The sequence below is a fragment of the Trachurus trachurus genome, assembly GCF_905171665.1.
Source record: "Trachurus trachurus genome assembly, chromosome: 20".
Classification (NCBI taxonomy): domain Eukaryota; kingdom Metazoa; phylum Chordata; class Actinopteri; order Carangiformes; family Carangidae; genus Trachurus; species Trachurus trachurus.
The window spans coordinates 10,317,766-10,568,374 of record NC_139911.1 but is presented as its reverse complement, the minus strand read 5'-3'; the positions used below and the strand labels follow the sequence as shown (position 1 = coordinate 10,568,374).

At 41.7% G+C, this 250,609-nt stretch overlaps 14 protein-coding genes across 16 annotated transcripts; 7 read left to right on the top strand and 7 right to left on the bottom strand.

Moving 5' to 3' along the window:
* Positions 1 to 36,550: 36,550 nt before the first annotated feature.
* mtrr (5-methyltetrahydrofolate-homocysteine methyltransferase reductase) lies at positions 36,551 to 63,831 on the bottom strand. Of its 2 annotated transcripts, none has more exons than XM_083995551.1 (15): positions 63,762 to 63,831; positions 62,575 to 62,719; positions 62,233 to 62,386; positions 61,922 to 62,039; positions 61,275 to 61,779; positions 61,085 to 61,198; positions 60,327 to 60,483; positions 60,124 to 60,212; positions 57,882 to 58,062; positions 53,358 to 53,400; positions 50,245 to 50,425; positions 49,493 to 49,611; positions 44,332 to 44,424; positions 40,662 to 40,859; positions 36,551 to 37,746 (listed from the first exon to the last, which is right to left on the bottom strand). In XM_083995551.1, the coding sequence occupies exons 2-15, from the start codon at positions 62,716 to 62,718 to the stop codon at positions 37,602 to 37,604; spliced, it is 2,241 nt and encodes a 746-aa protein (XP_083851677.1). In that variant the 5' UTR covers position 62,719; positions 63,762 to 63,831; the 3' UTR covers positions 36,551 to 37,601. The 2 variants fall into 2 exon arrangements, with proteins under 2 accessions (XP_083851677.1, XP_083851678.1); XM_083995552.1 differs by lacking the exon at positions 63,762 to 63,831 and adding an exon at positions 63,368 to 63,455.
* A 205-nt stretch (positions 63,832 to 64,036) lies between these two features.
* cct5 (chaperonin containing TCP1, subunit 5 (epsilon)) lies at positions 64,037 to 68,112 on the top strand. The gene is made up of 11 exons (XM_083995549.1): positions 64,037 to 64,295; positions 64,713 to 64,773; positions 64,889 to 65,053; positions 65,574 to 65,772; positions 65,973 to 66,165; positions 66,431 to 66,580; positions 66,674 to 66,793; positions 66,921 to 67,106; positions 67,195 to 67,332; positions 67,453 to 67,633; positions 67,785 to 68,112. The coding sequence occupies exons 1-11, from the start codon at positions 64,191 to 64,193 to the stop codon at positions 67,910 to 67,912; spliced, it is 1,626 nt and encodes a 541-aa protein (XP_083851675.1). The 5' UTR covers positions 64,037 to 64,190; the 3' UTR covers positions 67,913 to 68,112.
* Positions 68,113 to 68,204: 92 nt separating this feature from the next.
* cmbl (carboxymethylenebutenolidase homolog (Pseudomonas)) lies at positions 68,205 to 70,253 on the bottom strand. The gene is made up of 6 exons (XM_083995550.1): positions 70,159 to 70,253; positions 69,719 to 69,933; positions 69,446 to 69,553; positions 69,204 to 69,346; positions 68,994 to 69,085; positions 68,205 to 68,813 (listed from the first exon to the last, which is right to left on the bottom strand). Exons 2-6 carry the CDS (start codon positions 69,931 to 69,933, stop codon positions 68,634 to 68,636), a joined length of 738 nt encoding a protein of 245 aa, XP_083851676.1. The 5' UTR covers positions 70,159 to 70,253; the 3' UTR covers positions 68,205 to 68,633.
* A 2,964-nt stretch (positions 70,254 to 73,217) lies between these two features.
* Positions 73,218 to 89,215, top strand: LOC311003404 (E3 ubiquitin-protein ligase MARCHF6-like). Its single transcript, XM_083995159.1, has 25 exons — positions 73,218 to 73,620; positions 74,168 to 74,267; positions 76,913 to 76,986; positions 77,137 to 77,280; positions 77,889 to 77,961; positions 78,126 to 78,294; positions 78,497 to 78,686; positions 79,636 to 79,697; positions 79,814 to 79,846; positions 79,948 to 79,999; positions 80,590 to 80,648; positions 80,738 to 80,818; positions 81,023 to 81,091; positions 81,354 to 81,428; positions 83,378 to 83,512; positions 83,621 to 83,841; positions 84,105 to 84,242; positions 84,338 to 84,560; positions 85,733 to 85,802; positions 86,622 to 86,803; positions 87,152 to 87,286; positions 87,416 to 87,505; positions 87,746 to 87,878; positions 88,245 to 88,380; positions 88,646 to 89,215. The coding sequence occupies exons 1-25, from the start codon at positions 73,602 to 73,604 to the stop codon at positions 88,731 to 88,733; spliced, it is 2,751 nt and encodes a 916-aa protein (XP_083851285.1). The 5' UTR covers positions 73,218 to 73,601; the 3' UTR covers positions 88,734 to 89,215.
* A 190-nt stretch (positions 89,216 to 89,405) lies between these two features.
* LOC311003654 (arylamine N-acetyltransferase 2-like) lies at positions 89,406 to 90,393 on the bottom strand (the record flags this gene model as incomplete). The annotated part of the gene is made up of 1 exon (XM_083995447.1): positions 89,406 to 90,393. The coding sequence occupies exon 1, from the start codon at positions 90,285 to 90,287 to the stop codon at positions 89,406 to 89,408; it is 882 nt and encodes a 293-aa protein (XP_083851573.1). The 5' UTR covers positions 90,288 to 90,393.
* A 2,412-nt stretch (positions 90,394 to 92,805) lies between these two features.
* Positions 92,806 to 101,974, top strand: zdhhc20b (zDHHC palmitoyltransferase 20b). Its single transcript, XM_083995056.1, has 13 exons — positions 92,806 to 92,926; positions 94,372 to 94,398; positions 94,809 to 94,903; positions 95,048 to 95,168; positions 95,257 to 95,326; positions 95,492 to 95,524; positions 96,174 to 96,294; positions 97,220 to 97,352; positions 97,599 to 97,725; positions 97,998 to 98,087; positions 98,210 to 98,322; positions 98,404 to 98,451; positions 98,602 to 101,974. Exons 1-12 carry the CDS (start codon positions 92,809 to 92,811, stop codon positions 98,445 to 98,447), a joined length of 1,092 nt encoding a protein of 363 aa, XP_083851182.1. The 5' UTR covers positions 92,806 to 92,808; the 3' UTR covers positions 98,448 to 98,451; positions 98,602 to 101,974.
* A 4,971-nt stretch (positions 101,975 to 106,945) lies between these two features.
* slc51a (solute carrier family 51 member A) lies at positions 106,946 to 116,331 on the top strand. The gene is made up of 8 exons (XM_083995387.1): positions 106,946 to 107,182; positions 111,321 to 111,472; positions 111,573 to 111,646; positions 111,937 to 112,095; positions 113,742 to 113,853; positions 114,595 to 114,741; positions 114,939 to 115,044; positions 115,203 to 116,331. Exons 1-8 carry the CDS (start codon positions 107,107 to 107,109, stop codon positions 115,343 to 115,345), a joined length of 969 nt encoding a protein of 322 aa, XP_083851513.1. The 5' UTR covers positions 106,946 to 107,106; the 3' UTR covers positions 115,346 to 116,331.
* Positions 116,332 to 117,459: 1,128 nt separating this feature from the next.
* Positions 117,460 to 127,755, top strand: pdk3a (pyruvate dehydrogenase kinase, isozyme 3a). The gene is made up of 12 exons (XM_083995743.1): positions 117,460 to 117,892; positions 119,813 to 119,954; positions 120,077 to 120,148; positions 121,419 to 121,603; positions 121,691 to 121,780; positions 122,189 to 122,266; positions 122,534 to 122,610; positions 122,754 to 122,855; positions 123,535 to 123,642; positions 123,860 to 123,973; positions 124,920 to 125,040; positions 127,148 to 127,755. Exons 1-12 carry the CDS (start codon positions 117,790 to 117,792, stop codon positions 127,180 to 127,182), a joined length of 1,227 nt encoding a protein of 408 aa, XP_083851869.1. The 5' UTR covers positions 117,460 to 117,789; the 3' UTR covers positions 127,183 to 127,755.
* Positions 127,756 to 129,342: 1,587 nt separating this feature from the next.
* On the bottom strand, positions 129,343 to 137,866 carry pcyt1ba (phosphate cytidylyltransferase 1B, choline a; the record flags this gene model as incomplete). Of its 2 annotated transcripts, none has more annotated exons than XM_083995168.1 (8): positions 129,343 to 129,567; positions 130,318 to 130,506; positions 131,075 to 131,217; positions 131,319 to 131,397; positions 131,837 to 131,988; positions 132,082 to 132,198; positions 133,760 to 133,859; positions 137,786 to 137,866. In XM_083995168.1, 8 exons carry the CDS (start codon positions 137,864 to 137,866, stop codon positions 129,343 to 129,345), a joined length of 1,086 nt encoding a protein of 361 aa, XP_083851294.1. The 2 variants fall into 2 exon arrangements, with proteins under 2 accessions (XP_083851294.1, XP_083851295.1); XM_083995169.1 differs by lacking the exon at positions 137,786 to 137,866 and adding an exon at positions 136,428 to 136,580.
* Positions 137,867 to 139,658: 1,792 nt separating this feature from the next.
* On the top strand, positions 139,659 to 192,508 carry pola1 (polymerase (DNA directed), alpha 1; the record flags this gene model as incomplete). The annotated part of the gene is made up of 37 exons (XM_083995742.1): positions 139,659 to 139,838; positions 140,416 to 140,543; positions 141,299 to 141,395; positions 141,472 to 141,546; positions 141,659 to 141,774; positions 141,902 to 141,964; positions 142,071 to 142,172; positions 142,293 to 142,455; positions 142,569 to 142,725; positions 142,848 to 143,020; positions 143,125 to 143,237; positions 144,169 to 144,282; positions 144,373 to 144,447; positions 144,549 to 144,687; positions 144,859 to 145,013; positions 145,116 to 145,200; positions 146,275 to 146,336; positions 146,504 to 146,593; positions 146,721 to 146,837; positions 146,925 to 147,100; positions 147,283 to 147,412; positions 147,975 to 148,094; positions 148,176 to 148,266; positions 148,367 to 148,494; positions 148,718 to 148,867; positions 149,487 to 149,609; positions 161,393 to 161,425; positions 161,927 to 162,019; positions 162,112 to 162,317; positions 162,435 to 162,567; positions 163,305 to 163,436; positions 163,594 to 163,768; positions 164,400 to 164,581; positions 168,848 to 168,979; positions 177,002 to 177,118; positions 183,893 to 183,986; positions 192,369 to 192,508. Exons 1-37 carry the CDS (start codon positions 139,790 to 139,792, stop codon positions 192,506 to 192,508), a joined length of 4,428 nt encoding a protein of 1,475 aa, XP_083851868.1. The 5' UTR covers positions 139,659 to 139,789.
* A 6,951-nt stretch (positions 192,509 to 199,459) lies between these two features.
* On the bottom strand, positions 199,460 to 205,991 carry arxa (aristaless related homeobox a; the record flags this gene model as incomplete). Its single annotated transcript, XM_083995787.1, has 5 exons — positions 205,638 to 205,991; positions 204,594 to 205,233; positions 203,020 to 203,065; positions 200,605 to 200,936; positions 199,460 to 199,730 (listed from the first exon to the last, which is right to left on the bottom strand). The coding sequence occupies exons 1-5, from the start codon at positions 205,825 to 205,827 to the stop codon at positions 199,460 to 199,462; spliced, it is 1,479 nt and encodes a 492-aa protein (XP_083851913.1). The 5' UTR covers positions 205,828 to 205,991.
* An 11,114-nt stretch (positions 205,992 to 217,105) lies between these two features.
* On the top strand, positions 217,106 to 225,366 carry hgd (homogentisate 1,2-dioxygenase). Its single transcript, XM_083995976.1, has 14 exons — positions 217,106 to 217,325; positions 218,625 to 218,696; positions 219,071 to 219,159; positions 219,257 to 219,362; positions 219,970 to 220,029; positions 220,103 to 220,194; positions 220,337 to 220,371; positions 220,501 to 220,580; positions 220,834 to 220,933; positions 221,708 to 221,832; positions 223,588 to 223,692; positions 223,827 to 223,953; positions 224,372 to 224,553; positions 224,647 to 225,366. Exons 1-14 carry the CDS (start codon positions 217,311 to 217,313, stop codon positions 224,788 to 224,790), a joined length of 1,332 nt encoding a protein of 443 aa, XP_083852102.1. The 5' UTR covers positions 217,106 to 217,310; the 3' UTR covers positions 224,791 to 225,366.
* A 657-nt stretch (positions 225,367 to 226,023) lies between these two features.
* Positions 226,024 to 229,553, bottom strand: ndufb4 (NADH:ubiquinone oxidoreductase subunit B4). The gene is made up of 3 exons (XM_083995744.1): positions 229,342 to 229,553; positions 228,318 to 228,461; positions 226,024 to 226,181 (listed from the first exon to the last, which is right to left on the bottom strand). Exons 1-3 carry the CDS (start codon positions 229,516 to 229,518, stop codon positions 226,119 to 226,121), a joined length of 384 nt encoding a protein of 127 aa, XP_083851870.1. The 5' UTR covers positions 229,519 to 229,553; the 3' UTR covers positions 226,024 to 226,118.
* An 8,784-nt stretch (positions 229,554 to 238,337) lies between these two features.
* LOC311003435 (uncharacterized protein) lies at positions 238,338 to 243,033 on the bottom strand. The gene is made up of 6 exons (XM_083995200.1): positions 242,792 to 243,033; positions 241,035 to 241,082; positions 239,831 to 239,941; positions 239,367 to 239,480; positions 238,992 to 239,072; positions 238,338 to 238,902 (listed from the first exon to the last, which is right to left on the bottom strand). The coding sequence occupies exons 1-6, from the start codon at positions 242,912 to 242,914 to the stop codon at positions 238,852 to 238,854; spliced, it is 528 nt and encodes a 175-aa protein (XP_083851326.1). The 5' UTR covers positions 242,915 to 243,033; the 3' UTR covers positions 238,338 to 238,851.
* Positions 243,034 to 250,609: the final 7,576 nt, after the last annotated feature.

The following is a 250,609-nucleotide window of genomic DNA, read 5'->3' as shown; positions in this document are numbered from 1 at the left end:
TTATATACGACGTGTAGACCTACGCATTGTTTTTTCTATGCTTAAATGTTGTGAAGCCAACTCTCTTTAGTACAGCCTCAGTCCAGCTTAACAGTGTTGTACTGTATTTAAAGCACAACAATGTGAAAGATTCAAAGCAGCTCTAATCTGCATGACCGCCTTGCTGTAGCTTAAAGGAAAAACATTTTGCATATCAGATGTCTTCAAGGAAAATTGTGTTTTTCTTTCCATTTTCTGCTTTCAATGATAGTCATTACACAATCATTTACTGTTGGTGTGACTTAAGAGCGTTTCAGACAGCGCAGCGGTCCAGTTTCCTCCGTTTCCTGCACTAACTTTTGCCTCGGCCCAGACAGAGGGAAGTACCACTTCCAGCAGAGCTCACGCAGACAGATATGTGTGGGTTGATAGGAAGCTGGCACGACGCTGCCAGCTCCGATGTGCCATGCTGAAGGATGAATGTCACCGCAGGCACTAATGCCAGTTGAGAGATGCCACCATAGATTCTTCCCCAAGACATCTGGAATCCCAGGTGCCTGTCCCGCTGATCCAGGTCTCAGCTGCAGGAAGCCAAGAGTCCTCGTGGATGCCAAGAGCCATGCAACACCAGCCAAGCCACACTGAAGCTTATCAGCACCACCACAACCCTTTATGGGCCTATTCACCTCAATCAAAGCTGTTATTTAGGTAACGAGCCAAGATGGCGGATATTGCTGCGCTCCAATTACCCACTACGTCTCTTCCATCGTTCTCTGCCAGTTTCCCCACAAGCCCTGATTCTCCTCAGCGAGCCCAGCTGCTCTGGCGCTGCTCCGCTTCCTTAGTATCTGCACAGACGAGGACCTTTTTAGAACAGAAGGGCTCTGTCAGCACTAGATCCACTCACAAGGACTATTGATGACCGCCATTCTGTTTGGTGCAGAGGGTCTTATCAATTGTGGGAAGGTGTCTCTCACAGCGCAGTCAGTGGCAAGAACTAGTGTCCAATAACGTGAGGGAGGGCCATAACCATTTGTTTTTATCTTGCAGTGTCTGCAAAAGCCATCTGCAGTGAGGTTGAAAAGAAGCAAACAGGTTTATCATTCTGTTCATGTACTAAACATAGATAGTTGTAACATTTTTAACATTCATTAACCTTTCTGTACAGTATACTGTATAGTTACATACCACGCACTTCATGTTTAGCAACACTAGCATTGCTCCAGGAGTCGCAACATCCGTCTGTCACTACTACGTCTACAGTTGGATTGATTGGGATGGATTTGTTCAGACATCCATGACAATGAATCCAGTGACTCAAACTTTTCCTCTAGCACCAATATGAGATTGACACTTTTTTATTTTTAGTGAAATCTGTGCCAACTACTGGATGGATTGTCTTGCAAGTTGGTCCACACAGTCACACAGCCTCATTCACGATCAATGGAAGTCACTTTAATTAATCCACTCTTCGCTTTGTCTACAGTAGGCTACTTCTTTGTATTTAGTGCTAATTAGCAAATGCAACCATGCTAACATGTTAATCTAAGATTGTAAACGGAGCAAACAATAGGCTATATCCTCTTACTTTAGCATGTTAGTGTGCTGATATAAGGGTTTAAATCGGAGTGCAACTAAAGCTGCTAGCATTGCTCTTTAATTTACTTATGATTATGATTATTCAATGTTTGCAACTTTAATTTGTTTGTGATTATGCTTTGAATTGAAATTTCAAACTTGAAATAGTCCCATCATGCATCTGATATTTTTCCATATAGCCTTGTTTTTGGTGTCTTGTTCACTATGTCTTCTGTTACTGTGTGTGTGTAAAGGAAGGCCTAGGCTATATACTGAGCATTCTGGCACAAACATTTCTAATGGGAGGAATAACTTTTATTTGATCATCATCTTTAATTCCTTTGTTATTTTATGACTTTTTTTTATTGCTACAAGTACTTTGGCAAATACAGTGCATAGCAGAATTTATGATTAGTATTTAGTTTGCCTACTCACAATACAAGTGTAATAATCTCAGAGTGGAACAGAGAAGAAGGGAAATCAAAGTGCTCAGCAGATCTTTGATCAGCCATGCTTTTCATTTCTAGATGACTGCATTAAGGAAGTTAAAGATTGATTCGGTCCAAACAAAGCAATCCGTTTTGCTGTGTCTTTGCTTTAGTTAACAGAAACAAGAATAGATTTAACCTGTGGTTAAAGCTTAAAGGTAGGGTTGGGGATGTGGCTTTTTTTTTTACTGAATTGCTTGAAATCCTCTCCACACCCTGATTGCAACCAAGTAATTTAATTTTTTTTCACAAAAATGGAAAAAGTCACAAGCCTGTAAAAACAGCATCCAATCATGTTGAACGCGACATTCTCGATGATTGGATCGTGATGTGTCAATCAAGCTGCTGTCTACTGTATCTCTCTCCCTCTTCTGCACTTGCACTCAAACACTTGTGCAATCAGTGTCTTCAACAAATAACAACCGTGGAAAAGACAACACCAGTGATTTTTTTTTTTTTTTTTGCCATGCAGATTTTTTCTCTGGTGAAAAAAAACGGATACATTAATAAACCTAGAAACTTATGAAATATATATGAACAACAGCAGGACCAGCAAGTGACTGCAGCAGTTACAGAGGTGACCATGAGCAGCTGTGGTATGGCAAAACAAGAGCACTGACAGTCTCTGGCCAAAATGACAACAAAATTGCTTGATTTTTTAGAACACAATTTATCCCATAATGAACATGAAAACAGAGAAGCTGTGTGCCTGGAATGAATAATTGAAGATATAATGGATGATGGGACCTCCATTTGATTGGGGATAAAACTGTATCAATAACTGAAAAATATCTTTTATGTGTATTTTGTGTATTTCTATTGCAACTGTCTCCAGGTATTGGGTTAGAACATGAATTCCTCCAAGGTTTTGTCGATCTACTAAATCCTGAGATAGAAATGCAACAACTGTTCTAACCATCCCCAGTTTCCCAGTAGAATAATAATAGTGAAGTTCATGATTTTTTAAAAATACAATTTCCAATTTATGAGTGAATAATTGAATTGTTCAGAAAGTTTGTCTTAAATTGAGCTTTAATTTTATGATGAATTGAAATATTAAAAAGAATAAGTAAAATATTGTAATATAATTTAGAAATTGTAACCCCCATTGGTCCCGTTAATTAAACACAATGAGTCATAGAAAAATTAAGATATTATTTTCTAATCCTCTAACCTGAAACTTAATGCCTCACCAATCATTTAGAATAAATTGGAAGCTTGAGGGATGATTCTTGTTCCTGCTTTCTCTACAATTATCTTGTGCAGTTGCACTTGAGTCAGTGCTCAGAGCTCCTCTGATGGAGTGGCCACTTCTCTGCTGTGATTGTCCAGGTCTTTCTCACTCTCTGTCCGACACCTCGCAGTTCTGCTGATCCCACAAGAATTATAAGGAGGGAAAAGCCACTAATATACATTCATCAGATTCATTCAACGTATACCCAGCGATATCCAATGTATTGTAAGTAGTATCATCACAGAATCCCATATAAAAATATTCATGATGGCCTTGAGCAGAATTCACTTATGGCATTCCAGAAAATAAAAGATGTGAATCAATATTTCAAAAAACAGCAGAGGGAGTCATAAAAATGCATCTGTACCTTTATACCAAACTTCAAACAAACCAAAAGATTTACTTTGTGTTTGTCTGAGCTTTTTACATCCAAATGACTTGTATTTCACTGCAGAGCTGACAGTTATGAAGCGGAAAATGTGCCCATATGCCTGCGAATTACTGCAGATATTATTTCTGCATCCACAAAAATCAGGATCCCATTTATTGTCATCCTCAGAAGAATGAGCAATTCTTCAATTGTGACAGAGTGTGAGTTTCCCCCTCAACTTTCCTTATGTGCTGTTTCTTCAAGTTGTCACTGCATGCTTTTAACTCCGGTAGAAGAAACAGGCCTTTGCTTTCGGCTGTGGATAATACCATGTCATGTGGTTGTACCTCAGAAGAAATGAGGGTGGCACAGAACATGCATTTCACAGCCATTCACACCCAAATCCCTAATACAGTGAGACACAGTATCCAGACGAACATTGTAGCAGACAATTATAGAAAAGAAGAAAAAAAAACATTACATCTTATTTATTTATTTCTTTTTTTGGGCACATTCTTATTAAATTGTTGTTCTTGAAACTTCCACTGACTCTCCACAGAATAAAATTGTTCAGTAACTTGCTGGAGACTTTAGGTTCCACCCATAAACACTGTCACACTTTAGACCTTATTATTTCAAATAACTTAAATTATTTCTTGCGGTAAAACCACTCCTGTCAGAACTGTTAAGAGGTGCATCCTCCCGGTACCAGACACCACTAAAGTAGTGTCTGGTACATGCATAACTGCATTAATAAAGAGAAAGGGGGAAAAAAAGAGGGCTGAGTGGAAATGTGGAAAAGCTAAGTATCTTCAGGGCAACAAAGCACAACTAAGGGCTACAAAACCGAAATTACACAACTGAGAATTTTCAGAAACATTATTGATAATGATAAAAAGAAAAACATCTCTTGCCTGTTTGTCTTAATTATAGATAAGCTTTGAAAGGAACATGTCTTAAATGTAGATAAGCCTCGCATTCATGGAAAATGTGAAGGATTTGCAGCTTTCTTAAACATCAGAATTATGAATATCAGATACAACGTTTCTACAATCACCCGAAATCCTTGCTCTGTTGCTCTGTCTCAATGAACTGATGGTGGATGATGGAGAATCTATGTTGTGTGTGCCTTTAATTGCATATCCATTTTTTGTGCCTTTAATTGCATATCCGTCATTTGAACATGGGCTCCTCTCTGTAATTCTAAGGTTTTGGAGAAGACACAACTCATTCAGTCCTAACAGTCCTGCAATATCTTTGTATTTTCAAGGTTACAGTTTCTGCTGTCGCATAATTGTTTTTTCTTTATTTCAATAGGTGTTTCTAGTATTTCACTCCCTCCATTCAAATCAGTGACTTGTTTAATGTAATATAGTACAATGGCACAACAATTGAAATCCTCCAACATTGTCATAAAGTTGAATCAACACCTCCACGGAACAAATTCAATCAATCAATACAATATAACCTCCATGAAGGGAGGATTTGATGCAGGGCTTCTGTATCAGACTGCATTAGCTTCAGATATGTGTTCCCAATAAATTGCTTTGCTTAAAATCAATTCAGTGTTTCAAGCAGTGTGAAGCTGCTGACCTTAACTTTTGACCACAAGCTGTTAGCAATTCCACCACATTTGGAATGTGTCCAAATAATAAGGGAACAGATAGTTCCCTTATTATTTCAGTATTCTGAAATAATTGTTTGATGTTAGAGCTCAATACCTGCATTTTCCCTCAGTCCAGTCATCTTGTTCTTAGTGACCCCTGTCTCTTTAATTCTCCCACAGCTAATACCCATATTCACAGAATATAAAACACTCCTTATATTTCCCACATTCAACTGAACTAACCACCACAGGATTTAAGATTTAGCATCGTCCCCTGTGGTAATATGTCCGGGAAGAAAAGGTTTATCTCATTTTAAAATGTAGAGAAATTCAAGTATAAAGCAGCAGAAAATGACCTGAGACATGTAAGATATTATTTCATGACATCAGCCCGAGCCAAAACACATCTCTCCTGTTTCAGGGAGGACAGGTTTCTCCCCTACAGGGCTAAATGATAACATTCGCCTTGGTTTCCAGGTCTGTTTGGAAACTGGATTTCATCTGACATTTTCCCCAAATCCTCTATCACTGACCTACAGTATTTGCCTTGTGGTCATGAAGAAGTCTTTTTTCAATAGAGTTTATTAGCACAGGTTACAAAAAGGCTTATCACATATTTTGTAGAAGACAGACTTTGTTGGTATAAATATGAACCTGCAGTCCTTATCAAGTATTTGAATGTGTAAAAGTTCAAGTTAAAGTTTCACCACCACCATCTACTGCCACAACACTAAAAAAAAAAAGAAAAGACAAGAAAAAATATGCTTTTTATATGCCGCCATTCATTTCTCCTTCTATTACAGCATCTGTTATCCTGCTGGTCAAGCACAGAGTGAATGTCTAACGCACATTAAGGTGTCAATGACGTCTGGCTGTGAAAGCTTTGGAGGTTTGATATAAAGGGTTTTCAACCTAGTTGTTACATGCAGGGGTGGACTGCTGATGCATGTTCTCAGACTGGTGTAGCTGTAATTGAATGATTTCCAAACTCACAGTGTGACTGTACCAAACTAAAGGGGGAGAAAACGTATTAGCATATACTGTATGGCTCCAGGTGTCATTTATAGAGTTTTTTTCTCTTGTTTGGCTCAGCAGATGGCTGGAGTTTATTGAATTAAGATCACTCTTATAGAGCCAGGTTATTTGTCAGTCACAGAAATGCAAACTCATTTTGCTTCATATGCTCTATTGTCTGGGTGAAAGCTTTAAATATTTGCAGTTTATAGTGGTTTCCCATGTGGAAAATCCACCACATCTGGCTTGAACAAACAAAGCGTTTTCCACCATATTATTTGACCCAAGTCTCCCTCTTGGTTGTGGGAGCATGAAGCAGCATAGCTGATAGCTCATTAGTGGCAGAGTAGAGGTCAGGGTGAAAAACACTGCTCTCATCACCTGCTGGATGACAAATGAAGCCCTTCATGAGCCACGGGAAGGTAGGAGATGAGAGAGAAAAGAAAGTGAGAGGAAGAGAGAAGTCGACAGATAGAGGAGAGTCGGTGGTGAAGATGGATAAAAGCAAGAGAGAAAATAAGACAGAGGGAGTTACTCGTATTATTGCCTCTACTGGTGCCGTAACATCTTTCATTTTTACACATTATGAAGTTTTTTGTTTCACTGGCGAATTTTAAACAGGGGAGCAAACATCCCTCCAAGGTATGGTTTGTCTGTTTGATTAATGAAAGCACTCGACATAGACAGTAAAACACTTAAGGGATTCATGCTCATAAGAAAATTGATTACCTTTAACTAGAAAACAATGGAGAGTGAGGGAGTGTAATGACTGGGCACCTGTTTTGTTTCACGATCATTACAGAATCGGGGAGGAAAGCAATCAAGGTGTTTTGTAAAACTAAATGAGAGCGAGAGTAAAACATCTCTAAAAAACACTCATTTGCTCCTCAGAAGACTGATTGCCGGCTTCATACAACAAAATTAAACATTAATATCACAGAGATAGGAGTCTAATTCTGTGTTGATTAAAATGAAGCCTCTTTGCACACAGCCATATCTTTTTCTTTCGAACTTGGATAACTTCTCCAACGTATAGAAAAGAACATTTCTGAAACAGTCACTTCAAAAACTGTTTTGAGGATTAATCAGCATTAATTTGTAATCTATTATCCTCAATACAGAAACGATCCGGGTAACCAATCCTCTGTACTTTTTTTTCTTTCTTTTTTTTTTTACAGCTAACAATTAGAATCAGGCTTTACTGCTCTGGATTAAACCAACTCCTCATTTCACTACACCATTAGATTAATCCTCTCTGCTAATGGGCCTTGTGATGAGCTATTGATCTACAGCAAGGTTTCTCAGGAAGTAAGGAAGAAGACGATGAACGAAACAACAACAAAAAATAGAAATAATCTGCAATGTGGAATAAACTCAGTCTGGGTTCAATAGGTCTATTCATTATACATTTTTAGTTTTCAGTGCTCACAATTGACTACCCCCCCACCGAGTCACCGTTGCTATATACCTGTCAGTTGCTCAGTCTGCCGTGCTATGCAGTTTACAGTGGAACAATGGCAGATATACCGCTCTGAAAGAGCAGTAATTTTCAAAACACTGGGTCAGAGGTAGACACAGCGTGGCTTGTTATTTCTAGCCAAGGACCATGAATTGAGTTTGCTGAAATGATTAGCTACTGTCGCTAGCAAAATTTAAAGGGATACTTCACCAAAAATCGACAATTCACCAATTTTCTACTCACCGCATGCTAAGAAAGGGTTTGGAGAACTTCCGTAGTCATCAAAATGCTTTTGGAGTTCCAGGGGGGTCCGACTGGCAACGGATTTTCATATTGCTCACTTTTGAATCGTCCAAAACACACACTTTTCACATCCAAATACCTCCACTGCTCATCCATACTGACTCAAGTGTCCTGAAGCAAAAACAGCAAAGAGCCTGTTGCTAATGTCATTGTCACGTCAAAACACTATAGGTAAACAAATGCTGGCTTGTTATTTTTCACCAAACACCATGGATTTAGTTTGCTGAAATGACGACTGTCACAAGCAGATTCAACAGCCAGCCATCAGGGTACAGTATAAGCTAGGGCCTAAAGAATACAAATTCTGTGAGTAACTTTTTCTTTCTTTCTTTTTAATACAGGACAGTATTCGAGGACAGAGATAGCTTAAATATTCATGCTTTAATGTTCATATTTTCATACATCTCACTTATTAGCTGCTGAAGCCATAATAATGGCTAAGGCTGTATAATTTGGGTCTTGTTGCTTAAGTTAGGATATTCTCAACAAATAAATACAGCACCAAGCATCTGTTTCTAATGTTAGCCCATATGTTTCCTGAACAAGTACATTTCTTATTTTGATAAACAGTAAGATCATTTACTGTATAGCTACCCTCATGCCTGTGGAAATAAGGTTAACTACAGGTAGCACACTTGCTATGTTAGAAGATATGAAGACTCCTCCACATTTCCTTACAACATGAGTCTACAGCAGTGGCATTTCCTTTGCATTTGCTTTGAATTAATTCAAAAATTATTCAACACCAAACGGACTATGTGAACGCAAGGTCACAGAGGGAACAGCTTATCTTTTTAAATGAATGTTAATCAATCATTAACCCCTCTAACATGAATGCTAACTTGCTAACATGCCCTTTCCCTTCTGAAAACAAATAGCGATTCATTTAACCTCTGACCACCAAATATTATATAATAAAATATCTGCAAGAAATCGTCGTGCTTAGTAAAACTCTTCCTCAGCTGTGTGATATTGGTTATTAGTGATGAGGTTTTTCATTTCCGGAAGAGGATCAGATACATTAGGAGCAAGAGTGAGTGATGATGGTAATTAGGATAGAGTTGTCCTTTCACAACCTATGCTCTTCAACCTTCTCGAGACCTTTAAGGACTTTCTTTTCTGTATCAGGCTGGTTCAGAATGAAAGATTAATAACACCCATCAGAAGGCTGTGGTTATTAATAAGGCTTTAGACCTGAACCGTCATCCTGGAGGATACAGTGATGACACAGTGATGTTTGCATTGCATATGCTTTTAATCTATACAGAGATGGGTGTATGATAAATTGTTTTGCATGGTGTGCAGCCTGTAATTATCCTTCATCCCATTGATTTACTTCTCATCCAGCTTGGCCAGACTCCCCGCAGATAGTTTGTAGATACATATACCGAAGCTCCGTTTGGATTATGGTGGTTCAAACATAGCTCTATTATATTTCCCACAGTTCTCCATTTATTCATTGTGTGCTTCGCCTGCTGCTTGGTAAGATTTGCAAGGCAGTAGAATCTGATCCCTCCCAGAACAAATTGAGATGTACTGTACTTGCAGCGCTCAGCAGTAGGGCTATCCAGCAGCTCGGAGAGGCCATGTTGTGCTGACTAGACTTGAGTGCTCACATCACCGCACACACCTACACAATGGACCTTTATTCCCATGCGCTGCAGAGAAAACCGAAAAAGTGTGCATGCGCCTGCTTCCGAGAGTGCATTTTGTGCATGTGCTGCTTTCGAGTTGAAAGGGTACATAAAGTTTCACTGGATGAAACAGTGTAGGCCAGTGTAAGTGCACCTTTGTAGATGCTGTGGGTACTATATGCAAAAATGAGGATGCCCATATTTCCATCCCAAAGCCAAGGAGAGGTCTAAAAGTGGGCTGAGGGAGAAAAAAAGCAGGTACAAGCATATCTCCGGTTTTTTTTCTCTCTCTCACACAATGAAAGCAGCAGACAGGATGATTCTGGGTTTTAGACACATAAACACCTCTGAGAGCCAGCCAGGGGCCTTCGAGTTCATAGGATTGATGCTGCAAAGCCTTATCTCCCACTCACTCTCTTTCATGCACACACACATACACACACACACACACACTGAAAGCTGCTTCTCAGCCTCCTTCCCTCCATCTCTTTCTTTCTCCTGCCCTCCCCACTCACCTTCTCTCATGATTAGATTGACTGGCTTTGTTTTGGGGCCCAGCAGCTCAGGGCTAGAGAACCGCTATGAACGGGAATTGCCTTTAACCGAGATGAGGTTTGTCTCAGCTTGCTGCTGGCTCCTGTTTTAAGCCACGGGGTATTCAGCGTGCATTGCAGCACACTGCCTATATGCGTTATCCTTAGTCCCCGGCCAGGAGAGGCAGATGACTTCTCTCAGGCTCACTCCATTCGCCTTTATTTGTATTGCACAGCCCTTTTTAAACCCACTATGGAAACATCAGTCAGAGCCGAAGAGGCTGTAGGAGAAACCCTGCCTCAGCTACTGAGTTTGAATTAAATTGCTAAAATCATTTTATTAGGAAATATACAGATGGCAAATTTAACCTCAAAGAGCATGATCCAATGTATCTGACGCTGGTGTGACATTGGGCTGTCCTATAAGTTCTTCCTGTGTGACTGTTATGAGCATCATAATGAGAAATGGACTCACTTACAGTGCGAACACCACTGCAGTATATCATTGGATTTATGCTTACAGTTGCCTTGCAGGTGGGCACCGCCGCCGCTACCTATTTTTTTTCTTCCTCCTCTTTTTTTTTACTCCTTGGCTTCTTTCCTTGGGATTCATATCAATTTGTCCTCATTTTGCCTCATCCTGTGGTAGTGGTGTGAAAGCTGAGATGCAGACAAGGAGAAGTGTGTGTCTCTGTGTGTGTGTGTGTTTGTTTGTGTCGGACAAAGTCAGAGAGAGAAAGGACTACGGAGATAGAAAAGGAGAGAGAAATAGTGGCGAGGATGGCAGAAGGGGGGAAGGGGGGGTCTGGGTTTCTTTCCGTGTCACAGGAAAAGTGTCTGGCCCATAACGAAATGCCAACCAAATGAGGACGGATCAGGGGGCCGAGCGTAAGCCACCCTGAGCCCCCATTACTGAGCAAAGAAGACGGATGGGACTGCTCGTCCCGAGACAAAGAAGAGAAACACACACCTGCATTAATACACAGCCTCACACTCTCATCCACATGCAGCCCTCAAGGACATGGACGTATACACAAACACACAGATATGTACTACACACAATAGGGGAAAGAGGCAAGTAAAGTAGATAAAGTACCTCAGTCTTTGAGTACACACATTCACGCTGACAGTCGGCATCGACAATAAGACTCTCCAATGAAGATGTGAATCCATACCAGGCAGCAAATAAAAGCTCAGACGCTGACTCACTGATACACAGAGACGCACACTACTTCGCACAACAAATGTCCCGCTGCTATCAAAAGATGGCAAGATGCAGATGCAGATGGCAAATCATCAGCCATGTAGCCAGCAAGCAGAGCTGCACCGTGGCCAATCGTGATGAATGATGGAAGATATTGTGATAAGATTTATATCTCAAAAACCAAATCTCAAATAATCATTTGGCGTCGCAGAACACTCAAGAGCTTAAACTGTTTGCTTGCCTTGGCTTTTCATTAGTCTCTGTGATGTCTGTGAAACAATTCACATCAAACGCGCGACAAATGATTTCCTCCCAGTGGTCTTTAACGACCACAAAGTGTAACTTTATGAGGCATGACTAAAGCACTTCTGCTTATTAATGTTTCTGGTCAATGGCTTCCATCAAAAGGAGAACGGAGGATCAGAGAGGCAGCAACAGCTGAACAAGGGAGATTTATAGACCAACCATGGCGGTGGTGGACCCACATCAGATGGCAATCAAGCCTTTTACGTACGTACAATGGCTGCACGTCAGGCAGTTCACACAGTGTCATACAGTACTGTAGGCTACTAATACTAGAAAATGTCTGTGCCACGGGGTGCAGCTGGATAGCTCAGTGGGAACTGCAATTAAAGGGACAGTGAAATTTCACTCATTATCTACTCACCCTCTTGTCGACTAAGGGCTGGGAGAAGTTTCAGAGTCCTCCGTGCCTTCTCTGAGTTACAACGGGGCTCGGCGCAGCACTGCACTGCCATATGACGGTAGCAAACGGGGCTCACTTTTCTTCATCCAAAAAGACACACCAAAAAACATCCAAATACCTCCAATACATAGTGCTTGTCTGTAATGTCCCTCTTGTATTGAAGCCCAAACATGAGAAATTGTTAAAAAAAATAAATAAGTCTATCTACTAAGCTTGTTTGTAGTGGAAGCTCCCAGTGTCTCAGTTCACTGCTTTGCCTGTGTCAGTGCAAATCTCGCGTGATTTGCATTGACACCCAGTTCACGGCTCCGCAAATCGCACGAGATTCTGGCAGAGCAACACTGGGAGCTTCCGCTACAAACAAGCTTCAAATATAGACTTATTTAATTTTCATGTTGGGGTTTCAATACCAGAGGGACATTACAGACGAGCAGTATGGAGGTATTTGGATGTTTTTTGGTGTGTCTTTTTGGACGAAGAAAAGTGAGCCCATTCGCTACCGTCATATGGCAGTGCAGTGCTGCACGGAGCCCCGCTGTAACTCCGAGAAGGCACGGAGGACTCTGAAACTTCTCCCAACCCTTAGTCGACAAATTTCAATTTTGAGTGAACTATCCCTTTAACTTTAGATTGAGAGGATGGGGGTTTGAATCCCAGTCAGGGCTGGTGTGTTGCCTTGGTCAACATGTCTGCAGACGAAGAGCTTGCTTTCTTATCTTGAATAAATGTGAAGAAAGTATTTGCTGTAATCGGTAGCAGAACATTTCTGTTATAAGACTGACATTATTATTAAGTTTTATCAAGAAGTGTCATAATATAGATAATACTATGGTCGATCTGCACGTCCCAGGCTGCATGAATCTTAAGCCTCATGACTGTGATCCAGAGCCTAACAGCAGCAGCAAGACACAGATTACCTTTGTCTGAAATGAAAGACCCATTATTGTAAAAGTGACTAACAATGGCAAATGTGGCCGTTATCAGCTGTGCAAGAACAATAAGCTTGCTCAATAGACATCAGCAGCAAAGGGTGGAAAGTCTTTGTGAACTGTCACTTCAATCATTTAAGTCAGTTTTATATTTTCAGTGCAACTGTTTACCTGCCAACAATTTCATGGTATTAATATTATTCCTTTAATTTTCAAACAAACGCAGCTTTGCTTTGAGGTAAAAATGACCTGCAAACCCCTTTATTCCTCATGCATGCTAAATGATGGAGAGATTAATAAACATACCGGCACTGAAGTCAGCCAAATTTAGGATATTTTAAGCACGCCGGAAGCTCGCTTTGTTATTGTAAGCAATTATTATGGATGACTATGCATGCAAGTTGTTTTTGTTCTTTCACCTTTGATGAGCGAGTATTAGGGCAGGGTGGCCGAACCAAAGATAGATAGCAACAGAGCGAGACGGAGGAGGAGGTGAGGTGTGTGTGTGAAGCTTTGTAACCCTTGTTATTTCCACTCTACTCCCAGGAGGTTTGCTTCCTATCACAATTAATCCCTAATCAAACTGGGGGGCAGCAAACATGATCTGATTTGGCCTTCACATAGGGATGCTCTAATCAGTTTCCCCGTCCAAATAGGATTTGGAGGGAGGCCAGAGGACACACACCTATTCTGTTGTTTAGATTGTCCTTTGAGATATTATCACCCACTTTGACATGTCCTACCTGGCAACCTCCAATGTGCCTTGCACAGGGCAGTGTCACCACACATAGTTAGACGACTGTTAACTTGAATGCAAGGTGATAGAGAACACTGGAAGTATTCTGGCAGTGTTATCTGTCCTCAGGCGAGTTGGTGGCTCTTGAGTTTGTACAGCGCCAGATAGCGGAGGGCTGGTGTCGACTGCATAATGTCTGAGGAGACAGGAGCCTGTAAACAAAATCTGATATATTATTCACACCTTTGCAAAAAAGGTATCCACTGGTGCCTGATGCTGTGATATGCGGTGACACATCACATCTGCTAGCTAATGAGTCTCACTGCAACAGGGCCATCTCATCAAGGGCACCAGTCGTTGCCCCACTGTGGGACAAAAGAAAAAAACTTGCATCGCCTTAAGGCCGAGCTTCTGCTGTAATAAAGAACAACAAGCAGCTGCAGAGCACCAGGAGAGCACTTAGATCAATCCATTAAGAGGCTGAGACGCAGCACGGGTGAGGAAATACACATAGTGTACAGACAGAAGTGGAGCACACGAAGGAATTAAAAGTAAACTGAAAGAGACACACAGGAGGAGAGGAGGAAGCAATGAAGAATACAAGGCTATGAGGCAAAACCGAAATTAAGCAAAGGGGAAGCTGGAAGAATTGGCAAAGTAAAAAAAGAAAAACCACTCAGCATAAATGACCTCCTCCCTATCACATTTCCCAGATTGAAAGTTTTAAAACTGTGTTTTTTGAATTAACATTTCCTCACTATGCAAGGACACAGAGACAGAGACAGGACAGTGTATTGTAGCAGGACTCGTACCAGAAAGTATGAAATAATGCAACTATGGTGATTTATGCACTGAAATGACAGGAGAGTGTCTGCTGGAGTCTGGGCACCGTGTCTCATAAATTATGTTGACCTGAGGTTAATTTGGTAGTTCACTGCCCCCTGGAGGCTACTAACACATTTCTGCTGCTTCGCGTCCACATTTCTACAGTATCAATAACTTTTCCCATTTCTGAGTATAAGATATTTGGTTGAAAATCAAAGTTAGATTTTAGAAGAACACATTCCTCTGTATTTTTATTTATTTTTTTCCGTAAGAGTTTACCACTCAGAACTTGTGCTAATTTGCATCATGTGTGGGTGCGGTTTGATCAGGCTTGATTGACTGTTCTGCGAGCAAACAACCCCACAACTGCCATCCCGTTTTGATTAAACATTGCTAAATTGTGATTGGCAAACTGAAGCTGATTACACATCACACTTTTTACCAGTCTCACACAAATCTCATTACTGAGCACACACCAAAAAATACAACCAAAAGTGTGCAAACACGGGCAGAAAATTGTGTGTGATCACGCAGGACCCCATTGCTCACAGTGAGCAGCTGAATGAGAAAATAGGTAGTCAAGGCCGTTAAGTATTGGTTTCCCACATTTGGCAGAATGCAACACAACAAGCCCCCCATAAAACAGTCATGAAAGCTGTGGTGTGCTGTTTGCTGATAAAGAGAATCTGGGAGTCAAGAATTCAGAGGCTACTTTGAGGCAGCATTGCATGCTGGTCCACCAGGGTTTTATTTGTTTGTGGAGAAACTTTTATCTCAGCTTTTGTAATGGATTCGTTCTTGTTTGATTGATGATTATAGGCACGAAAGAGCCACCAATGGTTTATATCACTGCAAAATATTCTACAATAAACTGAACAAGTACAAAATCAGATCACTTAAGATAAACTTCAGGGTTCCTATGCAAGTATGGAAAGTATGGAAAAGTATGGAATTTGATTTTATACATTTCCAGGTCAGGAAAAGTATGGAAAATTGAAATTATTGTATGAAAATATATTTATCTTAAAGCAGAAGTAAGCGGAATATTTGTGTTAATATAAGTCTTAAATAGTTATATCTTCCGACGGCAATCACTTATATAGAGTGTTTGGTCCGAAACACGGGTCTGTCAGTCACTCTGCTCTGCTGTAAGCCGAGAAGAAAACTTTCCTTGTATCCTACAACCTTTATCCAATGAGGAGAGAGAACGGCATAAAGGGGCGGTCCTCTCTGTGTGTGCAGCCAAGGGATGCGCGTGAATGTGGTGACGTAGGGACGAGGGCGGGGACTGCTAACTCCATCGGCTGACAAGAAGTTAGCCAAAACGACCAGATCGCTTACTTCTGCTTTAATACTCATGGGTTTGATCTTATCTGAAGTTATCTGGGTTAATTATTTTCGTATGCGCTATTATACCTATAGCTACAATCTCCTGGAAATTATTTGGTTATATAATGGCATACACTTTCAGAATAATGAAAACAAATGATTAATTGCATCATTTTTTTATATAATGCACAACTATTTACTCAAATATCACAAATTATTTGAATTTTTTTACCGAGAAGTCTGGAAATTATAGGGTCTGGGAAAAGGATGGAATTTGGACATTTCAAATGTGTAGGAACCCTGAACACAAAAAAATAGCACTAGAACGCAAAGGTATTTTTAAGTAGCCTTAAGTGCTGAGCTGAATAATTTTATGTTGGATTTTCATTTAACCACAGAGTGCACACACACACATACACACATACACTGCCAAACAAGCAAGCATTGTTCATCTTGCGGTTCTTATGAGTGGTCGTGTGCATCAAAGCGTACTTCGCCTTTCATAAAGTGCTATGGAAAACAAACACCCACTTCACTCAACTCTCCAAACATGAAGCATGGAGGGAGTGAAAGTAAAGTGAGCACCTCATTTATCAAACCCCAGTTGGCCACCGGTGGGTGGGCATCACTGTCAAAAGGCCAATTAACAAGAAGCCCATTGTGAGCACCACAGAGCAGCGCAGGAGAGACTATTAGCAGAGATCCATCATTAGGAAATAATGGGACCAGAACAGGAAACACATCCTCAGCTTCATATACTGTCAGGCTCTATTTCCAGCCAGAGAATGGGACTATCAGGCAGCCAGTGTATGTATGATTGTCTAGTAAAATGTTATATTTCTGGGATGATCTTTTTCACTCCACAGATTTTTTAAAAATCCGTTTTGTAGCTGGATGTTCAGGGCAAAGCCTCCAAAAACATCTCAATTACCAGAACTCTGTTCAGAGATCAGCCAGAGCTTCTCCTTGAGCTCAAGGTGCAGCTGGAGCCGAAGTGTGTCCACCACTGCTCCTTGTCTTCACCTAAACATGTCAGTGGTGAAGAATCTTGAAAACGGGCCGGAGGAGCTGCAGCAGTGAGATTTCCCACAGTGAGCGATCAATGCAGCACAGAGAATATCTGAGGAGAACACAGATGGGCTCTGGTGTTCAGGGATCTTTGGTGTTTTTCGAGAACCTTCATTTTAAACATTGTATTTTCTCTCCTTTTTTTTGTTCTTCATTTCATTTTTCATTTTTATTTATTTTTTGTTCAATGTAGAGGGTAATAACTTCAATATCCCTTAGGTAGACCTGGGGGATTTAGTGTATATGGTCCAGTACGTGACTGTGTGTATTAAATTGACTATGAAGCCATCTTGACAATACTTTGTAAACTTTTTTCTGTTACTTTTGAATTTTAGATACAAGGGAGATACAGGGAAAAAATAACACTTTTTCTTAAAAGCCTGTTTTGTCTTTTGTGTTTGGTAAAGACGTACGATAAGAGCTCAATGGGCATGTGAAGGGGAGGAAGGCAGGCAAGAGCCTTTGACAAAGTCCTACCCATTACAAGAGAAGTCATTCAAGGATATTCATAAACATCAGGATGAAGAAAACAAAAATAACAAGATGAGTAAAAAAAGAACAGTGAAAGAGGAACGTGAACCATTAAACAAGAAAATATTAATGGAACTAGAAACATGAAAAGAAAAACCAAAAGAGGAACAGGAAAAATAAAACCTGAAACTTTAAAATAGGAACTGGAAACATAAAAAGGGGGAATAAGAAATACTGAAATTATTAACTAGAAACATGAAAAAGGGGAATGTGAAACATAAAATGGGAAGATACATGAAAGATTTAAAAAAGTGCATGTGGGTTATTTCACAAATCATCTCACAATCTCCAGAACATCATGTGCAACGGCACTGATGGGTTCAGACCCCCAGGTTATAAAACTGCTCACCATATTTCTTTCAAAAGCTCTTAATAATTCATTCAGGTAAAATCTTAAAGTAAATGTCAACCACCTGGTCCCAGAATCCTGAACACGAGGACAAAAAGCATCGTCCTTCCCAACTCTGCTCTCTCAGCTCTCTCCTTGATTCAACTTCTCCCTCGATTCACTTGGAAAATGAGCTTTTCAGCCGGTGCTCAGGTGAATGCACGCGCGTTTGTGTGTCCCTGCGTTTTGTGTCGCTGTGCTTGAAGTTGCATATTTTATCCCCCGGAGACACAGACTGATTAAGAGGCTTTGTGGGGTTTAATGACTTTGTGTGGTGGCGGCAGCAGCTCCACACTGGCTCAACCCGAGCAGTGACCGCTGACGGGCCGTCCTCCCTCCCTCCTCTGAGGAGATCCAGTCCTGTAGCAGCAGCAGCAGCAGCAGCAGCAGCAACAACACACACTCCCTCACCTCCACCGCACCTGCCAATACGTGCAGCTTGAAATTCACCACACACACACACCAGCCGATGCAGTCTTTACAATGCACGCTCAGTCCTTCCCCGTCTCGCTTTTTATCTCTGCCTGTGTTCTTCCGTCTTCTTTTGTTCTGTTTCTCTCTTGTTGTGTCTGCAGCTATGCCTGTCTCACATTTTCACTTCATGCATCTTGCTTTTTCCACTCTGCTCTCCCACTCTCTATTCTTTTCTATTTCTGCCTGCTTCTCTGTGCCCGTGTCTCTAATATACACATCCAAAGTGTTTGCTTCCCACTCTCTCTCTCTGTATCTATCGCTGTCTCTGTTAGACTTTGTCAGAAATATAACCTGCCAAGGTCAGCTGCAGCGATCAGCTGTCAATCAACCCGGCATGGGGAGGTAGGTCTGCACATGAGTGTGTCTACATGTTATGAGTGTGTGAGGTTGGGGTCTGCCAGTGTGAGGTCTAAAAAAGATAAATAAAGGTGGTGGTGGTGATAGGGGTGACCTTGCTGCACTGAGAAACATCTGAGTGGCTCTGAAGTAAAAAAGCAACATGAGACAAAAAAGAGTCAAGAGAAAAAAAGATGAGCACTGAAGTTTGGGAATAGAAAACGAAAAATGAAACACGGAAAGTCTGTGGAAAGTTTCAGGCACAGCTTGAGTAACATATAAAAAAGAGACAACTATAAATACACAAATGAGCTTATTCTTGAAACCACATTTAAAAATTGGAGGTTTTTGTGAATGAAGGTGACCTTTTCTGTGCACGAGCCTGAATATAAAATTGAACAGCAACTCCAAACTTCAATTACTGGTTGGTTTGCAGCACTCTTCATTGTTGTGCCTATATAGTCTATTTTAATTGAAACAAGGTTCATAGTGTTTCATGGTACGTAGTTTCAATGCAATGGAGTGTAAATGAAGTCATAGAGTACTCAAGAGGTGCAAATTAGCTCACACACATGCACATGCACACACACACAGAGAGAGAGAGAGTGTGTCACTTCATTACTGTTGGTCTTTATTGCATTCAAGCCTCTATGGGATATATACACCATGTTAGGCAAGATGGGAAGAAAGCTGTTTATCTTTTTACTCTCCTTTACACACACACACGCGCACACATCAACACACGCAGAGACACACAAAGAGAAATCAGTCGTCAAGGGGTGTTACAGTGGATATCAGTGTTAACACAAGTAATTGCCTTCCTGCTTGGGAGCTTGTGAGTGTTAATCCAGCTTGACAAAGTTTGCTCTTCAGTGCGTGACTCAGAGCGCGGTGTTTTATCTGCACTCTCAGTTTCTGCTCCTGCCAGGACTACATCAATGGCGCGTGCTGCAATTGTCTCACAGCTGATAGGACTACAGAGGGCAACTCACTCCAAAAAGTGAAGTGAAGTTTATCATCTCTGGGAATAGAGGAATAAGAAAACCCCCCAAACGGCTGATACTGAGACACATTTTCCTTCCAGTGTGAGGGATGAGTACAGTGAAGCCTTTTAAAAACCCAAATCTCATCAAATAAATACATTATCACACTCCCCTGATGGAAAAAAGACATAGTTGGAATAACTCTGCTCTGCTGCAGGGTTTCTTATATTTTATCCTCATGATAAGATAAAGAAATAAAAAAAAAACATTTTCTCATTTCCTTTGTTTTACATTTCACACATTGGAGACAAGGTGTGAGGTGTGAGTCCCCATGTTAAGCAGCCAGTTACTGACAGGAGAGATGTCATTCATTATGAAAAATGCTTAATGAGATCTCCCCCGATGCCCCCCTCTGATTTGAAACTAGACTATCCCACCTCTGAATTTTTAATGACAATATTAAATATTTAAGATATGAATAAAGACTGAGTTGACAAAGCAATTAGATATTGACTGACCTTTTCAGTGTGTTCAGTATTCTGAATCACTCACTCCAGATTCATTTTAGCTTCACACTGAGCAGCGAGAAGAAGGAGAAGAAGCTACAGATCTATTCTAGTCGATCAGCGCCTGAGGAGTCTGAGGGTGAGTGGGGGGGTTGGTCTCAAAGTTTCCATGTGTTAGGCAAAGCTTTTGTAGCGAGGCAGGGCAATGGGAGAAGGAGTTATGCTAGCTATGAAAAGTAATAGAAGGACAATTTCTGCACCGCTGAAGTGGAAAGGATGGCGCCAGGTAATTTTGATCAAGAACACACTCAACATAAATTTCAAAGCACCTCGGTGTGAGAGGCTGAAGGGAAAATGCCAAGCTCATTATTCCACATCTTCATCATGGCCATACTAAAGGTTAGCAGGAAACAGAAAATGGTACAGCCACTTAGAGGAAAAATAAAAAACAACTTACAGTACCAACGCACTCAATAAAACAGCAATAACACAATAATACACGGCGTCCCATGTGAAGTATAATTGCGACAAATTTACATCCATCTTCCTTAAATCAGAGCTGCAGATGAGCATTGAAAGCATTTTGCTTTCTGGGATTTTCTGTACCCTTTAATTTTGGGATTCGGCAATGTTATTTTCACTCACAGCTAATTTAAAGGACAAAACCTCGTAGCCACACAAAGGTGAACCACGTTCATCCCAGTCAATGCTATTTGGAGCCTTTTCCAACCGTTGACTGATGGGCTTGCAGACATGGGAAGCAATTAGAATGGCACCTCTCCAATTTTCGGTTCTATAGCAATTACAGCAAAGTCTCATCACCTCGTCCGTCCACAACACGAGGAGCTGAATAGTAAAATATACAGCAAAGCCAGAGGGATAGCTGAAGGTCTAGGCACACAGACTAGTCTCTTTCTGCTGCATTGTGCCACAGGCAGAGGGCCAACAAAGGAGGACTATTACTATCGACGTGAAGTATCTCAAGCTGACACAAAAGCTGAATTTTCTCACCCCGAGTGTTACCTCCCCACGTGTGACACTGCAGCAGCACTTCATATTTGTGCAGCAGCATCAGCCATGACACACCTGTGAAATGCCCTCACACAGCCACCACAGTCCATATTTTCAGTCCAGTAGACAAAGGGACTGTTTTATGCATTTCTTCCTCGTAAAGCGGAGGACAAAAAAGCATCCCAGTGGTCCACACCGGACCTGAATGAGCTCTAAATGCCCATCAGTTCTGCCTCTGTATAGCCCTGCTGCGGGCCCCCTCCGAGCATACAGTTTGGACAATGAACCAAGAGAGCCGGTGTTAAGGCAAAGCAGGTATAGAACCATCCTCATAGACAACAGCTTGAAGGGGATTCGGACAATTGGTTTGAAAGTCTCCCCAGATACCACCTCGAGGAGTAGCAGTCCCCTCTGATCCTGAACCCTAGCTGTGGACTGTCTGCTCCCAAAATGCTTGAGGCAAATTATTATTATTTCTTTCCCCACCAACTCCTTACATTTTATTTCCCCCCTTGCTGTAGAGTGTGAACGTCACACATCCATGGAGAAGAGCGGCCCTGCCAACACATTTGTTGAGACTGTGACATTGCAATTACAGCACATGAATGACGTGGGAGCTGGCAGTGGAGGAAAGCCAGTTTTCTGCTACTGTGCCACTTGCAGCCCTATCACGGTGTGTCATGGCAGAGAAAGGGGGTCAAAGAGGTAATAAATTATTGGCTCTTACGGAGCGATGGAGACCTGCGAGAGTGTGAGACATCCTGTGAACTTGAGAAACCCACCTGTCTATGCTTTACTTTTCACTCTGCTCCTTAAGGCAGGTAGCCTTATAGGTATTAGGTTGGACTTTTTCTTTGTTAAATTGACTATATAAATGCATACCTGCTGAAATGACATTAGCAAGACTCTCCGCCGCCCCCTGTCTCTATTACACACACACACACACACACACACATGATATGGCATGTGAAAGTAGAAAGGTCAGTGACACCAGTGGCTAATTAGTGACTTGCCTCATTAGTCACCTAGTCTCCATCTCTGGCCCCAGCAATTATCCCTCTCAGGACCACACCAAGGTTGAGCCTCCCCGTCTTCATCTCTCTCACACTCACACTCACACACACACTTCCTCTCTCCACAGAAGACGGGAACGTGTATGGAGACATGGACGTTCCATTTACAGTCCTCTGATTTTTGTAATCATTCGTTTTTCACACTGATCACTAAAGTCTTTTAGTTGCAAACACAGTTAAGAATCATTTATAAAAGTTTGTATTTGCAGCAGTGTTATTATGATCCTATGTTGTTTTATTATATAAAGCATAATCTGTGCTTCTTTTTTGACAGTCAACCCAACAAGATCTCACAATTAATACAGATACAAGCTCTATATTAACAGCAATAAATCGATGTCGCTTATTATTAAAAGCACAGTGGGCTGTTATTGATTGTCACTCTCTTTATTTTTTTCATTGTACATCATCTTCCGGATCCAATAAGCTTTCGTTAAATCTCATAAGCTACATGAACCAGTTTCACTCTCAACACTTTTAATAATCTGCACCCTAGAGGCTGTTAGCGGGCATAGCATTGTGACTTTGTGCATAACAGAAACAGAGAGAGAAAAAAATCCCATTAATAAACTGTAATAACATTTTGAGGATGAGGACTGTGGGTCCAGAGGGGTGAAGGCTTCCAGCTCCATTAACCTAAAAGTGACCCATACAAATTGCTGGTATTACCCAAAATGGCTTTGTGCAACAGTTAGCTGTGCACTCCAACCTTTTAGCATGTTGATATTAACACTACTCTGCAGAGTCTGCACCTACTCAGTCGATGTCAAAACATGTCCTTCAAATAATGATCACGTCAGAATAATATGAAGTAGCCCTGCACAATCAGACTTAGAAATGCTGTAAAAGGATACCTACTCTAATTTTGTGTAATGTTGGAACAAATACAGACAACAAGAAGGGAGAGGAGAAAAAGCACAAAAAACATCTATAAACAAACACCCAGGGAATTGAAAGGAAAAAAAAGAACAACAGACTGGAAACATAACAGAAGCCGACCAGAGATCAACAGGACGACAAGCGTAGGACAAAAGACAGACTGACAAAGAGACCAAGGTCAACAGAGCACAGGTGAAACACATTAGGGCCAGGCAGACTAAAGGGGTGGATTGAACTATATCATAACTCCATTTCTGATCTTCATAACAAACCAAACCATCTGAAAATCTGTCAAAAACGGAGCGAGTTTTGGTCATTTTAGTAGAACGTGTCGTGCACCATAGGCATAATGCTCTGAGGGAGCGACAGATGCCATGTCATTGGACAGCAGTGTTGGGTGAGTCATCTAGTCTTCTTTTATGTATCTACAGTATGAAGCAGACAACCAAACTGGAGGGAAACGGAACAAAGACAGGAAGTAAAAACAATGAGGGAAACACAAGGAAAGTTACTTCAAAATAAAACAAGAAATGAGAACTAAACAAACTATACAAGTTCGTTTACAAATCATCCCTATGGTAAATCCTACTGTATGACATCTCTCATTTACAGTGCTTCACTGCAGCATTGCACCAGTTTTTTTTCTTTCAGCAGACCGAAGCATGTCGACAGAGGGCAGTTTAGATTTATCAAAGAAGACTGCTAGGGGTGCTCTTTTATATATTTTTAAGTAGCAGTCTGGAATATTGCCTAAATATTATGCAAATGATCATTAGGTCTAATTGCCCAACATGAAATTTTTGATTTTTCTTTTTTTTCTCCCTTTTTAAAAAAAAAATCCCTGCTCCTGTGGGTTTTGAATCTTTGATTCCTCATTAGAACTCACAGGCCAATTTTCACCCATTTTTGTCACTTTGGCAGCAGAAGAATATTCACAGCATTAGTTGTCTGTTTTCCCCGTACAGCTGAATTTTAAACTTGACTATTAAATAGGCCGCTGGGGTGGTCCAAGTTTCAAGTGTTTGAGTGGCACATTATGTGTGCGTCTATCTGCTCCCCCCATCTCATCTTCTTTGCCGCTCAGAGGAATACATAATGAGGTGCCTCTGCTCTGCATGCTTCATGGTACAACAGGAGAAACTCGCACAGGGTTAGATTAGGTCTATCTGTTGGGGCCAGGTCCGAGCCCAAGGTAACTACTAATACCACAGAGCTCCCTCTCGGCGTTTCACACTAAGCAGTAAAATCGGTGTAGCATTTGGTGCAACTTCTCCTTCCTGGTTCACTTATCTTGTTAACTCGTAGGTAACTGGTGAAGCTTCTGCAAAGAGTTAAATTCCTCATCTGTCTCAGCTTGAAACTTTCTTGTTGTGAAGCTCACAATATTCTTCATATATATTTGATACAAACTGTGCTTTGCGGATGCTCTCTCCCTGCCAATGCACACTATGACAAATATGGATGGGAGATGGGTGTTTGTTAGCAAAGGAGAAGACAGATCAGAGCTCCAGGTGTTCAGTATGTGAGTCAAATCACGAAATGAGACGTGCTGCTGGCTCGGGGCATGCCGAGTCAGGTGGAGTAATTTTCCTCGCTGTTGTGTTATTCCAGAGTTTTATATGTGTTTTCAAGAGTTGTTTGCTTTGACAGATAATCTTAATCCAAAACTGCAGGCTTTGAAACAGACTGAACAAGTGGACAGAGCAACTGTTTCTTATCTAAAATACACGCTCTGAAGTGATTGATGAGGGCCAGGACCTTTTCGCAAGCTGCTGCTCTTTCAAGAAACATATGGTGGGTAAACCAAGGAAATACGGTAGAAAATCTGGGCACCATCTGATACGAGGATGGAGGGCTGTGTACTTTCATGTAGCCGTACACGGAGGGCAAGGCGCGTGTGGCACTTGAGACATCAGCAAGTCTTGAATGTCACTGTGACAACTTTTTTTTTTTCTTCAGCCAGGAGATACTGTGGGGATAAACAAACCTGACTTTTCTCCCGCAGTGCCGTGCGCAAAAGGTCACACTCCTCTCCCCTCAAAGATCAAAATCCAAAACACTGCAACAATTGCATTATATAGTCCCAGTGAAAGGGAAACAACCTGAAGGGAGGACAAGAAGCTTGGATGTTCTCTCTAATTAGCGCGGGGACAAAGAAAGAGTCGAGACCTTGAGAAATGTTTTGTCTTTATCTTGAACTGCTTGAAAGTGCGTTGCATTTACTGTATATATGACGACTGCGAGTGGGTGTTATGTTTTACTAATCACCAGAATTACTGCACAAATATTCGTATCGCACTGCCGTGACACCTCTGGTACTTTGGCATAATAAAAGACTTTAAAAAAATTGCTCCTGCCACAACAATCAAAGCGTTCATTTAGTCTTAAGTCCATCCATTCAGCAGCAAATACGTCTTATTTCTCATATTTTAAGATCCAAGTTTGCAGTAGGATATTATATATTTGCTATCCAACCTCAGGCTTTACCCTTTGACAATGCAATTCTCCAAAAGATGCAAGTCTCCTTCAGCTTTTTGACTCCAGCCCTGTTGTAGAGCCTCCTCTGAGGTTTACAGAAAATATTCTCAGCACTCAAATGTCTCACTCAGTCCCTGCTTTTCTCAGGGCGAGGTTCATGAGCTTGCATGAAACCCCAAGATATCTGTCAGAGATGGTGATTTATCGTAGAGCCACAGCCAGTCTGCAGATAAACAGCAAATTTTAGGTTTCAGCAGTTGTCTAGAGCTGTGTGTGTGTGTGAGCATGTGTGTGCGTGTTTGCGTGCGAGAGAGAAACATGCATACCTAAGCATGTGCTGCCGTCAACCCTTGAGGGAAATATATTACGCCGAAAGAGCAGATGACTTTTCATTCTTGTGATTACTTTTTTAAAGGACAGTAGGAAGAGCTGCCTTCTCAGTTTATTAGTTTTGATGATAGACTGTACAGCAAAGAGAAACAGGAGCACTAACCTTGGATCTCGACCCTCCGGGAGCCAGAGCCTGCTGGTTTTTATCCAATCAGGGACCGGTTTGCACCTGGAAACACAGGTGATCATAATTAACTGCAATTAAGTAGCTGCTGGGAGAGAAAATCAGCGGTGTTGCACCGGGTTTTAAAAATCACTGGTCTGGATAGAACAAGTGCGAACTGTAATAAAGTGAGCCAGTAACGTGTCATTATAGTATATAGCAGAAGTTAAAACACAGCACAAGAACCCGACATGAGCAAGTGGACTGAGAGTAAAAGCCACACCAGGACTGATATATTTGTGCGGAGCTGTGGCTGCTGTTAAAAAATTGGTTGCTTCTGGGCATGTTGACTAGAGAAATCAGTGCTGACTAGAGAAATCAATCATCCTGATGGGCTGGATATTGCAGCTTGCACGTTGCTGCATTCAAGTATGACCCAAATATATCATCACTTACTACACTCAAATGAAAATCTGGTGTTAGTTCTGCTGCACCTGCTGGAATAGGACAACTTCCACCTTCCTTCTTGTTAACAGAAGTCGAGCAATACACTCTTTCTGTGCAAGACATGTTGCCGTGCCGCAGCAGGCAAAGCACGGGTGTGATTAATAACATACATGATTGCTCTGTTCTGCTGTCTTCCAATAAGCCACGACTCAGAGCCATTAAAGAGCTACTCTCTTGTGCTTTTCCTGTTGAAACAAATCAGACATGGGTGTGAAAAGGACCAAAATCTTTGTCCAGCTTCAACCACAGCAGAGGGGTGATTAGCCAGAATAAGTGAAAGCACCTCTGTGGGTGGTTCAGAGTCTCTAATAACCGAAAGGCCTCCACAGTTCAGAGTGAATGGCTTGGCACTGTATGGTCCCATTGGATTTTAAACATGGCCACCGAAGTGGCGCGTACTAAATTAATTTAGTGGTATCGATTTGACAGCTTTGACACCACCAACTATTTCTGATTGTTAAAGTCAAACTGTGTAACAAAAAACTTTTCTACTTTTCTTACTACTTAATACACTGCAAAAATTCAAAATCGTACTGAGAATATTTGTCTTATTTCTAGTCAAAATGTAATTTCTAGTCAAATCAAAACTCATTATAATTAAAATTAGACTAATCACATTAAAAAGTAGCTTGTTGTAAGACACTTTTTACTTCTTTCAAGCATATTTTCACCAAAAAATCTGATAGTGGATCAAGTTTTTCTTTCTTATCACAAGCAATAAAAAACTTGCTTTCACCGGCAGATTTTTCTACTTATTTCAAGTGAAAATTTGTTTGAAACAAATGAAAATTACCTCAAAACAAGCTCATTTTTAGGTGATGAGTCTTATTATAAGTGGAAAGAGATCAGTTTTGACTAGAAATTAGACATTTTGACAAGAATTAAACAAATATTCTTGGAAAGATTTTGAGTTTTTGTAGTGTAGGCTAAGGTTAATTTTCATCAGGGACAGATTGTTCACGTATTGTTGCAGCTCTAAAATGTTCTGTGACCTGTGACCTCCAGTTTCCAACAAGTTAATGTATAGGCTATGCACACCACTGATCTCTCCTCTCAATCAGCTTTTCTGTAAATAGATTGAAAGTGTCCCACTGCCCAAACACATGCTTTTTATGTCCTTATATATACAGTATACATACAATATTTACATAGAGGCCGTTTCCTGTCAATGGCATTTTGACATTGCACAGAAGGAAATAATGAACGATAATCAAAATAATGATTCTTCCATTTAACTGCACCTGGGCCTGGGTCGTGTTAATGCGTGCCTACTGGAAGATTTTTATTAATGTTATTGGTAAGACGTGATTTTCTGCTTATGACAGGTCAGAAATGGCTCCTGTGAAAACGGCTCATGAGGTGGCAAGAAATGAGGAGCAACAAGGTCAGTGTTATTTATGTCTGCTATTTCTGCCTCAGATGAAAATTTTGATATTTCATGAAATGTGGTGAAATTCTGCTGTGGAGGTACTAATTTTCTTTTGCAGCAGCAGCAGCATGGCAGAGTTTTAAGTATTAAGAGCAATTCCTCAAAAACATGTTTGATGACCTATTATGTTTTTAAAGTTGTGCTTTATTTTTAATGAGCAGTAGTATCATCATCAATAAAGCCTGAAGTGCAAAAAGCAATGAGAAAAAATCAATTAATTAATCATGGCTTTGTGTTGCAAGTTTTATCTTGCTTCTTTGTTGAACAGTTGATCTGCTCATACACACAGCTGTAAACCTTTGCTGCGATTTCCTCCCACTGGTTTTTAACAAGAGTTAAGCAAACATGAGAAAATAAATACCATTAATTTAATATGCATCAAACAATAGAACCGGTTGGGGCATTTGAAAAAAGATCAATGGTCACAGGAAAGCCTCTGTTTGACTTTCCCACAGTGAGGTTGTCCTGCAGTTTACCCGTTTATTTTCACCCTTTGATAAGGCTGAGACTCTTCACTCAAGTGCAACTGGGGAGGAACCTGTTAGAAAAAAACATCCTTCCTGTTTTCTTTCATCATCACTGTCATCAGAGTGACACACACACTCAAGAGATGTGCTGTTTCAACTACTATTAGTGGAACTAAGATATGTTGACTCGGAATAAAGCTCTCTCTAACATTAGTGCATGCAGCGCAGGAAAGATGAGTTGCAGGACCAGTTACTAAGCAACAGGCATGGCAGTGTGTTGTAGCACCACCACATCTCCGAAAGAAAAATGTCATGTTTAAGCTCTTTTTAATCACTGGCTGTGGATCAAACTCCAGTATTATGGTTCTTTGAAAAAAAATTAGATCCTTAACTGAGTCAGTGGGTGTGCAATGATTTGGTCTTATGATGTAATGCATTTTGTCACATCTCAGAGAAGTGTTGCTCACATGATCCGTGGGACTTTGGTGCACTTGAATAAAGTAGAGTTACAACTTGATGTTATTTATGCCTGTTTGTGTATTTATGTACCTGAAGTAGGAGTGGGTTGGGATTAAATTATATACAAACTGACTTAATCAGTGTTAGTAGCTTGTAATGACAATGTTATACTACATCACAATTTAACACCATTTAATTTGCCTTCTTCATCATCATTTAGCATTATTTCGTTATTAGCCAGTATCATCATTTAGCTCGTTGTTTTGCTTTTATGGCTTTTATTTTCTGTGTTTGTTTGCTGTACTTGATTAAAATTGATATACAGGTGCATATCAATAAATTAGAAGATCAAGGAAAAGTCAATAGTTCAAGTCAAATAGCCCAACCAAGTTCTGTACTGGCTGTTGAGTGCATATAAATGAACATACTTTTCAGAAGGCCAACATTTCCATATTAAAAATGTTTTTTTCAATTGGTCTTTTGAAATTTCAAATTTTTTGAGATACAGAATTTTGGGTCTTCATTAGAAGAAATTAAATGCATCTATATCGTATTAGTTTCACTTTTTGAATTGAATTACTGACCTAAATAAACTTTTCCATGATATTCTAATTTATTAAGATGTGACTGTAAATCTTTTATTTTCCCTCTTTTAATTAGAAGTTATGGGTTCATACATTTATCCAGCTATCTGATAAGATTGACAGCTCGAGTCTGAGAAAAAAACACTGTAGGCAGAGGGTTGTTAGCTTAGCATAAAGAGAAAGTGCTGTTAGCGGTTCTTCCTGAGTTCATGAACCATTTCTTATTGTATTAAACCTGCACAAAGACCAGACTGTGAAAACTCCAAGTTGTGTTGTGAGGGGTTTGTGCTGAGAGAAACTGTCTGAAGTCTGTGAAGTGCCCAAACAACCAGTAGGCTATATATTTCTGTGGAAACTGATTTAACTGGACTCTCCATCTACCAAACTAGTAAAGTATCCAAGTAGTTGAAAACTTTATAATTCAGTGTAGCCACTAAAAGTTTCTTTTTTAACTTTTTTAAACCGTTTTTTGTTCTCCTGGGAATATTACTATGAAGTTTTTAATATCCTTGTAATACATGTGTATATCTCTGCATATCAAATTCATTAATGCTCAGTCTCTCAAAAGAACAGAAAACATATTTCCCGAGCTGATGCATGATGTGCTCTGAACACTGATACACTGGAAAACAAACAGTTTACGCTGTAACCTGTGTAATTGCTCCTCGTACATATAGATTTTTCAATAAAACAGTAATTACTGAGTGAAATCCCAGCTGTCCCATTACACGCACATGGGCTGTCACTTTATGGGAAGATGATTAATCACACAAACCGGCGCTCATTTTTAAATACATCCTTAATGCATTCTTTTTGCCTCTGGGGCTATATCTCACCTCTTTTCCACAGCCTGTGTTTGATGAAAGTATAAAACTTTTTACGTGGCTTTTGGACCCTTGTTACGCAAGAGAACCACTAGTTTGGTGTTTTTTTTTTATTAATTCACAAACGTGTGTGTGTGTTTGTGTTGTGGGGTGACTCTAAGGCCATCTATACAGAAGTCAAACCTGAAAAAAGGGTCAGGGGATGTTGTAGCTCACCCTGCCTCGCCTCCTGCTGAACAGAAAGCACAGTAATAAATTCAGAGTCAGGGACCTCTTACATTTTCCTGTTGCACTCCTACCTGTACGTATTGTCATTCAACATTTCATCCTCACCAGCCCCTTATCTGTTCATCCCGTTCCCCCTCAGAGGCAAATTGTTTTTCTATGCTTCTCTCAATCTCTGCTCCTTCTCTATATTTTTTACCCAATTTCCAAGCCCTAACAGTCAATCTTTCCCTCTTTACAATGTCATTCTACTTTCTGCTCTCTTTGTTCATCCCTCTCACAGTGTGGTGCAGGGAGTACAGCTGGACATTAATCTGCCACAGATGAGCCCCATTCACCAGGCAGCTCATGGCTGCTTATCAGGCACTGGGTAAGATTAGGAAACTCACTAGTAAGCATAGAGGAGTTTTGGCAAGAGCACAGTGAAAAGACTTTGGTTAAAAAACACTGTCATTACCTTTTATACACCTAGAGCCCTTGTCACACTGAAAACAATAACAGAAGTGGCATATTTTCTGCTCATTATGTGATAGCTATAACAAAGCCCTCAAAACATTAAGTATCACTGCAGTGACCCAATAAATCGTCTAACTGCGGTCCCTCTCAGAACTTTATTTTGATCTTTTTGTCACTGTATTTGTCTCTCTTTTGTGCAAAAAACATCACAGTGAGATCAAATTAAATGTAAAGTGACAGCTCCCATCCACTTTCTTTTAATATTTATCTCTACAGTTATTGTGCAGATGCACTGTGATAGACAAAGTCTGTGGAGAATCTGTTTCATTTTAAAATTAATTTCTTCTCGTCTATTTATAGAGATCTCCAGAGTAGGACATATTGATTATAGCTCCATGGTAACACACATTCAGCATATCCCACACACAACAAATAAAGACAAATGTCAAGTGCACACAGTTTATCCTTCTGTCCTTCTTTCCCTCCATCTTCTATCCATCTTTAATTGTACATGCATCTCTCTATATTTTCTTTTCTTTTTTCAGCTGAAGAGCCTCATCTCAGCACTTAACCTCCAATTTGCATAAGTCATTATGGCTGTCAGGAGTGAGGAGGCTATAAATTCTACTAAGTGTTCATCCATCCTTGTAGGTTTGAAAATGCTCAACCAATTTTTACATTTTTTTTGACTAATGGAGACAGAAAGAGCATCCATCGCTGAAACATCATTAATACATGTGATGAGCCAAGCAGTTTCAGCTTAATTCATTTGGACGTACACTACCTGACTGGGATGGAGAATCTTTCTTCTACGGGTCACTTTTGATATTGGCAATTATGTATTCAAAAATTATTCATTTTTGCGACGCGTCATCCTTAGTCGGTCGAATCTAAAACAGAAAAATTTATCTTAAACCCAAAGGGAGAACAATACTTTTTTTATTGAATACTTTCTGCTCCTGCCAGCATCAATTACAGCAAATGTTTGTTCTGCCAAATAGGAAGCAGGGATATCTCTCCTGCTCCATCAATAAACAGAGACCAGAACAACACTGGTATCGCACAGCGAAAACAGGAAACTCAATAGAAACGCTGCAGCCTTTTTAGAAAAACATAGATTTTCCTCCAGCACTCCTGACAGATGCCGGAGTTAAAGTGTTGGTGCACAGCTGGGACTCTGGAGAGAAGCAGACAGTGTTTGTGTATGTATGCATCTATGTATGTATATGTACAGAATGTGTGTGTGTGTGTGTGTGTGTGTGTGTGTGTGTGTGTGTGTGTGTGCTAGCAGAGCTGTCACCGATGCCACATCAAAAAGCTGAGGTGACATTCCTGGGTCATGGACTGCAGCCTGCATGAGAACAGCAGAGACAGAGCGCTGCTGTTCTTTTTAATGATAAAAACAACAGGTGAGGGGGAGATGGAAGAACGAAGCAGATGACGATTTCTGCTGACGGCGCTAATAATGCAAGAAGATGCCTCAGGAGTGGTACGGATTTCAAACTGAATGCAAACTTCAATGGGGGGCTCCACACAAACTTTTTTCTACCTCTATTTCTGAGAAGTTCTTTTAACCACCAGGAAGTGTGAGGTGTAAACTTAAAATCAAAAGGTTGTTTCTCCCCACACACACACACGCATGCATGCATTTCTTGCTTTACAGTCACAGATAGTTCCTACTGCTGACCTGCTTCTGCTCTTGATAACCCATATTAGTGTCTGCACTTCTTACTATCCCTTAATATTCAGGGATGATGAAGTGGGAATAAAAATCCGCCCCAGAGCTTATGCACTCGACTGGAGTGCTAAGAACACACCGGGAGACATCATAACATCTGCCCTGTACCACGTTTTACAAGAAGCGAATAGTAAACTGAGGATTAATTAATGATGATTTGTAGAAAAATACATGAAATAGAACAACTGCAACATTAAAGTGTAGCTCTTCTTTCACTTTTTTTCTCTGTGAGAGTTGGTGACTAGAGATTCAGACTGGACAGCAGAGCAGTAAATAGAGGGCCAGATGTATTTTCATCTCAGTGGTTTAACTGGTTTTTCAGATTTTAATTAGCGTATTGGAATTAAGAGTCCACTCTGCTCCTGTCCCTGCATGTCGGCTTAGATTTTCTGCAGAAGTAAAAAGGTACAAAAACATAGATGGTAGGCGGGTGGATGGATGGAGCCGGTGGGACCAAACTGGAGACGGATGTGAGTGAGATGATGAAGGCACACACAGAGCCACACAGGGCCGTGCAGCCAGCTCCACCGGGCTGATCACCGCTCACAGCCCCCCCTACTCCCCCCAGCCCCCCACCACTCCCCGTCATCAGTCTACTTAGTTGAGAGTCAGATCCCGACAGCAGTGGGCCGCCACTCTGCTATGTTGATATTTTGGAGTGTGACATCAATGATGAATCACTTCTCCATCCGCTACTAATCAGTGTTAATTGTTATGACCCAATCAACGGTGCCTGTAGATGTAACTGCAGTCGCTACCATCCACACACAAGCTGTTTACTGATAGCAAAAAAAAAAGACCACAAAGCTGCATGTACATAACTAAAATTACATCGATGAGCCACAACAGTGAAACAGGGTTAGAGAATATCTCTGGTCCATTAAAAATCGCTCATTCAGAATCATTAGTAATTTCATTTGAAACTTAATCTTGCATTAGTTTCTATTTTTATTTCCCATGGCTTAATGGTTCAACTCGACTCATGAGACAATACACATCGCAGTCACAGCATTAAAACCAGTCACCTGTTTGAATGTTATGGCTGATTGGTAATGTTTTAGCTAATATACCTACACGCAGCTGAGGCGCCACCTGTGAAGTTAGCTAAGAATAAGACCGAACATATAACAGCTGGTGTCTGTTTCAGTTCAATGATCGACAAAAAATACATCCATTAAAATTTGTCCTTCAGTTACCTCAGACCCGCGGATTGTGGCAGACCAGTCTCTGGATGGTTGTAACACTTTTTGTCTCAGCTCCCATAACTTGCAGAGTGTTCATGGTAGGGCTCCCAAATTTTGAAACAGAGTACCTTCATTTGTTCTCTACAAATAGCAGTATCTTACACTTCTAAAACTGTATCACAGAATTCACTATTTGATGTCAAATGCAAGGAGTGCCACTGTTACAACCTACCCAAATACCAGGGTAGGTTGCAACACAACATGGGGTAAATTAACAGTGAGATTAAAAACTGAGACCAAACCAAAAAAAACATGCATCTATGTAAGTTTATTGTGCATGTTCCAACACTAAAGCATCTTTCTGTGGTTCAGTATGAACAAAAAGAACTCATCACTGATGGCTAAATGAAGAGTGCAGTGGTGTGGTGTGGCCTAACCCTAACCCTAGCATTAGAAAGCTGTCTTAAAGAACATCTTAATACCATAATACAGATAAATAGTGAACATGTATGAATGAAAAAACCTTCAGCAGGAGGTTGGAAGCAGCTCATATCATAAACAACAAAGATAAAAGGTGTTACAACCATCCCCACCCCTGTCAGCCATTGTTTGATTAGCTGCACCAGCATGGTGGTTTGAAATAAACATTGATGAAATGACTCATATTTCACCTAAGAACCTGCTCTTTCATCTTATACAAGTTACCCAATTCAAACTTCAATGGTATCGATACTAGTCAAAAATGTAGGCTTGGTCCAAAATATTAGTTTCTGACCTAAAAAAATGTTTTTTTGGCTGTAAAACCTAAACAGCCATGCAAGTTCACATGCAATGTCAGGGAGTGAGTGGGTACACATATTGATCACATAACTCTAATGTTATCCCTTATTGGTGAAAGTGATGTTGTTACAACCATGTGTGTGTAGGTCTCCCCTACACAGACAATGCTGCACCTTTGTGTAAGAATGAATTGTCTAAAGTTTTGTGGAAGGGGGGGGGGGTGAAACTTTTTAAATTTCCCCTTGCTCTGCTCTCCTAAATCTAGCAGCACCATGTTGTTTGAAGTGCAGTCATATTCACAGACCTAAGCCAAATGAATTGGACACATTGTCGCTTCCATAATTAAGGCAAATTCCTTGCACAGCTCAGTACAGAGTGTGGGAGGTTCCAGTTCCTCTCCTCATCATCACTTCTTGTACTTTCTGCACCAAGGAGCCGAATGTTAAACGGGTCTTTCCAACATCTTCAAGCTCATTGATATAAAGTGCATCTTCCCACTCGGCTTACTCAACACTTCCATAATAACAGTCATTATCTTCAACACACATCTTTCTGCTTCATTTAAGCCATTCTTAACAAGGGGTATTTATCATAGAGGTGCTACTGTACTGTTCTGCGGTCACACTGACCTCCGGCGCTCTGATTTATTCCTGACCATCTACTCGCCTCTGCGTTTCTCTCTTACTGCAGGACAAAAATCGCCACTGTGAACCTTTTTAATTACAAAGACATAATTTAAAACTTCATCAGTCGTGGGTGCTTGCTGGACGGGGTGACATAAGCAGCCAGCGGGCTCTCTGTCTTACAGTTGCGGTCATTTTTTAAATAGAGATGAGAGCATGTTAATGGGGTACGTAAATAAGAGCAGCTTAGCTCGGCGTGTACGTCACGGTTCTAAAATGACCCCAATAATGATCACACTGGTGTCACTTTGATGAAACTTTCCGTCTTCTTACAACATGCGTGAGTATTTTTGTAATTTCCACAACAACAAATTGCGGCCTCGCGCTGAATGGGGGGGCTATACATCATCATGTGTGAGGGCGATGAGATTGGTGGTGCTGTTAGACACACAGCACATCATTATTTTGATTTTGTCCTCCTCTGCTCCTGTGACTTGGTGAAGCAGCGGGACAGTGAGAGATGAGGGTGAGGAGGTGCAGCCAGCTGAGCCTGGACAAACACAAGGACAGCTCTACCTCTGACAACACTGTATTAAACCAATTATTCACTATCAGGGATTGTTTTCTGCAACAGTAAATGTTTTGTTTACCCGGCCCCGAAAAATGTAGCGAATGGGTTGTCATCTACAGCGCAGGCGGTGGAGATTGTAAACATGTTTTTCTCTCCCCTCCCTACAAGAGGATAAATAAAAAGACTGCTGTTAGAAGATTTAATTCCGAGAAGCCGCTCTCTGGGGTTCTGCGTTGTACTAAGAAGCCCATTGCGAAAAGCCTTCAATTAGCATAGTACGCTTTCATCTTCTGACCAAAGTCACCCTGAACAATCAAATTATCTCTAAATTTAAATAAAACAATCACTCCCAATCAATCAGGGTTCATTATCGCTCAGATAATTTCCAATGCTTCTCCTCCCTCCCTGCACTCACACTCACCCACAGACTCCTAATACATGTGTGTAAGGTCATGCACAAACAACACCTGTGTGTGCACAAGTAAAAAAAAAAAAAAAAAAAAAACTGTAGAAAACAACAGTTTTACACTGAATGACTTTTAATTCCTCAACACACAAGGCACAGTTGTGTTTGTTTTAACCACAGTTCTGGAGACTTTAGTCGGCTTTGTGGGAGTTAGAAAAGTTGGAGTTCACTGTCTCCAAGCCGACAGTCTGCCGGGTATGTGGGGGCAGACAGACACAAACAAAGTTAGTTAGATAAATTGCTCTGGTCAGAGCTGCACATTATCATTAAGAGTCACGCCATATCCACTTGGAACTCAACCCAATATAATGAAAAATTACTAAAAATGTCCTCATCTCTAGAATTTTAATTCATAAAACTGTCACTCAGCCATTTTTTAAAGGCCTTATGCATTAGCCGGTCTTTGTGATGTCCCCAAAAAAAAAAAGGATAAAAAAGTCAACAAAATCCACAGTGTTTTGGATGAAAATATGAAATGTGAGATAAAACTGGAGCAAATCAGCCAAACGGAGATGAATTTTCTTTTATGTAAAACAATTTGACTGATTGTGACTAGAGGTAAATCGTGGTGCATTTAGCTGGCAGTCAGACTGGCATATTTCACAAACAAAAATAATTTCCCACCAAAAAAAAAAAATTAATTTTGTCCTTGAGTGACAATAAATAATTTACTGTGTGTGTGTGTGTGTGTGAGTGAGTGTTGATTAAAAACTACAGATTGTTGTGTCGTTTCCCTCTAGGCTGGAGTCTCACTCTGAGTCTCATCAACATCGCTCCGTCAGCCAACGGAAGTACGTATACTGTTCCCCAGACAGGACTAAAAAGGAGGCGGCTTTTCTACACTAAAACACATTTTCATACTGCCCTACCAATCTGAAGCACTACTGCCCTGATCAAGGTTATTTCTTTTCAAATAGCAAAAGCCCAGGATGATGTAGTGAACTGATGTCCCCAGGCCAGCATCATACATTCCATCTTGGTAACATTGGGTGGTGTAAACTACCTCCAGGCTTCAGCATCCACAATTTTATGGCTCTGGATGTTACAGCTGAGCATGCTGATTTTTCTTCCTATTTTTCTGAGTTGTAAAAAAAAAATGCTCAGTGGATGCTGCGATACGCTTTTATCTGGTCATCCACTGTCAGCCCCAGATGTCCTGTAAGTAACGTTTCTCCTCTCTCAGCCCTGCCAGTCTCTTCATGGCCTCCAGTTGATCCACCTGCAGCTCCGTCTTCATCATCTCTACCAGGGCGTCGTTCACGTCCTTCGCCATGTTCTTTGCATCCCTAGAAAACAGCACAAATATATTAGGAAAAATCAGCAATGCAATTAATACACATGCCTCTGAGGCAGCACTTCTGAGGCACAATCTGATAGTTTGTAAAAACCAGCAAGCTGCTGCCAGTCCAGGGGTTCATCCCAGGAGGAAATTGCTGAAATCTCTATCTTGCTGTTGCAGCATATCGGGGAAGATTCATCATCCAACAGCGATATCTTTTTTGACTCTGAAAAATTCACCCTGTTCTGATGTTTCAAAAGTAATTTGCTCAAAAAAAGCGAGGTAAGCGGCCTGGCAGTGACGAGACAGGAGAAGCCAAGTGATGCCGGGCTGCACAAAATGTTGACGAGACTCTGACGTGGCATCCCGACCCCGAGTGTGTTTCACCCCATCTTGTCGTCTTTGCACTGGCAGGAAGAACCAACACTGTTCAGAAAGGTCAGGAGAAGGTATGTATACACTATAAATGCTACACACTGTATAAAAGGTTGCATCAGTGTGAGGACAGCAGCAGCAAAGTAATGAGTTATGAGCAGAAAGTTGCAAGGCACTTCAGCAGCTATTGTTTACTTTTTTATAAGTTTAGTACCTTGCTCCAAAACAGCATGGCCAATGGGTGAATTCAGCTTGGTCTGTCACTTGAGAGACATCCTCAAAAACACGTCTCATTCAAGTTTTAACAGAAAGGAAAGAAATTACACTTTAATGTCATATGGCTTTATAGCCCGTATTCATACTCTTACGTATTCAGTGTTAATCTGCTTTAAAATATGGAGACAGATTCAAGATACCTTTTTTCATTTTCCATTTTCCATCCCACCTCTGGTAATCTCCCTGTTTACGTAAGAAAGATGAATTCTCCTCTTATCAGACCAGATCATCTGAATGGATAATCTTTCAGAGCCTTGAGTCTGCCTTGCACTTGGCAACGCTCCGCGCCGTGGGCTCCGAGACAAAGAATTCATGCCAGGTACTCAAATGCAACACCCAAACACATGTTGCATGAATGTAACTTGGAAAGGTGAAGCTGCTGATTTTCTGTATTTTTCATTATTGTTGTCAAATCCTATTATGGAACCAAACCAACAAAGAATTTGTCCTTCTGACAGATATGGCATATTGTGTGTGTACATCCAATATCCAATGTAGCTTCTATGCCTGTGCCATTGAGTCACACTATAGCTATTAAAAACACATCAGTGGGCCTTACTGTCAAACAGCTCCACAGACTGATAACTGTGATCACTATCACAGTGTCTGAAAGGATTTCATGTAAGGTAGAGGTCACACTGTGTATGCTTGGGCACACAGTTTGTCTTTTTTTTCTCCTTTGCCTTTTCAAATGGTACAAAGTTACTAATGGAAAATGGAGCACGTTGTCCTTGGTGGTGGAAATGTCCGGTCCACATGATTATCCACTTCTCTTTGGACCTCTCTTTGAATGGCTGTCGTTCAATCAATGCAGCACATTCATTCTACCTAAGCTGGCATTGCTGAGCACATTGTATCTGCACCACCAGTCTTTCAATGTGGCACTATCAATCGATGGCATGACGCTAGTGCCCGCTGTTGCTCCCTATTAGCACGTCTCTTCTGAAAACGGTTCCTTCAATCTATCATATCCAAATCCAATCAAACTTTTGTCAAATTGGCCCATTGCCATAATCCCTATAGTCATAGCAGTATGTTTGTATGTTGTCGGTCCAAGCTATTCTCAGAGCTCAGAGCTATGCTATGGAGGCTAATGGGATTTCTTGGTTTCCCTCATCAAACTCATCAAATACACAATCCAACAACTCCAAAACGCTCTGGTGGACAAGTTGTGACCTGCACATTCACTACGCTATGAGATAATAACAGAACGCAACGGAACGCAGGCAAATTAATGCAAAACCGCTCATGTGCGTGTTCCCGTCAAGGACAGTTTTTCAGCAAGCAGTCTCTGCATTTGCCTCGAAAACAACTCTGTCTCGTAACGTTCTGTTATTCTCTCATAGTGTGGTGAATGTGCAGGTCACAACTTGTCCACCAGAGTGTTTCGGAGTTGTTGGATTGTGTATTTGATGAGTTTGATGAGGGAAACCAAGAAATCCCATGAGTCTCTGTAGCGTAGCTCTGAGCAGCTCACGGCTCTGCTCCGGCGTTCTAAAAACAGCTTGCACCGACAATTAAAGGTAACGAACCTACTGCTATGACTATAGGGATTATGGCAATGGACCAATTTGCCAAAATGTTGAACTATCCCTTTAACCCAAAGCAAGGGTCTTGGTATAAAGCACAACAAGCTGGTGAAGTAAGAAACACATTAACATGCCCGGGCATTGGCTCTATCGCTCACAGGAACAACTCTCCATACTGAGTCTGTGTAAGTGGTGACTGTTATTAGTCTGAGGAGCTGCTTCTAATCTACTTTTCCCATATTTTTTGTAATAAGAAACATGTCACCCAGTGAAACGGCGCAGCTCACTGATGTATTTTTTAATAGTTTAGAACTATGTGGCATAGAAGGATAAGCGAAATCCAGTTTTGGGAGGTACAAACAACACACCATATGCATGTGAATTAGGAGTTGTAAATCCTTTTCTCTTTTTTTGTGATGCACTTACATTTTGAACAGACCTCCTTTTGTAATAGAAATCATTTATTTAAAGAGACTTCATGTTGTTGTTTTTTTCCTGCACAGATGAAATGTATAGTTGAATATCATATTCTAAGCCATTATGAAAAATTTAAGCTATTTATACAGATTAAATAACAGATGATGGGACAAGAATAATATAGGTAGTCTGAGTGGAGCCAGAAGACGACACAATGGTGCTGGATGGACATCAGTAAATATGGAGAGAAAACTTCATACAGTAACTTTTATGGTTGAAATAAAAGTCACCACTGAATTGCTGTTGTCATTGTTCTCAGTCTTACCCGCACACGTAGAGGTAACCGCTCCGTTTGAGCAAGATTTCGGTGATGTACTGGCTGTTGAGCAGCAAGTTGTGTTGGACGTATCTGGGTCGAGCTGCTGAGGTAATGACCTCCTCCTCCTCCTCCTGGTCGTCTCTGGAGAAACACACCTTGAGGTGGTTCAGGATGCCACCCGTCACGAAACCCTCCAGCTCCTCTCTAGGAAAAAAAAAAAAAAAAGAGAGACGACATGCAGAGTCACATCCAAAACACTTCAGCTCTTTGTAAATTTCACACAAGGTTATTCCTGCGGTTTATTCTAAAATAATAAAATGGAGTCTCTCCGAACCCTTGAATTCGGAGAGGAACGATTCAGTTGCTGATGTGGAGAAAAGATGCCAAGATTGCAGGGCAAGAATTCAACTGGATTCTCACACTGACTGTTTATCCTTCCTTCCACGTCCAACAACACTCCCGTAAGATATTTAGCAACAGCTTCAACCAATCTCACAAGACATAAACCCCCCAAAAAACATTTCCCATGAACAAAAAAGAAACCTGTCAAGCTCAGTAAAACAAAACACTGATGGGCAAAAGGTCTGAGCAAAGCTGTGCCAGGCAACCAATTTATCTTGCTTAACGAGAGAGGTGCGAAAAAATATGTGTTTCATAAGCAAGGTCAAGTCACTTTTATAAGCATCTTTTTATAATCAATCCTCCCAGCCTTGCAGTTGGGTGTAACCTTGCTCCCTATCGGTGGTTCGCTTGCCAACTACTCCTTCTTCTGCCTCAGTGTTTTTACAGGGCCCGGGGTGCTATTGGAAGAGAAAAAGGACGGTGGTGAGGGAGTGAGGTTTACTGTGGCTCAGAGCATCTTGTTTAAAGTTAAGCAGTCGGAATGAGTGAAAAACACACACACACACTCAACGAGTCGCAGTTTTAAGATCATGGGTGAAGGTCTTTGCCTCGGGGGTCTGTGTTTTGCAGGAACCCCTCGACTAAAATAAGGCATTCCTGGACTAACGCACGGACATTGCGGTGTGAATACTAAAGACACAGACAGACAGAGGTATTGTCTTTGTTCTATATGCGAAACGCCCAGAATTGTTGCTTCTACTGCATTATTTATTATTCCTCACCTTTGATTGAAGACAGAGTTATTAAAAGGATCTCGTTCTTTTGACCAAGACGTGTGATTGTAAAATCTGTTTGAACATGATGAGAGCAACATGAATGACAAGGAGAAGCGCGACGACGGAATCTTCTTTTGTTTGACATCCGAACATGAATCATCACAGATTGATAGCCATGTGAGCAGAAACTAGCGGAGGGATGACAAAGGACAGGTGACACCTTGGAAAACTGACAAGGTTTTTTTTTTTTTTATTATTCTGAGAGGTGAAAACTGCCAGACTTCTCAGTTTATATACACACACACCCTCACACACACACACACACACACACACAACAGCCTGTGGCGATATCCCGGACCCGAAAGCGAACCCAGCAGGTCTTCCAGTCATGTTTCCCCTGCAGCATGAAATCACATGTCATACAGAGGCTGAGAAATGGGAGGGAGGGGAGAAGGGTAAGTGCAGGGAAGAGGAGCGGGGAGGACGAGTTTGATGTGACAAGCAGCCAGATTGGCATCAACCTCTCACAGGGATGTTAAGTGCTGTGAGTGATTGAGGCATCGCAAGCTTTGTTTGTTTTTCCTGGTGGAAAAAAATCATAGCAGGATTGTGATGTTGGGCACATCCCGTCTTGACATTTGGTAATATTTATAAGCATAAAAAAGCCATTTATGCAACTTTAAATTTCAACTCCTGCTTATGACTTCGGCTGAACTTTTCTTTAAAAATCTGGGACGCTCAAAAGTGCTATAAACTATGCTAAGCAGGCTTCTACAGTCGAAGGCAATGTGACATCAAATTGCACTTACTCTTGGAGAAATCCAGCCGAGATGAATGCAGGCAGGCCAATTCAACTGCAGGTATGTTGTTCTCATTCTGCTAACCTATTTAAATTGAGTACAACTCTTCACGGGTGGCTCATAAAACACAGACTAATCGCTTTGGTCAACACTGTGGGGGTGTTCATCAAAGAAGCCCACACTGTGAACAAACACCGCCTACTACCTGGCTGTGAGTTGGTATTTAACTAAGGGATAGAGGACACAGAGGGGAACAAACAACATCCTCTGTGATCTGTTCTTGTGTGATTAAGGATACTAATCCATTCGCACAATTTAATCCTGCAAAAGAACTCCATCAGTGCCCCAGCATTAAGTACATGGACACTACTGATACTAGGAAAAGCACATCAATTAGTATGTAGTCAGGAGAGAGTGAAACCAAAGCAAACCGACGTGAGACATGATCTACACACGAGGTGAAGTCAGTGTACAGGGCTTATCAACACAAGCGCAACACAACAAAGCTAGTAGCCTATATTCAGAGCAACTTAGTTGGATAACATTTTCAACCGATGCCAGATGGAAATATTGAACATTGTGTAAAAACTTCTCGTATAAGAAACAGCAGGGTTGTTGTTCAGATACACACCGCACTGAATCTGAATCAATGTCTTATCTCCTTATGAAATATGAATGTGTTCTTTTTCATTATTGAATCCACTTGAGTTGTAGTTTTTAAATGTTCAGTTACTTTAAATGTTTGTTGTCAAAAACTAAAACTCAGTATTGCCATTTAAAAGCTTAATATAAAACAACACTTGAACTTGTACAATATTTATAGGGGCTTCTTGGAGACAACTTTTTAGAAAATTTGGAGTAAGTAAGTCCAACATTTAGTCTTCTTGCAGCTCTAAACATTTTTAGTTGGTGGAAACAAAAACAGAGGTTTAGCTTCTAAATGTAGAACTATGTTCACTAGCTTGTTGTTAGCTTTATCTGGATGGTGGTGGGCCCTGTTGCTGGGCAGTTAGTATACACAGCTGTCTGCTGGAAAAGGCACTGATGTCCAGCAAGAGTGAATCCAAACAATTAAAGGGATAGTTCAACATTTTCGATCCAACAACACTTGTTGGATTGTGTATTTGATGAGTTTGATGAGTTTGATGAGGGAAACCAAGAAATCCCATTATCCTCCGTAGCGTAGCTCTGAGCAGCTCGCGGCTCTGCTCCGCCATTCTAAAAATAGCTTGCACCGACAATTAAAGGTAACGAACCTACTGCTAAAACTATAGGGATAATGGCAATGGGCCAATTTGCCAAAATGTTGAACTATCCTGTGAGTCTTTAACCAAAACAATAAGATGACCGCCTCTAAAATCCTCAGTATTCATACATACAGTGACATAACCTTTGGCTGACAAATAAAAACAGGAGGAAGAATGAAGATTTCATGAGACACTCATTAGCAACTGAGCTATATTTTATCAACCTGAAATAGGATTCAAAAGAGAAATGTCTTCAACAACCTCTTTGTAATTTCCTGCCAGAGGTCACAGTGAAACACATGTTCTCTTTCAATCGTAAGAAAATAACATGCAACCATAAAATGAGATGTACATTACGGAGGTCACACTTATACAGTATGTGCAATATGCTGGGGGCAAGGTGAAGATTGAGAGCAGTAGGTCTGACTGTATATACAAAGCATTATGTGAATATGTGAGTGGATGCAGTCTTGGAACAAAGCGCCGAACAGACAAGAGAAACACGGCTCACCTGAATAGGTAGTCTCTGTCTCTGTGGCGACAACCAAAGAACAACCAGGTCTCACCAAACACCGCCTCGGGGTTCTCCTGCCTCTCCCTCTCTCTGAAAGTCAAACAGTACAGCAGACGTTAGTGGTCAATCAATACCAACAGACGACCAGAGCAGATGGAGGAGAGGAAGTCCTTCCTAGCAGCAAAGGTTAAAGAAGAGTAGTGACACCATTAAGCACTTTATACAATGACAGTACACTGAGCGCCACAAATGCCTAATGCACGGAAACGACCGTGCATGCTGCAGCGAGGACATTATACGTATTATTAAATTTCACCCAAACAGAAGGATAGATCCCATCACTATAAACAGTTACACAAATGAAACCAAGGGCCTCTGCACTGTGTGTGAGTGTGTGTGGGTGTGTTATGTATATGCCTATGTGTGCCCAACTGTGCTCGTGTGCGAAAAAGAACTGCTCTTGCAAAAGTTGATTCCTCTTGTGACTTGGGAGTTTGGCAAAGTTCCCAGAATTCTTTGCAGGCGATGGCAACGCAGCGGCACAAAGCTGCTCTGAGGATGTCGGTATCTGCGCTGCACACCTGCTGCAAAAGGTGACAGCTCTCGCCCCGATAAGAACAGTTGACCCCCAACCTTTCATGATGCCATCAGTCAGTTGACTCTCTAAAGAGCCCCGCATTATCTGTTAGCCCGGTTTGGAAGGGAGGGGGGGGCTGAAGTGACCAAGCATAACAAGGGGCTGAGGGATACCACAGAGAGGCGCTGAGTCTACCCTTTGTGCTGCACGGCTGCACTGCATGGATAAGGTGGTGCTTGCCCTAAAACCCCATAGTTTGCTATTCAGGTACAGACTAAATCTTGATTTGTGTTCTCCAGCAATCACTAAGTCAAAAAGTGCTGCCAATTCTTATGCTTGATGGAGTTGCATGGAGAAAAGGGTGTTGAAACACTAATATGGTGCTGAAAAAGTGGATGAATCAATGAGTTCAAGTGAAAATCTGTCACTTAACCATTTTAACGATTAAAGACCACATATATAAAAACAACCGTTTGTGTCTGATCAAAAAATGTCATCAACTCACTCTCCCCCAATAAAAAAAAGTCCAGACTTTATGAGTGTTTTTAATTTTAAAAGTTAAACTAATGGGTAAAAGATGGCTCTGCTTGACTCTGCACACACTCTCTGTGGATGTAAACTGAAAAAATGAAGTGGACCACATATGGCTTCCAAGATAGCTGCCATGCAAAATCATCTCGTAATTGAATTGCTAAAGTCAGACTTAAGGTGAGGACAGACAAACTTTCCCTCAGCAAATGAAAGGTCAAACACCGAAATGAACAATAAGTAGAAGTGGAGTGGGACTTTCAATGTCAGCCATAGCCCTCTTAAAGGGTGTGGGTGTATTCGAGGAGGGACAAAAGGTACTAGAGTTGAATGATTCAATTTCATGTGCGAACAATACAAGAAGACAAACATTATCAAAATTCATACTTCATCATGATCCAGACAGCACGATGAGGAGTACAAGGACAAGATAAAAAGATCTTTGACTTGTCAGTCCAAACAAGAGTCAGGGAGAAAATAAGTGTAGCTGAGTCTTTGTCTAAAAAGTTTAACACAGATCAACAAAACGTTGTTTCAATTAACTTTGCTTTTGTGTTATTTTGTGATGCCAGTTTCCAAAATGTTACTAATGGTAGATTAAAAATTTAACAAGTTTACAAGGGCATGGGGGACAGGGTGTTATTCCACTTTAAAAAGGCAGAAAACATTTCAGAACCACTGACCTACGCTTTTAAATCAAACAAATATCCCTTCTCAAATATTATTCTATTCATTGTGTCACTGTTAATTGGATATTTCAATCAAATGTTTTGCATCTTCGAGTTCAGAAAACTGATAGATGTGTTTCTATATTTTCCCGAGAGTATAAGATGAACATATTTAGTTTTGCTTTGAATCATAAAACAATGAATAATCGTTCGTTCCGCATCTGGACTAATTAGCCGTAGGAGAAAAGAAAAAAACAACTGAATCAATGCAGAAGTCTCAATGTGAATAATAAAACAAAGCTTTGCTCTGTGTTAATTGGATGCAATTTGACCAGTTGAGAAAAAAACACTTTAGAGGAGAAGTTCCTTTGAACTATGAGTCTGTGAATGAGCCCTGGTAACAGAGCCGTCTGCCTGACTTGATCCGAACACTCAGATCCCGTCCATTAGCATCCTGGACGAGATTCTTCTGATCTGCAAACAGCCTCAAGTAAACTCATTTTAGTGGGCTCGTCTCTCTCCTCTCGCCGCCTGCCCTAAAGGAATCAATACCAATATGAAAAACCTGGATTCCATTCTGAGTAGACCACACCGGCGCCTTCCCTGAATACAAATCACATCACATCACATCCACACACTATAACAGCCTGCAATACAATCCCAAGGGAAAGGCAGCATCCACAGAGCACTCCATTTGGGGTCGAAATCAGAGGCGGTTGCCTTTCAGTGCCATTCAGATGATCAGCAGGAGAGAGGGGGGGGGGGCTGCAGGAGAGGCTGAGGTGAAGACTTGGTAAACATCACAATTATCTCATATCTTGCATCCGTTTTCTTTCTAGCTTCGTGCAAATGGTGCCGAGTGGCTTTTAGGCATGAAAATATAACAACAACTAAAATAAAAGCCTCCTTACAGCAACAGCTTGAGGCTTAATCAATGACATTAAATTGCAGAATAAAATCCGTAGAAGTTCATCGCAATGGAGTCAAAAGGTTTTCATAGCACGGAGAAACGCTGAGTGGCAAGATGCTGCAGCCTAATTGTAATCAGCTGTTTGGTTACACTGATAAAGGGAGGCTCTGTATTTGCTCAAACAAACTTTAATACAAGTTGTCATATTGAATGTGCCAAGAATGCCTACTGGCATACCGAAGTATTGAACTGAGCAAACTGAATTTTTTCCAAAATTAAAGCTTGTTAGAGCTGCTAAGGAGATTAAGCCTAACTACTCAGTTAAAAAACAATATTTGTTTAACTGTCACTGCTCAAAGCTAAATACAAAGACACTGGAAATTACATTCTCCATAAAATCCTCCCGTGCAAACTGCAGCAATCAATACCAGACTACTGGGGGGTCTTATTAAAACTCCTTAGCGCCACTAAGTCAGCCCTCTGACCTTCTTCTACGTGCTGACAACACTACAAACTCGCACAAAGTACCTCTGTAAACAGCCGTGGAGTAACAGCGGGGGCGGAAGTTGCGGAGAGGTAGAAATATCGAACTGTCCCCATGTTGTTTTGTTGCTAACAGGACCTTTCTCAGGCCTCGAGGCAGATACGGCATCCCGTTGACAAACCGGTGATTGTTATCTCCTATCACAGCGCACCGCCGGCCGCCGAGGCTTTGTTTGGAATCTCAAGTTAGATTCTGTACAATGCCGCGCACCATGACAGGTTTTTTACAATCCTCCAGCACAATATGCAGTTGGCAGGGGAGGAGATGAGAGAGAAGGGGGAGGACAGAGGAGTCGGACAAAACTGATCAATTGGTTCACATGAGTTTGTAGTCTAACAGTGAAGAGACTCTTGGAATAAAAAATGAAAAATAGGAAAAACACATTTTCAAAGAAATTCTAAAAGACTAAAAAAAACAACATTGAACTCTCAAGGATGATTAGATTTGATTAGAGGTTGGTGGTTGTATTATGAAACAAAGCCTTCAAAAAAAAAATCAATCAAGGTCTGAGTGTTTTGTTTGCACTGACAAGAAGGTCTGCAAGGACAGCCCTTTAATAAAACACTTAAATGTGTATTTTGATATCTGTCTTTTTTTCTCCTTCTTTCCAGAGAGCAGTGTTTGGGTACGGCGGCAGCAGGAAGGATCAAAGTAAGACTTATGTTCATATCAGTGTGGTTCTCACCACAGCACTGTCCCCCTGGCTCAACCTTGATCATTAAGCAGAGGAGTCTGTCTGTGAGCGGCTGTGACCGGGGGTCGCTCCGAAGAACGTGCGCTATCTCCGCCCGCCCCCCTGCATCCCAACAGGCACAAACACCTCTCACCCCGGACGACCACTCATCCTCCCGAGGGGAATCTGCTGCAGACAATTCACCGCCTGCCGACGTCGCTCCGGCAGATGCCGTGTCAACTCTCCCAGCAATCACCTCGCCACAACAGAGGAGACATCCGGGGGATTTAGAGACAATTGGAGTTGACTGGGGCACAACCTCATTTATACAAAGCCACCCAAGAGTTAGACATGTCAGTCTGACTAAAAAGGCTTACTCCGCTTTCTGACAAGTCATGGAGGCTCTGGGCCCTGGTTCAACACATGGGCTTCAGCCTGGATAGAGAGGCTTTAGTCACATTAAATCCTTCTGGCAGGTCATCGCCCCGCAATCTTGATTCACCCGTCAATTCGGAGCCTCTGCAAAATTAAACAAAATGTCATGTTTGTCACTCCTCGGGCGTTTGGACGTGAGGTTACACAGATTGAGGATAACTTCAACTCGCGCAGCTCACAGTCAATATCCCAACATCTACTCATCAGCAGTGATTTAGCCCTACATCGTGGCCACCACCTACTGGACTTTACACTTTAAAAATCAATAACACCTTTCCTGGACTCCTCGCTGTTCATTACATACCAAGTCATAAACGTGTGCATCACAGGGGGCCTAATTTGTTCCTGTTGAGACGAGTGAAGCATCTGAAATAATCCCCCGACGTGATTGCAGAGCTCGCCGCTAGATTTATCGCGCCTTATGAGATGTAGATGATGTGGACTTTTATCAGCTTTGAACAGGGTCTCATTGAATTGTCTCCGCAGATTACTTGAAAATATGCAGAGATGATGTGAACTTCACGCGCATCACTTCAACACTTTGAATATTCATTACCAGGCGCAGGAATTTTTCGCTGGAGTAATCCGTGCCACGCAGCACATCATTCAGCACATAACCTGCATGCTTCTGATGCTTGACATGAACATTTGACTGACCTAGTTCAGGAGTCGATCTCATAGCATGAATAAGACTGGCGGAGGATCAAGTGCATTCCCACGTGTGCTTGATTTTTCTTGATAAAGACATGTGCAAAATGAAAGATTGCTGCAAACTATAATGTGCCTCCTGCTTGATAAGACTGTGGTGTTAAATGTGCCGTACCTTTGTTGGAGGAATCCGATGAAGGGAGCAACTCCTGTGCCGGGTCCGACCATTATGAAGGGCACCGACGGGTCAGAGGGAGGCCGAAAGGAGCAGTTCGGTCTCAAACTCACATGGATCTGAGGGCCAGAGGCCATTAGAAAGCATTTAAAATAATGAGAGTAATTACAACAATGCTGAGACGCCACTATGGGCTTACCAATCTATTAATTGATCTAGTTAATATTCTTAGACATACTAATGAGAAAACTCATGAGCTCCAACTGGAATCCATAGAGTCTGTGTTCGAGAGGATTTACTTGCTTTAATTTAAATTAATTTTTTTAATTAACCACACACAACTGGCCCAGAGGTTGTTCTTTTTTTAGTGTCCAATGCATTAAAGCTGAGCTTCCAGAGGAGCCTAAAACGTCTTGTACGACAGGTTAAATCCCTCATGCCAGACACTGCACACTTTTCGGATATTCTGCCGTCTCTTTTACTCAGGAGCCTCTTGAACTGGAATATTTGAAGTGAAATGGGCAGTACATGTCCCTTTATTTAATTTTATTAGAAAAATTAATCTAAGGGAGGCTTAGCCTAGAGAGGTACATGTATTTTTTCTCCTTATAACCGGGGGGTTATAACTGTAATACCACCTGTGAACTTTTGTCCTCACAAATTTGAACACTTAGAAATACATAATCCAACCGAGAGCCCACAAATTTGCACTTTCTACTTACAGCACCTCTATTTTCCAGTGTACTCATTACCTTAGGCAGAGCCGGGCTGCCAGAGCACTCAGGCTTCCCAGGGAAAACCAGGCCAGGATTGATGAGGTCAAACAGCCAACCAGTACACAAGCCTCGCCTCCCCGCAGGCCGCCCAGAGCATGCTGGGAACTCTACCACGTTGAAGACAAAATGCAGCTTTCCCGGGTGCTTAAGACAGGAGCTATAGTGATGGGACGACAGAGAGTTTGAGATGGCGGAGGACAGAGGTAGAGGAGGGAAAAAAAAAAACAGTGTGCGAACAACGCAGAGACAGACGGTGACAAGCAGGGAGATGCACAGCGATGAAGTGAAAAATGGAGTGCAATACAGAGCAGCAGAGGGAGAGCAGATGGATACAGAAAGGCACATGTATTCTGAGGGAGGGTAAGCTCTAAACACGAGACTACAACAATGTGTGTAGAAAGGGTTCACGCAAGTTCATGTGAGGAAAAATTACAGATGCCAACAACTGAACAAAGCGACAGAGGCTACGGGGGGGGTTTGATTCGATATTATTTATAAATCAATGGGTTATTGTGTGTTAAAGTATGATCCTCACTGTTTCTTTGTCTGGCATATCCCCATTCATATGGGTTCAAGTACCCTTCATCAACACTACCCATTGTGTTCTTTTGAATGGATATTTGAGCTAATGAATGTGACCATTTCTCAATTTTCTAAACTATTTAGTCATTTTCTACTGTTGAACATTTAGTTTAAAAGGACTACAGTATTTGCCTTCTGACATCAAACGTGGTGTGTTGCCAGGCATCGTTTGACAAGTAAGTCACTGTTGTGTTTAAGACAAGAGGTTATCATAGAGTTTGATCCTGAATTCAAAATGTTTTTTTTTTCTAGATTGGTAAGTGAACAGCTTGTAATGCAAATATGATATATCTCCTTTAAGCCAACTGCTTAGCAATTAAGCTACTTTAAATAAACTGCGATTCTCTACATTATAAATAGCTTAAGCACGACAGGTTGGTGAGAGGTGGCTGGAGGCTTATTACACTTCGCCTTTACTAAAGATGAACACCCAGAGAAATGTGTGTGTTTATCTCCTTCCTTACCAAATATAAATCATTTTCATAATTTCAATTTTTTTTGCCAATTAACCAAGCCTCTCTACTATTTTTCCACTGCCCGTCAGGAGACTACAGGCACACCCTCAAGGATTAAAGTATCCCTTGGTTGGGAATAACTCATCTACACCATAACGTCTGCTCCTGCTTCATTCTGGACTAAAAGAAGAAAAAAAAATACTGCTGGGAGTGGAAGGAAAAATAACTTCCTGTCTGTTTTTCTTCAATAAAACTGGCTCTCCCTTCACCCATTCCTGGCTTCAATGCCGGCTGAAGCACTGTCACGCTCTCTCATCCTTCACTCTCCAGTTCCTGTGGGCCACTGGAGACCTCTATTGACCACAGCATCAATAATGCAGGCCTCTAATGTCTCTGCACCATCTGATAAACTACAGCCACCATCTCTCCTGTCCGTTCCCTGACTCTCTCTGCACAAACATACAGGCACACAACCACACATGCAAACACACACACAAATAAGCAGCTAAGTGAGGCACTAATGAGGGGAGCGGAGAAGTTTTGACATTGCGTTAGATGTTGCTGTTCCACATGAGCTTTAAAGCAAACTTAATGGGCACTAGCTTAACAGGAAGAGTAAATCAATGACAGGCTAAGTGAGGCAAAGAGAAGGAACACTTGGGCCTATTTAAACTCGGCACAACCAGATAAAGACTACACACTATTTACAGTCCATTCATTTGTGCCGTTTCCTCTCCTCATCACTGAGATTATAAGGGAATAATATACCCATTCATAACACGGGCATGGACTGTTCAGGGAGTGTGACAAAAGGAATTCATAACAAACATGGTTATTAGGTATAGTATATACAGCTTTATGCATGTCTTATTGTATAGCTAATTTTTGTTTTTATTTTTAACGGAGGTTTGAAACATCTCCAAATATTTAAATACCTATGAAAATGCCAAACTTAATAAAAGTCCTGGCGTCCTTTTGCTGTCATAATAAAATTTCTCAAATGTCAGATAATTTGAAAGCTCAATCCGCCACAATGTAGGAGTTGGCACACTAGCAGATCTCTAGTCTAGTGGATAGCGATGCATTTCCTGGCTGCCAATAGAGTGGGATCAATATGTATTTTATCATGCGTACTCCGACTCTCTTGTCTAATAGCACCTAATAAACAAAGTGGAGGATTAAGCAACTTGTTATGATGCATGTGCAGTGATAAAATAACAACAACAAATTCACAAAACAAGATTAGAACATCACAAGATCAAAACATGAAAAAGAAACACATGAAAGACCAATTTCATCATTCATCTCATGTATATCTGCTCTGGGCTGTAACACATCTTATGCAATAACTTAAACAGAGCTAATTTGGTCGTAAATTATCTGAACATTTATGAACTTTTGGGACGAAATGACCCAAATGTCTGGATTTTCTAATGTATTTGTAATAAATGTTTTATGATCTTCAGAAATACTCCATCTTCAATCAAATTTGAAAGACGACAACTGATTACAAGATTAGGGTTTAAGAGCTCCCTGCGTGGATTTCATTAGGCGTCAAACTTTAAATGTCTGAGTAAATGAAGATGGGGAGGTTATATTACCGTATATTTCCCTCGCAACTGAATGAATGATAAAAGAGCTCCATCTCGCTATAAATGATATGTATGTATGATGGTTATTCCCTCAACCTATCATGATTTAGACGCAATTTCTGACAGAAAAGCGTGAGGGTAAAATAGAGTAATTTCAAACCATTTCCAGATCTGAACATCATTTAGAATCACTGGATTAATGATCAGGTTCATGGATTATTTAAATCCAGAGTGAGGTGTGTTTTTAATTGTACAGGAACACATCCAAGGATTTAATTCTCCATGAAATATCAACGTCTTAATGCAATTTCTTAATGTGCACTATTTGTGCAGCTAGGAAACATCATCAGAAATTAGGGAACGACTTAAGCCTCTGTGATTATTTGCCAAGAATAAAACAGACAGTTGTATGCAGTAGAAAATGTATAAAAGCTCCAGTCTTATTTTTCTGTCACCTTACCTGGCTGCTGAATAAGGCCTGGGCTGCAGTTTCGGCAAATGCTCTGGAAAAAAGCAAACACAGCTGTCAATCATCCTGATGTCGTGCTAAGATTTTGTTACACAGACAACCGTGACAGAGAGGAGACACAATAAGTGAAAGTCATCTCGGTCCATTGAGACGTCCTACCTACCAATCTACCCCCAGCAACCCCCCCACCCAGGTTTCAGTCTTGTTTCTAGGACACACTTCTATATTTATGAAATTACAAACTCAGGGTTATGGAATCCCAAGTGTCCAGATGTGGAGCCAGTAGGAAACAGATTGCTTATGCAGACCTTATTTCATTGCCAGCCATGAAGGTGCCCTCTTTTGGGTAATATGTTGTGCGCATTGTATCTGTGAGGAGGTGTCAAGAGAAATCAGCAAAACGTATATAACTTCTCCCGTTGTAGCAGCAGGATCTGCCCATTTGCTAAGCTGTGACCGATGCAAACTACTGGACAAAGGGGATGATTGAGAGCTGCGTGATGTGCTTGCTATGCACTCCCTTGCATTTTATTTGTATTTCAGTGATGGATGAACCTATGAGAGAGAAGCTGCACCATATGTACCAGCCAAGGCCTTACAATAACACATTTTTCTGCTAAATTGCTCGGAAAGACAAACAGCTGGACTAAATCTGCTCTCTCCTCTCTTTCTGGATTCTCTGACATCTAAACAGCTCAGGGTGTTAGTGAGGCAGCGTCGTACTTAGACATCCATTTCATCTCATCTTCTTTTTTTTAATGAAACGTTTAAAACTAAGTTTAAAAGGTTTTGGAACAAAAACATAACACCCTGTTTAAATCGACATGACTTCACTGATTCACATCCTTCAGATACTAAAAGACAAACAAACTCTGGAACTAACACCAAAAACAGAAATTGCATATATTTGGGTAAATAATATATGAATATGGTACAATTGTGAAAATTGTTTTAACTTCCCAGCTCAGACCTGATATTTCACCAGTCAATTTTGAAACAATAAAATATATTCAGCGAACGAAAATGTGCCATCTCAGTGATATGGAAAATAGGTTTCATTTTGTTTGTTCAAAACATTTAAGCCAGCCAATTACTAGGAGAATTGTGTGTCAGGTTCAAAACAAAGCCCTTTGCCAGGGTAAAATTGTGGCCTTTATTTTCCTTCCTCTGCTGTTTGTTTAGTGCTCAACTTGTTTAAAGTTTTGCACATAAACAGATTGTACTTAGAAGGAAAACAGAAGAAGTGTCACCAGTGTTTATCTTTTGTTTCTGTTTTTGTACTATCAGATGTCTCATTATAATTTTGATCAGGGCTGCAACGAAAAAATATTTTCATTAAAAGACTAAGCTTTTGGTTCTTTTCTTAAAAATGTTAATAAATAATATATTTAATTTCCCATAGCCCAACATAGTACTGCTTTTGAACCAGCACTCTAAAAGCCAGATAAATTCAGTCCAAGAAAAGCACTTAAAGCGTCTCACACTTGAGAGGAGAAGTTTGCCTGAGATATTGCTTAAACAATTAATCGACTGACAAAATGCTTGCTAATGAATGTTCTGTCGATTGGCGCAGTCATAAAAACTCCTACTTCAGTCAAGGAGACTTAAATTCGGAGAAAGAAGTAAAATGTTCAGACGTGGGGACTGAAAAGATATTGGACTAGTGGGAGGGCACATTTTACAAGGAGAAGCTACAGCAGCACACTCGCCTTTTTGTTTTGTTATAATCAATATGCTTGTTCTGCAGATGCAGCTCACAGAGAGTCACTTGTGGAAAAAAAAAATAGGACTAAAAATCTTTTTTGGACATATCCTCATACACGCAACCTCTTCTTTTTAGCCATCTGAGGGAATTGGTGAAAACACACACCTCTTGGATGAGAGGGTGTATCATGCACATTAACACAATCCTCCTGCAGCCACATGGTGCTCAAGTTGCTGCCTCCCTATCGCAAAGTGACAGTGCACGTCTGAAGCAAAGGACAGTCAATCCATCATCTGACATCAGTGCACCATCATGATACCGCTGGTAGATATGGGATACATCACTTTTAAAACATTTTGAGTGCCAAACTTTTCCCTTTTTTTGCAGTAAGAGGCTCGAGGATACATTTAAAAGTATGTATTTCACTGAAAAACAAAACAAATATACAGTGCCTGGGTCCCTGCTTTGTTTTTCAGAAGTGATCATTTGCAGAGGTATCATGGATCATGCTGCACAACAATATAATCTATATATCTCAAAAGTCTCTCCGCCTTGCAATTTATATGCAGGAAGACCGTTTTTGAGGGGAAAAAAGTGAGATAGCAATATGGTTGAACATAAAAGTTATATTTCTTAAGATATATGGATAGTTTCTTTGGCTGCAGATGAAATTAAGGGAGGTTGTTAGCATTAAAGCATAGAGAGGAATCCTCTGTGGGAGGGTTTTTTCTTTTTTTATAGCCCACAAAATGCTAATTACAAGTCACTTCAGAGAAATGGACCTGCTAGCTCATGGTTCTCCAAATCCATTCAAAAGTTTTCCAGGGCATTTTATTATATCTTAAATGAATGATGTGGGAATATAGATGTGATATGTGGCGCATGCACTGTGACCAGGAAACTTCATTTCAAATTTCAAGCCTTTCTGGAGAGAGATGGGCTCAAGTCTCTTGAGATACAGAGACATTCCCTTTGCCTTAGTTTGCTTTACTTTCTTCCACAGGTCACAACAAAGGTAAAGAAAAATAAATAAACAGATAAAAAAAAGAAAGAAAACTGCACCCAGGTAAAATTTTATTTGACCGCTGCAGTAAAGTAAATTGAAAAAGATGCTCATGGACAGCCTTCACCTCCCTGGGGCTATGACCTCAAAGTTTTCATCTGACACACTATATGAAACAATGGACCATATAACAAGGGAGCTGACTCTGGGAAGCAGGTATCTTTCTCCGTTTATACCCACAATTTACTTTTACCCAGCCTGCACTGGGCCAAAGACAGCTGGGCCCAGATATCTGTCCTCATTATTTATGGTTTGTGTATTACAGCATAATCTCTGATCAGCAAAAGCCTCCTCTCCGGTCAGGGTAATGATCCAAGAGCCGTGCAGAAAATGCAGTGGTACACTTTAACGGTGACACACTGAGTCAGAGTTGACCATTAACCTATGATCCACGCTGACCCTGTGCGCCTGTGTCCTTGCAGAGCTCTGTGACTCACCACTAAACCGCACCATGTCCCTGAAATAACAGCTGTTGCCCCGAAGGGCCTCCGACTCCACATTTTTCACGAGGGCACGACTGTCCCGATTGCCAATTTCTCCATCAGTTCACCACTGCAAAAAAAAAAAAAAAGGTGCTGTGGCTGGCAAGCCGGCCAAAAATAACTGACATTGGGCAAGGCCAAGAGCTGTGACACAGCTGTTTTAGAGGACAACACAACTTGTATGTAAAGCTGTAGCCAACTAATTTCACTGTCTGCTAAGTTTTAGTCAAAGCTTATTAGATCTATAGTGACTGACTAGCCAGCTATCTAAATGAGCTGAGAGAAATGTTAGTTTAATCCCAAACAGCTGGCTCAAAGGGTCAACTAAGGGATGGCACGCAGAAATTATCAATATCATTGGCAGGGAAAGACTACACTGAGAAAATCCCTCTTAATTTGCAGCTACAGTCGTGTCATTATAATCACAGGAACAGTGACACAGTGACTACATTGGAGCAATGTGGACTTCAGACAAGGAAATGAGCGTTGGTCCTTGGGGGCCCGTCCGATGTACACTGTCTGACCATTCACTATAATTAAATGCTCTCACAAAAATCAGCCTCGAGACTCCACGCTCCATTTCCTGGGACTACAGTGACCCCTACTGGAGGAGAGAGTGACCAATCCAGCTAAATAACAAGTAAAGGAACAGAAGGGGAAGACGTGACATAACCTCAGGTCCTTTTCAAAGTGAAGTAGTGACGAGTTCTGAGGAAAATTATTCCAGTGATATTTTGTACAGGTGCAGTCTAAATCCCACTCATGTCAATCACTGTAATTCCCCGTTTGCTTCAGGCAATGTGAAGGTCTGCTTTTAATTAAGCATGAATATATTATAATAATAAAATGTAAAACAAAAATATAATACTGTTTTCTCATTAGGTTCTCAATAAACATGGTGATTAAGAAATGTACCTGTGACACGCAACGTGACACGCAAATTAATTATAATTTGCATTATTTTTTAAATAATGATTCGATTTCAGAGAGACTTCCACGCAGCCAGTTAATGTGATATAGCACAATGATATATAATCATATTTTGCAATGATATATAATCATGTTTTGCAGTGAGAACCCACAATCAACACATTGTTGTGGCCTCAGCACCATGAATTCTCCGTTGTGTGACTCTGCATGGAGCGACAGAGAGGACACTGTAGCAAGAACAGCTTTTGCCCAACACACCTGTTTATTATGGACTCGCAGGCTCACAAATTTCTGAACCTCAACTGAGTGAGTGAGATAACAGCAGGGACTCTGACCTATGAGGAGGCTGAGAGGAGGCGAGCAGGTTGGGAACGCCGCGAGAAGCTCCAAAAAGCTGAGGCTCGGGTCTCTCACATACAGGTTGTAATCTGTGGCGCCTTGTTTACTGCAGAGCTCCTGCAGTCTCCTCCTCTGCACGCTGTCCCCCGTATGCTCCGCCAGCGCTCGCAGAAACGCCTGACACACACACACACACAGAGAGAGAAGCAGAAAGAGAAAGTGTATGTAAAGTCACTGATTCAGGTTCACCACAGTCAAAAGTAGAGCCACATAATACATTTTCTGGCCCTGCAGCAGGACAAACTTCAATGCCACACTGTGCACAGGGAACATGAAAATAAAAAGAAACTTTGTAAGTTTTCTGGCTAAATGAAAATTGTAGAGTTAGAGCTCGACACCAATCTGGCTTTGGGACACAAATAATTCAATATACTATAATAATTTCTGCCACAATAAAACCATTATAAGTTTTTAAATGCTCTGCAAGCTACAGAGACATTAGAAAAGTAAAAGAGGCATTGTTTCAATCCTTAGGCAAATTAATGAAAATCAATTAATGGTCAAATGGCATTTCATTAATAGCAGTTTGTTATTCGTTTGTAGGTGGTGATTTAAATCAAAATTGACTTTAAATTAAATATTAAAATGCTGCTGCTACTCTACTGTTACAATGATCTATTAATAGATGTGTTTTGGTTATAAGAACTTCTACATGTTTGTCATATCTGTTTCATTTCAGTGAATCATTACAGCTTGCTGAATGCAATGTATAATGCAGATTAGTGGCACATTCTTGCAGGTTGGTATAACCAGCACTTCACAAGTAATTGACGATGGTGGATGTAAATGTCAGAGTCTCTTGATGACATGTGTAATATATTTGTCTCAGTAGAGACGGAGAGTCATCTACCTGCATGTATATGATGCCATTATTGGGAAAAGTACTTACTAAGAGGCTGTGGTTATTATCTTTCACTATCCTTAAAAATCACGGTGTTTAAAAATTATAGAGGTTGTAAATGCTTTAGTAAAACAGATTAACTGCTCGGACTACACAGACAGGTGTTGTAAAATAAAACTCTTACTGCCTTGTAAGTCCATAGACAACACTTTGACCTGAAGCAATCAATTCCTGTGCAGGAATTTAATAACACGGGAGAAAAGAGTGTGTGCAATCCCTACATGCAGCAGGGAACTGAAGTGGTAGCAGTTATAATTTCGACTGAAGCTGAAAAGCCTTTGTTATTAAATCAAAACAGGCATCCAGTCTATATTACATACAGTTCTGCATTAGAATTTAATTTCAAGATAAGTTTTTAAACATAATGAATACATAAATAATGCTGCTGACCACTGAATATATATATTAAACTTATAGAAACTTCTGGATTGCTGCCATATTCTGACATTTTACAAATTGTCTTCCTTTCATCATTTATTGCTCTGTTTGCAAAGACCAGTAAACTACTGATGCAGATCACGCTTTAGAAAAATTAATAGTTTTCAATTTAATTAAGACTATAGTGTGTTTATTAAATAATAAACTGAACTTGCATAATAATAAAAAAAAACAGTATGGGGATGCAATGTGAGCAAAAATGAATTCTCAGGTGGAAATTAGAAAGAGTGCGAGGAGTACAGGGAGGCGCCTGGTGATTTACAATCCACTGTTAGTAGTATAGTAATGGCATTTAAAGTTAGAGAATGGTGTGAAACTCATGCTGACCACTTTCAAAAGTGAGACACTGCCAGAGCTCAAGGTGGACATTTGACACTTTGATGCACCAAATGTGTTAATCTCCATTGCCACAGAAGACCAGACAAGTTTAATCATCACTCAGCCTTTGACCCAGACATATTAAATCCCATCCTGCCTCAGCTTTATGAAACCGAACTATGGACCCATGCAAATCTTGTGGGCCCAGACCCTGTCCTGACAGATTATTTGCGCAGCGATGTGCCTTGTGAAGTAAAGAAATCGGTGGCAAGTGAAACAGTCAAAATGTAAATGCGCTTCTGCATGAAAAAGTAATACAGTGCTACAATGCCAGCTTTGACAATACAAATAAAAGCAGCTTGCTCTTGCTGGAAAAACATGACACTAAAGAAAATATCTTCTCTCATATTATGCAGATACACTAAAAGAACAAATAGGATGTCACATGAAAGAGTAGCTGGGCTGACGCAATTTACAAGGACAGCAGCTGCAGAGCAATGTTTGGACATATTGTACAATACCTTTTTAGGAACACTTCTGATCTCTAGACACCATGTGAACAAGTAGAGCAAAGAAACGTCCTGAGCAATGTAAGATGGCACCTGGGCACCTACAGCCAGAGAGCAAAGAACATCAGAGAGTTGTCAAATGAGGTTGATAAAGACCTTTAGTAACATGCAATCATTAATATGCAATGTGCTTTCATCACACAGGTGCACTTCACCTTTTTTCTTGGTGTCTTTTTTGAGAGAAATGTGGACTTGATGATTTCTCTGGTCCTGAAGGCCCAGTCTGTGAAGCATGTCCTCCACCTCAGTCGGTCTGTTTGGGCAGAACACATCAAACGAATCCCCTGGCTGATAGGCCATCGTTGGGTAAGCCTGAGAATAATAATTTCTTTTAGACAAAAGATCTAAAGCATAAACTGCATCTTAACACTATTAAAGGTTAAAGGGACAGTTCAACATTTTGGCAAATTGGTCCATTGCCATAATCCCTATAGTCATAGCAGTATAGGTCCGTTACCTTTAATTGTTGGTGCAAGCAATTTTGAGAACGGCGGAGCAGAGCCGTGAGCTGCTCAGAGCTACGCTGTGGAGGCTAATGGGATTTATTGGTTTCCCTCATCAAACTCATCAAATACACAATCCAACAACTCTAAAACGCTCTCATGGACAAGTTGTGACCTGCACATTCACCACGCTATGAGATAATAATCGAACGTTATGAGACAGAGTTGTTTTCGAGGCAAATGCAGAGACTGCTTGCTGAAAAATGGCCCCCGACAGGAACGCGCATTTCGGTAATTATCTCACAGCGTGGTCAATGTGCAGGTCACAACTTGTCCACAAGAGCGTTTTGGAGTTGTTGGATTGTGTATTTGATGAGTTTGATGAGGGAAACCAAGAAATCCCATCAGCCTCCGTAGCTCCGCCGTATCCCTTTAAGAACATGCCATTAACATTATTCTGTCAAACTTACAGAGATGTCCAACTCCAAGAGCAGGGACGTCTTGACTGAATCTCCTCTGGTCATCTGAGCTGCTCTGGATATGGGAACCTCATGTTGATTTTCACAGGTTAACCGTGTAACAGCCTGTAAAAAAAGAATAATTATGAGATGAATGGTGACATATGGCAGAAATACTGGTTTTATCAGTAGCATTACTCACCTGTTCCATAGTGTCCACATCCTGTAGAGAGACATCCAGGTAGGGAGGAGGCAGAGTAGGAACATTAAGAGCAGACTGTGACAGTGGGGGAAGGGAACATGTCAGCGACGCTGCCAGAGCAGCATGTGGAACTCCAGCATCCCCGTTCTGTGTCTCCTGTGCTGATGTAGAAACACTGGCAGTACCATGAGACTGGGACGCCAACACAGCAGAAGTTGGCCTGAGATCAGAAACAGCAGTCCGTGTATCAGGAGCTGGAGAAGAAGCAGCAGATGCATATTTGGAGTCCGTGTGTACAGATGCTCCGACTGTCTCGCAACTCTTGTGGTCATTAAGGCTGAGGAGGTTAAGCTGGACATCTGGTGTGTGTGAATCTGGAGTTCCCTTTGGTGAATCCTCCACATTCTCTTTCAAGGAATCTGTCCTATCAGTGGCCATTTTTGATATGGCCCCTTTGATTGCTTTCCACAGTCCTTCAAGCCAAGGGTCGACAACCACTTCCAGCCTGGAGAGAGGAAAGTCCACACAAGGGAGACTAGACAAGTTAGCAGTGTAGTGAAAATATTTCACTTTTGGAAAAGAAAGTTAAATGCCAAATTTAAGGAACTGTACTGTATGTCTACACTTCATTTCTCTAAGGAACTTACCCTACACCATCATCTGCATATCCTGTCGCATAGAATTGTTTGGCTCCAAGTTCCTGTAAACGGCGTTCAATTGTCTTCCCACAGTTGCAGAAATTTGCATAATTAGTGTCTCCTAAAGCTGGAGCACACAGAGTAAAACAGATGATGAAGAAGATTTCTCAAGCCAGTAACTACTCAGCAAGTAAACAATATGCAAAGCTCTGCAATGTAATGATTTACATAAATATGCTGTGGATATAAAGTTCCACATATTTACAGATGACACTACATAAAGAGCTAAATAAACTCTGTACCCTAAGTGTGGAATTTACCTAAAAGTGCATAGCAAAGGTGTTTATAGTGTTGAGTGGGGAGGGTCTTCTTCTTGATGCGCTTTACAAATTGGAGGGTATTGTCTGGAGGTTCCCCATCTCCAGTAGTAGACACAATAAAGACCACTGGGGCATTCTCCTTCTCCAAATTGTACTGGAACCAGTTATATGATTAATCAATGACTGGTGTTTCCACAGTCCACAGTAAAACACACAGGACATTGATATCCTCACAATCAATCAGACAATATAAACACTGCTGTGACGTTATTGGTGTGTACTTGTGCATTAGTAGCCATGCTGTGAAACGAGAATAAAACTGCTCTAGTGTGCAGTAGCTACCTTCTCGTTCTGGTCCAAGCAACAGAGTTCAGCTAACAGCCCATGATCCTCGGCCTCCTCAGCTATCCCCTCTGCTATGGATTGAGCCTGGCCCTTCTGAGATCCGTACAGAACCACGACCCGAGGCTTCACTTCACAGGGCATACTGTGGCATCAAAAAAAACACATCATTCCTATTCCTGAATGACATTTTTTAATAGACATTTTTCACAACAGACATTTTGACTTTTTTTCTAATGGAAAAAGCATGGATGTTTCAAATAACACCAACAATAGCACCATTGTGTCAGTCCCAGTCAGCTGCACTATAATAGAGCTCTTCATCATTTTTATTACACCTGAGCTTTTCATGCCAAAATGCCTTTTGTGAAAAAGAAAAAGAGAACTAGAGAAGACAGTAAGACACATTGGCAAATTATTTAAAAAAAACTTCCCACACACAAAAACAGTCATGCTGCCTCACTTAAATCTTGATTTAGAAAGGTAATGTCACCAAAGTTGAGAGAGATTAATCTCCAGTCATACTATCACAGTTTATACTTAGGCAAGGAAGGTCATACTTTATTCCTATTGAATGACAGACGTGTCAGTTGTTCACAAAGAGCAAAGTGCATGTTTAATCTCCCTAATGTCCCTATATAGCTACAAAGACACGATTCACGTATTGAAATCATTTTTTTTTTAAAGATCGGAGGTTAATATATTATAACAAAACAATAAAACCACATGAATTTTCAGCCATATGTCAATGTGACATTTGTCATAGCCTGTTTTGTTTTCGTCATCAGCTTACCTACATACTTCAAGGTTTGACTGGTTACAGACAGACTGCCACAAAAAAACAACCTTCTTCAAATTGTGAAGCGCTGCAGCTCTGAACGCCACCATTAACAACCCGGACGTTGCGTCAGAAGTTGACGGCGTTACAGAACTACACGTGGAATCGAGCATGTATCTTATCTTTTCGTATGTAAATCAAATGCAGCCACTTGATAAACACGGCAGAGTTGTGTATTTTTAGCTGATAACTGACAACACAGTTAACATGCGGAAGACATGCCCTGGTTCGAAAACGTCTTTTTTTTAAGCGGAACTGGTACAAAACTGTGTAAAACACCGTAATACAAAAGAACATATATATTAATGCATTTTTACATAAGTAAATTTTACAGAGGATACAGTCATACCTTTATTTGTGGCTTTTCAATCCAGTCCTCCTCTCTTCCCCATGTAATTTTATCAACACCGGAATTCTCGCGAGATCTTAGAAGGCCGTGATTGTACGCGTCGGAAGAAACCACATTTTTGATAAACTATTTTTTGGTTGTACCTTTTAAATATCACTTAGAAGAACCTTGAACCGAAGATTAATATTTTGGCGACTTTATTAATTATTTATTTATTGTATTGTCGTCCTTCATAAAGTGGTCATTATGTTTGTAATGGTACGACACACTTGAAACTACTTGGTTCCGCCCTCCCCGCCCGTCGAGCCTTCCAGAAGTCGCCGGCAAACCCGTGCGGCTTTCAGCTTAGCCACACTCCAGCTTCTCATCATTAGAAGCTCATTATTTTAACACTTTAACGCGTATAAAGTGTCCTAACCCTCAGTCAACATGTCCGCTTTGGGGACACTAGCCTTCGATGAGTATGGGAGGCCTTTCATCATCATCAAAGACCAGGACAAGAAGACACGGTTATCGGGCATTGACGCATTGAAGGTACAATGGGCTAGCTAACGGTACCCAGCTGTGGCACGTTGGCTTGCTAATTAGTTGTTTGCCATTAGTTGCATGACGTTACGGGCCTAAACTGTTTAAAGGACTGGACATACATTGCAATCCAAGACTTTGATTCATAAGCATACAGTAAAATGACAAGCAAAAATGATTTAGCACTAGCTACGGATTAGCTAGTCATGCTAACATGCGGCCCATGTGCTTTCTGCTGTGCGTTTAGCAGCCGGGATGTTGCTATGTAGCTTTGGGCTGTGCCCCTAAATGAGCAACATCATCGATGCACATCACTTCCATTGTACTATGTTGAAACGATATCACAAGTGGCAATCACAGTTTGTTTTCGATGTAACAACCAACAGCGACATAAGATGCACGCTAATTGTAATGTTTATTTTGCAGTCTCATATTATGGCAGCCAAGGCAGTTGCGTCAACGCTTAAAACATCACTGGGCCCTAACGGTGAGTATATATAATGAAGTGCAGCCACATTCAGGCTCCCCTCACTCCATCTTAACTTTTTAAAAAGAAAGAAAGAATGAAAAAATCGTAACTATTTTTCCTTCATTGCATACAGGTCTTGACAAGATGATGGTTGACAGGGATGGGGAAGTGACTGTCACCAACGACGGAGCCACTATTCTCAGCATGATGGACGTGGACCACCAGATTGCTAAACTCATGGTGGAGCTGTCCAAGTCACAGGATGATGAGATTGGTGATGGAACCACTGGAGTTGTTGGTAAGAGAAGAGCAGATATGGGGGGGCGCTTGAATATTAAACATGACTTTATGCCTCTGCTGATGTGTTATTGTGCATCCAGTGCTGATGCCTCTGTCATAAAAATGGATTTAGAGTCCGGTTTAGCCTGTTGATTATCATAACATCATGTAACAATGCCAAAAAGTAGACAATAATTGTACTCGGCAGTCATTTTGAGAGAAAATGTCCCTCAAATGCTTGTGCTAGACATGGCTCTTCTAAATCAATAAAGAATTAAAATGTTAATGGAGAGGAGAACATTGAACCATTCTGCATCCTAAAAAATAGACGGATTTGGTTTCACTCAGTATCGTCGTGTCATGCAGAGTGTCCAGATGTTTTGTATTGTTGAATTACAGAATAACCGTTACAAAATAAAGATCATTGTATTTGTGAGGTTCTCAAAATGTAGATGATGTCTTTAACATGGAAATGTTAGGCACCCAGCTGTCATGACAGTGTACCTTTTTGACAATGTTTTGTTTTCCCTCCTCCTCAGTGCTGGCTGGGGCGCTGCTCGAGCAGGCCGAGCAGTTGCTGGACCGTGGGATCCACCCCATCAGGATCTCTGACGGTTATGACCAGGCTGCACGCATTGCCATCGAGCAGCTGGACAAAATCGCAGAAACCTTCCCCTTTGATCCCAGCAACACAGAGCCACTCATTCAGACCGCTATGACAACACTGGGATCCAAAGTGTGAGTCTCCTAGACACAAAAGTTTTGAGCTGTCTTAATTATGTAACAACCATTCTGTTAATGAGTTGTCATCTAGCTTCATAATCACTTAATTACATCACCAAACGTGATTAGATAGGTTTTTCATTTTTAAGTTAGAATTCATTCAAGATTTGGCTAAGATCTGGTCAGATACTTAAAGTTCTTCTTTTGTCTTTCAGTATCAACCGATGCCACAGACAGATGGCAGAGATCGCAGTGAATGCCATCCTCACTGTGGCTGATATGGATAGGAAGGATGTTGATTTTGAGCTTGTCAAGATGGAGGGCAAGGTGGGAGGCAAGCTGGAAGACACACAGCTCATCAAAGGAGTCATAGTTGACAAGGAGTTCAGTCATCCTCAGATGCCCAAGGTATGAGCAACGAGAAGTCATCTTCTCAGAGGATGTCAGTGACATTGGAATCACATAACTTGCAGTTGATAAGGACATATAAAATGTGTATGTTTGTCATGTCTGTATCCACAATATTAAAAAGTTGGAATGATCGTTGTTTGAGATAACATATTTTAGGTATGATTACCAGTTTTTTCAGTGTATAACCAAATACTGCATTTCCCTTTGTGTGACCACAGTTACTAAATAATACTAATACCGATGATTCTTTGTCACAACACAGGTTCTGAAAGATGTGAAAATTGCCATCCTCACCTGCCCGTTTGAGCCCCCTAAGCCCAAGACCAAGCATAAGTTGGATGTGACCTCCGTAGAGGACTACAAAGCACTCCAGAAATACGAGAAGGAGAAGTTCGAGGAGATGATCCAACAGGTGGGACCTCTAAGCTGCTACAACTGAACTCTTAACATCTACGTTGCTACATATTGTTAATCTTGGAAACATACACTCATGTTTCTCTTTTAGGTCAAAAGCAATGGCGCAACCTTGGCCATCTGCCAGTGGGGCTTTGACGACGAAGCCAACCACCTCCTGCTGCAGAATGAGCTGCCGGCCATCCGCTGGGTCGGAGGGCCTGAGATCGAGGTGAAACATTTGTTACATGGCAGAACTCCTTTTAACAGAATAAAATCTAATATTTTCACTTGCTTTATTATCTCAGTCATGTGTTAGTACATTATGCATTTACAGTGTGCATTGTGTTCCTCCACAGTTGATCGCCATTGCCACAGGAGGCCGCATTGTGCCGAGGTTCAGTGAGCTGACGCCAGAGAAGCTTGGCTTAGCCGGCGTGGTGAAGGAGATCACCTTCGGCACCACAAAGGACCGCATGCTGGTCATCCAGGAGTGCAAGAACACCAGGGCTGTGACCATTTTCATCCGTGGCGGCAACAAAATGGTGAGCAGCTCAGATGTATCTTAAAACATTTAATTTATGCTGTTCCTAGTTCCTTTGGTTTAACTTATTCTATTTTTCTCACAAATAGATCATCGAAGAGGCCAAGCGAGCTCTCCATGATGCTCTGTGTGTAATTCGCAATCTGGTCAGAGACAACCGCGTTGTGTACGGAGGAGGAGCCTCAGAGATTTCCTGTGCCCTCTCTGTTAACCAGGCTGCAGATAAGGTGAGTAAAACGCAACATGCAAGAAATGATGTGAAGTTCTGAGTAATTGCTCTTACAATCTTACAACCCGATTCTCATGTTGCAGTTTTCCTCGTTAACTTCTGTTTCTTTTCTTTTTAGTGCCCCTCATTGGAGCAGTACGCCATGAGGGCGTTTGCTGATGCTCTCGAGGTAATCCCAATGGCGCTGGCTGAGAACAGTGGGCTGAACCCCATCCAGACCATGACAGAGGTCAGAGCTAAACAGGTCAGAGACAACAACCCCTTCCTCGGCATCGACTGTCTGCACAACAACACCAATGGTAAGGAACGCAACAATCATGGATAATGTACCATTTTATTTGAACACAACTGCGCCCAGTCTTCGGAAATTCCAGTGCTACCCGTCTTTAAGTGTACCAATCCATACGTTACATGAGACTGAATGTTTGTTTTTCGTTTCCTCCTGCACAGACATGAAGCAGCAGCATGTGATCGAGACCCTGATTGGCAAGAAGCAGCAGATCTCGCTGGCTACACAGGTAGTCAAGATGATCCTCAAGATTGATGACATCCGAAGCCAGGGAGAGAGCGAGGACTAGAGCCCTCCTGAACCACCACAAGGCTCGGCTGTGCTCTAGAACGCGTAATAAAAATGTGTCTGCTGTTCTAGAGATTTTAGGCACTTCCCCGAGCACCATGTCCAAACCGCACTGCATATTGCTATTTATCGTTTGATACAAAATGTTCAAGCTGTAATCGTATCAAAAGTCACCATTAAAATGTTGGTCTGTTGAAATTCCCACTCAGTAGTTGTGATATTTCAAGTCCCCATAATTCATCACACATGCTAGGTTTACATTAAACATCTTATAAGACAAAATATTGGCAAAATGATGCATAAAAAAGACATTTATTACATTCAACAGTTGATTTCTTACAAATTTACATTTACTTCATCCACACAGCTTCCATGAAGGAAAAGTCTGACATTTGGCTCAATGATCATTAAAATTAGTTCCTTAATATCCATAGATGCAGACAATCCCTAAACAGTTAAATGTTAAAGATCTGAGAAATGTCTGGAATGACAAAACAATTGAAAATAGTGCAATATAATAAATGTAATTTTATAATTGTTATTATTGCAATAATTTTAATTATATATCAGCTTGCTTTGAATAGCACCTCCTTGTATTTTGCACTTGGCCTTTTCAGGTTTTCACCCTTTCTTTCACAGTTGGTCCAATATGCAAAATTATTATTAAAGGCACCAGTTTCTAATTGCAGTCCCACACATCGTGCTGTTTCTGACCTTCTTATTTACATGTACTTGTGGAGCCAGTTGAGCATGTCCGTCCTGGCTTGCTGGATACTGGGTTTGTCAGTGGGGTTGATGTCTTCTCTCTTGCGGTGGACAAACCCGTGAGTCTGACCAGGAAAGACCTTCACTTGATAGTCCACTGTGCATTTCTCCTTCAGCTTTTCTTCAAGGACACCCACCTGAACAGAAAAAAAAATTAGGCAAATGTGGTTGTAAGTTGTTACATGAAAGATTGGGAGTTTTTTTAATGGATATCTGCTAAATGTTTCTGTTAGGACATCACTTGGTGCTCAAGTACCATGGGAGGTATTAGGAGGGTCACACTGTTTGGATCTATAACTACAGTCTATGTCACTCACCTGGTCCAGTGGGATGACCTCATCTTTTTCCCCAAAAATGAAGAGTGTAGGAGTCTTCAGCTCATACCTGTCCTCCCTCTCACGGACGATCCCTGCATCACATACAGTAAGCCCTGTTATAAAAACCACTGTACAGGATCCAAACAGCGTGTGCTCTCTTGCTTCCATGCACATTGAGTCAGTCTCATGTGCAGCAGATATAGTACATACCATAGACTGACACTCCAGCTTTGACCTCTGGATACTGCAGGGCCAGGTAATGTGTGGCTACCCCTCCCCAGCAGAAACCCACTGCTCCGATGTGTTTGGCCCCACACTGCTCCTTCAGGAACCCCAGCGCTGCATCCACCTCTCTGGGAAATATTATTATGGGAAAGGGAATGAATGATATGTTGCCACAATCCTAAAATTGGTTAGATATTCACATACACAGACAAAACATGCTGAGTTACTTGTTTATGTTGGTTGGCTTTTTGTCTTCAAGCCACTCCTGAAACTTGGACCAGTCGTGTGACGGACTCCAAGGCTCCTTCCCAACATAGAAGTCCGGGCAAATGGCACTTCTCAAAACAGATGCAGAATAATCAGTATTACAGATCACACTAGTCCAGCACATTTATAAGCCTGCTGTGAAATAGGCAGGTGTTCAACCAGACAAAGTCCTAAAATGAACCTAGTCATATGGTCTAGTTTCTCATTTCTTTTTTCTTATTTTTTTTACATACATGTATCCATTGGCAGCCAGCATATCAGCCATGTATCTGGTGTTGGGAAGTTGCCACCCATAAATGTCTTGTATGACAATAATGGCCTTATCAGATGCAGTGGATGGCTTGACCACATAGGCTTTAGTGTGCTCTAGCTGAACCTCCTGGCCGAGCCCGCCATACTGCATCTGATCGCCAATATCACAGGGGCAAGGCTTGGCTTCATTTGCCATCTGAGGACAGACAAGCAAACAGAAAGTCAGCTGGAAAGAGGAATCTGGAATCAGCAGCTGTGGATTTGGACACAGCTAAATGCATTTGCGCAACACAATGACATAGCATTTTCCACAGATTGCTCTATACTTGTTTCTAGTGCCCCCCTCTCTTAGTATCAAACAGAGACAATTACCACTGGCTGCCTATTTAATTATCAGCCTGTGCAGATCACACAAACGTACCGTGTTGTTTTCTGGTGAGAGGACACAACCTGAGGTTGTATCATGTATGCGGGGCTCAGAAAGTTGCAGCGAGTCACAAGTCGGTGATTGTAAAGTTTACCTCAAGTGGAAAAGAGAGAGTGAAATTCCAGACATGCCCTTCAAAATAAAAGCTGTAAGTTTCTAACATTGTAAAAGGCAGCTATTTGAAAGAAATCATGGTGATTGCAAATAGTAAAGTAGGCTATAATTTATCTGATGTTCTGTGATGTTATTCTCACAATGGTGCAAAAGGAAGGTTTGAGTGTTACTAAAATCTTTAGCTAGTGTGAAACAAGCATTGTCTTTGACTGATCATGCTAAATGAATGACACAACCATGGTCTTTGGTCTAACGATTTGAAATGTGTTAAAAATTAATATTTTTGATCAGATAGTAGTATTTATTTAATCAAATCAATAATCTTTGTTTTAGACCACTGTTCTACCTTTTAAGTCTCTCATTCATGAAGTGTTTTCAAATTAATTAAAATTAAAGTCGATATTTAGCTTTTTGCTGCTAAAGTAAGTAGTTTTCACTCTGTGATCTTATTTCGTATGAGTGTATTTGTCGTGTTACAGTGAAGTCCTGCTGCCGCCACAACGGGAGTACCTTGTTCTTTGCATGGTTTGACTGAAGTCCTGTGGCAGCGATGGCATGGTCAAAGACAGTTGATTATAGGGTTAGGATTAGGCTATACGTTTCCCCATCGAGACTTCCCCCTTCAAAAGGCACCGCTGGGATTCGAACCCAGGATCTCCTGTTTACTAGACAGGCGCTTTAACCAACTAAGCCACGGCGCCGCTGCTGGCGGGAGTTGGTAGGGCAGTAACAATTCGTGTCCAGCAATATTACTGCTCTTATTATCGTCAACATGTTTCCATTTTTGTTATCAAAGCAACTTAATAAATCGTTTCCCCCCCCATAATTAATCTGAGTAACTATACTGTTCAAATGTGTCCAGATGTTTGACAGCAGGTTTTTGTGTTGTTTTTTTCACTGCTCAGGCTAAAACATTTTAAAGCAGATAAGGTTCATTAAAAAAAAGTTCACCAAAAACAATAGGCATTCAATTACAGGAAAGATGACAAGCAGTCCAAGTTGCAGTAAGTAATGAAGTAATGCACATGGACCAAGAGAGAGAATCATTATCATTATTAGAGATAGCCTATTGTTGTTGTTGTTGAGTTTATTATTATTCAGTGCTAGGGAAAATGAATAGTTAAATAGGATAGCACAAGCAACAAAATTGTCATTAAGAGAGAAATCCATAGTTCAATATTGGAAAATGTACATGTCCCTCCAGTTGAGAACTGTGGAAGGGTTGTTCTGGTGGTGGTTCAGGTAGTATCCTGCAGATGTCGCTGTTAAAACACATTGTAGCAGTATGTATCACTGATATCCTGTTGAGTTTATGTAGAAATATCATTAATATTAATATTAACATTAATTAGGAGAATATCCCCGGATTACACGTAGATAAGTGTGTTTTTTAGTGTTTTAGTGTTTATTCTCCAGAGGTGGGAGAAAGTCCCTATGTTGCAAGTCCAAGTAGAGTCTCAAGTCTTTGCTCTCAAGTCTCGAGTAGAGTCTCAAGTCTTTGCTCTCAAGTCCCAAGTCAAGTCCAAGTCCTAAGATTTTTGTTTCGAGTCCCAACCAAGTCCTAAGATTTTGTTTCGAGTCCCAACCAAGTCCAAAGATTATAATTAATGATACATAAAGATCATGACCACGCCTCAATTGTTAAGTTGTTATTATGCTATTTAAAATTGACGTAGGCCTACAGTAACACGCCAGAAATCTTGCGTGATCGAATGTGATCTGACGTAGCTTCTCTGTTGATGCTAGCCATCAAAGATACTCTATTAAACCATCTTTGGTAGCCATGGAGCTTTAGCCACACTGGTTTGTTATGCTACGTGTTCTGCAGTCAGATCGCTTATTTATTGGTTACATTCAATTTCACATCACATTCCGCGGAGCCGGTGACTCAGGATTGTCGAGTTCCCCCACACACAAGCCGACTTTTGATCCAAACGGTCACGATTATCGGAGCCGACAATTGTAAATATTGAACATGTTTAATATTTACGATTGTCGGCGCCGACCGTTTTACGAGCCGATTGTCGGGAGAATTTAAATCTTAAAACACCACAATCCAGAACCAGAATCTCATAAATTAATCTTAAAAGCCTAAGATAATTGGGCGACTTTTGTCTTTGGTTGGAAGGGGGAAAATCGGGGCAAAATCAGACAGATTATCTTTATGTGTGTGGTAGGCTTTAGTGTGTTGGCATTAATCATACAGCCAAGACTGATAACAGGAGTGGGTTCCATATAGAACGTCTCTGACTGGCTGCTACAGTTTAACATTGATGTGATTATTTTAATATTTGTGCTTGCTTCATGTGACTTGACTTGAATTCAAGTCATGAGGGTTAAGTCCAAGTAGAGTCTCAAGTCTTTGCTCTCAAGTCCAAGTAGAGTCTCAAGTCTTTGGCATCAAGTCCCAAGCGAGTCCAAGTCTTTTTTTGATTTGATCAAGCAAGTCTTAAGTCATCAAAATCGGGACTCGAGTCCAAGTCAAGTCTCAAGTCCCGAGTCCAAGTCCACACCTCTGTTATTCTCTACAACTTTATATCCTGTTTCCATTTCCCTCATAGCCCGTCATATTGTGCTAACCTTTTTTTTTAAATCATGTTATGCCATAGACTGTATGTGTTGTGTACGCAACTGCAAAATGTATTTGCTTTTTTTCCTTTTTTTTCTTTTGTTACCATGTCTATTATTATCATGTTTGTTTGTTTTTACCTGGAAAGCACTTTGTGCCTTGCATGAAAAGTGCTTTATAAATAAAAATGATTATGATTATTCTTACTGTACTTGTTTTTCTTGAACTGTCCCTTAATAAAAAAATACTTAAAAAACGAAAAAGACACTGACCACGTGACGGTTGTTGTGGAAGTTTACCTGCCGTAAAACTTGATCCGATGTGGTAAAGTCTAAATTGTTATGACAGGGGCTGGCGGTGACGTCACGTTCGCGCATGCGTTAGCGAGCCTAGCTAGCCATTTGTCTCCCTGCCTGGCTTTAACTGTCATTTCAGAGAGGATGTGAGCTTTCTCAAGTTTATTGTTTTACATTTGGAAAAAAAAAAACGAATGTAAGAAGAAAAAACAAAACAGAAAAGCATCAGTTTAGCGGCGAATACAGGCTTGATGTTAAGAGGACGCGGCGAAGAAAGCGTGCTAGTGGTCAGTGTGTGGGGAAACCATTTTATGATTGTCAATGCATCCGACACATAAGGATACACTCGTCTCGCTAGCTTAACTTTAGCTAGCTAAACGATATCGTCTGTGTCGTGGATGGGTTCACGGAACAAAATACTCCTGGAAGAAAAGGCGACTGGTGCTTAGCAAAACATCATGGATACTGCAGAGGAAGGTAAGCACCCGGCGGAGGAGTGTGTTAGTACTTTGTGCCCTGCTGGGTTTCACTAACTAACTAGCGTTAGCCAAGCCTGGCCTGCTAGTGGTTAATTTAGCAGAATAGCATAACGTTAGCTTGATAGCCTGTCAGTGTGATTGACTGAGGAAGACGGGGCAAGGCTGCTAAACGCTTGTTTTACAATGCAGGTGAGCTCATTGTTATAGGATAGTCTAAAGCAGCAATGTAGAGGTGTGTGTGTGTGTGTAGAAAGACCCAGAAGTTGCCTGTGATGTCATCAGTCTCCTGATGTATGGTCATATAGATAAGCCAAGCTCCATATGTAACTCAGATTTGTGTATCTCGTTTAGTGTAAGTGTCAAACATGAATGGCTAAAAAAAAGAAGCTACGAAATAAGATACTCTATCACTAAAGACACGTCTATTAACACACCCCTCTTACTTTCCCCCACGAGCTGTCTACTCTGCACATCTCTGTTTTGCCTGGTTTTGGCCATTGTTGTCACATAATGACATGTATGCGTGTGTTTTTGTTTGTGTGAAGCGGATATTTGTCGTGTGTGCCGCTCAGAGGGGACCCCAGACAAACCCCTGTACCACCCCTGTGTCTGCACTGGCAGTATCAAGTTTATCCACCAAGAATGGTAAGTCTGTCTCTTTGTCTGTCTCTCCCCCTTTGATTTGAGAGTCAGTGTCAATATTGTGACTTTGCAGTTCCCTCTTTCTCTCCAGAGTCCCCCACACACCCTTTACAAAAAAAAAATCTTTTACACACGCACAGAATAGACCTGAGTAACTATACTGTAGTTGGACATTGTGTGAACTTTCTATTTGTATTTAGATGGGACAGTGCACATTGTTTGTAGCAAAAATGCTAACTTCCATTTGTAGTCCTATTACATAAAAACAGTTTAAAACAACAGTACAATACATAAACTTGGTGCAGTTGTTCTTCTAAAACACTAGTAGTAGTCAGTAGTAACTTCACTCAAATACTATGCTTGTTTAGGGTCATACAGAAAGTGTAGAACTGATTGTTAAGGTTTTATTTATTACTATGTAGAGCGATTGATTATTGCTATTGAACACATAAGAATATTTCCCATAGTTCCACTATTCTTTCGATCATGTTTATTTCTATTTTGGCTCTATGCCCATGAGCAGAAAGTCTTAATCTTATGGTCTAAGAAAAGGAGGCATATTAATAAGACTACTAATGAAAATAAATAGTACAATGAATTTATTGCAAATTGTTTCGCTTTCCAAGCTAAAATGTAATTTTCCTTTCCTGTTTTGTAATTACAATATGATTATCTAATTTGGTGTACAGGTTGTGTACAAATATTGTTATTATAGTGATGGCTTGATGATGAATGCAGTGGAAGAATCATGAAAAGCATAAAGGGTATCGGGTTGGCCCTCTTATGTCATCCAGGCTACATAGTATCCCACATCACTGGCCGTAGGTGTGGTATTGGAAATGTGAAAACAATACCAGCACCTGCGGGTTCTTTGGAGATTGTGCTGTGTTCTCATCTGTCAGGTGTGTCAGCAGCATAGCTGGTTATAAGAGGGTCAGGTGGATGGAAATCTCTAGGCAGAAGCAAAGGCAGGCCTGGATTGTTCTGCTGTGACTGTTGAAGCTCCGTCCGTATTCATATTAGTTCACTGTCACCCCCCACAAAGTCAGAAAAACAGCCTATTGTGTCTGGATGGCAGTGCTCAGTGTATAGAGTGTTAAAAGAAGCTCTGCTCTTTTATTTATTGCATGAGTAAAGATAGAAAATACACACAAAGCTCAGCAGTTCTAAATGAGGAGAGGAGACACACTATGCAGAATTTTTATTACCACAGTCAAAGATGTATCAGATGTGGGACAGGGACTCCCAGCGAACAGTTGCACAGGAGGCAACAAACGTCTCACAGCAGGATGCCCAATATGTGCTGTGACAGTTTGACTTCACAAGACTAAACCTTCACCAGTTATTCACTGTCTGGGTTTTAGTGCATTCTCAATGTGTGTGAGACTGAGACAATGTGTCATGATTTTGAGCTGGACTGGTTTCTGTTAACTGTCCCTGATCTAAATACAGATTCTCTTAATTGAACCACAAAGGAATAACTATGATATTTGCATAGCTGTGCTTAGGCCTGTCACAATTATTACACAATTGCCTGATTGCAATTATTTGAGCTCACCACAAATATTTTTGCATAATTGTTAAAATTGTTTCCATTCATATGTATCAAAACAGCTGGATGAAACTAACAGAAATGTAATCGTTTCTATCACAATTTCCTGGTCGTTTTCCACCATTTACGGTGTGGCTGTCGCAATTATTTGTTTGGTAATTAATCGTCAACTCAAATGTCATGATTGTGACAGCCCTAGTTGTGGTGTAGTAATACAGCTTACAATTTTTATCAGGAGATGGAAAGTAAAGGTTGATTATGTAGGCAAAATCGAACTAAAACCTGAGGTGTAACTATGGTCTGTTTAGGTCTTATGAGAAAGCTGGTGTATGTGTTGGATTCCCTTATATAATCCATTTGTTAATCCCACGGCGTAGTAGGCTATGTCACAACAAGATGAGAGGAGATCGTTATGTACACATCAGCTCAGATATAGCTGACACACCCTACTTTGTTGTGCTGGTAATCAGAGAGTGAGTGTTTTACCGTGACTGAGGAATGAGAAATGGTCCTAGTCACAGTGTCTGTTGGATCCAGAGGTCCTGAAGAGGTCGAAAGAGCTGAGTTTACGTCCTAGTCACTTCATATCCTTGTGTGATAAATCCTAGCATGGGTATGACAACCAAGGAAGACAAAATGTTAGGTGAACACTCTCAACAAATGTTTTTTCGCCTAATAGACTACATCTGAAACGGTTTTGGATATGCAATACCATCAGCGTTCAAGAGACTTGAATATCATGTGAAATAGAGAAAACCAACACCTTTAAAATCTACTGAAATTTATCACCAAGCCAGAATTGAGATTTCAAGTGTAACTACACCATTTCTATATTGTTATTTGGTTAGGAAGTGTGTAACCATAAATCAATCAATGTGGGCACCTATATTTGGTTTTCCAGTGTGTCCTCCTAAATTGACACCCCCAAAATTACAAGCCAATTGAGTGTGTTAAGTCTGTCTGTGTGAGAAAACTGTTTTAAGCTTGAGTAATGTCTATGTGATTAAAACGTAAAAAAAAAAGCTGAGTCGGCACATGTATACGAGGGTGTTAACTTAACTTTGGTCCTTTTCAAACTGTAAATGTTGCTTCACAGTTTGGTCCAATGGCTGAAGCACAGCAGGAAGGAGTACTGTGAATTGTGCAAGCACAGATTTGCTTTTACACCAAGTAAGTTCACCAACCTAGCCTTTCATATGGGGCTGTATGGTTCTTTTTTGTGTTTTACATATAACGATCTCATTTATTGACAAGTCATGTCTTTGTTCATACAGAATTTTTGAATAATTATCAAACCTCTTTCCTTTTTCCCTCCCTCAGTCTACTCCCCAGACATGCCCTCACGGCTGCCCATACAAGACATTTGCGCCGGCCTGCTGACCAGTGTAGGCACGGCGATCCGCTACTGGTTCCATTACACACTGGTGGCCTTTGCATGGCTTGGGGTGGTCCCTCTCACTGCATGTAAGTCGAACGCACAAAAATTGATTGTGTATTCAGAGCCACAAGGAAAACCTCTTAAAATAGAGGATTACACATCTGTAATAGCCTTTGTGTTGTTTCATAGTGTAATTATCTCATACACGTGATATATTTCAAATAAGTTATAGAAACAGATTTGATCTGATTACACCTGCTGAATGCATTTTACAGACTTTAAAGTCGATGCTCATTTCATTATATCCAGACCTCTCATGTGTAACTTCTCGCTCCCACTGCGAGAGAAAGGAATGTCTCACATAAGTGCTCAGATTTAGGCACATGTGGACCCGTTTGCTCCTGCTGGAGAACATAATACAGTCATTGATGCAGCGACCATGACATAAACTTAACATATTAGCTCATGTTTATGATTTAACAAGATCAAGAGAATTACGGCTTAAGAGCCATTACATAATGGGCTATGCTGTGTGTTCCAAGCTATATAACCCCCCCCACATCTCAAAACGTTGGCTCGATCTATTTATTTTTATCTGTCATACATTATGTAAAGTGTATCAATGCAGAGTCAGATTAATATAAACATTTTAAATGAATGACGCCAATTTATTTATCTTTTCTCTTTGCCTAAGGTCGCATCTACAAGTGTCTGTTTACCGGCTCTGTGAGCTCACTGTTGACACTTCCATTGGACATGCTCTCCACGTGAGTAATGAAACCAGTATTATCCAGCACTCACTCACTAAAGCAATATTTAAAACCTAATATAAACCAGTGTGTTCTATTTATTTATACTCCTCATTTCCCTTCAGCTTTGATGTAAAGGACCATTTCAGTGTTTTTATGTGTTTTTGTTTGTGTCCCTTCAGAGAGAACCTGCTTGCAGATTGTCTTCAGGGTTGCTTCGTCGTCACCTGCACCCTGTGTGCATTTATCAGTCTGGTGTGGCTCAGAGAACAGATCGTTCATGGTGGCGCTCCCCAGTGGTTGGAGCAGCACCAGGCACCACCACCGAATGCTGCAGGACAAGCCAATGAGGTGCATTGCTTGACTGATTGTCAATATGTTAAAGTAGCAGAAATGAAAAGCAAAAGCATCAAAAGTAATTGTCCAATGAAGATATTCACAAGTTATTTGTGTGCATTGTGCTGCAACACCATATCCTGTAACCAATATACTGTGTCTATACTGCAGTATCACACACATATTAAAGCCGTGCACCCCGCTGTCTCACCCTCAGGCACAAGGTGCAGGTCAGGGAGCAGCTGATGAGCCCCCCGCTGCCCAGCCGGCCCCTGCTGATCCTCCAGCCCAGAATGAAGCAGAGCCGGAGCCCCCTGATGTGCCCCCAGACCAAGCTGATGACCCGGAGCTGGAGGAAGAGGAGGGAGCAGCTGCTGAGGATGCAGACCCCAACAACGGAGCACAAGGTCAGACTCAAGTTGCGTCCTGAAGTACTTTATTTCACATGATGTCAGATTTTCAGAAGAGTTGTCAGACTGTGTACAAAGTTTTTTTGTTTTCTTTTATCAGTATATACAATAGACATTATAGAAAAGTAGTGGCACTTTCCCTTTCCCTTTGTCTGTCACATTTCACAGTGTGCGCTGTCTTGTCAGACTTTATTGAAATGCGATAGAATACCTGAATTACTTAAAATCACAAAACACTGAGAAAGCGGCAGGGTTTATTCACAAATGAAATGAAACAGACAACATGGGTAAAGTGTTCCCAAAACATTTTACCTCCATTGAAACAAACAAATAAGACCATGGACCAGCAGGTTTATGAAAATGTGGCTCACAGCAAACGGTGTCATTGGCACCAGAGCATACAGATGGTTTCCATAATGGTCTCATTTGGTAACAATTTTCTTGTTACAAAGTAATTTGAGATAAGATATAACAGCATGTCAAAATGCAACCCATAGCATTCACATCACACCAATATGTATTATGTTTTATTGTGGGTAATGGACTGATTTTTCAGCAGAAAGGGCAAAAAAAAAGTAATGAATTGTGATTGTGTTGTACATTATTCTAACAGAGGAGTATCACCACAGCTAAATGAATATACGCCTCATAATAGCCTTTTTTTGCACCGCAGAACTGATTACCCCAGAACAACATTAATAATGTAAGAGTAACAGCATTTTTAAGATATTATTTTTCTGCCCCGTTTGAGCAGACAAACACAACAAAGGCACTCTCCCGCCTTAATGCTGTGCACTGTGATGTTGTCGTCACCTCACAATCGGAGAGAACAGCGTCTTGTGTCGGATCGCCCATACACTGTTCATAGAAAATACATTTTAAGGCTAGTGTTTGGCAGGATTGTTGTAATCCTTCCAGTGTTTCAAGCTGATGTGTGTCTCTGTAGATGACATGAACTGGAACGCTCTGGAGTGGGACAGAGCAGCAGAGGAGCTCACCTGGGAGAGGGTAAATCTGCATGTCATTATTGATCTCCACAGAATCTATAAACACCTTCTCTCTTCTCTCTGTTATGCATCATTTTAATATAAAACACTAAAAAAAATACTCAATTTCTGCCATAGATGCTTGGCCTGGATGGTTCACTGGTATTTCTGGTAAGTATTAATACCCATGATTGTTTTTTTATGTTGTGTAAACTCAGGTTATTTTGTATTAGTGTGTCTAAATCTTACCACTTGATGTTTTTATCTTGTAGGAGCATGTGTTTTGGGTAGTATCTCTCAACACACTCTTCATCCTGGTTTTCGGTGAGTAGACCGAAACAAGGGTGTTGTTTTATGTATCATACTGCACAATATTATCATTCTGGTTCTTTCTCTCACACTGGACCACTGACTTAAAGGGATACTTCACCCAAAATTGATAATTCACCAATTTTCTACTACAATTTGAATACAATTCTACAATTTTCTATTTTCATATCATGGCGGAGGATAGTGCTCACTTTTTTTGAATCGTCCAAAACACACACTATGAAACATCCAAATATCTCCATACTGTCATCCGTACTGACCCAAATGTCCTGTAGCTGCGACATGAAAAAGTTGTTTGGAAAAAATTAATTTGACCGCTGTTTTTAGCCTTGTTGTAGTAGTAGCTCCCAGTGGCTCTGTTGATGTTTGTGCGCATGTGCGTGATTTGCTGCGAGATGTTCTTGTTTTTGTCTCGTGTTTACATCATACATCCAATGGTTTCCAACAACAAACGTACATCTCGCATGACGGTGAGTAGAAAATTGGTGAATTATCGATTTTGGGTGAAGTATCCCTTTAATTTGTAACATAAGTGTATGTGCTACAGTAGGACAAACCCTCCTTTCTTGTGTTTCTTTATGCAGCATTCTGTCCCTACCACATCGGGCACTTCTCTGTCGTTGGCCTTGGCTTCGAGGAATATGTAAGAAGCCGCTCTAATCAATTAGCTGGATTATACGACCCAGTATCTAATTATCCTTCATTAATCTGCTGCTCTGTGCTCTTCCACAGGTCCAGGCCTCCCACTTCGAGGGCTTAATCACAACAATCGTGGGCTACATACTGCTGGCCATGACTCTCATCCTCTGTCATGTATCCTTTCACCTGACATCATCAGTTATCTAGACTCTGCTGAATATTTTTACTCAAAATAACTCCATTGGCCGTAGCCTCACAATAATACAAGGCCAGACGTTGCATGATAAATGTATTCTCTCAGGTCTGAGCAGATGTAAGAGGTTTTGTGTGTGTGTGCGTGTGTGTGGTGGCAGTGTTGATCCTTAATTACCGTCTCAGGGACTGGCCGCTCTGGTCAGGTTCCAGCGTTCCCGGCGTCTCCTGGGAGTCTGCTACATTGTTGTCAAGGTAACAACCCCTCTAAGTGCATTTTTGCTCTGTGTGACGTACGCGAGTGCCATCCTTGGTTGAAATGTAAACAGACACTGTACGCTTACTGAGATCGACCTTGTGAACATAACACTGTATTTAGTCTTATTTGCAACATCAACATATAAGCTCAGGGATAAAAGTAATTCATCACAGTATGACCCACTTCACTTGACTCTTTTAGTTCATCTACATATTTCACATTTACTGTTATTGAGTCATATTTGTCTTTCCATTACAGGTCTCCCTGCTGGTTGTTGTGGAGATTGGTGTGTTTCCACTCATCTGTGGCTGGTGGCTTGACATCTGCTCTTTAGTAAGACTCTCACTCTGCTCCTTATAATCACTGTCATTATGTATCCACAGCTTTGTTACAATATCCAATTCCCCAGCTCATGTCACTTTTATGCATTATTGTATTTACAGCAGGGGAAAATAAGTATTGAACGCGTCAACATTTTTCTCAGAAAATATATTTCTAATGGAGCTATTGACATGAAACTTTCAGCAGATGTTCGCAACAACCCACATGCACATGCACACATAAAGAAATCCAAACATTTATGTCCATAAATGAAGTAAGTGAAATGACACAGGGAATTAGTATTGAACACATGAAGAAAAGGAGGTGCAAAAAGCAGTTGGAGTCTGCCAGTATTTAGAAAGTCATCTCAGTAATATCAGCTCAGCTGGTTTAGTCCAGTTGACGCCTATAAAAAGGTTTCTTATCACCAAGGTGTCACACAAGAGGCATCTCATGATGGGGAAAAATGAAGAGCTTCTCAAGACCTTCAGAAACTATGTTACAGAACATACTGATGGCACAGATGTGTCTGAATGCACCGTTTTATCCGTTAGGCCACAACCAGGTGTTCCTCACAAGATTTGTGGGTCAAAAGAAAACTAAGAAGAGTTGTGCAAGAGCCAAGGATCACTGACAGAGCTTTAGACAGACCTGGAATCAGCAGGTGCAGTTATATATAAAAAAAAAAAAAACAATGAGTAATGCATTTAACCTCCATGGCCTCTATGCATGCTCACCATGCAAGTCTATTGACGCGTTCAATACTTATTTTCCCCGCTGTATGTAATTAAGCAGTTTAATGCTTGAATTAGTATCATGGTAATTGGAAGGTCACTCTCATCACTGGCTGTTGTTGTCATTGATTTTTCTTGGAGTGGTTTCTATGTTTTCTCTGAGGCTGCGAGGGTTCCTCCAGAGTCAGTGACTCTGTTTTCTGTGTTGAAGTGGATGCTTCATCCAAGTTGTTTTTCTAAAATGAGAGCAGCGTTGCCTTCCTGTAGAGGCGTCTGTCACATCGCAGTTGAAGTGGCTTTTAACAAGGTTGCGTCGCGGCTCTCACTTTCCTCGTATGTAAGCAGTTGTCAGAAAACTGAATCCCTCTCCACCCCCTGCTGCCTCCTGAACATTGTCACCTATGCTGCTCATTGTAACTCACTGGGTGTGTTTTTTTTCCTGAGCCTGTTCAGAGCCGTCCAACCTGCCACGGAGCAGATGGAGCTGCTCTCACTGCAGAAAGAGACCGCAGCCCTTCTGCTCTGCAGCTGTTTGCTAGGGAAAACAATTCGACTGGCCTGAGGAGAGGCTGTGTGGAATAAGCCGTCTTCATTATTTCAGTTTGTCCCACAAAATCAGAGCAACCTGTAACAATAACAAAAGTTCTTTGTCCTCTGTTCAGATGTTACGTTTTCAAAATTGAAAACAGTTAGTTGAATACAATTAAAAATGCCAGAAAATAAGGAAAGTTTTCCATTTTCAGAAAACATTTTTGTAACACCAGTGTCACAAATCTTGCCATGTTCTCGTGAAAAGGTCAAAGATTGGTGTCACTTTGACTTCACACCTGCCACATTCTTGTGAATGTGAGGGGGAGGGTTGACATGAAACGATGATCTAAAAACCTCTCACAGATGTCCGGTGGGTTAAAGTGATGACGCACTGTCTCTAGAAATCATGTTCTACATAAAAACTAATGGACACGATCATCACTATAACGCAGTAACAGAAGGGGAGATCGTCGACATATTTCCTGCATGTTGACTGCTTAGCGAAGGCGTACGGCCACAAGGTGGTGATTCTAGTTGAAAGCATATGGTGTGTGTAAATGTTCTTCATTTCATCATCTAGCCAACTGTTTATTCGGTGACAGTACCATAAGTGGAAAGGATCAAGGAACAAATTCTGAATTTGATTCAACCAAAAATGTATTTATTTTTTTCCATTTTCTTTTCTGCATCCTGTAGGAGATGTTTGACGCCTCCCTGAAAGACAGAGAGTTGAGTTTCAAATCAGCCCCTGGTACCACCATGTTCCTGCACTGGCTTGTGGGAATGGTCTATGTCTTCTACTTTGCTTCTTTCATCCTCCTACTGAGAGAGGTAGGATCATGTTGAGAAAATATCTATTCTAACATCTGTTTTCATATGTAATTCTCTGCTAATGATAAATATAAATGATTAAAAAATAATAATGTGTTTGTCTAACAGGTGCTGAGGCCTGGAGTGCTGTGGTTTCTAAGAAACCTCAATGACCCAGATTTTAACCCAGTGCAGGAAATGATTCACCTGCCCATCTACAGACACCTGCGGCGGTTCATCCTGTCCGTGGTGGTGTTCGGTTCTATCGTGTTGCTCATGCTGTGGCTGCCCATCAGGCTGATTAAACTACTGCTGCCCACCTTCCTGCCCTACAATGTCATGCTCTACAGGTAACCACAGACAAGACAAAACTGTTGCATGATTATCTATGTGAAAGCTACTCTAGTTTATCTTGTCTTGTGTGTTTGAAAGCACATCCTCTTCAGGACAGAATGTGTTAGATGCAAGAATAGAGGCCCTCAGAAGACTATTTTTATCAATTAAACTATTGAGAATAGAAATCTCAGTAGCTGTGTGTATCACCATGTGGTACATGAACTGGAACACGCTGTTGAAATGTCTCTTTCTGACCTGTCCACCTGTTTCCCCTCAGTGACGCCCCGGTCAGTGAGCTCTCACTGGAGCTATTATTACTCCAGGTTGTGCTGCCAGCTCTACTGGAGCAGGGTCACACACGCCAGTGGCTCAAAGGCCTGGTCAGAGCCTGGACCGTCAGCGCTGGGTATTTACTGTAAGTCAAGTCCGAATGCACCGCAACACGTTGTTGTACATTCTCACTCTGAAATTATCTGCAACCAACCGACCGCTTCTCTCTGGCCACCGCAGAGACCTGCACTCCTACCTCCTCGGTGAGCAGGAGGACAATGATGCCAACCAGCCTGTCAACAACAACAACAATAATAACCCTCCCCCCGGTCACCATAACAACAACAACAACCCTGCCCCAGCTGTTGGCGAGGGGCTACATGCAGCCCACCAGGCCATCCTGCAGCAAGGGGGACCAGTGGGTTTCCAGCCCTACCACCGACCCCTTCGCTTCCCATTCAGGGTGAGATGGTCCTGTGGTTTTGAACACTCAGGCTTAGGGGTGTCACAATTACTTGTTTTCACAATTAATCGTGGTATTAAACGCCACAATTAATTAATCGTAAAGATTCCTAAATACCGTCACTTTCCAAAAGAGGCAGATGTGCACTAAAGTGAAGGTAAATGTAAGAAATACTGGTCCATTTAACGTAAGGTAACATACAATTGGTAGGAATTTAAATGTTAGCATCTCATTTGTGATAAAAAACAAACAATTAAAAAAAACGTAAGCATTTGGTATAGATGACAATTAATGATTTGAATATTTAAAACCTTTCCCCTGGATGATTAATAATTGGTTATATATTAATAGTATACTCAAAATATCTAGTGTAAATAATTAGTAATGTAGTTATATATTGACTGTATTTGATTTTACACATTCATATGTTGTGAAATTAATTAATGCATAATAATCATGATAATCGTAATACCACGTTTATTTCTAATGCACCAGCTTGATATCCAGTTAGAGGAACTTGTGGTTAGATGAACTGATTTCAGCTAACACTTGAACCTTTTGGAGTGTTTTCTGAAATCTTTATGAGACTGGTTACTAAAGGCTGCAACGCCACAAAATTTATTTTTTTCAAAAGTGAAGAAGCTATGACTGGCACCACAAGCTTCCCATGCATTACCAATGTTTACCAAAAGCTGCTGGGAATAGGCACACCCTCTTAATTTATAGTTACCCTGACACTCCAGGGTATGGATGCACTGAGTCAACAATACATAATACTCTTTTTAAGTAATAATGCATTAAGGCAGATAATATACGTTTGGGTACCTCAGGCTTTTCCTCTACTGTCTCCTTTTTTTTGTTTGTTTAAAAAAGGACGAAACTACAGCTACCTGTAATTTGTGGTATCCAGCCCAATTTTAGAAACACGCCAACGCCCAAGGCTGTTTAACTCCACTCTGTCATTCCACCGCTCCTCCTAATGTTAAAGGCTGTGATCTCCATCTGCACTGTTTTAACTGTCTAATGTGTTCCAGCTGTAGTTAAGTACACGCAGAGTGTCTGTGCATATTTCTACAGTGTTGTCAGGGAGTGTAGAATAATAGTCAGCCAAGTTTGATAATTGCCCGATATTCACTTTTATTCTAAAACATTTGTTGTGCTCTTCTCTCCAGATTGTGCTGCTGATAGCGTTCATGTGCATCACTCTGCTGGTGGCCAGTCTGGTGTGTCTAACCCTACCAGGTGAGATGTGTTTCTACTCTGAGGACCAACACCCAAGCCGTAATTGTCGGGTGTATCTATGTATATTTATGTCTCCACTCTTTAACCCTTTACCTACCGAGGCCTAAAATGGCCATTTGGACATATTTTGTTATTATTGCTATGAAATGGTCAGAAAATGCCCTGTCTGAATGCTTTGCCTCCTTTCACCAGGAGTATTTCAACTTGAATCTGTAACATCTGGTAAATGATTATTGCACATGGTATGGAAGTATTAGCAGTTTAGATAAAGAAAAACACAAAAAAGAACTCTTTTTAGGGGTTTAGTGAGGAAAAATACTGGTACTGCACATGAAGTTTTGATTTGACATTTGAAATGGGAACCTGTACATGTTAAGAATCAATCTTCGTATTTTTATTAGTCTAGGACTCTGGGTTTACAAAAAACTGGCTGGTTGTTCACAGGCAAAGAAGTGCAAAACCAAACTATATTCAATAGGTGAAAAGACACACACTCCATTTTTCCCCAAAAAAAACACCACGGGATGTCTCTTCTGCTCTATATCTTTCACTTTTCCACTCTAACTAATGAAATTATGGGTATTACAGTAATAATATAGACAGAAAGCACAGCTTCTTAGCTCTCCATCAGTGAATTTTTCTGATTGGACAAAGTATGACGGAGTGACGGTAATAATACTCCACACATAGCAAACATAGCAGTAGGTAAAGGGTTAAGAAGTTCTAGTTTAAGCTCAAATAGTTAGATCTCAGTTAGACCTGAGGATAATTGCATAACTGGAACTGGTGTGCTCATGTATTATGTCTTTTGTGTTGCAGTGTTCACCGGGCGCTGGCTAATGTCCTTCTGGACAGGAAACTCCAAAATCCACGAGCTGTACACGGCAGCGTGTGGCCTGTATGTCTGCTGGCTGTCCATCCGCGGTGTCACTGTGCTGCTGGCCTGGATGCCCCAAGGACGCACAGTCATCATGCGCAAAGTCCAGGAGTGGACACTCATGGTACGCACCAACGAGCAGCCTCCGTTGTTGGCGAACACCAAAACTGGGCAGCAGAGTCGGGCCTTAATTACTTGTTTTCTTCCCAGCCATTAAATTGTCAAGAGCTGGAGTGTTTCTGTGAAGCAGTTGTTTGCTCATTGCAAGCTTTAAAGTCAATATCCATAATTTGGCGGCATCTTCATATTAGTATTGTACCAACTTTTAACCGTCTAGCCCAGCCAGTGCTGCAGTAGTTTAATCACATGTTGGCATCACGGGGGATAAAACTTCAAACTGCCATTCTTCTCTTAATCTGTTGATGTTTTCATGAGTAACTGGGTTCATTTTACATCCTCTTTATTTTTGCAGATCCTGAAGACCCTGGTTGTCGCTCTACTGGTCGCTGGAGTCATCCCACTGCTACTGGGTCTGCTGTTTGAGCTGGTTATCGTGGCTCCACTCAGGGTACCACTGGACCAAACACCCCTCTTCTACCCCTGGCAGGTACGACTGTGTCTTTTCCCCCCATCTCCGCCTTCCCTCCCTCTTTTTAAAGGCTTCATTTTAGTTGTTTTACTGTTGCAAATTCATTATGTTATCAATATTCATCCACTGATCTATTGTTGTCTTCAGGACTGGGCTCTCGGAGTGCTCCACGCCAAAATAATCGCAGCTATCACTCTCATGGGCCCTCAGTGGTGGCTGAAGACTGTTATTGAGCAGGTGAGTCTTAAATAGATATTATGTATGAATTTTTTTTCATTTTGAGAAACATTTAACAATTTAATTACGCTGTTTATTCTTCTTCTACCAACATGTACCGGTAGTCAGTAGAAATATTAACCAATGAATCTGTGCTCACTGTGTATTCCACCTTGCTTGTATTCAAACAAACACAGTAACTCCTCTGTGAATTCATTAAATTGGAAGAAGGCATATAATAATTCCCATCTTTCCCCCTAGGTTTATGCAAATGGGATTCGCAACATTGATCTTCAATTCATCATCCGTAAACTGGCAGCTCCCGTCATCTCAGTCCTGCTGTTGTCCTTGTGTGTGCCGTATGTGATCGCTGCTGGAGTGGTGCCGGCTGTAGGTGAGTGCTCAAGCATGGGGTGTTTAAATGTATTTGTTTAAGCCTTTCATTTTCTCTGTTACATTCACCAATACAGTTAGTTTCAGGGATTTTATTACACCAGTAAATGCATTTTTCTGAGATTAGATCTCAGCAGCAAGTGAAGCAGAATAGAGCACTGCCACTGACCTATCATAAAACAATCCGCTTGCAGTTTCTGTACGATCTATCCTGTGAATATGCTTTTTTAAGTGCCATCACTTTACGGAGGTGTTCTCTGAAATATTACATTTCTTCTTATCTCAGATGACTGTTGCGGTAACCACAGTTCAATCTAATAGGAGGTTAAGTGAAACAATATATAACTGAAGTGCATTACTTTTACAGGAGTGACTCCAGAGATGGAGATTCTCATGCAGAGGAGAATCTACCCGTTCCTGCTGATGGTGGTCTCGCTTATCGGCATCCTGTCCTTCCAGATCCGACAGTTTAAACGCCTTTATGAACACATCAAGAATGACAAGTAAGGTTTCATTCTCAATACCAGAAAAAAAAAATCAATTGTTTTACGATCTGTGGTAAGGAGTTTATATGTTTGTTGTAGTTGGTAATGACAGTTTAAGTTTTGTAGATTTAAAAGATCTGGTGCAAACTTAGACTGAATTAATTGTTAAAAACATATAACCTTTAAATAACGTTGGTTCTTTCAAAAAAAACCATTAGAGCCAGAAACTCTGAAAACAAAAATCACAACATTATTATAATACTGTAATAATCTGTCTCTGCAGGTATCTGGTTGGCCAGAGGCTCGTCAACTATGAGAGGAAAGCTGGAAGAGCAAGTTCGGTTCCCCCCTCCAACCCTGTTGCAGAGTAGATTTTTGTGTGACGCGTTGCCACGTTTTTTGCACCCGTCACATTGCAGACACCCTAGCCCCCCCCCCCTCCGCCCCATCCCTTGCCCACCTTTTTTGATTTTCAACGAACATAATCCTTTTGAATCTCCTGTGGATCTTGGTGGATTTGATGGATGCCATTCAATTCCTTGAGTTCCCTTTCAAGCCCACGGAGTGTGGGAAGGGGGAAATGTATTATAATAATGGGACAGCCGAGTATTCCCCTGTGACAAATGGAAGTAGGCAGAAGGGTGAGGGGTTGGAGGTTTGATTCAAAGCTCAACATCTCTATTGTCGTTCATGCCTTGCTTTGTAAAGTGCTGCCTGATAATTGTACATGTGTAAATACTTTGAACGCAGACTTTGTCTTACAAAAAAAAAAAATACAGATATGGATTAATGCAATGACCATTGTACATCTTAAAAGTGTATGTATAATTTATTAAATCAGACTGACAATTTAGCTTTTTTTGTTGCATGTGTTGTCAAAACTGTGTTGGTTCAGCAGGTTCATTTGTGTTGTATTGCACTGCAAAGATCAAGTTGGATTTTCTATACTTCATTTGATTGATACTTTATATCCGAGTGTATCACAACTCTGTTTTCCCATCATTTTTACATTGGAGTGTTAAGATATCCATATGGAAGCATAATCAATACATGACTGGTGGTGGTGTTATCGTCTCATCCTTCGGTATGAGCACAGAGTCTAGCACAATACCAAATTTCTCGACCAAAATGACAGGGATCTCCTCATCTGTAAGTTCCTCTGTTGTGGTTTCTAACACCCTCCCTGCTTCCTCATCTGGAAATGTAACGGTGATCAGTCTGTGACCAATGTAGGTGAGCCTTCCAGTTGGTTTTAAGATGGTGCACAAGGATTTGCAGAAGAAGATGGAGCTGGGGGAGCTCTGGTGGTACTGGCACATCTCGGTGAAGTCCTCCAGACGCCTGGGATCGAGGGTGAACTTGTAGATCTCTGCCCAGTCTCCATCTACACCTCTGTTTTCCTCTTGTTGCCACTCCAGGAAATGCATACCATTACCCTCCTCCTTTCTGATGCGGTACACCCGGTGGCCCTGCTCCTGGGGGCCGCTGTCCTCCAGGGAGAGCGGGCTGCTGAAGCCGGCCCCCCCAAAGCCCACGTCGGCCAGCCAGCGCCGGCCCTGCAGCGTCACCACGAGGATCAGGTGGTCGAAAGGTGGACCGTAGCGTCCGGTGATGGAGTTTTTCACCTGGCCGGAGATCACCGTGACCTGGAAGCCCAGTTTGGACAACAGCCAGGAGAAGAGCCCGTTGTTCTCGAAGCAAAACCCGCCTCTGCGTCGGTTCACGATCTTGTCGTAGAGAAGCGGGAGCTCGAGTCGGACGCGTCCGCCGCTGTGCACCGTGAGGTCCTCAAACGGCACCGACATCAGGTGACAGGTCTGCACCGACCGCAGCGCCTCCAGGCTGGGCTCAGCCGGACCGACAAACCCGATGCGCGACAAATACTTCTGCACGTCCATGTCCACAGAAATCTTCTCCCCTTTCATAAGCTGCACGTCAATACTTTCACTTTTGACCTCAACTTCACTATGATAAAACTGGCCGTCTTATCAGGTAGCACACAGACATTGACCGGCTTGAAACAGCACGGTTCCTGTTACATGAACTGAGGTTGTCTGAAGGAAAGAAAGATGCAGCTTCTTGATGGGAAGTATGAAGTCCACACGGGAAGTTACTGAAACTGCTGAAACTGCAGTTTTCTGATTGACCGCTAGAGGCGGAGTCCTGAGGTGAGTCGACCAGCAGGCCAGGGGTGTTCATTTTAGTTCAGGCCAGGGGGCCACAAACAGCAATTTAATCTCAAGTGGGCCAGACCAGTAAAATGATAGCATGATAACCTGTAAATAAAAAGAACTTTGACTTTTTCCCATTTGTTTTAGTAGGCTACATTATGAAGATGTTTACAGTTAATTAACTATCCTTTTACAAAACATAGTATGGACAACCTGACACTTTTTTTTTTTTGTGAGATCAAGTTTTTATTATCCCCCCCCCCCCCCTTTTTTTTTTTTTTTTTACAATATGCCCACATTAAATCAAATTCACAGCTACATAATTGACATACATACACCACCTTACATCGTACATATACCCACGTACATCATACATATACCACCATACATTGTGCAATAAAATGTGTACGTCATAACTATGTGAGCTATTGTCCCACCCTTATCCCACCCATACCACCCCTACTGGCTTATTTCCCTCCCCTTCCCTTGCTGAATTCAGTCAGTATCTGAACACAAAGGGGGAAGTAGCCTACATAACATACAGTTCAATTAATTAACACAGGAGTGCCAAGTCCCCTTGTCCCTCTCATCTTCTACTAACAAATGTCCAAAGATCACACCAGTAATAATAGAAAAATATAAAATAAAACAAATAAAAAATAACAACAACCTGACATTTCTTGACTTAAAAAAATATTTGCAATTTCAATATGTAATTTCCACATCCTCTCTTCCTTCATCCTCTTTTTTTGGATGTAATTTTCACACTTGGCAGATTCATCCTGAGGGAAGTACTGGACCCTCTGCTGGGTCTGTTTTGGCCCGCAGGCAGTATGTTTGACACCCCTGCTGTAGACTCACACATGTTAATATACTCACATTTACAGCAGGGACAAACATCATGTCTATTTAGGTTATACACAGGTGTTGGGGCGTGACAGCTGGTGCAGCACAGTTGACCTAGCTGCTCAGCCTTTTAGAGTACTAGGCCTATTTGTTCCATGCAAATATCAGGTAAATCATATGTTGTACAGTTAATAACATTAAATGAGGAGATCTGTGCTCCTGTATTTTCAGAGTGACATTCTAGTATTGTAAGCACTAATTAGCATGTATGTACATACTTTGTTAGGTCAGCCTAGGTAATTAGCCAGTAAATTAATTAACCTTTGTTTAGCCTTAAAGCAAATACAGCCGTGTAAGCAATGCTAACAGGAGCATCCTTGCAGCATTTAACCTGGCATCATCCATTGGTTTCTGAAGAGCAGCTTTGAATCTCAGAGTGGGCCAACATCACTATCTGGGCAGTGACTGATGCCTCCTCCTAATTCCCAGTTGATCCAAAAATGAGCGCATGGGGTGTTTGTGACACTGCATGTCAACATTTGTGCACTAGGCTATATTGGCATGAAAGGTAATCAAAAATGTGGCAACCACCACCACAGACAATTATTTTTAGTTTAAAATAGTGGCAAAGGCTTTTACAAAAAATGTTTCACCCAAAGCAGGATTGCTAGCCAATTTAGTTTTTTATGGAAATGTAGCCTACTTTTTTGCAATTCATATTTGTGAATATAATAAACTGCAGCAATGTACATTTAAAAACATGTTTTCATGTTTCATATAGGCCTAGCTATAATGTTCAATTCTTTGTCTATTTTTTTGTTTGTTTATAAAATATTTAAATCATTGCTGGAAAAGATTATTTGAAGTCCTTTGGAAATTAAAACTATGTTATAGGCCTATATATAAAAAAAATTATTTGATTCAGTCTTTATTCAGTTAGTCATCACATAATAGCCTTCAACAACTATCAACACTACAAACATTGCCAAGATAGTGACTGAAAAGGCACAGGCAAAAGGGTGTGTAGTCTATTGAGCAAATGAAGCTACCCTTCAGCACTTTTACAATGTAGGAAAAAAAAAAAACCTGAAATGGAAACTAAACTGGAATAAAGACCACAACCAACAATGTTAACAGTAGCTATAATAATATAATAGTAGAAAAGAAATCATTGAATAACAGAGAGAAAGAAAAAAAAAACAGAGGAAAAAAAGCATTTACACAATCATTACCACTTGTATTTTGCATCATAAGCCTTGTCTGGTGTGTATTGTGTGGTAATGAGCTTACTTCTAATCCAATCAATATCTCTAATTAACTGATCTGCCCTTTTTCTTTTCTTTTTCTTTTCTTTTTTTCTTCTTCTATCAGCCCACCTCCGCCGTGACGTCACACGCCGACACTCCCTTCTCCCAGCAGAGGGAGAAAGATGGCGCCCACACACGTACTGAGATGCTGTCAACGGGGTTTAGCATGGATACCCGTGATTTTTATCGCCCTGGTCGTCTGCTGGTCGTATTACGCTTATGTGGTGGAGCTTTGTATAAGTAAGTACGACGTCCTGCCGCCGTGTGTTGTCTCCTTTTGGACCCTTTGTTTTCATTGTGTTTCACCACACTCACACACACACAGACACAGAGAGAGAGAAACATACAGCTGCTGCTGCTGCTGCCGCTGGTTGGCCAGCAGGAAGTAAATGGACTGCAGCCCAACAATAATGGTGTTGTTGGCACTAAAGCCTGTCCAAATCTAGATACAGCTAATTATCAGTACGCTGTTTTTTTATGGCTTTGGTTTGGGCTTATTTTTTATTTTGCAGGGTAATTGTGTTATCTGTAAGAGGAAAAACTTTCACCGTGCTCTAGTCTTTTTTTGTGCCCTGCCCCGGATCGGTTCGTCTGTGTGTTTTTTCTCTGTGTGTGTCGAGCTGAATGGAGTCTGGATGGAGAATTAAAACGCTAACCAAACGGTATTTGGCCGCTTGGACACATAACAGTTGACTCCAACTGGACTACAGCTAATTAGCTTGGCGCAGGTAACACACACTGAGGCTTTGCGAGGAGCTGAATTGAGCCAGAGTGTTTTAGTATTGAAAAAAAGAAAAGGAAAAGGGAGATGCTGTAGCAATATAAATTAGTTTTCATTTGAACTCATTCTCAAAAAGCATCCCAAACTTTTTTTCACATCAAAATTGAAATAGATGAGGTGTCCAAGAAGATTAGTTCCCAACCTTTTTTTTTTTTTTGCTAGTGACCCCCCTGAAGAAAATTAAGGAATAGGCTACGTGTTTCTCACTGCACAGACTATCTCATGTGGTTCCTCCTCAGTCTTTTATAACATTGTTACATCAAATGATTTCCTCTTGGTCAGAGAGGTGAAACATATACAGCATTGTACAAGGAAAATGCAGGAAAGTGATACAAGTTTTACAGTGACAAAACAATGTAAGCACCAACTCTTGGTGTGTATATTTCACTACTTGATTTATTGTGATTTATTGATTTATTATGTTCCTCACCATAAAATGGACCTCTTGTCCACCTTGGCTCTAAATGCAACAATGAAAGATTCATTCTTGACCTTAAAAACAGCCGTTGACAAAACAGTGGCAAGGTGGGCGAGACGTCCTTAAAGCCAAAGGGCTCTGAGGAAGTGGAAATTTGAGTGGGTCAGCTCTGCCTGGAGAGAAAGATGGTGTCACTAAAACAAAATCTCAAAAAAAAAAAAAAAGAAAGAAAGATAGTTTTGATGAGTTTTTTTTTTTTTTGACAACTTAAGGATCGGTCTCTTCAATCATCCTTAAATTTATCATAAGGCCACACAGGGGTTGGGAAATGTTGGTTAGATAGAAAGTAAATGCACTGAAAAGCTTTATAACTTTGTAAAGTATGAAGTATTATGAATGATACCCATTCCTTCCTTTAAGATCTCTGTCAAACACTGTTGAATTAACAGTCTAACGCTTTAATTTCCTCTGTTTTGTCTCTTACAGTCACCATCCCCAGTATAGGAGAGAAAAGTAAGTGTCTTGGGGGGGGTGAAAACAATGTTTGATTAACAGAGAGTGAATGGCAGCAACAGATTTTTGCTGAACTGAGCCAGTTTGCTATTTACTGCGATAATCTCCGCTCTTGGTCTGGAGAAATGAGCTCTGTAGACTTGGCTAAAGAAAGAGGCTGGCGCAGGAAACGTGTTTTCTCAAAGTGCTGAGCTCTGTCTGCTCGAAGCAGAGCCGCTTCTCCTCATTCAGCATTAGCTCTCCTCTCTCATTAATTAAATATGCAGATGCACAACATGTCTTCTTTTACCCTAAATAACAGCAGAACTCCCCTATATCAGCATTTAATTGTAATTTACCTGCGTTTAATGTCAATGTAGATTTCAGTGTCTGTATGTTGTTGATCCTGACGCTCAGTTTTTCCCCCCCAGTTGTCTACCTGCTCTTCTTCCACCTTTCTTTCATCATGTTTGTATGGTCTTACTGGAAGACCATCTTCAGTAAGCCTGCCAGTCCTTCCAAAGAGGTACAATAACCCGATTATCCAAATCAAGCCCACTGTGTCTGCGTGTCTCTAACCCCCACCCCCGCCCCCTGTTGCCACAAAGTCAACTGCTGGATGAATGTATTTTTCAAAAAGAAATTCATATGTTGCTCTCGTCGTTTCCAGTTCTGCCTGCCCAAGGCCGAGAAGGAGCGATATGAGAAGGAGGAAAGGCCGGAGACGCAGCAAGAGATCCTGTGGAGAGCTGCCACCAGTCTGCCTCTGTACACACGCACCGGAGCTGGAGGTGCGTCTGTGTAATCCAAACACAAATGAGTGTTAAGTGAGTGAATCTAAATAGTACTAATAAGATGCTGTTGTGTTATTATGGGCAGCAATCCGTTACTGCGACCGCTGTCAAGTCATCAAGCCGGACCGATGCCATCACTGCTCCGCGTGCGACATGTAAGAACATAAACTCACTAACTACAAAACTTTTACGCTTCCTCTTGGTTTGGTCATATGCTTCCCCCTCTTCCTCTTTTTTACTCACTCTTTCAAGTCATGTCTTAACCTTTTCTCACGTGTTTTAACGTCTCTTGTGTCTATTCTCTCGTTGTGTTGCGGCAGGTGTGTGCTAAAGATGGACCACCATTGTCCCTGGTATGTACGACCTGCTAAACAAGGAGACACTCTGCAGACACATGACACCACACATTTTATTACCGCTTTTTCCATGTTCTTCAGCTGCTTGGTGCAGGTTTAAGAGTAAAAGGAGACGACTCTGACAGACAGCAGTCGTCTTTATTCTAATGATAATAATACATTTTTATGTGTAAGCGCTTTTACAGATGCTCAAAGACACTTTAAATATCATAAAATAGAGCAAAGTCAGAGTGGAATACAATTAAAAACAGTATAAAACACACAAAATTATATATTAAAAGCTAATTTAAAAAGGTTTTTGAGCATTGTCTTGAATGTTGGGAGGTGTGTGCAGATACGGAGGGGTTTGGGGGGGAAAAAACCAGGTCAATCAAATCGAAAACTGACACTTATTACTGATATTTGGCCAAAAACAGTTCACAAAATAAACAGCATACAGTCCTTTTGACCCTTGTTCTTATTCCCTTTGTATGCTTGTAACGTTGAAGGTAACAGAGCTTTCGCCTTAAATATTAAACAACAAAAGAACAGGGTTTAGTGTGACTTTGCCTGTGGCGCCTTTTCAGTTCAAATTTCATGTTTTCTACTCGGAGGATGTTATGTCTGACCTTCCAGTGTGTGTGTGTGTGTATGTGTGTGTCTCCAGGGTGAACAACTGCGTGGGATTCTCCAACTACAAGTTTTTCATCCTCTTCCTGGCCTACTCGCTGGTCTACTGTTTGTTCATCGCAGCCACGGTGCTGCAGTATTTCATCAAGTTCTGGACAGTGAGTAACAAACAACGCACAGACTTTTCCCAGGGAGTAGCGCTCGCTCACTACACAGTCGGCTCACTCACACTCGGCATGTTTTGAATGTGAATGTGTGTGTGAGAGAGATGTTGGGGAGGATGCAGATCTGGTTGCATGCTGAGCATCCTCTGAGTCGGTTGTGCATGGTGCTGATCTCTCCTGTGCTGAGCTGTGCTGCTCCTCTGTTTTCTCTGCCCTCTTTCACCCTTCACCCTCTGACCCCTCTCTGTTTCCCCTTCTGTTTATCCCCGGTCCTCGGACACTGGCTCATTGTTCTCCCATCTCCCTTTTTTTTCTGTCTCCCCCCTCCGCTATCGGGAACCATCAGTCACACCACTCATGTGGCCGCGAACACCTCCTCTCCTCTTTTTCTTTTTTTTCCTACCCACTTTTGTCGACTTCAGTTTTCTCTCATCTCTGCCTCTTTCATCCCTTTGATTCCTCCATTCTGGGCACACTTTGTGCATTCACCCACTCTCTCTCTCTCTTTCCTTTTTCTACCCCCCCCCCCTAAACTTGGCAATGACTTGTGTTTGCCTCCTGATTTCTAAACTCTCCCCCCTCTCCTCCTGCCTGTTCTTTCCTGTGTCGCTAACCAGACTTGTTTCTGTTTGTACTAAAGCTTTGCCGGAGGAAATCGGCAGAAAACTGCCCAAAGGTAACGCAACGATCCTCCAAAGCCTTTAGTGTTGCAGTGCTTCACCATTGTTCCCATCGGTTACTGTCGTAATGTGCGTGTCGTGACGTGGCTCACATGAAACTCTTCTTGTTTCCCCCGTTCCTCTTTCTTTACCTTTTTGTCCTCAGTTTTATTTTCTCAGTCTTTTCGTAAACATCCTCAGCGTGCGTTTTGTGACCAATCTCCTTCTCTCCTTCTCCTCTTCTCTCGTCTCTCCCCCAGAATGAGCTGCCAGACACTCACGCCAAATTCCATGTGTTGTTTCTGTTTTTTGTGGCGGCCATGTTCTGCATCAGTATTCTGTCTCTCTTCAGCTACCACCTGTGGCTCGTAGGGAAGAACAGGTCCACTATAGGTAACAAAAAACACACATCCAGAAAGTGAAGCTTCTCTATTATTTAACCAACTCAAAATGTGAACATATTTCCACGTGTGTTTTGAATTTTTACATGTTTCACAAAGAGGTTTTAAAAGACTGAATGGTTCACTCTGTTCTCCCTCATTAGGTTATATTTGCAGGACGTTCATCTTGTGATTATTGTTTATTAAATCATGCCTGTGCTTGTATTTTTGTCCGCCTATGTTGCTCCCCTCACACCAGAGGCCTTCAGAGCACCAGTCTTCAGGACAGGCTCTGATAAGAACGGCTTCTCTCTGGGTTTCCGGAAGAATATCGCTCAGGTCTTTGGGGACCAGAAGAAGTACTGGCTCATACCGGTCTTTACCAGGTAAAAGAAACGAGCTGTTGGTGCGGTTTGGTTTCTATCGGTGCATCTCGTGGTTGAGTTAACAGCGCAGCAGCGTGGTTATAAAACCGCTTTGAAACCCGCGTGACACTGATCTTTTTATGCAAAGGAGAGTTAAACACAGTGGATTGTTTTCTTTAAAAATATCACATCACCTTTGCTGCGGCTACTGTGGAATCTAATCTGAGTTTGTTACCCTGCAGGCTGACTGCACCTAATCTTAAATTTCCTCTCTTTTTTTTTTTTTACTGCAGCCAGGGAGATGGTCTGACGTTCCCCACGAGGCTGGTCAACGTTGATGTAGAGCAAGGCGCGGTGACCCTGCAGCCAGAGCCAGATAAAAGGTGATGAGTCATAAAAAAATAATAAAGCACGTTGTTTGAAACAAGGTGGATTTATATTTGGGAATGTGGGTTGTGTCTGCACATAAATTTTTTGATTGATCATTTGCTGGGCATGTTTTCAGTGCTACCGAGGTCCCTGTGAGCCCACTCAGCGAGTCACAGAACCGCCTCCTGAGCAACGACCAGCATGCCAACAATATCGAAGACCATCTGGCCAATAACACTCTCAAATCAGGTGAGGCCCCGGCAGAGATGATGAACACTCTCGCTTGTTTGGAATTTGTCACCTAATCGCATCCTCTGTTTACCTTCCCAGCTGAAAGTGAAACCATTACAATCTCCGTGGAGAGCACGTCCTAACCAGGTAAGAGTCAGCGAACCATGTGTGCAGAAATCTGATTTTTTTTTGCACGTTGAAGAGCTGCACTGCATAATTATGTAAATTCTGAGTGTAATTAACAGTAATTCACCTAATTATCTTTGTTTTTGTTTCTTCTCGCTGTCTCTGCCGCAGGAGAACCTCCTCAGTCATCTAATACGATGCCTTAAGCAACGCAGAAGTTTAGTTTGTCACCACGGCAACAGTCTCCCAGTGCAACCCCATCCCTACAAGACCCATTTAGAGAGTAACTATGGAAATGCCTTCCTTTTTTTTTTGCCCATCACGGCCCAGTAATGCATTGGTATGTTTTGCATGCAGTGTCATAAGCAGATCTCACACCGACCCCATAGGACATATGATGCATTACATTCATGCTAAATGTCAACACATGCAGCTCTGTGTGTATTTCCTTGTCTTGTTCTTTTTCTCACCACTGGAGCATTTATTGATGAGAATATTCACGAACCGCGGAGGGAATCGGAGCTGCGTTTGGTGTTTAAATGAGGAAACCTTTTTTTTTTTGGTGCCAAAAGCCTCCTGGATGTACCAGGACACGATTTATAGGCACAAACCTGCAGTGAAGAGTGGTGGACAAGCTGTGTTTGATTTGAATATCTCTTTAATGTTTTTAAGAAGGCAGTAGTACATCCTGTGGAGATGACGCAGTTCCCAAGTGACAGTTTTTTTTTTTTGTTTTTTTTTCTGTTTGTTCGTTTTCCAACTCAAAATGTTGGAGTGTATGTGTATGTATGGTGCACACACCTTTTTTTGAAACGGATGATTCCCCCACCAAAACCTGGACTAGCTTACAGAGGACTCTGGCCTAGTTCAGTGGACTGAACTGGTGTGCAACAGGGAAGGCTGTACCTGGGTTTTTCTAGGTGGTGCTTTGGATATTAGAGCACAAGATGGCGCATTTGCACTTTGTAGATTATCAATGTCCATCAAAACAACGTGCTGCTTTTTTTTTTTTTTTTTTTTGTAATCATGTCCAAAAAAGCATCCCAGGTATAACATATGTTGGATGATCTTGTGTTTTATGGCGTATTGTGTGCGTGCGTGTGTATGAATGTTGAAGGGGCAATTTTTTTTTTCTTTTTTCTTCTGTTTTTTTAACAAGTTACTGAAACTAAAAGAATCAGCTTTATGTGTTTGAGGCCAACTTGTGTTACAACATGCTGCTTATTTACAGACAGTTTGATCTGGGAGATGCATTTCACACAGTGCAATGTGCAGCGTCCTTCACTAGCTGCTCGTATACGCAGTCAGTTCATAGTTACGTCATGTGATGATCAGTGATTCTTAGCCCAAAATGTCTACAGCCTGTTTTTTCTACAACTCAGTGCTTAAACCTTTACTAAGATACCAACACTCATTGCCAAATAAGGGCTGACCTGTCAGGAGCTCTGACCTCTGAAGTGTTTACAACATCCTAGCTTTATCTTAACCTCACTGGCCAATGTCATGGTAACCAAATTCTATTTACCGGTAGTTGTGGCGCAATATTTTATACAAGGTGTATCTGCTCCGCCTGCCTGTAGTGGGGCATGATGTGTCCTTGCAATACCAGTGCTGGCCGGCAGGTGGCGACAAGGCGCCAGCCACCTGCCCTCATTCAGATGATGAGTTTTCTGTACTTTGTAAACATCTGGCTCAGGGCTCAATTCACTTTCAGTCTGATTTTGCAGGTGCAGCTTTCTTCAGAGTAAGATATTTTCATAAAACAGGAGTAATATCCATCATAATCCTCTAATAACTCATCCAGATTTGATTTGAAACGAAAGTGAATTGAACCCAACTGATCTACTGTAAAATAGAGGTGTCAACTTCAGCTTCTGTTCAATTTGTCTTTTCTCTGTGTGTGAGTGTGTGTGTGTGTGTGTGTGTTATTTGGACCCGGCTCAGTGTTGTGACCTTGAACTGGTTAAAGGAGGCCCAAGCGTGTGTTAAAACCTAACAGTGAATTATCTAATGTCAGTGTTGAACATCTGCGATGTGACGCACATCTGTAAAGCAAGAATTATGTTTAAATTGTATAATTAGATTGCATCATCCATACATATCATCAGCATCGTGTGATCTGTTAAAGAATTGACTATGTCAGGACAACCAAATAGCATTTTTTCTTTATTTTTCAGGATAAAAGTTCGTTTTTTTTCTTTTTTGGTCATTTATATGCAACTTTCTGACTCACGTTGGAGAGGGGACAGCGCAAATTCATGATGTTAGTCGTCGCTCACGTCTACCTGACTGTTGCTGGACGAGCCTCCCACTAACATGATCCCGTCAGACTCCGGTAACGTTCAAGTTTACAGCCGTTTCTATCGTGTAGAGTGACTTTGTGGTGTTTGTATGTATGATGTGTTTTCTTCGGTGATTGTCGTCACAGTCGTGCTGAATGTACCACACAGACAGGACAGTAGTGAAAGGTATTTGGTCGGATGATGGAGCAATTAAAGAACGGACTTGCTCTCCAGACTTTATGTTTACATTTTGTCCCTCCAATCATGTTCGACCTTTCGAGGCCAAGTGTAAAGCACTCTTTACAAATGGACGATTGGAGGATATTTGTTATACTGTATGGATTATCATACTGTCATGGTGGCTAAGTATCAGAATCACACTGTGGTTTGATCTCAAAGTAGCAGATGACATTGCTATCAGAGATCATGATCCAAGCCAAGGTTATGTTTTGATCACTTGAAGATCTTTTTCTAAACTTCACACTTAAATATTAATTAAAGATAAAGACAAAAAAAAATAAAGATAAATTCTGCATTATTTAGGAGCCTGGCTCATTCCACTCATCACTTAAGACCACTGATTCTGAAACATTGGACCTGTCATCTTGTTGTTTTACAAATTGCCTATATTCTATCTCTGGGCTGTTTGGCCTTGAGACTAAAGTGCGCGTGTGTATTTTGTAATGCTTAATTGAGTGTTCTTTTGTAATATTGTTGTCTTGGGAGAATTGCTTATGTGCAGCCATGAGATTTTTACCTGTCTGTGTACATACATAACTGTCTGACTAATGCTCAAAAGCATGGCGCCCAACTTCAGTTAAAAAAAAAGAAAAAAAAGTGTTTTAACATATTAACAGGGATTACGGTGGTGAAATAGACTTTCGGGGGGTTTTCAACAATAGCTAGGTGCGTCATGTTTTAAATTAGCTTTACTCTGGTCTGTCTCAACTTTATAAATGAAGCCATACAGACTCCTGTGAAAATGGAGGAAGGATCTAAACATTTCAGTCTAATTTCAACCACATTTTACATCTGTAATGTACACAGTGCAGATGTCATAACTTGCTTATTGCTACATTTTGGTTTTCTTTTTGTTACAATGTCCTATTTTACAATGTGTGTATATATATTGATAATGTAAGAAAAAGACTACATATATATTTTTCTTGTCTGATTAATTTTACTGTTCCTATTTTGTGAATGAAGTACATGCCTCTACACAAGTAACGTGAAAATAACAATAAATGTTTTTTTAAACCTCCCGTCTAACTTTGCCGTCATCTGTCTGTTGAACTCTGGAGGTATCATCTGTGAGACTTGACACAGATGGGTATTCATGTCCGATCAGTTGGATACAGCTCTGGAAACCTAATCTAAGATAATGAAGGAAAGTGGGAAAAACCTGAGTTAAATTTCAACATGTCATAACCAAGGGTTGGCATACTTAGAAACGTCTAAAATTACTTTTTCTGCGTAGTTGTGTTGGGCTTTTAAATTTAGATTGAGTGACACAAATGTTTTTGGTGAAGGCTGCAACACAACCAAATGTAAAACCAGTGAAGGAATCTGAATAGTTTATGATTGTGCTCTTATCTCGATATCTAACTTAAAGGGATAGTTCAATATTTTGGCAAATAGGCCCATTGTCATAGTCATAGCAGTAGGTTCGTTACCTTTATTTGTGGATGCAAGCTATTTGTAGAATGGTGGAGCAGAGCCGCGAGCTGCTCAGAGCTACGCTACGGAGGCTAATGGGATTTCTTGGTTTCCCTCATCAAACTCATCAAATACACAATCCAACAACTCCAAAACGCTCTGGTGGACAAGTTGTGACCTGGGTATCCACCACGCTATGAGATAATAACAGAACGTTACGAGACAGAGTTGTTTTCGAGGCAAATGCAGAGACTGCTTGCTGAAAAACTGAACTCAACGGGAACGCGCATCAGCTGTTTTGCATGAATTTACCTGGAAAACAACTCCGTCTCGTAATGTTCTGTTATTATCTCATAGCGTGGTGAATGTGCAGGCCAAAACTTGTCCACCAGAGCGTTTTGGAGTTGTTGGATTGTGTATTTGATGAGTTTGATGAGGGAAACCAAGAAATCCCAGGGGGATATTGGCCCATTATGGCAATGGGCCAATTTGCCACAATGTTGAACTATCCCTTTAAACTTAAAACTTAAAAAGACCTTTGTCGTCCTTTTGGAAGTTTGTGTGGCACATCGGCTCAACAGTCCTCACATTTCCACTCATCACAACTCATACATGAAAAACTTGTACAGATGAAATGGGGATAACAGTCAAGACGTGGAAAAGTCCCAGGAGTCCTGTAGTGTGTGTGTGTGGGGGTGGTGAAGTCAGCGCTTTTTGCTCCTCTGATTGTTTAATAGTATAGTAGAGTGAGGAACAAAGAAGAACTTGAATTTGTTCTTTCTGCAGCGATGATTTTATATAGTGATATAGTGAGCAGTAAGTGTTGTTGCTTATCAATGCAACTATAGTGTCATAATTAAACTATGCAGCAGAGCATACATTGTTCATTTCAATACCCTAAGAAGACGACAAATAACACTTCAGATTGAGTTTGTCTGTAGAAGCTGATCATTATTTGCATCTGCCCACTCTGACTTCCAGGAATGAAACACACATTAATGACAGTTATTTAAAGATGACATCGCAGCATGTAGGAGAAATGAGTAGCCGACGTCTTGTGATGGGAACAGTAAATACAGCTTCGGTGACTACACCGTCCAAAAAGGTTTCTTTTTGATAAGCCCAGACAAAAACCTAAAACAGACGTGTTGCCTCATGCCTTTTGTAGAGTCAATAGTCTTTGTGGATTCAAGAACTCAATACGGCCCTCGACATCTGCTATCAGCCTGACACCCAGGCCACTGACTTCTACTGCTGAGGCTGCTGTCATCTGCACCTCTCATTCTCTCAAATCACTTGTGCTTGACTCATTTGATTTTATAATAAATCATAAATTAAGAATAGATCAGAATAGACCTCCTATGTATCACATTGTTTTTGCACACATGATAAAATATAACAGTGTGGTACAAAATGGAGAAAGAAAATAAAGAAGAAAAGGGGGGAAAAATGCATAAAAGTGACCAGTTTTCTATTTTCTTTTACTTTTTTCTTGCATATTGTGTGTGTGTGTTGTACACCCGCCTATGCACGTTTGATCTATGGGGTTCCCAAGTTAATGACCTCAGTGTCATTTTTCAGGGAGAGTAAACAGTGACTTGTTAATAACCAAACAAAGTCGTACCGACCCAAGGCTGAAACAGCCAGTGTTTCAAGGAAGAACTTTGGATGGTTTATCCATTAAAGGCAAAAGCCACTGAAAAAGTAATTTTGGTTGGTGACATCAGTATCAGTGACAGAGCCAACAGTATTTCTTCTTGCCAGGAAGTAAAAGCATCAAAACTTCAGCTGTTCGGGGCTGGTTTAGTCTAGTTTAGTTTGTCTAGTCTACGTTCAGTCTAAACCCATCCATCGCACAAAAGAATTGAAAGTAGATTAAAAAATGACACACTGAAGTGGTATAGGCCTATATTGTTCCTGTTTTATATGCCTATAGCTGTTGAGATAGCTACGTGCCAACCAGTACAACAACAGTGAACAGAATTTCATTTGTGGCTCTAATAAAAATGCACATTTCAATTTTATAATAACACAGGCGGCTTTGGGCTGCATGGGCCATGCGCCAATTCATTCTCCTTTTTTTTCAGTTTTCGCAAATTCAAACAGGCAGGCAGTGGTCGTCCTGGTTTTTTGACAGTGAAGTATGCAATAAACACCACAAACATCCAAGATGTTACCAATAATCTCATTTAAAACACATGTGCCGGCCAGGCCCCTCTGAGGTTGCCATGGTGATTTTACCTGCTTAGTTTTTACAGTGCTCGGGCTGACAACTTACACAGCACATAAAGCTACCTGTGTGTGTGTGTGTGTGTGTGTGTGTGTGTGTGTGTGTGTGTGTGTGTGTGTGTGTGTGTGTGTGTGTGTGTGTGTGTGTGTGTGTGTGAGAAAGAGAGAGAGAGAGAGAGAGTGAGAGAGAGAAGCTGGGGCCCCATGGCAATAAAAATCTACCCCCTTTATTTCTCTCCTCACAGTAATGTTATAGCATACCACAATGAGCCATGTTTTCCAGTTCTTTTTGTCGGGCTCCACTGCTCAGTACAGGTTGTTACAAAAGTTATATACGGTAGTCTTGAATCTGGGTAAAGAAGTCTACTGTTCATGGCTTAATATTGGTCTATTTTTTGCACATGAAACTTTCTGAGCAAAATTAAACTTTGGTGAACACGAAATCCCAGTCACAAATATCTTTTTAAAACTGACCCCAGATTGTCTGACGTAGGTGAGAGTCAGAAATAGTCCCAACACAGAACAGCCATGTCCAAGTCAACACAACACAGATGTGTCGATATTTATCATTGTCTAAAGGCGATTTCCTGAGATGACATCATCTTCAGCAGCTGTATCTTGCTGGACAGATTTCTCCAGAAACAGGGAAGCTCTGTCGTCTTGGAACTTTCTATCAATTTCATGAACTCAGGCCAGTCGAGGCATATTATTTCTGATGAGTCTGCATCCTCAGGAACATAATCATAAGCTAAGGAGTGGCTTGACGCAGCCAGTACCAACAGGACAGCTGCTCAGACTTGACTCATATGATTCAAGATGGTCATATAAGATCAGGCGGATGTCAGTCATACTGTAGCCTACATTGTGTAACACTGGTGAGCACAGGAGCCTTTATGATATAGACTAGAGTACAACTTTACAAACAAATGTAAATATACAGGTGGTTTGTTTGGTGAGGATGCGAGCGCATACCGCTGGTTTTATGCCTCTCAGCTATCATTAATCATTCCTTCACTGTGTCTGCACATGCAGCTCAAGGATAAAGAGAGATTTAATCTGAGAGCCAAGGGAAAACAAATGTCTTCATGCAATTTTAACCTCTGGAAGCCAAGGCTTGCCTGAACGGACAGGCAGATAAGATCATGGGTAAACTGGGGTAAAGGATGATTTTCAGAAGAAGGAGCATCACCGAAATTGATCAAAGTTCAAGCAGTTACTTGGAAGAGATGAAAAGGATATAACCAGGATGCAGCCAGAAGGCTACGGGTTGATGTTTTTTGGTGAAACATGAGCTGCTCAGCTCAATTTTGGCATCACAGTTCTTCGGTATGATACTGATCACAGTAAAGGACTCTCAGTGCTGTGGGAAATTATTCAAATGGAGCCAGGCGTTAAAGTTTTGCAGCACATGCCTCACATGACAATGCCCCTCCACATGTTGCTACGGGAACAGGAGGGGCATGTGATGTGAGCGCCTGCATTGACCACAGGCGCAAAAGAAACACGCACACAAACACAAACATTCCTTTTTTTATTATTAATATCATTTTTCCTGTAAAAAAGAACACTCCCATGACTCCCACTTTCTGCTGCATACCTTAACAATGAAGTGAGACACATGACTGAGACCTCTTGATCCCAGGAGAAATATTATACAGGATCTGCTTTTATAAGGACCAAATAAGTTTATGTAACCTGATAACTTGGAAAACAAGGAGCACATCAACACTGAGCCTTCAAAGTTGCATGAAGAAGACAAAGCACACGTCAGATTACAACCACCAAAGTGATGTGCAGCACATTTTCAAATCAATTCAGAATTTATTTCCCTTGAAGCCGTTCTTAAGAGACAGACAATGGGGATCTATTGAACAGAGCCTTTGTTCTTATACTGTAACCACAACTACTACACTTTATTTGTCAAATTACTTTCACTTCTATATTTGAGTGTTTGTTTTGTTATTTGTTATCTCTCTGTCTTTATTCGCCATGACGTTGCTGCTGCCAGGTCACCCTTGTGAAGGAGGTCTGGTCTCAATGGGTCTTTTATCTGGTTAAATAAAGGTTAAATTAAAACAAACAAAACAACATGATAATAATAATGATAATGTAGCTGTGTGTGTAAATTGCTGAATGTACTCTCTGATCGCCACTCCATCACTTTGAGCTGCATGAAACTATTGTAAAAAACCATAAAATCAAAGTTGAGGAAACACCATAATCAAACCCTGTCCACTTTTTTGCGTCATATTATCCGGAGTGTGTGATTCGGTGAGAGCAGAGGGGCGGGTCCTGGGGGTTGCAACAAGTGGTTTTGGGGGAACCCGGGAGGATAGTCATCTTCCTCCGTTGAAACTTTTAGGAGGACTGCAGGAACAGGACAGGACAGGACAGGAGAGTCTCTCACTCTGCTCATACTCGCACCGAGCGCCAGTGGATGTAAAAGCGGGACTCAGTGGGACATCAACAATCAAAGTGAATCTGTGAAGACCCGACGTCAGAAGCCAGCATGAATAACACCAACCGAACCATTGACCACCCGAGCTGCAGCCAGAAGCCCCCCCTCGCCATCGACATCATCGTCAGTGAGTAGCAGGCTATACCCTACACACTGGACCAGGCAGCTGCCGCACATCACTCCAACACGTCCAGGACCAAACCTTACCTGGTCTTTATGGGTCTTTTATGGATCTTTACATGACACCTCAGGTCTAGTCCGCAGATTGACCCTGATTGATGCCTCTCCTCTTCAGAACAATGTAGCCTAATGTTTTGAATATGTAGCCTATATGGAGGAAGTGTCAGTCATTGATACAGATTTCATTAGTGTATAAGAACATGTAAAGTGGGTGTGTTTTATTGGTGCTGTCTTTTTATAAGATGCCCTTTAACATCAGGCAGAGGGACGATAATTAGCCTCTTAGCTAACTACATTTACATTTGTTTTTACAATGTAGTCCCTTTTCAAACCAACTAATAAATAATAAATAAGCACATCTGAATAACTATTAAATGATTAATGTGAATGTTAGGGGTCAATCTTTAACGAGAAAAAAGTCCCCTGGGGGCATCTTCTTTCATGACACTTTTGAAACTCATGACTCATTATTTTTATTTTATTATATTACTTTGACTAATAATGATTCATTTAATTAAAATGGGTAGGCCTAATTGATAGCCTAAATGTGAAATAACACAAAATTTTCAGAATCGTTGTCAATTACTTCAAAATGATTGGCCCTGTGACAAGAGAGACAATACAAACTTTTGCAAGTTAATCCAACAAGTAACATCATCATCATGCCATTCCAGAAATAAAAGTATAGCATAGGCTACTGATTAACTACATTTTTATCCATTGGTTAGTGGTGCTGCTCAGATGTTTGATTATCATCAAACTAATCCATTAAACCATTAACCCTAACCCAGTGGTGCTCATGACCCCATTGCGACCACTCAAATTTCTGGTGACCCCACTGTCAATCAAGAAGCGCCAGCTCAGATATTTTGATATGCTGCATTTTACAATACAATACAATAAATCTTTATCGCCCACCATGGTGGAAAATTGCCTTTGCCATTACCATTTTATTTGAACTCGATTTATACTTGAGAAAGTGAAAGTATAGTAACCTATATAGTTGTTTAAGATTGTGTGTGGTGTTTTTAATCATAATTTAAAAAAGAATAATTATTAGTTTAAAGAAATTATCAGTATTTGTTTTAATAAATTACTAGACATTTCAGGCGACCCCATTTGAATTTTTTTCTTTGCTTTGTTTTGTTTTTTGCACTTGTGATGTTTTGTGGGGTGGTTTTTTAAAGTTTATTTTTGGGGCTGACTGCATATCCACAAAACGTAATAGTTTTTGTATTACAATATTCAACAGGATAATCAATAATCATAATCAAAATTTACCAGGCCCATCACATGCATGTAGATTGGTTTGTTTCACAAGTACAGTAGGCTACAATCTGAACCAGTTTTCTCTGCAGGAAGAAAAGCTCGTATTCATTTTCCATCATAAAGCTCAATATGCTTTGCACATGTGGCTGCATCCCACATCAGATGTGTGACCAAAGTTCAAAGGGAATACAGGAAATACTCACTTAGAGTAAATGAAAGAAAAATAATACAATATATTTTTTAGAATGAACATTAAGAATACATTATTTAAAGTTAAATGTCAATTATCCATTGGAAATTCAGGAGTTTAACCAACAAAAACAAGAGCGACATATGCAGAAGACTGCACAGTCAAACTAGCGATATATGTGTGTGGTTTGCTAGTGGTTCTGTGTCATGATTACCACTAATGTTTTTGGATACCAGAGAATAAATGACGCACATTACCAGAATGCTCTTGTAATACAAATACAGGCAACATGCTGAAGCAATTATCGTGAAGTGTTCCTTTCATTTTCAACATCACTGCAGCTTGGTTGTCACTTATCTGCAACATCTTACCAATTCAATTGTTAGCATGTGTGTTGATTCCTATCTCGGTGGTTATTCTGGGAATGGATCGCTTTCCAGCCATTGTGTTACAATGCGCAAAATCCCACCCACATGCAAACGTAACTTCCAGATTCATTAGAAATTTCAGGTTTCGAGAAATGCAACTGCTGCATCATCAACCATCTCTTATGTTTGTTTTCAAGCCTGGGTTGAAAAAAAAACAACAACTTCTGAATAGCTATCACATGACATGAGCAAAAATAAATAAATAAAAACACTTTCCAATTTATGCTAAAGTCACATAGGATGAGGATGTGGCTGATGTGGCTCCTTTTATTTTGTCAGCATGCAGGTGTCCGTGGGAACAGTCTGCATTCAATTTCCTGTGTTTTTGATTTCACTTTCACTGTGAGTTGCTTTAAATAATTATTGTCTCATAGGTCAAGGCTTCGTTCTGCAAACCCACAAACTATAGCTACTCTCTCTATTTTTAGTGACATCTATTAGCCAAAATAATCCCTAGTATATTTTCTCTTCTTCTTCTGACACATTCAAATGTCTAAAAACGACCAAACCTGTATAGTTTGTTGAGTTGTTTTCTGACACTATCCCCCAATGTTCTCAGTGGTTTTCAAACAAACATCCTTGATCTTGAGTGTCAATGGCGTCACATCTCCTTTGTTCACGTGTCAGCGTTGTGGTTGCCTGCCAGATGTGGGCAGAATTGGCTCTCTTTTTTAATCCTTGAGCCACATTTTTTTGTGGGATGGGGATGACAGATCTTTAGACAGGGAAACGAGCTGAGCTCAGCTCCCTGCCCCACACTGACGTCCTGTGTCCGCTCAACATCGTTGATGCAACACTTTCGATTTCGCCACAGCTTAATTCAGTGTTTTCACCAGTTATAAACACCTGATCTAGTTATTTTAGAGAGGTGAGAGCTCTGTGGATAATCCTGTAGTCAGTAAAAAAAGCTCTCCTAAATGACTATCAGTGTAGGGCACCTAACTCCAATGATGGCCTAGAAGACAACAACTCCCATGATCCCATGCTACATCACAGTTTGTACTGTAATTGTTTTCATTCAGAGAGACCAAGTGGCCGAGGTTGCATACTGTACATTAAAGCCACTTTCCTCAACCTGCCAAACGTCTCAGGTGATTGATGAAATCATAACAAGCTTCAGTTCCTGGAAATTTTCCTAAATCTCAAGAACACCATGAGGCATCTACTCTGACGCAAGGATGACGTCATTGGGGGTGGATGTGGGTGAGAATGCTGTCGGCTGCTTGGGTCCCCGATCTATTAGCACTTTTTGCTTCTTTGGGGTTCCCTTTCATGTACATCTGTTGTAAACTGCTCAAGTGTAACATATTTTTCTTTCTTAGTACATGAATAAATATCTGAAAAAAAAAATCTTACCAAGGATATTTGTCTTATTTCTCGTCAAAATGTCTAGTCAAAACAAATCTCATTATACTTAACACAAGACTCATCACATTAAAAAGTAGCTTGCTTTTAGACACTTTTTACTTCTTCCAAGCATATTTTCACTTGAAATCATCTGATAGTGGAGCAAGCACAAAAAACCTGCTTTCACTGGCAGATTTTTCTACTTATTTCAAGTGAAAATTTGTTTGAAACAAGTGAAAATATCTAAAAAAGTTAATTTCTAGGTGATGAGTCTTATTTTAAGTGGAAAGAGATTAGTTTTGACCAGAAATTAGACATTTTGACAAGAAATAAGACAAATATTCTTGGAAAGATTTTGAGTTTTTGCAATGTAGAGGTCAAAGGTCAAGGTCACTTTTTCCTGTCTGGCTATTGTCAATTATGACACAGTTTAACACAAAAGTGATGTCTGCTAAAAACAAATGATGAAGTGGTGAAACTTTATAGCCAAATGGTGCCACTTTCACTTGATGTGTTAATGCTCTGCAGCAACATGTTTCTGGACACTTTTCAACACCTTAACTCAGGTATAAAGGTGAGGCTGTGGCCATAATTCATGTATCCTGGCGGCTCTGTGACGGCATACAGCAGCGAGGCAGTGCTTCCAGTCAGAACGTGTCACAGTCTTTGCTTGTTATATTTATCTAACAACAGTAATTTATCCAGTGTGCCAGATAAAACATTTTAAGGCCCTGATGAAAGACCCAGCAGTCCAAATTACCCTTTATTTCGTGATAGCACAGAGATTTTATCAAATTACAGTAGAATCTGAAAAGAGCTAAATTGTTTTAATTTCCCCTCTCTCCCTCCAGACTTGGATATCTTTGGCATCATCCTGTACTCCATACTCACTTTCATGGCAGCAGTGTCCATGCTTGTCTTTATAGAGGAATGTATCTACATCTACAGGAAAGTGCCAGCCAAGAAGAAGAGTGTTATCATCTGGGTTAATGGGGCGGCGCCGGTAAGACATCACTTTAACCAGTTTTCAGGCACAGTACAGGTGTAGGTCATATATATATTATATCCTCATGGTGTTTACCTACTTCCTCTGTGTTTTCCAGGTGATTGCCACCATGTCGTGTCTGGGTATGTGGATCCCCAGAGCCACCATGTTTACAGATATGACCTCTGCCTGGTGGGTCTCACCTCTCATCTCTCACTGTGCTGTGTGTTTCCCCTCGCAGAGCCCCGCAGTGAAAGATCATATACATGTGAACCTTATATGACATAAGATAGTGAGAGTTTTATAGAATTTCAGTCATACCGTTGCGTAATGTGTGTGAAAGCTTAGACTTTCATTTTCCATATTGTTCCACTGATCCTCCGTCTCCGTATGTTTCACTTCATGCTTCTCTCGCTTCACTTCTCACATTCCTTGTTTCTGTTCCCCTCCAACCCCCCCACCCCACCCTCACCTATCTGTAGCTACTTTGCTGTTGTGGTGTTTAAGTTCCTGATCATGATGGTGGAGGAGCTGGGCGGTGATGAAGCCTTCCTCAAGCGAGCAGGAAGACACAAACTGAAGATCAGCACGGGGCCGTGTTGCTGCTGCTGCCTCTGCCTGCCATACGTTGCCATCACACGGTAAACATATATGGTCTACTGTTGTTGTTGCAATCAATAGCATTTCCTTGCGCTTTGAGAGGTAAAATTAGATTTTCCCAACAACACCCTGGGTGTGAACATCCTCTGAGGGACCCTGAGAAGAAGCCTGTTTTTCTTGGACAGGTCCCAATTTAAAACTCAATTTAGAAATCTGCCCATGTCATCTTTGGCAAGAAAGTGCATTTCCCATCAGGTAGGACAGCATCCATTGTAAAGAGGTGGGCTGAAGTCAATATAAACTCAAACACAGACCTTAATGTTTTTTTATAATCAACTTTAAAGTCAGTATTGCTTTATTCTTTTGCTATGTGCATAATTGACCTCTAATTCTGCTTATCCGGTCTGTTTTAATTGAAATTGAATCAAATATCACACATAAAAAAGAGGCTGTATGACTCACACACTTAATCTGTGAGTACTGATATTCATTAGAGAATATGTGCATTTTGGCAAATGCACCGATTTGCTTTTTATGAGGAGAGTTAGCTGAAAAGATCAATACCACTCTCATATCTGACCATTAAATAAAAGGCCACAGCCAGATTTGCTTATAGCTTAACACAAAAACTGCAAAGAGACAAACAAAAAAAAGAAAAGTTCAGCTGGTTAACAAAGTTGTCCTCTAATGTAAATGAATCAACATGTTATATCTTGTTTGTTTGATCTTAATAAAAAGTGTAAACATGCTGGGTTGCGGTTTTACAGCAGTGGTTATTTGCTGGACTTGGACAGGAGCTGTGGACTTGGTGGAGTTGAAACTACCTATTTGATACAGTGCTGCCTTTAATGTTGAGCAATCCCCACATGGACTGAGGTGATCACTGAAACATCCTGTGATAATGAAGCACAGATCCTGTGCAGCTTTTTACCACATGTGTGAGAGGACAGGCTGGTGCTCAGGTCTCTTATGTAAGTTTTTTTGGCCTGTTTGATGATTGTGTAAACTCACAGGGTGCACTTCTGTGAAGTTGAACACCCTCTCGGTCGCTCCGCTCCGTCCTGGCAGGGAAAACGTGTGTCATACTGTGACACACCAGTCTCATTATGCTCCTTTCTTGCAGTTTTAAAGACTGATTCAATTAAGTTTGCACATAATGACGCAGGTACAAGTAGGCTATGTTTAGGCTGAATGCAGCTCCCGTGCTTGGTAATGACAAACAGCTGTGCTCATTTTCAGTGATATGCATTGCTTAACATTGGAAAGATACAAATAAATCAATTAACATGTATGCACACAGCAGTGATGATGATTACGTTGATGGATGCGAGTCAGTACAAGTTCAGCTCCTTCTCTTTGTTCCAGTGCCAAGGTTTCCATCAGTGGGCTTCCTGGATGATGTGTTTTCTCTTCTAAGGAAAAGGTAGAATAAACCTCAGAGGGACAGTCAGTTTTGTTATTTTCCATGCAGGACCATTCAAATGAAGAGAGACTGGAAGACAATAAAGACATAGCCAAGGCTTTGCTGAGTTGTTCAAAACATCCTGCCCAATAGGCTCGGGGCAGCGGTGAATTCCACAATGAACATTTAATTGTTTTTGTTTTTTAAAAAAAAGCTTTATGGGACTGGAGCCATGTTTGGTCATCAGTGGCTACCATGAAACAGTTTCCTCTATTCCCTCTACAGGCGCTCTCTCTTCCTGCTCAAACTCGGGTCCTTCCAGTTCGCCCTCCTGAAAATTGTCTTCACCGTCCTCTCCATTGTCCTGTACACCAATGAGAGTTTTCACCTGACTAACGTGAGTTAACCGTTCTGGCTGACATCCCCTCATGTGTACTATTTGTTTTCTGTTTTTTTTTTTTTATCGTTTACTGATCATTGGTCATAAAAAACATAATAATTCTATTGTTTGCCTGTAAATGTACGTATCTAGGCAGTTATGGTGTTGCTTCAGCACAGATCGTTTCATGTGCAAATACAAGGTTCATGTGTAAACACTATTATTGGTCACACATGATTATTGACAATTTGTAAAACACATACAGTTCCCTTGTATGTCTAAGATTTTATAATACAGTTTTAACACATTGTTCATTCACAATGTATGTACTCATGATTGAAAAGAAATGATGCTATCATGACTTCCTTTTTGCTCACCATGATCAGTCACTATTATCTTGTGAAATTAACACATGCTTCATGAATCCATAGTGAGTCACTGTGCTTCATTGAATCATTTATACTCCAGCAAATGAGCTGCAATGTATTTCCTAAAAACAACACATCTGCCTCGTGTATGAGCTTTGTTGTTTGGCACTTACAGATGATTTCCATAGATCTGCCTTGACTAGTTCACCACCTCTCTCCGCTCTGCTCCAATGCTTTCAGCAACAACAAAGTCTGCAGGGTCGTGCAGCAACTTGTGGCGCAGCTTCGTGTTTATATGAGAACATGAATGCATAAATCTACGGATTAAAGCCAACTTTGTGCTGGAAATGTTTTAAAGTCATACGTGCATGTGTGTGTTACTGCATTTCAGTTGAGCATTACTGGATCTGCTATATGGATTAACCCCTTTGTGGGCATCTTGACAATCATAGCCCTGTGGCCCGTAGCCATCATGTTCATGCACCTGAGGACTACTCTGCGGACACTCAAGATCATCCCCAAGTACGCCATGTACCAGGTGAGCCGCAGCAGAAGCATATATGCACACAAACAGCTGTAAACTGTAACTAGCACCGGTCAACTATATAAGGCTGGCTGTAAGTAAACACCCATTTCTAAGTTATGAGGGCTGTAATAAGTATATTTTTTTACAGGATTTTCCACCATTGTGTTTGTCAAGGTAACCAGTGTATGTGTGTGTGTTTGTTTGTGTAGCTTGTGCTGATCCTGAGCCAGCTGCAGTCAGCCATCATCAACATCTTGGCTATGAAAGGGACCATCGCCTGTTCGCCACCTTTCTCCTCCGTATCCAGGGGATACAGTGAGTCAACGTCCATTCACAAAATTGATAACATTCATCCACATGTTCTTAGTCTGCTCTACAATGACTCATCTATCCGTCAATTCATTTGTTCACCAGACCAGACTGTACTCATACGATCTCACTGTGCTTCCTTTCCTTTCCTTTCTGCCCCGCAGTGATGAGTCAGCAACTTTTGATCCTGGAGATGTTCATCATCACACTGGTCACACGGCTGCTGTATCGGCGACAGTACGACCCCTTACCTGAGGAAGAACACGACGACAATGAAAACAAGATAGCAATGCTGGAGGCTGCATGAGAACTCTGTGTTTGTGTGTGTGTGTGTGTATGCATGTGTGCGTGCGTGGGTGTGTGCCATTTTTACTTTCCTGCATTTGATTATGAAATCGAACGTGAATAAATACAAATGTGAATTATATGTAAATCAATCAAATGGATGTTCAGTAAACAATCGCTGATAAAACCTGCTTTGGCAGGGCACATGTAGCCTATATCCTGCTCTATCCACTGTGATCAGGGACTGTTGACTTGTTCCTCCTTTTTTTTCCCGTTAGTTTTTTTTTACCAAAGAAATAGGTCATACATGTTTATGCAACAAGTTTACTTGGTAACATTTTATTTTAAAGTTCTACAATTTCCTTTTAATATCTGAGGACGTGTCCTGGAAAGGGTAGTGGATAATTGTTTATAATCTAAATTAAACTCAAAAGAAACTTGAAACATCAAAGTCAGTGTTGTATCATAGGAATTAGCTATACACTGGCTACAGGCTTCTGCTGCTTCTGTTGCTGTGGTATAAAACTACATATCCTGTCAGGTGAATGCTGGTCCTACAGTTGCCCCCTGGTATAAACCTCTGTTTCCGATAGTGCTGCTTAGTTTTAACACAATTAAATGGAACAAACTGACAAAACAGACAGCAAGGAACATAAAATCACATTTAAATTGAACCCAGTTAAAGAAAATATGCTGAATAAATGTACATATTTCCAACTATAGCAAAAACAAGTAGCTCAATATTTATTAGATCGATATGTAGCCTTGACAGTTTTAATGACACAGGCCTTTCCAGGAACATTTCTATGAACCTATGGGAACCCTAAAGTTAAGGCTGTACCACTTATTTATATACTCTTTGTTATTTTTAAGGCATTATTGGATACATAATAATAAACTGTATTTTTGCTATGTATTTGCCTTCTGTTTTACAACCACTGGACCCTTCCTCTCACTGTGATTCACCTGTACAATGTAAGCATTTTATGGAAAAAAAATCCAAACACTTATTGGCTCTGTGTGGTGTTTGTCACTCAGTTTTTCCATCTTAAGTTGTAATTTTCTGCCGCTAGATGGCGATAGAAAATTAAAATCTGGTGTGGGCCACCGACCAGCTTCAAACCCTGCCGGTTTGGAGCTTAATTATCATCACCTGTTGTAATAATTTTAACAGATAGCCGTCTGTATGCACACATTACATCCTAAAAGATACTCACTTTATCAATTGTGGTGGAAATAACTGCAATTCAATGAAAAATGCAGCAGCGAATTAAGATGTTAAACATATCTTTTTCCTTCTTTCCGTATTCTACCCATTGGCCTGTAACTATCGATTACAGTAAACACACAACAGCTACAGACAAACAAGCTAATGTAAACGGTGTTGATTGATTGACACGTCTCCGCCCAATTGGGTTGTTTGTTTTTCTTATTTCCGGGTTTTGGACCAATCACCGCAGTGCATCAACAGCCCGAGCCAAGTGCGGTTGAGTCGAGACTTTCGAACGTTCGTGCTGCCATGACGTCAAGTTAGCTCAAAAAGACCGGAAATACGGGCAGTAGATTTCAAAATAAACCGCTCCACTGTAAGTGTAAATTCTAAGACGCCTGGTAGGTCAACAGGATAGATTTAAATTATTTAGGCATAAACTTGTAGTTGTAAATGTGAACAAGTTATATATATCATCAAATATTATTGATGAAATAATTGATTCTGCCTCAGTGCTTTTATAAAATATCTGTCTATCAGTTTCATTGGCAGAAACATGCCATTAATAATGTACAAGATCATCTTCTTGGCACAGTATGTAAGGAAGAGAGACGCCCACACTGAAAGAGGTGCAAAACAATTCATTGACACCACACCATTGGTGTTTTTACACAAAGTTTTGTAAGCTTAACAACTTAAAATACTAACATGTCTTGTGCTTTCAACAAACTAATTGCAGCAGGAGTTGTGGAAAAGACTTGTTTTTTTCTGTTTATGAAATAGTATTAAGTTATTCGTTCGTTATTTTTGGCTATTAATAAAGCCAACATAAACCATCTTAAGTGCTGCCTTTTTAGAAAATGAAAATGATACAATTTCTCGACTTATTATTTACCAACCAGAGTAGCTTCTTTTATTTTGAAAAACACCGTCGGAAGTGGCAGTTTTAACCGACTTGCTAACAGCGTAGCTGTGATCTGAAAGTCCAACAATACAGACCCAGGAAGCCCTCTGAAGGGAATATTGTCTGTATCCTGTCATGTAACCTTATGGACATTTATTTATTCATCGCATCGGTTCGTGTCCACCAGAGGCCGCGGACTGGGACAAATGTGGCCGCCGACGTGAGAGGAGGAAGGGCTGCCCCGTGTCTCTCTGTCAACATTGCCCGGAGATGAAATGAAATGGTCGTGTTTTCTCTGAATTTCTCTCTCACGGTTGTTGGACCCATCGGGCATCATTAAAAAACTTTCAAAATGAGGATCTTCACGTGTCTTCTGAAAAACACAAACCCCAAAATCGAGTACTACTCCAGGTTTTCTCCGTCCCCGCTCTCCATCAAGCAGTTTTTGGATTTTGGTAAGGCTGTCATCTTAAGAAACGACAAGGAAGAGAAGCAGTGGCCTTGTTTTTGCTCTTAATTTTGTCTTTTCATTCACTGTTTTATCTATATATTTGATGTGTAACTGGCAAAGCTCTTGGGTATTAATAGAATAAGTGTAGTACAAGCAGCAGGGAAACATTATACTTTGTTAGGAACAGATCTTGGCATTTCAATTTGGTGTTTACTTTTATAAACCATCCCGTAATAATGATACAAGCAGTTGTCATGCATGGCAGTGAGTGACTTTGCATGACAGCTCTGTCTCTCTGTCTGTCTCTGTCTCTGTTTGGTTTGTTGACTTTGCTCAACACATGCAGGTATTTTCATTCACACTGTAGCAGCAGCACGTATGCAATGGAGGCTGAAGACAGTCTCATGTTACCCAGTTTATTATTGCCCAACAGGATTTTACATCATTTATTAAAGTGTGTGAGATGCAAAATAGCATGCATCATTGGTGGTTCAGTTTGAAAGTTACATGACCCGTCTTGTTCAGTGTTTTCCTAACCCTTGGCCTCCATAGCTGTATCAAGAGACCTGAAATGCAAGATGACAGTTATTAATTGCGTGTTTGGAGCTGGCACCCAGGGCTTTTCTTAATCCATCTCTGATTAACACAGTCATCTCAGTTGCGTAATTTGTGCTCACAGCTGTGTGTTTGGATGTGTGAAGCACAGAAAGCCTGCCCTGTGGTGCTTTTTTGTATGTAAGCAAACACAGCTAGTATTTCCTGGGTTGTAGCTGGGGCAAAAAAAAAAAGAAAAGAAGATGTGTGTCTGTTTCTAAACAGGAACACATTAGATATCATCCAAGGTTCAGCAACGTCGGAAGAGTGTGTGTCATCCTCTGGGCTGAGTCACTCTTTTGGTGGTTGCACTACCCCATTTTATGATCCACAAAGCCTCCCATTGCAGTGCTGAATCATGGGAACCCTTTTTTTCTTTGAGCAGAGAGCTAGGACACTTCCTTTCATTCTGACAGATCATCAAGTTTCACCCCTAAGATAATAAACTGGCTGCATCATATCTTATTGTCTCCTCCTCTCTGTTGGACTCACAGGGTCACCTCAGGTCAGGATCTGCAACAGGTTTCCTGTAACCAAAGATGTGCATGTTTCTTTGTGTTGGTACAGATTTTTTTTTTTATATTATTGTTCCCGTTTCAATAACTGGAAGAATCTGAGAGCATTTTCCTTCCTGGAATTAGTGGTTTTCTTTGCTAGTGGGTTAATTGTATGCTTTTATCCATAAAAGTACTCACATGCACGCACATAAGTGACTGGATTACGATGCACACTGTGTAAATTACATCTCGGTCAAGTAAACAATGTGAAAAATGCTAAGCAGGCTTACACACAGTCATCTCCAAAAAAGACATTAAATGTTATATCACTTTTTCCTGTTTAGATCTCAGAACATAAATTCCCTCTAACCTTTCCATGACCCCCCCCCTCTCTGCTGGGTAACAAGATTTATGATTTCCTTGTATAGTTCGGGCTAACGTCGGCAGATTGGACAGTAAATACATTTCTAGCCTGATAGCTAAGTTTAGGGTATCATATTAAAGGTTGGAAATTTAAAACCCACTTCAGCCTGCAGCCAGATTTCCACTGGTGGCTGGTACGCTTGACCTTCTCCAGAAGCCTGGAGTGGGAACTTTTAAACAAAACGAGCTTGTACAGTTTAAATTTAAGTACTTTTACAAGTCCAACAGGTATTGTTACTTTGATATCACCCAGCAACAACAAATGGTGAATTGGTCCATCAGTGAGTCACCAATTGAAAAGGAAAAAAAAACAAACAATCAATTATATAATTAAATTTGACAGCCTATTGTTTAGATATTCTATTTGCCTATAATTATGCACCTTAACAAATATTATCCATTCTCCACAGGTACGAACAATGCGTGCGAGAAAACATCCTACATGTTCCTGCGTAAGGAGCTGCCGGTGCGGCTTGCCAACACCATGAGAGAAGTCAACCTGTTACCTGATAACCTGCTCAGCCAGCCCTCCGTCAGACTGGTCCAAAAATGGTCAGGACGTTTCCTCCAGCAACGGCTCATATTTATATAACCAAGGGGGAGACAATGAGGTTTTATTGTACTTGTTGTGTTAAGGTGGGTGTGTAAAAGTTGCCCTTTGTGTGCTTTATCAGGTACATGCAGAGTTTTGTGGAGCTGCTGGATTACGAGAACCGAAAGCCAGAGGATCCTCAAGCTCTGAATGAGTGAGTGAATATTAACTTGTTTAATGATTCATTGATAAAAAATTTTTTTAAAAAAAGCGCAGTCCGGTGTCAGTGCTCGCTTTGTGAAACACCCAGCTGTTGTATACTGGATTTACAGTACGTCTGTATGTCCAGAGAGTCCCTCCTCCACCGCACCTAATCCCCTTAGTGCACACACAGATCTCTGCTGACGGTACAGGTAACGCTGTGTATTTATACTATAACAATGCCCATGTGATAAACAGCCACACATGACTGACAAACACTTGTTGTGGCACAATTGTGTTTAGAGAACACACTTCCAAGAATTGTTCTGCAAAAGAACTTTGATCTTAAATTAGATTTTCATCCAGGCTTTGAAATAAGAAAACAAAATATTGAGCCAGAAATGTACCACAGGTATGTCTTCTTCTTCTTTAAGATTTACATATTAACAGGCAGCTACTGTACAGAATATATCAGACATACAAATTAAATAAATTCATAATAAATACAGGAAGTAGGGCTGTATATTGGCAAGAAGAGGCATATGAGGACACTGTAAGCATCCCACTGTATTTTCTTTTTTTCTGGAAGTCTATTTTTAGAAAAAATTGTATTATGAACACACAATGTTGTATACACAAACAAATAAAAAAAAATTTATACATGAAATTTGGTGTTAGTATGACATGGTTACTGCAACATCCATCAACGCCATCAAAACAGTCTAGTCACTATGTAAACTATCGATAAAATATCAATACAGTGCTTTAAGGAATCCATCTGGTATTATGTCATATGTCAAAATATCTCAATATTTAAGCTTTTAATTAAATAAAAAGTTAATTATGAGTCAGATTTGTATATTTTCAGACGCTCAATTGATCACATGGCCTGGAAGCTATTGAGCTAAAATGCTAATATTTACATATAAAAATTAATACAGACAGATGTAAAATGTAAAAACAAGAGGTGTATTTCATGCAGCCAGTGTCTGTGAATTTAAAAATGTTTATTTGTTTAAAGGGACAGTGTGTAATATTTGTCTAAGTTTATCGGCAAAATCTGAATATACTACCAATGAATATATTTGTATAAGTGTATAATTAATCACTATAAAATAAAATCTTCTTTTATATAGCAAGGTGTCTTGCTTAGAGAATGTCGCCATCTTGCGCCGCCATGTTTTTACGGAATGGAAAATCCAGCCAACCAGAGCGCACGTTTCAAGAGTTTCACCGTTTTCCCCTAATTTTACCCACTGGACCTTTAATTTTTCTATTTCTAGTTTCCTGGAGCTCTTGATCGAGATCCGTAACCGTCACAACGACGTGGTTCCCACCATGGCTCAGGGAGTCATCGAGTACAAGGAGAGGTTCGGCTTCGACCCGTTCATCAGCAGCAACATCCAGTACTTCCTCGACCGCTTTTACACCAACCGCATCTCTTTCCGCATGCTCATCAACCAGCACAGTGAGTACACTCAAACACAAACATAAGCCCACTGTATTTCCCTATGTCCCCAGCAGCTGATGCTTATCTCTGTTTGTTTATGTTCAGCTCTCCTGTTTGGTAATGACACCAACCCTGCTCATCCCAAACACATCGGCAGTATAGATCCCAACTGCAGTGTGGCTGAAGTCGTCAGTGGTGAGTTATCACTGATCTATATCCATGTCCCTGCTACACAGCTGTTGTATAATGTTAAATTTCCATGCTATAATTTGTTATTTAATTTTTATTCTTCTGCTTTACCACAATTGTTTGCATAGTTCTTATGGGAAATGGAGTTCTCAGTGTTTTGATATCACACCAGCCGCTCACTCACAGCAGGGCCACAAATCAAACAACCCATTCACATCTTTGCTGAATGGCAGGTTTACATAGTGATGGGGTTTTTTCAGGAATTCCAGCTGCGTAAATCCAAAGCTGCACTCTCAGTGACCCAGACGGGAACAGAAGCTATATCGGTGACCTCTAATAGGAATCTGAATGTAAACAATGAACATTTTCATCCTGTCCTGACTGGCGTTGTTTTGCCCTCCTCTATCCTATCAGATGCCTACGACACGGCCAAGATGCTGTGTGAGAAGTACTACTTGGCTGCTCCGGAGCTCAAGATTGAAGAGTTCAACAGTAAGAAAATGCGTTGCTTTTGTGCAGTAAATCCATCCATCCATCCATGTATTTAGCCGGTTCTCCCTTTAATCTGTTGCTCAGCTGTAACACAGTATTCAGTTACCGAGTCTATTTAGAGCTCCTGGGTGCAGCCCGGGCGTCCAAATTTAGTCCTATGATGATTACAATGTCTGCTGTTTCTTTGACTTCAAAAGAACTGGTTTTCTGTGCGCGTGTGTGTGTGTGTTTCATCCTCTCACACCCCTCGTGTTCTCTTCCCTCCAGTGAAAGCCCCCAAGAAGCCCATCCAAGTGGTGTACGTGCCCTCACATCTGTTCCACATGCTGTTCGAGCTCTTCAAGGTGAGCGCTGCTGCAGCATCGGTGCAGTTATCCCCCGACTAGTTCAGCAGCTTTTCTTTAGATGTAATTAAACTGTAATGTGACTATAATTCTATAAGGACGGGTGCCCGGCTGACTTAATTGACTCTGTGGGTGTTTTGCAGAACTCAATGAGAGCCACTGTGGAGCTCCACGAGGACAGCAAAGAGGGATTGCCACCAGTAAAGGCAAAAGTCACTCTGGGTAAAGAGGATCTCTCTATAAAGGTAAATCCAACACAAAATGCACATTTTTGTGGGGAGGAAAAAATGGATGGTGTTTAAAGATTGTATCTGTTCTTCTTCTTCTAAAAAAAAATAATAATAAAATTAAACAAGTACATGGAAGAGGAAGTATGTTAACGGAGGATGATGAGGGATAAATCTATAAATAGAATACTGTAGGGTTGATTGTTATATTGTAACTAACTTAGTTTATGGTATATATTTATTTATGGGGATAGTTTATATACTGTATATATATATTTATATTTATAAGGATATGTATGTAGTATATGTTTATTTTTGTAATTATATATTTATATAGATATTTATGAAGTGTATGGTATATACAGTATTTATATAGGTGTATTATGTAGTTAGGATATCTGTGTAGTTACAAACTAAAGAGTAGTTAAAAATAGGTGGGAAATTAAAAAAGTATTGTACTTCTTCCCATTCCTTTTTCGAACAATGTGCGGTGTTTTGTTATGTCTTGGCTCTATTTTTCTTTTTTTCTTTCTCTTTTTCTTTCTTCCGTATGTACAAACAATGACATACATTTTTTATACATGTTCGAAAATAAAATTCATTCATTCATTCATTCTTTCTTTCTTTCTTTCTTTCTTTCTTTCTTTCTTTCTTTCTTTCTTTCTTTCTTTCTTTCTTTCTTTCTTTCTTCCTTCAGATCAGCGACAGAGGAGGAGGAGTTCCTCTGAGGAAGATAGACCGTCTGTTTAACTACATGTATTCCACTGCCCCAACACCAAGCCTGGAGCCAGGAGCTGTTCCCCTGGTACACACACACACACACACACGCACACACACACACACACACACACACACACACACACACACACACACACACACACACACACACACACACACACACACACACAGTCATTCAATTAGACCAATATTCAAACCAGTGACCATTTCAAACCTTTTCATTAGTATTTAAATGTGTGACACATCTGGGAGAGTTAAAGCTCGTCTCTTCCTTCCCCCTCCAGGCTGGGTTTGGCTATGGTTTACCAATTTCTAGGCTCTATGCCCGATACTTCCAGGGGGACCTGAAGCTCTACTCAATGGAGGGTGTTGGCACAGATGCCGTCATTTATCTGAAGGTAAAGTGAGCAAGTCAGGAAGTGCATGTTGTGATGACTTTCCACTCTGCTAATACATGATACTCAGGAGTTTAAGGGAAAAGTAAAAAAAAAAGATGCCATTTTCATAACTATCTGTGATAAGAATGGTTAAAGGGATAGTTCAACATTTTTGGCAAATTGGCCCATTGCCATAATCCTAAGGAGTGGGTTCCTTACCTTTAATTGTCGGTGCAAGCTATTTTTCAAACGGCGGAACGGAGCCGCGAGCTGCTCAGAGCTATGCTACGGAGGCTAATGGGATTTCTTGGTTTCCCTCATCAAACTCATCTAATACACAATCCAACAACTCCAAAACGCTCTTGTGGACAAGTTGTGACCTGCACAATCACCACGCTATGAGATAATAATGGACCGTTATGAGATGGAGTTAGGTAAATTCAGGCAAAACCACTGATGCGCGTTCCTGTCAGGGGCAGTTTTTTTTGCCTCACAAACAACAAACCTAAGACTATAGGGATTATGGCAATGGGCCAATTTACCAAAATGTTGAACTATCCCTTTAAATACCTGTGAAAATGGCTAAACCACTGAAGGCTAAACCACAAGGCTAAACCACTAAAGCTCATTAATTAATGGGTTACAACTGATTTTTTCAAACAACAATCCACCAATTTCCTTCTCATCTAATCTGCTTATTAAGAGTAAACCAGCAGATTTCCCAGTGTGTTATTCCTGTAATGATGCCACTTCAGTCCAGGGATGATTAGCTCAGCTTGACATGAAGAAAAGTGATAAAATCTGACGCAATCCAAAAAGTGGAAGTGGAATTATCAGTGTGGTCAGTGCTGTAGCAGCAAGTATTCATTGTGCATGTGCATTTCCTACATGTGAAACTGAAACTTCCTCTGAACATAAATGATTCTGAGTTGTCATTGGTTCATGTTCTTTCTCCCTCCGTCTAAAGGCCCTGTCCAGTGAGTCCTTCGAGCGGCTGCCTGTCTTCAACAAGTCGGCGTGGCGACATTACAAGACCAGCCCTGAGGCGGACGACTGGAGCAACCCCAGCAAAGAGCCTCGCGATGCCAGCAAGTCCAAATACAAAGCCAACAGATAACTCTGCCCGGCCTGCTAGCCCAGCCCTCTGCTGGGAGCTGAGATGCCTGCACTCTGCCTAGAGCATGTGTGATGAGATGTTGCCCTTGGGTAAACGCTCGGTTTAAATCTTTTGGGAGAAGATGGAGGACCTTGATTCTAAATATGTACCCAAGGGCAACGACCTTCATCAGTGTAGCTTTTTATTGTTGTGGCATTACCACTGGCTCTCCGCCGATGGAGTTTAAAAAAAAACAAACTTCCCCTAAATAATAAATCCCCCACTGTCTGATACTGTTTATAAATAATCAGTGATGTAGGTGAATATTCCCAAAAGTAGCCTCCCACATCTCCTCTGTCTGAGCATTACTCCAACCTGTATTCACTGCGTCACCGTTATCTCTCCCTCTGTCTCCCGCATGGTCGGCTCTGCTGACTAGGCCACTGTTCCCCGTGGCTGAATCAGCCGGCCGCTGCTGATGGAGAGTCTTTCCCACCGTCAGTGAAGGCTTGTATTCTGTTTCTCCCTCACAAACGCAGCAGGCAGAGTCAGGGGAGAGGGAGGCGGGGGAGAGGGGAGGGGAGGGTTTGAGTTTCAGCGCAAATGGGAAAAGGAGGAGGTTTGATTTCCTTTCTTTAAGAGATACTTCTGACTCAACGTACAATTAGACCAGTGTGTCAGTGGCGTAGTGAAGGCTTGTTTTGCTTGCAGTCTCTTCAAAGCCCGGGGAGTGAAAGAGACGGTGACAGCTCTTTTGGAATCAGAAGTACACCTTATTATGAAAGATCTAGAAGTCGGGATTTTTATTTTATGTCATTGACAGAAAGCCTTACATGAAAATATATATATATATGATTTTTTTTTAAAAATCTGCCTTGAAGGCTTTACCAGAACTCTAAGTTCATTTCTAAAGGGAGACTGTTAGAAATAAAGTGTTTTTGTTTATCTTTTACTGCTTCACTCTCTGAAGTGTTTCAACCGCCCTCCTATTGAGCAGCAATACTGACCCTCATCAGACATCCGTGCTTGCCATGCCAGCTCTGCACCCCCATTTAACACCTACTAAAAAGGACCAAAGGCACATCTGTAGGACGTTTAGGACATGCCATCATGCCAGCTTTGTCTGTCAAGTAGCTTCTTCGACCACACCAGCATGATGTATTGTACGAGTCCTCACAGAGAGGAAAGGGACCTGATGCATCTCACAAGGACCGTGAACGTGGGACATTATGACATCAGCTTCACCGTGCAGACATTGTAGACCTGCCATGGTGGGAACCAAAAACACTGTCACCCCAACATTACTTCATGCTGTCAGCCTCGTGTGTCACCTGTAGTGTTACTAACCCCTAATGGTTTCCTGAATGAGCTTGAACAAAGCTTGTGTGTTATGAAAATGTGCTTCTGTTTTTATAATTATGAGTGAAAACCACAAAATTAGAAGACACATCTTAAATGCAGAAGAAGAACTAATTAATGATTTAAAAAAAAAAGTAATTTATTTTATCAAGGAACAAAGAAACAATGCATTGTTACTTTTATTCGTGGACATTGGAGCAGGAATACTTCCACAGTATTTTTACCCATTTTTCCCTGATTATTATCAAAAGTGTGTGTGGACTGTCTGTTAATTTTTCATTATTTATATATCAGGAAGTTTAGCAGCACTGAAATTTGAATATTTGGCAAAAAGCCGGCAGGGGAAAACATGGTCAGAGGAGCTGAGCTCCCAGTCACTGAAGCATCTCTGGGTACTGAAACGTTACGTCATACCATCCCACTGTTGTCACATTCATCATGTTCAGGAACCCTAATACTGCACTTTACTAACTCTTAATATATTTTGCTTCAAATAACTTTCATACAAACGATTAAGACCTCTATCAATATTTTTTTATGGAAGATATGATCAAATCAGATCCCAGGTCAGAGCATTTTAGGAACGTAGTTTTTTGGAGGTACTGAAAAAGACCAAACTTTTGACAACTTTTGGTGCGTTTTCACAATTGAACATGCACCAAACTGGGACCTGTGTGTTAAAGTTAGACGACGAGGAATTTCAATAATCTGAAGTGACTTCCCTCTCTCATCTCCTTTAGCTCCACCTGATGTGAAAAGAAAGGAGATTAGTTGAAGAATTTTGAGAGACGCTTCGGTGCGGAGAGTTTCCTCATCCTGTAGGTTCTTCGCTTTTCAGCCACACTGTTAAGATTTCATCACTGCCAATGCCTTTGTGACCTGCCAGTCTCACCGAGCGACGCTCAGTGACGAAGCCGCTGTAAAGGAACAGTCCTCTCCATCTGAAGGCCACAGTCATAATCACAACTAACAGCTAAATGATCAACTCCATGATTTAGAGGCTCAAAGATCCTCCACCTGCAGTAGTTGTCAACCTTTACTGTTCAAGAATGTCTCTGTACCAATGGTATTTTAGAAAATATTGTACATAATAACCATGAATAATAATGTGTATGCTGTATATGCAGCCAGTGTGAAGTGATGGCTCTGTTTTACTGTACCTCCAGCTTCAAACAATGTATTTGTATGCATGATCTCCGCAATGTGGAGGCAGTCATGCAAAGATATGCAAATAATTCAAAATCAACACACACCAAAAAGGTGATAGAAGAGTCTAAAAATATGATTCAGCATGAAATCTACTCACAAAACCTATTGTCAAACCTGACAATAAAGAAAATTGCTGTTGTGTGTAATCTGAAGCTTTTTTTTTCCATCCATGAAAAATGAGTAAATACCAACTTTTAATTCACCTTCAGTTATACAGTCTTGTTTTATTTACATATCAAGCTGTTGGAACATTAAAATTTAAAAAATAAAAAAAGACACATTCTCAAAGTTTGTACATATAGTGCAGATTAACATGTAGTGCGTACAGGACGTTAAGTTCTCTACATCGCAGTAGGGTATTATATTGTATTGTTTGAGTGGAGGAGAGGTCTGCTCCGCCCTGATACAGATAACCGGTGAGCAGACCTGCACAAAGAAGTCGATACATACATTTCTAATAATAGCAAAGAAAAAACGTTAGGGCTATGCTCCAGCTTTTGAGGACCTGTCAGTTCACCTGAAGGACCTCAATTATTGTATATTTCAAGTATCATCAGAGAACCGGAGAAAGGCTGCATCTCCACGTTTGCCAGGTTGGTTTTTTTTTCCACAGTTGACATCATATTGCAAAGAGCGAAGGAAAAAAAGATTGATAAAACATGGAAAACTGTCAAAAATAAATGGCTTTTCATGGTGAAAACTCATCACGTGTGTTTCTACTTATCAGTTAACTGTGAGCCGTTAAGACTGTAACGCCTAGTGGAATGAGGAATTTAGTTTGTGTAATGAAAATTGTGAGTACAAATCAGAGCGATTACATTTACTCTCTAGGTGTGGACTGTTTACATTCAAGAAGCGATTACAAGAATTGAAGTTTGTTTATTCTGACTCATCGCAGTCAGATTTTGGGATTTAGGGAATTAGGTGCAGTCCAGCGGCCAACACTGTAGTGTAGGAACAAGAAAAGATTATGAATTCGATGTTCTCTGCCAATAAAATGGCGCAGACTAGACTAGTTCTGACTGTGTTTGAGTGGCAGCAGGTTATCCTGCAACATCTCTGCTATTCTAGGGGCTTTAAAGACTTTTATTCAATCCCTAAATGTCAGTTCAACAAGCACAACTTTTATGAATGGATCCAGTTCCCGTCAGTTCAACATGAGCTGCTGAGCTGAATGCCAGACACGACGTTTATGTGATCACAGTAGTTACAAAAAAAAAATGTCTTGGCATCTCTCTAGGGAAAATGCTAAACTATAGAGGAGCAGGACAAACGGTGAGGTGACATTACAAGCAGACTGTCGGACAGTCTCTATTAGTGCGGGACAATCCAGAGCAAATCCTCTCGACAGATGCTGCAAAGGATTCTGGGCCGTCTTACGATATGTGACACTGTGTACATAAATCCTCATCCCCTTCTTTCATCATCGTCCTCCTTCTGATTGCTGGGTTGCCCAGACAACAGAGACAGTGATGGCTTCTTTAGCTCTGGAGCTCAGGACTACATCTCCCATGATCACCGTCTGCATTGCATGTTAGCAACGTCTTTGTAGGATTACTGCTTCAGTATCCTGCCCGTGTTTGTAGGTGTATATGTGTGTGTGTGTGTGTGTGTGTGTGTTTATGTGTGTGTAAGCAGTTCTCAGGCAGTGTACCGTGACTGAAGTGTGTGTGTATGTGTGTGTTTGTGTGTGTGTGTGCATGGGAGTGTGTGCTCAGCAGTCAGTCTACTTCTCATCTTCATCACCTTCACTCATGCTGCTTATAGACGCAGATGCTCCTTTGGGGGAGGTGGGAGGCGACGGCCGTGCGTTGTGCCAGCGTGCGGGGGGAGACGGGGGCGAGGGCGAGCGCAGCGGCGACAGTTCGCGGGGAGGGCTGTTGGAGGGCGACTCCCTGGGAGACAGAGCGTAGGACAGCATCCGACCGCTGCGCTCCTGAAAAACCTGTTTCTACACAGACACAGAGGAAACAGTGGATGTTAGTGATTAAAACTGTCCCAGTGTGTGTGACTCTCAAACCTTTACACAAATTCACATATAAGAGGATATATTATCGTCACATATACATATGTTTTTACTTTATATGTACCTACATATATTTCATGAATGACCAAAGTTGCCAGCACGCTTACTGTAAAAGCAGGGCACTTGTTACTCAGTTAGTCTCTTCAAAAATATATTTTAGCACCTCTTAACGCATTCAACTATGGAATTATTTTTAAAATTTTGTGAAATAGGAATTTGGGGATTTTAAAATGTTTTATCGTATTTTGTATCAGGTATGACATAGCTTTTCTTTCCATTGACCATATAGGATAGGGTACACCTTTCTCAAATGTATTGCACTTGACTTGGAAACTGTTTCCACATTGTCTATGTGTTGTTTATTGTCTATTTGTGTCATTCTACAGTATGTATCACCCTTGTAGTTTGTGGTCTGTGTTTTCTGTGTATTTTTATATGTTAGGCTATATGTTGGGACTGCAGATGGAAATTAGCTGTGAGCTAAATCTGGTGCAACCATCTCTTCATTTTCTGCAAATGATTAATGTCATTGCACACTGTCCCTTAATAAACTAAATAAACTAAAATAAAAGGAAATTATATGTGCATAAGGGGACAATAAGGTCATTGACATCAAATAAATACAGAGGTGATGATCAGATCAATGGTGATGACAGCGTTGTCCGAGTTACTAACCCAAGTTCCGTCCGGTCCAAAAAGCTCTAAGAAGTTTCCTATAAACTCCCTCGACTTCTCCTCCCACTTCTGAATGAGATCATGACTCTTCTCCTCCACGCGGTAAACAAAGTGTTTGCTCTTCTCCTCCACTGTGCGAACTTTCTCCTTCATACGATCCACCTGGTTCTGCAGCCGGTACTTCTTCTCCTGGGCGGATTAAACCAGAAATATTGTTGTCGATGCTTCCTGACTCAGTTAAACATAGAGAGGACTGCCACTGGTGCCACGTTTGGACACATTGTTACTATTTTATGATTCATTATATCTAAATAATTGAAAAAAAAATCTACATTGTGGTTCCACTGCAGATCAAACTGTTTACTCTTTACCATGACTCTGAAACTTCACATGTCTTTCACTGCATAATTCATGTCATGTTATGTAAGAGAAAAATGTTTCCTTCCAAATGTGACGCCTCATGCCTGTATGTTATTTTTTCCTTTTCTCGAAAACCATAGTGGAAAAGCAGATGTTGCAAATCCACAACGAGTCATAATGAAGTAAAACTGTGAATATAACAGCTGAATCAATGTTATTGTCCAAAGACAAGATCTATCTCAAAACTCTATTGATCAATCTCTTCCAAACATATCAGTGTGAAAATTCAACCACAATTAATATTTATAATAGGGATAAAAAAAGGAATGTGTCGGAAAACAAGATTATTCCAGCTTTAAGGGCAACTGTGTGTGTAGAGACTGGGTCAGGCTCTTACATTGATGTAGCTGACGTTGAGCTCCTTGGCCGTGTAGCCACGCTGGAGGTTGCGTCGGGCGTAAACATCATAGTCTCTGACAATCCTGGTGATTATGTCCGATGTTGAGATTCCCTCTGTCCGTTGTGTCGGCACAAACATCCCTGGTTCGCACACAAAAACAAGCACAGCATGACTTCTTTTTAATGACAAAAGAAATTTACAAAAAACGACCACGTCCTCGTCTCTCTGGATTATCACTGACCTGCCTCCTTGATGTGTTTATAGACATCCTCACTTCCTGCTGAGGAGTATGGGATATCATCATGAGCCACAAAATCGATCTGAGAAATAATCAAAGGAGACGTACCGATGGCAGAAAACAAGCGTTGGTTCATAAACACACAGAGTTCACACAGACGAGTGGAGCTTTTTCACGAGGGACTGACCCTGTTTCTGTCGATTACATCATGTTCCTGAATTCATTTACTCACTATGTGGTTGACAGGTGACCTGTTTGTGTCAGTGAATGTGACATAAAATATTCATCAAAACATGGGGATGTTAAAAGGAACTAAATTGGATTAGACCACAATAAATAATTCAAAAAATTAACATTCAAAACCAAAGTCATCTTCAAAAAATAATAAGTAGGTAATTATAATGATATACATAATTTAATTTAATTAAACTTCAATCAAAAACTACATTAAATTTTAAAGTGAAAATTGAAATTTCATACAGAATTCAATAGATGCACTGTAAAGAACCACATATATGCACCTTGTGTGTCTCCAGGAAGTCGGGCGTGAGGGTCCAGGGTGCGTCTCTCAGGACCTCGTCGACGTAGCGACAGTGCCTCAGAGCTTCGTAACGTTCATACTCCGTCATGACTGTGAAACCCTTGTATTTATGGGTCAGCTCATCACTGCACACTGTGGAAAATAAAACACATTTAGACACAGTTAGGCAAACCTGCATGGTTTCCTGGCATGTCTCAGTGTGTCTGTGTGTGTGTGTGTCCTTACCTCCTACTATGAGGTAGGTGTTAGGGAAGAGGTTCTTGGCCTGCATGAGAGCACGAGCATGTCCAGAGTGGAACAGGTCAAAGATGCCATCTGCATAGACTCTGACAGGCCGGTCCACTGGAGACACACACAGCAGCAACATCTCAGTCATAGATCAGCACAGCTAACTGCTTTATACAGCTTTTCCCTTTTTCCATTGCAAACATTACAGCTTTTAGCCACCCCCTCTTTCCACTCTCTTTGTAATGTGGACACAACCTAACTTTATCCTGTATATCCTTCGTGGCATTCATCTAGAAATATGCATTAGCCTATAAAAACCAATTAATTTGGCCCTGTCAAGATGTCATATGACATGGATAGATTATAAAAAGTGGGAGTCACCTTCATGCCGTGACCTAAACAAATAAACCAAACAATTTTTCTATCACATAATCAAAAACCAGTCGACACACACAGCCTGGTCCTGGGGTGGTCCCATATCTTACTCAATTTCTATTTCTATTACAGCTCTCATTGTTACCAAACCATATAAATGCCACTGTTTATATTTAGTATAACTGGTATTAACTCTGTTATTATGAATAAAGTCTTGGGGAAAGCGGTGGTAAACAGGAGTAACAGCAGTAGTAGTCGAAACGCAGCAGTTGTGGCACCTGATAGTGACAGATCTACCAGAATATGTGGTGATAGTAGTAGCAGTAGTAGTAGTAGTAGTAGTAGTAGTAGTAGTCGTAGTGGTAGCAACAGTGTCACTTCCTGTGGGGATGGAGGGGGAGACACTGTCCTCTCGCTGTCCAATAACAGCCACAGACGTCCAGATGGGCGAAGCTCTGACTTAATCAAAATGTTTAAAAAGCCTCTCTAGTGGCCTTGAGTTGTTGGTGTGTGCACTCACAGAATTTGAGCTTTATAAGCAGTAGGGAGAGATTTTCCCTGAGTGAGTGTTTTGCCTTGAAATTTGCCTCTCAGGAAACACTCAAGATGCCCTGCCTCCTTGGTGCAGGGTGCTGCTGGGGCTGAACTCTCATGCAGTTTGGGTGGGAACCTGCATGAGACTGGAAGACATTTACGTAATCTAGTTTATAGTTTAACACTTTTGGTGACACCTTTTGATTCATTTCTTTAAACCGACTTTTACGTCTTTTATTCCCAATCTTACTGTATTTTATTATTCTTATTTTCAGAATTTCCTGATTTCCTTTGTTATTGTCTTATATGTTGCAAATGTTATAACTGTTTCTATTTTTACTTCCTTCTATTGCTTGTTTGTCTTATTTTATTACCATAAACTACTCGGCAGCTTTTATCTGTTTCTTACTGCGTCAACTTTTTATGCCTTTACTTGTTTAATCCTCTTTATCTCTTCTTATCTCTTTTTATCTCACTCACACCCTCTTTTACTATTTCTAACTTGTTTTATTGCATCATTACATCATCTTACTGTGGTTCCTCCTCATCTCAATTCATATGGTCAGGTTCTCGTTTTGCCCGTGTTGCTTGGGCCTTATGGGATTTTCGCCACCGTTTCTGCTTTGGTTCTCGTGTGTAATACATGTAGGTGTGATGGATGAATTATTATTATGATAATACTAGTAGATACAGGAATAACAAATGTAGTTAGAGAAAGGAAGAATTACTGTGAGAAAAAAAAAAAGAATAAAGAGAGGAGGTGAACCTGGGGTGCCTCTGCGGGCCTGTGCGATGGTGAGTTTCTCATGAGGGGCACGACAGTCACAACTGGTCTCCCTGGCAAAGATGGCCGGCTCTGTCAGAGTCTGTAACCAAGAGAAAGAGAAGGAAATCTGGGTTTAGAGGACAAATAAAAGGCGAAGAGAAAAGTTTATTTGAGGTTTTACAACATCTGAAACACCTGCATTGAGAACCCACCCCCTAAACAGAAACACAGCCCCCCAATCCCTGGAGTGCTGTGTAATATGTCTCCTCATTTCAGTTACAGTAACCTCCATTAGGTTATTGACCACAGCCAACGCCTGCTCCGTATTTGGACGATGGATTGAAAGACAGACAGGGCAGCACTCAGTGTTATTGATCACTGTGTGTGTGAGTGTGTGTGTGTGTGTGTGTATGCCGTCTATGTGTGTTAGCATGTGACAACAAGTTTAGCAAGAGCTATTGATCTGATTTCTCCCAGGAATAAACTAAAAGAGGTGAGACAGGGAGGAAACAATGATATTTCTAGATAATTACATGTAAATGAAGGAGATAAAAAGGCAATAGGACACAGTGAGACGGATCGAGACAAGAGAGGACAAGTGAGATGAAGGACAACACTTTTCAGTTCTTGTTAAAACAGCATCAAGGTTAAAGTGCTGCAGTGCAAAGCCCCGACCGAAAATTTGTCTTTGTGTGCCATCTGTTGACTGCAGGGAATACTTACTTGCTGAATCTCACTCACACCAGTAAAATAGACTCCAAGTCAACACAGAGCAGAGAGAGAGGAGGAGGATGAAAAAGAAAATGTCTCTGTGGACATGACAGGCAACTGACGTCAAAATATCCTCCAGGAGCAACAACGAACAAACCCACGGCCGGGCATGACGACATGTTCCCCGAACACAGACAGGGATGGACCAGGGACATGGAGGAAATATGAATACACCCCAACATTTCTTATTTTGCATAACCCCAAGTGGTTTGTTCTTGTTTCATTTGCAGATGTGTTGAGATATCTTTTTATCTCTACCCCATTATAATAGAGGTGAACTGCTATTTAAATAAAAAAGAGGGAATGAAAAGTTCAACAGCAACATCTTTTCTCAGATATACTGTCCCCTGTGAAGGTCACTTCAGAGATGATTATAAAAAAAATATTCAGATACTATGTAAAGTTGAGGTGTTTAATCACAGGTTTTAATGCCACCATATGTGGCTGGGATGTGGAGAAGGACACCTGCCACACTGATGCTGTGTTGTTGTGTTGTGCCATTGATCTCTAATAAACATCAGGGGGCAGCTGTGTCCTTTCTGCAGCTGCACGAATCCCCATATTCACTTGGTTGTTCTGGAGACTACAGCTAAAAACAAATTAACAGTATTTTACCACCATGACACCTCACTGTGTTTCCTAATTAAAAGCTTATTGCTTCTAATTTTGAACTGATAGCACGTCGTCGACTACAGACAGAATGACCCTGGCTGTACAACAAGGTTAAATGTAATGTAATGTAATACATCTATTCATGACAGTTCACCTAGCATAGGACTATACTATACACTATGCAGCACCTTTGCACTAAAAACATACAAACCACAGCCAAGACACTCATGTTACAACAGCTGTAGTTAATGAATTGCCATCCGTATTATCACTTCATTATAATTAATTGCTGAAACATGAGAGAGGTGGGCGGCAATTCAAGTGGATTGGATGCAAATGTGTGTCCAAAGCAGCAGAGTATATGTAAAGCAGGTAACACAGAGGCAGGTAAAGAGTTACATATGTCAGACTCCTTTTTATGGTGTCTGCCTCCTATTTACGTTTACATTATTTACCTATATGGTTGGTTAATATCTCAACTGCTCGCAGACAGCCCCTGTGCATTAACAGTAGAGGCCATAGGAGCTGCAATAAAGCAGCAGCCACATGAATAAGGTGCCGAGGGGTGAGGGAGCGTCCTCAGCACCCATGAGTCCTTGGGCACGGTGAAAACGTAGGAGTAGCTTACAAACATTTAGCACAGAGCAGATGGTAAAGCTTAAACTAACTGACCAGGAGCACACGGTCTTATTAGGAGGGATGGCGACAGAGAGAGAGAGAGAGAGCATGCAGAGTTAAACCCACTCTGGCACAAGCAAAGAACATCTGGCATAAGAAGGATTAAAGCAAAAAAAAAAAAAAAAAGGTAAAAAGAGAGAGAGAGAAATGCAGGAGCACAGCTAGGGCACGAGGAAACAACAGCAGGAAACACGAGCATAGAGAGAGAGAGAGGACGAGGTCGAGGAATGGAGAGGTAGAAGCAAAGATGGAGAGCTTGGAGGAGATGCCAGGATGAGGGAGCACACCAAAGAACAACAGAGCAGGAGAGAGAAAGAGGGGGGTGTCAAGAGTCCTCACTGCTGCAGGACATCTATGCCCTGCTGTCCACTGTGTGAAGCCCCCTCCTCCTTTGGCAGCAGGCGAACACTGTCCACTCAGCAGTCTGAGCATCTCCCACAGCCTCATGCTATAGGGAACCTGTTTCGTAACAGGGGATCAAAGGCAGGACCCTTTGTCTCCCTCCCTCCCTCCCTCCCTCTGTCACACACATTCTCCATACACACATTCACACTGAAGGACGTGTGAAGAAAAAAAACACATACAAAAACAAACACAAATGCCCTACCGTCCGGGGATGGGGGCAGGTGTGCTCGAGCTCCTCCATTATTCCCAAAGACTCATGGGATGCGGCTGTGGTCCCTCAGTTATGTGACTCAGCATCAGTGAGACGATGCCTCTCTCCTCACCACTCTGTCTCTTTCTCCTTCCTCTGTTCCCCCGCCCACTCTCTGCTCTGCCTCTCTGTCTGTCCTCCCCTCTACTCCTCCTCCTCCTCCTCCTCCTCCTCTCTGATCCCCCGCTGCAGAGAAGTGGAGGCAGCGGGGAGATCTCACTCTGCAACTATTTGTGTGGTTACGATAAACGGATAGTGAAATCTGCCTTTAGTTGATGTCAATAATGCTGCAGATAAAGTCATTTCAGGTTTAAAGAATTATGAATGACAAAAAAGTGATCATATGCTATATAGATATAATACATAATACATGTAACCTAATAGATTAAATAGATGCAGAAATAAATATGTCACAATTCTCCACATCTGGCACAGATGTTACAGATATGGCCTGTGCAAAAACATATAGCTAACAAAGGACAGAAGCATATAGCTACAGATCATGTGGCTCAATCTGTTGTAGGCTATATGTTATCAATAAGTGGATAAAAGCCATTTAGTTGTAAAATTGGCTGCCACGTCATTATCACTATAATAAAGCTGTATGATTTGTTTACTTGTGCACAATGAATGGTTACTGTACTGAGCCTGTGTGCTTGGGGTAATTTTTGAGTGTGAGCTGGGAGTGAGCCGTGGCATCAATAGACGATCTGTGCAGAGCTGGTGAGCTCTCGCCATGGCGACGGAAAAGAGGAGAGAGCTCCGAGAAAGGACCAATCAGGGAGCAGCTCCCTCAGTCCGGCAGTTTGGGCCGCGTGGATTGGTGGAGTGGTCCATAGCACCATCAGTAAAACATTACACCGGGTGTCACCAAGCGGTTTTTGTTGAACTAATGTAGACATAAAGAAAAAAGCTAAATACATTTGATTTCTCTTATAGAACAAAGAGTAGAAATATAGTTAAGGTTTCAGCGCTTTGTGGTGTTTAACTTTAAACTTTAGTCAGACTGTCACAGCAGATTGGCTGCACATGTTGACAGGTTTAGTGTCTCTTGTTCTTTATGGAAATAGGCTACAGGCTGCAGCTGTAAGATTAATGTAGCTGTGTCAGAAATAGAAAAGAGGCTACTTTTTTTTTTTTTTTAATTTGGCACAAAAGCTTTGATTTGATGCAATATGCTTCAAATATGCTGCTCAAATGAATAAACAAACAGTCCCGTTATTAGGCTATAGGCGTTTCACATCATTGGCAAACTTTCCAGTGTGTTATAAGCCATTGGCAGCAGTTGTAGACAGGGATGGGTGGCTTACCTTCTGTGGTCCTCTCCTGCAACAAAGAGGCGCAACAGCTGCACAACAGGAATGAGCTCTTATGCGTCGCTGTTTCACCATCGTGTCCAATTCCCCACCAGTGTAAATATTGATCCGTTTTGTCAGATGCTTTTCTGTCTGTTTAAGCGCTCCAGTCCAGGATCGGGATCAGGTTTTTCTCCAACTCAGCTCAGCTCAGCTCAGCCCAGCGGGGGGGAGGCGGGAGGGAGGGAGGGAGAGGCGGGTGCAGCAGAGCGACGACAGCCCCGTCTGTCCGAGTCCACGGTCCGTCCAAGGGACAGATCAGCTGCTTCTACTACTGATGAGCTGCGACAACTGTGGGCCACGGTCCACGCAGCAGACCGTATAGTGGCCTACAGAGTAGACAGTGGAGCACACGGTCATTAGGCTGTGCATTGACAGAGGGGCCCACCCTGAAACTATTGAGGCCTAGCTGGCTACAGTGGACTCACTATCTGCAACTTGTGGCTCAATTTAGAAAATAAAAGACAAAAGTCTCCTTCAAAGTAAAAGCCATAATGCAAAAAACATTGTTATTTAACCTACAATACAGAAAAATAGCATAGGCTACAGCTAAACCAACAAAACCATTCAAACTAAGATCAGCTATACTCACATAATTTGCTTTTAAAGTCACCACAAGGTCAATAATATTATGGTGATGTGGCCTTAAACCTCTAGGCTATAGGCTACTGTGGACCTTTAGCTAGCCTATAGGCCTACATGAATGAACGCAGTGATCGATGGTATAGAAAACCAACATGAGGGGCTGAGGGCATGAAGAACAAAACATTCTTTGTGTTTTTTCATTGTTGGACGCACTGTCTCTGTGGCCCCAATCTGGGACGGGATCCATTGTGCCCTTTAATAGTCCCGTTTGGTCACTATGGAAACGAACTACACAGGACACATTGCCATTAGGCTATAGACATCAACTGGAAAACATGGACCCTGATGATGATGATGATGATGATGATGATGATGATGATGATGATGATGATGATGATGATGATGGCCTAATCCTAATTTGAAGACATGTTGTAATGGAGCAACTGAAACTTCAGACAATATATGTAGGCCTAGCCTAGTTAGATATATAAAAGTTATATGCATTTTGATGTAGTATGGGCAGTGAGGAGACAAATATATAGGCTAAGCTAGAGATATCTACATAGCCTAGGGCCTAGGCTATATGATATCATATCCCATCAGGAGTCTAAACGACAATATAGGCTACATTTTGTAGGCTATGTGGTAATGAAGAATTGAAGAGATAATATGAGTTATTATAGCCTACTCTTATATGTGAGGTGATTAAAAAGTCCTTTTAAGTAAACATGTCTCATGTGCTGGAGAAATAGGCTACTGTATTGCAGAGGTCGGGGGTCCGTGACCCCTAGGCCTATATATTTTTTCGATTCCACATTTATGTTACAAATAAAAACCTCAATTTGAATATCTTGTCTGCATGATTAAGCTATCATGCAATTGACAGATATTACTGATATTGACACCTGTCTGTTTATAAATGGCAGTGGCATGGCCCCCTACACACTGTAACTGTACGTAGGCTACATTTTTACTGAACAACATGTGTATTATTTGGATAGCTTAGTAGTGAATGCACAATAACAAGATATGTTTATACAAGGCACTAGGCCAGGGGAGTCCCTGCTCCATCAGTGTGGGGGTCCCTGGCCTGAAAATACATTGTAGATGGGTAAAAAAAAAATAAAAAAAAAATACATTGAACAACACTGACACCGTGCGGACAGTGTAGAAACAACAAAGACTGATTTCATTGGCTATCAGTTTCATGACGTCACTTCCTGCATATGACTTTCCCCGGGAAGACGATTTGGCGCGGACGGTGCGGCTGCTGTTGTTGTCGTGGTGCTGTCGGAGGTTCAGAGCAGCTGTCAGTTAGATAACGTAAAAAAGGAAACCAAAGAAACAAAGAAACAGACAATAAAGGTTAAATTAATGGCTCCGGTATCAAACCCAGACAAAGACGTGGACACTCCGGACGGCGGTGAGTTTGTGTTGTTAGCTTTACGTTGCTAGCTGACCTCAGTCGACTTAGACACAGGGGGAAAGCGAGGAAGTAAGCTAACACATAAGCTAGCCCCCACTGTCATGCTAATACAGACAACAATAAGCTTAGGTTATTGGTGCTGTTTAAGTCGATAACTCTGTCGTTTTGGCAACAGTTTACCCAGAAACCGAGTGTAGATAATCCCCAGGAGAGGAGGATAAAGTGGCTAATGTTTGCTAACACCGACGCGATACTAGCGTTGCCTGCTGCTATCTATGAACCAACGCTCAATTTTATCACACAAAACATAAACAAAACCTTACTCAGTATCACAAATTACCGAGCAGTGTCTCATATTCATTGAGAAGAGGTCAAATATAAACAGTCTCGCTACTGCACCTGCGCTCCTCAGACAGAGGACTCCCCTGCAAACGTGACAGTGCAGTGTTTGTTTTTGCATTTGGCGTTTTGATAATTCAGCCTGTGCAACGTCCGTAGCTGCGTAGTCGCCATGTTGACGTCTGACGCCTGTCTCTCTGTCTATCTGTCTTTCTCTCTGTCTGTCTGTCCTCAGATGATGGAGGAGATGCCTGCGGTCTGGCGAAGTCTCGCTCCCGACGGGAGAAGAGGGAGAAGGTGGGAAGGAAGTCCGCACTGGAGCAGCTGAAGAGAGCCAAGAAGGGGGAGAAGGTCAAATATGAGGTAAGGAACAAGTGTTTTGGTGCACGCCTGTGTGTGTGCGTGGCAGACAATATCACACAGTGTGTTAATTAACACTTTAAAACCCTAAGTGTTGTCTTTCTTGAAACAAAATAAAACAAAAGGGATCTGCACACCATTGAGCTACCATTTAAAACATGTACTGTATTAATCAGTGTGTAACGTTTTGAGCCCAAAGCCTCTTCCTCAGACTGATAACAGACAGGTTATTTTTTGCTTATAGTTTATTTTAGATCCAGCCCCCTACTAGACGTTTTTTGGGATGTGCGTGTCACCCACCTTTTTTCTTAATATAGGTCTCATAGCAAATTGTGTGCATACTTCCACAGTCCTTGATTCCCACCACTTCTTCTGGATGAACAGTGTTACAGTACTATGAAGTAGTTACCTAATTTCTCTGGCCCTGCACTATTTAACGGTGTATTTATTATATTCATAGCTGGATTTTTGTATAAGAGGGAGGTTAGATGTGTTTATTGTCAAAAAATTAGTTGGACAATCAACTACTTTGATGATTTATTATCAATGCCAAATACCAAATCTTAAAGAAATGTTGATGTTTCTTACTAGTGGTAGATGTTTATAAGGCAAATAAGTAATTGACTGATTGAAAGAAAAGGACAGACTTGATTTAAAACCTTTTTGAAGCTGTTCATAAAGAGAGAATAGTGCAGTTGGATCCGGTGTTTTTTTTTTTTGTTTCATTGCTGATATTCAGTTCATGATCTCATTTTCAGGTGGAGGAGTTCACCAGTGTGTATGAGGAGGTGGATGAGGAGCAGTACTCGAAGATGGTACGAGAGCGACAAGAGGATGACTGGATCATCGATGATGGTGAGTCACGATCTCTTGTTAACCACTGTGGTAATGTGCGTGATTAGGGGCTCTAAAAATACTTCTCTTCACTCAGACGGGACAGGATATGTGGAGGACGGACGAGAAATCTTTGACGACGACCTGGATGATGATGTTGTCGAAAAAAAAGGTAATCACCGGATGTGCACTTGACATTAGATTATGTTTTGTCTTTTTGAGAACAGGAGTTGGATGGCAAATATTACAGATGTGTAAATAAAACATGTTGTTTGTGTCTGTAGGAAAACCTGGTGCTAAAGGAGCAGACTCTAAGAAAGCTGCGAAAAAATCTGTCGTCGCCAAACCCAACACCATAAAGAGTCTCTTCATGAGCAGTAATGTCAAGAGGCCAGCTGAGGTGTGTTTCTGTTTGCACCATTGACTTCCATCTGTATCTGTATGTGACATACAGCTGTTTTGCAGCTGCATGTCCTTGAACACAATTTCATACATTGACTGATGTTTTTTTTTTTTTTTTCTTGCAGAAAGACGTTGACCTGTCCAAAGATGATTTGTTAGGAGATATCTTACAGGACCTGCACTCTGAGGTTGGTACCACATCATATAGAAAAGACACATAATACACTGTCAAGTCATTCCCTTTTAGTTGATTTGATATTTGACTTTAAACACTGTTTCTGTCTCTCCTCCTAGAAACAGTCTCCCCTGGCTCCTCCACCAGTCGTCACTCTGAAGAAAAAGAAGTCTCTTGGATCACCAATGAATCCTTTCTCCATCAAACCTCAGATGCCGAAGGTATTCTTGAACTTGTCAAAACTTGTCTTTAAAAGTTTTTAAAAAATAAAATGAAGCCTCTGTAAATTTTTGGAAGATCCAGCTCATTGAAAATATTGTCTGCCATCTTTGCAATCGCAGGAGTCACCCTCAACTCCGGCGTTAAAGGCCAAAGTGATCCGTCCACCGCGGTCTGTACCCACGCCCAAGCCCAAGCCATCGGCCCGTTCTTCTTCGTCCACACCTGCTCTTCCTGTGGAGAAGCCGAGGGCAAAGGTGGAGGAGCTGGATGAAGAGGAAGAAGGTGAGGAAGACATAGAGTCATATTTGAGAGAATGTGATAACTTTGACCATTTTGTCTATTCTGGAAAATGAACACACACTTATTTACCGTTTATGGCAATGTGTTTCTTAAAGTAAATGACGCTCTGGCCTTTGACGGTGTGGACTTTGACGAGCCGATGGAGGTTGAACTTGAGGAGGAGAAACCTGCAGTCGCAGAGGAAGCACAGCCTGAATCTAAAGTAGCAGCAGTTAAAGTTGAGCCCAAAGTGGAGCCTCAGGATATTCTCTTGTGAGTTGTTTGTTTTGCTTTGTTGTTAGTGTCTTGTTTTTGAAAATGTTTACATTTTGAAGACATGGAGAAGCTTGAAAATGCTGCAATTTTAGCAACTTCGCCTCTTTGTCTTTTTCCAGGTCCAGCAGGCTCGGAAGCTCTTGGGGCCAGGAGGAAGACGCCGGAGCCAGTGAGGCTCAGGTCGAGGTCCAGGTCGACTCCAGCCAACTCCCTCTAGCGCAGGGGCCGGACGGAGACCAGGTTTTCCGCTTCTATTGGCTGGATGCCTTTGAAGACCAGTACACGCAGCCCGGTGAGTCATAGTTACACGTGGAGAGCAGACACTATCCCAGTAGCACCGCTGTCCAGCTTTGTGAATCACATCCTGATAATTTTTTTTGTTTAATTGTCACCCAGGTGTGGTTTACTTGTTTGGAAAAGTGTGGATCGAGTCTGCAAAGTCTCATGTCAGCTGCTGTGTTACTGTCAGGAACATCGAACGGACCATGTACCTTCTGCCACGTGAATATGTAAGTCTGCTCTTCTGTTGTGTGACTACTAATCACACTCTGATGGGACAGTTTGTCAAATAATGGAAACAACATGGAACGACCACTTTCTTTTCCTTTAATACTGTGTGTTGTTGCATTTCTGGACAGATGGATATAAACTTTCTTTTGTATGCTTGTTAAATTGGACAGAAGATGTTTATTCTTTCTTGACTGGTATCATCCATATTAAGATGTTTACTGTTATTACTGTGGGGACTCGTGTTGAGATTCTCAGTTGGTTGCCATCAATTTGCCATCACAGAACAGTATTGTCCCGTCGCTGTGTGCGCGCGCGCGTATGTATCTTATCACTTTAAAGCAGATATCAGTGGAATGTTTTTGTTAATATAAGTCCTAAATAGTCCTATTTTCCGTCAGCAATCACTTACATGAAGTATTTCAGCCTAAACACGAGTCTCTCCGTCACTCTGCTCTGCTGTAACCCCAGGAGAAAATTTTCCTTGTGGGATACAAGTGTTATCCAATGAGGAGAGAGAACGGCATGAAGGGCTGTGTGTGCAGCCAAGGGATGCGCGTGAATGTGGTGACGTAGCACGAGGACCAATTGATGCCTGACAAGGGCGGGGGCTGCTAACTCATGGTGCGTTCAAAGAAACTCGTACTTTGTGTTTTTCCTTCCTGTGAAGTCATACCAGTTCGATCTGGTACGAGTTCACGGGTCGGAAGTTACGAGTGGCCGTTATAGGGAACTTTCACAGACAACAGGATGGTAAAAACACGAGCTACGGGTTACCTGGAACGCTACCAAGTCGTAGTTGTGACTTGAAGCTGTAACTTACGGTTTCAAAAGCCTGCCTTGAACGCAGCATTAGCCGAAACGGCCGTGAAGCTGATATCTGCTTTAACGCACTGCTAGAGTCCTATTAAGTGTTTGCATTTTAATCTACAGAAAGTAAACACCAAGACAGGGGAGGTGTCGGACACTCCTGTAGGAATGATGGATGTTTACCAAGAGTTCAACGAGGTCTCCGAGAAGTTCAAGATCATGAAGTTCAAATCGAAGGTCGGTACAAACTCTAGATAAAAACCACATAGTTCAGCTTAATGGTATTTTTCCCCCTGATGTTTCGTTTCTGTGTTTCTCCGTCTGCAGAAAGCGGAGAAGAACTATTCCTTTGAAATTGCTGACGTGCCCAGTCAGTGCGAGTACCTGGAAGTCCGATATTCTGTGAGTAGACAGTACACACATCTGTCAGAGCCAGATCGTCCTCGCCTTTATTTGCTCTCTTATGACAGGACCTGTCTCTGTGGTAAATGTTGTTATCGTAGGCCGAGTTCCCCAGCCTGCCGCCCGACCTGAAGGGTGCAACCTTTTCCCATGTGTTTGGTACCAACACCTCCAGTCTGGAGCACTTCCTCCTCAGCAGGAAGATCAAAGGACCTTGCTGGCTGGACATCAAGACACCACGTAAGGAGGATGCCAAGAAACCTGGGCTATATATCAAAGACTGATAACACTGCTGCATGTTGTTAAAACTAACTTGTATATCACACTGAACATTTCCCTCTTTGATTCTCTAGTTTGAGTAGTGACACCCCGGAAAATGCTGATGTTAAGTCTCCTCTGTCTGTGCATTAGAACTGGTCGGACAACCGATGAGCTGGTGTAAAGTGGAGGCTCTGGCCCTGAGGACTGACCTGGTCACTGTGGTTAAAGACCTGTCGCCTCCGCCCCTCACCGTCATGTCCATCAGCCTCAAGACCATCCAGAACCCCAAGACACACCACAATGAGGCAAGAACACTGCACACACTAGAATAAACTGTAGCAGGCAGGTGTAAACAGACTGAAATGTAAATTGAGCAAAGGTCTGATGATGTCATTTTTCCTGTGTAGATTGTGTCTCTGGCTGCTCTGGTCCACTATCGGTTCTACATGGATAAAGCTCCACCTCAGCCTCCGTACCAGACACACTTCTGTGGTGAGTTGTTTATACATTTATTTATTTTTTTTGCGTTTTTACATCTTAACTCATTGAGTGCCAACCACGTAATTTCTCGTTTTTCGTTCCCATGCGTTGAGTGCCGAAAACGTAATTTTACGTTTTTTGCTTTTTTTTTAAATTATGAAAATAGACACTTTAATACACATTATATGTAAATTTGGGGACTCTACGACGAGGAGAACTGAAATAGATGACGATCAAAGTCACATGACAGCTCATGATCTGGAAGTTTTTATCATAACTCGGCTTCTGCAAACGAGTTCTGCATGCAGATGCAGCGCAGCTGCTCTGCTCTCACCCGCGCTGCTGCTCCAGCTGCTCGAGCTGCTCGGAGCTGAACCAGGAAGCTCTCAGCCGACAGTCCGCCCGGTCTTCAGCTGGAGCAACACCGTGTCCTCCCCAAAGTCCTCCCGCGGTAAAATCTGATGGTCTCTGGACCAAAGCAGACCGGCATCACCGACCCGTACCACAGAAGGACCGACAGAGGACTGAGAGCGACAGACACAAACAGCGCACCTTTCATAAAAGACGCTCTATCTCCTTTTCTAGAAAAAAAGGAGGGATTTTGGTGAAACCCAGCCATGTTTAGCTTGACTTTTCTCAGGAACAGAGGCACGTAGAAACAAACGGTTTGTGGCCACTTGAAGCATTAAGGTAAACCTTTCAATTGAGCCACAGTATGTGTTGGTGGCAATAATATAGAATACACTGTGGCTCTACATAAAAAGTCAAAAATGGTCTAAATTGCCGGTACACTTGACTAAAACTTTGGAAAGGAGCGCGGCACTCAATGAGTTAAATGAAATGTATAATTGAATGTAATTTAAATCAAATAGAGATGTGTGGGGATTTTATCACATTCAGTCATATTGTAGGTCTTTCTTTCATGTTTTGTCCTGTAGAACAACTTCCAATCATAATGAAATATGGCCAACATCCTGTTGTTTAGCTTCCATGAACATGCTAAGCACCAGTTAGAGGTTCACCAGTAAGAAAATGATCAAATCACAAATATGCAGAAGTGGTTATTTATCCTTTTTGTCTTTGCAGTGGTCAGTAAACCAGCCGACTGTATTTTCCCCTACGACTTTAAAGATGCTGTGAGGAAGAAGGTGAGTGGTCACTACGGAGCTCAGGTTGTTTGTATTGATATTTTCACAGTGAGTTTATTTTAGATGTTATTCAGCCTTTCTGAGACGTGATGTAGAATATTTTTTGCAGTCCAAAACCTCGTTGTTGATATGAAACACTGATGATGTGTCCCTATCCCCTCTGTTAGAACGGGAAGGTTGAGATAGCTGCTACAGAGCGAACCCTGCTCGGTTTCTTCTTGGCCAAGATGCACAAGATCGACCCTGATGTTTTGGTGGTGAGTAGAAGATGCTGGGATTGATGTCTAATTTGATTACCATCCCTATGTAAGACCATATGATGCAGAGGAAGCACAGTATGCAACTGAAAAAGAAGAAAAAAGAAAACATCTGTCTTTCCTCTAGGGCCACGACATCTTTGGTTTTGACCTGGAAGTGCTTCTGCAGAGGATCAACGCCTGCAAGGTTCCTCACTGGTCTAAGATGGGACGTCTTAGGAGGGCCAATATGCCCAAACTTGGGGTAAGAATAACAAAAGCTCTGGTTCATGGGTATCATAATTCATGTCACCACAAATTTCTAATGTTGTGTATCATTGTGTGTTTTCAGGGTCGCGGTATGTTTGCAGAGAAAAGCGCAACCTGTGGCCGTCTGGTGTGTGATGTGGAGATCTCGGCCAAGGAGCTGATCCGCTGTAAAAGTTATCACCTGACTGAGCTGACTGCTCAGGTGCTGAAGACGGAGAGAGTCATAGTCCCTCAGGAGGAGATCAAAAATCTGTACAGGTGAATACGTTTAAAGGGTCATTTCATCAGGAAACACACCAGCAGCACAGAACAACAGTCTTATGAGTCATTCAGTACATTTCTCTATTTTAAATGTGTCAGTGTCTCATTTTTTTTGCCTACAGACATAAATGTAAAAATTACTTGTATCCTAACCTTATTTTTTTTTATGCGTATCCCAGTGACTCTCCTCATCTGCTCTACCTGCTGGAGTTGACATGGACAGATGCCAAGCTGATCCTCCAGATCATGTGTGAGCTCAACGTGCTGCCGCTGGCCCTGCAGATCACTAACATCGCTGGCAACGTCATGGTAACATCCAACATCATCTTCCTCAAACAACCACATTGTTATTCTGGCTCAGCTCAGCCAGAAAACTCAAATTACAACAATTAACATTGCAGTCGGTTCACAATTTGCTGAAGGTCGTGATGTTAACGTCCAAATAGCATAGATGCTTAAAATGTCTCTATCTGCCTGTAAACTAAAGCTGTTACACAAACACATGACAAAAGAAACTAGGATGAGCAGTGAAATTTCAGGCAGCAGCTTGTTATCACTTATTGTATGATTGAAGTACACATAGAAAACTGAACTCAAAAACTAAACAGTTTGCAGACAATAGAAAAACTTGCTTTTCATATGAACGAAGATATAAGACTTAGTTTTTAAAAGCTTTTATTAACGCTTAGTGCCGGCTCGTTTTGATCAACCAGTTTGCTCAGGGAGAACTAGAAAACACAATGTGCCAGGGTGAGATGGCTTTTTTCGATTTCAGACGGAGAGAAACATAAAGATTCATCACCTTCCAGGCTGAAGTCATGTGTGGCCTCAGGTTTATAAAACTTTATCTTTTCCTGCTACTCCTCTGCAGTCTCGAACTCTGATGGGCGGTCGCGCCGAGAGGAACGAGTTCCTGCTGCTCCATGCCTTCCATGAGAAAAATTACATCGTCCCAGACAAACCGTCCTTCAAAAAGGCCCAGCAGGAGGTGGTAAAAACACACAAACACAAGTTCACCCCCCTGTTTTTCTTATCTTCTCATCATCTTACAAATGTTAACTGCTTTTCCCAGGCTGACGGAGATGAAGATGCGGATGCAGGGAAAGGCAAGAGGAGGAAGAAGGCAGCTTATGCTGGAGGTCTGGTGCTGGATCCTAAAGTTGGTAAGCACATGTTCGAAGTCTGACTTTGTTTCTTTTTTTCTCTCTTGTGCATTTGCATGTTTTCGTATTTCTATAACCTCCCTCCATCTCTCCTCCATAGGTTTCTACGATAAGTTTGTGCTGCTGCTTGACTTCAACAGCCTGTATCCATCGATCATCCAGGAGTTCAACATCTGCTTCACCACTGTGCAGAGGGCGGCTTACAACGCAAAGAAGAAGAAGAATCAGGTGTGTCCAAGTGTTTATTGTAAGGCCAAGTGTGTTTATGTGATTTAATGATTTAGTTTAGTTACTTTGATAGATTGAAAGAACAGTTTTAGGCAAAAACCGACTAGGAAGACCAGACGTGGTTTAATCGATCATTCACAATGGCCATGGATCAAAGATGTAAGGTGCAAGGTCCCAAAGAAAAGTCCCTGCTCTCTGTTAATTCATATTTCCATGGTGACAGGAGGACGAGCAGGAGGAGATCCCCGAAATCCCAGATTGCAACCTGGAAATGGGAATCCTACCGAAAGAAATCAGGAAGCTGGTTGAGCGGCGTAAACAGGTCAAACAGCTGATGAAGCAGCAAGACCTCAACCCAGACCTCTACCTGCAGGTACACAACACACACACACACACACACACACACACACACACACACACACACACACACAGAATCACGATACATATTAAAGGACAACTCTGCACAAGATATTTTGGAGATTTGAAAGGAGGATATTAAAAAAGCTTGCTCCTGTGAGCGTGATCATCAGTTTCAATCAAAGACTTCAGTCATTGACAGTTTTTTTTTATGATGGAAAAACATTTCATAACTTCCACAGAAAACTCTCAAACTGTTGCTGCAGCATAACTGACTTCTTCTCTGCCCATCTGTATTCTTATTACGCTCCACAAACAGCCATTGTTTTGCTGTCGTATTGGTAAAAAAAAAATTGCCTTAACACTGTTGTTGCTTTTGAAATTTCAAAGCTGTGGCGTGAGGCCCATATTTATTTAAGCAAACATCGGTGAGACAACGTGTGTTTGAACATTCTTGATGAACAGATGGACAGAGTAATGTTAAAAGATGTCAAACATTTTCCTTCACGATCACTGTCACCTTCCCTATGAAACATTCACCACCTTGTATTTTCATTATGACTTTGTGATGTGCAAATGCTTGTGTGTGTGTGTGTGTGTGTGTTTGGCCTGATTTAAGTCTTGTCGTTCCTCAGTACGACATCCGTCAGAAGGCTCTGAAGCTGACGGCCAACAGTATGTATGGCTGCCTGGGCTTCAGCTACAGCCGTTTCTACGCCAAGCCACTCGCTGCCCTGGTCACACACAAGGGTAGAGAGGTGAGTCATGCATTAATCTCTCTTTCTATATATACACACATACTTTAATGACTGCAGCCTTTATAGCCACTCCATTTTTAGCTAACCCACCTGATGGCTCATATAGATTCAAACTAGATCCACCAAAGACAAACAACATATACTAGACTTCTGAGGAAAAAATCCAACTCATAGAAAATGCCTGGTCCAAATTGGTCTTTATACTTTTTGCATAATCCTAAAAACAAAACCTCCTTGGTGGAGGTGATAAACTGAACTAAACACATCTGGTAAGACACACAACAATCCAACAGCGCATACAAAGACACAAAACTCACTCAGACTGACTGAATGCAGAAGAAGTCCAGCAGTACTGATCCCCAAACCTCCCATTTTCACCCACCAGAGGGCACTGCTGCATCAGATTACACGTGTACGCCGCTCCTCCCTCGGTTCCCCTTTTTATTTCAGACTTTTTTTTTTTGCTCATCTTCTGTTTCTTTTTTGGTTTTCCCCTGTCTCGCATTTGTCATCCTTTCTCTCCGCAAAATTACCTCGTTCTCTCTCTCACCCTGCGCCCTTCCCACGTTCTAAATACGATTATTCCTTCAAGTTCATTTTGTCAGAATAAGAGACCCGCCGCAGCGTCTGTGATATCAATAGTCCCTGTGTTAAGTATTTTCCAGTAACAAAATGCCACGGGCACACACATGAAGCTCCCGCTCGCCCCATGTGAGGTCTGATTGTGTAATGACTTCTTTCAACACACACAGATGGAACAACATGGGCATGCACGCTCAATAAATTGGTGCAAAGCTGCATGTGTACTGCATGACATAAACGGCTAAATCTGGTATTGTAACTGAACACCGCGCGCACACACACACACACCACACACTCCCACCATGTCAGTGGTAGTACTCATGTTCATTTAATGAGCTCTAACAGTACACATCCTCAGCAGAGGCGTCAGGCTTTGCCTCAGGGGAGTCCTTCATTAAGATCCCCTTACACACTCATTGTGCTCCCTAATAGAGGGCAGGGCAGTAACTCAGTGTGTGTGTTTGTTGTTTTGTCAGTTTGCGCCTCGAGTCACGCTCGTTGCTCTGCTGACAGAGGTACGTTGTAAAAGGTGTGTACTTGATTTGCTGCCTGCTACAGGTGCGAGTTTCTCCGCCTCCAGACTTTACAACCTGTATCTTTGTCGACTGCCAGAGGTACATGATGGGTTAATTACATTTTACCTGCTCCACGCTTTATTTCACCCCGGCCTCAGACAAGAAGTTGGCTGCACTCCCTTTCTTCCCTTTCCAAGTTGTTCACAGTTGTCTAGATAACTAATTTAAGCCCCACTATTCACACTGTAAAAAGCAGCCCCAAATGTTACTTACAATTCTCACTCATTCATTTGTCAACTCTTCTTTTAAAACTCTGTGTAAATACAGCAGATCGCTAATTATGTCGCAAAGAAGAACTGCCAGCTTGACTGTCCCTCAAAAAACGACTTGCTGAATTAATCTGTGTAAAAGTAAATCTGAACTAAAGCAAAAAAAAAAAAAAACAGGTTTCTTCAAATGGCTCTTCTAATATTATTGTTCAAGTGTTTTGTATCCAGGCAGCAGCAGTTTGAAGTCATAAGTCTGATATTTAGATTCTTAACCCTCGGGGAGATAAAGACGCACTGATTTAAATAAAACGGTAAACTAAAGATCTGAATAAAGCAAATAATAAAAAAACTAAACAAAACATTATAATAGCTGGTAAAATTCTTTGTTATTACCAAAAGGAGTTTTATTCTAAAGGATAAGATCAATTATATATTCAATATTATTATATATTTCTATGTTTTTATGTCGATGAATCCGATGAGAAGAGCAAATCTGAACAGTTTGAACTCTGCAGCTTCACCTGCAGGTTTGCAGCTCTCGGTGCCGAGCCCATTATTTTTCAACTGGAAATGTAAATCCTTAAAAACGTAAAAGTATTTCTCAATATTGTGTTTTGAAGAAGAAAAGAGAGAAAAGATTCATGTTAAATGGACAAACAAAGGAATACATATTTATTACATATTTCCAGTGGGATAGGTTTGGAGCTCTGGGCAGTATTTACCTGATATACTGTATAATATCAGCAGCTTGGGAGGTTTGCTGGGAATGAGTTGATTTAAAGCTGCTCTTTTTAAAACACTGCTGATGGCCGACATTGCTCTGAGATGTTTCTCAGCCGTCTTACGTTACCCAGTGTGCTGCAGGGACAGTAAACAAATTGGATTGTGTTTTATTAGGACTTTACTGTCTAAGTGCACGGCATATAGAGGCGACATGACATGACATGACAGACCGGGGGGAGACCTGCACCGAAAGGTCAGCGCAGTCAGATCTGAAGCCGCAGGGAGCTGAGCGCATAGCACCGAGCCTCCACTTGCTGAGGTGGCAGGATTTCCCACGTTGCGCGATCTTAGTGTTTTTGTTTACTTTGTATCTATGAGCAAAGAACACGTCTATTTTTACTGCAGGTTGTGTGTTTGGGGAGATCACTGCATCAACACGACCAGGGAGTCCCGCAGTAAATAAGATACATTGTTGAAGATAATTGAGTACGCTTGAAAATCTATACTTGTTTTTGTCAAAAATTTCTATTAAAAGTAAATAAAACCCTTCAATTAAATGAATATCTCCAAATGTTTACAATCCAGCTGGTTAAATTCAGTCACTTGTGACTGTTTAATACAGAAGAAATATGTTCAATTGTATTGAAGTTAATATAAATGATATATCAAATCTTGCTCTGTAGTTTCCGCAAGACTTTGTGCTTATTCTTTCGTAGATAAATCTAAGGTAAATCCTGATCGGTTCGAGGCGTCACACATGGATCATATGGTCGGTGGTCAGCCTGGGCAAAGCGGCAACGCGAGCTGCGATTCATGCAACGGTTTGACCAGATCGGAGCGGCTTTATTGAATTTGCATCGAGCTTTAATAAAGCGAGGTGGCCGCAAGCCAAGTAGTTCTTGGTAGTTTCCGACTGCAGCGAGCCAGAAAGGCCAGCTGGCATTTATAGCGGGGTTTCTAGTGTATTTGTGGCGTATTGCTGTTTGCACCCCCGCCCCCGTTTTAATCGTCACATTTGCACTCAACTTTCATGTCATGATTTAGGAGGCTTTTTATTTTTGTAATTGTAACACGTACACTGACTGCTACTCGGTTGTGCAGTGTAAATCCACCCTCCCGCCACTCAACGCGTTCCCGTAATCTGTTTGGACGTGGGGGGGGCGGAGGGTGAATGTCGCATGTGTTCTGTGTATTTATTGATTGGCTTAGCTCTCACCTTTCTCTCACTCTCATTTTAAATTGAGGCCTAACCCCCCTGTGGCAGGGCGGGCGGGTCAGGCCGGGGGGCCGCGGCGGTTTCTCGGCCCGGGGAGGGTTCAGATGAGGAGGCTTAGAGCTGGATGACAGACCCTTGGCTGTGGCTCTTCTGCTCAGATTTGCCAAGTTAAGAGGGGAAAGCCCCCTCTTATCAGCCCCCACCACCACCACCACCACCATGACGCTTCTGTGTGTTTCTTGAGTACGTCTTCTAACTATCTCTGTCTGCACGTATGTATGTGTGTGTGTGTGTGTGTGTGAAGGCCGCTGCGTTTGTGTGTGTGCACAAGTGCTACTGGCCGAACTCTGCCCTTTGTCGGGGGACCATTTGTTGTGGCCCTCCTCTGTCCTGGTATGTGTGGGTATTAAGGGGGGGATGATGGGTATTAAGAGGAAGGTGAAGGTTTAGGATTACACAGGCGAGGGTCCACCACAGATTGATGTCCCCCTCAACCCCTCGGCGTTATTTTGAGTTCTTTTGTATGTTCGCCAGAGAACAGTTGGGTGCAGAGAAACAGATACATGAAACACAGACAACGGACGCACACACATGCGGTTATAATAGGGGGCTGATAAAAGCATTTGTCACACACGCCAGTAAGACTTTTATTGCCCACCGACGGCTGCCCGGCGGATCCTTGACTTCATCTGATAAATACAGTGGACTGTCGGACCCTGTGGACCCCAGACTGTCGGACACCTCTGAACATCTGGTTAAAACATGGGAGTAGGAGGATTGGCTGCTCGTAGCAAACAAAGACAAACAAAAGCTGCTTTGCTTTAAGTGTAGTTTATGTTTCTGGGAGGTGTCTCAAGTCAGGACACAGGAAGAATCAAGTGTTATTTATTTTTTTTTTTAACATTTCTTTTGTTTCGCCACATTTTTGTTTTAAAAATACACAGGCCTCTTGTTACTGAGCACAAACTGTTGGTGTTTGTTAGTGTGTCTCTCCTCTTAAACGAGTGATGTTAACAACAGAGGCCAGTGGAAGCCGCTGATTGTTGCGGAACGCAGATTGGTTTGACCTTTGGCCCTTTTGCCAGCAAATCTGACAACCATTAGCAGGTGTGTGTGTCTCGGGATGGAGGATGACTCCTGAAAGCCATTCTGCTGTAATTGAGTCTCTGTCCTTGTGTTTAAAAACAGCCTGACAGGACCTCGTAGTTGACATTATTGGATGGCATGCGGAGTGAAGGATAGAAGTGGGCTTGGGTAACAGAGCCCCGAGGGTGTGGAGAGGTCAAAGTTTGGTTTAGGTTAAACCTCTATGTGTACATGTGCGTACACGCGTGTGCATGCGGCTGTAATGAAGTCTGAGTAAATATTGTTGCCCCCGGTGTCCCTCGTTCAGGTTCTGTATCGCTCCCCGTGTCCCGAGAATCACAAATCATTTCCTCGTATCGTACGTGGGAGATACCCAAACCACCTTATCCTGTCTCTTCTCTGTGTGTGTGTGTGTGTGTGTGTGTGTGTGTCTGTCAGGCCACAGACCGCCACCGCGGCGTGTGAGGAAACATTGTTGCCCCCATTTCTTTCATGCAGGGTCTCAATCGCTGTCGCTGTCTCAGAATCACGGGGGGTAATTTTTACATTTCCCCGAATGGACATAAGAATACATAAGCCTACTAACACGGCTGTGTGTGTGTGTGTGTGTGTGTGTGTGTGTGTGTGTGTGTGTGTCTGCATATGCATGTATGCATGCTCGTGTCTGGGGAAATGAGGGCTGCATGTTTCCACGGTCCCGTAGTCCCCTTAAAGAGCTGGCTTTACTCCTGATAGGAGTGGACTTAACAAATAGTCACATGGGAGCTGCGCTGCTATTTTGGCCACATTAGCTTGTCTGCGAGGGCTGACAGTGGACGGGACAAGGTTTCAGAATCCAAACTGCGACTTTAGTAACACCTACTAATGAGGCCATGTGAGACCTGGCTAATGGCGGGGATTATGATCGACAATGGATTGATCTGACATCTGCTGTCTTTATCAGGGTCACTGATGGAGTTGAAAATGAGAGGATAATTAGTAAATGGTTTTTAACTGACGTGGCGAACGGATGATGCATATGTTCAGTCCCATTAAAATCCTCACGCTTCTTGATTCGTCACCTAATAAACCCCCGATCCTCCCGATTCCTCTCGTGCACGTGCGGTAAAAAGACATGGAGAAAATGATAGAGCGCGTAGCTCTCTGGATTGCACTTTCTGAATAAATTTGCAATTGGTTTCATGCCAAAGTGTCTTTTCAGTTGACGGAAGATTAAATGGTGACTATTTGGATAATTGATCAGGTTTTTTGAAGACACGGTTTACGAAGCATAAAATACCAGATATTTGCCGTCTACAGCCTCTTATCTGAGGATTTACCTAATTCAATAAATCACTTGTAATTGAGCATTTAAAAAAAGAAAAAAAGACTAAATGCACGTAACCTGTTTGCCTGACATCCTTTTAAAAATCCACCGACTTGTTTGACTGGACCAGAGGGGATGCAGCGGCTCGTCTGGATGTCGCCTGTCCAGCTGTTAAAGACCATATTTTTTTAATTGAGCAGACAGCAGCAGGATTGTTGTCATTGTCAATTTATTTGCGATCTCGGGGCCGGTTGTATTAAATCACACACAGCTTTACGACAGATTGACCCTGCGAGCAGCAGACATGAGAGCACCGCTAAGGCATCTGCCAGGACAGGTGTGTGTGCGTGTGTGTGTGTCTGTGTGTGTGTGTGTGTGTGTATTCCTGTATGCATGTGAAATCATTTCAGCGAGAGACAGATTTCCATTCTCTGTGCGTCGTGTGCACATGAGCTCACACTACCAGAAGAAACTTTGAAGTCTTATGCGTCACTGTACGTGAGATTGTGTTAGTGAAAAATGCAGCTCTTTTGTTGTTAGTGTACACGCACGCACACACACACACACTCCTCCTGAGAGCCTTGTGTACGTGTTGTGCGTCCAGCGCCTCCCCCAGTGGTGTGTTCCTCCACAGGTGCTATTTCAGTCGGTCGACTGTCATCCCAAAATGCTTTTCAGCTGAGTGCTTTTCAAAACAATCGTCACTGGTGCCCCGGGCTCTTTTTACAAGGGCCCTCTGCCACGCTGAGGTTTAACATGCCGCCTCTGATCTGCTGATCAGAGCAGCCCAGCAGAGGGGGTGCAATGTGTGTGTGTGTGTGTGTGTGTGTGTGGAGGGGTTCAGAATGGGAGGACCTGGATCCTCTTTTGTCTGCTTATCATTCTGTCTGAATTATCTTTATTGCTTCCTTTCCACATACAATTTGTCACTCAAGCACGCGAGTCAATTAAGACTAATATTCTTATTTGAAATGACAGCCTGGCAACAGACAAAGGATATTTTGATGAAGAGGCGGGATGAGTGGATTGAAATAAAGATTATATGAGAGCGGCGTGACAACAAAACTCATAAATCTCTGATAGAGAAGGCCAGCAAATAGCTGAACAACACGCGGGGAAAAGGCGGATATCACAACAAGGCTGAACCGCTCATCAATTAGCGTGACAGGGTGCAATAACGCACAGCTAATGGGTACACAGGTGCACATGCAAAGACATGAGACATTGTTAAAAGCACAAAATTACAAGCTGTGAAAAGTCAAGTCAGACACGGTGGGCAAGTGTAGATCTCTTTAAAAAAAATCAAATCTAAGTGTTGCATGGCTTTGTAAAAATATCAATATTAATACCTCACCACTTTATTTGTACTTAACTTTAACTTGATTTATTCAAAAACTCTTGATTTGGGTTTGTTCAGCTGCACTCGTCAACCAGACCTGTGCTCCTGTAGAAGTCGCTACGGCAGCACCACTTAACCAAACTACTTCTTTTAGCAACACGGGCAGGGGCAGGCCACCCTGGTGCCAAAGCCTAAAGGCCGATTGTCACATACAAAAGGTTTTTTTTTTAAAGAAATGCAGAGTATAAAGGAAAAATGTCACTTGTAAACTGTGCAAGTCAAAATCCAAAGTCTGTACCAGTGTGAAACACGAGCAGGTCTGAAAAACCACAGCTGCAGCACACTGTAGTTTCTTAAAGCTGCCATCTTTTGTTTTATGCGGTGAATACTTTCATATGAATTTAGATGGTACAGAGTAGAAGAATGTTTTTTTTCTCCTGACAAAACAAAAACTCATGGATTAAGTTTGGTTTTGCACAGGATGTGATGGAGGAAACCAGCAGCTGCTCTCCACAAGAGAAAACTTTAAAGAGGTGTTGACTCAACTGTCCAATCGTTTTAGATGATGCAATGTGTTGGTGCTGTGGAGCTGCATTACATCATAACAAACCGTGCATGTTGTCTATTGTGCAGCCTACTTTCCTTGATTTGTACGGGGGTGGACAAAATAATAGGAACACCTGTTAAAGTATCACAGACCGTGTTTGACATTGAAACCTTAAAGGGCTGGGTGTTCTTAATAAACTGCAAACTCTGTGTATAATTTGGCATAAAAAGAAGAAAGAGGAGCGAACGGGTTATGGGAAAAAAAGGAATCCATTTTTTTTTTTTTACTACCTTCAAATCTTCGACTCTGTTCCTTCACTCTGCGGGAGGACTTGTCAGTGAGCTGCTCAATTACTGTCCAGTCTAATTACACTTTATTAACACAAAGCAGCCAGGAAGTTAAAGACAGAAACATGTGGAAATTAAGTCATGTTCTGCTGTGAGATAAAGAGGGAAGTGGTAATTGGAAGATTTTAACAGATTTTTTTTTTTATTATAAATGAATGGAAAAGAAAACGGAGCCAGTCACAGGGGAGAGGATTGACTTGTTTTAGATATCACACTGATAAAATCAGATTTTGACCAAAACAAAAGTTCATATTTTCTTTAAGAGTTGATGGGTAATATTGTCTCATTAACCACACAGGAATAAAGCAGCAAGTGCTTAATATAAGTTTACATTTTGTCCAATCAACACAAATAAAAATATTCAGTTTACGCTCACAGATAAAAAAGAAAAACAAGACAAGACATTAGAGGAGCTGCAATCCAGTAGAGGTTTGATAAAGAAATGAATAAAATGATGAATTGGAATGGATGAGGATTATTGTCTGTCGGGCAGCTGATCAATCAATTGATTTAAAAGGAAAATGCAGGTTAACAAAGTTCCTTGTTGGGTTTTTACTAACACGATGTAAATAAAAGTCAGTTTTAATAATTGTTCAGGTCTACATTGAAAGTCTTTTTTTTAATAATTTGGTTGATGTGGATGTGAGAGAGAAGAATTGTACATTATACATTAATATTTATAGATTATGTGAAGTGATACGAGTCCTCTGGAGCTTTTTCAGTTGTTTGCCCCAGTATGAGAGGCATTCACGGTGGTGACTGGTGCAGTCATCAGAGGGCAGACACGCACACATACACACTCTTTTTACCCCCTGGGGATATATGTTTGCATTGGTCCATATTGTATGTGTGTGTTTTCAGATGAGCGCTCACACATGCGCGCACACACACACGCTCGCTCACACACACCATCATCAGTTGCACACATTCCAGCGTCATGGTCAAACGACTTGTCTTTCACATGGCTCATTCCTTAAAGCAGTCCGTCCTGCTGGAAGTGACAGCATATGGAAAACCTGTCTAAATGAGTCCACACATCAATTACATCAACACATTCTCACCTCGCTCGTCCCCCCCCTCTCGCCTCACTTTGCACTCTGTCTCTGTCTTTCCCACATCGCTCTATTCATCACTTCTCTGCCCTTTTCCTTCCGTCTGTTCTCTGATCATCCCTCAGAGCCTCAGCTCCCGTCTCTCTCCTCTTACAGCACTCTGCTGTTTTATCACAGCAGAAAAAAACACTGGTGAAACCTAGAAGCCTAAAGTTTCTTTCTTCAGTATGTTAATACCATGGCTGAACCTCGTTTCAGTGACTGTAATAGATCGAGAACACTACCTAATTTAAAACAATGCATGAGTAGGGGGGTTGTTTTTTCAGGTACCAGTGAGACAATGAAATACGATCCGGCACCGACTGCTCACAGTAACACATCTGTCTGAATTTGAATGCTTGCACAGCAGTTTATAACCCTGTGTGACTGAATTTACCTTTTTGTATTTCTAGCACTGTGTGTGCTTGGATGTGTTTTTCCAGTCGAAGCAGCTTGTAACTGGATGGTTGCATTGTAGAAAAAAAACCTAAACTGCTCTGATCACTTTGTGCATAGATGCCTCACCCTTTTTTATTAATGGGACATGTGCAGATGGCTCAACACAATTCAAACTGAATGAGAGGGCTACTTTTTTCTATACATGACCAGAGAGTACCTTTTTTGTGGCAGTAATGGATTTATAAGATTTTTGTGTCAATTGATTTGAAGAAACTTTATTAATTTGGAAGGAAATTCTCAATGCCAGCAGCCCATGACATGTATACCTTTATTCCAAACAACACAGAATAACAATAAATAGACGGAATAACAATACATAGACAGAATAAATAGAAAAAACAGACAGTATCTTTAAAAATATATCTGAAAAAATGCTTGCTAAGACTGATACTGATGGCTAAATAGGTGCTAAGGAGTGTATAAAAATAAAGTGCATGAAATACATACAATGTGATGAGGTGCCTTGATTCATAAGGTATTCAGTCAAAGTTTGCCATGATATGCAGTGTAATTACTCTGATAGAAAGTTTTATTTGCATGCTCAGATTTTATATTTTGGTTGTGAACGCAACCTGAGACCTGCTGTCTGTACGCTTCATGTGCAGTTAGACGTGACTGAGCTGCAGCGAACCCAGATGTTACTTGTACCTGAAACTTCTTTGGGAAGATTAACGTTTTTGACCTCCACCAAAAAGAGAAGGAGAAAAAAAAGAAGTTTTCACTTTCACTTTCACTTTATATTTCCCATTCTTTCCTTAACTGTACTATAGCTTTATTATTTGTGTCAGTAGCCTGCTAGCTTATTACGTTATTCTTATTAATGATTGATAAAAATAGATATAAAAAATATTGAAGTTTGAAAATGAAGCCAGTAAACTTGACCTGTCGAGAACTGAAAGAGTGAATGGATATACTCCTGACTCAGTCCTTCATTTCTTCAGCTTCTTTTTGTACGTTAAATGCGGCTGCGACTCGCTCGTCTTTATCTTAAAAGTCATCTTAACCTCGGAGAAAAACGTTTTCTTTTCATTCACGACTCGAAGGCTTTCATCCACCGAAATTGCATAATCTTTTTCCTTTTAGATTGATGTAAAATGTTGTGAAAGAATCATCATATTAGAAGGAGTCATAAAATTACGGCGGTAGTAGAGTTTAGTTTTTTTGCTCTTCAGATTTATCCACCTGAGCGCACAATCTGATTATGTCTTAAGACTGATTTCCTCCTCCTGCTCCTCCGCTCTCTAAAACCAGTGTGAGACAGGAGAGTCGACGTCTTGGCTGCATTAAAACTCAGCAGCATAACTCGGGGTGTATGTGCTCAGGCCAAATTGTGTGTGTGATTGTGGATGTGTGTGTTTGTGGTGAGACCTTGACCTTGACTGCAGTCCCTAATAGAGGAGGCTGTTCTGTGAATGACTCAAACTCCCCCTGCCGTACAGTGGTATGTAGCAGCCCATAAAGCATGCTTAAGTCCCACTCTGGTTTCAGGGAGTGGAACGCCTGCCCCCCCCCCCCCCCCCCCCCCCCCCTTATCCCCCCACTCCTCCTCCTCCTCTGCCCCAGCCCCCCCCCCCCCCCCCCCTCCATTCTGCCGCTGCCTAACCCCGCCCCTTCCTCACACTCTGAAATAGCCACGTCCTTGTCCCCAACACGGAGCGCAGTGTGAGTCGGGGTGTGTATATATGCGGCTGTGGTTGATTGAGGAGCAGATTGCTGGTGACAGGTCACACTGCGTTCCGTCCCTCCGACCCCCCCAGATTAGCGACCCAGAGCCCCCACCACCCTCCACTGCCCGAGACCCCCACCTGTTAGGATCCCTCTACTGCTCAGATCTCTTCTTCTCGTACACACACACACACGCATGAGCAGAGGACAACCAGCGTTAACAGAATTCTCTTATTTGTCCGTCACTCACTCTGCGGGTGATAAAGGCCATTACGAGTCATTAAGGTGTGTGTGTGCGTTGTGTGTGTGTGTGTGTGTTGCCCAGCTAAGATGTGTGTGGGTTGAAAAGACTCCTGTCACAGCACGCTCTCATAATTGCCCTCTTAGCCAATTATCCCCCATTTAAAAGCAAGTCACCTGTTCTGCTCCCATGTCCACACACACACACACACACACACATACACACACACACAAAAACACATGCACACACACTAAATAAATAACATAGAAATTTACTATGGCATCGTTTTGTGTTCCTGAGTGAAATGTTTGTTTACTCCGTACATGCTGCATTGGTTCTTGTTGTTGTCATCCGAGTCCATTCATGCTGTTGTGTCTGACTCTGCTCCCTCCTTCAGATCCTGATGCACACCAAGGACATGGTTCAGAAGGTGAGTCCTATAGATAGATAGATAGATAGATAGATAGATAGATAGATAGATAGATAGATAGATAGATAGATAGATAGATAGATAGATAGATAGATAGATAGATAGATAGATAGATAGATAGATAGATAGATAGATAGATATACTTTATTGATCCCAAGCTGGGAAATTACAGTGCAGCAGCAGCATTACACAGACACACAGTGACGATAACAACATATAGTACTGTATAAGAATATAAAGAATAAGATTATAAAAAACAAACTATACATAATTAAATAGCAAAATATAACAAGCTGTTGTCCATCTATTGGCTTATGATCGGTTTATGTAATGTACAGGACAAATTGATTTAGAACAGCTGAACAGTTACCACAGGCCTGAGAATAATAATGTTTATTTTAGTTGTCAGCTATTTATATTTAAGAAATTGTGACATGATTAAATTTAGATGAGTTAAAAGTCTTCTTCTCCCTCTATAACTTTATTTCCTTTGTGACTTAGATGAATCTGGAAGTCATCTACGGAGACACAGACTCCATTATGATCAACACCAACAGCAAGTCTCTGGAGGAGGTCTACAAACTTGGCAATAAGGTAGGTTTTTTTTTTTCATGTACATTTCTTCTCCCCAAGTTTCTACACTTGACATTTTTCACAAATGTTTATGTCATGTTTATTACTCCCAGGTGAAGGCAGAAGTAAACAAGCTGTACAAACTGCTAGAGATTGACATCGACGGTGTGTTTAAGTCACTTTTACTGCTGAAAAAGAAGAAATACGCAGCCTTGGTTGTGGAGAACCATGGCGACGGACAGCACAGCGTCAAGCAGGAGCTCAAGGGCTTGGACATCGTCCGCAGGGATTGGTGTGATCTGGCCAAGGAATGTGGCAAGTACGTTACAGCAAATAGACCTGCGGCTAATTTGGGTTAGCGCAGAAAGCTACACTTTATTGTATTTATTGATGAACGAACGATACATATCAATAACTTTTTTTTCTCCTTTTGCAGCTATGTGATTGGTCAGATCTTGTCAGACCAGAGTCGTGATGTCATCGTGGAGAACATCCAGAAACACCTGGTGGAGGTGGGTGAACAGGTCGCGAGTGGAACCATCCCCCTCAACCAGTACGAGATCCACAAGGTGAGGACATGTGTGTCTGTATTTATCTAGAAAACCTTAAAGGGAGAGTTCAACATTTTGGCAAATTGGCCCATTGCCATCATTTCCTATAGTTTTAGGAGTAGGTTCGTTACCTTTAATTGTTGGTGCAAGCTATTTTTAGAACGGCCAAGCAGAGCCGCGAGCTGCTCAGAGCTACGCTACGGAGGCTCATGGGATTTCTTGGTTTCCCTGCATCAAACTCATCAAATACACAATCCAACAACTCCAAAACGCTCTGGTGGACAATTTGTGACCTGCACATTCACCACGCTATGAGATAATAACGGAACGTTACGAGACAGAGTTGTTTTGGAGGCAAATTCATGCAAAACCGCTGATGTGCATTCCTGTTGAGGGCAGTTTTTCAGCAAGCAGTCTTTGCATTTGCCTCGAAAACAACTCAAGAAATCCCATTAGCCTCCGTAGCGTAGCTCTGAGCAGCCCGCGGCTCTGCTCCGCCATTCAAAAAATAGCTTGCACTGACAATTAAAGGTAACGAACCTACTGCTATGACTATAGAGATTATGGCAATGGGCCGATTTGCCAAAATGTTGAACTATCCTGTTAATATTCTATAGAAATCCCTGTCATGTGAATGTTGTTGCTGTTGTTGTGGCCATATTTGGTGCAACTTACTATCAGGAAGTTCTAGTTTCAGTAGTTTAGTAGTTTCAGTAGTGTCTGTCTCATCACTCCTCTTTTCCTTACTCCTCCAGGCACTGACTAAGGACCCTCAGGACTATCCAGACAAGAAGAGCCTTCCTCATGTCCATGTGGCTCTGTGGATCAACACACAGGGCGGTCGCCGCGTCAAAGCTGGAGATACTGTGTCTTACATCATCTGTAAGGTATGTGTGACATTATATAATATCCTCCCATGAGCCTGTATTCTCTTTTAATGTGTTACCAATATAAAAAATCACAGATTGACATGAAACATCACACCTACAGTGAGATAATACAATCGAGCACTTAAACCCGTCCACGTCCTCCTTCCTCCTCCAGGACGGCTCTACCCTGGCAGCCAGTCAGAGAGCCTACGCCTTAGAGCAGCTCCAGAAGCAGGAGGGTCTGAGTCTAGACACTCAGTACTACCTGGCCCAGCAGGTCCACCCTGTGGTGTCTCGAATCTGCGATCCCATCGAGGGCATCGACAGCGTGCTCATAGCCACGTGGCTGGGTGAGTTAATTACAGGTTTGGAGAGGCTGTAAAGGACTGATTTTTATTGAGAGTGAGCGGCCCTGTGCCACTCAGGTGTTAAATTATGACTTGAGGAATATCAGCCCGACTTGAAATGACAGAATTCAGGGGAAAAAAAGAGGAAAAAAGTCAAATGCTCAATTAAAGTATTTGATTAAAATTAAATGAGTGAAATGTCTTTAATTGGTGGTGTTGACCTCAGCTTACATAACACTGGATTCAGTGACTTAAACAGACTTCTCATTTCTAGTTTAAAGAAAATATAGTTCTCATGCTGTTCTATACAGAGTAAATAAACACTGGCCATGAAGTATTTGTGGGGCACGGATTACTGTGCTGCTGATCTGTCCTGATACGTTAGCACTAGAATATAGTCTGTTGACAGCTGAGACAGCCAAACATAGGAACGTTGTCATACTTATAATATCACAACACAGAATAGATGTTTGATGTTTGTTGACTAGTTATAAATGTGTTGTGGTTTGGATGGGACTTTCCCCTTTATCAGACCTGTCTGTGCATAAACAACATGTCTTCATATTCAACTCTGGATTTAAGTGGAAAAATAAATTAGAACAGGTGAGAGACTGAAACCTGTTGTCCACCTCAGGCTTGGACCCGAGCCAGTTCAGGGCTCAGCAGCAGTACCAGAGAGAGGAGGAGGCTGACGGCACGCTGGGAGCTCCGGTCCAACTGACCGACGAGGAGCGCTACAAAGACTGCGAGAGGTTCACGTTCACCTGCCCTCAGTGTGGCACAGACAACATCTACGACAGCGTCTTCGAAGGAGCCGTAAGTTTAACTGTTTAATTGTTTTATTGTTTATTAAGGATCGCCATTAGCTGGTAACGTAGTAACCCGCTAGTCTTCCTGGGGTCCACAAGGAACAACACAAAATACACACAGGGAATCTCATCATCTTCAATATGTCATACATTGACAAATACAATTAATTCTAATATACCTGATGTTAAAAAAGTTAAAACAAACATTTAATAATTTTCCATAAATCTAAAAATGAATTTCATCAAAGAAAACAAAATGGAACCGCTCATATACAGCCAAGTCAACATTTATAATCTAAAATAAGATTAAAGTTTCTTTTTAAATCCCTGTTTACTTTCAGTACAACAGAGATAATTAAACAGACTATACACAGAGGTCCGTGTCCTGCAAATGCTGCTTCTGTTTATACTTCACCATCTTTTGGCATTTTACCAGATCCCCAGGGCCCTGAACAAAGTATAGAAAGTTGCATACATCCACTTCTACTTCCTGCATTCACCTTCCTGCAGCCATGAAAAGTGTGTCTCCAAACATCTACACATATCGTATCAACAGGCCTTGTGCGTGTCTGCTCTCTGTGTGACATTTGACAGGTATATCGATCAGTTTTCTAAATGATACACACGTTCTCACAGCTATTCTGTGTCTGCGCAACACAATAGTTTGTAGTCAGTTGCAAGATTTAACAAATATCTTGTCACAGATTGAAGGAAAAATCGATTGATGCACTGTTAATTCTACAAGAAGATTTTTCCCATTTCAGTCATTCATTTCTCTGAAACACACAAAGTTCTGTTTTTTTTAGGTGCACCACTGTAGGGAGGAACATTGCAAACATATTTTTCTCCCTAGAGGAATAAAAATGTGCATTTAAATCCCAGACTTGACGTCATTCCACACTGTAAGTCCACACTGTAAAAATCCTTTATAGATCTTTGAATCATATTTTAAATGCAATACAGTTGCGTAACAGTGGTTTAGTCAGCAGCAGAAGTAGAAAGTTAGGTAGAAAACAGAAAGAATCTAAAGACTGAAACTTTCTTTTATCACTAATAGTTTCTTTCACTTCTGTAATGGATTAATCCAGCAGAAACACCTATAAAGAGCACGAGAGTGGAAGGACGGTGCTTCCAAAGGCATTTGAGTCAAACTTGCTGTGAGGGATTCATGCCTCAGTCATCCTCTATATTGTGTCTCTGTCTGTATTTTTAGACAGCTGCCTGGCTCCAAGACGGACTCTGTTTTCATTGGCATAGTTCAGACTCCACAACTTGAAAAGCCTTTCCTTAACCCCTGCTGCTCTACGGTCACACACACACATACGCGCCGATATCCTACCATTTGTCAGGCCAAGGTCGTGTGTATATATGTGTGTGTGTGTGTGTTATCAGCCTCTAATGAGGAGCAGGGCACACAGCTTTTTCTTGTCTGGACGGCGCTAATAAAGCTGACAACTCCTCTTGTCTGCCGCTGGCACAGAGAAGGCGCATTAAATTAAAAAAAAGGAGTATTACACACATGCTCCACAAAGGCATGATATCATTAAACACTTCAGCAGATACTCACACAAGAAGTACATTCAATGAACTTAATCAAATTCTTGCGCATATTTAAACAAAATAAATATTGGCAATGAAAAGGAACCTGTTGCTTAGATTAGTGTTGTGGACATTTTTCTGATTTTAGACTAAACTAAGTGGTGTTAATTCTCCACCATGCGTCAGAGCCTGGTATGCACACACACACACACACACACACACACACACACACACACACACACACACACACACACACACACACACACACACACACACACACACAGAGAAACTGATAAGACACTAAGTTAATTAGGGTGGCGAACGCGGTCTAACAGCTCAGTGAGAGGGGAGGACAGATGGGCCTTGACTCCACCACTGACACAGAGCCAGAGATGGTAGGAGGAGGCGGTGATGGAGGACAGACAGAGGAGGGAAAGTTGTTTGATGGAGGGGGGGGGGGGGGGTGTAGAGGGAGAGAGAGAGAGAGGGATAAAAAGATGAAGTGTGAAGGAGAAAAAAGATCTGGATATAAAACCGCAGGATTCCCCCCCCACCCTGAGTTCAGGTTTAATAGAGCGCTGGGTGTCCCACATCGGGGCTGTTATATCGAGACACGGTGAAAGCTGCACATTATCAGACCACGAAAACAGTCCAGGTAGATGGCTGACATCGAGAAAAAAAAAGCCTTTTGAAATTGATTTACAGTTTTGGAGAAGACTATTTAAAGATGACAGTTGTTTGGGTCCTGGACAACATGTAGATGAGCGACACCCTTTGAATTGCTATATTTGAACTTTTCTCATGAGTCTCAGAGAAACACGACTCTGGGTGTTTTCATACTTTGATCTAATTTCCCAGTCGTAAAATAACTGGCACGTAAGTGTCGGTTGTAAACTCGCCGGGGAGGAGTTCTGTTAACAAAATCAAGTTAGGAATGAGACAAGGGAGATAAAAGAAGAGGGGGAGGATATCATGGAGGGAGAAGAAGGGAGGCTGTCAGTTTGTGTCCAGAGCAAAAAAAAAACTGGGAAGAACAAGACATGAAGAAGAAGAAGAAGAAGAAGAAGAGGAAAGGAAGAGGGAGGCGTGATGGAGTTGGAGGGTTAATGCGTTTATATTAAAGGAGCAAAATGAGCTGATTGACTTGAACTGGCCTCAAAAATCTGGTGTTTTTTTTTTCTTTTAATTTTCTCCTCCAAAAAAGAATGATGTAAGCAAACAAAAAGTCAGTGTGTGTGCTGAGTGGGGGGTGTCACATGCATCCCTGTGTGTCATTGACTTCTCTGCGGAAACCTTTTTTCCCGCTATCAATGCGACAGTTAAATGGAGTTCAGGTTGAAAGGGAGCGAGTGTTTAAAGCTGTTATATTTAGTGTAATTGTTATGTGCTGTGGTTACTTTTTTCATTGCATTAACTATACGCCTTCCTGTCATGTGGACAATTCAGAGGTACCGAGGTCATTCTGACCTGTTTTCTTCAGGCTACAATAATGTTAAGATTTACTGGACCCAGGGGCGCTTTAAGCCCTCACACCTTCCACTTGAAGTGTTCTTTGTGGACCTTTAAAGGTAATGGCCACGTTTCTCAGTTACATAACTGCCTTTTTCTGATTCCCGGGTTAAAAACCACAGCTGTGATGAGTCCCTGTGCATATATTAAAGCCCAGGATGCTACATTCATGATGTCTGGTGGTGAGAGAGAAATTTTAATTCTTGCACCGAGGCTGTAGTAAATGCCTCCCACTTAACAGTCATTGTAGCTAAGGATACAGAACAACAGACTTCATAGTGTGAAAACCTTTTAATCTATGTAAATTGGATTTACCTAAATTTGGAGCCAAATGCAAATGGATTTTTGCAAAGGACAGCATTGTTCTCTGATCGTCTATGGGGTTGGGTACGGTATTTTTCATTATTGATGCTAATATGATGTAGTTAGAAGGGGATGTTTTGGGGCCCCTGGATGAGAAAGTGAAAATCCTGTTCATTTTCTTTGTGGACAGTGTTGGATCACTGTGGCAGGAGCCTTTTGAAGGCTTGATCTGACATGAAACTATTCCTGTTGAATGAATACAACAATCAAATCATGACACATCTTGCCAGTGTTTTTCCTCTTTGATTCATAGTTTCTTTTCCACCGCAGCTGAGACTCATTGGGTGCTGTGTCTTCAGAGCCATTTCCCATGTCACACTGGTGGTTTCTTAGAAATGGAGTTGGCCTAATTGAAACTAGATCCCATTACCTAAAAGCAGCATTAAAAATATTATTAAAAACAAAGTTGAAATGGAAATAAAGAGAAATTATTTTGACAAAGAGGCTCTCTCACGTTGCATCCTAAATTTCATTACCTTTACAAAAACAGAGGTACTATCATTTTGATTAACAAAACATTGTTCAATGAAGAACTTGAACTTTATTTGTGCTAGAAAAGATTATTTCTGATACACATTTTGAAGGATATTAGTTTACACCATATTCACATCATTGTTTTAAACTCTGTTTTATTTTTTGAATTTTTTCACTTTCCTGCTTGGGGGTCATCAACTCTTTGCACCCTTCAGTTTTCAATAGATTTTATTTCCAACGTTCCCACTGCTGCCTGGATGTATTTGTATTCTGAATCAGACTGAAGAATTTTTGTTTAGAGGCTCAAGTTGATCGTGTTGTTGTTTGTGTTTTAAGTGTCATCTGTTGTTTTCCTCAGATGTGACACATTAAATATTCTTTCTTGCAGGGTGCAAAGTTGGAGCCCAGCTTAATGCGATGTTGTCACACCCCGTGCGGGAGCCGCCCCATCGACTACGCTGTCAACATCAGCAACAAGCTTCTACTCGACATCCGTCGCCACATCAAAAAATACTACTCTGTGAGTATTTCTCTGTTTGTGAACATGAGTGGGGCTCTGCTAAATACACAAACACACACACATTTGTGCTTCTTCACCACCAGCAGGGCCACAAATGGACTTCATTTAGTTTTAATTGGATGTGTAATGCTGCAACTGCTGCAAACAGACGAGTCCCTCCACGCTATGTTTTATTTGTTTGCTCCAATGTACAATTTAGATGAACCGAGGTTGCTAATACAATTTTATATGCAACATATGTCTCATTGGATCAGATTGGCTCATAGATGGCTCAATATATAGTTTATTCACCCCCTTGGTGAAATCCAGTAATTCATACTGAATGTAAAAAGGACTGTGTGTCGGCTCCAAGTGTTAGATCAAACACTGTTTTTTTCCTCACACCATTAGCAAGCAACTCGTTCCTAAAGAAATTAATGCTGGCTCAAGTAGTCAGAGAAACTGAGCTGTATGTGATGAAATTGTCAAAACTTGTGAAAATTGACCTTCCACGGAGTGTCTATAAAATGGATGGACTGTATTTAACACAATGGGGGGATGCAATAGATGCAGTGATGGTAAGAGAAGCCATCAAAAGGATGTTGGACGAAAGATGAGGGAAACCTCAGCAGGGCACTGCGCTGACATTTTCAACCAAAGAGCACATTACGCTTGCAAAATGAAAAGACCACCAGAAAGATTTATAGCAGCATGATCCATGAAAATACTTAATTGCACATTCTTACTTTGAATACCACGTTTTACATGCACTCTGTTGGTTTCCTTGGATGGTGAAGCAAATTTAAGCCATCTAAAAAAAGGGGGGGCTTATTGAAGATTCAGCAAAAACTAAAGATACTACAAATTGAACACTTGACTTTAAAGATTAAGGAGATAGACTTAATCGTGACTTGATGGAATACTTATTAATTACACTAAACACAAGGTTTACAGGTTCTACAATTAGATGATTAGACAATTTGTCAATGGTATATTAATTATCATCAAGGATTTTGATCATTGATCAAGTCCCTGAAAAAAATCTAAACACCTCCTTGTTGTTAATTGCTGATTTGCTGCTTTTTCTTTTTGTGGTGTCTCCACCATGGAGACGTTATGTTTTTTGAATTTACTCCAGTTTGGTTCAAACCTTCATTTCCATCCAAGGATGAACTGATGAGGATTTGGTCACAAACCACAACACAAATAAGACAGAAGTTTTACAGGATTAAATGATGATATGTCGGGATATTTTATATCCTAAAAGTCAAAGGTCAGCTTGACTGGTTGGTAAGAGGCAAACAACTGTGAGGTTGTAATTCGGGGGTTTTCTCCTTAAATAAAGTCCAGACGGTCCAGAGGCTGGAAGTTGCTATGGACATTCAAACTCAGGCTCTGAAAGTTCAGGCGAAGGGTCACACCTTTGTCGACCTGCATTAGCATAACGTAAACTTTAACCTAACGCTAGTTGAGTAGCTGACTGGCTAACATCAAGCCCAAACCGTTATTTCTTCTTTTTTTTAAATGTATCTTTCTGTATTTGTAAGGCCAACGTTTCGGTTGTTTTGTTTGTCCTTTTAACAGTAAATAATATGCAAGTAAGAAGAAAGTGTGCGGGAGTTTTCTTCGCCAACTCCACGTTGTTCTCCTCCTCCGACATACCTTTCTGTCAACAGGTGTGCAAAAGTATTTCCACTGCAAAGTATCTTTCTTAAAAAGACATAATGTTAGGCTACATCGTACACAAATTGATGTATTTTGCTGACTATCTCTCAGGTGGTGTAAGTATTTTTTCTGCACAGCATGTGTAAGTGTGTGAATGAGGCAGGGAGCTCAAAGTACAAGTCTACAATATTAACACAATACAAGTTTATAAAACCGAGTTTACAGCTGCAAAAAAAAGCCGTTTTCAAGTTCAGCTTTTTGTCCGAGGTTAATTTTCAGTAACAAGTTGTCACTGTAGGCGACGCCTGACGAGCAGCTTGGGAGTGAATTAAACTGGATTCCTGTGTTGTCTTTGTAGAGGGCTCTCTCTCTCTCGTCGTGGTAGCTTCTAACACCTTGTTCTTGAGAGAGAGGAATGCGCTGTCTGTGAAAAAGTGCGTGTATGTGTGTGTGTGTGTGTGTGTGTGTGTGTGTGTGAGAGACGGGCTTACTCTCCCACAGTGCTGAACAGAAATCAATTAGTGTGGTGAATGTGTGGGGAGCGAGTCCCCCTCAACCCCTTTGTCACGATGTGTGAAACAGCTGCTACCACTGAATACTTACACCTCACACAGCAACACATACACACACACACACACACACACACAGCAACACACACACACACACACACACACACACCACTGGAGGCTGAACAGCAGTGGACAGAGCACACACAGCGGTGCAATGAAGAGGGGTAATATTGTGTAATTAAGGATTCCTTTCAGGCCGAGGGAGAGTTCAAATAGAGCTGTTTGTCTGGGCAGATAGAGTGAAAGCTCTGCACCTCTGTGTGTGTGTGTCTCTGTGTGTCTCTGTGTGTGTGTGTGTGTGTACATGAATGTTGGCGTCCTGAGCTAAAACCACTGAGACATTAATCATTAGTAATGTCGCCCCCCAATCCCCACCATTATCAATAAACCAGCGCCCTGAGAATGGGCAAACACTTCTTCACTCCTTGCTCTCCCTCCCTCCTTCCCTCACCCACACACACATAAACACACACATGCACACACACACTCAGTTGTCATCCTCTCCTCCTCTCGTCCCACTGTCTTTGGCAAAATGAGAGATTCGCTTGTTTCCTGAACCACCCAATTCTTCTTTTTTCTTTTTTTCCTTTCTTTTAAAAAAAAAAAAAAAAACCCTCCCATCTAACCACCGTTGCCATGGCATTTAACAAATTATTGCAATTACCCTCGTCATGCAGGTCGCCCCTGGAAACGGGCTGAGGGGCAAGAGAAGAAAGGGGGAGGGAGAGAGAAAGGGTGAATGAAGACCAGAGAAGGTGATAATCCTGTTTTGAACAAAAGGTCAAATTGTTGAATAGAGAAGCTTTGATTAAGCGGAGGAGGTACAAAGTGGAACCGTTTGAGCTTTATTCACTCTGTGTGTGTGTGTGTGTGTGTGTGTGTGTGTGTGTCAGAGTATGTGCATGTGTGTCTCTGAGTGTGTGTTTGTGAAGTAGACCGATCTTAGGTCTATTCACGTTAAAGCTGGAAGTGTTGACTGCTGAAGCACAAAAAACAGTTAGAGCTCTCTCTCTCTCTCCTGTGTGTGTGTGCATGTATTTGTGCATGTGTGTCAGTGCATGTGCGTGCGTGGTGCAGGTGGATTCCTCTGCCACTGACTGACTCCTGAGTCATGTCAAAGCTTCTCCACTTTAACAGTAGAGCCGAACTGATTGCTTCATTCATTTATCAACTGACCAACAAAGCATCAATATCCAACTATTTTGGTTATTGTTGATTTGCAGTGACCTGAAGAGGAACTATGCAAGTCCGGTCGCTTTTCCGCTGTTTTGCTAACCCTCCTCCTGGCCATGTGCATTTGTTTACAACGATGCAAGAAATCAGTCAATAGAGCAGTAGATAGCATTATTTATCAGATACGATTACAACGTGTTTATTTGTGTAGTTTAATCCGTTACAAACAAGAGATTACGGGTTACGGTGGTCCCGATCTTGCAAAGTTGTTTTACAGCCAAGATATGCAATAAGTGACACACACGTGGAAGGCAAGTCAGAGAGTCTCATTCTCCCTTGTAACAAGTTAATCCATTTATTTAACCATCACAGTTACTCCAAAGCTGTTTAATGTAGCATAGTTAAGCTACAAATCCTGCACAGTTCGTCTTTAAGTCTGACTTTGACTTTTTCATTGGTTGTTTAGAGTGATGAGGTGTCAGCTTCACCTTTAGGAGATTTCGAAGTATTTTCTCTTTATTTGGACATGTTTTAAAAAACCAATTGATCAATTGATTCATTGAGAAAATGTCCAGTCGGCTTATAAGAAAATGATAGTTGCAGCTCTAAGTACCGGCAGCTGACCTTTGACCTTTGGATTTTTAATGTTTTAGTCACTATTCTGTTGTAAATTAGTGAAAAGAGCCAATCATAAGTTCAGTATCTATTTGAGTGGATGTTCTGCCTTAATAATAATTCAAAGAACTAATAGATCATCAGATTGTGAGTGATCGGCTCATTGATTATGAAGTGATGGTTTTAGTGCTGATTGGCTGCAACAAGACCAAAGAATTAACTCTTAAAAATACATGGGTGCAGCTTTTGTACACAACTACAGAGATGAGAGGTTGTTGAATAATCTGAGCCCGAACGATGAGACTGTAACAGTCGAGAGGAGGCGGAAGAGACGAGTGTTAAAAAAAAAAAGAAAAAGCGAACAGACAAAGAAGGAGAAGAAGAGAGAGGGTACATTTCGTGGTGGGCCCTGTCGTGGCCTGGTCTTGCCTCTGTTTGGTTAAATTATGTGGAACTCATTTGACGTCTACATTCAATGTGTCAGATATCCACTGCTATAATTATGCAATTATGAGCCTTTATTCTCTCACGTCCGAGTGTACACCGCCACCCCCCACCCTCGCTCCGGCGAAATGCCTCAATTAGATTTTCTTTTTTTTTTCCTTCCTGCCTCGCTCCTCATGTGCTCCTTGTTTTTAGTCCTTTCTGTGTAGCTCACACAGGTCCACTGCACTTAATCTGAACTTATTTTCTATATCGAGTGCGTGTCTGTGTGTTCGGTGGAGGAGTGTTGAGTCACAGGAGGGCATTGTGGGTAGTTTTTCCTCCTCTGAGCTCTTCTCAATTGTGCATGTGTGTTTTTGGGCAGTTGTATCTTTAATCTGTGTCCTAATAATTCAGTTAAACGCATGTGAATGGGAAGTGATTAATGGTGGATGTATGTATCTGTGTGTGTGTGTGTCTGTGTGTGTGAGTCCCATGGGAATAACAGTGTGTGCCGAGGCCTGTGTCATAAGAAACACACAAAAAAAAGATGGAGATCAAACAGCGCCCGCTCTCACACACCTTATCTCTCACCTCCATGAGCCATTGTCCCGGTCATGTCTTTATCAGAGACGGTGGAGCAGTCTCATTTCCCATGGTGCTCGGCTCTTTGTACCGGCTCCATCGAGGTGTTTAGATAATTAGTTGTGGAGCAAGGGGTTGTGGGTAAAACTGTGAACTCTGGGACTTTGTAAATTGATTTGGGACGTATGTGTATGCTTTTTGTGGAACGTGTGTGTTTGGTTTTCATTTAGAGGAGATTGGCGATGGAGTGTGTGTGGTCCAGGTATTAGTGGAACCTAAATCTATTTACGTAGTCGCATTATTAGGACGTGTCCTCTATAGGGACAAAAAACATGTCATTACATTTTAAATTGAATGTGAAGCTTTTAAGTTGGGACAAAGTTAGGTTTAGGTTGAGAGGTGACATCCTGCCAAACCACACAATAAAACCACATGGTTATCACAAAGATCAGCTCCGTGTGTGATTAACAGGCCGACCACTGCTCATGCACCACAGTCCAACTGGCATTTAACCTCAAAATGAAATAAACAGAGCAAATCTACCTCAGATCTCTGAGCAGTGGACCATTTATCTGCAGGTATTTATTCAGAGATCACAGGTCGACTTGTTGCTTTGGGGCTGTGAGATGGTTCTGATGTCCCAGGATATTTCAACTCTTAACTTTTTAACTAACAGTGTCAATTGGCCACAATCCTTGTTGTCAGTATAGATAGATAGATAGATAGATAGATAGATAGATAGATAGATAGATAGATAGATAGATAGATAGATAGATAGATAGATAGATAGATAGATAGATAGATAGAAACAAAAACAGCTGTATCGACATGATTAGGACAGAGTACTAAGAAGATACATACAATAAACCATTCATTTAGTCAAAAGTTCGGAAATAAAATGGTCAGTAGAACGCTGCTCGGATGCTAAAATGCTCACTTCACAGTTAAAATGATGAAACAAACCTGCAAGAAACTACCAGTAATAAATCAAATCAACAATCCCGAACATCAAAGCTACTAAATTTGATATTTACAACAGTCTAGACATGAGTCCAAGTGAGATTTGGTGGCAGAGATTTAATATTTCTCATTACTCACTGTCACCGTACAGGTTGTAAACAATTGTGCAAATGACAATGGAGGGAAGATTACAGTGTCCAGTTGTGTTAAAGGGGCACAATACTCATCCACATTCACTCCGCAGTGTAATTGCTTTAATGCCATTTAGTTGATTTGGATCTGTTTGTACAGAATTGAGACTATGTTTGTGTTGATCAGTGTCAGAGTTTAATTACACTGTTTATTCAATATTGTAAAGCGAGGGAGACCAAGCGGGGTTGTTGGTTTTTTTTTTTTTTCTTTTCATTTATTTGTATTTATTTATTTTTTATTTGAATCACAGGCATACAACATGTCACCTGAGACACTGATACAGGTGACCCTCTCCTGTAATCAGCGACAGTTTATCCCAGTTCGCTCTGCCAATGAAAGGTTCCTACACCGTGGAGGAAAAAGAAAAAAGATTTATATACTGTAGAGTTGGCCCTAAAGAAAAACAAAACAAAACGATAATCTTCATTATTTCTTTTCTAGTTGTTGCTCAGAACTAATCAAGACACGAGACAAAGGCGAACACAAAAATCAATGAGAGAGACAGTGAATGTGTGAGGGGGATGTGGATGGAAAGACAGGTGCAGCGGTTTTTCAGGGGGTTTATTTTGAGAGAAAGAAAGGAAGGAAGGGAAGGATAGATAGAGGAAAGAAGCAAAGGCTTTGATAGCGGTGGGTCTTATGCTCTGTCATTAGTTGGGCATTAACCCCCTCCCCTTTAAACCCACTTAGTAATGACAGGGCATAAGAAGCAGAGGAGGAGGAGGGGTCTGGAAGAATACGGGGAGATTGAGAGGGTTAGACCACAGCACCTGCCCAGGGTCACTACCTCACCCCGGGGGGTCCTAACTACTGCCGTTTTGGCTGTCTGCTGCTCTGCCCGTCTGACAAGTGCAGGACCACGACGCACAAGCAGCTGAGGAGGATACATTCAAATGTAAAGACAGAGCAAAGAGGAGGAGGAGGAGGAGGAGGGGCGTGGGGGGTGTGTGTGTGTGTGTGAAGTCAGATGTCAACCTCTGTCCTTTTTTTTTTATTTTTTTTACGTGTTCTGCAGTTGTTTGTGTTTTTGTCGCTCCGGTTTTTTACTTTTCTCGTCAGCGTTGAGCAGAATTACAGCGGCTAAATGGGAACGACAATTTTCAGCAAAATTTCCTCATTACCAGAAACAGTTCCACAACAAAAGTTTGTTTTGTTGATGTTGTTATTGTCAATTTTTACGAAAAACCTTTATTGATAAAATAAATGCTGACATGAGCACGTTTGATAACTAAGTTTATGTAATGTACTTTTCGATGCCATACGATGTGTTTGTGTGTGTGAGTTTTGAGACATTTACACCAGGGATGTCTTTGGACTTTAAAAAGCTGGAGTTGTAGTGATGGAAATTCAGAGAGTTTGATAAATGCTCTGAAAACCATTGAATTGAAATTGACAAATGGGTTACAGTATAACTTAAAGCAATTGATTTCAAGCGTTTTGTTTGTTCTTCAGAGCAGACAAAACCCCCAGGAGCAACCACAACGCTCACAGATAAACAACCCACAATGGAGCATTATTATTGATCGTGGATGCGTTGCCATTTTTTAAATCCATCCTGGATAGATTTATTGAGGATACATCATTACCTGTTTATCTGTCCATAATGTTTCTGATGAATCATTTGGTCCATAAAGCCTTGAAATACACAAAGAAAAAATGTCCATCACATTTTCTATGGAGCAACAACACCTTCAATTGTCTTGTTTTATGTAAACCAACAATATATTCACGTTTACACAGGTTTATAAAAGCAGCAAAACTCACGTGAGAAGCTTTTAATTTGAAACGTAACGTAACGAGTCACTTGATTTTGAAGTTTTAAGAGTGAGTGTAAATAAAACCTCTGCTGTGTCTCCTACAGGGCTGGTTGGTGTGTGAGGACCAGGCCTGTCAGAACAGGACCAGACGTTTGCCCATCGCCTTCTCTCGCCACGGACCCATCTGCCCCGCCTGCACCAGAGCCACTCTCAGACCTGAGGTAACACACACACACACACACACACAGCTTTGCATTCCCTTACAGTGCAAGAGAAAATACACACTCTCTTGTCTGGCCAACACACACACACACACAGTTGAATTGTGTATGTTTTGTCCAGGTGATGGTGCTATGGAGCTGGAGTCTCCCCTCCTCTCCTATGTGCTGTACATCTCTGCTCGTTAGTATCACGTTACACTGTATATACCCTCGGATCAAAGCGATACTCTCTTTGTCTTCCAGCGCCAGTGCGAGTGTGTACGTTTGATGTTGCGTCCTTACACACACACACATACACAGGCGCTCGCTGTCGTGCGTTCGAAGGCACTAAGAGCTGGACGGTAGTTTAGCCATTAAAAGCATCTGTCTGTCTCGCTCTTGTAGCTGCCTTATGAACACTTTGTTAGCTTGACCACTGGATTTAAAAAGAAACACTCTCCCTTTCAATTTGAGCGTGACGGTTCAATCTATTTTTTTTTTTTTTTTTTTTCTGTCTCTGTCCCATTCCGACCATTCCTGTCTCAACCCCTTTGCCTTAACTCTCTCCTGTCAATTTTTTATCTTGTGCGCTCTGCTCCTATCTGTCCCCTCTGGTTGCTTTGCTGTGTCTGGCTCTGTGTCGACAGGTTGTAAACCAGAAGGCCAATTTCTGCTGTCACTGTAGCCACTTAGGCGGCCATTGCTGTGCCTGAAGGGCCGCGGCACTTTAAACTGTGGGCTGAATAAAACATTTAACTCTCTGTGCTCACTCATGCCACCCTTTCACTACCCCTAAAACCTGCAGCCCGGCTTCATTTTACCTGGTTTGACTCCCTACTCTATCATTACGTAGTCTTTTTATGCACATCTCTGGGGTACGGGTGATGACGGTGATGACAACAGACTTAACCAACAACAGTTACAAAGTGCTTTGCGTTAACGTAGGGAAAAGTGTAAATAAAGTAAACGGGATACAAAGTAAAACCTAGTAAAATCTAGACCACAACGTTTGTTTAACTTTGCATATTTTTTGAAAGTTGTCCTGCTCTAGCAAAGTGGATGCATGTGAAAATATTTACTTTACTCTGAGGTAAGATTAAATTGAGAAAGATAAGATAAATACATTCACAATGAGACTCACTTTACAAATATGGGTCTGGTTATTGATAAATGCATATGAATTTTTGCCAATTTAAAAAACTGGTAGTTGGTATTGATTATTAAATGGATCTGTTATAACCTGTCAATGCCATGTGCTGGGTACAGGTAGTGCTAGGAGGGAATAAACAAACAGATAACATGCAGTGTTTTAAACTGTAAAGCTGCTCTGCAGAAACAGGGAGGACAGGGAGTGTGTTTTTCAGTGGCGCTCATGTCTTAAATTCAACTTGTGTGACATTTAAGCTCAGAACAAGCTTTGAAATCAATCGTTTAGGCGGCAGGGGCGGGAATAGAGAGAGAGAATAGAGAATACTTTATTCATCCCTAGCAGGGAAATTCAAGTTAGTCCAGTAGCTCACACAACAATGACAAAAAAGATGAATACAAAAATACAGGACGCTCTTCTTACTGGCTTATTGGCTTTATCCACCATCGTCACACTGACTGAGAGCAGGACATAACCAAATATCTGACTGCTTGTGTCGGACTGGACTTAAAACAACCAGGTGTTGTTGTGTTTCTTCTCTTGTTTCCGCCTATAGTGTACACATGCATAGCAGCTACATATTGTCTAAATATTAAGTCGGGGAATTTCAACAATCAACAAATGAAATGTCAAAAATAAGAGACAGACCATTTTAATGGGTGAAAAATACAAATTAAATGATTTGCCATACTACACTATGCATCTTATGCCTTAAGCAAGACATTTAAACACTCATAACTGCAGCTGACCCTGACCTTTGACCTCTATCTGAGAAGAATTAGGTATGAGGTGGTTTCATATTAAGCTAACACTGACTTTTTTTTTTTTTTTCTCTTCTTTTTTTTAAGTATTGGGTAACATTGTTTTCTGAATCATGCTATTGCATAGTGATTAATAGCCCAGCAGCTTACATATTAAATTGCTGCCAATTATGCAAAGTACTCAAGAGGCCATTCATGGCTATTTGAGCTGGGGGTAGACAGACCGGGCTCCAACAAGAAGAGGAGATGATGAGGCATCCACCAGTTACTGCTGAGAGGTTGCTGCTTCTTCTTTATTTTCTTTTTTTTTTAGTTTATAGGTTGGAAACACCATCAGATTTCTGTGCTTTAGCTTCATTCCCTTCAGGCTTTTATATCCGCCAGTGTCATCATATCTTATTACGTTGATATCAGCACCGGCCATAAAGACAATCAGGTTTTTTTTTGCCTTTTGTGTAAGCGACACTGAAAACGTTGTGTTTGTGTCAGTCAGAGCATCTGTGAAGAAAGGCGCTTCTTGTTTGTGACTCGGCGTTCCCTTTTTCCTCTCTTGCATCATGGTACATTTACCATCGCCGTGGGTTGCTGCCTCTCCTCTCTTCACCTCCCTCCATCCATCTCTCTCTTTCTCTCTCGCTCTGCCTCTTTTCTTTCTCTCCCTCCCTCCCTCCCTCCCTCTCTCTCTCTGGACACAGATTCAGAGCGTGATCTGATCTCCATGTAATGGGAGAGTAATAGGCACTCTGCCTTGATTGGTTGGTAATTTGGGGGAGTTATGCACAGGTGCAATTTGTAATATTTTCAGTAAATTAAATTTCTTTCTCTTCCTCTATCCCTCGCTCTACAGCTCTCTCCCTCTCTCCTCTCCCTCCCTTCACAGTGCTTAACTCAAATAGGGTGCTTTTTTCTCACCCTGTCCTAACTTTCCCTTTCTTCCCCCCTTTTATTCAACGTTTTCTTCCCGTGCTCCTTTTCTTTTCATTTTCTTTCTCTCTCCTCCCTCCCTCCTTAGCTCTTACACCCATTCTCTCTTCTCCTGGCTTGCTCTTTCTCTCTCCTCCTCTCACCCTCCCTTTCTGTCTCTCTCTTTTTCTCTCCTCGTTTTATTGATGTACGCTCAGGCGCCCATTAGAGCTCCCTTTTTCCCTCTAGTGGAAATTGCAGCATGTTAATTTTCACACAAATTACGGCAATAGCAGGTATCTCTATTTGATACATTATAGCGGGAGCAATCAGAGATAATTGAGTGCCTTTCAGAGGGAGACGGCTGCATTCACTGCCGGCTCAAAGCTGCCCCATTATCGCCTAATCGCTCTTTAAACACTGAATTTTGCCGAACAAAAATTCTTGTCATAATTTTGCTTAAGTGTATTTGGAAATCACAGTCCTTTGAGTGAGGATAATTGAAATCAAATCCCTTTCACTGGAGCTGACATTTCTACATTTCCCCCCAATTGAAATTAATTTCAAAAATTGAGCATGAATATCTTCAAATAGCAGGCAATTATGCCTTTCAATGGGGAGAAATTACCGGTGCTGAATCGTTGGAGGCTTGCGGGCGAGAGCACCAGTTAAATGCCTTTGTTTCCTGCCGTGTTTGCCTAGTAAAGATTTACATATATTGACTCATTATGGTGTCTTGTGAAGCTGATCGGCGTGACTACCACAACTGGCAATAATGCTCATCGCATCTAAAAAGCTCAAGAGTTTTAAAGCCTTGTGGCCTCACAGCTGAGGGAAAATGTATGTTTGTTTCTCTCCATCTCCCTCCCTGTTTCACTCCCTCTCTCTTTCTGCAGCTGCGGTTGTGTAAGGGCTCGGGGCTTGGAGTTTTTTTAAATGTTTTTTTACAACGCGTGTTTGCAGCTTAGCCGGAGTGTAGAGTATAGAGAAAAGTGTGTAATGCCGGGGCCTTGTTTGTGTCACCGGCGCCGCGATAGTTTTCCTCCAAGTCATATCTGTGTCACGGTGTTGAATAGTCGAAGTCTTTCAGCAGTTTGCACACTTTCCATCCTCTTTAAACTCTGTTGGGCCTGCTGCACTGTCACCCCCCACACCCCCTACCCTCCATCTCCCCCCCCACACACACACTCAGCCATATTGTCTGACTGACTACCTTTTCATTAACTGCTCCAGCGCTGCACCTGAGCCACGGTATAGTGCACAAAAAGTTCTTTGGAGGTCGGGTGCATGTGTCTTAGTGGCTGCATGTGTGTCCCCTAAAAGGCAGAGACAAGTGTTTTTAAGACTCTGAGAAAGTCCTGAGTGCTGGTTTTATTGTGCGCGCCATTTTAGACTGTTGCTCTGCGATTTGAATCAATTTGTAAGATTTAGCTTTCTTTTCTTATTTCTTTCTTTTTTTCCTTTATTCTATACATCCTGTCTCCATCCCCATCTTTCTGTTCTCTCCCTCTTCCTTTAGGCTTAACTGTGTTTGTGCATGTGTACACGCGCAAAGGGGAAGATGTGTGTGTGTGTGTGTGTGCGTGTGTGTCAGGAGGGGGAGCCAGTCGGGGAAGAGGGAGGCAAAGGAGCAAAGGGGTACGAGGTGGGGGCTGGGGGGTCCTACGCTCCCGGGAGAGAGGCAATTTCACAGCTGGTTTGCTCCTTAGGCAGTCAGGCTGAAAATGCTGCAGATTTGTGGAGCAAATTGAAATGGTGTCAGTGCAGGAACAAAGCACCGAGCTGAATGACGAGGTAGGCGTGTGTGTGTGTGCGTGTGTGTGTGTGTGTGTGTGAGGGAGAGAGTGAGGTGGGGTTGAGGGGCTCTAAATTCAATAACAACCCTGTAACATTTTGGCCACGCCTTTCTGACACCTGTCAATCAATCAGTATGCAGCGACTGGACCGCCCACAATCAGTATTATATTGTTAGAATGTGCGGCCGTGTGTGTGTGTATGTGTATGTGTGTGTATGTGTGCAGATGTGTGTGTGTGTGTGTGTGTGTGTTTTATTTTCAAGAGGAAGAAGTGGTGTGCGGTGTTTGTGCCGACCGAGCTTTTCAACCTTGGCAACCGTAACCGAGGCTCCATTATGGGATGTGCATGGTTTGGTTGTTGACTAGACAGTGCATCAACGGTCAACAGCTGTGCGTGCCATGTGGGCAGCCATAGAAAGCCATTAAACACTCACACACACATGCACACACACACATACACGCACGCACACACACACACACACACACATTCTCATTCAGCCACTCGCTCATATTCACACATCCCATAGTTTACATTTAGTTGCATTAGATAGTCTTGCCACTTGATTATGCCACAGCAGTAAAAACTGAAATTACAATTACGCACATTGCCGATTGGCAGGTATAATGGGCACACACACAAGCGCTTCACTTCAGTCAAAGACACACACACACACACACACACACACACACACACACAGATACTGACACACAGGAATTATCAGGGGATTCTTCCTGGTGGTAATAATAAAGCACTCGGCGCACACCTGATGGCAGTGTGGGGTCGGGGCTTAGCGTGCCCTCTCCAGCGTAGCAGGGAAATGACGAGCCAATAACTGCAATTAAACATGCAGTATAATGGCTAATCAAATTGACAGCCTCGGCTGTTCGCATGCCTCTCTCACAATGGCTTATCACAACAAACTATTATGAGGGAGGGTATTTCAGGCCCGATCCCCTCTTTTCTCTCTCTCTCTCTTCCTCACTGTCTGTGATTCTCTCCATCTCTCTGTTCTTTCTGTATCTTTACCCTTTTCTCTCTTTTGCTCTTTTTTTCCCTCTCTCTTCTTTCCCTCCCACCTCTCCCTCTCTCTTGCTCATCCTCTCTGTCTCTCTCTCTCTCTCTCTCTTCTCTTCTCTCTCTCTCTCTCTCTCCCTCTGGCAGGCTGTCGTGTGGCTTCAGTTAATTGCAGTGGAGATTAACAAAGCAAGCAAATTTGTTTTCTTGCTGTACTGTGTCACACAGAGGAAGGGAGATGTTTTCAGGCAGATACAGTCCCACGAGCGAAGTGCACGTCCAATCGACACAGTCTCAAACTGATAAACCCGGTTTATTCAGCTGTTTGGGCGCTTTTACGCCCCGTCATGATCCTGACATGATCCGTTCTAAATAACAGGAAGTGATAATAACCTTTGTATACTGTAAGGGGATAAAGTGGATTAGTAGCCGCGTTGGTTTGTTAACTGTATTCAGCAAGTGGTGTCGTACTGTGTTTTTCTCTTCAATGAAATCAAAGCAAATTTGAGTAAAGCCTCTCATGTGTTGACTTTAATTATTCATTAATCAGCCAAATATTTTCTTAATTAATCTTTTCTCTGATAGATGTGAGGTAAACTGCCTTCGCAGCCTCCTCAGGCCTAAAATGGCACTTTCCTGCTGTATCAAGGTATAAAAAGCGATAATTTTCCATGTTGGAGAAAGTGGACTCAGAACAGATGTGTCACTTTTGGTCGTCAAAAAGCGAATTTGATTTACCATCGTTTTACTTCTACATGCATGAGTTTGTATGGGTTGGTGAAAACAAGTTTCCTGCAAAGCACAAATAAAGCTGAATCTGAATCTGAACTCACACTTCTAGCCTTGTCTGAGCCTTGTCTATTCTCCTTATATTATATATTTAAAAGTTTGTTATCATGGAGAAACAGCTACAGACAAACATTTTTACAGCTTGTTTTTATCGTCTAAATCAATGTTGAAACTATGTTTGATTGAGATGTAACAGTCTGTGGTGGACATTTTGCGATGTGTACAATGTGTGTTGACAGAGTGACAGATCCACATGAAGCACAGTTTCTTTGTTAACATCATAACATTTTTGCCATTATATTCATTAGTTTGTGTGTCGGGTTTGGTTGTCTGTTGTTTTTGTTGAAGTAACACTGTTTGTGTGCGTGTGTGCTCTCTCTACAGTACTCTGAGAAGGCCCTGTACAACCAGCTCTGCTTCTACAGATTCATCTTTGACTGGGACCATGCTGCCAAAACACTGCAGAATGATGAGAAAAGTAAGACTACACACACACACGACTTGTTACTGTACTGTTAGGTCTTGTTTGGGGCTTCAGAGGCTTCTTAACTTAACTATGATCACATTTTATTCTCTGTTTTGCTGTTTTTGTTTCCTCTCTGTCCTCGTAAGTGAAATCAAGTTACCAGAATTGCTCCTGAAGTTTGAATTTTGATGTCCAAACAATGCGTCCTCACAAACACACATGTAACATAGCATTAGCAATCAATGGCTCAACGTAAAGCTTATACCCAGAGGTGCACTTACAATATTCACCAATGATGTGACACACATGAGACTCACACACACACACACACATACGCACAAAAGTAACAGAGTACAGGCATTGGATATGGGGAGGGGGGTTAAGGACATTCAGCTCCTCGAGTCGACAGCCCTAATTTAGGAGACGGATTCAATCACACACACATACAGAATGCAAAACGCTCCAATCACTGGAAGAAAGAAGGAAAGAGCCCTCCATCGCTCTCCCTCTGCCCCTACCCTCACTGTCCATCCCTACTGCTCTCTCTCCTCTGCTCTCTCTTTCCTTTCTCTCTCTCTCTCTCTCTCTCCCTCTCTTGGACAGGCACTCGTTTGGCTGTGTTGATTGAAAACAGGTTTTAGATTTGGGGAAATGATAGGGGGAGTAATGGGCGCGCTGACGAAAGGATAGCCCTTCTCCTATAATGGGACATGGAGCGTATATTTCCCCCTTGGACTCAAATAGACGCTACTCCAGCGCTCTGGGCGCGCTCAGTAGGCGTCAGCCACAAGGCCTCTTTACCCATAGTTCTCCCTGATTGATGTCACTTGATTAGAAAGGGCCGCTGGGCCGAGTGATTTATTTATTTGATTAAATATTTATGTATGTATGTTATTTATGTATGTATGCCCGCTAACACAGCGAGTGTGTGTGTGCCAGGCTGGACCTGAGTGAGGCAGCCAAAGAGTGAGACAGCAGAGGTAAATATAACATGTAATCAACAGATGACCACTCAGAAGATGGAGGGAGCTGAAATAGAGGGATTGGACCGGTGTAGAGGAGGGAGGGAAGGGAAGGAGTACTAACATGATTATAGCCTCCATTTTTGCTTTCTTTTATTTCTGTCTTTTCCCAGATGCAAGAAATCATCGCCAATCAATTCCTGACTCTCCTCTTTTCTTTATGTTGCTTTGCCTTTGCAGTGTTTTTGATCCGCTCTGCGCTTTCTCCTCCCGAGCTTCAGACCCTGTTTACAAGACAACTAGGCTCGCTGGTGAAAACGAAAAAATGTTTTAGCGGATGTGCCTTTCGTTTAGACTGCGACTGCGTTTTTGGGGTTTAAAAACGCAAAAAAAGGGGAAACCACCCTCCAGAGTGGAAATCTTAAGGGTAAAAACGCAAAAGTCTGCTCCAGTCTGCTCACGTCACATACGCGTTTACGTCACAGGCATGCCCCAGTACAGGAAAATAACAACAAACATGTCGGATTCCACAAACTTCTGCTTCACCGTATGCACACAGATTTCCCCCCATAAACACTCGTCTAAACACGGAATAAAAAATGATAACGCAACACCACTTTTGCATTTTTTATTTAAATCGTTTCTGTGTAAACATAGCCTCACAAAACAATGCATTGGTTATTTCGTGCTCACATTTTAACACACATACAGAAGGCAAAATCTACAGTGTTGAGTATACAACACCACTGTAGATTCTGGTTCAAACAGTTTAACATCTCGTCTCATTTTATGGTCTATATCGGGAACAAATCCAAAGTCGGTGATTGGGTAAAAAGACAGATGATGTACATGTGCTATCCGTCCACTTCCTACTTCAAAAGCAGACACACTTCACATGCAAAGTGTTCAGCTTGCAGAACAATAGTGTAGACCAGTGGGTCTCCACAGTTTGGGTTTGAGACTGAGGAGGTGAAACTATTATATCCCACTAAAAAAGTAAAGATTGGAAGAAAAAGTTCCTGTTTCCCAAAAGCGTCCATAATTGCTAAACTCGGACACGTAATGAATTCTTTTTGGTTTCTGTCATACGTACAATATATGAGCTGGTATATCCATAGACATGCAGCAAACATTTCAGTTTGGGTTCATAATTACTATGCACCTCTCTCTGTGCTGAAGTTAAAACACCTGTGTGTTTAAAGCTGGTGCTTCAGTTTCCTCTTAAATGGTAAGAAAAGTGTCTCAGTGGGCTGCGACGGGTCACAACAAGGGGCGACACTGAACAGTTCTGGAGGGAGCGGACCACCCACCCAGCTGTGCATCGTAACCACCACTACACCAAATCCACACATCCTCATGTTTACTTGTTTCTGGCTTTGTCTTGCCTCCACAACCGAGTACTCAGTGCGTCAAATCATCGGCCCCTTCCCGTCGGGTGGTTTTGGCCCCTAAAACTCTGTCTGAGAGGACGAATGTGCGCCTGCCTTCTGTCTGTTACACCCAGCGCTGCTCCGCTACCGCTAGTGTGCAGCACCGCCCAGCACTCTGCAGAGTTAACATTCACAACAAAGCCTCTTGTTTCCCTGCTCGGACTTGACTGAGTCACAGTGACAGCCGCAAAACAAGCGAATAGCAAAAAGTCAGACTGAGGAGTTTGTTTTTAAATGTATATGTCAGTGTCAATAAGCAGATCATTATTCAATAAGAGACATAATTATATTGGCAGTGGTTTGTGTTGAGTGACGGCTGTCGCTGCCATTGTGTACGAGCTGCCTTGTAGTTCCAGTTAAACATTATAGTTTAATGCCATGTTGATGCCATAATGGAGAAAATAAACAGATGGGGCAACATTATGTGTGTGGCTCATCAGAGCTCTCCAAAACAACCATAACTCAATCTGAATCACACATTACTCTTATTCTCATGATTATATTTACATAATTATGGCTGATAATGATATTGGCTGTTATGATTTCATACCCAGAGGAAGATGTTTGTTCACCCTGTAAATCATATTTCATAGCACTTGGAGTAACGCATGGATGTTTGCAGGTCACATTAACATCACATCAGTGTTGTTGTATAGAGTTACTCATATGCTTTACATTGTATCACTGTCTGCAACAAGTGATTAATATCCAACACACACACACACACACCACAGTGTTCCTCACATAGGTGACAATACATGTATATACACACACTCATGCTGCTATAAAATATAGGTTTAAGGTGTTATCCCTTGGTCCTGGGGCAGTAATACCCCATATTACTGCATTACACACCCAGGGGGCGCACGGCTCAGATTACAGGGAGGAGACATACAATCCTATACGCCCTACTCTACTCTGTTGTGTGTGTGTGTTTCTGTGTCTACGCATAGACTGGTATCTCTGCGGAAGGATGTGCATACCTATAGAGATTTACAACACCATCTTGACTATTGTTGTCGTCTTTCTGGTGGCGATCGTGCTCTGTAGTGAGTGAGAGAGTAGAGCTAGAGAGACATAGAATCAGTGGAGACAAGTTTCAAATGCAACCACCTGAGATATTTAATAGTTGAAATGTAGTTTCTTATCATCAAAGAACTCCTGGAAGAGACTCAAATCATCATGTACTGGTATTTGAAGCCTGATGTCTCATCTCAGAGCTCCTTTACCAGAAATACCAACTTTTTCAACAAATGTGTGTTACTCTGCTTCTGAAAATAGTCCCTTATTAATAATGAAGTTTGTTATTTACCTGTTTGAGGAACACTTGCTAACAGCTACAGGACCTATAGTTGGAAGCATTTACCTTTTTAAAAAGTGAAAGTACACATTTGTAACAAGTTAAAAAGCTGCTAAAATTATGCTATACTACTGTAACTATACTATCATTCTGGTTTATACTAGCACTTAATGAGTTGAGGCAATGTGTGTCATAGTTGTTTGTTTGAACTGCTAAAGTTAGCTTAGCTAGCTGCAACAGATGCAGCAGAGGTGGAGCTTGTAGTTTACTGTAAACTAGAAGCTTACAAACCGTGGAAGTGTTATTTCTATATTATTGCTAATTGTCCCTGAATGTCTCGTACTCTGCTGTCCATACTGCTGATGCCTGACTCGTGTGTTTCCATGTTGTGGTGCTGCTTTGTAGTTTAGACACTGAATTGCTGCGACTATTGGATAGAAACATGTAACTTAGTAACTCCAAAAGTGGATTCAATAGGTTGATCATCTTTACATCTTCAGTAGAAATGAAACAGCTCCGGGCTGAGACGAACAAAGACGTTTTTTTTTGTTTTTTTGTTGGTGTATTGTCATTGAGAGACAAAGAATATCGCCAGCTGCGTGTTTGCATTTTGTAGTTGTTTACTAAACCATTAGGCAAAAGTGTGTCATGATATTGTACAATACCTCGTAGCGCTGTCATTTAGTTTTGATATCTGGTTATTTATGTTTCACGCAGCCATTCAGAATGAGCATGTTTACATGTGCGCTGAACATTCACAATAAAGCACATTAAAGTAAAATAGCTTCACATAAAAGAGCTCCGAGTCAAAGCTGAATGTAATTTGATCAGCTTGACTGTGCGTGTGTGTGTGGTTGTGTGTATATGTGAGTGCGTGAGTGTACGCCCACATTTGCAAGCGTGTGTCTTATCTACATGTACATTGCATTTTTGTGCCTGATTGCTGCGACTAAGTAAAACATGGAGGTAATTTCATCCGCTGCAGGAGATCTCTAATAGATTATACACGCGCACACACACATACACACATATACACACACGCGCACACACACAATGAAAAAAACATGCTGTCCGTTCCTTAGCTGGGAACATCCCGTATCAATGACTTTCAAATCATTTCATGTCACTTTTCCTCTCCCTGTCTCCCTTTCTATCTCCCCCTCCCTCCCTCTCCTTCCCTCCCTCCTTCACTCTATCTGTTGCCTTTCTCTTCCCTCCATCACTCCTCCCCTCCAGGTCTCAATCTTGAGTGTGGGCAGTATGATTGCGTGTGTGAGCAATAATGTAATTTTGCTGCATTGATAAAATATAAATTGTCCTTGAGCTGCGCTTTTCTAATGATCCATTTACCGACAGCTTCCCCGCCACCTCTCAGCGCTCTGCATTCGGTCCTCCTCTCCTCTCCTCTTCCACTCCTCTTCCTCGCTCTCTCTGTCTCTATCTATCTTCTTTCTTTTCCTCCTCCCTCTCCCTCTCTCTTCCTTGTCCATTTTCTTCCATCGCTCTCTCTCTCGCTCTCTCTCTCCATCTTCCACGCTCCCCTCCCTTTCCCCGGCGATACAAAGCGGGGTGGCAAAATCCGCGGGTGCGATTGTCAAATCAATTATTCATTCTGTGCAATTACACTCACACAAAGAAGTTTCCCTGTGCTCCGAGTGGTGATTAAATTAACTGCTATTCCAGCTGCCCGTCGCCACCAGCCTAATAGAATATTCATGGAGGCGGCCGACGGAATGGCCGATCTCCATTAACTTCATCATGCTCACTTAATTACAGGCTTGTTATTGTATTTACACCTAGTTAGAGCGTGCAGAGCCCCGATCTACTCGTGCCCAGCACCGCCAGAGTGTGCATGAGTGTGTGACAACACCTAGTTAGAGCAAAGATAACCCCTGATACACTCGCTGTGTGCACGCCGGCGCGCGTGCGTGGGTATGTGCGTGCGTGCGTGTTCGTGTGTATGTGTGATGGCGAGATAGACGACATCCACACCGATAGATTTCAGTCCCATGCTATTAAATATGCGAAGTTTTCAGCATCTAAAGCTGTGTTTTTTCTCTCCACAGTATGCTTTCTATCAACACGGCATCTTCCATCTTTCATTCTAGTCCGCCTCTCTCTTTCTCGCCGTTTCCACTCCTCCATGCCTCGGCCTTCCCAACAACGCCGCCGTCTCCCCTCTCTCCTCCTGCCTCACACTCGCTCTTTAAGGGAGGCTATTTATTTGAACTGCACTCCCCACTGTGCTCCGACTTGCAGCAAGGTCTCTCCCTCTTTCTTTTCCTCTCTGTGACTCTTAAATCATTCTTTTATCTGTTCGCCACACAGTGATTGAGGTGGAAAAGAGAAAGGAGTGAGGAAGGGGAAGAAGAGAGGAGGAGGAGGAGAGAGGGAGGGAGAGGGGGGGAATTATTTTCTCCTACCTTTCAGAAATGATGACATGATTGCTTTCGCTTGATCATGCATCATCACCCCCTTCTATTCCCCAGATAAATAGACTAGTTTGTCTCTCGCTGCCTCTCGTCTCCCCTTTTCTCCCTCCATCCCTGTCCTTGCTAACATGAGGATTATCTGGTAATAGTTGCTGCTGCCGTTAAAGTCAACCACACCATCTTCTCTATGTGTGTGTGTGTGTCTGTGTGTGCATGCATGTGTGATTACTGTTTGTCACATGGATGTTTTTTAGTCGCCATGACCGTGAGTTAGTGCGCTTTTTAAGTGTTTAACTACCATCAATTGTCTGTGTGCGCGTCTGTGTCTGTGCGTCTCACACTGTTGATCTCTGTGTATCTAACCTTTGTTCCCTTGGGCAGCCAGTGGGCCGGTATTTATCCAGCAGCCGCTAATGTAGTGGGCAGGAAGGACGGGAAAGGAGATAGGGCTGTGGAGACAACATGATGACCGGCCATATGGACTCTGAGCGTGTGTGTGTGTGTGTGTGTGTGTGTGTGTGTGTGTGTGTGCGTGCACTCATGTGTTTATACATCACCATGTCATCTAGATAAATTACAGACATGCACACACATAGGAGTCAGTATAGACTTGTTGTCACATTACAGTATCTCTATAAGATGGGGATCGTTGCTCGATGCTGCTGATGAGGCTTTGGAGAAACTGCTCAAATAATTGGTTGATTAGTTTATTAGTTATAGACAAAGAAGTTCAATCACTGCTAATTGTTAAACTGATTAGTTAGTTAGTTATTCATCACAACATCTCCTCGTTCCGTCGTCTTAACTGACAGGATTTCCCTAAAAGCCTGAGGTAAGGGTGACTTCTGGTCTCCTGTCCACACCAAATAAACATCACTTCATTTGTGTTATAACGACAAATATTCATGAATCCAAAATAAAAACCAATGATTCTTTCTTTTTCTTTTTTTTTTAAATTAAGTCGACAATTATCCTTCTGTTAGGTGACAAATCGATTCACTGACTAATTGTTTCAGTCCCAGTTGCAGCTCTAACTGGGTGAAGCGTAGCATTCGTTGCCAAATTTTTCTGCCAACAAGTAATTTGTCAAATTCATTTAGACAAATGTGTTTGTTTTTTTTAATGCGTGAACATTTTTCATTTGCTTGTTTTCTTTTTTTCCCCCATTTCTGCTGTACAAGTTTTTCCAATTCGGAGAGATTGAAAAGACTAATTGAGTTTTAAATTCCTTATTACATGATCATTGTTACAGGATATGCTTTTCTATTGGATTTGCTTTGATTGCTGTGGAAATATTGTATCAGTGAATCTATTCAGTTTATCTTTTGACATTTGTAAATGCACTAGTTCTGTTTAGAGGACTCTTAGTTTGCAGCCCGTCCTCGGTTTTGATTGGTCGGTTTTCCCTGGGTGATGTTTGTTTGGACAAATTTGAACAGATGAAGATGTGAAACCGAAATCGTGATCAACAATGTGTGAATTTTTCTTTTATTCTTTTGGGTTTTTTTTATATAAACGGTAGAAAAACACAGTTCAGGATCAATGTGAATGAGAATGAATATTCTGTAAAAATCAAATCAATAACAAACAGAACTTTCTCGTGCTCATCTCCATCTCTCCGGCTTCTTCACCAGACTCTGCTCCTGTCAGTTCACTATTATTCCACATGTAGCTCGCTGCACTCTTTGGTTTGATAGTGTGTTATTACTTGGTTTCATGATACTTCATCCACACTTGACGCTCGCTATAATATTGTAAAGATTTGATTTTGGCGGCCACCCAGCCCAGGATAGTCAGCTCTCTGTCTTCACTCTGGCTTTATTACGGCCCACCTGAAGGGATAACAGGGACAAGATATTGACTCCGTGCTCTTGTTGGGCTTTGCTATCGATCTCATGATACTGCGCGTGTGTGCACGTGTCGCCATCGACCCATCAGTCCAATTCCTCCCGGCCCTTCAAAGTGATAGCAACGCTGACAGATAGCATTAGATCTGTTAGCTCTCCAGTAAAAGGCGATAAAGCTCCTCTGTGTTTATTAGTGATGAGACAGAGTTGTGGGGGGCGTCGTTCTTCTCCTTTTTACAGTTGCTTTTGGCAGAATCCAATCACAGGTAGGTAGGGAGGGAGGGAGGCGTCCAGGAGTGAATCCCTAACTAGTTTGAAATGTACATCTTGCCTCGTTGTATCGACTTTGATGCAGTTGCGGCGGGATGATCTTCGACAACCATGCGATAACGATAACTCCTCTTTTCTTTTCTTCTCCTCCAGGTCAGGTTAAAGCCATGGCGAAGACGACCAAGGAGGTTTATCAGAAGCTGAAGGAAGTGCCAGACAAAGCCTTGGTCTCCAGCGGCTACTCGGAGATTAACCTGGCCAAACTCTTCCAGGCCTTCTCCTTCCTCAAGTAAAAACATCACACACACATCTGAAAAGACGCCGTCACTAAGAGGCCTCAACGTCTTGACTCAGAGCTGGACATTTGCACATTCAGCCACATCAGTTTTTCTCCTTTTTTTTTGGTTTTTCTGAACATGGGAGCATGGATTTTTAGGCTGTGACCTCTGACCTCCCCAAACCTAATGAGCTTGTCTTTAAATCCAATCACTTCTCCCTCCTCCTCCTCCTCCTCCTCCTGCGGTTCCTTCACATCGACACTCTCATGGCGTGACCCCATCACCCTGACTCTGTATGGCAAAGGGGAGTAGCAATCATACCTAAATGACAGTCTATTGTGTGTGTATGGGGGCTCGCTGTGCCCACATCCGAGTGTATGTGTGTGTGTGTCTGTGTGTGTGTGTAAAAGTGACTTATCTTCAGAGCAGCCAGCATACTCCAAAAGCCGCTAATTAGCCAATGATAGTGACCCCGGCCGCTAAGACCACTGGATGCCTGCAGCGATCGGACACTTGTTCTGATTACCACCATTCATCCCGAGTGTGCGTGCGTGTGTGTGCGTGCATGCCTGTGTGTGTGTGTGTGTGTGTGTCAGATCAGAGGATGAAAGAAAGAAGTAAGGAGGATACAGGGAGTGACGGGGTGAAGGAGGCCACACGCGCTGCTCCCTCGCTCTTTTGTCTCGGTATCGAACAGCTGATCTCCTTCTCCTCCGCTGCCCCTGTTTAACCGATGCCATTTGATCCATTCCACTCCTCTTCTCCCTCCTTCCCTCCCTCCTCTGTGCCGATTGTGTTTTAATGCGTGTAATTTTCCACATATCCAACTTGTATCGCTCAGGAGGGTTTATGTAATGATTTTTTTTTTTTTTTTGTGTAATGGCGAGAATATTTCATGTTAGATATTTTGATATTGATGAGAACCCTTTTGATACTGAAACCTCAATAAAAAGCTAAATTGATGAGATGTTAATCTTGTGTTACTTGCAGTGTGTGTGTGTGTGTGTGTGTGTGTGAGAGACGGAAATGGGCGGATGAATGTACTGTAACGTCTCCATGTTTCCTGTGTTTGCTGCTTCACACTGTACTACAATAAACACAACATCAAGAGAGCAAAAGCTACTGTGAACTGATCTGAACATGTACTGCATGTAAACAGTGTCCCTATAGAGCTCCATTACAGTTCTTGGTGGCACTGTGTTGCAGTGGGTTAGCACAGGTTTTGGGTTTGAACCCCGGCTTGGGGCCTTTCCATATGATCTCTCCGGGTTCTCTGGCTTCCTCCCACAGTGGTAACAACAACACGCAGGGCAGATTAATCCACCTGTAGGTGTGTATGTGTATGTGTATGTGAGTGTGACTGGTTGTTTGTCTCTACATGTGGCCCCTGTGATAGACTGGTGACCTGTGTGAGGTGTGGCCCCTGGACGCGGCCCCCCGTGGCCCCTGGACGCGGCCCCCCTGTGGCCCCATGAGGATAAACAGTGTATCTGATGAATGGATGGATGAATACAGTCCGCAACATATACATTGTTTATTCTGTCTGAGTAATGTTTACTACAGTATCCAGCTGTTTTAAAGCATCATCAAGCCTTTCAAAAAATATATATATATTAATATAACTATGCAACTATTTACATCTCTTTGTAGAGCGAATGGACTTGTCTTGATTTTGGGATTCGTGGGTAAAACAATCACCAGCTTTTTCCTTTGAAATAACGGACGAGATTTTGCGAGTTTGAACTTGACTAATAATACATTTTGGTTATTTCTCAATAGGAGTAAATGATGTAGATAATTTCACATCACAGTGCTGCAATATAGTTCATTTAATGGAAAACAATAGAAGAACATGCAGAGCAGCTCTAGAAAATGAAATACCTGTTGGATTAAGACGCCAAATTATGTAAAAATCCAGATCGCTGTTTATTCATCGTAAAGCAAATGTACATTGTCTCACTTTCAACTCTAAACTGTCACATTGCGCTGCTCTCTGAGCACTCCATGTGTATTTCCTCTGCTGTAGGCAAAGTTCAGTCTGTAAGTTGCTTGTTTCGCCGTTTTTCTTCCCAGAATTCTCCTTTGTGTTAATACAGTCGGGGGATTTTTTACTCCATCCTGCGGTGTGCATTTCCATAAACACTGCACGCCTCACAAATCACTTCAAACCACTGTGACTTGTGAAGGCAACCTTAAGTGGGCTGAACACTTAAACCATGATTCACTATGCAATGGATAGAACGGGCTGTGTGTGTGTGTGAGGGGAGAGAGTGTCTCAGCGCATTTACAGCCTATTGCTCATAACTTTACATATTTATTAAATCATATCAACTCAACTACTTCTCCCACAGTTGCTGAGCCTGATTTTTTTTTTTTTTTTTACTCTCTATTTTCCCAAAGACTTAATCAACCTCAGCTCACAGGAGATGTGCACTGTAGGCCTGCTATTCCCACTATATCCCCAGACTGCAGGTTTTTTAAGTGAAGGCCTCGTTTTGTCCTCAGTTTGGAGCAAACCCAGTCAAATTGAGTCCCTGCATTAATTCGACCCTGCTAAGCTAATAAGGTCGAACAAGTCTCTTTGTATTGTCGTGTTAAGCTTTATTGCTTGTCGTTTTGACCAGCGATGGACAAGGTAGGCTTTGATGAGGGAATTAGTCCCCTATTCTGTCCCTGTTATTCATAGCGCGGTGGAACATACAAGCAGCAGAGAGGGTGTCAAAAGGAGAGCTGGTCCTATTGCAAAGTGTCTCCCTTGTTGGAGCTGAAAGGGCGTTATGAGACGATAAACCGCTTAATACACTGAGCTAATTGGATGAGAGCAAGAGAGACGGGGAATTAAGGGGCGATCCGAGAGGGGAGCGGAGTGCCATGGCCCCTGCTATTCAGGTCTTTCATCGGGGCCGCGATTCTCCGCCTGAGAGGGGAGGAGGAGGAGGTGGTGGAGTAGAGGAGAGAGGAGAAGGGGGTGAGTGAGTCTGCATGGGGAGGGAGGTGAGGGGAGAGGGGGGGGTGGGGCTTGTTCATCAAAGCGCCTTTTTAGAGCTCCTCTCCCGGGGACTGAGTGAGGACTGATCCGGCTGGGGCTGGTGGAGTGATTGGGCCTATTCTCTCAGGCAGGGACGTGGTGGGAGAAACGAGGCCAGGTAGAATCCAAAATCAGCGGCCAAATCAAATCCAACAGCTGAGGGGGGGAGGAGGAAATGGGAGAATAGGATATAGGGGAGAGGGAGGGAGGAAGAGGAGGAGGAGGAGGAGGAGGAACGGCGGTTCGACGACGATGAAAATGGGCGAAAGTCAGTGGGGAGACATTTTCTGGACACCTGGATTAACCTGTGAGAGGCGGGAGGGGGGTGTAGGGGGGGCATCAAGGTAGAGTATTGACACAGTGCAGCAAAATCATGCAGATTCTCTCTCTCCCTTTCTCTCTTTTTCTCCTTTTCTTTCTCTCTCTTTCTCCTTTTCTTAGCAATTTGCAAGGAGCCGCGGCGTGATTCGACTGTATTGACCCTTTTCATATCAACATTCATTATGATGATCATTCACGGAGCCTCGTGGCCTACCTAAGTACAGGCCTGCCTCGAATAGAAAGAGCACACATCCTCCAACAAGTGTGACTTTATAAATCCGGAGCCTATTGCCCCGCTACAGCATTTCAATTTTCTCGCCTTTTTGCGCTGCAAAGAAAAGTTTAAGCCTCCAGCCCAGCAGGTCATCCGCCTCCCGGCATTCCCCTGATATTAGGGACAAATTGGTTTGCCATTCATTAGTTATATTCACAATAAGATTAAAAACTCCCCGGACAATCTCATCAAAACCCTATAGGGCCATACAGGAAAAAACACACACGCTTCACTGAGCTTGAGCAAAAGAATGGGAATTTTAAAAAACATGGTAGATGGTGGTCTGCGCAGGAGAAAATTGGTTTTTATCTTTTCTTTTCCCCTCCTCCTCTTTTGCATTATGCTCCAAAGAGCAGCTGGGTGACTTTGTATTAGGCTGGGGCGTGCACGTGCACGTGCATGCGTGCATGTTGGTTATAAATTCATATACAGATCTAATATCTCCCCATCCTGTCCCTTATCGGATCTAATTCCTGCATGTTTTGAAGTAAATTGGATGATTAACAGGTGTAAGACCTGCAGATCTATAAAACAAGAGCAGCGGAGGAATAACAAGAAGGGGTCTCACAGATGCAGACAATAAAAAAAAGAGGGGACTACATTAATCCGCGGGGTAATTTCACGCGATTTGGTCGGGCACCATAGATGGGTCAAACGGAGGAGAATAACCATTGATTGCTGTAATGGTCCTGCATCAGTAGTGAGATCCAATGGAGAGAGGGAGGGAGGGAGGGGGCATTGAGGGGGGAATTAACTCTATGAGGTGTGTGTATGTGTGTGCGCGTGAAAGCCGTTTGATGAAGTGGTTTGTTACTTCATTAATGACAAAGGGGACTCGCTTCCATCGACACTGCATTACAGATGTTAAGACCAATTTAGCGCCTTTAAAGGGTTTTAAAGGAAGTTTTGTGACGGGAGCCCCCCCACGTAAAGTGGGCGATCTAATTGAAAACCCCTCTCGCCTTTTGTCGCGCGTTTCACATGTTGGGGGGATTAAGCTCATGAATATATGGTCAGTATTTTGTCAACTCCGCTGAAGAGGACAGACGCACGCAGCGCGCTGGATTAACGCACCTAATACATTTCCCCTGATTCAGGTGGAGCAGCGACCACATCTCTGCTCTCTGCGGCGACAAATTCCTCTCATGGAAATGTATTACTATTATTTTTAATCCTTATAAACTGGTCTGCAGGTATTCTCAACATCAATGCATTACGTGGATGCATATTTATCCCACATTCTTGAAATTATTTATAACAAATAGCAAAACTGCCACAAATTGAGTTTTGCTTAATTTTTTTTTTTTTGCATATTATGTAAGACAAAAACACATTTTCTTCATAACACCTTTTATTAATAGTTCTATAATATTCTATTTCACATGGTTTTATTTTTCCTGGTTATTCCTGGCTATGTCAGTCTTAAAAGGAATTTTGAAATAATAAAAGATAACTCATTTTAACCATGTAATTTATTCAAATTAGCATTATTATTAAACCAGGAAACTTACAATCACTTAATAAGAAAAAAAAAATGTCCTTCACTCAGTTCCTCGGGGAAAAAGGTTTGACATAAATAATTATCTAAAAACCTAATAATTCATAAACACAGGTGAAAGTCTACACAGGGCGACATTCATTAAACACTACACCGAGTGCAAATCATCAAAACACGGTCTCTTGAAATATACACGACCTTGTTTTGAAAATCATCCATTTTTTTTCTTGTACGTTTCCTCTCCCCGTCTTTTGTTTCTTCCTTCTTTCTCTTTTTTTCTTTTTTACACAATATGTACAATTTTCTTTCACACAGTCACGTCATTAAAGAAACATCTCAGGTCTCAGCTCGGCTCGGCTCGCGCGTCCTGGAGTCAGACTCAGCGGAGATGCCACTGCAGTGAAGAGAGCAAAGGTGTGTGTGTGTGTGTCTGTGTGTCTTTGTGTGTTAAAGAGCATAAATAACTCAGGTTTGGTTCGGAGACTTAAAATAAAATGCGTGTCGCTGAGTGTGACTGCGGGGACAGGCGAGCAGCGCCGAGGAGTCCGGCTCGTAGAGAAGGCTGTATGGAAGGTCTATGGACAGGTTTCCTTTGGTTCTGGGGGGGTGGAGGTGGGAGGGGGCGGGGCATTTGGGTGGTGGTGGGGGGGGGGCTTCTCCTCATCCTCCTCCAACTCGCCTTTATTAATAGACGCAGACTGGCTCAGCCCACATCAATGCATACAGATGAAGCAGTGTTAATGTCGAGCACTTGTGGGTTGTCCACATTTTTGTGTTAGCACAAGAATCCTTAAAAAAAAAAAAAAAAAGTCTGGGTTCCCCTGCAGTTCTTCATCTTTGTGTGTGTGTGTGTGTGTGTGTGTGTGTGTGTGTGTGTGTGTGTGTGGTACTTGAGTAAAAGCAGTCAAAAACTCACTGTAAAATATAATTAAAAAGTAAAAGCACTCTTGATGCTTATGTTGGCATATATATATTTATATAATATATAACTTATATCATAAATTTAAAATGTAAAAAGTTGGGCAGTGATAACAGAAAAATGGCCCATGTGTTTTGTGATTTTTTTTTTTTTTTACTGTATTATTATATAATATTATTTGATTCATCCTAAATCATTATTGTGTGAGTAGCAGGTTGTTATGGTTGGTTGAATTGGCTCTATTTTATTTTTATTCTTTTATATTCTACATCTATAAAAAAAAATCTTCATATTCTTTAAACCTGCCAAATGCTCTACAGGTAAATCTGAATTTAATCATTTATAAAGTGATGTACTGAATTAAAAATGCATGTTTTTTTTTCTCTGTATAAAGCTAAAGTGGAAGCAAATGGAAAATACTAAAGATAAGTACAAGTGCTGGAGTGAATGTGTTTGTTATAAATTCCTTAACAGATGAAGCGTTAAAACCATATAGGCTGTATCATAAACCCATAATGTTAAGGGTGTTTTTTGGTTAGAAATATTGAACAGAATTGACATTTTTAAGGTTAAAATGTTGTGATTGTTGTTTAAACAATGGAGCATGAAACAAATGTGACAATAGCTGTAATTATTATTATTACACACACAAACACACACTATTTTTTTAGCTAGTGCTCTTTTGAAATTTGGTCGTGCTATTTTGTTGGGGGGGGGGGGGGGGGCATGAGGTAACAGGGACGGTTGAACACGGGACATCAGGTCATCAGCCTCCAGAGGTATGAATGGGTTTCTTGTTTTGTTTTTTTTGGGACGTGGGACAAGAGGGGAGGGTGTCATGGAATGGGACGTAAGCCCGGGACACATGGGAGGAGGTGGTGGTGGTGGAGGTGTGTGGGGAGGGGGCTAGAGCTGGTGTTGAGTGTTCAGCACACCTCCTTCCCTGCGGCTCCGGCGGGCAGGATGTTAAGCTGTGTGAGCTGAGCCGAGTGTTCCTTGGCCTTGAGGCGCAGCGCGGCGATACTGGAGGCCCGGCGGTCCGCCGCCGCCGCCGAGGAAGTAGTGGTGGAGGAAGAGGCCGAAGGGTCGGGGAGGACGGGCCCCGCGTGGGAGGGGCTCTCCACGGGCGGAGCCGGCTGGCGGAGGAGAGCTGCAGCGGTGGAAGCACTGGTCAGAGGACCCATACTGGAGAAGAGTCTGGGAGAAGACACATGGATGCTCAGCAGGTTTTTCTTTTCTTTTTTTTTAAGGTAAAATTAATGTTCCTGCTTTATAATCACATTCCAACCACAACGTCTTCCTAGACAAGTAACAAAGTCCAGTTGCTTTCGATTGAAAATTCCTTTGAGATACTATGACCTGGACAAATGAGAATATGCACAGGCTTTATAATCACATATTTCTCCTCATATTCCTGAGCAGTTTCAACTTAAAATGCAGCTTGTGTTACAGCAGAACCTGGTAATTACAATTGTCACTGTGCCTCAGATGTGTTTTATATTTATTTCTTTATTCCCTCTTCTGCAGGTTGTCTTTAAATGGTCCTTAACTAGATTTATGTCATCTAATGCATGCCGACTTCCCTAATATAAAAGACAACATGGAGAGTACAAGGTTAATAATGATGTATAATAGAGAGGAGGAAGCTAATTGTGGCATATGGCGTGTGCTGTGCCCCCCCCTCCCCTCACAGCTTGTCTGACAGGATCACACGTTTGGTTAATTTATTAAGGCATCTGACAGAGTGATTACACACCACTGAGAATGGTTAACAGTGTAACATATTTATATCAGACAGTGAGATAAACAGTAATGCGGCGCGATGGAGGATTACTGTAACCATCAGTCATTAGAGTTGCATGAAGCGTTGGGGAGTTTATTTTAAGCTCGGCTGCTGTTGGGGATTGTTCTGCACATGTGCTTGACTATAAAATTGTAGTCATTGACTGTAAATACAGGGATAAATGGGATGTCCAACAACTACAATGATTGTTGGGGGGCTCTGGAGAATAGATATCAGGTTTGTGTGTGTGTGTATATGTGTGTTTATGTGTCTATGTTTGCAGCTCACCTGCCAAAAGTGGGTCCAATGAAGGCGGGGTGGCGAAACATGGCGGCCGTGCCCAGGAAAGTGCCCAGGCCGAGCGGCGTGGCCAGGGGCGGGGCAGAGCCGTTGTGTGGTGGGGGGGCCAGGCCCGGGAAGGCGGCGGCGGCTGCTGCGGCGGCCGTCCAGGCGGACTCCAGGGCCGGGTGGTGGTGGGGGGGGAAGGGGCCTCCCTCCAGGTAGTGGCTGAGGGGGTGGCCCGCCGCCAGGGGGCCCGGGAACGGCAGGCCCGACGGGTGGGCCTGCACCCCGGCCTTCTCACGCTTCCTCCACTTGGCCCGGCGGTTCTGAAACCACACCTGAGAGAAAACAGAAGATACAGGGTACAGGTTAATATGAGCAGGGGGGGGCAATTTTGATTCTAACATAAAAAGATACTGGGAGATTCAATAGATGTTGCATAGAAGCAAGAAACATAATGAATATGATAAATAAATACATAAATAGTCCATTTGACAGGACATTTACTTGTTATTATGAGCTTTTTCTAGGTAGATTGTTATGTAAGTTGTGTTTTAAAAGTACTTAATTGTTGCCCCTTTTTTTTTGGCTTTTAGGTTGCCTTTAACATCTGGCCAGGGACAACTGACGAAAACTAGCCTTGTTGGCTAACTCTGGCCCACTTACAGTTTTTCTTTTAACTCTGTTGATTAGTGGTGCACTGTCCCTATGAAATAAACTAATACATAAATAATAATGTATTTGATGCTGTTTGAATGACAGCTGCTCAAAAGAAAGTCCATATGTGTGTGTAAAGTTATGCAGTTATATAAATGTAAAACTATATACCAGTATCTACAGCCCCTTCCAACATGTCAGCAGCAGTGTTTCATTGTAATCAGACTCTATTCAGTGCTGTGTCACTGTTCACTAATAGTTGTCTAGTTCAGGTGGTGGCCAACAGGCGGAAAGTCAACGGTAATTACTTTGCAAGGTAAACCCTGCCGCTCACGGTCCCTTAAATCTACTTTCTGTCTAATTAAACCCCCCTCCACCACCTCCTCCCCTCTCTGTCCCTGCAGACAGGGCTTGCAGGGTGGGGAGAGATAATTAAGAGCGGTGTTAACAAAAGATTCCAGAAAATTACCGCCGAACTGGCTCCAATAACAATTAATGCGCTTTAAATTAAATTCTTAAGAGACGCAGAACAAGTGACTTCCATCCAAGAGGAGTATTTAACTTTCCCACGCATCCACTGGTGCCCAGTTTGCACTGCAGAAGCACGGGGCTCTCACAATGAGCAAAATGTCAACATGAGCAAAGTGATTGAACGAACCAGCTTGAGCGACAGGGACTTACACACATACACACACACACACACACACACACACACACACACACACACACACACACATGCACACATTATTCCCAGAGGGCTGTTTAGCATTACACAGCCCCTCGGGAATTTATGAGTTTTTATCACCTCCTGATGGCGCCCGTTAAGTGATTTGTTCACCTACGGCCCCTAAAGAGACATCTGTTGTTTTACCGTCGGCCATAACCCTCTCGGAGCTTCCACCGTGTTTGAACTGTCTCTCTGGTTATGAGCCCGGGCTTTCGACATGCAAGCCACGCTTTCAGTGCAGGGCGACGGAGAGAGAGAGGGAGGGAGGGAGGGATGGAGAGAGTGGGATGGGGTAGAGGAGGAGGAGGAGGGTGAGTGTAGTGGTGGTGGAGGTGGAGGGAGGGGGGGAAGCAAACACCTTTAATGGTCTGTCATTCGCTCCCAAGTGCAAAGCATCGGATCAATGCAGGTCTATTGCAATCACATAATGGGAAATCAAATAGCATTATCCCTCCCCTCTTTCTCTCCCTCCCTTCCTCCTCTCTCTTATTCTCACACACATCTTTTTTTTTTTTTTTTTTAACTCCACCACACACACACACACACACACACACACACACACACTCACACACACACACACACCCACACACCTCCTCGGCCTCGCCCCCTCTCTGTCCCCTCTGATGGGAATTCAAACACCATCTCATCCCAGGAATATAGACAGTGTTTGCTCCTGCACTAAGTGAGCTTTTTATGAATCGCCAGCGCCGGCTTAATTGCCACTAAAACGTCCCCCGTTCGCGTGTAATAACATTCAATAACAGGAAAGACCTTCCCCGCGCACCGACAGGGGCCATTTAACACATTTTACTGTAATAAATTACTGCCTCAAATTGGCCAGTAATCGTTGATCCTCAATCAGTGACGCATATCACCGGCTATTATCCAGCGCTGTGTACCCGGGACATTTTATAGAGGACATAAAACATTAGAAGATGCGGCTTTGCACCCCCCTCCCTCCCCGTCCTCATCTTATTTGATTTACAAGTCACAGGCTTCTCTTTTCAGATGCTGGAGATAACCAGAGAGCCACTTACTTGGACACGGGCCTCGGTGAGATCCAGGCGCATTGCGAGCTCCTCTCTGAGAAAGATTTTTTTTTTTTTTAAGAAAGAGGAAGGGAGAAAAGGCAGAGGGAGAGAAAGAAAAGATTCAAGGTTATAGAGGCCACCGTTAGGAAGCAACGTAGAATTGCTGTTTTGTCCCCTCCTGTTGTTCACTGTCAACAATAGACGACCAAAATACGCTTGTTCCTTTTCCCCCCCCTCCTCCCCTCCTCTCTCCTCCCTGGCATGCAGAAAGACGCCATAGCCATATTCTATTTTCCCTGTCACGAATGGGTAGAAATAGGCCTAGTGATTGTTAGATTTTCCTTAGCCCAGGCCTGTCACTGTAACAACATAATGGTTGAAATAATGACATCTAAACTAGCCTGCCACAAAGCAATTGACGCTCCCTTCAGCTGCGAGATGGGCTGCGGTGCAAATTAGACCTACAAGTCTTCTTAAAGTAAATCGATTGGAAAAATATGAATAATCCCAATGGTTAAAAGAAAAAAATAATAACAATAATAGAATAAAAATATAAAATGTAGGTTCTTGTGTTCTGTAGTGGCAGTAAAGCTTCCCATTATCGAGCATTAAAACGCACACGTGCCAATTATCAAAATGTAAAATTAGCAGAAAATGGTGTATTTTGTTTTTATTCCCTTCAGGAAAAAAAGTTATAATCATCTATATTTTCTATTAAAAAATAATAATAATGATATGAATGAATGAAATTCATATAATGACGCACCTGTAGCCTAGTTCACTGCATGTGTGTGTGCGCGCGCGTATACACCTGCCCTTGGGCTTGAGGTTATAGGCCCTGACTTTTTTTTTTTTTTTTTTTTCTCAGCCTGTATTCAGTATCACGTCCAGCAGCTAACCTGAGCTACACCGGGTAATTATTCTTCCTGAGAATAATACCCGCTGTCATCTGCATCAACAACAGCGGATACAGGTAACAAAATGTCCCCAATGTGTGTGTGTGTGTTAGCACTTAGAGGCCTATTGTGTTCACTTATGCAAGGCACGGGTTTGGCGTTGGGGCTTTTTATGAGGTGTGATCCGCACATGTCCTGTTTTAAGACGTGTGTGGAATTTATTTACCTCAAAAAAAAAAAAAATACGTGCAATTAATTATCACCTTCAGTGCAGGAATTATCTAGACAACTTATTTGACCTTTCAAAAATAAAATTACACACCTGCTTTTGTGTCTTAACGCGTTTCTTTTAAGGTTCTGTTTTAAACAACCAACCCTTATAATAATAATAGCCTAATATTAGTATTTATAATTCTAATAAAATAAAACATTAATAATAATGATCATTTTAGACTATATTTAGGTCTATTACATTTTGTTTAATTTGATAAGATTGTATTGACCTACAATAGGCTATATTTTGTTTTTCATTTGCAGGTTAATAACAGGCCTAATGATGGTATTTAGGCCTATAATAATGATAATAATTTCAGCACAGTAAATATTTTTTGAATGTCAAAACTAATTTTCCCAGACTAAATGGCCTCCAGCCGAATTTCTTGCAGTTGTGTTTTCTTTTCTTACCTGGTGAAGACGTCGGGGTAGTGTGTCTTCTGGAAAGCCCTCTCCAGCTCCTCCAGCTGGTAACTGGTGAAGGTAGTCCTGTATCTTCTCTGCTTCCGTTTCAGCATCCCTTCCTCCGAGTCACTGCCCGCGGACAGACACACGCTGTCCTCCCCGTCCCTCACGTCCCCATCCCCGGCGTTCAAGCTCTCCCTCTCCTCGTCCTTCATGGGGGACAGCGCCAGCGCCGTGTCCGCGCAGCCGCTGCTCTCCTCCTCCTTTCCACCGCCGTCCTCCTCGAACTTCAGCGGGCCGAGCTCCACCAGTCCCAGGCTTCCGTCCTCCGAGCCTTCCCCGGGGCTCTGGTCGCCTTCCCCCCGGCTCAGCGACGCGTTTTCCCGGTAGGACTTGCTGCGGCTGATGCTCACCTGCGGCGCCTGGCTGATCTTGAGGCTGTCGCTGCTGGCGGCTGCGGCAGCGGCACGGTGCTCCAGGAGAAGCCGCTGCTGCTGCTGCTGCTGCTCCCTGTCCAGCTTCTCCGCGTGGTGGTGGTGGTGGTGGTCGTGGAGGTAGGATTTCCCTCCGGGGCCGTAGAGTCGGCGGAGCTTCGGCGGCAGGTGCATGTCACCGCTGAGGGAGGAGAGGGGGTCTTTCGTTGACCCTGAGGAGGGAGGGAGGGAGGGAGAGAGAGAGAGAGAAGCGTGTCAGAGATGTCAAAATAATGAATGAGAATGAAAATGTCTGTGGAAAAGCAGAGCAAACATTTCTCCTTTAAACACGCTGCTTTTACAGAGCTATAAACACGAAACTGTTAACTTTAAGAAACATTTATTACCCAATAAGCAGCCTGCTAAATCCGACGAGCTCATTCTATACGTAAACATGATGGCAACGATAAAAAAAAACTCCTCTTCAGGCATTAACAGCTCACTTTTTGAGGATAAAACTATAGCCTATATCTTATTTATGTTATGTCTAACCCGCGTGTTTATCCAAAACCAAACCAAACCAAACCCCCCTCCCACTCCCACTCCCACCACCACTCTCACTTCAAAGTGAACTCACCGTCAGCGGCTTTGTCGAGCTCCCCTCTGCCGGGCAGACCCGTCAAACTTTGCGCCCCTATCAGCCTGACCTTACAGGGGCTGCGGCGGCCCAGAATGCTCTCTATGCAGTAAGAGGAGAGCAGCGTCGGGGATTTACTGCTCTTCCTCTCGGCCCGGTCGTGGATATCTTCCTCAAACTGACCGCTCATGTCGACGCTTTGGTTCGTCTAGTTTTCTCTTGTAACGCCTGTCAGTCTCCCTCTCTCTCTCTCTCTCTCTCCCTCTCTCTCTCCCCCCTCTCTCTCGTTCACTCACTCACTCCTCTCTCACGCAGGGTCCGGTGTTTTCCTTTTTCTCCTTCGTCTTCTCTCTCTCTCTCCTCTAACAGGCCGGTGTGTCTGTTTGAACCGGACTGTACACTCCTCCCTCCTTCTCCTCTCTCTCTCTTTCTCTCTCCCTCTCTCTCTCCGCTGTCACCCTCTCAGCTGATGACGGACACCGGCTCGACTCCCTGGCGCTGCGCTGCGCTCCGCTCCGCTCTGCCGGCCGCCGCGTCTCCGCTCAGCTCAGCTCAGCTAAACGTGTAGGCAGTTATTGCGCGTCTGATTGGCTCGTGTAACGTGTATGCGGGGAGAGAGACGGCGCGGGGCTGCTTTATATATTTTACGATTAAAGTTAATTTGAGGGGAAAGACGACAAAACCCGACATGGAGTTACTTTGCTCAGTGGAATGAACTCCATAAAGAAAAGATAAAAGCAAAGCACCTTCAATCCACTTTTTTCCCCTCATTTGTACTGAGTCATATAGTTCAACATTAAATGCTTAAATTTTTAAGAGAAAGCAACAAAATATATAAATGGTTGCATCTTTATATGGAGTGATGTGTTTTACTACATTTATTCAATGCACCAATGCAACAAACACAATAATGGTCAAGAAACACTGACTTTGTTCAAAATTCAAACATGGTAAAGTAGAAAGAAAACTGGGAGAAGAAAAGTTATGATGCGTTATAACTTTGATAAAATGTGCAGAAAGGCCTTTTCTGTACACCTAGCCCAGCCATAGTCCCATACACATTATTAGCATCATTGTATTATTGTTATTAGCCTACAGTGCAGCAGGCCAACTTAATAAATAACCACTTTCAGAGAAAATTAGATTATGTTTCCTTATGGGCAACAGATTTATATTTTCATGATATTTCTATTATGAGGAATAATAATAGGCTCATCATCAGCATCATAATAAACAATTTAATTAAATGTAATAGTCTACTGTACTATTTTTTGTGATGTTTTGGGGGATGGTAGCCTATAATTTCCTTTCAACACATACAGGTTAAATGATAGACACGTAACATATTGTCATGGTTAAAGCAAACAAGCACTGAGCTGACTCCTCGTGCCAACGTGGCAAAAAAATCTGGCGCGGGGTTTGTGTTCAACCTCAGAGAGCACCTGCGAGGGCCATGTCAGAGAGTGAGTCACAATGAAACAGAAACATGAAAACTGGTATAAGAATTGTGTCTTGACCTGTTTCTTTCTGTCTGTATGTCTATCTATCTATCTCTCTGTCCACTTGTCTATCTGTTGGTCTATCTGTCTGTCTACTTGTATGTCTTTCTGTATGTCTGTCTGTGCTCCCTCCCTCTCCCACCAATTGCCTGCTCTCTGCTGGAGTTGCGGATTGACTTAAAAAGTGAGGGTGGCGCGGGCGGTGATGAGACGCCGCACGGGGAGCCGGGATAGCATGCGGGGGAACTCCGCTGTGGAGAGGGGGAGAGATGGAGAGATGGATCGAGAATGTAATTTTAAATGAAAGTCTATTTAACCCGCTGTGAATGGCATGACCCCCATCCTCGCCTCAGAGCCCATCACTGTTACAAGGATCATTTTCAGAATTCAATCCAAAAACTTCAGCAAGCTGCAATTTACTCTCTCCTTCTGTATCTCTCACTCTTCTTCCCCTCCGTCATGTATCCGCCCGGACCAGAGCATCGCAGAAAAACGAGAAATAACAATAAAATATATGTCCAGAAAATTGCACAAGTTATTCTTTCTTTTTTTTCTTTTTTATGTTTTTAAGCAATATCTTTCTTTTCTTTCTTTTTTTGATTGGAAGTGGGATAGATCTGTGTAAAGTTTAGTTAAGGAACTCAGTGTATTTAGTGTAGGATAAACCCCAAATAACTCCCTTCTTGTTTTTTTAATGCTTTTAAACATATCTGGACAAATAGAATTGAACATTAAATATAATGTTTTTGGACAGAATTTAAAATCTCTGATAAGGCCTAGATGTGTTTATTATCAGACAATACAAAGATGATAATATCATTTAGTCTTGTGCGTGCATAAACTCTGCAGCTCTCTAATAGTAATATAAGCAGCTGCAACCTGCCACCACAGGGGTGCATGGTGTCACAGACAATCCATCCGTAACTTTTTGTGGTGTCACAAACTTCCGAGCTTGTTTACTTGCACGCAAATCAATGTAATGAGTGTAATAACAATATAAAATGTTATGCCTTTTTCCTGCGCGGTCACAAACAGACGTGCGTAATACAGACGAGTATTTAGAGTCGCTCTGTAATTTGGGGGCTACAATTTGATTCATTTATCCGCACACTGTTATTAACCCTGTGGAAAAAGAGATGTCAGCCGCCATTTCAGCCAGCAGGACATCCGCGCTTTGTTTAAATGCACTAATTACGCGCATACATTAGAGGGGGACGGAATAGCCTGAGCGCAATTTTCACATTTTCAATTTTCCGTCTATTTGACGTGCAGGTGAAGAGATGGCGGAGAGAGGCCGCCTTCCGTTTCGGCACCACCGCCTCCTCTGTATTTTCATAACATCCTAACTTGATAATATCCAGGGGAAACACCGGGTTGCATGTTTTCTGTTCGTTAGGCGCACAGACACTGATGCTGCTGCTGCTGCTGTGCCACCTCTGTATGACGCCCTGGTCATTTGTTTCACACATATTAGAGTTAACAGGTGGATTTGTGTGTTTGTTTAGAGTGCAGGCTTTTCTAACAGATCTGCCCCACGTGTCTCTGTCCTCTCCAGTGAAGGCCAAGAAAAGTGACACTAATGAGGTCCATCACTCAGGACCAGCAGGTTGCGCGTCGCCTTGGAGGTCATTCAGTTGGCGCCATCTCCTGGACGGAACAGCAAACTGCTCCCCAACAGGTAAGACCAAGTAATTAATATGTAGGTGCATGTATAGGAATATACTCATTTATTCAGAGTTAAACCCCTCATCCACCTGTGGAAGTCAGGTATCCTCCCTTTTGCACGTACAGGGTTAGGACTATAGTGAATAGCTGCATGTGTTATCCCGCATGTTTGTCCCTGAATGCAACATGTACTGGTCCCTAACGTGCACCAACTGGCTCTTGGCCTCCTCGGATGACGAAGACTCATCCTCCATCCTCCAACCATCCTCGCGCTCTGCCATAATTGGACACTTGCTCTCTGCTTGAGAGGCCAAGCAGGAAAAGAAGGGAAGGAGAGAGAGAGAGAGTGAGTGTGTGTATGTGTGTTGGGAGGGGAGGGAGCCTTTTAAGGCGCGCGTAAGCAAAGTTAATTAGCGGTTATTAACAGCCCGCATAATGAGAGCGAGAGGGAGTCAATTTAATGACTTTGTTAGCGCGAGTTCAGAGCGACAGGCGATGATCGAAACAACAAAGGCGAGCGCGCACGCAGCCATCATCCGTAATTTCCAGCGGTAATGCGGTCTGATCAGAAACAAAGGGCTCTAATTTCGTTCAACTGACTCGATAATTTGTCCTTATGTAAGGAAAATAATTAATGACTTAATGCTTCAACAGAAGTAGCTTTCTTTGGGAGGGAATTCGGAGGCCTCGTTTGCTGGAGAAGGTCGTAAGGAAATCAATTTCCTGGCCTATAATTATTTACATCATGAATTTAAAACGTGGACGTGTGCCTTTGCTCGAGTTAGTGTGCAGACGAGTGAGAGTCTATTAGAAGAGGAGAGAAGGAGTCTCCAGATCTTCTTCCCTCACGCAAATTATGAATGGCAACAAATGAGCCACTTGTCATAATGTAGTACCGAAGATTTTGCGACGACAACACAAAGAGAATTATGCATCATTTGGAAGAAAAAGTCTGTTTTCAAAGGCAAATATAAACTCCGATCATCGGGGCCAAACGACATAGGCCCAAATTTAATATGAAAGGTCACTCGTCAGTGCAGGTTTGAAAGTTTTGGTGACAAATGATTGGCTACTTGATCACACCTTGGAGCGCGGCGGCTGAATTGATGGCCCTCGTGCCTGTAGCCGTCCCCGATAATGTACCAGGTTATTGTGGCTACTGCATTGCAGAATTATCCGAGGCGAGCGCGTCTTTACGCATGATTTCATCATTCCGCTGATGGGTTGAGTCGGACGGGGAGATGTGAGCGCTATTATCGATTGGGGGGGAACATGAGCCGCCTGCGGGCCACTCTTGGATTCATGGCAGGTGCATAGGTCACCCACACGAAAGCGGCAATTTCACAGCCCCCATTGTCTCCACTGATTACTGCTTTGATCACAGGAATCAAGAGCCCGAGACTCTCGTATAAACCTACCGCAGAGTCCAGGAGCTCGTGAGCTGAAGAGGTCATCATCATCATCATCATGGCCATCACCATCATCTTGCTACATCATCACCATAACCATCGTCGCCAGCATCATCATCATCATCATCACCACCACAAGTTGACCATACAAACCTGGGGCGCAGTGTGTTTTCACAGGCGCGTTGCCCTTTTATTGATTGCGTGCCTTAATTTTAATTCGATTGCGCGAGTGTCAAAAATTCCGCAAGAATCATCCTAGTAATGAGATAATCAAAGTAATATATGCAAATCAGTTATGTTGCCAGCTTATCAAAACCGGAGTGCCCCCCCTTGAGTCTGAAGAAGTCCATTTATTCAGTTAGTGGCAATACCTTGCGCAAATGGCGCGATGCAAATGACAGTTGATTAGACTAAATTAAGAACCTCGTTTCTCCCTGACCTTGTCTGAGTTTTATGTAAATTCTTTTTTTCTTGCTTTAATGTGATAAAAAAAAAAAAAAAAGCATTTTACACCTTGGCCTTTGTAAATCTGAACAATATTTTCCAGGAGAGAAACAATGGTCAGCCTCAAATAACTCACTCCGTCAACAGCCTGAATGGTTCTGTGCCTGTCTCTCTGTCTGTCTGTCTCTCTGTCTCTCACACACAAATCTCAGTATATCTTGACCTCAGTGCAGCTCCCACAGGGACAGAAAGTGTGCCTGTATAACTTCCTTGCTGTGGGGGAGTGTGCCTTGAAGATAGACTTAGGTGTGTGTGCCTCCGAGTGTGTCTGCATGTGTGCGTGTGTGTGTGTTTACACGATTATGTGTACTCATGTGTGTACCATAACATATTGTCTTAGGGGGACAGAGAGAGTGCAGTTGAGACTTCCTCTCCGTGGGGTGTGTGGGGCCTGTAGATGGGAAAGGAATAAATCCAATATAGATTGCAGGGCTGCGCTGCCTCCCGCTGGGGACCCTCAGACTTGCAGGCCAGGATCAAAGTGCTTTTCTCCCCCTAAATTGGCCTGAGAGGAGCAGGAGCAGCCGAGCTACACCCCCAACACTGGGACTGCCTACGACCTAATGACGGTGCTGGGGACATACACGCATATACACATGCATACACAGCCACGGCCGCTGTGCACGTGTGCGCGTAGGCAACCGAAATTCACTCCCAATCATTCCCAGATTGATATCACATCAGTCAGACTCTTGCACCAGTCAAACGCGCACTTGGGCGAGAAAACCACACAGATATAAACCCACTCTCCTCGTTCTCTGATGTTGAACACACTCATTCCTTGTCCAAAGACCATTCACCTCAAGTCTCCCTCTTCACGTCGCAGACTACCCCCTCGAGGCTACCTACCTAAGCTGCGGATTTAGAGGAGGCATCCTTACTACCTGTGCACCGGCTTCAGATCGAGGGAGGGGTGAATAGTATAACTGACACCACATTAAGTGTCTGAACTGATACAGACTCCTGCCCTTTGGGTAGGGGGGGGGGGGGGACTACAAGGAAAACACTAGCAGAAACCCCAATGCCATTACGCTTCCAGCCAAACATCCAGCCACTGTCATTTTGGTTCTATCCAGGGAGCTAATTCTATTTGTGATGAGTTGTCTGATGTGTCGCTGGGTTGGGTCCAGAGACAGTGTGACAGAATATCCTATAGGCAGACAATTGTGGCTCAGTATGCCTCATTACCTGCTCACAGGGCATTTTATGTTAACTACAGCATGCCACTACAAAGCTCATCTCTGGAGGGTAACAGGTTGCAGAGATGAATACAAAGATATAGAACCATGTATACATATTCACAAGAGCCCCTTTTTTTTTTTAACTGACAGCTGAAATTGCTTGGTTTTTGGGTGCTTGCATGGTTTGAATAGCCTATCATGTTATTTCAGCTACTATTGCTTAAAATCACCATCTCCAACTGGTCCTGTTATCGTTTATGTACAATAAATTCAGCTGCATTACCGACTTTTATAAACAATTTTACGACAATCTTCTTCTTACAGATAGCGGAAGCTTCATCTTTCCGAATAGATTATGTTATGTCAGCACTTAGCAAAGGGAAGCGAGTGACCTACGCTGTCCCACAAAGGCAGAGAGCAGCAGCCTATAGTGAAGAAGAGAAAAAAAATGTTTTTAAGTTATCAGTCTGACTGGAAAACTACATATATACATATATGTGACATTATTCTATGGCTTTTTAGGCTGATTATTTCACTCAGAAATCATGGATGCACTTTGCTCTTTGGGTGTTGTTTATAATGCTCCACAGGAATAAAATGCAGTAGCTGTCAACAAAATGCATTCTATAGCTCCCTTTTACATTTCAACTTGTTTTTTATTTACACAATAAACTTTATTTTGATCATTTTATGGTTCTTTGGAATTGAAAACAGCCCTGTCCCTGCTTTGCTAGCTGGCTGCATGTTCACCTACAATTAGCCTAGGCCTGGCTGATGTTTTATAGTGAAAACTAGGCTATATCTGTAGGAGCCGAAATATATTTTGCTTCTTTCTTTTGTTAGGGCTTACGTCATTGCGTTGATGAGATCATTGCGTTCACAGATTGAGGATGTGTGGTTATTTTCTTCTAGATATTGTGTGTGGTGACAGGCGTTTGAACACAAAGAAACTTAGTAGCTGTTGACCATCGCCGTCACCTCACTGTTATTATCATCATTATTTATTGAGACACACATCCTTTTGCTATAACTGCTTGATTTTGTTACAGTAAACACTTTGAACTGATCATGGACCCTTTAAATTTTTCTATGCATCACAAAAGACAAGCTTTAAGTGCCTGAGCGGCTGAATGCTTGAAAGGCAGCCACAACGCTATCTACACTAAATATACTTAGTTAATATATTCATGCTTAAAAAAACACATCAAACCCCATGACCTATATTCTGTTTATGATGATTATGTAGAAAATAAAACAACATGTAGCCATTTTGTTTAGGTTTAGCTTATGCTAGCCATCCTACTAGCTAGCTAACACTTACCATAGCTTTAAATGGCCTTTTGAAAGCTTAGGTTTGTAGTTCAATGATTATTATAGTGAGTACTTTGTGTTTGTTGGCTTTATTGGCCGACACAGAGCTCTAAACACCCTTTCTCTTCACTACAGGTGTCATTTAGCTCTCTTGAACCTACTAAGTCATGTCTCATCATACATCATCGCTGTTCATCCACTCGTCTCCTCGGTTTGTCCACTCCGGCTTCATCTTTGTTGTACAATCTTCCATCTTTTCTCTGCTTCTTTCCGTCTTCTCTGCTATTTTCCACTTTGTATTTTCTCCCTTTCATCTCCGTCACGCCTCTCTTGTCTCTTGATGCTGATACACCTTTCACCTTGTTGCGTTCAATCCTCCACTTGTGTCTCTGCTGTGGTGCAGTACATTATATTTTCCCTTCATCAGCTCCACTGTTTGCCGCTATACTTTTGTGCTTTGTTTCGTTTTTTTGGGGGGGGGAGGCTGTGCAGAAAGCAAAGACACATTTGGAGATTGCTGCTCACTGTACACAGTGTATGCTCTTCCATCATTCAGCACATTCACACAACAATGGAGAAATATGCATACTAAATACCTTCAACGCAAAGACAAACATACTCAGTACATAAACACAGGCCACAAACAGATACGCAACAAAATCCTTTTGACATCAATAATTGGTAAATCCTCTGATTAACTTGTAAGAATTGTCCTTAGAGTGCTTAAGTAATTGTGTTTGTGTGTGTCCTTTTTTATTGCATGCACCCCCCTCTCTTTAAAGCACATCTTTATAACCAAGCAATTCCAAAGCAATTTTCTCTGTGGGAGGAGAGTGTAATTTTCTATTCTGTGACACTGTGATGTGTAAGAAACTGGGAGCTGGCGCTAAAAGGCGTCTGTAGTGTGTGTCTTGGTGTGGGTGTGAGCTGCTTTAATGGCCAACGCGGGGCGGGTGGCGGTGGTGGTGAGCGGGTGCATGTCAGGAAGGCCATCATTTAATGACTCCCAAATAGTGCCCTCCTCGTTAGAGCTATCGTCCTGGAAACACGAGGCTGTGAACCAGGAGAGCGCCACACGCTGCAACAGTCTTTTATCTTCATATTAAACCATTTGCATAACATTACCGCGATAGATAGGATTCAGGAGATACTCAACCTACTCAGGGAGAGACAGAGAGAGAGAGTAGGCACAGGAGACACAGAGAGGGTATACTACATGTCCTTGCAAATCTAATCAGCGTTAAATGGAGCTGTCAGATGTGTGTGTGTGCGAGTGTGTGTATGTGTGGTAACTGGATGGCTCATGTCAGGAGTCATTTAACATTAAATTGCAATAGTGTGTAACAGGGCTGTAATTACAAAATACAAGAATCCAAGCTATTTCTTGTTAGATGTGACATCCAAATACAGCAGTTACCCACCAGTGATAGCTACACGAGATGGGGCCAGGTGCTAACAATTCAGAGGTTGTGTGCACTTACGTCCTTCACAAAGTTAAGTTTTATTATTTGTTTTTTTTTCTTCTTTCTCTCTCTCTTAACGGTTTGAGCAAATTGTACATAGTTATAGCAGCTCTGCAGAATACAAAGAGATAGCCAATCAGAACAAATCGCATCGCTACCATTTTTTAAATTGCTGATGTGGTTTGCAATGATGGCGGACTTTTGTGTGATATCAGCAGACTAACAAAAGACTCAATTTCATGTTGTGTGTAGGTGCGGCATCTATCTATACTGTATCATGTGGCGCTTTGCTTTGCTTTGTGTCTAAAGGAAAGTACATACAACACCTGCATCCTCCCTCATGGCTCAATGAAGAATAGAGATTTGCGTATAAAGTAACATGACGAGGAAGGTGTGTAAGCACACACTAATTAGTTGTGGCTATACGCTCTACTGCCTGATTAATTGAAGTATGCTTGATCCATAGGCTATACATAACTATCAGTTAGGATGTAGTATACACTGGACTGCTTAGGCTCTAGAAGAAGCATTTTTGATTATTATAACTCTTGTTTAAGGTTTTTAATCATTGTGTAGAGGACCCTGAAGGAAGTGGTCCATGCATTGTAGGAGCTGTGGTGCATCAAAACATCCACGTTATACATAATACCATTGTGCTGGTTATGTCTACACACCAGTGGTAAACCCACGTATGAGATTTTAATTGTTGAGCCTGATGGATCTATTTTCAGGGCTGTGAAGTGCAGGGTTTAACAACCCTTTAAAGGTCAGGCTGTAGGATAAAGGGGGCAAATGTAGCTTTCATACAGTACATTGCATGTATGTGTGAATGTATGGCACCATCTACTGTGAGAGACTGAAGACGCCATCATAAATATCATAAATCACAGAATAGTCTTGTAACAGTGTGTGTGTGTGTGTGTGTGTGTGTGTGTGTGTGTGTGTGTGTGTGTGTGTGTGTGTGTGTGTGTGTGTGTGTGTGTGTGTGTGTGTGTGTGTGTGAGGGAGAGAGGAAGCGAGAGAGAGAGAGATTGCCTGTTTATGCATATGGGGATAGACGCTGCCAGGTGAGTGTACCATTTACCATCAAGCCATTGAGTTCAGCAGGCATCTAATAACAAAGCATTTATGGCCCACTTACGCATGCATAGATATAACTGTCAGTAGGCAACAACAGTTTCCTCTTTTTCGTCTCCAGCTATTCCTGCCTCTCTTAAAACACACATCCGGATTGGACCCAAATACTCTAGAATTCTATCATCAGACTCGGGGATGAAATTAAAATCACTCATTTTCTTTCTCCATACAAGGAGCAGATCAATTTCCGGAGACTGGGACGTGATATTTTCCTGCCACTGGGCTTTCTCGTCTTTGGCACAGCACCCTGACTGCCTGTCAGCGGGGGGCCCGGGCCTGACTGCACGCCTCGCCGGAGAACAGTTACTTCTGCCGCGGCGAGTTTATTTGCGCCTCGCTATGAGAATTGCCATCATTTATCCTTCCCCAACACCTCCCAAAAAGAAAGAAATAGACAAGAGGGGAAGCGAGGCAAGAATGAGAAAGGCGAAATTGATTCTTTTTGATACATGCTGCATGGGGGACATTAGGTACCCATCGTTTGACCATCTATTTCATGAAATGAACAGAATAAATTTAGCTTAAAGTAATGTATATAGAGCTTTTGGAGGCCTCTGCTGCTGTTGTTCACATCGAGAGCGAGCTGCTCGCTGCAGCATGCAGAGGTTAACCCGTGTATTATATGCTGCTTTTAAGAGAAATCAATTAATAATGCCTCTGAACAGGAATGATAACTCACTTTAAATGAAACGGTAAGGTGTGTTAAGCCGGTGGCACGTGTGACATGTTGACATTTTACTTCATCCTCAGAATAAACTATATAAAAGGTAGGCCAGAGGGAATTTTGTAATATTAGAGACCTCATCCAATAGACTTTTTCCCCCCTTAATGTTTGTTTTTGCAGGACGTGAGGATGAGCATGACACAATTATTTGCACAAGCAGTCCCACAGGAGGTCACCACAATGCAGAGACTTAACAGAAAGCTCCTCTGTCTCATTTAGATTCTATTAGTTTTATTTTATTATAACCCCTTAGGTATGACAATATTTTAATATGTCAGACACCAATACTATGAGTTTAGTATAGAATGCCTTTAGCTTTGTTTTGTTTTTATTTCATTATGTGATTTATTTGTATGACATGAAAAGGCATTTCCAATTGCATGCCCATCGGTTTCATGTAGGCCTACTGAATGTGTATTATGTCCTTTTATATTATATATCTGTTTGTTGCAATTAAAACTTAGAGATGTCCCAGTCCTGCTTATTGTTTATTTTGGCAGTGGGACTGGTCTTTGTTTGCGCACCTTTCGGCCATCCAATCCGTCCTTTCCCCTTTTGCTAGAGACCCTGCTGCTGCGTCACGGAGCCTGTCAATGCTTAATTAAAACCATACTGAGCAAGAGTATAAATCCAACCCCTCTTTTTACACTCAGTGCATACCGGCATGCACGTCTGAAGCTGTGGACTTTGGTCGAGGGCAATGCATTAGGAGTTCGACAATAGCTGCAAATTACTTTGAAACTTTCAACAGCTGCGAGAATAGTTTGAAGAGACACCACAATGGCTGGACTCAAGGTAAGGCAGCATTTCTTTTCTCTAAAACGACTTCTACTGCGCTGAGACTGCGTATCTAACAAATCCGCTAAGTTTCACAATAGTTTTAGTGTTGACACTATGTGCACGCAATTTGGAAATAGAGAAGGTGTCCATTGATTTTTTATCATACATCTTATACCACATGTGTAAATTTAAACTTTGTATTAGCCATCACAAGTGTAGAAGTAGACCGGCTGACTGAAGGGAGGCGTTGCCTTCGACCAATCAGAGTGCTGCATTCTGCAGCTGCCCAGATGTGGTCAGCGATGCCTCAATAACAGCACGAAACTATTATTTCCAATAGAACCAGCTTGAAAACCTTTTATATCATCATTATAATGAAATGAGTTTTACTCTCATATGTTCTAACCATTACGGCCTCCAAACCGTTTACTCCAGTCCTGCTTTGATTGTGTTAAGTGTAGTTTAGTGGGTTTTTATTTGAGTGGAAACCGTTACTGAAGCATCAATTCAACTCCACCAGTTGACTGACATGTATCCAGCATTTAAGATTGTGATTAGGCTATTATGTCCAAAAAGTGAGAACACTGCAATTGTTTCAGTGTTTTTGTAGATTTCTTTTAAAAGATCATTTGAAGAATAAGCGGAATTTATCTGATATTTGCTATATGATCCATGTGATGTGTGTGGAGTTGTGCGTTTTTGTCACCTTATAACTCAAAATTAAAGTACAAGTTCAACAAAACGAGGAACATGCTGGAGCTTTCAAAATGTTTTAGTACTTATTGAGGCGCCCCAAAAACACATGAACGCGCACATATGGAAACCATCCATGTCCGCCAGCGTGCCTCTTTTGCAAACTAACAATGACTCAGCAAGAATCCTTTACCACTTTCCAAGTTCATGTTTTTCAGTGGTTGGGGAGACATTGAGTGCTGGTGATCAGTGCCAGCAGAAGAGGATAGTGGAATATTAATCATCTCATAACTGAGAAGTAAAAGTGTTGATCAAAATATACTGTGGAGGATGTTAGAGTAATTAGTCTGTTTCTATAACACAATAACACAAAAATAATGGATGACTGCAAGGGGGAGGGGGGGATCTGGCATAACTGCAGTTTGTTTTATCATAGATCTAATGTGAATCAATATGACAACAATTAACAAAAAGACAAGCCTTAATGACAAGCCTTCAAATTTAATTATAACCAGCATGAACACATTTATCCTGCATTACAATGAAGCTGCGTGGTGTATTTTTTATTTTTCACTTTAACTTCCTTTGAATGTTAAATGTTTGTCTGTCTGCCTGTTTCAGTACATGAGTGGCTTTGGCAATGAGTTCTCCTCCGAAGACCCACGCTGTCCTGGATCATTACCTGAGGGACAGGTAGCTCACACAAAAACACACTCAGGGCTCATTTTGGCATTAATTTGATCATTTATTCATTGATTTTGTGCTTAAGTGAATTGCATGAATACTTAATGTGACACCATAGGTGTCAGGAGGGGTTTAACCAACCAAAAGCTGCTGTGACTCCTCCATGTTTTATCGAAAAATATCAAAATCTGATCCCAAGAGGCGCAAAGTAAACTCAACTTTGTAGGCTATTCTCCTCTTCTCATCTATAGACCTTTCATCATTATTAGATAAACCAACCTTATGTAATCAGTGGGCCAATGCCAATACTGTGGTTGCATAAAACATGTATAAAACACACAGCATAACATACTGTCTGAACACTGTCCATTGTATTCCTACAGAACAGTCCTCAGGTGTGTCCCTATGGCCTCTATGCTGAGCAGCTCTCTGGCTCTGCCTTCACCTGCCCTCGACCAGCCAATAAGAGGAGGTATCCATCTCTGTCTGACATGTTCATCAGTTCACATAGTTCAAATGGATTGTAGAGATCTGGAATAACTTAATACTGGTCTGTTTTCTCTCTTCAGCTGGCTCTACCGCATCATCCCCTCTGTCAAACACAAGCCCTTTACGGCAGTGCCATGTGGGAATCTAACCGAGGACTGGAATGAAGCGGAGCCCGATCCAAACCAGGTATATTAATGATGAACAGGAAGAGTCCCTGCCCATCTAGTCTTTGCTTCAGTTTGGTGAAACTGTGATATTTGCTAAAGATTGTAATATAAGATATACTTTTATTGTCCCAGAGGGAAATTCATTGTGGGCAGAAGTGCAGCTTCAAACATTAGCCAAACAAAAGCTTCAAACATCAGCCAAACAAGAAAACAGCAAATTCACTGCTGATCTTGCTCTAGCTTTTGTGAGTAATAAACAAAAAAGGTTCTTAAAAGGCCTATTCCCCCATGTTTTGACAGTCAGACTTAGCTGCGCTCCTCTGTTTCCTGTGTGAACCTGGTTTGATCGGATCTGATTATCAGCCACTGGCGACATAAAAGCCACATAGCTGCTGTCGCATTTAGATCCAAATTGAGCAAAACTCTGACATATAAAGCAGCATTTTTAAAACTAACCAGTACAAAAATCTAATTGTGTTAGAAAATTCTGAATTCATATCAAATCTCATGGCTCAATGTAAATGTTTTATTGAGAAAATATATTTTCAGAGCATTTAATACCATTGCTGTGAAGATTTATTCCTTTAAATCTTCTATAAATGTTACTGTCTCATACTCTCTCATAGCTGCGATGGCTGCCATTTACCATCCCAAAGTCTACAGAGAAGAAAGTGGACTTTGTGGCCGTAAGTTTGACTCTTTCTTCCCCACATCTTGTTGTTTCATTTAAAACTGCAAATTACCATCTGCATCTTGCAGGGTCTGCATACAGTCTGTGGTGCCGGGGATGCCAAATCTCGCAATGGCATTGGCATCCATATGTACACCTGCAACACTTCCATGGTTGACAGGTCAGTATGTATTTATGTGCAGATCTATCCCATCATATAAAAATAGAGGTATTTTCACATATCAATAGGAAAGGGGGGAAAAAAATCATTGGTTACGCTTTCGCTGATCATTTCTGAGCTCTTCAATTTTTTCCCGTTCCAGGTGCTTCAACAACTCAGATGGAGACTTTCTGATTGGTGAGGAAAAGGGCTGTTGATGTTTTCACTGTCGTCTATCACCGGAGCAATGATAGCTCAATCCTCCGTCCTTCTTCTCTCTCAGATTTTCTTTTCTCTGTTGCTCTCTTTGTGTGTTTGTTTTGCTAGTCCCCCAGCAGGGTGAGATCTTGATCACTACAGAGTTTGGGAAGATGATGGTGGAGCCGAACGAGATCTGTGTCATCCAGGTGAGCTCTATGTTTTTCATCTCTCCGGTTCGCACAGAAATCTCTCATTGTGTCCGCCCCCACGCCCCACTTACCATATTTAGAGAGACGTATTTTTGGTACTTTTCCAAAGTGACCCAACAATAAATAACAGTGGAAAGAGGTTTCAGCTAACTCTTGACCACCATGAAAGCACACGTGTGTTTTTTCCAAACACCATTAGTCCATGAACCCAGAAGTCCCCTCACCACCACTTCTCATGTGTTTCCTCCAGCAAGGGATGCGCTTCAGTGTGGACGTGTTTGGAGAAACCAGGGGATACATACTGGAGGTTTATGGAGCCCACTATGAACTCCCTGACTTGGGACCCATAGGTGTGTGTTCGTATAGTGTTTATGAGTGTAGACACGTGTAGTATGTGTTTATTCTTCCTTGAAATCTGCACACTTTGTTTGTTTCTTGCTACATCTTCTTGTCTGAATTCATCCACACCTCCTCTAAAAATGTTCTAAGACTAAAATATGTCACCAAGCCATCGATTTATTGTTATAAAATTTGCTAAACACATCGGGATCAATCATAAATAGCTTTGGTTTATGATTAGTAAGTGCTAATTAGTTAGTTATTGCGAATGCTGACATGTAAAACAAGTGAATACTATAAATGTTAGACTGGTGGATATTGTAAACCTCAATATTATTAGCGCACACACACTAACGTATGCCCTGCCAGAGGCAATAGCATGGCTGTAGCCTATGGGCTTTATCTGAAATCACTTTCTCATTCACTACCCACTATATAATAGACCATCAATAGTTTACTCAATAGACAGCAGTAAATTGAGCTTTTGGACACTTACTAATCATCATCATTTTGTGTCATCAATGGCAGCTGCAGAGTGGCACCATTTTCACATCTATGAAATGTGGTTCATTGCATTGTGGTATTGTTAAACAGTGATGTATACACCATAGACGCTAGGCTTTGTGACTCACTGTGGGGAAGACACTAGACCAGATAGTGTAAAGAAATGGGCACACTACATGTAGTACACTGCACAATGTACAATAATATATAGGGGGTGCTTTGTTGTCGTTTGTAAAAGTGTATTTTTCTTTTGTTGGTTGTGTGTATTGTGTGTTCTGCAGGAGCCAATGGTCTGGCCAACCCAAGAGACTTCCTGTGTCCAGTTGCTTGGTATGAGGATCGCACCGTGGCCACAGGTTACACCGTCATCAACAAGTACCAAGGGAAGCTGTTCGCCTGCCAACAGGTGTGTGGCATTTTAGCCTGTGTGTGTGTGTGTGTGTGTCGTACACTCACACACATACACATACACGGACACTGTATGACAGCGGCCCACGCATATGCCGTAGGCTACCTGCCCTATTACCCTATTTAGGTCTGAATTTGCTTCAGTAAACACCATCGAACCGCAACAATAAGTAACAGGAAACTGTCCAAGTGAAGCATATGATCCATTAGCTGCTCCTACCGATTGAATTGCCATCCCTGATGATTTAATATGGACGCGTTAGCTGTTATCCATTCAGCAGGTTTCCGCCTCGACTCCTTTATGAGTCTTAATCACTCATAATTAGTTAAGGCATTCTGGCGTTACAGACGGTGTACCCGTGAAGCTTTGCTTTGTAGGAAAAACCTTTCACAAGTTAAGCATTAATTTCACCATATTTCACTCGAGGAATGATCCTCCCCCTCCAGAAATGTCCTGTTAGGCGCATAATTGGATCGACACATAATGTCTGACAGGAGGTTTTTTTACTGAGACAGGGAGGAGGTGGGAGGAGAGGTTTGTCAGGGGCTGGGGTTGAGGGGTTGTAACCGTGGAAACCATGTCAAACCACACTGTTATTATTCATCGTAGGAAGTACACAAGGGTAAGATACTGTCTTTTTTGTGGCAAAACAAATACTTTTCATCTCTTGCCACCTCTGCTTGAGCATCTGCCCCTTGTCATGTGCTGGAAGTTCGAGGTGTAAGGAACCTGACATGCTTTTTCCTGGTGTCCATCCCTCCCCGAGCCTGGAGCGTGAGGCTACAGGGGCAAGAAAATAAGGACGCGAGCCTCATCTCAGGGAAGATGCTGCTGCTCCCGTCTGGTCCTGCTGTTTTGTTCCCCTGCAGAGCGCTGAAATTGCTCAAATTAACTTATTATTTGCTTGACTGGGCCAATATGTTTGTGTTTTGTGTGCATGTGTGTGCAAGTGCTCCCTCTCCTCCATTTTTCCCTTTCATTTTAATCGAATGTAGTGGAGTTACCACAGATGAATGTCCAAGAAATTACCTGTGCTGGGTTTCCCAATGGCCTTTTTGTATGGCAGCTACTGTAAATTGGGTGTGTTGCTGGTTGTGTCTGGTGTTTATTGGTTATATGTGTGAATTAACTTATGCACAAGTGTACGTATAAATATGTGTGTGTGAGATTTTTTTGATTTTTTTGGTTTGTGCGTCAGGTGTTCATGTGTGTGCGTGTCGCGTGTGTGTAAGGAGCTTAGAGGTCACTCAGGAGGCAGCTTGAGTTGTAATGAACTGTATTGATTTTAGAGCTCCTGTTGAATGTCTTTTTCGCAGTGACATTATCAGAACAGAGAAACTATATAAAATTGCTGTGGTTTTAACAATCAAGATAAAGAAATATCTCTGCACCCACTGTTACTGCTGCTCCCCCCATAACTGCGCCGCTGCGAGCGTCAAAATGCTCAAAGTTTGGGAAAGTTTGATTGTGAAGCCAATTACCCCATAATACCTGGAGCCTCGTATCACAAAGAACAGGGGGAATGAAAGAGAAGAAAGAATGAAAGAAGTACACCCTTTTTCACAATCAACCCTTTTCATTACGACCAGTTTTTTTCTCTTTATGTCAAGAAGTACTCTCTCTGGGAATTTAAGATTACAAAGACATTATTCATTGTTCCTCTTTCCCTGTGAAAAGCTCAATTTAAAGTCCTTTGTGTTTGTAGCTTGGGTAGACTCGTCTTATTTGTTTTGTTCTGCGCTCTGCACGTAGGATTTTTCTCCATTCAATGTGGTTGCCTGGCACGGGAACTACACACCTTACAAATACAACCTGAAGAACTTCATGGTGATCAACTGTGTGGCGTTCGACCATGCGGTGAGAGTCATGTTTAAGAAACACAGGCACACTCACGGTGCTTTTTCATAATACATATTTCATATCATATTATTTTCTCACTTAATGTCTTGCTACACACTCCAGCTTCAAATGTCCCATATTGTTCTCTGTAGGATCCATCTATCTTCACGGTGCTGACTGCCAAATCCACACGACCCGGTGTGGCTATCGCTGATTTTGTCATCTTCCCTCCACGGTGGGGCGTGGCCGAGAACACCTTCCGTCCACCGTACTATCACCGTAAGACCACCGAAACACACACGCACACACACACACCTTACTTCAACTCCTACAGTGACTTGTCCACAGAAAAAGGAGAAAAAGACTTGAAATTTAATAGAGCGAGGGTTTTGGGATGTGACTTTATTTCAATTATAAGAGTCAAATTCTGCCCAGTGAGGCTAATTTAGTGTGAAACAAATCAGCCATATCCTAACAAGTCTATTTACTCAACCAGTGTCAAGAAGGCAGGTGATAACCATCCACCTGCTGGATGGCTCTCTCCAACTGGGGGCCTAGCACAGAACCTTTTGTCTGTTTTCACCACAGATCTATAAGGCCATCTAGTGGAAGTCAATGCAACAACTTGATCTTTGCACAGTAAACTGCACCCAGCGCAGTGCTGCTGTGTTATAGCTTCTCCTGCTTGTCACTTTAGGTAACTGCATGAGCGAATTCATGGGTCTGATCAAAGGCCACTATGAGGCCAAAGAGGAGGGTTTCCAGCCAGGAGGGGGCAGCCTCCACAGCATGATGACCCCACACGGCCCCGACGCTGAATGCTTCGAGAAGAACAGCACGGCTGACCTACAACCAGAGAGGGTGGCTGAGGGAACCATGGTAAAGATATCTGTTTAATGTATATTTATATTTTCGCTTTCACAGAACACACTGAGAGATTTTTACCTGTTGTGTTTCACTTCCTTCCTCCAGGCTTTTATGTTTGAGTCGTCCTTCAGTATGGCAGTGACCAAGTGGGGTCTTCAGACATGTCAGAGGCTCGATAAGAGCTACTACAAGTGCTGGGAATCTCTGCGCAGCCACTTTAACCCCAACTGGAAGCCCAGCAAAAAGTAAAAAAGGAGAATTGAGTGGGAAGAAATTTTAACCAAGTGCAGTTGTTACCTGAGGATAAAAAGTCCTAATTTCACTTTCTTAAATGTAACTACCAGCTATCCAATTTTAGTGCAACTTGGCTTTCTTTGTATTTTTTGATTAGGTGCGTTGACTGAAAGTACAGAGGGATTGAAGTATGCCAATGAAATTTAGATGTTTATTTTATACAACTATGATTGGAGTTGAACAACAAAAAACAAAACTTGTGCACTTTGCAGTTTGTCCTGTTAGAAATTTAAAAAAGAAAAGAAAAAACAACTAGGCAGCATAAATAGTTTCTGTACATGTGACTGCATGTGTGCAATTTGAGTATCTGACTCACTTTTAACAGTTTGTAGATTAAGGACGTCAGCGCACCTTTGTTTACTGGAAAATTTAATTTTAAAGTGGCTATGTAATTTTTTAAAGAACAACTAACACATTCTCCTTACAAATAAAAAGGCAAACAAGAAATAAATAAACTGAAGATATATACGGTACACAAAAACACTGAGTACACTTCTGTGTACTGCCAATAAAATGTTCAATGATTTAAAACTGTTGTCTTTTTACATCAACTAACCCCTAACCCTCAATTATTTTTAAGTTGAAATGTCAGGTACTTGCTCCTATGTATTGTGAAAAAAACAAACAGGCTACATAGACTTTATATAGACATTATTAGATTTACTATTAATCCTCTTTCTCTGATTTTTTATTTTAGAGGTTATGAGATCATCATGAGTTCATGTTTTCCAAAAATATCTAGCAAAAGGAAACCTTAGTGGTCAATGATGAACACACATTGATCTTTACTTTCTGTGTGTATATTTTTCAATTTGGCAAAGATTTCAGCTTGTGAGCTTATCAGCTACAAACTTGTCACACAGTCAGGTTTACATGCTGCTCCAATATTTGTGTGACCATTATCCTTGTCTGTTGATGCATCAATACAGTGGCATGAAAACATTTCTGTTAATGTGAACAGTTAAAGCAAGAGAAAGATGTTTTTTTTTTCTTCAAAAGGCGTGATGTGAAACCGGAAGCATTCCTTTTCAATATTTTAAGCAATATCAGTTTTTGTTTTTTGTTTGTTTGACAATTTTAAAATGAAAAAGGGAAAGCAACACCCTGCAAAAGAATGGGGTGCCCAAACTTTTTCATGCCACTGTAAATACCATGTGTGCATATTCACTAATATTTAAAACCACGCGGTAGTTTTTGACAATATAATTTTATTCGGTTAATAATAATTACACGCACTGGCATCATCATCTACAACATACAGGGGGGTCTTCATACACAGAAGCTCATGATGACAAACCGAACTTGCGCGGGAGGGTTCCGGCCTTGATCTGCTCCTCCTTCTTATCCTGTAAAAACAGACGACAAAACAGATGATGGGTTAGTTCAGTTTCCATAGCGACAAAGTCATATCACCTTCTGGACATTTTCTCAGCCGCATGTTTTATGAGCAAGTGCTTTTTTGATTTTCAAGCAGTTTTTCTTCCTCCCAGCGGAGAGAGAGGGAGACGAATATGATCGCCCAGCGGTGTGACAATTGCACCAAATTCTTGCTGGAATTTCTATTGGCGACAGTTTAGAGGGTGAATCTCCATGACAATGGGGAGGAAAATGAAAGAAGGCAGCATTTCAAATGAAGCACTTATTTCTAATGTGACTGGAACTGTAACAAAAAAAAGAAAACCAGATCAACTGTGCACCTACGCGGAAATGAGTCCCAAGCCACATTTAAAAAGCTTTTCAGGCGTCTATGAAGCCATTCATGTCCAGGCATGACATTTAAGGTTTATTTTAGACAAAAAATATTCTCATATTCTTGTCATGGTATTATAGTATAAAGTGTATCAGATTAGCTAATAAGACTGATGTCAGTGCTGTAAAATATTAAATTACCCTATTACTATACTCTTCACTGCTTCCTGTCAATAAGATTGTCCCCTAGTTTTGCACCAAGTATAATCAATATTACAGCAGCAGGAAATGGAAGTAAAGCTCCTGTGGTATAATTTAGCTACCAAGAAAAAGGACTCCCACCTCAGCAATACATAGGCATGTTGTCTTTTTCTTTGTGTGTATTACCTTAAAGGGATAGTTCAACATTTTTGGCAAATTGGCCCATTGCCATAACCCCTATAGTTTTAGGTTCGTTACCTTTAATTGTCAGTGCAAGCTATTTTTAGAACAGTGGAGCAGAGCTGTAAGCTGCTCAGAGCTACACTACAGAGGCTAATGGGATTTCTTGGTTGTTTTCGAGGCAAATGCAGAGACTGCTTGCCGAAAAACCGCCCCCGACGGTGACGCGCATCAGCGGTTTTGCATGAATTTACCTTGAAAACAACTCCGTTATTATCTCATAGCGTGGTGAATGTGCAGGTCACAACTTGTCCACAAGAGCGTTTTGGAGTTGTTGGGTAACGAACCTACTCCTAAAACTATAGGGATTATAGCAATGGGCCAATTTGCCAAAAATGTTGAACTATCTCTTAAACAGTCAGTAAGCGGGGAAAATAAGTATTGAACGCGTCATCATTTTTCTAAGAAAATGTATTTCTAATAGAGCTACTGACATGAAATTTTCACCAGACGTCGGCAACAACCCACACAATTAAAAGAAATCCAAATATTTATGTCCATAAATTAAGTAATGTGTATTAAAGTGAAATGACACAGGGAATAAGTATTGAACACATGAAGAAAAGGAGGTAGAAAAAGGAATGGGAAGCCAAGAAAGCAGCTGGAGTCTGTCAGTATTTAGAAAGTCATCTCAGTAATATCAGCTGGTTTAGTCCAGTTGACGCCTATAAAAAGGTTTCTCATCACCAAGGTGTCAGACAAGAGGCGTCTCATGATGGGGAAAAACAAAAAGCTTCTCAAGACCTTCAGAAACTTGTGTTGCAGAACATCCTGATGGCATCGGTTACAGATGTGTCTGAATGCACCGTTTTATCCGTTAATGCCGTTATCCGGAACTAAAAAGAACAACATTTTACCATAAACTGGCCACGACCAGATGCTCCTCACAAGATTTCTGACAGAGTCAAAACTAAGAAAAGTTGTCCAAGAGCCAAGAGTCACTGACAGAGAGCTTTAGACAGACCTGCAATTAGCAGGTAAAGTTATTTTAAAAAAACAACGAGTAATGCATTTAACCGCTATAGCCTCTATGCACGTTCACCATTCAAGTCTATTGATGCGTTCAATATTTATTTTCCCGCTGTAAGATGTGTTGGGGCACGCTGGTTAGCATAACAAGAGTCTATAGTGGTGTTGATGCTCTCCACTGCCAGAGACAGGTCCTGGTGAGTGAAGGACTGAAATTTGATGCTGAACTTGAAAGATTCCCTCTGATATGATAAGTTAAGTTGTCTATGTGGTGGCAGCAAAAACTTATGTTTAACATGATTGAGGAGCCACAAGTGAGTTGTGTCATCAACTTAACAAGGTGATAATTAAGCAAAACATGGTGATTGCATCTCGTCTCATACCCTGTCGGTCTTGAAGACGTAATAGAGGACAAAGAGAGGAACGACTCCAAACATGGCGCCCAGCAGAGACGTCTTGTATGTGGGTTTGAAGTAAGTGAAGGGGTTGGCGCGTGCATACACCCAGCGTGTCAGCGCAGGGTCTTCCTGTAGAGACAAAGGTCATAGGTTACTGATGCTTCTGTTGCTTCACAGTGGAAAAAGTCGAGCCATGCACTTATTTTGCCACATATTCCTACAACAAACAAAAAGCAACAGATTGTCAGAATTATACAAAACTGTTGGGAACTCTTATTGTGTTACTAAAGTAAGTTGATTGTGACAAGTCAAACTTTCTGCTGGGAGACCAGCTTATGCACAGATGTGGGCTACTTTTTTTTTTTTTTTAAACCTGGAAGTAGATAAGGATTTCTCTGTGGGAAAGGGAGTAAATTCATTTGCAGAGTGGAGGAGCTGGAAATGTAGCAAATACAAACAGTCAAACACTTAGCAAAGCCTCATCAGAGGTCCAAACTGTCTCTAAAAGTAAAAATTGTATCTACTTGTGCAACCACTAAATTTGCTGTTTTGTTTGTTACACTCAAACAATCTGGGATCTGACATCACAGCAGGTGTCAGGCCAATGTGTGTGAGGAGGATCATTATGTGAATATTTGCTTTGCACGTCGATTTACGGTATGCACCCCTACATTTTCTGCTTGCGCTCCTAAAATGTTAAATAAGGGGCCACTGTGCTCCCTGGGTACACTGGATGTCAGAGGGAGCAGAGGTCTGGATCAGTGCTTTTCTCAATTGTGTGTAGGCGACGTAGCTGTGGTTGTTCACAATCCTAAATCAACGCGTACACAGTTGTTACGGATGTCATTGCTTGCAAAGGTAAATGAGAGCACACAACCTCGTGTATCAATTTAGAAATGCTGATAAATAAATATAAATCTGGGTTGTGCGACTCTGTGCGTCTCATCAAAGCAGCCCGAGTCTCTTCCAGTACAGGGGTGACATTGCTAGTTAGCAGGCAGCCACTTACAACAAGCTCTTGTCTGTGCGGGTTGTTGAGTTGCGTTTGGTATTGTCTCTTCAGATTGGCTCGTATCGCTGCCCTGGCTTCTTCGGCACGTCTCTGGTCCGGCGAAAGGTTGAAATATTCATTTGGGTCCAACGTTTTTGGCCGAGTGGCCAAGGGCGCCTCTTGGTAGTCCGCCATGTTTGTTTGATGACGGCTGGAGAGCTGCTTCTTCTTCCTTTTGGTTTTATGGCAGTGTGCTTCCCATTTCAGGGAGCAGTACCGCCACCTACTGAGCAGGAGTTTAGGACAGTAAAAAAAAACAAAAAAAAAACATTAAATCCTTCCTAATAATCATGTGTTGCATTAGTTGAAGCAGATGCTTCATGACTTCTTTTTCTTACTGCTTTTGTCCCACTGCAGCCTACTCGGCCTACTCCTCTGATCTCAATTGACTCAAAATCAGTGTGGGATCACAGTAAACTGGCTGCATGAGATACACCCCTTGTTCTTACATTTTACATCTACTTAATATTAATTATTAATTAATTTTTATATGTAAATATGACCATTTTAGCTCAATAGCTTTCAGACCATTTGATCAATTGACTCAAAATCAGTGTGGGATCATAGTCCATTGGCTGCATGAAATAGGCTACACCTCTTGTTTTTACATTTTACATAATTTATTTTTCATTTTTATATAAATATTGGCATTTTAGATGAATAGCTTTCATGTCATGTGATCAACTGACCCCAAATCAGTGTGGGGGCATGTGTGGGGGTCATCAACTGGCTGCATGATATACACCTCTTGTTTTTACATTTTACATCTCTAAATTTTATTTTATTGTTTTATTACTATTTTAGATGTAAATATTAGCACAAAAAAGGGGGGAAATGAGAAAAATAACCCTCTTTTCTGGATGTGAGAGCAGCTGCTGGGGGCGAACGAGAACTGATGAAATCTCGCGTTGAACGTCCGAATCGTCACCATGGCAACACTAAACTTTCTTTCGCCGGACGTGTCGATTGAAAACAATGAGCGCAACTAATAAAACTGAGGGAAAAGAGGACGCGAGTGCTCTCAATGACAGCGGAGATGACTTTAAATATGAAGAAGTACACCTGGAAGAAGACGACTGGAGTCTGACGGAGGAGGAAGAAGACTTGGACGCGACAATAAAAGCGATCAAACAGCGGGCAGAGGCCAGCGCTCAGGCGTCTCTCCGGTCCAAAAGCACCAGCACACACCACCAGCCTCCTGAAGCCGTGGATGACTTTCTACGCAACTTTCTCATCCACATGGACATGATGCAAACACTGGACTGTTTCCAGACGGAGTGGAGCGAGATGGTGCAGAAGGGACTGGTGGTGGTGGATGCGGAGAAGGGGGTCGGCGTGGTACCGGACGTGTACACCGACATCCAGCGCTTGGAGCGGGAGCTGAGGAGCGCCAGGCGGGAGAGGGAGGAGTACATCCGGGCGGTGTCTGCTGCGGAGGAGATCCTGCAGAGGGTCCAGAGAGCCAGAGACTTCCACCGGCGGCAGCACAAGCGTGTGGTCCAGGAGAAAAGCAGGCTGATCGAGGAGATGAGAAAGCTCAAGGTTCAGTGTAACAACTACGAGCCCACGGTGAAGCGGATGAATGAAAAATACCAAGCGGTTTTGAAGCAGACCGTGCTGGTGACTCTGGAGAGAGACAAGGCGTTACAGAGGGTGAACCTGAACCACAGGTCAGATCAGCACATCAGCAACAACAAGATCAGTGGGGATGAAGGTGGACAACCATAAATAAAAAGAGTGGAGAGCCAAGTGTCAAAGGGACAACATGTGCAGTGTGCCGCCAATGAAGGCCACTGTTTGTTGAAATAAATACTGTCAGTGTTTGTTACACAGTTCACAGTGAATTTGTATTCCATTATAAGTCATTGTCAATGTCAATCTCAACTTTATTTATGAAGCACATTTTATATGACGAGCATAAATGTGCTTCAGGATAAAAGCAAGATGGCCATAGGCTACCTATATAAAGTGCATATTAAAGCAAAAGTGAATATGTAAAAATAAGACAAAGAAAAGTTGACACACTAATGTCATCAAAATAGCTTCATGATATAAATGACACTTACATTTGATCTAATTTTTGACAAAAACTAACAAATAAGATCAAATCAATCAATCAGTTATTTTTATTTGGTTATGAAAATCTACAGTCAGGTTACAGGAGAAAGACTTTCAGTAAATCAACCACCTTTTTACTGATCTTAATCAGTATTCTTGTATTTGAATTGAATTATTTGGCAAGTTGAAATTATCTAAATGGTGTCATCTTGGTCCCCCATCATTGTATAGTCTCAGGGTGTACATTTACTAGACTAGATACACAGATATATCTGGTCTTTGGGAACACGATCGCAGTAATAGATCAATGTTCTTTGCTCAGAAATGCTATTGATCTTTTTCAAGTCTTTTAAGAGTTTCTTTTTTCTGATCTAATCTACACTCAGGATGAAAAAGTGTTCCTAAATTAATCAACCTGCTCAGTCAGTTCAGATTTGTTGGATTGAACCACCACAAGAGGGCAATCTCTAGCAAGCTTTGGGTTTACACAGGCTGAATATCAAGATTGGGAAGTAAAGAGAAAGAGGAATCAGGAGAGGATTATACTAGTAGTATTTCTGCTCATGAGTGTTTATTTTTCCAATGGGACTACCAGGATGAGTTGTCTGTCCAAATAGTTACTTTAAAGATTTAAAAAAGAGACATTCAGCAATACACTACAGTATGTATGTTGAAATTACATCAGAACATTTGTATGAATATGGTCTAAAACAAAAAAGTATACCAATAAAGTATTGGTATTGGCATTATAAACACAGTAATGTGTATATTTTTAGCACATACTTTCTTTTTTTCTTTTTTAAATCTGTTGTTATGCTTTTATTCCACCATGCAGGGTGAATTTGTAGACAAGCTATAAGCTTTCACATGGCCATCACAACTGGATTATGCAGTACAAAGATGTCCCTTCCCACACGGAGGTTTGCCTCCTCTCTGTCCTTGTACTCTGAGCGGCCTGGTGGAGTGGTACACAACACAGATGCTGAGAGAGCCCTGTGAACCAGAGAGGGACGGCCGGGGTGTAGCTACAGAGTATGTGTGACCAAATGATTTATTGTCCTCTCAGGACCTCTAAAGCACCACCCGCTCCGCAGTTTTCAACTATCCATTTATGACTTCAAAATTCAATGTGAGACCACATTCTGGGACCGACATGCCTTCCTTCTCTCCATAATGTTCAGAGAGCTTTAGCCTCAGATGAAATATTAATATGTTTTTGCTCTGGCTGACACCCACAAGACCTTATGGACTTGGAGCTGAACTTTTGGGAGTTTACAAGCTGTGGGCACAATGGCCACAAAAAGTTTTATTTTTCCCTTTTTTCCCCTTTTTTTTTAGCCTGCGTTCTTCACTGTCAACTCCTGCTACCACACGCCTTCATGTCTGTACCAATGAACATTTGATAAGTTTCGTTCTTTATCGTAGGCTTCATCAGTGATGCTGACTGATGCTCTTATTGTGAAAAGCCTCAGACAGATTACAGAGAGATAAGATGGAGACACAGAGGAAGTTACAGGCTGTGTGATGAAGAAGAAATGAAAAAATGCATTGAGGATTTCTATCAGCAGTCTGTGCCACCTCGCAAGACTTAATCACTCCCAGTAATCCGAGGTCATATCGTGCTGTTTTGGCCTTTTAAAATGACTTCTACATGCAAGCTTGGCTGGAAAAGTGGAAGCAGGTTTCTTTTACAACCACAAGCTAAAAGTCTTTAACTTAATCTCCTCTAAAGGTCCTCGGAGGTTTGCAGACGAAGAGACAATGATCTAATGTGTTATGCTGCTCTTTTTGCAGTTATTCATAATATTTCCTGGCCCAGAGATTTCATTACTCTGTTGCCCTTGAGGAATGTAACGGAGGAATGTAGTGTTCCTTTCCGCCCTTGTTTTCATCTCCAGAACATAATTGTGTCCGTTTTTAGCCTTTGTAAATTTCACAAATGGTTAGAGTCAGCGAGGTGGTGGCTGCAGGGCGCCATCATCGTATTTCCAGGCAACATTTTGTGCCATCCAAAGCCGATATTACCCCTTTTCCAGGCTGCTCATCTCCTCCCTCTCCCACCGATCCTCCAGGTCTGAGGAGAGACACGGTGGTCACAGTCTTTATAAGAAGTTTTCAACTTAGTGGCTCCATCTCAAATACGTCAGGCTGATTTGAATTCCTTCCCTGCCTTGCCCCGACTCCCTGTGCTGCCTTTTCAGCTTCTCTCTCCGCTGACAGCCCTGTCCACTTCACAGCCCACAGTGACCTTTGTGTCATACCAAAGAGAAAAGGAGAATGAGGGAGCGCAAAGTCACATTTCAGCCCATTTGGCTCTGGCTGACCCCAAACCTGCCTGGCATCCTTTCATCCATTTCCCTCTCCGTTTTCCTCTTGTAATCCTTTGTCTTGTTTATGCAACTTAATGACACCAAGCCTTGAATTCTGATTGATCTGAGATTGCTTAGTTGCCAGCAATCTTCTCTGACTCTTTGACTCCTTATTCCTGGAGATATATCCTCGAGAAACGCCTCTCTCTCTTCATTGTCACTTCTCTCGGCCATCCTTTTCTAATCTATATCTGTGAAATTGATTCACCCTGTCTGCAAGTATTCCCTCCTTAATAAATCAGCTTTCTGTGAACCTATACAGTGGGCAGCGGGTCAAACTCAGCAATATTTTCTGCTTTAATGTAGTGAGCAGGGCAAAGATTGGCCCGTGGCAGTGACTCAGCGGGCATCCATCATTTTCAACTCTGTCAGGGACAGCTACGCAATTCATCTGCGTAGTTCTCCCTGATGGAATTGACAAAATCCTGCATTTTCCTCCCAGCTCTGCTCCTCGCAGTGCACACCTTTTTATGTAAATTTTCAAAAATTTCTGTGGTAAAATTTTCCTCCAACCTGAGGTGCATTTATTACCTAAAGAGAAATATGTGGGGACGCCTGATGCTGTCAAGGTCTGTCGAGATTTCAGCAGCCAATGTGCTGCCACTGGTGTGTGTGAAACGAATTTAGGTGAAATTGTCATTTAGATGCTTCTACCATATCAACTGGGTGTATGAAATTTAATTCAGTACTTCAACATAGTGGGAAATATACTTCAATATACTCTATTGTGGATGGCAATGTCAGTTCAAGGCCAGAGCCAACACATAATTATCTTAGTATAAAGACTGGAAGCTGTTTGCTCCAACGATACACAAAGGACGGATATTTTGAAATTCACAAGATGCAGTTTTTAATTCAAAATACAAAAGCAACACTATGCAGTTTTTTTTAAAGCTAGTTAAAGCTTGGCCAGACAGTTTTTTTTTTTTTTTTTTTGCATCAATGGACCAAAAATCCATATTTGCATTTCCTATTGTAAGTGGACTGGGAGCAAACTAGATGTCTGCTGCACCCCCTCTTGGCTCCATTTTCACAAAATCAAGCCCATCTAGACTTGAGTCAACCACAGGCTTTTCAGAGAGAGAGCTCCTATTTGCTGTTCTACTAATGCACATTTGTGTGCTGGTAAAGCATTTCAGAGAGTGGAAGAACTTGTTGTAGGCTACTTCTTCAAGGACAGGTACCAGTGTGCTAATTGATTTTCAGATGTAGATTTACCACGATGGCAGACGTTGACTGGCTAGATGTTGAATGTAGCAGCTAGTTTAGCCTTGTGCTGCTAACTGTAGCCAAAGGCTCACAGCAGTCTCTTGTCTTGAATGTGTGTAGCCTACACAAGTGAGGGGAGAGCTGCAGAAGGCCAGCTGTATTCCCGACGGGACCACTGACTTCTTGGAGTCCTGTTGTCATCATACGGTTGCCAAGCAACTAGCAGAGTTTCCTCCCGCTTTTGGCCTTTAAGATAAACTAAGCTAATCTAAGATAACATAAATGGTGCTCGATTCCTATACGTGGTGTACAGAAATGGTGTACTGTAGGTTTTCTCAAACTAGAACGAAGAGATATTTCTGAATTTCTGATTTTTCCATGGTGTTGAATAATTTGTATCCAATGGAAACAAGTATAATCATAGCCTGTCATATAGGCAGCCTATTAGTAATTAGTCTCCTCCTGGCTCAAGCTAAATGGATGTCATTCAAGGCTGTGACAACAAAGTTCGATGCTGTGATTTCAGCAGTGTCAGAATCATTTGGATGATGTTTGTTTTTATGAAGGGATTGCAGGTGGCAGACCGCCTCTGGATGCACGGTCAAAGGCTTTGTTTATAATGGGGAGCTGACAGGGCCGGGAAAAAGTCAATGAATTCTGCAATGGCCCATAAATAACACTCCCGTTACCATACATGTTGAAAGGTCAGCAGGCTGACATATTGAGCCGACATCACAACACTGATACTAAGGAGTTTCACATATCAAACACGCATCTCTGTTTCTAACCCCCCTCTCTACCTTTTTCTTCATTAGGGCCAGAGGCACGAGACAGTGCTGTGACAGCAGTCTGAAGTTTTGACAAGCTGAGTTAGAGAGACTGTTTGGGCGAGGTGATGTCAGACCAGAGAAGAGGAGTGACACGGGGAAGACAGCCAACGCCCCGTATCTGATCTGATGGGAAGTGGCAGGAGATGAAGAGAAGGAGGCAAAGTGAGCCTGAAAGCGAGGTCACAGTCTGAGGTCAGTGGAAACAGAGAATAAATGAGGATAACAGTTTCAGGAATACTCAGCAGGAAATACCCTGTCCTGAATGCACTAATAAATCACACAATACACGATACAATACTCTTAGTTTCAGTGCCTGTTATAAGCTGTTGGATGAAACAAGCCAACACTTTGGCTTGATCATCAGACTCACTATGATGCACGTTTTTACGATTGTTCATTCTAGCTATTATATTTTTGTTTCTCATGAGCAGGGAAACAGCCATCAGTGCTCACAACAGCTGATCTGTATAAAATCTTGAATAAATCAGATGTGGGTTGTGATTTTAAAACTCTGGAACCAGGCTGAATTTTCCTAAGGGTCTGTTTTAGAACGGGACAATCTGACTCCTCATGTTTACTTGGCAACCCTTTTTCTTTTTTTAGCAATGCCGTCATACTTAAACAGCTATCTTGCTGAGTCCATTGTTATTATTCCCACTTCAAATAACGTCCAAAGCCATAAATTGAGACCTAAGCTGCATGAACTTGAGATAAAACAGAAAGTTAAAGTAGTAGTTGTTGCCTCATCGTTGAACGTACCTTCCACTGACGTAAATCTTGTTTGTGACTGCGTTTTCCCACATTGCATGTTGTTTAGGGTGAGATGCCCCTGAAACTAATACTTATGTAGTGGTTTCTACTGCTTCAAACGGATGTTGACTGCAAGCCACTAACTACACATGAACCTGGGCTTTTATGGGAAATCCTGACATATATCGCTCTGCTTGCGCCATTTCCTACCACAATCCTATAGATTGAAGGCTTCCCCAATTATTTGGTTGGTTGTGATCATCATCGTGTCAGCTTTGTTCTCATGGGGGATGAATGAACCCGAAACGGAGCGGAAACAATGCCACACACTATTACACAACCGCAATGACTGATACACAGCTATAATTCCTTTTCTTTTTGTGCTGGCCACACACGGTGACACATGTTCAGACTGAGGACTGAATTTAACATTTACATCAGCGGAAGAAATGGGTTTTCATGGCGTGTGCGTGTTTGTGTGTGTGTATTTGCATGTGCATGTGCTGCATCTGATCGGACACACTGCCTTGTGCCATCAGGTCGTCAACTAGGAGTTTCCCAGGATGCATTAGCCCAAGGGTACAGTCAGTCTGTGATACCCTGCTGGCTGCTGTCAGAGCAGTGTGTGTGTGAGATGATGACAGGGGAGTGAGCCGAAGCTGTGTCCCTCTCGTTGTTTCTGCATAGGAATAACAGGAATCTTTAGTCTTAATGTGAGTCGCTCTTTCGGAGAAATCACACTGATGTCCTGTGGTGGTTTGTCACCAAGACAACACCCCCATAACCAGCTAATCCAGGTTCATCTGATCGGTTCTCTATGTTATCCCAGAGCGAGCCGCTGAAGCATAATCAGCACCAATGATGAGCTTCAGGGAAAATGCCAAGTTTATAAATAACATTTTGTTGTGTTATTTTTTCCCTTTTCTCTCTGTTTGTGTCTATGGAAGCACAGAAATTACCCTGTGTGTACTGCACACCTACGTCATGAGCAGAGGGCTTTGATCACTAAATGAGTGGAGGATGAGTCATCCTATTCACTTAGATTGCCTTCCACTTTTACACAGGCTCATTTTCCTTGTCAGATTGCCTCATATTTGGGATTTTCTGGTGGCTTCACTTTGGGTGGGCCTGAGCACATTTTTAGGTTCTCATCACAGTAAAGTGCTACTTTCCTCTCCAGTTGTAACCAGGTGATTTGTTTAATCTGATATGCTGTAAATAGGTAAGGGCCCAGATGCAGAGCAGCCCACAAGGATGTGATTTTGTGCATATGTTGATGTAAGTGTCCCTGGAAAACTACTCAGACTAAACTTCTGGTCCAGACCAAACTGCATTTCCATTCTTGGCCAAATGAATTAAAAATGACATATTTAAATAGACAAAGTTTGACTCCTGAAACAGATGGTCTGGACTACATTTAGATTTTTTTCTTCTCTCCGAGGCTTTTTTCCCCTGGCTGCTGTAATGTAAATGGATTAGTGCCCCTCTCTTAGAAAAGAGGTTCCTGCTGCTTTATCCTCCTTCCATCTTTGCCCACCACACACTATACGTGTAGCACTTGCCATATGTAATTAGCGACTTAGTGGTGTTTGAGTCCTCTGATACTTAAATTTATGAATCGGTCATAGGAAGTTTTTGCAGACCCTTGTGTGAGAGATGTTATTCTGGGAAACAGTGAGGGAAAGACTGAGCTGGTACAGGAACTGTTATACAATTTAATGTCTTAATGGAGCTCAGAGTGTAAAAACTGTTATCCAATTTTATAGAGAAGGCTCCAGTGGAGCATAAAGTGCATAATATTTAAAAGACGTTTACACCATATGTCTCTATTAAACTGGTTTTGAAATCTGATACAGCAACATATTAAAATACTTCTGCAAAAATATACCCCCAATCTTCATAAGGACTCTGTGATTAAATAGGTTACAACAAAATGCCAAACTAGAATATTAATATATGTGATCTTTGGTGATAACATGCAGGAATATATTAGAAACCTAAAATAGTATAAAGTAAGTGCAGACGGGCTGATAAATGTAGGATAGCTTACAGCTGAAACAGTAATGGTGGACACACACATCAAAAGAAACATCAGAGCTGTTATTCCAAATGTCAGATTTTCACACCAGTCTTCAGTTTGTTTACATGTTTTTTGTAAAATGTCACCGCACTTTTACTGTGCAGTGTGCACACCTTTAGGATATTTTTAAAGAATAAGAGAAGGACATTTTATTTTTCGGCACTTCTGTCTTCTATATGCTTCTTTTCACTCTGGTGTCCTGCTCTTCGTTCTGCGGATCTCCCTGGAGAGCACAAAACACAGCATGTAAAATATGCATCATGTGTTAATGTATGAGCAGTGGACAAAACATTATACTGTATAAAGACTCACCAGGACAGAGAAAGCCCCAGAACGACCTGACTTCCCCTTCTTAGGCGGATCGGACTTCACCTGTCTCCTCGCTCTGGTGATCTGGAAAAGAAAATCCATCCATAACAGTCTGCCTTTTACAAATATGGCATTTTTTTGGGGGGGGGGCTGAGGCTATAAACTTTTATCAGCAAGCGGAACGAGATTATAACAAAAACCTTCCGTGGAAAGACGATGCTTGATATCAAAAATGCATTTAAAACAAACAGATTAGATCGGCGAGTGCACCAAATGCTTCCAATAAAACCAACTAACGTGGCTTTATAACTCTTGCTTGCACATCCGGCCTCATTGCCCCAGCTGTTGCTCTACTCCAAGGTTGCCATGGAGACTCACCTGTAGGGGGGTGGATTTGTTATTATTGCTAAGGAGGGAGAAGGAGCCGACTCGGGATATACGCTTCTTTTTCTTAGTCCCAGCTTGAACCAAGTGTCGCCTGGACCTGTCAGCCTAGGAAACCACAAACACAGGGATGTTATTATATTAATACATACTCTGCTGCACAGTTATATACTTGATGTGAAACCATTAAATTTAATTTGGAAAACACACAGATTCCAGCCCACGTATAACAGCCTCTTTCTTGGTATAACATAAATGCTCTTATATGGTAGTTAAATGAATTTAGTGAGCAAATACTGTGGTTTCCCTGCGTCCTTCCTGGATTAATAATATGTGACTAAAACTTCACTGGACCTTGGGCTGCAGCAGTCACCACTGGAAACCACTCCGTCCTCACCTCCCCCACGTTTTGGCTTTTGCCCACTCTGACTCTCCGGTGTGACTAACGAGTGACCTACCTGGATGAGAGTGTTCGGGAAACCTTTGACGGAGACGGCCCCGGGCAGGCTGGAGTGACTCAGGTGGGTGGGGCCCCTCCGCTCCAGCTGTCTCTTACGTCTGAACAAAGCCTATGAGGACGAGACAGTCACAAACCACATCCACCACCACCACAACATCTAGTCAATTGTGTGTCTGTGTGAGATAAAGTGCCTCCATGTGAGTTGGATACTGAGTGGGAACACATTACTTTTGTTTTCCCCTTTTCTGCTCTGTTTGTCCCTTTTCTGCTTTATCCTTCTTTGTTTTGTCCCCCCTCATTTTCAGTCATCTTTGTTTTGCAAACTCAAGCATTAAGGGGAGGAAACAGCAAAATTATTATAGTCACTGGCCCCACCATTTCCTGCATTTCTCATTGATCCGCACATAAACAACGCACTGATATTGATCCATTCGTTTCCCTAATAAATGGACTGTCACTTTGAGAAACAACAGGTTTCACTTTACCAATTAGGACTTTCTGGTAAATTTATAACAACACAGGGCCTTGACTCCATCGGTGCTTTTATTTTTTCCCCCTAGGTTACATAAGTGTAGAAATTAACAAGGCTCTTCCCAGTGTTGCATAATGACTTAGTTCCTACCCTAGGCCTATCTGTTTTTCCAGAGAATGAAGACGACGACACTAGCTACAAAATATTTGCCTCAGAATCATTTGTGATGCCATTTAAAGTGCTGGCAGTGATTGCTGTTGACCTACATTTTGATGACTGTTTCAGTTTTCAGTCTTGAGGGATGGAATATTTTAGAAGTGGCGGTGGCACAACAGCTGCACGGTTTAGAGTTGGGGCAGAATTTCAATGTGGATGTGCTGTTGTTTGTTTCTGTGAGTGAAGCTGCAGGGAAACATAGACTGTGTGTGCTAGGGATTTAGTTGTGTTTGTGTGTTTGCTTCAGAAAATTCAAGCTTTGTCACAATGCCACCTGGTGTCAATAACATAATTATCTAATTATTTAGTCACCCACTCTACCTCCACCCACACCACTCACCACCCCTCTGACTTATTGTCCAAACACCTTGTTGCCTACGTCCTTATCTGGCTGTGGTGCTATGACCAGCTCCTCTGAACCGACTCCCTCAGTCACATCTGACTTTTGTCTGTGCTCTGCCACAGGAATAAATATGGGCTAGTAAAGGAATAAAGTGTAAGTGGTGTCACATACCAGTCCTTCAGTTAATGGTAGCGCCCTCTGCTGCTTCTCATCACCGTACTGAGAGGAGGAAAAGAGGGTCAACACATGGTGTATTTATCATTTTCAGCAGAGAAGTGCAAAAGGTGCAAAAAAAAAAAAAATACATTGCAGAATAATTAATATCATCACAGAGTCCTATGAATTCGGTAATAAAAAGACAAGAAATATTTCCACATCCGTACATTCCTCTGTGTGAAAATAGTCCACTGACCCAGAGAAAATGAGTTATATTGCCATGCCTAACAAGATGTCACACTAATACACAGACACACACACAGACGCACAAAGCAAATAATTCTTCAGCACCCGGCTCTGCAAACGTTGCAGCATTTATTATTGCAGAGTAGAGGTGTAATCTCCTGGGTCTTCACGATCTCATAAAGTCTAACTGTAGGTTGTGTGTGTGTGGGTGGGTGTGGCTAGGATGTGTGCATCAAAACCTACCACAGTTCATTCGGTCTGCGGATGTGCACATTGCGTGATGACGACTCCCATAAATTACTAATTTCATGTATTCCAACACCAGTGACCTTCCTTGATGAAACGGGCAAACCCATGTAAACTAAACCAAATGGAGCAAATTTAGTCTCTTAAAAGATGCTGCCTCTGGTATTAGTTAGTTCCCACCACATTTGAAGCTTATAATTGCACATGCTGTAATTACATGACAAATAATTGCTAGAGAAGAGCATATATGTGGCACAAACTCCCTCAGATGGAACAAAATTCCCAAACTCATCGTCTTTCATGTGTGGGTGAAAATCCTCCACTCTTGTCCTGCAGCTGTTGAATCCGTTGTCCAGATGAGGATGATTACTTTGGACAGAACATGAAGACTGTCCGCAGAAAAATGCTCAACCACAAAGTTTAAAGTATAACAGCCGGTAGCCACATGAAGGACTTTGTTCCACAGAGGCGTATATTTTTGGTGCAGAGGCATTATGGCTGTAAAAACCATTACAATGAGACTTTGTTTCTGTTAGAAAAAAATAAAAATAAAGAAATTACACGTCTCCACAGGTCAGGGTTAGACTGTCCACGTCTGCTTCCATCCTGAAACACCCTTGACCGCTGTTATCGTCACACAACGGCGTCTTTCGAAGGAGTCAGAATGATTTTACATTTTACATTCCAGCGGAGTTACTGGCTTCCTTTGCTTTGACCCACGCTACTGTGTAAACACTGACCACAGTGTGTCTGAGCAAGCACTAACAAAATCAGTATGTGCCTGGTCATCGAAACTTAAATTGAAAGCACATAACTTTAAATATGATTAGTCATCCTCCATGTCAAGCACACTTGTTAGATCTTGGTTTAAATGAGATGAGTTCGACGGATTTTAAAGTTTTGAGTCAGTGGAGATCTGGATTTTATTTCCAAATATGTTTGAATTATTTGTACATTCATTATAATTTCAGAATACATTTCCCTTAAGCTCAAAATCAACCTCACATTAGAGATGGATCACCACTTGCCCCTTATATTACATAACATTACACTAAAGCACCGGAGCATTGTTATTAGACAAAAGGCAGATAATTCATATTCTTCTCACTTTCCCTACAGACAATGGTTTGTTATTATGCAGTTTGGTCCGAGCAAACAACATTTAAATCGAGTGAATGAGGCTGCACTTACCTGTGTAGTGTCACAACAGATGATGACTGATACATAATGAACACTTGTCCTTCCCTAACTATCACCTCCATTAGCAGTGAGAGTCTTACCTGTCCGTCTGCGGTCTGTCCGCTGACACACAGCTCTCCCTGAGTCGCTCCTGAGCAGTCGAGGGCGTGTGACAGCAGGCTCGCCTGCAGGCAGAGCACGCACAGCCAGATAGTAAACCCCATGATCCAAGCAGGAACTAGACTGCTCCCAGCCCCTGTCAGCTCCCTGCTTTATACTCTCGGCTCTGCTAATGGGGAACAGATGCAGGGGAACGGGAGGCCATGCCAGCTTCACGCAGACAAACAGCCCACCACAAGGCTGTGCTTTGCGCCAGCTAGTGGCCTGCGGTCCTGGAGAAACATGTCAGACATCTTGAGGGGCCTCCCCTTTTAAAACCCCTCTCCCTCTATCCTACTACCCCAACCCAAAGAGCAGTATGAAGACCATTTTCCACTTATGCCTGCACGGGAACTCCTGCCAAAACTCAGTGTGTGTGAGTGCCTGTGTGTGTTTTGAAAGAGGGTGAAGAGAGAGAGAGGAAACTTACGTTGTCAAACTTCTGTACATAACACATGAAAAATTGGTGGTTAGGTTCGTGTAATATCGTGAAGAAATGCTGCATTATGCTGTGAATTTGTCTCTTGGCTCTGAGCTGATGAATCTCTGTCCTTGTGCTTTCAACATGTACAGTGACTGCACTGATTCAAACACTTCAGCAAGCCTGTTAGAATTACAGTAATTACTCCTGAGCATATTTCTCAGTGGAACATACAGCAGCTATGAAAACTGTCGATTCATCTTTCAGGCTGCAGACTAGTGTTTACTGAGCCCCAGTGAAGGAGATAAAATCACAACTGGAGGATGTCGATATAAAATCATGATAAGGGTTTTGTGGAAAACAGAAAGAAGCTTTGTCTTTCACTCCCGTTCTCTTTACGTCGTACAGCATGTTTTACATTATCTGGCAAACACGCTGAGGGGGGTGGTGCCTCTGTAAGGAGTTTATATGGCCTTTAAAATGTGGCACGCCATGAAGAATGCATCTCCTTATGGGGCATGTTGTACTACATGAATAGACTCCCTGTCTCAAGGTGTATTACAGGATGGAAAGAATGAGTGGGAGCAAGAGAGTGGAGAGAATCAAGTCTAATGTCTTCAAGCTTCAGGCTCCTGGTCACAGAGGAATTGCTCACCACTAATACTGAAAATATGCCCTGCTGTAAAAAATAAAAAATGTGCAAATAACTAAGTTTCATTTCCGGTCCAAGACAAACCCATGTACCACTTTCCTGTTCTGTGAAAGATGTGACTTCTCCAACAAACCTGAGAGGCTTGTGGGAAAAACTGTGAAAGCATCTGAAATGTGTCTGACAATTTCTCTGTGAGTCACATTTTGAGAGCAAGATAGTTATTCATCTTGATTCTCATCCAGCCCCCCTTTCCTTCCAACCTCTTTTTTTCCTGAGATAGGAACGACACTTTTGTTCGAGTTGCTATTGCAAACATCTCCCTAGAGGTTTCAGCGAGACGACTGGCTAGACAGCTGCAGGGCAGTGAGGTGGTTTGATGGAGGGGATGTTGTTCAGTCAGGAGACAAGAGAAGGGAAGAGTGAAAAATAACCTCAAAACAACAAACCCTGCTTTACTTGGCAGTCGACCCAAAATGGACTTAGTCTTAAGTGGACAAATCATGTCAGCCATCTTTACCAGAGAGACCAGGCGAGTCATTTCACTGTCATTCATGTTAACGTTCACAGTCTGTGCTTTGGTTTAACAAAACATTAGCTGGCTTCTTGGAAGACCTGTCGAAATCATGTTACCAAGGCTACGAGTTCACATTAACCTCTCATAAACCATAATGCGGCCATGTAAAGAGACAGTAATGACAGCTAGGGTAGAGTTATTTCATATTCCAAATGCCTGATATTCACTCTGCACTCTCAAGTTTAAAGTAACTTTTTAAGGAAGCTATCTGTATAAAATTGTAATGCAGGGACGTCCTCAGCTTTCACCCAAGTGTCATTCATCACCAGCTCTGCTTTGAGATCCTGCCAAAGTCTGAAGATGATGTTCTACATCTAGCAGCTGTTGACCTTGTGAAAAAAATATCTTCTTTCCCCACTGACCAGAATGACAGGTAATCTATGGCACATAAATACTTGCAGAAATACATTTGCACGTGGGTGAGGGTAAGCAACAAAGTTGTTTGGCAGCAGCGTGACCGATGAGAAAAAGCAGGAACTGTGATTTAGGAGACAACATCTGGATTAAGACGCATGACTCATGGACTAATGGATGTTTTGGATTATGTAACTAAAACATCGACTCCCTTATTGCTCCATTTCTCAAAATGCTCACAAGAATTAAAGAAAAAAAAATTAGATTTGGTTTTTATTTTCCATGTTCTTAGATATTAGGGTTTGGGAACCATCCAGATGCCCCAATACAATGGAGGTGAATGTTGTTTGTGCTGCTGAAAAATACAGTTTAAAAATTCAATAGGAATGTCCTGGTTACTGTGTAGCCCATGGCTATAGACCTCAATGTGAAGCATTTATTATAAGGATTATTTCCCAGACAGAAAGTTCTGCTCATTCTGTCAAACTATTGACATGCTGGGACAGGGGGTAGTTGTTTGACAGTTGTGTGACTTGACCTGTTTACCTTTTAAAGTGATAGTTAGGCAGTGGTGTAGTCTAATTTATCATGAGTATACTGCTTTTTAGGTGGGAACCTACATTCTTCATACCTGTATTACATAGACTATAGTTAGATAGTTGTGTTGTAGTGGGTATATTAAAATATTAATGAATTTTCAGTGGGTATACTGCATATACCTGCGTATCACATAGACTACACCACTGGTTCTAGGAAATATTCTGATTTGCTTTCTTGCAGCTCCATGCAGCCTTGACACTGTTTGCTTAGTATAAAGATTGAAAGCTAAAGGAAACAGCTAACTAATCAAAATATGCTACTGGCACCTAAAGAAGGATTTAATGTTAATTAGTGGATGGATTTGACGACCTTATGATCTTAATGCTAAGCTAAAAGACATGTCGAGCACATTAGCCGAATAGCAATGACACACAAATGTGTCTGTCTGTGCTGAGCTGAGCCTTTATCTGAACTCAGAGTTGTCAGTTGTCTCTGTTATTCCCCTTTAGTCTCTCTTTCTGTCTCTCACAAATCCCTGGAAAACATATTGTTCATGTTCACATCATATGTTTCTTTATTGTTACAATTTGGCTATGTTTTAGCATCGACTTTGTAGCCTGTGCAGTCGCGCTGCCTCTAAAATTTGCTTTGTGTTCTGTCTGAACACACTGTGAGACTGTGAAACAATCAAAGAGGCTGGTAGAAACTGGCTGGGGAAAATTGGAGAAAGCCATATGTTCGCTCCTTTAAAGGGAATGCCATATAAATCTCAAGCGCTTTATGGAGAAATCTCCTTGTAAATACTGTATAGCTTGTGTGTATATGATCAAATAGCAACTAGTGTGAGTAGATTTTCAACAGTTAATTATCCTTGTTGTGCCTCCATTTGGCGAACCAAACTCAGTCATGCTCCAAATAGCAGACTTTTGAATCATGTCTTTGACTTATTGTTTCAGATGAGGAGTGCAGGGTAATGAAAAATCAGTGTTTACATAAAGCTGGGGTTTTGCAGATATAGGCCTAATCTATGTCTGAGAAATGAGACACTAAAACTCAACGCACCTCTTTCCATCTTCTCCGGGCAACTATAGGTCTGATTGCAAACTAAAATTCCTCTGTAGCACATTTCTACTCTTCTTTTTCTCCGTGGCTTTGGTAACAGCTTTGTTAAAGGTGCAAAAGAGAGAAAAGCAATGAGGCTTTCATTCCTCTCATGTGGAAACAATGACAGAATCCAAGGACGAGGGTGAGGAAAAACAGATCGGTGCGCTGCAATTTGCGTGTTTGTCATTGAACAAAGAGGGATTATTGTCTGACTTCTTGCTTTTTCACTTTCTGTTTATGTGTCCTTGGATATTTGAGCATTAGCAGCATGCTCACAGAGAGGAGTGTTCATTTGACTCAAAGAGAATCTTAAATATACCATCAGTTACCAACATAATTTTTCTTTAATCTTACATCTGTACCCACTCCGCCTCCCCCCGCACTATTTCACTGAATAAAACGGCAATCGCAGCCCTCGTTTTCCCGTGCTAGACAGATGAAATACTGCCTTATTTTAACAGCAGTCTCTTTGATCCAGCTACAAATTACCATAACTTATCAATTTAGACATCAAAGCTCCCAGGAAGAGAAAACATTCAGTCTGTAGATAATCAATTAAATCATAGGTCATAGCTGGGGGCTTTGTGACGTCTTAAATGAATCAACACATGGGTTTAAAATAGTAAGTAATATATATTATTCCACACAAGCAAGAAAATAGGACGGTGCAGATTCAAACATTTGTCTATAACAAGTAACTGGCACGCTGCAGAAACAGTGTTGCTCTCCTGCTCTTATTTTATTATGATTTGTTGGATTAAAGCCTCTTTATCACTTGGAAACCACCTTTAAAAAAAAATAAATAAAAAAAAAAAAAGGTTTGAAACTGGTAAATGTGGTTGACACAGTCTATTTTGAGGATGCAAACATTGGCTTTCCATGCAGCTATAATGTTTGTTGACAGAATCGGTGTAGCTTGAAAGAGAGATCCACCCTAAAACATCTCCCTGTTGTTAATGGAAAGCTCAAATGCACCATCCATTTTAGGACTTCAAAAAGGGGAAAAAAAGAAAAAGTTATTCTTCCCTCCTTGGCCAAAAATAAGACTTTTTCCCCCTATAAACTTCTTTCCCTTTTGAATCAGCATCCGAATTTATGATAATTTTTTTTTTTTACCGTAATTTAAACATGTGGTTAAAAAACAAATTTGTATCACTGCACTATGTGTTGTCAAATGTTGGAAAATTAAGTAAATTAGCACATGAAGAAGATGTGTCAGTCGAGGGAAAATGGTTCAGCAAGATTAAAACCTGCAGAATATTCGCAGAATAATCCTACATGATCTACAAGGTTTTAGTGTCTTAATATGGATTACAAAGCTCTCATAATTTCCTATGTAGAAGTCAGTTTCTGAAGATGGTTATACTATAAATTATATTATGTAATATCTCCATGGAAGCAGTGATATTCTATTAGTAGATCAGCGCCAATTAAAGCAAACTCATCCAGTCATTATCACCATTGTTCATTCAGACAGAACACTAAACATGATGTCATGCAAGAGTGTCACACATAGTACGGGTCGTGCCCTCTCACTATCTCTCATTTATATCCCATCCTCTCTCTGCTCTAGTTACCATGGTAGCAATGAGTTGGATTCAAACAATGCCACATAGGGATGAAGCCTCTGACGAAAGCAGAGAGCTGGTCATGTGTGTATCTAGGCGAGATGAGGTGTGGACAGGATCAGTCTCACATGAGTGATGTTGTACATCCTTCTGCAGCTGCAGCCACATTATCACATACATGTATGTCACAACACATGCAATGTTCAGAGAGATATATTGCATTGCTATTTTGTCCACATGCTAAAGTCTTTCAGTAATTACAGCATTAGCACACCATTTATGTTGCATACATCAATGTGAATAGTTCTTCATGTGTGTATGTGTTGCTACACTAATCAAATGCATCATAGATGAGTAGGATAGTTCATATAAATGCTCAATTAAAGAAAAATGAACTAATCAAAGTATTATATAAAAATCTTTACCTATTTGGAAACTAAGACAGCTAATAAAAACACAACTATCTGCTAACTAACAGAGGAAATAAGATGAAATGTTGTATTATTTGAATTTTTTGGCCACTGGGGGGCATCACCATATTGAAATCAAAAAGTTTGCATGGTAAGTGTGTGAAAATTTCTGCTTATTTACACATCTAACAGTTGCAAGCTAGCAGCACAGTCCTGTTTGTCATCACAATATCCAGTTTTAGCTCTTTTTTTGGTCTCCACCACCTGCTGGCTAAATGCTTCACTATGTGTTCACTAGCTGCAGCTACTTTGTCTGCTGTTTGGTGCTCAGTGGGTTTATCAATAGTTTTTTGGACAAAAGGAAAGGAGGTAAAAATTAGTTGAAGCCATCAATTTTTTCCACGTTGCTGGGTGTATTCATCGGCTGCAGATATTATCGTCCGAGCTGAAGTGCAAATTCACCCGTGTGAGTAAACAAGAAGCGACGCTGATTCTCAGACCTTTTATAGAAAAATCTTTGAGAGCCGAGTGGCATGAAACAAAAACACCTCCTGTGTAAACATCTGTGGCTAAACTGGGCCAGAGAACACTACTGGCAAGCGAACCCGGGAAGTGGAGTGGCTGGCAAATTTACTCTCATTCATCCACGTTTGTGAAGTATTCTCCGGAAAGGAGGGGGGGTTAGCAAGCTTCTGTGCTGTGTGACTAATATAGTCTGGAAGGAGATTAACCAGACTGTCAATATGTTGTGGTTTCTAAACACTGGAAAGGAAAAGAATTAGTTTGGGGTGACTGGAGGCTCAAAGGAACATCTTTAAGAGTGAGTGCTAATCTAAAAAGCTCAGCGCAGTATGTGAAAAACATCTTCAAATAGGAACTGGCCAGAAAATAAGGAACAACATTTAGACTCTGAGCGGCTTTAAAGCAACAGCCCATCATTCCCTATAAAGGACAATCCAATCTCCTGATGTCCAGACTGTTACTTTCCCTCATTTTCCCCTCATTCCCGCATTTTTGTTTGTATTCAAATGCGCATCAGTCTTAATGAACAAATACTCTTAGGGTATTTTTTGCAGCACCTGAGCAAGCTGCATCCATCCTCCTCTTCCTGCTTGCACTCGTATACCAACAGTCATCGCTTTGGTTGTGAGTAGCGTATCCAGGAGATAAAGCGGTTGTTTTCCATCATGAATGTGATTTTCCTCAGCTACTGCCTTAACTCATTACTCAACCCGGAGGACAATTAGTGTGTGTTTATTAGCTGTAACAGGGGAAATGGCTTCATGAATCTCTTCCATCACTGAAGCCCCATCCTCCCTTGAGATTTCTGAAATGCATTTATCACATGTAAAAATGTCACATCCATCCAGCTGTTGGTGACATGTAAAAATATGTGAAACAAGCTTCTCTTTTTCCCTTATCCCTATCAAATGATACCTTTTCCTCCCCTTACTCCTCGCTGTGAATATCAACACAATGCAAGGAGTGACTCATGATGTTTGTTTGGTATTGTGATGCTTTGTTTCCAACACTGCAATGGCCACTTATGGGCAATTAGTCATGCTGAGTAGGCAGAGGCTTCACCTCCACCTCGTCACCGACAAACACAATACGATGTATGTTTAAATGGAATGAGTTGAGGCACCGAAGAATGAACAAGCCGACATTAGTGGAAAGGGGGGGGAAATATATGGTGTTCATTTTAGCATTACCAGATACACAGCAGAGGGCTTATCACAAGCATTATTGTAGGATTAAAAGCAGCATCTTAAATCCAAAATCAATGTTCTGACCCACAGGTCTGTGCAATCTCAGGCCTTTAATACTTTGATAAATGAATAAATTACAACAAATCATGATTTACTAATTATATTCCAATTAATGAGTAATTACAAGATTCTTTATGGGCTTGTTCACCATCTGATCACTGTTTTATAACCACTTAAGTTTTATAGGATAAATAATTCATGATTCTAGAGAGGTCAGTCTTTTTATACCGTTAATGATCATGCCCTTTATGTTTCCACACACGCATGTGAACATATTACACACATACTAGTTATACGAGCCTGTTTTAAAGGTCAGACTCATGTGTCGTCAGGCATGTTTAACAGGTGAATTCCACATTTTGACATGG

Excerpts from the sequence above, each read along its gene's own strand:
- mtrr (XM_083995551.1), bottom strand. The coding sequence starts at position 62,718 with ATGCCCTGTGAAGTGAAGCCTCGGGTCGTGGTTCTGTACGGATCTCAG. Across the intron at positions 61,199-61,274 it reads ATGTGGACACTATGGAACAG|GCTGTTACACGGTTAACCTG; the intron begins GTGAGTAATGCT and ends CTTTTTTTACAG. Across the intron at positions 60,484-61,084 it reads TCTTGGAGTTGGACATCTCT|GCTTACCCAACGATGGCCTA; the intron begins GTAAGTTTGACA and ends TATTATTCTCAG.
- cct5 (XM_083995549.1), top strand. The coding sequence starts at position 64,191 with ATGTCCGCTTTGGGGACACTAGCCTTCGATGAGTATGGGAGGCCTTTC. Across the intron at positions 66,166-66,430 it reads GTCATCCTCAGATGCCCAAG|GTTCTGAAAGATGTGAAAAT; the intron begins GTATGAGCAACG and ends GTCACAACACAG. Across the intron at positions 67,107-67,194 it reads TCCGTGGCGGCAACAAAATG|ATCATCGAAGAGGCCAAGCG; the intron begins GTGAGCAGCTCA and ends TCTCACAAATAG.
- cmbl (XM_083995550.1), bottom strand. The coding sequence starts at position 69,933 with ATGGCAAATGAAGCCAAGCCTTGCCCCTGTGATATTGGCGATCAGATG. Across the intron at positions 69,554-69,718 it reads CTGGCTGCCAATGGATACAT|TGCCATTTGCCCGGACTTCT; the intron begins GTATGTAAAAAA and ends TGTTTTGAGAAG. Across the intron at positions 69,086-69,203 it reads AGCTGGAGTGTCAGTCTATG|GGATCGTCCGTGAGAGGGAG; the intron begins GTATGTACTATA and ends TATGTGATGCAG.
- LOC311003404 (XM_083995159.1), top strand. Across the intron at positions 81,429-83,377 it reads GGCTTGACATCTGCTCTTTA|GAGATGTTTGACGCCTCCCT; the intron begins GTAAGACTCTCA and ends TGCATCCTGTAG. Across the intron at positions 87,287-87,415 it reads CCCTCTTCTACCCCTGGCAG|GACTGGGCTCTCGGAGTGCT; the intron begins GTACGACTGTGT and ends TGTTGTCTTCAG.
- zdhhc20b (XM_083995056.1), top strand. The coding sequence starts at position 92,809 with ATGGCGCCCACACACGTACTGAGATGCTGTCAACGGGGTTTAGCATGG. Across the intron at positions 92,927-94,371 it reads TGTGGTGGAGCTTTGTATAA|TCACCATCCCCAGTATAGGA; the intron begins GTAAGTACGACG and ends TGTCTCTTACAG. Across the intron at positions 95,169-95,256 it reads CACACGCACCGGAGCTGGAG|CAATCCGTTACTGCGACCGC; the intron begins GTGCGTCTGTGT and ends TATTATGGGCAG.
- slc51a (XM_083995387.1), top strand. The coding sequence starts at position 107,107 with ATGAATAACACCAACCGAACCATTGACCACCCGAGCTGCAGCCAGAAG. Across the intron at positions 111,473-111,572 it reads GGGTTAATGGGGCGGCGCCG|GTGATTGCCACCATGTCGTG; the intron begins GTAAGACATCAC and ends TGTGTTTTCCAG. Across the intron at positions 112,096-113,741 it reads CCATACGTTGCCATCACACG|GCGCTCTCTCTTCCTGCTCA; the intron begins GTAAACATATAT and ends TTCCCTCTACAG.
- pdk3a (XM_083995743.1), top strand. The coding sequence starts at position 117,790 with ATGAGGATCTTCACGTGTCTTCTGAAAAACACAAACCCCAAAATCGAG. Across the intron at positions 117,893-119,812 it reads CAAGCAGTTTTTGGATTTTG|GTACGAACAATGCGTGCGAG; the intron begins GTAAGGCTGTCA and ends CATTCTCCACAG. Across the intron at positions 125,041-127,147 it reads CAAAGAGCCTCGCGATGCCA|CTCCACCTGATGTGAAAAGA; the intron begins GCAAGTCCAAAT and ends CATCTCCTTTAG.
- hgd (XM_083995976.1), top strand. Across the intron at positions 218,697-219,070 it reads GATCATTACCTGAGGGACAG|AACAGTCCTCAGGTGTGTCC; the intron begins GTAGCTCACACA and ends GTATTCCTACAG. Across the intron at positions 221,833-223,587 it reads AGCTGTTCGCCTGCCAACAG|GATTTTTCTCCATTCAATGT; the intron begins GTGTGTGGCATT and ends CTCTGCACGTAG.
- ndufb4 (XM_083995744.1), bottom strand. The coding sequence starts at position 229,518 with ATGGCGGACTACCAAGAGGCGCCCTTGGCCACTCGGCCAAAAACGTTG. Across the intron at positions 228,462-229,341 it reads CGCACAGACAAGAGCTTGTT|GAAGACCCTGCGCTGACACG; the intron begins GTAAGTGGCTGC and ends TTGTCTCTACAG. Across the intron at positions 226,182-228,317 it reads ACGTCTTCAAGACCGACAGG|GATAAGAAGGAGGAGCAGAT; the intron begins GTATGAGACGAG and ends CTGTTTTTACAG.
- LOC311003435 (XM_083995200.1), bottom strand. The coding sequence starts at position 242,914 with ATGGGGTTTACTATCTGGCTGTGCGTGCTCTGCCTGCAGGCGAGCCTG. Across the intron at positions 241,083-242,791 it reads GACAGACCGCAGACGGACAG|TACGGTGATGAGAAGCAGCA; the intron begins GTAAGACTCTCA and ends TCCTCCTCTCAG. Across the intron at positions 239,481-239,830 it reads TCCCGAACACTCTCATCCAG|GCTGACAGGTCCAGGCGACA; the intron begins GTAGGTCACTCG and ends GTGGTTTCCTAG.